This window comes from Mugil cephalus, chromosome 6 (genome assembly GCF_022458985.1).
Source record: "Mugil cephalus isolate CIBA_MC_2020 chromosome 6, CIBA_Mcephalus_1.1, whole genome shotgun sequence".
NCBI classification, from domain to species: domain Eukaryota; kingdom Metazoa; phylum Chordata; class Actinopteri; order Mugiliformes; family Mugilidae; genus Mugil; species Mugil cephalus.
The window spans coordinates 27,432,091-27,720,448 of NC_061775.1; the positions used below are offsets into that span (position 1 = coordinate 27,432,091).

The 288,358-nt window shown below is 42.4% G+C and overlaps 1 protein-coding gene across 1 annotated transcript; it reads left to right on the plus strand.

Moving 5' to 3' along the window:
- The first annotated feature begins 26,282 nt into the window (after nt 1–26,282).
- On the plus strand, nt 26,283–233,372 carry pik3r3b (phosphoinositide-3-kinase, regulatory subunit 3b (gamma)). Its single transcript, XM_047587078.1, has 15 exons — nt 26,283–26,462; nt 26,788–28,004; nt 95,432–95,506; nt 96,356–96,433; nt 122,684–122,815; nt 132,875–133,067; nt 137,129–137,214; nt 227,204–227,351; nt 227,829–227,927; nt 228,050–228,230; nt 229,250–229,375; nt 229,462–229,781; nt 230,415–230,489; nt 230,608–230,778; nt 231,891–233,372. The coding sequence occupies exons 2-15, from the start codon at nt 27,650–27,652 to the stop codon at nt 232,087–232,089; spliced, it is 2,238 nt and encodes a 745-aa protein (XP_047443034.1). The 5' UTR covers nt 26,283–26,462; nt 26,788–27,649; the 3' UTR covers nt 232,090–233,372.
- Nucleotides 233,373–288,358: the final 54,986 nt, after the last annotated feature.

Here is a 288,358-nt window from a genome sequence, read left to right on the forward strand (position 1 = left end):
GTTTCCACATGACTGACTGACACACATCACATCACTGAGACCAGGATTAATAACAGCATTATGGGCACCAGTCAGTCGACAAATTAATATATATATTAGTTTCCTCAGCAGAGCGCTACCTAGGTTTTACCATTAGAATCTCTAAACAATCATTAAAGGCAACCTGAAGTTCACATAAACATTAAACAGGGGAGGTGGCTGCATGGACTGACATTAAACCCCACGGTGGACAGTCGGTCAGGTGGAGGCTCTGACAGATCACACAGATATGATGGAGCTTGGTTGTGAAGGGCCTTGGAGGAAAGTAGCAGGATCTTAGCAGTGACTCTAAAAGATTCTGTGTCAGTGTCGAAGACATAAGTGAAGCCATGAGGTCACCAAGTCCTGGTGGTGTCTCTCTCCTGTTCCTTCTCTTAGTCAGTAAAAATGAGCCAGGCTACTAAACGGGGCAACACGTAGTGTCCATGGTGAACACTGGTCCAAGTCTCTCTGGTCCAGGAAGTAGTCTGCACAGAGAACACTGGTCCAGGAAGTAGTCTGCACAGAGAACACTGGTCCAGGAACTAGTCTCTCTCATGGTCCAAGTCGCTCTGGAAAAAAACTTCTTCTAGTTCTTCTTCTTCTTCTTCACCTACGAAAACTTTTATATGAATCAAATAACCACAGATTTCGACATAGTTAGTTAGTTCTAGTTCTGGTTTCTTTTCATAAACAAAAAGACAAAATGTCTTCCTTCACATTCTTTTAATCAAATCAACTCTTGTTTATTTATTTATTCATGTAGAGTCTAGAACCGAACTTGAACCAGTAATTATTCGAACCATTTAACCCAGTAAGTAAATCATTCATCAGGTAAAGCTGGTGTGTTTCTGCAGAGCAAAGGGACAAGAACACTGTTTTTTTTGTTTGTTTTCTATCAACTTTACAAACTTCCACAAACACAACGATGGTGGCAGCTTCAGGAGAGTTAGAGGGTATAAAAAAATGTTTAAAAAGTTAGAAAAGTTAGACAGAAGCACTAGTTGCATTAACACAGCTCCAGTAGTCGTCCTTAGCTCACCCTCAGCTAAAGATAAGAAGAAGTCTATGTTTGAAGGAGTGTTAAAGAAGTCCCACTTTCTGGCAGAACCTCATCTAATGAAGCCCTCTCTCTGTGGGCGCTCCCCGCTGAGCTCTATGTGGCAAATCATTTCTCTCAGCAGGAGAGACTGACTCTGATCTTTTAAAATCGCAGCATCTGCAGATATTCTGCTACGTTTCTGAGGTACCACGGACAGCGGAGGACGTGAGGAGACATCGGACCAGAACTCCTCGAGTTTAGCTTTTATTTAGGGGCTGTGCAGTTTTATGATAGGACAGAAAACTATGCACCCAGATACTAACAGAGATCCTTATTTATTATTCTGTCAAACATCTGAACAAAAAAGGTAAGAAAAGCAAGACAAATCTTAAAACTGGAGACTATGGAAAGTATAAAAGCATCTATTTTTTTTAATTTATTTCTTTTTTGTTTGTCCCAGTTCTGTGAGTCTTTGTCTTGTTGGCGCAGATGGTTGATGAGTCTCTAACTGGTGCAGAAGCTGCAGCGACACGTCATGCGTTATTCACGAGAAACAGATATGGGTCAAGAAATAACTCGAGAAGTCTGCAGCTCGTTGGTGTTGAGAAACCATTCTGGAAAAATGTATTTCACAAAGAAACAAAGAAAAAAAAACTCAGTTACAGTTTAGTCTGTGTTTTTTAATTAAAAGGCAAAGCTGAGAGCTCTGTTCAGTTCCTCTGATACACTACGACAAAAGGAAGAAGAATTCTAATATAAAGCGGGAGCAGATTCACAGCTTTTTGGCTCTTTTGATGAGGCTGACAGAAAAAGGGTCTTTCTCCCTCTATTCTTCTGTGTTTCTAGTTTGATCCATCACTCTTTCTCGTCTTCACTCTTCCTCTTGGCAAATTAGAACATGACCCAATTTCTGTCAGTTTTTTAAAAACCCAGCTCTGTCTGTGTGTGGGAGTCTGATAACGCTGGCTCTCAGCCTCATGCTGGGTGTGAAGGAGTGAATTTCTCACCCATATATATATAAATATATATATATACTGCGCATGTAAAGACCTTACACCACTCTGAGAGGGTGTCTGAAAAATGCAGAATTCTCACTTTCATTTTTGAAAAGCGCGTTGCATCATTTAGTCCGGGAGGCAGCGAGGGAGCAGATGAAATGAGAGGCGACGTCCAGTCCAGTTTTATATAATGTTTTTTGAAGTGAAACCTCCTCCTCCTCGATCAGTCTCTCTGCACCGAGCTCCACTTTCATCTCATCTATTTCACCCCAACCTCCTGCTGAGCCCTCGCCCCCCCCCCCATCATCCCCCCACCTTTCCCGTCCCTCCATCCATCCATCCTCCCATCCACTCATCCGCCCACTCCCGTTGCACGTCGTCTCCATCACAGCCATCATTACCGCGGCGCCACGCTGGGCCTCACGCACTCGTCTGTCTTCTCTCCTTTTTCGTCTTCCAAAAAAAGGCATGAGGGCGAAGTGGCTGGATGAAAGCAGAGATGGGGGGGGGTGTTGCAGGGTGGGAGGTGTTTCTCAGCTCTGAGTGACTCGTCCATCACGAAAAACGACTGCAGTGCCCTTGGCGGAGACGAGCGTTGACCATATAGACCCACCAGAACCCGTGGAGGAGGATGTGGAGGCATGTGCACGGCCTGGAAATAATCCTGCACACGTTGATTTGTTGACGGACGTGGAGGAGCATAAAGACGTTTATTCACAGTCCAGTCTGTCCTCCTACAGTCTGCTGGAGTTGATTTTGACTCATCTTTTCTAATTCAACCAACTCCAAACAATTCATAGCAGTCAGATGTTTGAATATTTGAAAACTGGACCTTCACATTTACGCCTTTATTCCAAAACCAGGTATGTTTCCCCACCAGGGTAATTCATTTGGACCAGTGAGAAACAACACTCTGTCCCAGAACAGATAACTGAGCTAAGCCTGGTTAGAGATCCTCTCTAGGGCGCTTTTGAATGTGAGAAGAAATATATAAAACCACCTTAGAATTATAAAACTAAGTATTTGACCTGATGCATCTGTGGAAGAGTGCTCAGTAGTGAAAGTGAGCACAGTGCATCCTGTCATCATGTAAACATAACCAAGAGCAGGGGAGCAGAAGACGTATCGGATCGTATGCCATCCAAAAAAAATGTTTTAGATGTTAGTCTGTCATCTAACTTCACTGTGGCATCTGACACTTGGTTGACGTGCAGCACAATGACGGATTGACTGGCAGCCAGTGTGAGATCTTGTCACGCATCCACGAGCTGCTGCAAAACTCTGAGCCAAGTAGTTAGTCTTCTGGTTTATATCCACTGAAGAAGGAGAATAATCATTGTGACCATAAATTTAATGTGACTTAAGGATTCTGTCGAGGATCTGACAAGCACACAATGGATAGACCCAAATGCACGACTCAAATATATTCAAAAAATGGCCTCTTTAATTAAGAAGCAGACAATGAGACGGATGCAACACTTAGTGCAGGGCAGGTAAATCACACAGGAGGCTACAACTGACAGGAAGTGATCTGTAACGAGACTTAAACAAAACAAAATTAAATAAATAAAAAATCAACTTAAAATAAAACAGGAAGTTCTGAACAGAAATGAGACATGACATATTCGTGCTGTCAGGTGCAACATGAGCGTGCTCCACTTTCAGTTACATTATTGCAATGAATCTGTGAAATCCAATTTTTCAACAACTCTTTGCAGCAATGTTGTGTTGAGGGTTTGTCTGAACTTTGTCTCACTGACATATGAACAGGAACTGAACCTAAATTCAACATTTGTGGTTTTACATAAGACTCGAAAATATCCATGTTAAAACCACCTCATTGCTCATCATAGTTGGTTAACAACAATGAGTGTTATTCATTTATTACACACTCACGTTAAGTAACATCCAGAAAGGTTCATTTTCAGTTATTTTCCAAGACGAAACGTACAACATAAAGGAGGATCCTGTGTTGTCCGTAGCTTTCTACTTTTCCCAGGTTTCTCCAGGCGTACGGAGCCTTGCAGCGAGGGACATTTTTCAGAAAGTCTATTTCCTTCCATCAAAAGAAAAGAAAAAAGCAGGAATGAAAAGTGGACTTCTGAAGAGGGTGTTAGCTTCAAAACGGACTGAAACCTGCAGAATCTCTGCAGCCACATGACATAAAATAGAAAACCTGCACTTCCTATATGACACAACTCTGTATCTATAATCCATGCATTCACATGCTATTTCCATCCCTTTGTTCTGTACCTACCGTATGTACCTCTATGGCCTCTTCCTCCGTCTTCCTGCGCTCCGTGGAGGAGACGTGTTGCTCAAAGAACACAGAGAATACAGTAATTGCTGTTTCTGAAAAGGTGACCAGCGAGACTGAAAATGCTGAGACCTTTTCACACGTTCCCCCCGAGGATTTAACTCATATCTGTTACAGTGAACGGAGCCCCACGGGGATGAAATGAGGGCCGACTACTTAGAACATGCAGTATTAAGTTTAAGATCAAGTGTCCATCAGAAACCGTCAAGAAGACGACCTGTCAGGACGCTGATGTTGTTTAGAAATCGCTTCATTTCTTTTTGTTTTTGTGTTTTCTTTTCTCACGCAAAGGTTTTTCTAGAACTTAATCGGCATGTGGAGTAAAATGTGATTGAGCAATTACAGTGGGGGTGCTGGTAAATGTAGACATGTATGTTTTGTCAACTAATGATGAGGTAAATGGCAGCATGAAAGGTCAGAACATTCAGATTTACGCTCATTACCACACAGTCGTCCCATGTGTTTAGGCTGAGATTTAATTTAAACTTTAATGTAAATGCCAAGCTCATATTTTATGCTCCAATCAGCCAGTATGGAAATATGACTCAGAGATGCGCTGTTTCTCAGGCTGGTACTGGTGCGTGGAGCCAGGTTTAGGCTCCAGATTTCAGTTGGCAGCTTTGAGTTTGGCAAAAACTCACTGAAAACGTCAACGGTATTCAAACTGAACTCCTCTCCGGGCTGTAAAATTAATAACTGTATGTCTTGGCTGTTGTTTTCAACATGTTTAGCCTCGTGAAGCTGCAACTGTGGTTATTTCAAAGCCCTCGTGTAGCAGGAAGAGAGAGGATCAAAATAGAAACAAGAATGATGGAGAATGAAATAATGACGTCCAGTTTGAACCAAAAATAAAGAATTGCTTGTCCTTGAAAGGGCCTGGAGCTTATCCCAGTTATCATTTGATATTTCTATATCAGCGCTAACGCAGAGAGACGCTCATCCCGATGGCCAATTCAGAATCACCAATGGACCTAAAGGGAATGTATTTGAAGGGTAGGAGGAAGCTGGAGCACCCGGAGAGAACGATTGACTCAAACCCAGAATCTGCTTGTTGTGAGGCCTCAGTGCTAACAAAACTAAAACTAAACCCAAAACTAACACGTCAGAAAATAAGGAGTCAGAGAACACTAGGAATCCAACAGGGAAACGCTAATAAAGACGAGAAGTACAATAGAAGAAGAACAATACAAAGGTTTACCATACACAAAGTCCTATCCAGCTTCAAAAACACGACATCAAATTAAAAAAAAACATCTGGAGTCGCAGCACAACTAACAAGCTAACAGAGCTAGCCTATCGGAGCTGCACCTAATGTGGAGGTCATCCACCACCCAAACAACTGAAGCTGGAGTTTGGTGTAAAACCAGTAAATGGAGGAGAGATGAAGAAGTTTTTTTTTTTGTCACGAGACAGGTCACTTCCACTAATGGGAGTATTGAATAAAGTGAGCAGGAGCTGCTGAATGTAACTAATAAAGTTACTTGTAATCTATCTTTAATCTTCCGGGTACACGAACACGTCACAGGTTCAGGAAATGAGAACAGATGAGCATTAAAGTGATAACAAATCAAACTATTTAATTATTTTCTGGAGTGTCCTCTGCAGGACGGTTAATCCATTCATCACTGTCACTGCTGGTTATTAACCAGATTTCTCCTCTTCAGAAGATGCTGCTGCCGCTGCTCTAATAAGAACGAGCAGCATCTCGTTCATTAGCAGCATGTAACGGAGTGATTCAGGGAATATATTCTCCTACTACAGTTAGACAAATGACAGACAAACTGATATCAAGTGCATTTGGCAGTAAGTTTTATGCTGGTATCAGAATGAGTAAATAAATTATTCAAATTGTTGTTTTGTCTAATGTCACAGATCGTGTATTTAATGTGACCTATGAACAACACACAACACCTAAAGGTGTCTGGTGTCTTTACAGAACATAGAGATATTAGCTGTTAATGTCATGAGGTGGTTATGGACATTTTTCTAAATATAAAAGCATGAATTTCATTTGCATATTTCTAACCGTGTTAGCATGAAACAATCAGTATGAGACAAACGCCAGGTAAATTAACAAGGATGAATCATGCACCTTTGTTCTGCAGTGACTGGATTCAGGGATCAGAAGCAATGAACAAAAGAAGAAGAAGGAGTAGGAGTGGGATCCATCCTGGGCTGGCAGAGCGTTTTTATAAATGTGACAGTGAAGTGAAATATGGCCTGAAGTCACCGCTGCTGCTGAACTTGAGCCTCTCAGTCAGTTTTCATTAGAGCCGTCTGCTCCGCCATCATCACGTCCGCTGGCCCTGAGACGTCCTGCAGGACAGAGCCGTTCATCACAGCCAGGCAGCACACTGTCCCTCTCAAAGCCTCCTTTACTGTTGTTTGTCAATGAAAAGCTGTGGCGTGTTCTGGAGTTTCCACGGTGGCGGCGCGGCCCCATGAGGACGGTCGGCGCTGCTCGTCTGGATCCTCGCTGCTTTTGGTCCAGACGCACATATTTCAACGTGGACTGGTCGATTGTGGTGAAAGGTTGCGCTGACAGATTTGTGGTCCCCGAGGATCAGTTCCTAGCCGGTTTTTGCTGATCCGCTGACTTTTCCTCTCATGTTCCCGAGAGGAAAAGTCGCTATATCTCAACATCCATTTAGTGCAGATTGTGAAAGCTGCAGCGATCACATTTTGGTTTCAGGTTGTCAGTTCTCTGATGGATTGCTATGAAGTTCTGAAAGTGCTCAGATCTCTGCTGATGTCAGACTCACGATGGGATCTTTAAGGAGGAAGATTGACGCAGCACGCCTCATCAGGCGTGTCTGATGTTTGTTCGGCTAACGTGACAACACGGTGGCTGTAGGAGAACTGGGCTACATCATTAGGGTCCAGGCTCAACCTCAAATGTGTGTCAGTGTTTCCACCCAAAGACACAACTGCCCCCAAGGGCTGACACACTTTGAACTAGGCCGTGCTGTTTCACCTTGTCTTTTTTCTCTTTTTTGCAGTTTATCCTTTGTTTATAATGATGGATAATGGATTTTCTCAAAGAAATAAATTAGCAGCAAGGAACCATATCAAGCTCAGAACCTACCACCTAAATCACCCACATTCCACCTTGACAGCCAACTTTTATTTTTTCTAGTATTCAGGTTCCTCATTTCCGCTAATGTGGCACTGACCTGCTAGCAAAGTTGAACAGAAGGGACGTCTTTTCTTTTAATGCCAGAATATTATAATATCAGCATGCTAATATGATGAGTATTGTGTCTTTATTAAAATTCTGGATGTTATTATCATGTCACCAATGTGCATGTTAGCATTTACTGTACAGTTGTATTTATGGAAGTTATGAAAGGATGTTAAATAAATAAGGTGGAACATATATAGAATATACAGGACACACACACACACACTGATTTTTCTGATTCCCTGTCCTTTGTTTGAATGCTTCGATTCATCACATCACCCTGTCGCACACTGTGCTCCCCTCAGCAGCCTATATACCTAAATATTTGATGGCCTTGTCGGAGCAGCTTACTGGAATCAGACGGGACGCCGTTGGCTTTGTTCCGCTGATGGAATATTAATGCAGCAGCGAGGTGGCGGCCGCTCTGCTGACGACTGGCGTTTGAAGTTCTCAGAAGAACAGACATACATGCAGGATGGAGGGAGCAGCGGGGAGAGCTTTTACGGAATGAAAGAGAGGAGCGATGGATGCATTAGCAGCTGCAGACTCCTGGCTGTTAATTAATTGCTCTCTGCTGGGGGAGCCTGATGGGCCGTTATTGCTGCAGGAGTCCCGCTGTTTCCCTGAGGTGATGTGGGAACAGAGGCTGCTGAGTCAGGGTTTCAGCCTGCGGTGGGCGGGTTTCAGGATGGCAGCTGGAGGTGGTAGAACGCTGCACTTGTAAATTCCTCCAGCATGAGGATGGATTACAGCCGTCTGTGGTTGATTTCTGTCATCGGTAGCGACTCAGAGAGTTCTGGAGAAAACTCTTCATGTGCCTTGATCATATTTAGTTGGTTCTTTTGACTTGGTGACCTTTTGGCCACTGAACTGTGACGACAGATAGGAGAAGTGAATTTAAACCATCTTGTGACAAGTCAGTGCTCTGCTGGGAAACGTTTGGACCTGGAATCAGCTTTGAGGTGGAAAGTTGCCAATGTTGCAGGATACATGATTCGCTTTGGCCCAAAAAGGTTTTTGAAAGGTATTCAAGAAGGTTGTAAAACAGTGAATAGGTTAATGTTCCTCATGTATGTACAACAAGAGAAGCACCATAGGAGAGCTAGGCATCATTACTTTCCAAATTTGGTTCAATACGAAATATATTTAAATTTTTTTTTGTTTCGAAACTGTTTTGCATGGTTATAAAAAGAGATTTTAACAAAACTAACTCATTGGTTGCAGAGATTTGAGGCATTTCCACATTATTTTCACACAACTAGCATACACACATCGGTCAACACTGAACACGTTTGGACCTGGCATTTATTCACGTAGATGTTATTTAGACATGTAGCGCCCCCCTAGACCAGATCAGCGCCCCCACCCCATAGCAATGACACTCCTTGATCGGTGTATATTCTAAATATGGTGTTAGCCTCCAGTTTTCTCCTGTCCTGCTCTATTTGTGGAAGACTCCGTCTCCGTCACATAATCACCATTAATGGATTCAAAAGACTGATTCAATTTCAACCACTCAAGTTTTCATTAGATTCTGAGTATTAAGGCCGTAGCCTGACGTCCTCCAACCAATCAGAGACATTTAGACTGAGCCCAGGGAAACTTTCGACAACTAAATCGTAGCTAGACCCATACTCTTTGAAGGAGCGTCACCGCTGGTCCTTCCTTCCTTCCTTTCTGCTGCTGTGAGGCTGTTCAACCAAGCCTGCTCCCAGTAGACCACATCCTTACATTCATTTTTTTGCATTTGCAAAGTTATCTTTTAAACAAATTCCCTTAATTTATTTCAGCCTCATGTCATTGTGTCATTTTTCATTTTTCAAATCATCTCAGTTTGGAGCAAAACTTCATTAAAGGAGAGCTGCTTTGTTTTTAAATGAACACTATTTATGAGCGCGCATACTGAGTATACGCTCAGCTTTCTCACACAATATGACCGTAAATCAGAATCAATTGCTTCAGGGGAAAACATCAACGCGTGGCCACTGATTTCATTTATGTGCATTCTAATGCAATTTGAGAGCTTCCTGAGGTGCCATGTCTAATGCAAATGGAACAATAAAAACAGCACGGAGACATCGAGGAAAATATAACAAGGGTTTTATTGCAGTGACGCTCCTCGCTGCCAGCAGCATCAGAGACATGAAGCCGTTTATGAGTTTGAAGCGGTGATGTCTTTATGAAGGAATCTGCATCTTCAGCTTCGTTCCACTCCATCACTCCGGTGTCTCTCTTCATCCTCGTCTCTTTCTATTGTCTGCAGACTCCACGGTTGTTTCATTCTGCATATCTGCAGAGCCGAGAGCTTGCTCGACTGTCAGCTTTGTCAGATGGAGCACCTGTTTGTTTGCATGTTTCAGCCGAGGCCGTTGTTAATCTGCACTAACAATTGTCATGTTTCTGGACAGTTATCTGACGCGCCGTCTGCTCGCCTTTATGTGCAATAAATGTAGAAAAAAAAAGACCTGGAGATGTGTCGATAAAAAGATGTTTTCATGTGTGTGATGTGTGACAAAGCCGCCTTTGTTCAATATATTTTTCACAACAACGGTATGAAAAAAAAAGAGGCTGACTAGTGAGAGTGGTTAAATGAGAAGTGATGGAGATAAAGATGCAATAATGCAGCGGGGCAGCAGAGGACAAAGAGAGACGCAGCGGTGGGAGAAATATGAGGACAACCTCTGCACAGCGGCATCGGCACACCTGTGTGACTCTGTATCAGCTCCCTCTCCTCCCCCGGGTTGCCAGTGATAAATCTGTCTTTGCTCTTCCAAATGGCATCCTACTTATCTACCTCCTATCTGCTGCTGATACAGACCCCACAGTCCTGGAACACAGACAGAGCCCACCTGCTGGTGTCCTCCACGACTTCAAACCGTATAATGACACCGCTTCAGGCCTTAATAATTATTGGGTACGGTACTGTGCAAATGTTTGAGGCACTAATTCTGTATACCAAGAATGCTTTCATATAAATAATGATTGTTTATTTTTTTTTATCAATTTACAAAATCAAAAGCGAGCAAAAGAAAAATCCCATCAATGTAAAGTCACATCAATATCTGGTGTTACTACCCTGTGCCTTCAAACCAGCATTGTCATTTGCAAAAGTCAGAGATTTTCTAGGATCATAGACAAAGTGGTTGGCCAAGAAAACTTAGGGCAGCACACATCAAGATTATTTCCCTTCTGAAGACGTCCAGCAGAGACATCAGCTCAGAACTGTCAGAAACCAGTGGGACCCAGGTTCACCATCTACTGTCTGGAGAAGTCTGGACACAAGTGTTCTTCATGGAAGAGTTGCAGGCAAAGAGACTCAAGAGATTCAACTATGAACCACAACATAGGAACTGGGCTCAGAAACATCTGGACTGATGAGGCAACATGTGAAATATTGAGTGAAGCGCTGGAGAGACCTACAATAATCAGTGTTTGCAGGCAACAGTGAAGCATGGTGGAGGCTCCTGGAAAGTTCGGGGGATGCCTTTCTACAAATGGAGTTGTGGATTTGGTCAAATCTACCTGCAAAACAGATCAGTGGATGATTTAAAGGTTTTCAATACTGAGAAAAAATATCCATGCATTTGGAGTCCAACAACCAACAGTCCAGGCAGTCTGACTTCTAGGCTACCTGTATACATCACTTTTATTATTTTGTGTCTCTTTCCAATATTTATTTTCTGAAACATTTGCTCTGAGATGAAGAGGCATCCAGAAGCCTTCCTACTCCTGGATTTGCTTGATCAATAATTGGGATTCCTTATCTCAATCAAATATCTAAGACAGACTGAGGTGTCAGATGTTAACTGACTCTTAATGCTATTAAATCGCACAAAAAGAAAGAGAAGAGTTGAAGAAAACGTACACAGCTACAAGCTGAGGCTGATGTGCAGTGAATTTCAAGCTCTTTAAGCTGCATTCATTTATACAGACCAACAACAACACTCATTCCCACTGACAAGCGCTCCAATCAGGTCAATTTGCAGAACATCAGTCAGCTGCAGCTTGAGTTCAATCTGTCCAATCCAGTGCTTTGCAACTGAGAGTCCAGGTCTTTGTGCTGTATGCAGCTTTATGTCGGCACATGCTCCAAACCTGGAGTCCACATGCACAACTAGTGCCTGTCCTTGTCAGAGACGAGAAGGAGAGGGGTGAGCACCCTCGGGGATGAGAGCAGGAGGTAGAGCGATGGGAGGAAAGTCACACGGAGCCGCTGGGAAAGAGAAAAAGAGACAAAGAGGAGAATTCACACCAGCCGGAGCTCCGTCATCCTGACACTGAGTCAGAAAGACGCCTGCGTGGTGTTTTTAGCGTGGGAGGTTTGGATGAAGAAGGAAAGAGCCGGCGGGTCCTGACGGATAGAAATACATAAACAAAACACCACATGTGCACATCACCGTCCCTCAGCTCAGAGAGGGGACACATTACATGGCCAAAAGTATGTGGACAGCATTACTTCCAGCACTGAACTCTCTGAATGATTATATTCCAGATTCAGATGAATTCACTGGATGATTGCAAAACAGTCCCTCAACCCTGACGTCTTAACATCATTCATTTAAAATAAGAATAACGTATTTGAATCATCGTATATCAAATCACATTACACTGAGATCTGACAACCCTCACAGATTTATGCTACTGGATAACCTCAGTCTGAACCTGAACAAACCTTAAAAAGAGAAAGAGAAAAGTAAAAGAAGGGGGAGTGTCACACTTGGCATGTGGAATGATTGTCAAAGACAGAAAAGGTCAGAAAAAAATGTGACAGCTAATCTATTAGTCAAACCCGTTCCTATTTGATTCATATTTAATTGTATTTTAATGCACAGCCAGTGAAGCGTCGCTAAAACCAGCTGAATCAACGTCATCGCCATACATCTGCATCTGTGAGGCACTTCAAGGTTATCACCCTGCACTAGAGCTTTATTACAAAGATATATTTGTATAATTGCATTTAATAAATTGTGTGATTTGAATAACCGCAGTAGATAAAAGAGCATTAACAGTGCACTGATGCATAATTTATTAGGATTTTGTTCCTCCGGTGAGATGACAGAGCCCTGGAGCTGTCAAGAGGCGACACGTCTCACTAGTTTATTCCTCTGAATTATAGAGGAAAGTTTTCACACTGCGTTTACTGTGGAGTCAGATATGCTAAGTGAAAGATGTGGAGGTAAATATGAGACACATCAGAGGTCTGCTCGATATATCTGCAACTGTAACTGTATCTGTAAGTTTGCCTCAAGAGGCTTTAGAGTCCAGTTAGCATCTGACTCACCCCTTAATTGCAGATTTGATTAGAGTTAGGGAACGGTTGAGGTGCTGAACAAGCATTGGCCCAGGAGTTTGGAGGCCCCTGGACTTTTAGAAAATCATTCAAATATGTACATGCTGAATCAATTTACTTGTCTTTATTGAAAACCAAGTTGAGCTTCAATCTCTTGTTCCACACTCCAGTCCACTTGGTGGCGCTAATGAAGAAGGAGAAGTAAACATGGCGATGTCTTTTAGTGGGCGGGGCCTAGCTGGAGGCAAAACAACCTGCAGGAATACATTAGCTAACACCAACTAGCAGCTTCTGTTGGGTCGTTTTTTAACAATGGTGGAAGAAAAGAAGAGTCATTTATCTGAATATGTACGGTCACCCACTCCCCATTAAACATTAATCAACAGGACCAGACTGCACCAGTAACACAGTAGTTACTGAACTATTTAGAACAATAGTGTCAAACAATGTACAATGCCATCATATTACCTGTTTTAATTACACATAGCATGACCAAGGCAAAGTGTCCTAGCATATATAGATAGAGGAAAAGGGGGAGAAAATAGAACACAATGATATATAAGAACACAATACCAACATGAAAGACCAGACAAACATAGAGAGGGACACAGACATAACAGAAGCAACCAAAAATCTGCAGACACGGAAGCTGGAAGGCTAAAATTGAGATTACAGCATCTGTTTCAAAGATACACTAATATTGTGCCAAGTGTCCAAAGCTTTTCCCAAAGCACCATTAACAGGAGCTGTGGAGAGTTCCATATGTAAGACATCCAAAAAGGAAAGTGTCCAAGTTCGAACAGACAAATCATGAGGTGGCTTCCAGCGAGTTGCGATCATCTTCTTAGCAGCTGTTAGACCAACAAACACTGCACGCTTCTGCCTTTTAGTCAGATGAAGACTTCACAGGTCATTTAGAATCAAAACGTAAATGAACTGTTATTGCAACGTTAGCTAAATCTCTAGTGGGAGGTAATGAAATGCTATTTTGTGAAAGCTCAAAGCTGAAGTGATTGTGATGTCACATTCTTTTACTAGTACGTCAAGTAATGAACTAAAACTAAACTTATCAGAAAATGGACACTTTAATATGCATCAGCATTATATTAACTACCTCGAATGACAGAAATCATGTGAATTTTAGTGTTTTACTTTTCTCCAAATTCCCATCCACTAAAATGGAGGAGGTGGAGCTTATGAATTATACTGCAGACAGTCACCAGGGGGAGCTCTACCTGCTTTGACTTCACTTTGGAGGAGCTGTTCCGTCTCCATCTTAACCACTGGTTTCTACAATATTTTTAACTCAAAGTGACAACTGTTATGTGATAAATGTACAGTTTGGAGCTATTAACCCAGTGCTCCTCTGATTCTGGCCCCCTCCAAGTCAGCAAAATGACATTTAAATAACAGTAGATTAGATTAAAGTAGATTTTACCTCCTGCTAAGCGCTGTGACATAGTCAAACCTGCCTTATTCTTTTTATAAATACAGATGTTATGCTAAAGTCTGCCTTATTCCTACGTTGAGTAGATGCCTGGAAGCGATCTAAACTGCAGTTCCACCACACGCCTGTTCCGAATCAGGTCGTGTTGGGTTAAGTTTTCTTATTTTACAGGTTTTTTTGCCACTTCCTTCCCGCTGCTGTTTGTAGTTGCAGCTCCAGTTTGATCATTTCTCCCCTGTGCTTTGACAGCAGTCAGACCCTCCAAAGAGAAGCCGAGTTTGCAGGCGGAGAGGATGCATCTAACAGCTCTGTCGCCCATAAACTTTTAATGAACTTTATGTGGTGTCACCTGTCAGATTATGACCCCGAGGGGGGGGGAGCTCATACAGAGAGATCTTACAATGTCACAGCTAATGTGTTATTCCCGTGAAGAGCGCTGCCATGAGAAGGAAGGAACACTGCGACATACGGATGCTGTGTACACACAAAATGTGTTTTTCTTCCACTAATTACATACTATACACATCTCAGCTCACCAAGCCCCCAAACGCTTTTCAAGTTGCCTTGAGCCTTTTCACGTTACTCTGTGCAGAGATAAGAGCATCGGCACGGCTGCTTTTCCTCTAAGTGCATCGCTGTTATCGCTCCGCTGCATATGTAAAGACTGTTTACTGCGCGACGCATGTGTCTAGAATGCAAAATATTATCTGCCATTACTGTGGAATATTCTGCACATTAATGCATGCAACTCTCACGTTCCCAGGAGAAACTGTAATTAAGGTCAAGTAAAAAAAAAAAAAAAGGCTTTGAGACGAAGCAGGTGGAGAAGCTGTCTTAATAATGTGGTTAAAACAAGATTTAAAAGTGCGTTTTAATTGCTTTTTCAAATATTTAATAGGCTGTTAAAAGCCTCGAAGGACACACAAGAAAAGAGACAGAAAGACAAATAAGTGATGGATGGAAAGAAAATTGGAAAGAGCGTGGAAAACAAAGAGAAAGAGAATGTCGAGGAAACACGAATTAGAGAAAAAAGATAAGGGAAAAAGAAAAACCATGGGAGAGGAGAGAGGAAAAAAACGAATGGAAGGATTTATATTCTCTTTCAAATGCTGAAATAAGGGAGGAGAGAAAATAAATAAAGAATGAACAACAACTGAAGGAAGGTGAAAAAGAAAGTAAGCTATAAAAACAAAAACTGAAGGAAAGAAACAAGAATGAGATGAAATAAAGAGGAGAAGGAAATAAAGGGGAGAAAAAAGAAAGCAAAACCGAAAAAGGGTGAAAATGCAAAAATATGGGAAAAAATGAGACGTTAAGGCAGAAGGAAGGAAATAGGACAAACTATAAAAAAAAGAAAGGAGAAAAGAGAGGAGATACAGAAAGCAGCAGAAATGAGAGCAACAACATAACTATCCACAAAAAGTGAAGTATGACATGTATGGAATATATTTATCTGTGTGCACTCATGTGTCTCCTGAGGGCGGAGGAAGCGGTGGAGGAAGGTGTGAAGCTGCGTTCAAAGCAAACAAGTCGTTCTGAAGGGAGCGTTTATTAAAAAAAAAAAAAAAAAAACAACTCTTTGAGATGCTCTTAAATAATGACACAGATTAATTAGGGCCAAAATAAATCATGAGGTTTGTGCTGCGACGTTAATAATGAAGTGCTCTTTAACGCTCCGAGCTGCAGCAGGACACCTCTGGGCATCATGACGCGGAGAGAACCGAGGAGACGAACGTGATGAGAGAACAGCAGGGAGCCCACGTCTCCGTGATGACAGCGATGACAGTGATGGGAGTCTGTGTAATTGTTCATAATGAGCACAGAGACACAGTGTGTGTCTGTGGTGTAGCTGAACAAAGCTGCAACGGGCTGCAGTGTTCTGGTTTCTCCACCGAACTTTGCTGAAAAATGGGAAACTATTTATTTTAGTGCAGTCAACGGCTTAAATGTGTCAATATTTAAATGCTCTTAATAAATGATTCATGTAGTGCTTCTCTACTTATCGCTGCTCAAGGAGCTTTACAGTTGCAATGACTCATCATTCATTTACACAACAAATCAGCTCCATGAACACGAAACGGCACCAGTAACTCTGGTTTGTGGAAAACCTGCTCTAATAAATGAATGAATTAATTAATGCCCTTTATTCTCAGTTGCTGCATTTCCATTCCCCCTAGAAATGAGCAAAATCTAAATATCGCAATAAAAACTGGTGATGGAAACGCCTACATTTCGAAAAACCTCCAAAATATCTGAAGCTGAAACGCTGCCACGCTCTCATGAGATGGTTTTCCAGACGTATTGATATGAAAGTTTCGCAAAAGTGCAATAGAAACACTATTTTCACCAGCGTGTGATTCATGTGACCAGTTCATTTTCAGTCCATCTTCATCGAAGTGATGAGATTTTAAGAGAATTATGAGATTATGGGGAGATGAAACTTTACAAGAGTGAAACCTTTTAATGGAAACACATACAAAGAGCACGGAAATGCAAAAAAAAACTTTAATGGAGGCACAGCTATATATGTGGAAACAACAAAATTGCCAAACCAGACCTGTCAGTGCTAAATACATCTGACTCATAGTTCAGACATTCATTTGCCAGTTGGAATTGCACATGTTCCATTATTGCACATTGCTCTTTACGTTGCTCTATGTGGATTTCGCATATAACAGTGTTTATTAGTCAGTGCTCATGCTGTGTGTTCAGAGTGTTCAGCTGTTGTATGTGGATAAAAACTGCCCTGGAATCTGTTAGTCCTTGCTTCTATTGCTTCTATTGCTTTTATTGGCCTGAACCCTGAAAATGAGGACTGAGCTGTAGTTTACTCAACAAGACGGAGAGACGTTAATTACTGTTAAGTTTATTCTGCAGCAAACCATAACACAGCCATTAAATCAGAACTGACAGAACCCATAAAGTAGAAGAAGAAGCTGAACACCACTGAGTATCTGGATTATTATTTTTTGGTTGGTGGTCAGAGTCTCTACAAAGAACCTGGGTGTTGCATCATGAGGAAGAGTAATGGAGGCAAAATGTGAAACACTTTTACAAAGCTTGAAACAAATTTACATTTCAGAAAACAAGTTAACAAGACAAGCACTTGTGTGAAATGTGTTATGGTAATGTAATTTTGTTTTATGATATGTAAAAACGTTTCCTAAAATGTAAAATGCATTTTGTTAGTTTACACTTCCCGGCCTCTGTAAAGAGCAGCCAAGCTCCTGGAGCTCGTTTTGATCCTGCAGGCGGTTAATGTGCATATTTCTGTCCATAATCTTATAATTCTGAGTTATCTCGATGGCCAAAGGAAATCCAGCAGGGAGACTGAATACTTTAACTCCATGAGTCCTTTGAACAAACATGAGTATGTCATCAGTGTAAAAGACGCTGCAGCTCGACATCAGCTGGGATCTGATGAGAGGAGGAAGCAGAAGTGTCTCGTGTGGTAAAACAGAAAAAGGAATCTGTCCTGTAATCTGTCCCTTAGTGTGAATCTTAATCTGAACACAGCTTCTTCCTCTTCCTCACTGTTTCTACGTGGGGACTGGACACAGGGCGGATGCTGCATCCTGATTCACACTCTGACTCCTTACAGATATGAAAGTGGGTCAACAAACTCTGCCTGGGATGGAGGATGAAAAAGGGCGTGAAGGTAAAATATTCACTCAGATAATTCACGACTCAGGGGCCGGTCTGTAGCTGCAAGGATTTAAATTAACTCGTGTACATGTTTCATCTCACTTATCATCACACACTCGAACGTGTTGGTGACTCGCTGCTGTGAATCACAGGCTCTTAAAATAACCTACACGAAAACACCCGCGGCTCTAAGAACATTACGACGTAGAAACAGACGTGTGTTTAACTCTCATGTTCCCCTATGTCGGACGAGTAGAACATACTTTAATTTTGCCTCATTTATTGACCTTGTAAATCTTAAATCCATCTAGTAATGACCGACCTCCGTCATCAGACCTTGTCTGTCCGTAATGTGTCATGTTACGGCAGATTTTTGAGATTTTTATCGTCGCTCACACTGAACTTCACTTTGGATCAATGAACTATCCATCTGATTAATAACGTGCTATATCTGACCTCATACTTGCAGAGAAGGGTCGTAAGATCAAATTAACAAGTAATTCCGCCTTTTATTTGTGAGAGAGACACATTTTAGACTCAGTAACGAGGATCAACGCTGTCAAACACTGTGAACAACTTATTTATCTCCCTGTATGAGACGACTGGAACCTCAGGTAGATTCAACCAGAGGTAAAGTTTCTGAACGTCCTCAAACTCTACAACATCAGCATTTGTTAGCATTCAGCTACTGATTTTAGTCCACAGCCAGAGCACACAGACGCCCTCTGTAGGGATGAGATGTATCATTAAGGTTTTATCTGATATCGGTGCCGGTGCTTAAAGAATGAAAACATATAAGCTTTTTATTGTTTTAAGGCAATAAAAATGTGATGTGCAAATTGAACGAAATTCTAATTGAAATAATTCTAATACAACTAAGACTAAGAAATAAATGAACCATGATGAAATGAGATGAAATGATTTCTCAGCTTTTATAAAATGCTATGCTGCATCATCAGATGTTTAGTCAAAGTCAAAGTCAACTTTATTGTCAGTTTCTTCACATGTACCACATACAAAGCATTAAAAGAAACATTTCTTCTATCACACGATGAAGAGGTAAAGAGCACAGACACAACAGATAAAGACACAGTTTCTAACACTGAAGTAAACAATAACTAAAGGGCACCGTTAAAAATGCAATAGAAAGGAATAAAATAAAATAAAGAGTTGATAGCGTCGTATATGTAGGATTGTAAACGTGCAAAAGAAAGTCAAAATAATGATGAATCTGATGTAATAGCAGCAGATGATTATGATACATGTACATGTACATGGTCAAGTGTAGCTTCAGCACAGAAATAGAACTAAGGAGGCAAACTTTAGCTGTTTTGTCACTAAACTGTGGTTAATTATTTAAGTAAAGTTGTACTCTTAATTTCTTTATCCTCGTACCTTATTCTGTTGTGTTTTTTTTTTGTTTTGTTTTTTTTTTTATCCAACGTGTGTCTTGCTCTGTCGCTCTGACTGCAATTAAATTTCCCTTCAGGGATCAATAAAGTCTTATTTGTTATGTCGCTTAAATAAATCACTTAGTCCTGAGCCGCGTTTCCCTCGACCACAGTTCTGCTTCGTCAGCATCGCTCCGCTGGAAACTTGGGGCGGAGTCGCATTTAGAGCAGGTGAACATCTGCATCATCTGCTGCAGGTGGATTTAGTCGAACGAGCGTCTGATCAAACGTTTCCTCGATGGAAGGAGACAAGTCAAGGACGTCAGAGCTTCGCTGGAAGGAGTTAACGTGATCAGTGACACTGATGTGATCAGTTTGATTGATGAGAAATAAAGCAGAATCTAAAATATTCCTTCTTGGATTTGCATCCATCCATCCTTTCATCGTGTTCTTCATCCATCTGCACCTCTCTCCTGCGTGCTCCACCCGCCCCTCTCCCCTCGTCCCTCTTTGGCTGGCGAGGAGGCGAAAGCTCTTGGGATCTTCTGCCAATTCTTAGCACCACTTGCCACTCGTTTTTCCACGTGAAAGCTCCTCACGCGGGAGACGGTCTCCAGAGGCAGGAGCCTTCCCTTCAACATTTAGATTGGTCTGCGTCGACCAGGTGTGGAGAACACTGAGAGCCTCGAGGGAACTCTGCGAACCTGCTGCATATGTAAATAAAATATCAAACATGTACCCATCCATATGTGGAGAGAATCGGTTTTCCCGCCGCCTGAGCGCGTGTGAAGTTTGTTTGTGACAGCGGAGCCGTGCATCCTGACTGTAAGTGGGTCAACTGGAGGGAGGCCTGATAGGAAGAGACATTTACCTGCTCGTCTAATCTCATGTCACAGACATGAATCACACGGAGAAGCACGGACGTCGCTCCTCTCAGGAGTTCCAGCTTTGATTCGTGTCTGTTTTTAGTTCTAATCCAGTTTTATATGAAAAGGAAAAACCTCCCACTGGTAGAAATGCCCCCAACAGAAACCTCTGATTCCTCAGATCATCACATCATTCCCAAAATATCAGCTCCTTACATTATATGTGAAATCTTTACTTAAAATATATTTTTATTGGAGAGACTTTTAACAGTTTTAATGACGTTTTTAACTCTACTTTACTGTATTATTTAACTCTATGTATTATGTACATCTTTATGATGCATTTTACAATGTGGATTTGAAAAAAGGAACAAAGATTGTTGTCACAATTGAAAACATTGTCATTATTTTGCTTTAATTTCATGTTTAATGACGTTTAATTCAGTGTCACTCACCCTCCAACATGAACCAGATTCTTACTTTGACCTCTGCACCCGGTCACCAGAGATGTGGATCTTTAAAAATAATAGACACAAGGCTCATTCATTTTCTAAAACAGCTGTGTAATGTTTTTATCTGAAGTTGGCAACAGGCTAAGAAACTGATTGCAGGCGTCCCCTCCTCACCAGTGTGTTCTAGTTTCTTTTGATGGTGGGCCAAGGCCAAACAAGGAACATGGATGAAGCTCTTTTTGGTCACTTGTACGTTAACGATGTCACAGCTGAACTTTGACCTGTGTGTTAATTTGGTCCAGTGTGACCATAACGACCCAAATCACAAAATTAAGATCCAGGCCGTAGTAAAGTGGATCGTCCCTGAGCGTGAAATGCGTCCATGAGTGTCTGCAGGTGAACTCATCGTACAGCTGGACACTCACAGCCTTCAGCAAAACTTTCACCCAATTTCACGAACTGAACTCTGTAATCCTCCAGCTGCTCATCTCAAGTTGTGACCGAACTCTGCCTTGGGCCTCTCACCAAACCAGCTGTTTCTGCTCCTTCCTCCTGACGTTCTGCAAATTCAGAGCACATGTTGGCTTGTGATAAGGAAAACAAATGTTCCCTGCAGTAATATGGGGAATAATTGAATTGACAACGTAGCCACGTCTCATCTGTTGGGTTTCTCCGGGCGCAGCGAGAGGAGCCATGTGTCCAGTAAGTTCATGATGGAGGAAATGCTCCTGGATGCCACAGAGAGTAGGTTATATAAATGAGGTGAATCCGTGTGGATCTGCATCTATGAGAGCGGCCAAACAGTGAAGTCGTATTCACGCCAATGAGGATCGGATCAAACCAGGGTCACACACTACAAAACTGAGGCTTTGAAAAAAGGCCTCGCCAGATTTAATTCTGTTTTGACCAAGCTGACAAAACAGACGCTGTGTTTGTTATTAGGCTGGGAGAGAACACAGGAAACAGAACATTGTGTTTTTCCTCAAAAACTAGCCAAAAACTAGCATGTCTGGAGTCAAAAGATTCTTTAACTTGGGGTAAAAAAAAAAAAAAGCTCAAATTTTGATGTTGAACGTTGAAACAATACAACGTTGAGCTCAAAGTAAAAGTGAGTGTAGTTGAAAGATAATTTACTTTCAGTTCTGGAACTCACTTACTTTCATTTTTCAGTTTTGTTTACACTTTGATGTTCCAGCTTTCAGTTTTCAGATAATAAAGAACATTTCAAGAAATCCTCGCTGCTGTTTACAAAAATATTGTGCTTCAAAACAGTGTCTGGCAACTAGAGATGGCCAAGAGATGAGTAAACAAATAGGAAATTGGTCACTGGATCCTCATTAGCTCTGCTATGCTGAGAATTAGCTGTTGACCAGAGATTGAACACGTGGTAATTTCAGTATTTAATGCCGTACATCGTCAACAAATCCTCCAGCATGTTGGTGGTGTTGGTGGCCCTGCTTGAAATTACGGTGCTGCATGAATTGCATGTTGCGCTGTTACAGTGCCTCTTTTTATGGCGGTTGGCAAACAACCTTTAGGTGCATTACCGCCACCGTCTGGTCTGGGGTGTAAAGATTCGGCACAAAAAGAATCGATAAGCATGAAGGCTAATGGTATCGATGAACTGAACCAGTAGGAGTGATGGGTGTATCTTTATTTTATGTCGTACGTCTGCTGAGGGTGAAGATGTTCTGATGAGTTCTCAGGTTTTCAGGTGTAGATGTTCTGTGTTTTTCACATTAGGTCCCATTTTGATGACTCCTTCGGTTTTAACACCAGTAAACAAAGAACTTTCTAACATGTTGTTGTCACGTTACACAATCACTGTATGAAAAGCGTCAGCCAGACACGGATCAGTTTGCCATCGTGAGTGCTCGGTTCCGACAGCCTACAGCAAACATTCAGTCGTGCTTCCATGGGAACTGTGCTCTATATACACAGGATCAGACTGTTTGCATGCGTGAGTAATTGCACACTCCCAGGACGATGGAGGACGAGGACGCCTGCGTGATCTGCCACATTTAATCTTGGCCAACCAACCCTCCATCTCCTCCTGGGAAGTCAGACTTTGCTCTCGTAAACATTGCCTTCCCCGCCGATTGGTCTGTGGCTTCGACAGATAAGACAAAGAAGAAGAAGCAGAGCCACAATAAAGAAAATCATCCGAGTCTGACGCCGAGACACAAGCATGACTAAACACCTGCATAATCCCGATTATATCGACTCTGCTTCTCAGCGAGCGCTTTATTGATTTTCGTCACTTCGCATTTGCATACATGGCAGCCTGTCAGACTCAGTGTCACCACTGTAGAGACGAGGACGGAGATTTTAATGTGCCCTGAAAAGGGAGAATTAGAACGGGACAATGGCTTGAGACCACGTGAACCAGGATTCTTTGAATCATTACTGACAAATTTAGATATCACACACCAACGATTCCCCCAACATGAATGGTACGTGTACGTTTTGGAGTTTCAAGTTTGGTTTATTTGTTAAACAAGCAAACTTACCTTTTTCGTCTGGAACCTGGAAAAGACCCAGGTTTATTTAGAGCTGAACAGTTTTTGTGTTAGACTACATCATCCAACTGATGAGCTTCTGACACAACGATAACCGCAATCATTCCAATATTATGATAAAAGAAAATACAAATATTGGCTTACAACAAGCAACTAACAGCAGTTTCTTGTGTCAAAGGTCAATGTTTTGTTGACCCACTCATCCACCCAGACATCCTCCCTGAGCTGCCATTAAGGCTCTAAAACGAGGTCACCTCAGCGCACTAGTGCCAATATTGAGCCGATTCATGTGGTCGGTTTCTAGCTCACAGGTGAACCTCGTAAAAAGGGCAGATCGTCCATATCATTGAAAGAATTGCTCTGCAAAATAAAAACAACAGACTGTGAAAAACTAAACTAAAGGAGACCAAGAAGAAGAAGAGATCTGCTTGCACAACATCTGGCAGAGAAACGCCATCCTGTCTAAATTTGTCCTCAAATGTTCCACATTCCCAAATTATTCAAATGTGATCAAATTATCCCGGAGGACACCTGGGGCCACTGGCATAAAACAGCAGGAAGGGCAGGACGATTTACAGGGTCCGCTATCTGAGCCTGTCTTCTAAGTCAATATATTAAAGTTTATCCAAATTTAATCATCTTGTTCCCATCATTACACAGATAGTAGAGCTAAATAATAAGCATAGTCAGGGTGAAATATATAAAAAAGTACATATAAAATATACAGAAATCTATGTACAAATACAGGTGCTGGCCAGTAAATTAGAATATCATCAAAAAGTTGAATTATTTCAGTAATTCCATTCAAAAGGTGAAACTTGTATACTGTATACTTTCCTTCCACACATAGTGATATATTTCAAGTGTTTATTCATTTTCATTTTTATTATTACAACTGACAGCTAATGAAAACACCAAATTCAGTATCTCAGAAAATTAGAATATTCTGAAAAGGCTCAATATAGAAGACACCTGGTGCCACACTAATCAGCTGATTAACTCAAAACGCCTGCAAAGGCCTTTAAAAGGTTCCTCAGTCTTGTTCTGAAGGCTCCACAATCATGGGGAAGACTTCTGACTTAACAGTTGTCCAAAAGACGACCATTGACACCTTGTACAAGGAGGGCAAGACACAAAAGTTGATTGCTAAAGAAGCTGGCTGTTCGCAGAGCTCTGTGTCCAAGCACATTAACAGACAGGCGAAGGGACGGAAAAAATGTGGTAGAAAAAAGTGTACAAGCTCTAGGGATAACTGCACCCTGCAGAGAATTGTGACGACAAACCCATTCAAAAATGTGGGGGAGATCCACAAAGAGTGGACTGCAGCTGGAGTCAGCGCTTCAAGAACCACCACGAAGAGACGCATGAAAGACATGGGATTCAGCTGTCGCATTCCGTGTGTCAAGCCACTCTTGAACAAGAAACAGCGTAAGAAGCGTCTCGCCTGGGCCAAGGACTGGACTGCTGCTGAGTGGTCCAAAGTTATGTTTTCTGATGAAAGCAAATTTTGCATTTCCTTTGGAAATCAAGGACCCAGAGTCTGGAGGAAGAGCGGAGAAGCACAGAATCCACGTTGCATGAGGTCCAGTGTAAAGTTTCCACCGTCAGTGATGGTGTGGGGTGCCATGTCATCTGCCGGTGTTGGCCCACTCTGTTTCCTGAGGTCCAAGGTCAATGCAGCTGTCTACCAGGAAGTTTTAGAGCACTTCATGCTTCCTGCTGCTGACCAACTTTATGGAGATGCAGATTTCACTTTTCAACAGGACTTGGCACCTGCACACAGTGCCAAAACCACCAGTACCTGGTTCAAGGACCATGGTATCCCTGTCCTTGATTGGCCAGCAAACTCGCCTGACCTTAACCCCATAGAAAATCTATGGGGTATTGTGAAGCGGAAGATGCAATGCGCTAGACCCAACAATGCAGAGGAGCTGAAGACGACTATCAGAGCAACCTGGGCTCTCATAACACCTGAGCAGTGCCACAGACTGATCGAGTCCATGCCACGCCGCATTAATGCAGTGATTGAGGCAAAAGGAGCCCCGACTAAGTATTGAGTGCTATACATGCGCATGCTTTTCATGTTCATTCTTTTCAGTTGGCCAACATTTCTAAAAAAAACATTTTTTTCATTGGCCTTTTCAGAATATTCTAATTTTCTGAGATACTGAATTTGGTGTTTTCATTAGCTGTCAGTTGTAATAATAAAAATGAAAATGAATAAACACTTGAAATATATCACTATGTGTGGAAGGAAAGTATACAGTATACAAGTTTCACCTTTTGAATGGAATTACTGAAATAATTCAACTTTTTGATGATATTCTAATTTACTGGCCAGCACCTGTATAAAATTATATAAAAATATGAGGCAAATAGATTTTACAAGTGTAAAATACGGAGTGTACATGAAGATGAGTGTGTTAATTTAAAGAGTTATATACAAATATATATTAAGGTGAGTATATGATGTATAAAACCATACAACACGTGGGATATATTAAGATATTTGGTAGATATAGTAGCCAACATTGACCACATGTCTCCTCGTGCTATTTTTGTTACTGAGTTGAGGTAAAGAAGAAAAGACCTGATAAGACCTTTTCTCCCTCTCTCTGTCTTTCTCTCCCTCCAGACGTGACTGTGCTCTGCAGCTCCAGACTGAATGTGCGCACCGGATGACGCAGCAGTCTGCCGCTGTCTGCAGCTGCGTCATGTGCGCATCGGCGCAACCATCCCAGACTGCACTGCCCCCCCATCTCCTTCCTCCCTCCGCAGGTATCATGCCTCCATCTTTTACTTTTACTTTATTCCTTTATTCACCTTTCTTTTATTCCACGTCGTCTTCTTTCCAGGTCACAGAGTTACTACATAATTCATCACCTCCATTCGTCCTCAAAAAACCCCAGAAACATGTTAGCACCTAGTCAGACTACAAAAAAACAAACCAAAAACTACAAATGCAGAAGAAACTATATGGGTCACGCGGTGTTTTTTTGCCGCAGCCGCTGTGCGCAAAGCCGAGCCGTCCCGTCTCCGGCGCACGCTGGCATAATTTGCAGACAGCAGGAGAAGGAGGGGGAGGGAGGAGGGGTTTACTGACATCAGCACTGCCGCTCACTACAGCACCGAGCAGGCTGCCTGTCTGCCGGACCAGCCACGCCATCCATTTATCCTCCTGACGGGGCTTCACGGATGTCTGGGCTCGCTCTGCGGGGTTCGGGTTGTGCCGGAGCGGACAGTTCGCGCACCGAGGCGTCTGTGGGGGACGGGAGCGCGTCCGTGCAGTTTTGACGGTGAGTTTGCGGCGCGGCTGCGGGGCTGCAGACGGCGGGGCAGACTGGCGCAGGGCGAGTTTAGTCGGGCGCACAGTCTGGCTGAAGTTCATATTCGCCTAGTCACGTTTGTTGGTCTCAGCGTCTTTCCGTCAGAGTAGTGGGAGAGAATCTAACTGCGTTTTCATGACCTTTATCCTCACCACTTTCATTCCTCATTAATTCTCAGGTCATATTTTGTCCTTAAGTCATTTAAGAACATATTCAGATGTTTAGGTTCTTGCTTTTTAAATCTTTTAAACTGGATAAATGTGTGTGATGTTAACAGGCTCGTTTCATTTTTAAGTTTGCAGGAGTGTCTCTGCGTCAGGAGGCTGCACAGAGGAGAAAGCCGAAGCAGCAGGATCTCGTACAGAAGAGTGCACTCAGGGGCGCTCTGAAAAAAAGAAGCCAAATTCTGCAGTGCAGAGGATTTCCTCAGGTGTGTGTGTATGATTGTGTGTGTGCGTGAGTGTGTATCTGCCTCAGTGTAGGCTCTGTCCACTTTCTCATTAACATCAGAGGAGCCCGCAGAAGCTTTAGGGCATCATCTAGAGGTCGTCCCGTCCTCCAGAAACTGTGCCACCCTTCAGTTTCCAGACCACCCGAACCCCCCGCCCCTTCACCACCACCACCACCACTCCCTCCTCTTCTTTTTCTTTTACCATCACGCGCGCTGCGTGGTGTCTGATCTACCTGTCTATCCACTAGGAGACTGCAGGCCTCGGACTGAGGTCACGCTGTGGATTTTTAAAGAACGTTTAACGACGTTAAGGACATTTAACTAAATCTGCAGGACTAAGGAGCAAAGACCAGCCAGCTGTTCACACCAGTTTCACTTCCCGCACTCGAGGGGATAAATATTTTTGGATAAAGAAGTTTTGACCTGCTCTTTGAGGGCTTGTGGGACAAATAAAAGTGTTCAGTTCCACCTCAGGGATCAGATTTTTATCATTTCCACTGTGTCATCCCAGTCAGCACGACACAGCAAATCTCAGGCGGCGTCACAGGTTTCCCAGGTTTGAGTCGAGCTCCGGTTTCACCTCAGGGTTTTTTAAATAACACAGTTTCCATCTGGTATCTGCAAGGCATTGCACTGAACTTTTAACACAGCAGCTCTCAGGCAATATCAGCATAGTTAGCTTTGCACCGTTTCCTATGAACTTCCTATGGCGTCTGACAGCTTCCAGTACCGGGCGCTCTTTGAATACAAGAGGGAGCGCGGTGATGACATCAGCCTCCAGCCGGGCGACCTGCTCACCGTCCCGAAGGCCTCGCTGATAGCAGCGGCGGCGGCGGCGGGCCAGGAGTACCAGGAGGGGGACGAGCGGAGCCCCAAAGGCTGGCTGCACGGCATCAACGAGAGGACCAAGGAGAAGGGAGACTTCCCGGGGACTTTTGTGGAGTACGTCGGGGTGGTGAAAGTCGGCCCTGTCGTGACTAAATCCTGGCCCCGGCCTGTACCGCCGACCCCTGGGGGATCACAGAGCGTGATGGGGCCTGCTGGAGCAGCTGCTGATCCAGGTGAGTGCTGCCCATGTACGACTGAACACATCATGTTGGTGCTTGGATCTGTTTTATTGGCTCATCAGTTGGATTGTAAATCACCAGAATGGTGCTTGTCATAAAATCCCTACAAACAACGTGGCTCATCAGTTTGGCTGTAAAACCGGAGTGTGTTGTGTTGCTGTCTGTGTGTGTGTGTGTGTGTGTGTGTGTGTGTGTGTGTGTGTGTGGTTTAGTTGCATTTGATAACCCCTTGTTCACTGCTGGAACTCGCTAAAACCTGACTCTGCCTGCAGGTGAAAAGGTCATTCCTTCTGTCTTTTCTGCCTGTGTTGCGTTCAAGGCCAGTCTGGTAGTTTCTAAGGGCCAGGATGTAATTTTTCTTTCCTTGCTGCATCTTTACACAACACCAAGGCCAAGTGTGGCGCCTGAGGTGGTGGTTTTGTTTGATTTGCCGTCTCCCATTTCACCTAATGTGCAACATTCAGTCGGCAAATTGCAACCAGATCATTTTCTCTCCCATTAATTTGCCTAATGTTTTCGGAATGCTCCCTGCACACGCGCCAACATTCAAGACACACTCGAAACAAGCGTCCGCAATTTGAAAACCATCGTGATTTGTCGAACGTGACGGTGCTACCTGCGTGCACGCTTCCGAATCACCCCGGTGTAATGGAGTGCAGGTCCCAGTTTTCTTTTTCTATCTGTGCTTTGGGCGAGTTGTGCATTCACTGTGAAAAATGACATTTAGTGGAATATCAGAGAGCACCTTGAAATGTTCATATGTGTAATGTGGTATTAACAGGCTCCGTGCTAAGGGGCTACACTGCAGTGCACAGCAGAAGGCAGATGATATACTGTAATTTAATGGCATCTGTTCACCCTGGTAGCAGTGCTTGCGTTTGTCCAGGGTTAGGTGTTGACCTCGGTAATCTCTGTCCACCTTGACAGAATGGAAGTGAATGAAATCTGATGTTTGCAGCATAATGAGATAATGCTAAATGTTCCGAGACACACAAGTCAAACCCCAGAGAAATGAAACCGACACCTCTTATAGGGAGCTGTCAATAACGGTAATGATAATGTTTTCCTCGTGGCCTGGCTGCTGATCGGATCTGGTAACCTGCAGCTGAGCTGATCGCCCCTGATCCTTCCGCTGCAGAGCTGCGTGAAACCTGCCAGGCCGGAGCCTCTCCTCTCCTACACTGGCCACTCTCAACATATTGCTCTTTTTCTTTTCTTGGCCAGAAAAGACAATTATTGAGATGAGCCGCTCCACATTTTGAAAAAAACTACCAACGTAAACAAGATGTTGTTGAGGATTTGAAACGGTTCCAGTTTCTTACAACTGGGGATTGTAGCTTTGTTATGGCTGACGTCAGGAACAGAGGCGGCCTGTTACCAATGATCTGTGTCTCCTCTCAGTTAGGAAAGTTGGGTTGGTCTAAGATGAATCAGGTAGTCAGTCTCTTGGGTGATACTTTGCTTAAAACTTCCCTGAAGTTACTAAATTGCACGATCAACGTTTATTGATTGACGACTACTAAGGGACTTTCGTGTGCAACTTTTAAATCTCAAACATTTGCCAAAATCTGGATTAACCAGAATCCTGTTTGGATTCCTGCGTGTCGGCCATAAACCTCCACCTTCTATCCTTGTCTTGTCTTGGCTTTCTTGCCGCGTTATCGACTCCACATGTGATGCTGAGCCTTGAACTTCATTACTGTTCATATTTATAAGCTGTTGCTGTATCTCTGGGTATTGATTCCAGCTTGAAGATTGAATGCATGCTTTAACACTTGCGTGCGAGCTCTGTGTATCTGCTCAGTGCAGCTGGGTTTTGTGATGATTTATTTAGGGCTGAGCTCAAACGGGGCGGTAACGAGGACTAGAGGGACTCGAGCCCAAAACTGTATAAAGCACTGCGAAACGGTGCTGCCCCACTTAAAAAGCTATTCTGATCCCTGCAGGCTTTGATTAGCGTCTTTTTACGGGGTCGCCTCGGTTAGCTCAGTTTTAGCCCTCACTGACTGCTGCAGGATGTTTACGGATCGGCTGTGTTTATGGTTGTTCATTTGCTAAATAGGTCAGACGCAGAGAAATGTTCTCTCCTCTCCTTCCTCTGCTGCCTCGTGGCTCAATTTAATTGTCTGGTTTGCTCGTCTCTTTTTGTGGGAGTGGATTCAGTCACGCTCATATAAATAACATCCTTACTGCTCATCCATCCATCCATCCATCCATCCATCTATCCATCCATCTATCCATCAAGTATCCTGCAACCACACAAGGCTGTGTTTGTCCTGAATAATTGATTGGCTGGCGCTCTGGCAGCCTGACATGCCACATTCCTGCAGTCACAAATCACCAGTAGCAGTAGCGTTAGAGGCCTGTGCAGAGGGAGGTCAGCAGATCTGCAGCCTCCAGCGCTGACAACTGTTTCATTTTACTGTGCAATGCTGACTGTTTTACAATAATAATAATAATAATAATGATATTTGTGGGCGCAAATTGAAGTCCTTGAGGAAACATCATTCATAAAACATGAACGGACTGAAATAATAATGTTGCAGATGTGGAAGTTTTAATTGCTTCCTTCGCATGCTGGTTCCTTTCCATCTCACTTCAAGATAGAAACCTGCTGCTTGGTGAAGAGTAAAGATCATGGGACCCCGTGTAAGATCACTTTCCACACTCTGTGAGCAACAGACTGTAAAGAAATCCAGCAGGATCCTTCAGGACCCATCACGCTCGCTCTTTTTAACATTGAAGTGGCTTCCCTCCGTACGTTGTCTTCGCTGTCAAGGGTGTAGGATTCAGAGGAGAGGAGGAGGGCAACCTTTCTCCCCAAAGCTGTCCTCCTGCTCAACTCACAGCCATTACTTAGGCCTTGGGGATAAGGCATCTACTCAACTACCCAACCTTAAACCTTCCTCTCTCAGGAAGCTTGAGCCTGAGGAGGCCTGGACCGGACTCTGCATTTTAACATATTCATGGTTTTGTACTTTGTCTTTGACTGCTCAGTGTGCTCTTTGATTACTCGCGGGGATAAGTGAAGTTATTTGAATTGAATTGAATCCACAGATTCAGCCTCTTCAAAAAAGTGTGAAGTGAGTGTAGCTTCAAAAACGGGTAAAAAAACACAGGAAGACACAGTTCCTCAGGAATACCGAACCTGTATAGCTGACTGAAAACATAAAACACATGAAAGCAGAACAAATACAGCCCTGCATACTGAACCGCTGCAATAAAATACATATTGTTTGTAAATGAAAAAAAAAAATAAAAATAGAAATGATTAAATGTGCATAGAACACCCAGTTTCCATAGATAGAAGAAAACAAAACTTCTTCTTGTCAACAATATGAGCTGTAGAACTGAAAAGTTTCTCTATCTCCTCTCAAAGGTATTGTTTTTTTTTTTTTTACTCAGTTTATCCAGTGAATTATCACCGTCATCTGATGTACATACTGTATATGCAACTTGTATTCTAAGCTGCATTTAAAGAAATCTCAGTGAACTATGTAGAATATTGCAGTTTATCGCAATATCGCAATAATGTATCGTATCGTGACTCAAGTATCATGATACGTATCGTATCGTGAAGCCTTGTCCTTGTGTGCACGTCCTTTTTCAGCCTCTTTGCCGTGTCTTCAGGCCACCACAAGCAGAGTGTTTGCTGAATTTGAATTGTGTGTAAATGAGCTGTTGTTCTCTGCACCTGATTAAAACCTTCAAAATGTTGTCTTGGACCTGGTTTAGCAAGTAAAACTGAAAGCTTGATAGACGTTGACATCAAATCCACCACATTTACTTCATCAGTTAATGTGAATTTTTACCTGTGAGGAGTAAATACAGATTTAAACCGCAGTCCAAAGACTCCCTCCCTCCGCTTCCTCTCTTCGTCCTCCTCTCCCCTCATCATCATCTTCTCCTTTAACTCGTTGCCCTGAACTGTTGAGTTGCCTCCCAGCGTTTGTGCTGATTAAATCAGTGGTGATACCTAATAGCTCTAACAGGGCTCATAGCACTAATCAATGCGTAACACTATCTGACACCGTGTGACTGTGAACACCTTCCTACATTTCCCAACTTGTCGCTTTATCCGTCCCGGAGGAGCGCTTGTTTTCTGCCTCCGTGCAGCATTAATTATGACAGGCGGCTAATGAATCCCAGACGGCCTCACGGCTTCGCTATCTACCTACAGGTACACCGGAGAAACGTGGAGGCAATCAGAGTTCCTGCTGGAGCTAACAGGCTAATCACACGTGGCGCTCTGCTCGGCCGCGATAAGGCAGCTCATGTCTGTTATCTGTAGATGAGCCCGTGGCTTCACTCGGCTCCTTTTTCATGTAAATGAGGAAACGCAATTAGACGTGAAAACCAGAAGACCATACACCATCGGTTTTGTTCTGCCCGGAGGCTTTTGATCAGAAGAGTTTGGTCACGTAAAGCAGATGTAACAATTTCATCACCACAGAGAAACTTAATGTTGGACAAGAAAGGAGAGAGTTCACTGATAATCTTCTGATATTAACACTGACTCTCAGAAAACCCTTTGAAGAAATGAGGTCTGGACAAAATGATCCCAACAGGTGAAGACACCTCGATATGTTCTGCTACAGAGATACTGAACTATTTAATTATGATTTAAATCTGTCTGCCGATATAAAAAATATGTTATCAGAAATCTTACACAATCTCGATCTTGCAAAACTTATTTTGTGAAGCACCTGGCAACAAAGTTACTTTACTTGTGTCAGATCCAAAGCGTGACAGGAGGAGCTCCAACTCTGACAGCCACATGAAAGATGAGAAACTAGAAGGAAAATACTAAAAATATGCCATAAAAACTCTGGAACAGAAATAGTTTTGTGAAAAAATTGTTTTGGAACAATTATTTCAGTTTTTTGCTGTTTTCATTTCATGTGTGGCCTCCAGGAAGATTAGCTGTTGATGGGCAGCAGCTAATGGGATCCCAATAAACACAATTAACTAATTTAATTGATACCGGATTGAATGAGATTCAATGTCATTTCAGGAAATCTGCAGCTTCCTAGTTCTTCCACAGATCAATCAACAAATAAGTGCTCAGCTTTCCTTCTTCTACTCTGCATTTGCTCATAATATATTAAAGGTCTGTGCAATGTTTTGAAGATCATTTGACCTGATTAACAGGTAGTCTCTTGGAGATGTGGTTATTAGAACATCAAATCGTTATCTGTGTGCATATTCCTCACATTCAGCACGCGTGGTACATATCAAACAAAGGTGGTCAATAGCAATCCCAGTTTTTAATTGGTCACTATGCAGGTTGATTGTCTCTGGGCCTTCGGAGGAGCATCGGTGCCGTGCGGTGCTGAGCAGCGCCGGGTGGAGGGGAGCCTGGTGAATCGATGCAATCTGCCGGGTAATGACTGTGAGATCAAACACAATGAGTCGGGAGACGGCTGCAATACACACAGAGCAGTAATTGCCAGCCTCGCTGGGAGAATGTATAATGACGAGTGCAGAGGAGAGGACGTTCAGCGAGGTGAGGGGGGGAATGATGCTCGCTTCGGGCTAACGAGCTAACGGCCTGAATGTCCTCACTTACATGTAGGACTAAGGCCTCTGTTTAGGCTCCAGTGAGTGAGTAAGTGCTGTGCATTGAGGAGAAGGAGGCGATGAGTTCTGAGACTAATCCGTGTTACTGTGAAGTAACAGGAGCAAATCTTTTTTCTCTGCTCGTCTTCCCTCTGAGGTTTAGAGCGGATGCTAATAGCCGCTGTATCTCACGTGGATCTAGTGGTTTCATGAAGAGTTTCCAGTAAAAAAAAAAAAAACAACCTGTCACTAGCTGTGAAAAAGCAAATATTTGTGAAATTTTGATACGTGTTTCCACTGAAAGATGTTTTGTGAATGAGCTGTAGCTCTAGTTATAAAGTCTCCCCTGGTGATTTCCCATAATTCTGTTAAATGTCACTCTGAGGAAGATGGACTTAAACTGAACTGGTCACATGACCCCCTGCATCATCTCCGAAAAAAGCACTTTTGAGATAAACTTTATATCGATGCATCTGAAGAACCTCATGAGAGAGTGAAAGTGTTTTTCATGACCAGTTTTTATTGCAGTATTTAAGTTTAAGGTGTAATGGAAACGCAGCAGCGGATCCCAACAACAGGCTGCATGAGTGAAATCAGAAACGCTAGATAAGAAATTATCTAATCTAAACCAGAATTAGACAAAAACATTTTAAGAAGATTTAAAAAGCAGATTCATAGGCTTAAATCTCTCCTGGATGTCTGACTCCTGAGTAATGTCTGAGTAAATGTCAGAAGTTCTCCTGTGCAGACGCCGGCCCTGCAGATTAAAAAAAAAAAAAAAAACACGGCATCAGACCCAAACTAACCCTGGCAGCAAGGTCAGGTGTGTGAAACCCAACAAGCGCCTCTGGCTCTGAGCTACAATCAGCCCGACTCTGTGGGAACGGACAGAGAAACATTCTGGATTCTGTTTCACTAGTTTTCCGTGCAAGTTTTCGTACCAATTCTTCAGTGTCTCTGAAAACGTTCCTCCACATACAGAACAGGATGGACGTTCATGTACCTGCCTTTACTTTCTACTGACCTGTGAGTGTGCGTGTTCTTGCTTTTAGAGACTATATCATGTCTATACTTTTAGGTCCATGTTGTCTTTGGGGGTTAAAACCAGAAGATTTGGTTTGAGGGTAAAGATAACAGTGAGGTTGTGGCTATTTGAGATGTTTTTATGAAGAGTAGGAGTCCAGGGAACACATTACGTCCGGGGTCAGGGTTTCAAAGATGGAAGCGTATGTCTGCGAACACCCTTCAGTGTTTCATTCTCTGCTCTTCGTGACATGTGTCGCCCATGTGGAAATGTGCAGTCGTGAATTGGCAGAACATCCTTTGGCCGCTCCGCTCTTCCTGTCTGCCTCTGATTTAGTTCTGCCCTGCAGTCCTCCATCTGAACAAGTCATCCAGTCTGTTTTTCTACTCACAAATCTCACTTTCTTACATCGTTGTCTCGTCTCTATTGCAGCAGATCACAACACCGGTTCCAAAACACTGACTCATTTCTATTAAACTGAGAAAACAAGTGGATTTATTAGGAGCAGGTTCAGTTCATCTCACTGTGTCTGAGGGAATAAAAAGACTTTTTTTTTTTTTCAATGCTCTTCTTCCACCTTTATTTCGGTGCAGCCTCCGTTGCTGCAGAGCTGAATGTCAATTAGACTGCAGCCTCCGATCGTCTTGTTCTGGCTCCGTAGCTTTAAGATCCTTCTTCCTTTTATTATTATTTCACAATTTCAAAGAAAAACTGCTCCACTACATTCATCTTGCTTGGTTACATCCAATTCAGATTTTACTTTGAATGAGAGATCCTTGTCGACGCCGCTGTTCTCGGCTTGAAAGAGATAACATTTATCAAACCCCGGGAGGAAGAATAGACGTTACAGAACCTCAAAATAAAAAAATAAAAAAACAGAGCGGACAGGTAGGGAGGAAATAGACATGATAAAAACTGAATACAAATAAAAAATTGTTTTATGGAAGACAGGGAATGTGGTGAATAACAAACAGCCCCATGTGATAATATAGAAACACTTCTTTTCTTCTTAACTGATCATCAACAATTAAATTAAATTAAAATTATACTTTTCATGAACAAGGGAGGATTTTTCCGTTGCTTTGTTCCCATTTTCTCCAGCACCTTTTTCGTGTTACATCATTTCTTAATGCCCCCTGCTATTATTTTTAATCTGTGAATTGTTATTGTTTGCGCGGGAGGTAAAAATTTATCGTCCCTGTTTGGAAAGTCAATTACGGAGGTCCACACGCTGCCTGCGTTAAATTGATGAATAGGCTGAAGCGGCCGAGGAGAAGCTGACACAAATAAACACGGCAAAGCGGCATGAATAAAACAGGAGCAGAGCATCCTGGGAGACTGGCAGGATGCGGCGCTTTAATCCGGTGATGCTGCACGCCGGGGGACCCACCTGTACAGTCTGTTAAACTTGTTGGAATACGCGTGTCAGAGGTTCAGGTTGCAGAGTGACGAGTTGCTGGAGGCTCAGCGGCGGCGCACCGCCAGGGAGGACTGTTGTCAATAAAGCTTTTATTTTACTGGCTGCCTAATTGGCCTTGGAATCACCGTGCTGAGCCGAGAGGCTTCTCCTCCTGAGCGGGGGCCCATTTACTTGTCAGCAGTAAAAGAATGAGCGTGCCACAAACACGTACATGCCCACAAGACAAAAGCATCTCTGCAGGAACAAAACTAAAAATTAACTGGAAACCAAATCACTGCTTGGCTTTCTCTACTTTTCCATTAATTAGTAAATAGATTGCTCAGCATACCTTTTAGGGAATTAATAAAAAGACACACAGACCCTGTTTAAATTGGAGTCTGGTAACGCTCCTTTGGGATTTAATTATGGGCTGTGTTTCCACCGATACAGAGAAGAAAAAAAACAACCTCCAAACACAACAGCTAATCAGAGTGGCGAGTTATGCAACATTCTCTGTCCCCAACACTCACTAGCTGCGTTTCCATTACAGTTTTTTTTGCAAAATAAAAGTGATATTTCCGATGTTTCCATTGAAAGGTGTTTTGCAATATCCCATAATTCTCTTCTATTCTTGTCGCGCAAGACTTCACTTTGAACCCTGTGCCATCTCCGGTGATGCTGGTCACAGGGAAAAAGGTGTTTCCATTGCACCTTTGAGATAAACTTTTACATCCATATGTCTGAAAAACCACCAGGCATTTTAAAATGATCAGTATTGGGCTTCAGCCAAGTCTGACCTTTTGTAGCTATTTATTTTATCTCTGCCATGAACCAGAACCACAGTCCTGTAGCCTTAAAACGTCGTCTTCCTCTTCTGTTTTCATGGTGTTTCACTAGAACCAAAATCAAACATAAACGTGTGCTGTTAATCAAGTCACACAGGAATTAGCAAATGATGCAGTGGTGAGGGGTTAATAAGAGATCATCATTCATGTAGGATTGTGTATTTATATTTTACATATATTTTGTCGATACTGTATTTCACTCTAATGCCACAAAGGTCAAAATAAAGTGTAGTAAAAGTAGAAATTTCATTGTTGTTAAAGCTGAAATTCAAAAAAAGGAATTAATCATAGGAGGAAAACCAGCATTTGCAGATTTCTGAGCTGTGACGAGTCAAATCCCAACCTGTAAATTCAGATCCTCCTCTATCTGTGCACCCCCCTCCCCTCCATCGTTCTGCAGCCTGTTTATGGAAACCCATAAAACAACGAAGGATTTTACGGCCTCCTCCTTCGCTGCATTTTATTGCCCGCTGAAGTGTCTTGATTAACTGAGGACATTTGACCGCTTTGGTTCCAGTAATCGGAAACATTATAAAAATAATATAAGCAGTGCACTTTTGTCTCGTGGGCAGAAATACGTTGCAGCTTCTGATGCTTTTGATCACTACAATAATGCAGCTGCAGGTATTAATGAGCAGCCTATAATGGGCATTACAGCTCACATAACGACTTAATAAAAACAATGATATGCATGTGAAAGAGGTCTTTGTTATGCAGACGTACACTTACATTTGAGTTTGAGTCTTGTTGCAGCGGTGGGATAAACGTTGGGATGCATACAGTGAAATTCGTCCTGGGTCACGTTAAAGACGACCTAAAAAACAAACTGCTACTCACTTAATGTGGAAGTGTTTCCACCAGTAAAGCCGAGGCTGGTTAGTCAAGCTAATGAGAGGCCTTTGTTGTCTTGTATGCAAAGATTGTCATTATCTAACAGGAACCTGGGATCATATTTCACACATCTTCTGGTGTCACGTTGACCGATGAAGACACAGCGTTCATGCACGCCGCCATTTTAGTCCATTTAAAATGATTGGACAGAGCTACTTTACATAAAAACTCCATTGTGTAGCTCTAAACATCAGCCATAAAGGAAGTATTTGTAGCTCCCATATTGGCTGTAGAGTTTATGACACCACTTAATAAGAAAATGCTATTTAGAACAACATCTAAAAAAAATACAAAGGCCATGTAATCACCAGATCATTGTGATGTATCCACTGGATATTTCATGCATTCATTGTGTTAACATTCAGTTTCATTGGAATCCAGCAAATAGTCTGAGATTTTCAATCTGAACGTGTGTCCAGATCATGTTGCTAGAGAGCAGATTCATTCAGGTCCATCCTATTGAGACTATCATCTATGTTAGAAGAGCAGGCTGGTCGTTTTGGAGACTTGTTGTTTTGGACCAGTGTTCATCTTTGGAAGCTTCTTTGAATTTAAATCACTAAACCTTGTGTCTTTGGATGTTTCTTCTTGGGTCATTTATTCTGTCTTCTAGCCTGGAAACTAGACTACTCCTCCATCTCTTGGAACTGATTATGCGTCAGCAAAGATCTACTGGGACAACCAAATAGTTTAGGTTGAGCTTTAAGTGTTGAGTAAAAGCATTGCTGTCCTACACAGTAGCTGAGCACCGTGGGGTTGAATATGTTTACAACAAAATGGCTTTAATTGGTTTCCATGGAGAATTTATTGTTGTTTTGGTCTGTAGTTACAAAAACATGAAACAGACTCTGGCTGCAGCGGGCTAGAAGTTTTCTTGACACATGATGACATTTGGATCGCTTTCAACTCCTTGAGTGAGCACACAGTGAGATAACCGGCCTGTTATGTAAGCTGACAGTGTCAGTGTTTCCAGTGCTACGAAGCATCTCATCTTAAAAGAAGAAGAAGAAGATGGTAGCGTAGCTGAGTATCGCAAGTCACTGGAGTCACATGCTTCTTTCTGCAGTGATTTCTGCAGTGCACCTTTTGGAGGTGGTGGTGATCATGTGCAGTGGGCGTAATGTAAGGTTTCATCCAGAAAAGGAGAAGTGATTCATTTGGCTTTAAAATGATTCCAGAGGGATCTCACACACACAAATACACAAAATACTCAGTTGAACAATTGTTTGGAGTTGGAGTGGGTGTGAGGAGCATGGTGGCGCTTGGCACCGCTGGTACACAAAGAGGAAGACGAGATGGGAAGAGACGGCGTGTGTGATTCGGTGTGTGTCAGGGAGAGACACAGAGGCCTGGTGGGATTATGTGGTGCCAACTGGAGAGTTTCTGAGGTGAAAAGAGACTCTGTTAAGCCGGGGAGGCGGTGGTGGGTGGTGGTGTAAAGAGCTGATGCTAAATCTGACACACACACACACACACACACACACACACACACACACACACACGTGTGGCAGCTTTTACCCTTCACAGATGGATCATTGACAAATTCTTTCTAAATATCTGTCTTGGCAGGATTCAAATGTTGTATGGATTTGAATATATTTATATATTTATATCGTAGAGTGTAAAGCATCTTCACTGCTGCGTTTAAAACATTTAAAAAGATGCAGAAAACTTTATTTGTCAGGGATTATATATTTGCATGTTATTGCAGAGGAAGTATGGGTAACAGGGACCAGAGACTAGGGACTGGTGACCAGCAGCTAGAGACCAGGGCCTAGGGACAAAGGACCAGGACCTAGGGACCAGCAGCTAGTCATTTTGTGTTTTGTGTTGACATTATTCCTTTTTTTTTCATGCTTTTTGTATGCCGTTACAGAGCACGCTGCTCGGCATCAAGTCTTGACGAGATTTAGAACACAACATTAGTATTCCACAAGAGTTTGACCCCCTTGGGCTTGATAAAAACTCCAAACATTGTTGAGTGTTTCCAGTCCTTCCAGCGGGTCATCCAATAAAACGAGAACACACTCAATCCTGGACCTTTGTTTGCTCACAGAAGACACATTTTGCCATGACAGGCCTGTGCTGGAGTGTGTTTGCGGTGGCAGGTAGGTGAGGTTAAGCACACTGGTCTGAGTTTACACAGTGTATCGGTGTGGAGTGGACTGGGTGCAGATGTTCAGTATATTTTATATTGATGAACAGTTTGGTTTCAGGTAATGTTCTAGTGGGTAGGAGTCGCTGCTCTGACAGCTTCTCTTATTGTGTTTGTTGGAACAAGTTGGACGTCACACTGCTGGAAATTGAACCACTGTCTCCTTTATTTAACCAGGTGCAAAAACCAATTGAGATAAAAAACAAATCTCTTTTACAGTGGCGACCTGGGGCCTGATGCAGAACTGATAAGTAGGCACAACAAAAAAAAAAGAAAAAACAATGTACTTACCATTTCCTGCACATATGCTGGTGTTGGCTAAAGATGAATATGTCGGGGGAACGCATTATTCAGAACAACTTACATGTTGTCTTCCACAGCGAGCTAAGGCTGATAATGTGGAGATATGGAGAAAATAACCCAAATAATAATAAGAAAAACTTGTGCTCTTTATCCTGCACATTTAACATTTCATTTTGATTTATATGAATTCCTTTCCAGAGGCATACTTCTGTGCCTGTATGTTATTATTCTTAGATGGATTCATACTTGATCTCATGGGATGTTTGGTATCCAGTAGCGTTAGTACACAGAGAAAGAAGGAATCACGCCCTGCATACGAGTATAAAGGAGGTAAAAATCAAAAGCTTAATGAAGTAGATGTATATAAATATGTATGTATACAACATACAGGAGTGTAGGAAATAAAAATAGAAGCCAAATAGGACAAATGTATGTGTATAAGTCTGTGAAATCATTGGAAAGATCTGTCAGGCTTGAAAACTGACTGGATTTAAGATAATTTTAATCAACTAATTTAATCAGTTTGGGATCTAGTGAAGTTTGAGGCCAACCTTGTGCTGTTCTTCATGTTTTTATTTTAGTTGTTCCTAAAGTGTCTTTGTGTGTGTCCGGCTGCATCCTGCTGCCAGAAGTGTCATTGCTATGGGCTGTGTGGTCTGCTCCAGGTAGGTGCTACATGTCCAAGTAACATCCATATGAACGAATGCCAGGTCCAAAAGTTTTTACGATCTTCTTAAAAACCTTTCTGGGCCAAAGCGAATCATGTGTCCTGCAACATCGACCTCTTCAACATCACTTTGCACCTCAGTGGTGATGCTGGGTTCTGGATATCATGTCCCGTTACCATCTCCCAGTAGTCTGCTCAGCTTTGGCTTTTTAGTGCATACCCCCTCTTCTTCTCTCCTCACACCTAACTTCGTTTTGCTCTCTCTACTGATCTGCTGTGTTCTGCTTCAGTTCCTCCAGCGTTTGGTCCCTGGCATCGCCTGAAGCTCAACAGTGTGACGTTGTCCCTCCTGGGAGTCTTCTTGCTTTGACAAGAAAAAACTTGACGTATTCTACAAAATGGTAGTCATTTATTTTTACAGATGTTCTTAAAATTCACAAATGGCCATGTTTCTTACTTAACCCCAGTTTCTATAATCACGAGGTTCTGGTTGGGTTCCTTCAGTTATTGGGATTTATTGTGTCCACTAGATTTAGTTTAGTCGTGGGAAATTTGAGCTGCAGATGCTACGGTGTGGCGGTTGTGCAGTGTCAGTGGAATCTGTGTTTGTGAAAAGCGGAGCACAAACACAACTGATGCTTTAAGGCAGATGGTGCTTTGTTACACGTTCTCGTCGGTTCGGTTTTTGAAGGTCAGCGTTTTGCTCCTCCTGACTGATTTTTACTTCCCTGCTCTGCTCTTTGTTCGCTGTTCCTCATTCCTGCCGCGCTTGTAATTTGAGTGGAAACATTTTCCTGCTGGCCTTTTGCAGTTCCTTACCTTGCCTTTTTCCCCGTCACGCTGTGTTTCATTGCACTGATGCATGTGTGGAGGTAGGTGCGTGAGTGTCATTATTCCTTCTGTCACACAGAGACAAGACGTCTTCATGGAAGTTTAATGACTTTCAGCTGTTGTCACGGATGTCCACGCAGCCATTTATTCAACGCAGCCAGTTAACATGCTCATTAATTCCACTAATCAGTGCATTAGTCAGCACATATGATGTCTGTGATGACACCCTCTTCACAGAAGACGAAGTGTAATATAAACTCTCTCTAGACGCATTAACCCAGACACCTCAAACACGTTCTTTAGCTGCATATTAATAAGTCTACAGCTGATTTCTAATTCAACAGTTCCATTTCATTTCTTATTGCTGCTCTTGACTAGACCGTCTTCACTGAGCCGGTATCCTCAATATGCACAGGTAAGTTTAGGTGGATCATTTAAGATCATATCAGTTCTTAAAAGGACATTCTCTTTATTCAGGAATTGCTTTTAAATATAAATGTAATTTGTACACGTCAGCGATGGTATTAGGGGAAGAAGCTGATTGCTACCTCGTCAACAGACTCTAAATTCTCTGGTGCCTGTTGAGTTGAGTCTTGGCAGCGTGGATGGCAGTTTGAATTCCCACAGTCACAGAACTCGTCTGAAAATTGGTTTTGTCCAATCCGTCGGGAACTTATTAAGCTCCAGCTAAGATTTGCAGGGCCAGTCATATGGTATGGATGGAGCTTTATGTGGCGGTGATGGACGGAAGGAGTCATCTGAGCAGCAGTTGCATTAGTTTGCAACTAAATGGCTCTGATTGGTTGGAGCCTCATCCCATATCTCGTAGTCTGGTAAGAACTGAGTCTGACTCCATTGGGGTTTTGTTGCTTTATTAAAACAATGGATTGCAAAGATCTCTGAAGACATCGGGAGAATCCCAGACAAGGAACATAGATAAGATGCTAGCGATGGAGTTTCATCTTCTTTAGAGGGACAATGACAGATACATTGTCGTTGCCTTTTAAAATAAATATTCTATCATTTATCTCTGCAGTAGCATAGATCAGGGTTGACATCTCTTGAGTAACAGCATTGACTACATTAGATGTACTCTTGAATGAAAGTCACTTGCAGCAGCCTGGAAGCTACCCTGGCTTTCAAAGATGTGTCTCGCCAAAGACTAGAGGATCTATCCAATTGATGCACAAATAGTTTTCATCTCTACATCCTCTACATCAAGGTTTCAGTTATGTTTGAAATCTCTGTCATGGTCCTGAATCCATGGTTTCCAGAGGAAGTATCCTACAGAGTTTGTCTCCTGAACTTTGTTTGTCCTTCATGTTCACTTCAAGAGGAATTGTAATAGCTTTGGTTTCATAACAAAACACCTGGACCACGGCCATTTTCATGTTTATCTTCCTGTGACTGCTGAGGATAGATGCCTCTTCGCCGTTTCACATTTGATTTCCTTCGCCAAAACCATCACCGCCCCACTAAATTACTCCCACGGCTGCAGAATCATCTTAGTATTGTTCTGAAATCTGTGGGAAAACCTTCACCTTTCAGCGGCGCAATCAGCCGCCGCTGCCTGCGGATCCTGAGACAAGGCAGCAATTACAGCAGCAGATAAGAGGTAATACCTGTATTTATGTTCTGTGTCTGTTCGCAGGGCAGGCAAGAAATGTTCTCTATCCTCTCCATCCTTCACTCCTCATCTCAAATTGTACGAGCAATCTCACATCTCAGCCTTTCCCTCTGTGATCTTCCTGATCACTGTTCTTTCTCTCCGTCCTCCTCCAACACCTGAACACAATAAACATTCAAATCTTTGGAGAGAAACGGCGGCTGGTTTTACCATAGAGTCGCTGTAATTGCTTCTCAAAATGAAAGAGTTTCTTGGTGCCGATCTGTTGCAAAGATAATTATAGATGGAAAATAACATTCAGTGGCGACAGACTAATGTTTTATTAATAGAGGAGCTCACAGATGAGAGAGATTCACTGCCCAGGCCTTAGATGTTCCTATTCCTTTCTCCCCATGCGTCTCTGTGGAGTCTTTCTGATCTTTTTGTTTTCCAGCAGACTTGGTTTCAAGTCACCCACGCTGGTGCACTTCAGGGTGGAAATGAACTGCCCCTGAACTCATCACGCTCGCTTGGTCGAGGCGACGTTTGACTCTGTTGTATCTCAGCTCTTCTCTTCTTACATCCATCTCAGTATCAGTTTAACCCTTTCTCAGTGTCGTTGCTCCAGCTGAAACCAGTTTAAATTAGCATCAGAGGATTTTCTTCCTTTATCTCTTGTGTGCAGATAAAACACGTCTGGGGAGTTAATACAGAAGAAAAATATGTTTGTTTAATAATCTCAGTAAGGACCCATGCAGTCATGTGTTTCTGTTGGTTTTATGAGCGTCTGGTTTTGAAATGCTTGGCGTCACCTGGACGAGCCTCCGGGCTTTAAATACCGACGGTACCGACTTCCAGAGTGGCTCCAAACTTTGGCCTCGGCCTCAGTCGGGTTCTGCACTTTTGAAGAAAAACAGAAGAGAAGTTTGGATTTGCGTTCGTCTGCGTCACCCAGGACGAATCACTTCACATTTTTACCTTAATGGCTGAGAGAACAGAGCTTGGCTCGGTCTTAGACGGCTTTAGAGCTCATTTCTGCTGGTTTATTGGAAGGGCAGTGTGCCACTGCAAAATGGAACCAGAGCAGCTACTAATGCCCCAGTCTGAGCTGTTACCTGGAGCCCAGAAATGAAATGAAACAGTACAAACTGTTGTAGCAGCTGTGTGGACGTGGACTTATAAGACCAGGCACTGTTCAGTTATTGAACTTTCTGCATGGCTCACACAGATCATGATATCTGGATTGTGATTGTCTACAGCCTTTAATGCATTGCCCACATTTACTTTTATTGCCCAGTAATCTCCAGTACATATGTCATCTGCAGTATCTTCATATTTCAAACACACTTTCAGAATTTTGGCATCGTCTTGGTGCCAAAGGATCACCTGCTATGGCAAAGTGCCTTCTGCAGTGAGGATGTCCCGATCGGTTCTGGCTTCAGCCGAGGGCTGGGCGGTAGATCACAGTATTTTTTTATTTTTTTTCATGTAAAAAACACTTTTTCAGAACATTTTCTACTGGTTGAGAGAGGAATTAATGCAGTAGATTGACTGAGGATGGACTATTTCACTGTGATGATGAGTGAGCCTGCCTCCAATAATGGCCAATAATATCCTGGGCCACTGAGTAAATAAACGCCCTGGCCTCTATTAGAGGAAATACGGTAATATAATTTTAGGGATTAATGTTAATAAGGCTTTGGAGAGCTCCCATTACATCTTCTTCAAAGCCAGACTCACCATCATCTCAGTCCTCAGTCTGGGATTCGTCCCCGAGCTGATGGACTTGTCTCCTCGCTTCCTCTGCTTCACGTCTCCATCATTTCTCGTTCTGTGGAGTCTGACCCCATTTCTCACATCCCTGATTCCCCCTCCTCCTCCTCTCCCCCCTTCTTCTCTCTCTTTCGCTGTCTTTCAGTGCAGCTGTCTCTCACTCACTCTCCTCTCCTCCGCTAATTATTCCATCCCGCCGGGGGTTTCTCTCTCTCTAACCCATTTTTCTGTTTCCTGATTAGTGGGGGAGCTTCCCCTCTTGCAGCTCTGCTTTGCTTTTGCTGTTTCCTCCAATAGTTCAGAGATAGAGATGCCATGAAAACATCTCGCCTTGTTGTCCTGTTCCCGTAAAAATCGTGCTCCCCTTCTCCACGTACAGTCTCGTTTTTTGTTTGTATATGTTTTTGCATTTGTCGCCTCCCATTAGCCGAGTCATGCGTCTTCTGCTGCGCAGCCGCCCACTGCGTCCATGAGAGATTTGATTTAGGACACACAAACATCCATGCGTCCCCACACACTCTTAAAAGTGCTCATGTTATCCACTCATATAACACAGCCCCACCCTCCTCCTCCTGCACCAGACCTCCCTCCATCACTTACTCTTCTCATTTAATAAAACACCACTTCACTACACCATTACCTCTAAAACAATCTCCTCCTCATTTATCTTTTTCTCCTCCATCTCCCCCTCGTCCTCTTATCTAATCTTACCCTCGGCCCCGTCTCCTCTATGGAAAACGTTGTTATACATCTTGCTTTCTGCAATTTGCTCTTCACATTTTTCATTTTATGACTTTTTAAAGCAAAGCCCCCTCCTCCTCTTCCCCCGTTCTCCTCTTTGTCTCGTCTCTTCTGTGTTTTGTTCACGATTCTGTTTTTTGACTTGATTCTACAAATGAAAAAAAAAAAAAATGCAGTTTTGACCTCAAACCAAACGATTCTCCTCGACTTTAAAGCCCTCGAGGAGCAGCGTCCATTTGTCTCGCTGTCTCTCGTATCGTTCATCTTGTTTCCCTGAACTGCAGATCTCTCAGAGTTTTTGATCTGTCAGTAAAACTCAAATGGATTCTGAAGTGTTTTCTACTTTGACTCAGATGGATCAGGCTGGAAATGAGGGCTGGGCGGTATGAGCAAAAAAAAATATCACAGTATTTTTTTTTTTTTTCAAGCATAATCATGTATTCACAGTATTTTATACCGATTGAGAGAGGAATTAATGCAGTAGTTGAAGTACATTAAGGAAGGACTATTCTACTGTGATGATGAGTTTTGACCCTGTGTTAGCCTGCCGGAGATTAATAAATGAATAAATAAATATTATATATATTAATAAATATTTAAATGTCTATAATGTCAGTGCACCCCAACCAACTACCGTAATAACTGTAGTCTGCGTGCAACATGTTTTTCTCAATCATAAAAAAACTACCTTTTTTTGGCACAAGTTTTCTCGTTGTGTTGCTTCATTTTTCGGACCTTTCCATCTTCACCCCACCTCACCGTAACACAATTGCACCATACGTGTTTAGAAGCGCTACATACGTGTTATAAGAAGTACCGGTATTTGGTACGAACTGATATATACCACCCAGCACCCTTCCCTAAAGCCAGTGGCCTCGGCGGAGCTCGGTGGCAGCGAGTGCTAAACCTCCACAAATCCAGGAGGCGGATAAAGGTTACCGTTTTCTTTCAAAGGAACCCTGGAAAGCAGCTGCTCTGCCGTAAGAGTTCAGCAGCGGAGAGAGACAAAGAAAATCAGGAAGGGTATTAGAGAAGGATCAGGACGAGAGAGAAGCTCATCACGGACTTGAACCGCCCGACTCCCGCTCTCCACAAAGGGCCAATCGCTGTCAATTACCGGAGTAAGCAAGCGGGAGACGGAGGGAGCGTGAGAAAATGAGGACAGAGGGATTTGACTGTCGCTGCCACGGAGAGGGCGCGCTGATAAAGAATAAAAGCGTCAGAGCCTGAGAGCTGCAGGGTTAAACTGCTGCTGCTAAACAGTCGCACAGTGACAGAGGGAAGCGTTTCTGCTAATGCTGCCAAATAATGCCCACTCCTTCCACTCCTTTATCCTCGTCTTCCTTTTTTATGCCCGTCTACTTGAAACATTTGTACATTTTAGGAGTAATTAATGTAACATCCATGTAACAGTTGATGATGTAATTCATTATTAGATGTTATTCAGTCTAAAATTAACCCCAGCAGCTATGTTTAAAACTGCCATTTACATAATTAAGCATTAAAGCGTCAGTTTTAAGACTCCAGCGTAAAAATGTGTATGATCTTTTGAGAAGCTGCTTTAGGAGCCGTCTTATTATGGATTTTTAAAGCTTCTTCATTAATCCTTAATTATTTTATTTATCTGGTGAAGTTTAAAACACTTTAAAACACATTCCTGAGGCACATTAAGCTAAAGCTAAAGCTAATACCGTCAGTGCTGCTGTCCTGCACCAGATCCTGATCAGATACTTCTAACTCCATTTCAATATAAATGCATTTAGAAATATTTCAGTTTCTAAACTATTTTACGATATGTTGCATTTCCACATTATTTTTCGTCCAATTGACACAGCTCCCTTGTGTCATCGTACTTTTTATATCAGCTTTTAGTCCTGGCGGTGCCCTCATAGGTGGAGCTTCTCAATCCAAGGATTTTATTAACTGACTTTGGATCTTTTAAATTTATATGTGTATGAACCGAAAACCTGTTCACATTTCGATCAGCAAGCCAAAAATACGAGAGTTGATCTGGTGGTTGGAGCCACGTTTTTGGCTACCGTGGCTAGGCTAACCACGGCTAAGGTTAACATTATCATTGAGTTGACATTAGCTGGACGCCACCTTGTGCGTGTCTCTGTTCGTTAGCCACTCTGTGCTGATATAAATATAATAAGACCCAGCGGTCACAGTAACAGTTCAACAGAAGCACAGACTTCATCTCTGAATGCACACGGAACCATAAAACCTTCACAAAGGGCGGATTTATTGCAGCACTGTTCATTCCTATCAGCTACATGCATTTAATAAGTGCATTTCTCTTCTCAAAGAGGGATCCTCTTATTCTTCTCTTGTATATTTATTCTTTAGTCCACCCATACGTGCACTCTCTGTGTGATTGCTGAATGTCTCTGCTGCTGTTAACAATGAGAATTTCACCTATTGTGCGGTGCATAAAGGCACATCTCATCTCATCTTATCTTGTCTTCTCGTGGGCAGGAAGTGCACAGTGAGCCTGGGTTTGAGTTCTCGCTGCAGCTGGAAACACGAGAAATTAAACCGACAACAAAGCAGCTGTAAAACAGAACAGTAGGAGCTGAAAGAAGCTCAGCGGAGCTCATCGTTCTCAGAGGACTTGTCTCTGCAGTCACGCGTTAATAAAACAAATTCATTAGTGCAGTTTTTTTTTTTTCAAACAAACATTGACACATCCTCCAACTTCTGGACAATTCGACTAACGAGCTTTTAAAAGATTAGAAAAGATTCCTCTGAAGCGTTTGTTAACATCATAGGACCAGCAGCATCTTTAAATCTTCTGCCATTTAGTTTGAAAATCCTCCAACACAGTCTCCTCCCCCTCTAGCAGCCGTTAAATGCATTTCCAAACTTTGTGACATGGATTTAAATATGAAATAATTCATGGTGTTTTTAGAGGAGTTTTTTTATTTTTTTTTTTGTGGTTCAGCAGAAGTTCTGAGAACTTCTGAACGAATCTGCAATGAGCTGCAGCCTCGCTCGGGCTTTCAAGTGTTGACTTTTGGCCACTTTTAAAAGCGCCTCACTGCTGAACGATGCACTCTCATCCTGCGACTTCGCATTTATTATTCCCCGTTTGTGCCGCTCTGAATTTTAACAGTCTCCCCGCGCTCCCTCCCTCCAGCCGGGAGGAGTTATGTAACGTCTTCACGCCTCCTCTCCCCATCCCATTAACGCTCTTGATGTGTTCTTGTGCGTCCCTCTTCCTCCCCTGCGCGCACATACACCCAAGACACACGCAAACACCATGTCAGTTGTTGTCTTTGGTGATTAAAAGCTTGTCACTGGGTCTTCCAGCAGAAGCAGGAGACGCTTTTCCTCCAGAAAAAGAAGAACTCGGATGCAGGAAAAAAAAAAAAGATCAAACGCTCTGGCTGGCTCCTGCAGCATTGGCAGGAGGAAGCGGGTGAGGGAAGGGGGAGGATTCTGGGAACATCAAACATCAGGCAGGGGGATCCCAGGCGTAGGACGGGTTTGAAAGAGTGTGTGCAGTGTCGAGTTTTAAGCCTGCGGGAGCCGGAGAATGGCACAGTGATTAGGATTGTAGTTTAAATTTAGAAATTTGGAAAGAGGAAACCTGGCACCCAGAGGATCTCTCTGCCTCTTTCTTCTCTTATTGAAATCGGAGCAGATAACTTTCAGAGGCGTGCGCACAAGTGTAACCATCATTTTTTTTTTTTTAGCTTAATCACATCTGCTGATATGCATGATATTGAGTTCCACAAATGTCCTTAGCAGACGTAATTTAAGGAGACCGGTGGGGTGGGAGGGGGACGTGGGGGTGGACGTGTTGAAAGGAGAAATTATAAAAATCCTTGAAGGAAGGAGAAATGAAAGTGGAGGAAAAAAAAGTTTAAAGGGAAACTTGAGGAGAAGCGGTTGGTTTGCTCTGGGGATGTTGGGCAGACGTTTTTGGAGGTGATAAAGACCAATTACTTGGTGTCCTGAATTTTATATTCAGATTTTAATTTTCAGAGTTAGTGCTAGTCAGCCCGTGGAAATGGATGTCCTCTGTGGATAAGCTTCGCCTCGGAGACTTTGCATAACATTGCTTAAAGTCTCCGAGGGTGTGGCTGCGTTTTTAACCCTTTGCTCTACTGCTCTGATTTTTTGAGTTTCCTTGGAGTGATGGAGCTGGTTGGGCCACAATCCTTCGGCTTAACCCTGTAACCTAACCCCACCCACCAAGTTTTATACAATCTGATACTTGCATCCAATGTCCCGCGCTGGATTTGTCCCCACTCTGCAGCCAGCAGCAGCTTTTTTTTGCTTTTGGCAGCCGTTTCCAATATGGCTGCTCTAACGGGCTCGTTGCAGGAACATCTTTGCTGATTTCCAAAAGGTTACATTTAAAATATAATTCATGTTGTTACTGATATATTTTATTTTATGTATTTTGAACAAAAATTAAAAATGAAAACAGGAAAGAATTTACGAAGATCAGCTCGAAAAGGAGCAGGAACAAGTCAAACACTATGATTCTTTGCCATATTGCATGTTCCTTTATATAATGAATAGATTTAATACATAAAATGCAAATACATAAAATTGATCAGCTGCACCAATACAGGCCTACGGTATGTAATTATACCATATACATCAGCAGTCAGTCAACTTCATTACAATAAATAAATACAATATATCAATAATAAATAATAGAAATTTATATTACCACCATAAATATATTACTACACACATACATATTAATAAAAATGGATTTAATTAATAAATAGTAAATAATAAACAGTTAATACAGTTATTAACAAATAATAGTTATGGAGGTTTATATTACAGCTATAGATATATGTACAACATTTGCATTGTATCATATGATGAATATTCATCAGCCTTTAATTACTTTATACTTCATACTTTATATTTAAGTAAAATCTTGTTGAAAAGTTGTGGGTCAAATATGATCCATCAGGTAATTTACTTCATTCATTACTCTAATGCATATCACGATGCAGTCTACATTATCCATGCATGTGATTTTTAATTAAATTAAACGCATTATAATGTCTCAAGCAAATATGCATAATTACACTTTTAAATATTTTATGTGGGGCTTTTTATCCGTGCGAGCCAACGCTGTAAAGGTTCACTTGTTAATTATAGTCTTTTGTTGTTCTTAATTAAGGGACAATTAAATGACCATTCAAACCCTTATAATAATTTCATTTAGTTTCTTTTACAAATCATTTAAAATACAATTTAATTTCATAATTTACAGCAGGATGTGATTTTGTAACAAAGGATCTTCCCAGAAGCTACAAACATCAAGAAACATCAAGACACAATACAATAAATGATGAAATACCCTTTTCTACCCAAATTGTAACCAACAACATCATTCTAATGTGATATGCGATTCCACACCTACACACAAGAGACACAGAACATATCAGTCTCTCTGACCATGTTCACCTCCACAAGGACAGAAACAAGTTTTTCATATATAAATGTATATAATATATACATAATTAAAAAAAACCCAACAGAAATGTTACAAATACAATAAACACTTTTTAAAAAAATCATCAGATCCCTGTAAACTCTTGAAGAATCAGATGTTATATAAAACAAACATCATTTGTGGAAATGGTTGGTAATATTATAACTAATACTTTAAAAATAAATCTCACTGATTGTTTCATATGTCAGACATTAGCGCTGCGTTAGCATCTTAGCGTGTTTTGGATGTTGGATTCTCCTCAGGTCGTCTTCACTAATCCATCTTAATCAGCCAAACATTGTCAAAACCTATAAAACAGCTCGTTCGCCTTGATGAAATCAGGGTCGATGAGTCTTAAATGCAAAACACCCAGTGAACACATGATGGGCAAGGACTCAGAAATGACGAGAGACATCCTGGTTCTCGATGTTTTGTTGGATTTAATTTATTTTTGCTTATTTTTTATTTAAAACAGGATAAAGCTTCCCGCTGGAAGCTACGTGCCCCCACCTTCTCTATCCTTGCATGCATCTTAATCTCACCTCTCGTGTTAATCTTAAAGTCCTTATCATTATAATCTTCATCTGGTGTGAGTGTTGACACGCTGCTGCACGCAATAAAAGTCTCATTCTGGACCAGACTGCTGTGATCCAACATTAGGACGTATATAACACATGTAGCACGCAAAGTCTGAATGGATTAAATATGGATTAGTTTTATATATGAGAGACAATTTAAAAAAAATTGGAAAAGATGGTTTCCTTTCCTCTGAAAAGTCAAATTTGTCCCCACAAACACATAGAGCTCCTCACAGAGCGCATGCACACTCATTTATAAGACCTGACAGTGGTTAAATAATGTTTAAATAATCAGGTTTCATGATTTTATGATGCAGGAATTCATCCGTGCTCCTTCTAAATATGAAGTAGTGAAGGAAGCTGAAGGAAATCATCTTGTTAGTGGCCTCTACGTAGATGAAGCTTTTTTGCAGATGTCACCAACACACACACACACACACACACGTCACCTGAGCTTAGTAATTCCCATCTGTCCACTGCGATAGCAAGGCATTAGAGTTATGCTAAACCTCAGAAAATCCTGGTTTATCACAACCGCACATTACCCTGCACCGCGCACACAACCAGACATTGTCCCGTCTGAGTGTCGAGTGACGGGAAGCAATCGTCATCATCTCACCGCGGCTCCGTGCTTTTTTTTTTTTAAATACCTCATCAAATAAAACCCACGACTGATCACGGATAAACACCGTTAAACCCGAACCATTGTCATTTAAACTCGGCTAATTCCATCAGTGCAGCAGCCGCCACATCAGACTCTAAAGATAAACAGGTTAATTACATTTTTTTTTTTTTTTTTTTTTATTGGCAGTAGAACTTGGCTCCTGTTTTGCAGATGTTTTACATTTAAAGCCTAAGGAAGAGGAGAAAGGGGAGGATTAAGCTTCCTGAGCCAAACAAGATTTCTAATGTCAAGTGTTGTGTTTCATTCACATCAACTAACAGGGAGTGAAAAATAAAAAATAAACAACATGATTAAGTAGAAGTAATTACAATTAATTAGCGAGTGGAACAGAATAGCGGCTTGTCTCTAAGAGGCATTTCAGATGAAGACCTGGCTTTCTGCCCTTTTATTTTTGGGATTATTCTAAGGTGGGTGTCGCTTCTGAGGGTTAAACATACGGCAACTCTGGTTTCATCCAATAAATGTCTTTAGTGTGAATAACACACACACACACACACACACACACACAGATACCGGGCAGAGGTAACGGCTGCTGTTGCTTTTTTAATTGGATCAATGATTGGATTGATGAGAAGAAGTTCTATTTATAAAAGCTGCTGATGCAGGCCGTGGGCTGACGCCGTGATGCTGACACATCCCCACCCTCCCACTCTCACTCGACAGCCTGATGGGGTCTCCTGCAGGTGGGCTGAGCACCGAGCGGATGCTGTTAAGTCAGCTGGCCACGGCTAAAATCTATCGACTGCAGGCCTCTAATGTAATAAATGGTGTGTTAGTGTGTGTGTGTGCGCTGACACTGGAAGTGGGGACTTTAATGTGTTTTCTCAGTCACACTGAGGGGACACGTCTCCCCTGGAAGTACGTTCACAACATAAATCTGAATTCTGGCTCATAGATTGAGTTTAAGGTTAGGTTTGAATTAGAGTTAAGCAGTTAATGATGGTTAGCATGAACAGCAGGAGGAAACATGACTGTGTGTCTAAAGTCAGCAGCTAATGAGATGGTTAAGTGTTTAAAGGGAGAAAACAAACGTTCATGCACATGTATTATGGCATGGCCGAAACATAACCCAAGTTTAACCGATCCCGTCGATATCAGAGTTCAGTCCCACTGGTGGTATCTAGAATGACACCTAGAATTCATGCTAGCTCTAGAGGTTTCAGACCCAGTGACTTGAGACAGTTTGTATTGATCTTGACATGAATAAAACTGAATTGAATTGACTTAAAACTTAGTTTCAAGGTTAAAGTTAGATCTAGGCCTAGTAAAGTTGGGTTGAGGCTTAAATGAGGAGAGTTTTTCTGCTGCAAAAAAATGTGTTTTAAATAATTATTTAAGAGTCTGTAACTTTGGCTCATTGCTGCTGTGCATTCACTTATTCCTCCAGTAACCACCATGACCCTAATTAGGATAAATGGTAGTAGAAGATGATTTTATGCTTTTCACCGTATTATTATTATAGTCACGTGTCCTTTGCTGATGTTTAGAGACTAGCAATATAAAAATAGCTTGCTCTCTCTATATATTGTATAATCAAATAATCACAATAATTTATTCCTTAAAAATTGCAAATATCAGAAGCCTGAACACGCAACATAACACTGTGTAGTAACCTGAGGTAGAGAGCATATTGTAGCCCAATAATAAGATACAGATCAAATAATCGTTTGAAGGATCCATTATGATGTATTTTTTAAGCTTTACAGACGATATCTGTAACTTTGAAGATCAAAACGTGGCTTTTAAAGACAAGCTGCTGATCTGTGTAGCAATAAAGGGAAAATAACGTCAACGTCAGACGTCTAAGTTCTGATCAAAAGGGAAATCCTGTCACCCATCATTTGTGTCTAATTAGTTTTCTTTTGTATCTTCCGTTTGCCCTTTTATCAGCTCCTGGTTTGTGTGTTCATGCAGAACATCAAGAGTTCTGCTTATTAACTGGAAACATTGACCTCGTAGACTTTGAGGTGTTTCGTTCTCTTTCTTTTTAAACAGGATTACAAGTACCTTGCATTCAAACAGCAGCTTGTTAAACGACTAAATGTAAAAAAAAAAATATCTTACGATAATCCATTAGACAGGGATTCACCTAGAATGTAATTGGCCTCTGACCTTTGCTTTATCTGTGTTTAAATGAAGAAATTAATCGCATGATTTCAACTGTTACGCAAATTACTAGCACTGTATTTATCTGTTCAAAATGTACCTTTTATTACTGTTATCAGCTCAGGAATAGACGAAGATTTTTATTTATTATTTAGGTGAGAATTTTAAAAAGCGCTTTCACCGTTTAAATCAACCTTGATGTGAAAGGTCAGGTGTCATTCTGATATTCTAAATATTTCTAAATGTGCGGCACATCCTGCATCTTCTTGTTAGTTTAAAGAGCTGCACAAAAGAAAAGACACACGAAAGATGAGAAACTGGAGGAAAAACATTTACAAATATCCAGGAAACATTAGCTTAGACTTGGATAGACGTTAAAATGTAAAAGTCCTAAAATTGCTTGATCACAGTAGCTTAATCGCACATAAAACAAACACTCCTAAGAATCACAAGTAAAAAGAAATAAAATAAGATTAAATTAAAATGTGCAAATAGAGCAAAAAAGCATATGAACAAATGTACAAGAATATACAGTATATACAGAGGAATGATAGTCAGGTGCAATAGTGTCTATTAACATGGATAAGATGTGGTTAACTGTTTCAGAAAGGTGATCTGTTGTACAGGTGGATAGAGCACGGTATGAAAGAAGATTATGAAAATGTTTGGCGATACTTTTTTTATTGATTCCAGAGCAAATGTGATACAAAGAATAAAATCAGAACTGGAGACTCTCTCAGAACCGATGGAATCATATCATTCAGTCAAAGGATTTTCTTTGTTGCCTCTTTGGTCGGTAACTCTGAAGAACTTTAAACTTCATCACGTCTTTAATTGATTCCGATTCGTTCCTCCCTCTAACATCTCTTGAAGTGACTCTTATCGAGGCTGATCCCCGTCGTGAGCCGTCTTCCATAATGCTGATTGTGCACCGTGAAGGCCGAACACAATGTGTGTTTGCTGACTCATTACAGTGTGGATATGCAAACAACTGTAACACCACCATGAAGCCGTGCTCATGCTATGCAACCTATAGGCTGCATGCAACTTAAGAGGATCAGACCTAATCCCCTGGAGTGATGTACACACACACTGAACAGTGGAGCTGCAGCTTTTCATTAGCAGTTGTTGCTATAGGAATCTGTGAAGTGAAGACTCAACAAAAAGCTGGTCCATGGACTTTGCTTAGGTGCCTTTTAGAGTAACGGACACACAGTCAACCCCAAGAAAATGATCATACTAATCATACTGTCAATGACTCTATTCACCAATTTGATGCATAATTTAGATGAAGATAATGGGAGAGCTACTACCGTTTGATTTTAAGACAGAACTTATCGATCAAGCCGACTCCCAACGCGACTCCCGTTTGCCATAATGCTGATGGTGCATTATGAGTGCTGGTGAGAACGTGGGCTGCTGACTCCTCACAGTATGGATATGCAATGCACCACGCGAGCACACGCATGTGATACATCCTATAGGCTGCAACATGAAAGGATTATGCTGACACATTAAACACACACAAACACACACGCTGAAATGCTGCAAGTAGCAGTGACCAACACTTAATCTCCGTTATTGGTGAAATAATTAATAACATAGTAACATCAGTCTCTGAACACTGTTAGGTAATGAGGGCCTGGGATGTCCTGAACAAGTTTTTTTGCCGTTCAATCTGATAATGATCGTGTGATATTAAGCTCTAATGTTAAATATCCTAAAGTCTTTCCTTGTCTTCTCCTGGAGTCGACTGGATTCAGTCCATTAAACCTTTCTGTCCAAGTTAATGTAGTGTGGAGAGATGAGCTCGTACCTTGTGTTCTCTACTCCAGAAATGTTCTGTTCCTCCAACGCTGCCATAAACTCCCTGACCCGCTCTGGAAGATTAGTCTCCAGGACTCTTGTGTCTCCTTTTAAACATGTTTGTTGCTGGTTGTGTTTGGCTGCAGCCTCTGACCTGAGTGGACTTCATGGAGTCTCTTGAGTCACTTTATTGGAGCTGTTGAATCAAGATGGTCATGGTATTGATTGACGCTCGCCTGCTACCACTTCACCAAACATCCACATTCAGCTAGTTGGTTGCTAAATGCTGTTTTCCTGGCTTTATTGCACACAGCAGAGCTGGTTAGTCAGAGGTGATTCTGGTTCCTCGTCTTCTTTCCTTTTTGGCAGCTGTGATGCTACTGCTGCTAAAACAGAAGAGGAAGAAGATGTTTCGACGCGTCCAGGACGAGATTTTGGTTTATGGTCGACCTAAAATAAATAACTATAATAACAGTCAGCTTGGCTCACACCTCATACACATCCATAATTAGGGGTTTGTGGGCAACAATTCCAGATTTATAATAGGGACGAGTGTTACAGTTGTGCTCTAAACACTATATATGTTCAGAGAGGTGTTTGCTTGTGCTAATATTGTGTAGGTCTCCTTTTGTGTCTTCAAAACAGTAGAGACTCATCACAGAATGGACATGGGCCTTCTGAGGGTTATCAGTCTGTCCGTGTTATTAACTTCTCCTGTGAGTGGTCTTAATGTTGTGGCTGATCGTTGCAGATGGCTTCCTTTACTCCATTATCATTGGTTTTGTTGTGTCCCTTAGGAATGTCCTTTATCCTCCAGGCACTGATGCACTAACCTGCATATTAGTAGACAGACTCCCGCCGCCTCGTTCTATCTTAATATCACATTTGATTCTCTAATATATTTATCTGTATGTGTGATTTTATGAGGAAGACATGCAGGCGAGGGAGGCGTAATGCAACTCATCGATATGCATAGTGTTTTTTCTTTTTAATTCCGCGAGGGCAGCGCTGCTGCCTGAGACCTTATCCATCTGTCAGTGTGTGTGTCATGCGTTCATGTATTAGAATTTACAGCATCTCTAAACAGATAAGCAATGAAGTTTGAGTTATTATTGGTTTATCTCGGCCAGGGACACCTGTCACACACACACACACACACACACACACACACATACACACACACACACACACACACACACACACACACACACACACGCACACACAGAGCATGTTTAAACAGAGGATGCAGCGTGAATGTCAAACTCACGATAGGCGCCGGTCGAAAAATGGGTCCTGAGTTTGCATGTGTGCGCTGCCGCTGCTGCCGCTGCTGCCGCTGCTGCTGCTGCTGCTGCTGCTGCTGCTGCATTACCTATCTGGGTATAAATGTGTGTGTGTGTTTTCTTGTATATATTTAATATGTATGTAAATAGGGTACAGCACCGGCCATGGGCACACACATTAATCTCAGAGACGCTCGCCAGCGTGGGGCGTCCCTGCGGGTTTGATGTCAAGGAAGGTGACGTGAGGCCTGTTACATGTCCACATATCAATGACTTCACCTTGCACCCCCCACCCACCCACCCACCATCACCCCCACCCCCACCACCATATCCCCCACCTTCTCATTTCTCACGTTAACTTCTTTCCACTTTTCAGTTTTGACTTTTTGCCTCATCCTTTGTTCTCCTTCTCTATCGCTCAACTTTCCTTTCTTCTTCTTCTTCTTTAAAATCCTCCTTAAATAAATGAAGCTGCTATTTGCTCAGTGGGATTTACGCTTAGATTTAGGTACAACATGAAAATGAGAAGCTGCAGAACTCTAAACAAATGGAGAGATTATTAAATAATTACCACAACTATCCAACAACTAAAACTCTCTTTTCATCCCGTCGCTCTCCAGCTCTAATCATTCAAATTACTGGTTTAACACTGAATCAGGCTGCAGTGAGAATAATAATAATGGGGCATTTATATTCAGTTACAGTGAGGTTTCAGTCATTAGATGCCGAATAAATAATAATGAACTCAGCCTTTGCTGTCAGGCTGAAACGGATCCGTGGCCCGGAGCACGATTGCTTTTAAAGTCCCCACCCAATAAATTTAGAGGGAGATGGAAACGACTGCTGCTGCTCTTTGATCTAATTTTAGATATGAATGTATGGAGGCCGTTTAAAGCCTAAGCATTGTTATGTTGATGCTTCTAGGATCCTAAGAGGCTTCTCATGTCCATTTTAAACAAAAAATAAGTTGTATTTTTGCTTAAATCATTAACTGGATTAAAATTTTCACAGCAAATCTGCAATTTACTGTGAGTTGGAGTTATTTGGAGAGAAATTGCATTTAATTATAGTTGTTGTGAAAGTGTGTGAATGCATAGTGTTTAATTAAATCTGTCTGTTAAAATAATTCTAATGTTCTTTACATTGCCATGATCTCCATTCCCACCGGGAACCGAACCGTGCTGTTGGTGAATCATTACTCCAGTCGTTTTGCTTCCATAGCTCATAGTTCTCTGGTGCAGGTAGATTCCTGGGACCTCACTGGGACGGGCTGTTTGTTTTATCTTAAGCGACGTTGAAATGAGTGAACGCTCGGGTCCCTGCTGCGACAGAGGAGCTCAGCTGGAGAAACTGTAGCCTCCAGGTACTCGTTCATAAACTGGTCGTACGTATGCGAGCATGTGCATGTGCATCGCAGCGTAGTCCACAGAGACCGACACACATATGTATACCCATGATATTTATCAGTTAAAGATTCGAACATAGACACGTTTAATCTAGACTCTATTATTAACCAAAGGATGCTCTGATCAATCTGCCACTCATCATTATTATTGGCCATGAATCTCCAGACAATTCCCCCAAAACGTCCTCCAGACCCAGATACCTGGTCTGGTTTAGCTTAGAAGAACAAAGTGGCCCCGGGGCCCAGAGAAAGTCCCACCAACTGGCTCCTTGCAGTTAATGTTTGCTGGCGTCAGCAGACGAGCATTATGACAGATGGACATTTACCCACCAGACTGGACCGACGCTACCTCTGTGTGCACCATGCATCAGTGGAGATAAAGACTTTTTGTTTTCGTTTTTTTTAACTTTTTTTCCCCTGCAAGAAAAGCTACCTGGAGTTTTTTTTTTTGGTGTTGTTTCACTTTTTAAATTATAAAAAAATATATAGTTGTTTTATTCCACAGGAGAGCAGGCCTGTAGATCTTCTGCTTCTGTGTTTCAAAGCTACCTGCCCAGGTACAGTACTATTGAGTAACTGATGAAGAAGAACCTTTATTGGAACCACACGATGAGTCACAAGTCATTATTTCTTGAAGGACCTTCTGTCAGAGCCTGTATTTTACCATTTAGTAATTACTACATGACAAACATGCTCATCAGTGATGAGATATTTCAAGTTGTTTATTTCCACAAACTACTGGTGAACTTGCCCTGATATATAATTTATAACCACAGAACGCCAAAGAAACCGTCTTCTGAAATGATTTAAAGCTTCTGGTAACAAACAGACGAACTAATTAACATCTTCCTTTAGTGCACTGACATGTGTTTGGGATCATCTGAGCCGCTTTGAAAGTCAACGAAGAAAACCAGAAAACTAAAACGAGCCTCCGGTCGTCCTAAATAAACTTTTCATTTCCTCAAATTATCAAAGCCGTCACACAACAGCGGCGCGTACAAAATGAAACGGGCACCGACGTAAATAATGAAGCACGTCTCCGTACCTGGAGGTTTTAACAGCCGACCCGCCTGTTAAATATTCCAGGCAGCTGCCTCCTCTGCCTTTATTAAGGCTGCGCTGCATTCCTGATAACACTAATTGCAGCCGGCGAACACAAACGCTCACACACACACACACACACACGTTCTCCATCTGCAGCTGACAGCTCAGACGTTTGCTGCTCCGATGCTAATTCCTTATCTCCGTCTCCAAGCCGAACTCCGTGCTCTGGATCCCTGTATTTTCCAATTAATGCCACTTAACTCCAGCTCGTCCTCCCCCACCACCTGCCAGCGATCGCTGTTTACCCCTTACCTTTCCATCCACGTACATTTCCTCATCTGAATGTCAACCTCCCGCCTTTTGTTTCCCCCTGTGGCTAAAATTATGCAGAGACAACCAGCCCGGCTCTGTGTAAAGGGGCCGATATCCATCTACCAGCACCTTTTAATCCCGACAGAAGCAAAGTGACACAGGGACTATTTGGGGTTTTACAGGGGGGGGCAATATGTCATCCTGTTACTGTATGTCTGCAGAGGAACCGATAAAGGCTGATTGCTCAGATTTAATGAAGCTAAGCTAGGCTAATAGGCTGCCTGTGATTATATTTAGTGCGCCGGCGTTGGTGTGCGTCCTCCAACCCAAGAGCAATTCACAAACTGTTTAACAGATGCAGAAATTACAAAGTTATTTGGAAACAGTGTTTGCAAAAGCAGTAAAATGTGTTTAGACACATGTACAAGAAATACAGACAGAAGTAAATATATACAGTATTAAATCCAAAGGGGAGGGAGGGTTAATAAGGTCCGAAAACTGCGATTTTCTGCAGCTGATTGTTGGTATTTCTTAAAAGTGAAATGTATTATTTAAGTCTTGCGTGGGTCAGAGTCCAGTCAGGTTGTTGCGTGGTTGTTGAATGCTGAGCTGAACATAAACACCCTCAGTGGAAGGAGTCGATCTCGACCTCGTTCCGACACTTCGACCTCGATTCGCAGCCTCGTCCTCTGACTCTGAAAGCTCTGAATCTCCCAACTGGTTTTTGCGGAGGTCGACAGCTGACGTCCTCCCACACGTGTGCACAGCCAGGAGACGTCCCCCCCACACACCCCCCACACCAACAACCCTCCACCCTTCGCCTGCATCCACCTCCTCCCGCTCCACCTTATCTCTGCCTCAGAATAGATGGCCCCTCTTCTCTGGAAGTTCATCCATTTTTCATGCCGCTCGGCTCCTGACGACTCCTCGCCCGCCGCTGTCACACATGTGACTCCTGACGCCGCGGCTAACCGCCATAAATATTAGATGTCCGAGGTCTCCAGCTCCCAGAAACACTGGCCACACACACACACACACACACACACAGGTAGGGATTAGATTGCAGGTGCTCTTTGTTCTGAAAGTGTGAGCATGTCAGCCTACGGCTCAGGATTAATGTGTTATGTCAGATGATCAGAACTGTGTGCGGATGCAGTATCTTGCAGAATTTCACCGGTATCAAGATTGTGTGATGATGCAGTTTTGCAGGAAGTTGATGCAAACTGATTTAAAATGTCAAATTCATGCAGGACTTCATGGTTGTAGTGGGGTAGAAGGCCACATCCCCTCAGACTCTCTAACCACCTTTTCACGTCTACGGTTGTACAGGCGAAGCAAAGCGAACACACCTGCAGCTGTGAACTCTGGGACCTCAAAGGAGGAAGAGAAAGTGTTGGAAGTGTTTTTACTGTAAAAAGTATAGGAAGTTAAAAAATAAGAATAAATAAATAAAAATAATAAAATATACAAACATAAGATATAATAATATATTAAAAGGAAAATGAAATAATGAAACACTCAAAATTAAGAAAGCAGTAAAAAATAATAATAAAAAACAAGCAAATAAATAAGTAAATATGGAAGAAAATAAGCTGCAAAAATAGAATAAAACTATTATAAGACTATGACATGAAAGCCAGATTAAAGAAATGTGTTTGTGTTCTACATTTAGATGCTGTTGAAGATTTAGGAGAATTTTTTTTTCTAGCACTAGTTAACACAAATCAGGGTCCGATATAAACAGACTCCGTTTTCTTCTTTTCTTTTTTGTCTCTGAGACAAACTATTGTTGCTTGGCAATAGACTTAGTTCATAGTAGAGTATCAGCAGCGACTTCACGATACGATATATTATTGCGATATTATGATACTGCGATATATTGCAATATTCTATACTTAGGTTTTGTACACAGTATGTACGTGATAAATTGCCCTAGTTCATAGCATAATTCTGCATGAATCTTCAGACGCTGCTGTAGATTTATGAGACGACTCAATGATACGGGCTCCAGTTCAAGAGTTGTGGGTGTTCCGGTTTTAGGGGACGCCTGGGGAGTGGTCTGGGTCTGTGTTCGATTATCCCTCTGTTTTTGATCCTGGTGCAGAACGTTGTGTCCTAGATGTTCCTGGTTGGTTGGGACGTGTCTAATGGGATGAGCCTCTGTAAAATGTCTCCCTACATCCAGGCGCAGTGAAGCACTAACACTGCTGTGTGTTACTGTAGGTGTGTCAGTTTTCCATTGTGTGACGCTTCTCTTTGTCTCATGTCACCCTCCTCTCTCTTTCTCTCCGTCCCCACCTCTTCTTATGTCACTCGACCTTCATCTCTTCCTCGAAACGGAGACAAGGACATTTCAGCGTGAGCCAATAACGCGTACGAGCGCCGTAAAATTCTTATAGGCGTTGTCGTAACCGCCGACACGTGTCAAGAGTGTGCAAATGTGCTGCGGGTAGTAAATAAGACGAGCACAGGGAAGACGAGGCTCTAATATTATACAGCCGTAATGATGTGAACTGCTCTGGTTTGAGCAAAAGTAAAAATTGTATAACAAGCTGAAAAAGCAGCTTCTCCCAGTTTGTTTTGATGCTTTGCTCCAGAGGAAAAACAGCTCAGGATGTCCAGTTATGTAATATTTTGACAGTTTCTTCTGTAAATGATCCATGATAAACTGCAGCGCATGCACGGTTGCTGTCAGCATGTTAACTTGCTAAAGTAAGCAGTTTGACAAGAAGACAAACATAGATGTAAAGACTGATTTAAAGTTCTGCGGGAGGAAGGAGTCTCAGAGCTTCCAGTAGCCGCAGTCAGTCCAAAGGTGCAGCCCTAGTGTAGTTTGTTTCTACATTCAGCCTCATATTCAACAACGGTGACTGAAAGACAAGTCGTATAAATGTTTGTACCCCAAACTTCCTCAGTTAACCTTTCCTCCATGTGTTACATCTTTATTGATCCAAAGAAAATCAATTTAAAACTTGCAGAGTTGGAGAAGCAGTCAGAAACACTACAGAGGAAACATTCTACTGCCAAGGGGACCAGTCACAGTTCTTGAGGTTTACATCGCTGTGACAAGGAGTTACATTTCTGGGGAGGTGCATGTCAGTCTATGGCGCTAGAGTCTGCAGATGTATCAGTCACTTTAAACCTCACAGGAGTCTGGTAGTAGATTTTGAGAGGTCGTATAATAGAAGATGTTTTACAGCCGGGAACCAAAGTCTTAGAATTTAAGCACAACTTCCCTAAGATCAAAGTCATGAAAGTCTCTGCATAAGCTGCAGAACTAGTTGAGTAAATTTTACTTACATTTGTTTGCAGCATATATTGAGACTGAACAGGGAAAAAAAAGCAGCTGCATCATATTACTGATTACATTTGTAAGAATTATCCCGTCCACCCCCTTCCCAGACCATCCCAACCATCCCAACCTGTCCAGAGAGTCCAAGTCTTTGCAAGAATAACTGTGACTAAATTTCACTTATTACAAACTTGACCAGAGAACTGGCTGTGAGTCACAGTTGCAAAAACCATAAAAAAAAAAACCACACCACATATGCAAAGACAAAGAAAGTGAACTAATTTAACGACAGCATTTATTTATTATTTTAGGTTTTATTTAATATTTCTCTCTATATATTTACATATAAAAATCATATTGCAGTTTTTTTTTTAATGAAGTACAATTTATTATTTTTATTAGGGCATTTCCAGCCACATCACATGTATTGTATCCTGGTACATATTTATCTCGTTCTTCGGTAGCGTACGTACGTAGTGTACTTGTCCGTGGGTGATTGCGACACACTGTCAGACACACGGTGACCTCTGTGATCCAGAAGATGCCCTCCATCAGGGCATCGTATGTTCCACACGGCTTCCTGTGGCCCCGTGTGTGTCTCACTGTGCTGCTGCCACTGTTGTGTCTGTGTGTACACAGAGAGTTTCCGGGGGCCCAGAGGTGCTCAGGGTTAATGGATGGGGCCCCGTACCTCCCGCTGACAGCAGGTTAATAACCATGGTAGCGCGCACACACACACACACTGAGGGGAGACGGTGGCTGAAGCAGAGGAAGACTCATGGCTTTCTGGAGGGAGGAGGCAGCGGTGAAGTAGAAGGATGAGAGTGAGCGTGTGTCAGAGTAACTGCTCACACACTGTCGCGGCTCCTCCTCCCGACTCCATTACCACGATCCCACACTTCCTAACAACATGTCACGCCGTGGAGCCGCTGGGATGCGCTTCCTCTCGCTCATGTTATAACAGTTAATTGGAACAGTTTAAAGAAATGCATCACTTCCGATGCATTTTTAGTCAACGTTATGAAAAATTAACTCAGTCCAAACCCAAATCGAGGCCCTGCAGTAGATGTTCCTGTAATTGTTAACCAAATGGAAACATGACTGGCTCCACTGTTGACTGCAACTTATTTTTATTTGATTCTACAAAGACCTGGAAGACTGAGGACCTTCACAGACATGTTTAGAACAGTCTTCAAATGTTTTATTTGGACTTGGCAGAGGTTTTGGTGCTCATCGTGCAAATAATGAGCACCTGAATACACAACTAAAGTCCAAACTTTGAGCTGATGCTCGGTCAGCTGGACTTGTAGAGTTTCTTGAAGCATTTCGCCGCTAACATCTTGAGTTTGGAGTCTCTGGATGATAATGGTGATTATCTGGTGGTTAACAGACCCTAGTCTTATGAGTTTCTTAAATGTTTTTATTTAAACCCCAACTCTCCACAAGTCCCTCAGAGCTAAAGACTTGGATGAAATGTCTTCAGGGAAGTCCAGTTTGCCTTCAAATCCCAACAAGCTTCACTGAGCACAGCAGAAACCTGAGCAGTTAAAGCCGGAGGAAAGAGAAAATATTTGTGCTGCAAAGTTCCGATTGTGACCCTCGGAAAACTGTGTGCGTGTTCAGCAAAAAATGTGCATATGTAAATAAGGGTAGCGCGCACGCTGAGATTCAGAGCGTGAGGTCTCTGAAGTGAATCAAACTCTGCGGAGGCGAACGGACACCTCTGACAGGAAGATCAGCGCTAATGGTTTTAATAGTCCAACATCACCCCATTAACACACACACACAAGACGGGGACAGACGTTTCAAGGTTGTGCCGCAAGCTGTTTCTCCCTCTGACTACTTCTTTTTTTTTTTTTTTTTTTTTTTACCTCCCCTCTCTCTCTCTTCCACCGAGATGTCTTTTCCACTAGGTCAGCATTAAAATCAGGTCTTAAGGAAAGTGACATTAGCGATGATAAATGAGTTACATGTTTCATTAATCACCCAGCTGAAAGGTGTGCAGTGAGAGGGAGAACGAGGCGACGGGAGACGGGAGACGGGGACGTACCGTTACTCCGTTGGCCTCTCTTTGTTTGTGGAGGCGAGCTGGGGATGATTTACGCTTACCGGATGTAAAATGAACATGCCAACAAAAAAAATAAAAAAATAACATGCAATCAAAGTGACAGACTCAAATAGCTGCGGAGCTTCCTGCGCCCAGCCAATAATTACATTCAGTCATAAATTCCTATTGTGAAAAGGCCCTGGCAGTAATTACGCTCTCCAACGTGGACAAGTTGAGCCAATTAGCGAGTCGGCGAAGTCGTTTCAGCGTCAAAAGGATCCGTTTACTCATCGCGAGGTGACAGAAAAATCATGCCGCCGGTCGCCTTTGATGGAGACGGCGCCTGTTTAGCTTTCATCTTGTAGACCTCCAGAAAAAACTGCAGAACAAGAAGAGCTTAGTGTCATTTTGATGACAATTACAGCTAAAAAGTTGTCAGAGTGTAGAGGTTGTTCAGGTGTTTATAAAGAGAGTTTAAAGTGTCTTGTTAAAAATGAAGATGAAAGCTCTGCAAACAGTCGGCTCTTTAACGACGGACTTCCTGTAATTCACCGTGACACATTCTGAATCTCATTCTCAGCCGTTCACCAGACGGTTTAAGGGGGAACACAATACACGGGAGGTTTATTTGCCGTTATGTGTTACTGTCCCAGTATCTCTGTATTGACGAGTCCCGTAAGCCACCGGGTTGGAGAAATTGACGGGATTAGAGCTTATCAGTTTAATAGATGCCTCAATGTTATCGCCTTCATCTGAAATATACAGTATGTTTCCCGGAAATATTCCTTCGTCTTTTTAAGTTTCAGGTCTTAGTGCCGCTCTGATGCCGCCAGAAACTCGTGTGAAATTGGAAAATTGGTTTCAACAGAAGATGGTGCAGTGTAGGAAATATAAGGCTGGCCTTCTATCAGAGATGTTTTCCCAAACATGTTGGCTCTAGATATGACAATATCAGTGTAAACCGGACAGAAAATATCGAATGATGGGTGAGTGGAGATATTCGTAGTAAATCTGGACCCTGTTGAGTTCTTTAAACAGCTCAGACATTTTAATTTAAACTTCAAATAGATCGACTGGCAGAAATATCCCTGGTACCCACAGAATGTGTCCAGTCATTTTACCACCATGGTCCAAACTCTTAGCTTAACTTTTGTTCATAGGATTTGTTTCTCCTCGGGGATCCAAGTGATGTCAGCTTTCTTTGAGGACACTTTTTAGTTTTTGCAGAAACTCCACCTACATCTCAACAGGTCAGTTCATTGAGAGATGCTTAAAACTGAAATTATTGTCATTGATTCCAGAGATTCTTGGTATTTCTGCGGTATTTTACCTGTAGTTTTACATCCTGCATTTGACTTTTCTTTTGGAACGCTCTTTTATTTGTCATACGTTTTTTAAATCCCATATTTCTGGGCCGTCTTTCAAGTGTTATTCGTGCAAAACTATCCTCGTGAGACGGCAGTGAGATTTTTAATGAGTATTTTAAAGTTTGATCCAAGAACTTTATGATTCGATACCGGATCGTACAAGTCAAGATTGAATTTAATCGGAAAAACTGTCATTTTCTTCTAAACCGTCTCCTATTTTACAGGTTGCCTTAAAGCTCCACTGTGTGTTTTTGACCATTAGCAGATAAAAATGCTCCAAACCCACCAGAAACAAACCATGATTAATCTGCATTACATCCGGAGTGAAACCTTCCAGTCGGCCCCCAAAACCCCACTGCTCTACAGCCGCTTCGATATTACAGACAATTTAAACATTACGGATTCATTTCATTCCATTTCACTATCAAAAATATTGATTTATGCAGGTTTAAGTGTCACTGCTGAGGCTTTCTGCAGACTTTTAAACGTCCAGCTTTTCCACTGAGCGTTTCAAGGATACCATTAAGATTGCTATTTAGATATGAGGCATGGTGCAATCGCGTTTTTCCCTCCGCTCAAGATGGTAAGGCATCTCCTGAAATGTGGCCATAGCGCCGCTTCCAGAGCTGCTGCTGTCGCTCTCTGTCCTTTGTTCTGAAGGTGTCACATTCGACCAGAAACGGCGCCGCTGCTCGGCCTCCATTCACTCACAGGATTAATGAGCTCCTTCCTTCTATTTGCATGTTTTTGCTTTGTCTTTTTGTCTTCTTTTATCTTGGTCTCAGCATTTATTGTTGTCCTGTGTCTGTTTATTTATGACTTTCATTCTGTCTATTTGCTTTGTCCCCCCTTTTCATGAGTGGGCTTGTTTTCACTCTCTGTATAGAAAGTTTTCTCAGTTTGGGCTCATGTGATGATCTTACGATCGGAGAAACATCGACATCCACCTCCTGCGCTGAGGAGCCTCCTGCAGAAAGGAGAAGGAGAAAGAGCAGACAAAGAGGGGAGGAGGAGGAGGAGGAGGGGAGAGGGGTTGGAAATTTAAAAAAAATAATAAATAAAAAGGAGCGATAGCAGCAGCAGCCTCTCGGTCTTATCTTAATTATAAACACGGTGACCCAGCTGTGGCTGAGGGTGACCACCGACAGACTCACACATACGTCGACACGGACCTAATAAACCCGTCTGACACCCCCTAATCAGCTCCTTCTCCCACTGGTGGACTGAGTGTGTGTGTGTATATATATATTTATATATATATATATATATGTGCAGTTCCTCCGTCCCCTGGGACCAGGTGAGCAGCGAGGATGGGAGAAGATGCTTTAATTGCTTTTTCCTTCTCTTTCCTCCCGTTCTCCTCATTCCATCCCTCAGTTGTCTCAGCGTATAACACACACACACACACACACACACCCACACACACACACAAACTCTAATAAGCACTAGAGCTGCCGCCTTTAGTGATTTCGTTCATGCCGTGCTCGAGTCCTTCCCAGATGAACCGCATTAATGCAGTCAGAGCCAATGAACGTCTTTGGATTCACAGGGACTTATCAGCCCTTTCCCAAGCGCAAATATGTACTTTAATGTGGTGCTGAAGTAATACTAATGCGGTTCGTTAAAATGGTAGAAGGAATGAAGCTCATTTGAGTTGGTGTTGGCCTGTTGGCTCTGGAGACCGTTTTTTTTTCTGATTTTTATTAAGTTGACTGATGACGATGAGAGATCCTGGAAAAGTTTGGTGGTTGGATAAAAAACAGAATGATAAGAGAAAAAAAAACAATGAAAGAGTGAATAAATGAAGGTTAAGTGAAAGTTAAGTGCCGTTTTTTGGCATTAAACTATTTAATTGTTTTAATGTATCTTTGGAATGTGTGGACAGTTTTTGGACTGTGCCTAGTTTTGTGTACTATGTCAGATGTAATATGTTTAATACTACACGATACATTTTGTACAAACTATACGATACGATTTGATGCAACGTGAAATAAGACTTTACTGAAAAATCACAAACGATACGATACGTTTGTTATGATATGATTTGATACATTTTAGAAACTTCATTCATCCCCAAGGAAAAATGACAAATAATATGATACATTAAACATGATGTTATACGACACATTTGATACGATGTATTTCTTACGGTATGAAAATGACAAACAATACGATACTTTGCGATTTTATCACAAAATCTGAAATAAAACTTTATTAATCCCCTGGGGAAAATGACACACGATGTGATTTAATACGATTTGATACAACACATAAAATAAGTCTTTATCGATTGAAATGAAGGTGTTAAAACAGGACAACAATATATATATAACAATATATATAACAATATATAGCTGGATAAAAAGAACAGGGTTGGAGAAAATATAAAAAATATTAATAATAGTAAAGTTACAAGAAAAAGTTAAAGCTGCTTTACCAAACTTTTACGTGACTACCTACAGTTTGGTGAAACAACTAAAGTAAATCGTGTAACGCGGCGTCGGCTGAATATAAGTTACAAACATCCTGAATATCACGAATAATGACACCTCCAACAGGAGTAACTGCTCTTGAGAAAACAAATATTGTGCAAAATTGACACGAATAAGAAAAATACCTGAGAAAAGAAAAAACAGAACAAATATTATTGCACAAAAACCAAAATGATGAGTGCCTTTCCTGAGATATATCGTTAACAGGGTGTTTCTGGTCCTTTGGTTGATGGAGGAAACTCAGCAGCACAGCTAAGAAATAATAAGATTAAAAAAAAGTAAAGGTAATAAATGGTTGGCTCTGTGTGAATGCACACGGGCGTCCTAGTATAACAAGAGGTCTCTACTTTTGGGAATAAACTTTCCTGGATATTTAAATTATGGCTTTTGTCTAAAGTGGTTGCGAGTGTGATGTCTGATGCTTCTTTGTAATGAGAACGCCCTCGTTATTCCAGATCAGCTGTGTTGTTGTTGGATGTTGACATTGTTTGCATCCTGTTTGTGACTGGTTGTCAACATTGGCTTCTGTCTGCAGAGACTCCCAGAGCGATAAAGTTGTGTCTGAGCAGAGTCACACATCAGGGATGGAGATGGTACATCAGAACAAAACAGAACAGGAGTGGGAAATGTTGTTGCTGTTGTTGCTGTTGTTGCGGCGCTCACATTGGTGCCATAAATGTGTTCATGTTATTGTGCGCAGTGTGAAAAGGTCGGTCCTCTGAGCTCAGAGCTGGATCTGAGATAATGATAATAATAATAATAGGAAGCTGGTTGTGCGACAGTTTTCATAAAGTCAACTGTTGCGTAAATGTGAAGGTGACAAAACCTAGAGGATTTATGTGGCATTGTGTGTTGTCACTATCTCCCATTCGAATGGACTTTGAGGCTAGAAAGAGCGGATTACAGGCTCCGGCTTTATCCCTTTTATAAGACGCGTGAATGTCATCAGCTGCATCTGCAATGTGTTTCCAGAGAACCCTTTTCATTTTTCCGCTTGGCTTGTTTCCTCCGAAGGACGGCCGGCCTCCAAAATCGCTCCTAAACGTCTCCCTCGTTAAGTCGACATATTGCTCCCATTCCCGGGCAGAGTCATTTCAATTAGCTAATGAGACCTGGAGAGCCCGGAGGCCGGACTCCTCTCATCTTCAAGGTGATGCCGGATGGAGGGAGAAGCCAGCGTAGACTCTAATCTGCACTGAAGGGGTAATTACATCCAGGAGCCACTACAGCCGGGAAATTAGCTGCTGAGCTGGTGAGACCTGGAAGAAGAGAAAGAGGTTCATCCATCCTTCATCCATCAAGAGCTTTGACAGAACAGAAGGGTCTGAAATACAACCAGGAAACTCTAAAGAAAAGCAACTGCACTCCCAGAGTTTCTCAAAGATGTTTTGTCTGAGTAGATACTTCTGTCAAATTCCGTTTCAATTCAGTTCTAGTCCGGGTGCATTTTCAATTTATCAAAGGTAAAAAAAAAAAAAAAAGTCAATTCAACGAGTTTTTATTTTCTATGAAATGTCATTATTATCAAATACGATCAAATTTATATAAATGTATATAACAGCGCATTAGATGATATAATACTATCCACACATTAATCAACATTGATGCGCCGGCACAAATGCTGCATTTCAGTCGTAGTCTGAAGGAAACTACACAACACAAACACAGAAGACTTTAAAACAACAATCATACAACAGACAGTTACAGAACCAGACACAGACAGACAATATTACGACAAAACATTTAAACCCACAATTGCAAAAAACATCAATGGACCAAGAACCCAGAGAGCATGCATCAGAGCAAGACCATTTAAAACAGACATCTATAAAGATTTGTTAGCTGTCTACATCAAGAAATTAAACTTATTTTTTAGGATGTTACAGTAATGAAAATTAAGCGGTTTCTTTTCCACTCTTTAGATCTTCCAGGGAAATTGAACTAAATTGAATTTACTGTCTGTTTCTTTGATACAGTTAAAGGTTGCAGAACATTTTCAAATGACAAATGAACATCTCTGCAGGACTGTGGCCGCGTTTAAAGGCGTCTGGAGGAATGTGAGGTGTTGTTTGTGTTGTGCTGCGAGACTGCGAATGTGTTTATGAATGTAACATAAGTAATTACTAAAATAACAGCGTTAAGCTCAAATGACTCCATCTGTTATTGCTGCTTACCCACTGAGAGGACAATGAAGCTTCCCCCGTCTTTATATTTATCTCGCTCTCAATTTCCCGACCCACTGGCCGGCGAGATGAGGCCCCTAAAAAGATTAATCCACAGCTCGGCCCCCAGGGGAGGGAGTCAGTCCACGGGAAACCTGCTGGAGCTCTTTAACCACTTGAAGTTGGACAGAGGGACCGTGTAAATGAAGTGAACCAAGGAGAAGCAGGTGTAATGGGCCCCCGCTGCTGCTCTGAGCCGGGCTGATGGATTTCTGTCGGGTGGGGAGGCCATTTGTTTAATTTTCACTGGAGAATTTCTCTTTTCCACGGACTGGATATCACATGAGTGGAGGTTCACACGATCAGAATCCATGTCTGTGCTCGTCGGCGTCTGGCTGCAGGCCCCTCATTTACACATGGTAAAGCAATGAGTGCAAACATGAGCAAGAAGCATGTTTCTCATTGATTATAATTCAATTATTCTAAGTTTCACTTAAAAGTCGCTCTTTCTGGGCGAGCTGTCTTGGCATAGCACCGACATCTGGATGTGTTTACTGCTTGATTTTCACGATTCATAGATTTATGTGGTTACGTCCGTCTGCAGCTCCGCTGGTCTTACACTGCAACGGCACCAAGGCAAACCTCGAACTTACTCTATAGTTCTGATTGTGAAATACAGAATCTGGTGGATGGTCCTTGCGGAAATGGAAGAGCAGTGCACTTGGCTGGACCATGTCCTTGATAAAACTGCCAGGGCAACAACACATTTGGGCATTTGGATTGCACTTGTCTGCAAAATCAAGTTGCTTATTTCATTATGTAACATTCAAAAAATGCAAAAAGACAACGGACGAGCCCCTGTTTATGTTACGACCCAGGACTCGAGGGTCGCAGCACGAAGTGGAGACGACAGCATTGGATTTACAAAAGTAAGTGTTTATTCTGAACGAGGCGATGAGTGAACCGCGGTGTCTCCTCAGGCCTCTTCAGCCTCTTCACTGATTAAACCAATGCACCAGCCAAAGACACTCGGGGAATTTTCCCAAATCCATTCATGTCTGTCGTCCTGCTGAAGTCTCCAAGTTCATAGGGTTAAGTTTTTATTGGAGACGTATTGGGATGTATTTCATTACTGTTATCTAGTACATTTCTGTTTCAGTTCATGAATGACCGTCCTCTGTTCCTCCAGCGTACGTACTTCAGAATCAGTTGTCAAGTTGTCAAGGGTGAATTACCAAATACACAAACCAGAAGTGTGCATACTTGGCATTGATTAATATCCTTGCAGTGCGAGGCCAGTGGAGCTCCAGAGGGACTTAACAATATATACAACCGTGTAAGATGTTGAACCAAGTCATCTGATTTATTATCAACCTCTAGATACATTGTGCACAGTCTTGCTCCTTTAAAAGAATCCTGTAAACTATTGCAACTGAAATGACATTATAAAGACATGCAGACCAGAGGCTAGAAGGATACATGCATTAATGTAGGTGACTGTTTCTCAGGGAAATCTGTCTCTTTTGGAATGTGGTTCTGTTGGTGCCAGAATAGTTTTGGAGCCGGCATCTTGTTGGAGTGTGAGGTACATGGGTAAATAATTGTGGCTGTCTGCCTGTCTACGGCCAAGGAGGAAGTCAGGAGACATTGTTGTGGAGCCACAGAGTTAGACGTTGCCATGTTTGGACCTGTCAAGTGAGCTGCTGTTTATTTCCAGCCATTGTTTTTAATGTATTGGCAAATTGCACCAAGCCCAAACCTAACCTGAAAACCAGACGAACACGTTGGGAGCTGGATATATTCCTGCAAAGGTCTACTGCACCAATCAAAATGCTTGTTCAGTCTCATATTCTGCTAACAAATTAATCTGGGGCTACCTGACCAGGTGTTTCTTATTGAAGCTAAGGTGGCAAAGATCCTTTAACCGTAAAAATCCTTAAAATGAACCTTTTAGCTTAATTTGGTTGATGTGGTTTGATTCAGTTTCCCTGAACAAAGCCAAATCGTTTCTGCACACAAACCTCAACCATTCATACAAAAACTGAGTCATTTTTTTGTGTTGTTCCAGAGAAACATATTTCACAGTTTTATTTCAAAGACTTGTTCAATCTGTAGGAGATGTCAGCTTCTCTCTGGGTGCAAGCACATACTAAAAGATAAGAGACTGAACCCGTCCTGACAGCTCGCTGTTCTTCCACTTCCAGCAGAGTGACTCCAGAGGCAGCCCTCACATTTCCACTCCACAGGAGAGTGAGTGGGAATAGAATCTTCCTTCAGGGATCAGTAAAAAAGAAAATCATTATCTCTGCCATAGACTGGCATGTTTATGTAAGATGCATCAGCCTCCTGCTGCTCTATGTTTTATTGTCACCCCGCATGTCATAAAAAAATTGTATATGCGATTTGAAAAGGTGAATAAACTCAGGTTTACCACGTCTGCTGCACCCCTGGGTCACATCCTGCATGTGGGGATGGTGTTTATTGTGTTTCCTGCCTTTGTCTAACATGAAGCTAAATTCAGATAAAGCAGATTTATTTCAGTGCCACAGTTTTTTTAGGGTGCATGCATGTACATTTAGCCGACACATCTACTTTTTTCTGCTTTTTGTCCCACCTCACAGTTCAATTCTGGGCACATTCTGCAAGCATGAATATTCATGTACGTACAGTATGTGCCTTCCATTAACATCCAGTGCAGCCTCTTTGTCTGCTGCTGCTTTGTTCATCGTCTCATATCGACACTTATTGTTGAGTCATCAGTGGGTACACCAGCACCGCAGGGATCACTTAACAATATTCTAACGATTTTCTGACTCCACGTTGATCCAGTTTCTTTTTTCGCGTTGAAATGTTTCCAATTAATTTAATGTGTCTTTCCCCAATTAGAATATAACAACACTGGGGTTATAAAAGTCGTAGCAGAGAGTTAATTTAATAATTGCATATGCGGCACGTTAATAAAGCCATGAAGTGTTTTTGGGGAAGTGCACAGTGACCTCTGACCAACAAACAGTTCAGTCCAGCTGAATGTTTGTGCCTAATTTCAAGAAGCTCCCTCAGGGCCGGCCTGAAATATTGTGTTCATAAGAATGGAACGTGCGGACAGACGAACCGAAAGCACACAATGCCTCAGGCCGTGGTGCGGAAGCAGCGTTTCTGCAGAATAGAGCGACGGTAAATTCACAGTGTGAGTAAATCAGCATCACAGAAATAAGAGGTGGTAAACATCTGAATCTGAAATGACTGAGAGGAAGAAATCATCATGTTGTCATTCATAGTGGATTCCCAGTGTGTGTGTGTGTGTGTGTGTGTGTGTGTTACAGCTGAAGGCCATGTGCATTTCATTTGTGGTCGTGTGTGTGGGTCCAAACTGTGACATAAGATCAGCTGATCACTGCAGTGTGGAGGGTTGTGCTCTGACTGTAACCTTGTTTCACTCTGACTGATTTATATAATTACAATTGATTTCCAGCTTCCCCCGTGTGTGTGTGTGTGTGTGTGTGTGTGTGTGTGTGTGCGCGTGTGCAGCTGTTTGTTGCGACTCTGACATTCTTTAAACAGAAAATAATTGAGTTCATGTTCTGACACAGTTAGTTGTGGTGTTTTCCTCCATCGTGGGTCTTGCAGCTCTGATCGTTTTCGTTCTTCATAGACTCCGTCACCTGAAGTAGACTCGGCCTTAGGATTCACAAGAATCCGATATCGATTCATAAAATCCTCGTTTAGACACTACAGGCCTGCAGGTCCATCTCCATTATTACATCTTGCAAGTCTGTGTCAGTAGATCAGTCGACGTGTGAGAAAACATGGTGAAAGCTCTGAGGGTAAATGTTCAATTTATTGCACTTTTTTAATCTGCAAATGGTGCTTTTTATTTATTTATTTTTATTTTTTTTGATGTATTGTTTAGGACAAATTGCTGCACAACAGCAAAGACACGAGAGAAACTGTTGTGGACGTACCACAGACCTCAGGATAAACTTTGCATTTAGAAGTTTTGAAAACAGAAACGTCTCTTAAATGAATTGATATTAAATTGAATCAAATCAAATCAGGGAATCAAGACGAAATAGGAAATTAGTAGAAATACACAATGCACAAAATCTAAATACCACAAAAAGAAACTGGTAATGGAAATGCCTGCACTAAATACCTCTCAGATATCTAAAGCTAAATTTATTTTTACTCTCTCATGAGGTGGTTTTTCAGATGCATCAATATAAAAGTTTACTAAAAAAGTACAGTGGAAGCTCAGCTAGTGACCATGTGTGATACTATAAAATTTCCACACTGGAATCTTCCTTCTCCCAGAGATCGGCTGTCCCCAGCCCTCCCTCCCTCCCTCCCTCCCTCCCTCCCTCTCTCTCCCCCTCCCGTCCTTTCTTGCCTCCAGAAAAAAAACAAAAAAAAAGCTGGATGGGGTCGGAGGGCCGTGATGGGGGTGAACAGCAATCTGTCAGAGTGCGACCCCGCCGAGGCAGATAGAGCGAGGACTGTGTTAATGTGAAGGGAAGACACAGAACCGACCATCGAGTCTTTCTGGAAGGAAGAACATCCTGATATTATGATATTTTATCGGAAATCTGGTGATCGCACAAGAATGTGTTGCTGGTTTGAGGTCTTTAGAACCTGCCCGGCGATGTTGATCTAATGAACACTGTGAATGAAGTGTTTCATCCTCCGAGAAAGAAGAAGAAAACTGATACTCAAACCAGTTTAAATAATAAAAAGAGACTTTTCTTTGAGCCGGATACTTCTGCAACAGATATAAATATATATTTCTAGCACGTCTGTCAAAATTTTCTTCACAAAATCTCATTTGGATTCGTCTGTGTATTTTAAGCTGTGGCAGCTGGAAGTGAGCGACTCTGGCTGGAGTAGACGGAGACTCTTTTATAAATATGGACACCACATCTGCACTTCTTTGCATTGGCCAAACTGATGCTATTTTCCCAGGGATCGGAGCGAGTTGGGAGCCAGAGTCTGATCAGTCCGAGGGCGGGGCCACGATATCGATTCCCCGCCCACTCTTCCTCCAGACTCACACACGTTTTCATTACGTTAATGCTTCACTCTGCTCCACCTGCACCAGCTACAAGGAAATGTTGGATTATGCACTGGACTTCTTTTATTTATTATTTGTTTATTTATTATTTTTTACAACTCTTTCTTACGACCCAATGACACTGCTTTATGGTCGATCGCCATGATGTCACATTCTTTATCTATAGCGTCAAATAACGAACTAAAACGAAATTTATCCAAAAAAACTGACCCTTGCACATACATCAGCATTATAACTTGCAGTATTAACTTGCTTTGGCCCAAGTCCGCTTCACTAACATGGAGGCGGAGCTTATGACCTATACTGCAGCCAGACACCAGGGGGAGCTCTAATTGCTTTGGCTCCACTTTCAGCCGCAGAGAGAAAGGTGGAAGAGGAAGTGACAACCACGATCTTGATGTTGTGTTGTTCAATAATAAGACCTTTCAATATATATATATATATACATATATTTTCACTTATGCTAATGACCATCTACCTATGGATGCTCAACTCTTTACAGTCACTCGACACTAAGAGCAACTCGAGGTTCAGCATCGAACCACTGGACCTTATCTTAGCTGTACTGGTGTAAAGGTGTAATTTGCCAAGATGAAAGGACCACAATAAAAGGACAAACCTCTTGTCATATGTAGGGGATAAACAAAGACATGGATGTCTTTTGTGTTTTTTGATCCTTTAAAGAATCTCATCAGGATTTTTATCCTACTGAGATCCATGGGTTTCGCTTGTGTGTGTTTTTTTTTTTCATCCGTCTTTGTTCCTCCGTATCTGCGCAGACTTTGTTTTGTTGCCTCCATTAATAAGCTTTGCTCCAACATAAATAGCTGCAGATTGCCCAGAGTGATGGAGATCTGAGGCTTCCTCTCTCTCGGAGCGTGTCAGCGGTCCTAGTCAAATATTAATGTACGCCGGCGCCCACAGCTCTGTCACATACTGTATCATATCAGCCCTCAGCGCTGAGCGAGCGACTGCTGTTTACTTCCCTGGAATTACTGTGACAATATATAGGACGGCTCACTATAGGGGATTATACACACTCCAACAGGCAGCTGACACTTTGGAGAGTAACTGTGTGTAGGAGGTGGGGGGGGGCTCTGCAGTTGGTCACAGATTGTCTGTTTGGGTTTGTGTAAGATTCATTATTGTGTTTTCATTTATTGTACTTTTTAGGTATTAGTTGTTTGGCCTGAGGACAGATTGTTTCTACGGTTAAAGAGCAGATACACATATATCTCCCTCATCTTTATTGTTATCCAAAGCTTTGCAGCAGCAGCCGCCGTATCGAACATTAGAATTACATTTCCTGGGGGCAAATCTTCCAGATAGGGATGGGTACCAGCACTCTGTTCCATAACGGCACTCGAACGGTAGGAACCAGACTGATCTGGGTGCTTCTTTTGGTGCCAGTGAGTTGTTAATTAGCTTAGCCTCCTTAGCTCTATTGCCGTGCCGACGCTACACGTGACATCACCTGCATTTACAGAAGTGAACCTTCAAAATGTCTAAGATCAAAAGTTTGACTGTACTTCACCTCTAAAGATGCAGACTGGTCAACCTGCAACAAGGAGGTAACACCTGGAATTAGATTATGAGAAATGCAGCATCTTTGATAGCCTGGTTCGTTTATTTCTTAGTTGTATTTATATTATTTAAATTGATATTTTGTTAAATTTGCACAAACTACCATAAAAAATAAAACATTTTTGGACAAAGTATTTATGAAAATACCAGTTTAGCACCAGTATCAAATAAAACCTTCATCCCTACTTCCAGAGAGGGTTAGGGAGTTTATGGCCGAGGTCTGAGCTCCCCTTTTCACACTACATTAACTTAGACAGAAAGATTTATTGGACTGAATCCAATCAACTCGAGGAGAAGACAAGGAAAGACTTCAAGAATCAACCTTGGACCAACTTTAGGACATTTAGGATTGTTATCAGGACTCGGCAGAGGGTCAACATTAAATGATGGGTGTTCTCCAGCCTCCTCTGAATCCTGCTGGTCAGTTGTTCTGCAGCTTATTTGTGCTCTGCTCATGGTGAATCAGTCGGGGGTCAGGCTTGATGAATTGGTACAGGACATGCTGCCGCCACTTGGGTCAAATCTGCTTATTGTGCATGTACGTTCACGACAGGGCTCGTCTTCAGAGATTCTCTTTGTGCACGATTAGATTTGGTTTTCTTTATTCCCTCTGCAGGCGTCCAGTGTACATCACATCACATTCGGAGCTCTCGCTCTGGAGAAACATCATATAAATCTGCTCATTTGTCCTCAGAGGAAACCTGCCCATGAAACACGAGTCTTTCGCTGCTTTAGAGTCTTTGTGAGCCTCGGTGTGTGTTGCAGCTTTGTGTGTTTGCAGCAGGTGAGTGAAAATGGTTAAAGGTTGATGTGCCGCCGAGGGCATTTGTATTCATGAAAACAACAAGAATTTGCTGATGGGTATTTTTTGTGAGCGGAAAAGTGTTGAGATATCGTTTTGGTGGTTTGTGTTTAGTTGTGAATGCAGCTATTGTGCTCTCATTAAAGCGTAATACAAACTACTGGGGTGTGTGTGTGTGCATGCAGTGTATGACCAGCTATGGAGCGATGCTGTAATTTAATGGGAAGGTTGCGGTCTCTGCACTCTAATCCTGAAACGTGGCAATTACTGGACGTGTAGATTCTCACTTCACTTCCTTTAACGTTTGTTTTTGTCCTCTGTTTATATCCACTGTGGCACCATTAATGGTAGAGGAAGGATTCAATTACAAATGGTTCTATATTCCTCTTTTAAACACAACATCTCATTGAAAGGACCAACGTCAGCTTCCAGTTTGTGTCCATTCCTTGTTCGGAGCCTCCAGTTTCCATTCCAGTCTCCTACTGAAGACATGGATCATTAAGAGAACCTCTCAGAGTTCTAGTTTTATTTAACCCTCTGAGCATCTTGGGAACCAAAAGTGACATTTTGCATGTTTTTTTTTTTATGTGTTTGGCTCTAAATATAGTCATCCGTTTAAAGGCCAACTGTATGAATTTTGCCACTATTCTTTTTTCATTTCTGTTTCCAAGTGTATAGAATAGATTTGCTTCATACTGTCACTCTTTAACCTCGTGACCAAATTTGTCCCATTGACTCCCATTATAACCACATATATGGTACATAAGTTGAAAACATTTCATGCAGTGAAAGTAAAAAAGAAATTAAAGAGTGTAAGTTTATTTTCAAACTGTCCTTGTGCCAAAAATAGTAATGCATTCAAATGAATATTGTCATCAGTTATTATAATATCATCATCACAAATATCACAAACCTGATTTTGGAAATATTACACATTTTTGCACATGGAGGTTCTTATGACAAAAATAACACAAAAACATAAAATATATATATAAAAAAAAAAATTCTAAACTCTTTTATCTATGGATAGGTCTGAAGTTGTTGGAAACATCTGATGCAGTTAAAATAAAACTACTTTTTCATTGCACTTTTATGAGATGGACCATTTGTGTATACGAGGTTAAAGGGTGTTTGTTAATTTTAAAATCTGCATGAGTGTTAATATAAGTCTAGTTCATTACGGTATGAGGCAGATGTTGAGAAGACCTGAAAAGCAGGAACAATAGCAAACTCTAAACAGCCTCTTCTCCAGCAGCATCCATTCTGCTACAAATAAATTCAACTTCACGTCTCTCAGGCGACGTATATGACTACGTCGCGGTTCATCTTCTGTCCATCACCATCACATTAAATCCTGCCTGAATCCTGGACTGATCCAAGAACTCACGGGGAAATCAGGCTAAAGCTGTGTTACAGCAACTTGTGCATTTATTAAGGACACACCTGAAGAATATACAGAAAATGGAAATTGAATGGTTGTAAATGGGGGTTTTGTTTGTTTTCTACTAGAAGAGTTTTTTGACATATTGGTTTTATTCCATTCGTGTCAACGAGAAGTCAGCAGGTATTTTCTCTACTGGAACAACTGAGTAAGACACTAATGAGCTTGCAAATTACATAATCGTGTTCAGAAATTCCATGAACCTCATAGAGGGAGCGTTTCTCTTTTGTCCATCTTCTAATCTGGGGCCGTGCGTCACTTCACTTCCACTCGTCAGTGGTTGATGCAAATCACTGGGACTGTTTGACGAGGGAACTGGACACTGACATGGACAGATTTCATTGTCAGATCCCTCAGAATGTGTAAAAACAACCCAACTTGTGGGTTTCTGCAGTCTCTGGTTTTCAAACTTGGACAGTGAAATGCTGCCGGTGACACATCGAATCAAGTTGATCCAGTGCAGGCGAAGACTCTTTAGGACAAGTCTGGTCAGCAGGGCTGTGTCAACGTGGAAGATGAGAAGCTCGTAGTCTCAGTGGTGAAGTACAAGTAGATGTATGAGGTCTTTCTTTACCGATACGAGCCAATAAATGACTAAGACCTGTGAGCGAGTCGGGAGTTTTAGTGTTTTTCATAAACTTTCATAGAGGCCTGCGGTAAAAATACAAATAGTTTCCATGGTAACGCACACTAATACACACCCTCCTTCCTGCCCTGAGTCTCACCCGGGCTTTGGATTCGGCCTCTTGGCTCTTTCTTTGCTTGGCTGCGATGCTTTGTTCTAGTTTGTCCTCGCAGTTGTTGGCCAACAAAAAGAGAGACGCACATTGACGGGGTTTCATCGAAGGAGACGAGTTCAACCAAAGGCAAAACGCTGGGAACAGAAACAACACACTTAACTTTGACATAATACATTAACTAGATGCTAACTTTAACTCTAATTGCAACCTTTGCCCTGAAACCAGGTCCTAACATGCTTTAATCCTTAAAAACTTGTGCAGCCCAGAAAAAGAAGGAGCTCCGTTCCAAGACAAATCAAAGCGTGTCTTCTGAGCTGTGACATAAACGTAGAGGAGGTATTCTAATGTACCTGCTGCATGCATACATACATGTAAATTGTCAGGAGTTGAAGTGTGACATGCACATCATGCATGCACAAGCACACGGCGAAGGTCAAAGGTCGGTGCGGCAGGCAGCTTCATGCTTAATGCAGCGAATACATCAGGATTCAAACGCACATCGAGAACTGATGACACACACGGGTTTTTCTTTGCATCTTTTCTTTGTTCTTATGTCTCCGCCTCTCATATATTCATATGTTTCCCTCTGTTAAACATTGCTCTCGAGGCAGCAGATACCCAGTGTTTATTCGGTTATTGCACCTAAACAATCGTCATAGCTTGTACCTTATTATTCATTTGCACTTCTGGTTAGATCTCAGCCTGCTAATATAATCTAATATAATTACCTATTCAGGTAAATGTGAGGACATTTCTGTAAAGAGCTGGGGATACGTATTGTAGCAGCTACATTTTGGGGACATAAACTAGATGGAGGTCAGGGTTAGAGGCCCAGAAATGTTTGAATCAATGTTTATGTGGGTAGAGATGTGAATTGATTTGATGCCATTGTCAAATCTGCTTATCGATCCAGTTCTTTATTGAGTCCGCATCAGTTTTCTGAAAGCAGCTGTTTAATGATCTCCTCCTGACACTTAACTTGAACACACTGAACAATAAATTAGCTCTGTAACATGAAAATATAAAAAGAAAAAGCCATGGTTCTATTTGCACAGTGGCAGAAGTGGAGGTTGAGGTTTGATGCATTTGATGAGTGTGATGAACATATAATAACTCAGTGAATGTGGTAGCAGCATTAATGTGAACATGCACACACACACAAAACCTCTCCAAGCATTAGATCCATATTTAGTTTAGTGCTTAAATCATCCAGACTGCTCACACTAGTGCAGCGGTTCCCAAAGTGGGGATGTTCTCCCTAGGGTGGGCACAGTGGAATAAGATAAGATAAGTGGGCAGGAAGGAAGTGATGCACCAAGATACACAGATATGCGACCGGTACAAAGCACAAAGTCTGTAAGAGGTGATGTAACCACAACACCAGCAGTGTTCCTGTGTCAAGGGGGGTTTGACAGAAAAATGTTAGGAACCGCTGGAAATCAATGCAGCCTGAGCTTAGAAAATATCCAGCAAAAAACCATCGAGCTTCTCCTCTCACACACACTTTGTCTTGGAAAGTGTCTGATCTGGCAACAATGCAAAATATCCCCAAAGAGAAGTCTTACCGTGATGAATTTCACTTTTGCCGTAACAATGTTATTTAGGTTCATTGAGATGTGGGGGGGGGTTGGGGGGGGGGGGGGGGGGGTGCAGAAATCGATAATGTTGGTGGCGTGCAGCTCTCGTGAAAAATGGAACCGGTTCTAAGTTGAAACCTTTTATTTTTTAATTCCCAGCCGTATGTGTGGGTGTGCATGCAATCAAGCATGATGGACAACGTTCATCTGATGTCATCACTTTGGTCTGCAGTAATGTGATCACGCACACACACACACACACACACACACACACAGATTGTTGATTGATTTGAGTGATGGAGAGTTTTTATTCCTAAAGGAGTGCAGACACAGAAATGGATCGATAAAGGCCACTCAGAAATCCCACATCAGCGAGGGCTGCTTTGTATCAGGCGCACACTCGTTGGAACACTCCAGCAGCTAAAACTCAGCCGAGCTCTCCAACACACACACACACACACACACACACAGACACACACACGGCCGCCATGAATTGAGTTTGAGTTATTCAGTGTCCACTGTGGTCACTCTGCTCGGGGGTTATAGTTTTGGAAAACAATGCAAATTATCAAAACACAAACTAACTAACTGCTTTTCTGCAGAATATATGTGGATGGTAGTAGAGGAGAACAACCGTAATTAATTAAACTTTGCATCTAAAATTATGTTACTTTTCAATACTATAAACCTATATGAGACTTTTTATGTTAACGATAAAAGAACCACTATTCACATAAGAAAGGACAAAATAAAATCTTCAGTTCTCTGTTTTGGTGTTGATTTCAAATGCAAAAGTAGCAAAACCGCCAATTTCACTGCACAGTTATACCTAAACTATCATTTAAAGTTATTACATCTTTCTTCTCCTTTTAATATTTGCTCCAGAAACTCGTCCCAAAGCCTCATTGAGCTTGTTGTGTTCTATAGCTGCTATATTTGGATTTTAACACCAAACTCCCGACTGTACTTTTGTAGAAACGTCTCGCGCCGGGTGATGAATGCAAACCTGTGGCATCTCCTCACAGCCACCATTAATAATGTATTTTTCCACGAACCCGTCGAGCAGAATGTCAGTGCTGTCTCGTGACATGATACCAATTTGATGTTGAGAAGCGGGAGGTGGGTGATTTATCAGAGGAGATAAATGAGGGGAAGGAAAAAGAGAAAGGGAGGATGGATTAAAGGTCAGTCAGACATCGGGAGTGATGTTCAGCTTTTAATCAAAACTGTTGCAGACTGGGTTAATTATACATTATATTTTTATAGTTTCCGGTGGACGTAGTAATTAAAAACTTGATTAGATGGAAGAGAAATTTATTTTTGTTTTTACCTAAAACACCTTTTATTCTCTGATCGAATCATGGAACATTTAACTTGCATCCAAGTCCAGTTAATAATCTCCTGAAGTCCTTGACAAACACCAGGTCTGAACAATATCTGCTCAAAAATAATTCAGTTAATGTAAAAATCTTCAGCTAAACATCTTTAAATGTTTTCTGAGGGATCGTTTTTCTGTCCTAGTTGACTTTCCTGGCGTACTGAAATGATTTAGCTCGTGTTGGGTTGAGAATCAGTTTCATAGCTACTAACAGTGTCATCTGGAAAACACTCACAGTTATTTGAACCTCAGTCTCCGTGTGAATTTCTGTCCAAATCCAAGCTTGGCTGGTGTCACAATGAGAGTTTTGTCTTGAGAGCGGCCGATTGAAACCGTGTGTTCAGATGTGAGGCACTCTAAGAGCTGCAGGTTTCTGACTCAACTTTATAACTTTGAAACTGTTTAACATCTGTTAATAAATCCTACGGGGGAAATAAACACAGTAAGTCACTCTGCAAATGGTCTTGGTCTCATGGTCCATCTCCACACTCGATAAAGCCATTAGAGACCAGGATCCAGAGTGAGAGAAAACTGAATAAAGGTACAACTCAATGCATCCACCAATGCACAGTTGCATGAAGAAGTAATGGAATCAGAAAGAAACCTTGGTCCTCCTCGGGTTTTTAAGGAGTTGGTTCATCTATGGGAACACAGCAGTAATGTGTATTTGGCTTCATTTCCCAAAATGATAACAGAGATTGGCCCAGATTCACGATTTAGTTTGCTGTTGCAAAGTGATATTTAAAGAACAATCTGAAACACAGAAGAAGTTTGTTCACTTCTAAACCGGTGGAGAGTAACTGCCAGATAATCATCTGTAATCAGAGGAATCTGTTTAAATTGTGTTTTCCTTCCCCATGGACTAGTAATTCAGATTCATTGACCCATTATTGGTGGAGACTCCCGTCCTTCTGGGGACAGATGCATGTGAAGGTTCTCAGTCATCCAGGTCGCTCTTCTTCAGGGAAGGAAAACAGCATCAAAGACAGATCCCTGCGATAACGGTGTAGCATCTGGTCAATAATAGACTCTAATCATGTGAGTTTCTGGTAGCATCAACCACAGATGTTCATATTTAAATCCCAGCTCAAGGCTCGGATAAAAGAACTGTTATAAAAATGGAAAAATGCAGCTTCTGTTTGTTTGTATCTTTTTTGTTTTTTTGATTTACTGTGATTTGATGACTGGGATTTAGTTGCTTGTAAAAATGTAGCTGAAGATTTGGGGCTCATTGCAAGTGCACATAAAGGGTAAACGAATAATTATTTAATCCGTTTCGCATTTTAAGCATAAATGAATGTAACGTTAACCTTTGTCCAACATTGAAGCAGATATTTCAGTGATAAAACACTCCACCTAAATCCATTAACCTTCATAAGGTTTCAAACCTTTATTTCAAATGCCACACTTTATTCTCGTGTTACAAATGTTCAGAGTAATGCAGAGGGAAGGAAGAGGAAACCTCTAGTGAAGAGCATGTCTGCAGGGACCTTTGATAGTTCGTTTGACGTGTTGCCTGGGAGACTCTTTGAATGTTACTGTTTGCTTACATGAACGCTCTGCGGGGGGGTGGATTCTTTTTAAATTAATATGTGGTCACAACACCGTGTTTGATAAAAACAAATGCAGACATGATATTTAAGTCTGTACGAGTCAAGTCACGCTGTGTCTTCAAATGAGTGGGATCCTGTGGCTCAGAGGGTAAAGACGCCAGGAAATGTTTCACTAATTCATCAACAGCAACGTAACATACGGACACAGAGCGTTACCTGTTGGATGTTTTTTAAAAATTCACTGATATATGTCGATCCTGTTTGAATGAAAGCAACAATAGAAGTGATTTCTAAGGAAATGAAATGAAAACTGAGGCATTGTAACATTTACCGGTCCTGGTTGTGTAGTTAAGATCCAGAGTGAATATAATGATGTTAAACCTCCAGCACACGTGGTTACAAAGCAAGACAAATGACTTGCGTTTGTTTGCGCGAGGGACGACGTCCACTGTTGTTTTAGTTCCTGACTGTGTTCAGTTCATCACTATAGACTTTCCCAGTGAAAGTTGAATCTCTAAGTAGATGCAGCGTCTGTGTTTGCCCCTCGTACTGTAAGCACACATGCATGCATGCATGCGTGAATGCTAATGTATGTATGTGCATGTGTTGGTGAGCCTGCATGAGAGTGTGGAGGACAAGGAGGAGGAGGGGCTTCCTCCGACTGAGAGGCCGTCACGGCAGATTGGTGAGGAGGAGATGAAGGATCAAGGTTTCACTGGGCTTTTTACAGAGGCTTATCTGCTAATATCACCACGGTGGAGGGTCTCTCCTGAGCGCTGTTTAACATTCAACACACACGGAGGAGGAAGCATCACGCTTTTAGACCCAGCTGGAAAACCTAAAGTACTCAACGCTCATGGTGAACATGGTCACTTCTCAGTTTCTCCATTTCTAAAGTGTCATTGTTTTTGTGAGCTCCTTTGTTTCAGATTGGCAGACGTTTTAAGTAGAAACGTCTCAATCAAGTCTTTTATCTATTCTTGTCTTCTCCTTGAGTCGACTGGATTCAGTGCAATAAATATTTCAGTCAGAGTTAATGCAGTGTGGAGAGGGGAGCTCGTACCTTGTGTTCTCTACTCCACAAATGTTCTGATCCTCCAACGCCGCCATAAACTCCCTAACCCTCTCTCATCTTAGTCCTCGTCTTCTTCGTTGGCAGCTTTGATGCTAACACAAAAAGACAAAGTTTTTGACGCTACAGGGAGGTGGTCTGGCTTTGTGACAGGGCTAAATTTAATAACGAGAAGAGTTTGGGTTTGGCTGAATCCTGATACTGATCTGGGGTATTAGTTTAAAAAATGCCTGGAACAGAACGTCCCGGGAGTGAATGTCAGGAGGGAGAACATGTTAATATCCTGTGAATTTTATAACATGACTCTGGCCTGGAAGCTAAACCAGCTTTCCTTCTCACTTTCCCCAAAAGTTGTTTCTGGAGTTTCTCCACTGGGGGACTGATCTAGAAAAGATCTGCTGGTTCAGTCCCCATGTTTCTGAGTGGGGGTTTATGTGGCGATGGACAGAAGACGAAAACAAACTGTATGATGTGCAGGTAGACGCATACAGACTGTGATCTGAAATGAATTTGCTTTGAAGGGCAGGACTTTGTTCAGTTTCCAATAAAACAATCAACACAAACAGTTTCTCTGTGTTCTTTGCTGCAGTGATTTCATTGGAAGTGTTGATCCACATTTATTAGCTTCAGCTCCAACCGTTGACCAGTGGCGTTTTAGTGGCGTGATTCCAGAAGTCGATGAAAGTTCTCAGTCATTCAGGTCATGGTATATCTAAAAAGCGGTTTAATGAGTTTTTGGTGGGAAGTTGGGTTCCACCCATCAGAACTGTGCTTGACTTTTTTAGTCTGCTTTATCTGTTGCAACTAGTGTCAAACACTTTTAAGATACTGGAGTTACGGTTAGGTTTAGGATCGCAACAAAATGTCTCTGATTGGTTAGTGGACTATCCAAAGGTGTGCAGAGGTATTTGTTTTTCTTTATCGGCTGATTCACTTGGTTGTTTTCTTGATCTGCTTTAACATGCATGCGTAAGTGCTCATTATTTTAACTAGCGATTAATCTGCATATTATGTTCGGTCTGTTGCAGGTGGCCTCTAGCATATTTTCTCATTGTTCAGTGTGTGATGTCTTTATACATCTACAGTCAGTTTACAACAATGTAAAACTGGAAGAAGCTTTAAATCCTTAATAATCAATTGTTGCATTGCAGTGATGTCATGAAATGAAAACACTACAATAAGAGTGAGGTGATCCAACATGGCGGTGTATTTCCTCCTGTGTAGAGGTTGTTGTCGTAATGCTGCAGAATCAGGACATCGCACCGAACCAGCAAAGCTTAACAACGTGCCCGGTGAGATGGATGATGTTCACGAGTGTCTTTGTTTTACCCTTGAACGAGAAAAAAGCCCCACAAAGTAAAGTGTTCCGGTCGAAGACACAAAAGCCCTTGACTGTGTGAACGCACGGCTGCAGAGAACAGACGCTGAGGAGCAACAACAAAGAGACAAAGAGGAGGCAGCAGAAGAGCAAGAGGCGGACAAACTGGAGAGAGGCGGACAATCAGGTGGAGGAAGTGGGAGCGAATTATACGAGCGAGCGACCGCGAGCGGAGAGATTGTCATTTCAAGCCGTCACATCGGTAGCGGGATGCGGCCGTCACGCTCCAGCAGCCTGCAGGTCACCTCATCTTTCTCTCCATCTATTCCTCTCTATCTGCCTCATCCAGACCTGCACTTCACTCCAAGTCTCAACTAGAACCGGAGAGAGGTCTGCATGCAAACACTTCCCAATGAGATTCTGTGAACTCATGCTTTGACTTTAGTATCTTTTTGAACATATTTAGTCCGGTCCAGCTGAGTTATATGAGCCGGGTCAAAGATACACAGACCAGAGTAAATACAAATGATTTAATGTAGGGATTCACATTTAGCTCCACAGACCAGAATAGGAACCGTTCTGTTAAACCATTAAGGGCGTCAGGTCTGGATACCAGCACCGAGGAGCTTCCACTGTTCACTCTGAGCTCATTATGTTACAATTAGAGTGAATTAAAATCTCGTCTAAATGCCGACACACTCTCATTAACACATGATTCAGCCACGTCTTCGTGCTTTGGCTCCGTGGTCAGATTTAATTTGAAAAAGAAATGTACACAAACAGTACATGGTTATGTACTGTTTGTGTAAAGCATAACATTATGACCACCTTCCTGATAACTCGTCAGAATATGGACATGGGCCTTCTGAAGGTGTTGGATGTCATTAGTGGGGGTCTTTGAGGGGAGGGGCCTCACAGATCCCACAGATACTTGATCAGTTTGGGATCTAGTGAATTCGGAGGCCAGGTCAACACCTTTTTTAGTTGTTCCTAAACCGTTTTTTGGCGGCATCCTGCTGCCATTAAGGAGTGTCATTCCTATGGGGGGTGGGGGGTTCTGGTCTGGTCTAGGTGGGCGCTACATGTCTGAGTAACATCCACACCAATGAATGAATGAATACCAGGTCCTAAGGTTTCCTGGCAGAACACTGAATTGTCACAAGATGGTTTAAATGTTATTTACTTCTCCTGTCATAATGTGGTCATAATGTTGTGGCAGATCTGTGTGTGATATAATATAATATGGTGTCAGTGTAATATAACAATGTGGTACGCAAACACAGACAATGAGAATGGAGAAAAAGGGATGAAACATGGTGGAGGAGGAGATGGAGATCTGTTTTTAAAAGCACTTTACTGAGTGAAGAACGTCCAGAGAAGTTTCATTCATGTCGTACATGTTTCATCTCAAGGACGGGGTCCGGACTACAAACACAACAGGGTGTTAACCTATAAACAACTCCAAATGTTTCCCTTTGTTTTAATGCAAAGCAGTGTTTGCATTTAATGGATAAATGACGTAGTGAACAACCGGAGATTTGCTGAGGAGAGAAATTAAATTTCTGTGTAGTTCCAGGTCTCACTGTCACGTTATGTCCACAACTCTCACTAAAACTGTGTGACACTGAGGAACAGGAGCTGCTTCTATTGGAAAAATTGCTGAATATTGCACTGATTTTGTCCGTATGTTTGACAGACGAGTGTCTGTGTTTGACAGACTCATGTCACGTGTCCACGGACTCATCCAGGAAAGAGTCAAAGACACAACTTCATCACTTCATCATTTTACTGCAGCAGCAACTAGTTTCCTTTGTCTCCCTGTGGTGATGGAGCTGCATGAGAGGCCACAGAGGTCCGGTCAGGTCTGGAGTCAGCTGCCCCCTGCTGCCTCTGCACGTTACTGCAGCTCTGAACAATACTACTAGTAACACCACTAATGCTACTTCTACTTCTACTAGTGCTGTTACTGCTGCTGCTCTGTGAGGCGGACGGATGGAGAGGATGGAGAGGATGGAGGGGGAAAGACGAGCATCTCTGCAGATGGAGATCAAACCCGCTCCTAATCTCGTGCGAACATCAAATATAAATGAATTTCCTGCTTCGCGCTCAGTGTTTAAGTGTTTGACGTGAGTGTGATTTATTATACATCAAGAGAGAGGGAGAGCGCGTCCTAATATATGACTTATACGTGGAGGTGCTGTGGTAATATCTCAGTCCATAACTCCGCTCTCTCATCTTGATCTTGTAAGTGTGTGTAAAGAATAGCAGGCGTCCTGGGTCTACTTCACGTCGCCAACTCCTCTGATCAATAAATCATTTTCTAACGTCGCTGATCACCGAGACCACAGCTGTCTGCAGGGACAACACAGCCGTGTATGAGTGTGTGTCTCTTTGTGTTAATGCAGCCACATGTAACCCTGAGTGGACTGGAGGAATGTGTGTGTGTGTGTGTGTGTGTGTGTGTGTGTGTGTGTGTGCGGTACAGATGCAGTGGAGCATGTTTAATGACGGAGACTTTACCGGAGGCTGTTACACACTTCCCTCTCTTTGTCTCAGTGCTGGTGTGTTTGCGTTTGTTTGACTCGTGCAGTTAATGTGTTGCCTGCTGTGTGTTAGAGTGTAGATGTGTGTGTGTGTGTGTAGATGTGTGTGTGTTGCTCTCAGCTCCATACGTCCTCTATAGGAGGTGGAAGAGGCTGAGCCGCTGCAGAGAAGCTGCTGCTCAGCTCCATTGTTCTTTATCCGTCTTCTTCTTCTCTGTTTTCTTCTTCTTCTCTTCTTCTTCAGTATTTTTCTCACCGTCTTATCTCTGTTGTCTCTTTGGTTTCTCTTCCACCTTCCCTTCTTTGTCTTCGTCCTCTCTACTTCTTTCTCTTTGTCCTCTTTGCTTTTATCCTCCATTCTTCTTCTTCTTCTTTTCTTAATTTTCTTTGTCCACATGAGTATTTTCCTCCTCATCCAGTTTCTCTTCTTCTTCTCTCCTGTTTTCTTCTCATTCCATAGTCTCTCCATAGTTCTCGTCTTCTTCTCCTCCTCCTCTTTTCTCTCTTTTTTCTTTTTCGTGTCCTTTTCTTTGTCCTCTTCCTGTCTTATCTCTCTTTTCAGTTTCTCTTCTTTGTCTTCTTCTGCCCTTCTTTGCTGTTGTCCTCCCTTCTTCTTCTTCTTCTTCTTCTTCTTCTTCTCTTTCTTTTCTTTGTCCACTTCAGTCTTCTCCTTCTTCACTTCCATCTCTCCATCTTCATCTCCTTCTCAGTCCTCCATAGTTCTCGTCTTCTTTTCTCTTTGTTCTGTTCATGTCTTTTCTTTGTTCTCTCAGTTTCTCTCTTCACTTCCACCTCATTTCTTCTTCTCTTCCATCCTCTTCTGTCTTCATGTCCTCTTTACTCTCTGTCTTTCTTCTCTTCCTTTCTTTTATTTCCGTCTTCTTCTCTTCTGTCTTGTCTTTATCTCGTCCTCCTTCTTCTGTCCTTTTCATCCTCTCTTTCATTTTCCATCTGTTTCTCTTTCCTTCTTTCATTTCCTGTCTTCCATCCTGATCTTTCCATCCTCCTTTTTAATTTGCCTTTTTCTTTATTTCATCTCTGTTTCATCTCTCTGTTTCCTTCTACTCTTTCTATCTCCATCTCCTCATCTTCCTCTCGTTATGGTTTCCATTTTTCCCCTTTCTTTTCTTTCTTCTCCATCCCTCTTTCTCTTCTCCTTTGTCTCTTCTTCTCTTTGTCTACGTCTTTTCCTCGTTGCCTCGTACTCTTTGCATTTTTCACCTTTTGTCCTCGTTTTTTTTCCTTCTCTCTCTTGTCATCTCCTCTGTTGCCTCCCTCCGTTTGTCTTCTTCTCCTTTTCCTCCTCTCCTCTCCTCTCCTCTCCTCTCCTCTCCTCTCCTCTCCTCTCCTCTGGTTGAGATATTGCCTCGGTGATGCTTTGTGACAGTGACGTTAATGGAAGCACTGTACATTTAACAACCTATATATCCACAAATTCCTCTCGCTGCTCACAAATACACACACACACACTAACACACACACACACTAACACACATGTGTGGGGGGGGGGCGTTGGCTACGGTGCAATCAGTGTGTTCAGATAAACACAATCAGTGCAGGAAATCCAGGTCCGTACACCTGTAAACACAGCCCACGCGTTCACGTTCTTGTTTTCCTGACGCCACATTAACGTTTTTTTTTTCTCCACGTGCATCAGGACGACAGGAGACATTTAACTCGCCGTGACTGTCGCTCTGCGTGTTGTGATAGGACTCAACTGTCAGCAGCTCGACAAAAAGAGCAGACGGCGACGGCGAGGGAGGGGTCGGGGGGGGGAGTCAATGAGCAGAGGGAAGAGGAACGAGTGGCGATGACAATGACAGGCAGGAAAAGAGGTGATTAAGAAGAAGAGACGCAGAGAAGTAGATGCAGAACGAAGCATGAATGGATCATCAGTGGTGCTCTGGTACAAGAAGCTACAGATCAGAAGAAGAAGAAGAAGTCTATCGAGGTTAGGAGTCACTGAGAGTCTCTCCCACTTCTTCAGAACTGAAATCAAAGCCTCGTTTTTCGTCCTAACTCGTGTCACGTCACTAGTTTTCAGTCCCACTGTTCGTTCTACTCGTCGTATTAAACTTTTAATCTTCCTGTGTACAACTGACAGAGAATGCGACAAGAAGAAGAAGTTTTGATGCTGCATTGATGTGATAAAAGTAAGAAACTGTGAAGGCTTCAGGCTGATTAGTCCAGATCCCATCGTGTTAAAAAACGGCCTCTGCACAGATCAGGACTTCTTCTTCTTCTGTCTTATTCTAGAACTCAGAGGCTCCTCTTCTCAGACACAACATCTGAAGTCTGGGTGACTTATATCACACCACGACTTTTCAGCTTTAACTCTGGTCCCACCGCTCATTTTATCAGTCCGTCTCCAATGAAAACTATTTAAGTTTCCTGTTAGCTGCTCATTATATATATCATAGATATAGTTTTGTAACAATTTCACTTCATGGTTCTCATCATATTTTCCCTCTAGTTTCTTTCTTTTATGTGTCTTTGTCTTTTTGTGCAGCTCTTCTCTGTCTCTGTGTCCTGATCTGATCTTAAAGAGTTGGTCTCAGCTTCCTAAAGTCTTTCCTCGTCTTCTCCTCGAGTCGACTGGATTCAGGCCAATAAATCTTTCAGTCTGAGTTAATGCCGTGTACAGAGGGGAGCTCGTACCTTGTGTTCTCTACTTCAGAAATGCTCTGGTCCTCCAACGCTGCTATAAACTCCCTGACCCTCTCTGGAAGATTTACTTTTCTCTTCTTTTGAACTCAACATACTCTGCTGCTTGATGTTGTTGTTGTTGTGTAGCTGCAGCCTTTGACCTGAGTGGACTCCATTGATTCTGTTTAGTCGTTTTATTGGAGCTGTGGATCCACTTGGTAGTATTGAATATGGATCTTGTGAATGTGAAGATGTGACTTCAGTCTTCTTTGTTCTCCTCCACAACAACAATACGCCACATAACTGAATCAGTTGGATGCTGATCCATGGTTGGAAAAAAATCCCTGTTTTCCATTGATAGATTTCCAATAGTAAATATTTTGACAGTAGCTGCAGCGTCGGGCTATAATCAAATTGCACGTTGCTTAACCTTTTCCACAGCCACTCCAGCTGATTAGCTGCTGTCAGGCGACGCTGGGACGTTTGCAGATATCTGATTGTTTTCACGGTCAGTTGCACTAATCCTGATACAGACGCTTTACGCTTCGCTGCGCATGGAGTCCGGTTTCAGCCCCAGTGGTTGGTGCAGGTGAATCTTCTTTCACACGTAAGTTGTTGATCAGAAACCGAGAGTGTTTATCCCTCAGGTCGGTGCTGGTGTGAACACAACAATCACACTCCATCCCGGAGCAAATGAACCGAGCGGAGCCCGGTTAGAGACGCTGGTCTCGGCCTGATTGCATTCGCTCCCCGGAGCAGTTTGTTTGCATTGTGAACGCAGTTCATCCACAGGCCGATACAGCTGCCTTATACTTATATAACCGAGGAGTTTACTTTGGGAAGAGCGTTCACTGAACCCTGAAACCAGAGGGGTCCGTGCCTGCCTTGTTTCCTAAACCCCCAAAACTATGAACGTTCCAAAGCGTCCATGGAGTGTGACGTGTGTGGATGTGAACAAGAATTACAGAGATTAAATATGTACATGTTATTGTAGAGGTATTATGAGCAAAAAAGAACAATGAATATCAACAGGAGGCAGTGGCACAACAACAACAACAACAAAAAACACGTTATGGTGCTTGGGGGTAAAAAACTAATCTTTTCCTAAACTACGCTGAACATGGTCCCGTCAATGCATCACACTGATGCTTGTGTAGCTGCACGGGATTTGTCGTGTGAATTTGTTCCACTGTTGCTCGGCTGTAAATGATTCATACGGAAAAGTCCTTCGGTCCAGCTTCAAACCTAAACGTTTCTCTGTGTACGTTAATGTGCATGGACATAAACCTCTAGACAAATCAGTGAGCTGATGCACATGTGCAGATTTGGTCGTCTTTGCATAAATAGCACAACCGTGTGTGTGTGTGTGTGTGTGTGTGTGTGTGTGTGTGTGTGTCACAGAGTGATGTTCTCATGCCATCATCACCCTGTGGCATGTGAAGTTCTGACCGGAGCGTGAACTCAGCGCTGACATTTACGAGACCTTTATCCTGCTGAGTGTGTGTATGTGGGTGTGCAGGTTATTCATGCAGCGCTACACACTTCCCTGGAGTACGCGCATATACACACAGCACCGCAAACAGGTTCAACAGTGTAGACGTCAGGAACGGGGATGAGAAGGCTTTTAGGTCTAACTGTGGTCTAAGTGACTCAGAAACAGTTTCTCCACCATGAAAAATGATTGTTTATTACTTGTTTGGGCGTAATCAGGTCCCAGTGGAGCCATTTTCTGCATGTGACATTTTTATTCTTATTTAATTATTTTTTTTTTCGTTCTAAATGTGCACTGTGTGGACTGTACACGATAAAAAGAAAAACAAATGTACCTGACTCTAATGTCAGTCTCTTTTATTTCTCAGGTGTGGAGGCGGAGCTTCTGTGTGAATCGGCTCCTCTCGTCGTCCGGAGACTCGTCGACGCCATCGAGAAACAAGGTGAGAAATTCATTAGCACATTTAACAACTACCTGCAACTGGTTAGATGTTTTATGTGTCGCACACCTGGAAACCTCATAAACCTGGAAGACGCAACAACATCCCGTCCACACATTCCTCTGAGGCAGAACCTTTATCTGGAGTCTCTCCGTCAGGAACTGATCAGAACTAACCAGATCAGTTTGGTACTGGACAGAAGAGTAACAGCAGTGTAGTCACTCACATCATCATTCACGCGCAGTAAAATGGCTCTGATTGGTTGGAGGACAGACATATTTATTTCTTTGCATCAGTTGAAACACGCTCATAATAAAATCTAATGCTGTCCTACCAGACCCATACACAGATAAGAACTGAGGCTACAGAAACTCACTTCTGCTTGAAGCCACATTTTATCATATTTATTATATTTCTGTGCATCTGTGGGCCTGAAAAACCTGGATACAGCTTTGATTAATGTTAACCAGGTCGTCTCTTCCCTCCTGGTTTCGGCCTGTAAGAGTCTAACCACGTCCTGACACCTGCTCGCTCCCTCACACACAGATTCATCTCCATTTTCTCTTTTCATCACTTACTTTACAAATGACTTCCTCCCACAGGAGGAATAATAAATAACCGTGTTATAGTTCTGTCTTCGAAAAGGGGAGCAGGTGATGTAATTTATAATTCAGCAGTGCTTCATGAAAAATTTCATTCAGCTCAGTTACCAACTGTAACCCAGAGCCTTAACGTCAGCCTCCATCATTTGTAAAGTATAATATATATGGCTGCGTCTTAGCCCAGAGGAACATCATCCTTTCTCTCGCTGACATCCTCCCTCGTCTTCTGTTTGTGTTTTTTTTCTTGCAGGTTTGAATGGGGAGTCTCTGTATCGAGGCCCTCCAGCCTCCGGTGGACCAGCCGAACTGAGGCAGGCGCTGGACTCAGGTAAAGACTCAGAGGCAGATTAACTGTGGTCGGATATGAGGGTTTGATACGATTTTCTGTCTTTGGGCTTTGGCCTTCGATGAGATGGGCTCCGATATCCAGCTTTTGTTCAGTTATGTCAGCTCCTTAAGATACAGATTAAAGGAAGCTTCACATTTCACCCTTGCACAGTTCATCAGATTCTTCAAAAGGCGTTGAATAAAGGTGACTGAACTTAGAATTTCTTGAATACGTTTCGCCACTCATCTAAATAGTTTCTTCAGTTCATCAGATGACCCTCCAACAAGATGGATAAGAAACAGAGCGAACTAAAAGCAGAGCCTCATTCAGGCGTCCACCTCGTCTCATAAAAGATCTCACGTCTGAAGGACTGAAGGTCACTTTTATGTAAAAGTCTGGATGTGAAGGAGGTGTAGTATTTTGAGTGCACAACAACCAAAATAAACCACAGGAAACGGTGAAAGAGACGTTTAGAGTCTTTAATGCTTTAGACTAAAGCATCTAAACATGATACTTTACCCCATTAAAACTCAATTGATGAGAACATTTAGTGGATCCACAAATCAACAGTCAGAAAGATTGAGAACAAACGGAGCAGATTGAAGACGACTGTTCCCCTCCACAGGAGTGGTCCACCAACAAACATCACTCCATCATAGTGGGAGAGGAACCAGAGGAACCCAGGGGAACTTCTAAGCAGCTAAAGGCCTCTCTCACATTGGCTGATGTTCATGTTGATGAATCCACTCAACAACCAAAGACACTGCTCTCTGTCCACAAAGAACATTTGGGACAATGTTTAGTGGACAGATGAGACCAGAGTAGAATAGTTTGGTTTAAATGTTTGGGCATCGTCATGTTTGGAGATGAACCAACACTGCATTCCAGCATCAGAACCTCATCCCTCCATGAAACATGGGGGCGCTAATGTCCTGGTTTGGGCCTGTTCTGCTGCATCTGCTCATCATTGATGGACCAATGAACTGTGAATTCTACCAGTGAACTCTGAAAGAAAATGTCAGGACATGAGTCCATGAGCTGAATGTGAAGAGAAACTGGGTCATGGAGGAAGACAAGGAGCCCAAGAACACCAGTGGTTCTCCAGAAGAACCAGATGAATGTTTAGGAACAAGTCAAAGTCCTGACCTTCATCCAGTAGAAATGTTGTAGCATCAGTCTCAATCTCACAAGTCAGCTGGTTCTGTTTTGGGGAATGGGGTCAGATTAGACCCTGATCAGCTGTTACCACAAACATTTAGTTACCAGGAGCTCACAACACACACTGGACACAAAGACTAATAAAACTAAACAAAAACTAAAAGCATCTATTACCAAAACATCTGCCTGCTGATATTTAGTGGAGGCTATGGTGTACAATTAATTAATGAAAGTTTGAATGGTTTTATTAGGTCCAAATTATATTCTTGTAGATGTATCATACTGGGATCATACATGTACGTATGTGGATATATAACTGACCATTCATTAATTATGCTAATAGCTACATTTTGGTGTTAGTGCTAATTGGAACTAGGCCTTGTATTATCTGAATGTTGTTTTTGCTCAGTTTTATTATTATTTGGTGTTTGTATAGTTTTGTTGTGTGGTGTGTTTTGGGTAGTCGTGTACTTCACTGTAAAGATAATTGTGTTGGGGGGGGGTTAAACTCTTTGGCCTCAGCCAAAGCTAATGGAGATCCAAAAAAAAGAAAAAAAGGGTTCTTTTTGTCTATTTTCAAGACTTTATCAGACGAGATACTTCCCCATCATGTTGTAATTTATCATTTCTGAACTAAGACTAAGACTAAAAAAGTGAGAAGAAGCCATCAGTTTAAAGACTACAAAAAGCTACACATTGTTCATTTCGTCCCTTACGTCCTTGTGGTAAAGACTGTCTCTGCACTCTAAATATGGAAGCAACAGGTGGCTCATCGTTCACACCCACAGTTCCTAGAAAACCTCCTCCTCTCCACGTTTCATCTGAACACAAACACCTGCTGAGACTCGTCTGTCTTCTAAGAGGCTCCTGAAAACAGTGTGAAACCAAAATCAATCAGGACTACCCCAGAAAAAAAGAAGTTGGCTGAGTTGAAGTTGCTGAAGTTCAGGTTTGGCACCACCAGGGAGTGCTCTGACTCTGCACTTTATTTTGGGAGAAAGGGGAGGGGGGCACTCACAAAATCAGACCAGAGACTTTACTCTGAGCGGGAGGGAGGAGGGAAGACAGGAACCATTTATCACAATTTAATACTCTAGTGACTGAGAACAGGCTCGTACTGGTATTATATCTGTAAGTGTGGATGACACAGACACCTGTCTGCCTCAGCATATACATGCTGAATCATGTGCACATCTAAACAGAGTCAAAGGCACCAAGCATGAATGGTTTGTTGACGTTTTCTTCTCTTGGAAAAATGGATCATTTGTGTGTTTGTGCTTCGCTGCAGCTGTGAAGCATGATGAATAAAAGGAAAGTGTAGTTGTGATTCAAGGTTATGTAGGTTTTCTGTTACCCATGGTCACTTTGTTTTTCGGGGGAGGCTGTGACTCAGTCAAGGGAGCGTTATCAAGTTATCAGTGAAGCAAAGGGTTGGTGCTGCCACGTGATGAAACATCCTGGAGAAAGACACTGAACCTGCTTGACAATGGTGTGTGAATGTGTTGGTTGAACCAGTTGGTTGAGGATCAATACGGCACCGTTCACTGACACGTGAAAGAAAAGAAACACCAAACTATGTCACTTTATCTCCGGTTCATCTTGTGTGGTACCACTTCAGGAGAGCAGCAGTAGTCACCAGTCACCAGTAGTTCACAATAAATGGCTCTGACTAGTTGTTGGAGTATCCAGTTGTGTCCAAAAGGAATTTAAATAAAGTGTTACCAGACGCATAGTCCTGAATCTGACTACACCAGAATAATTATCACTATGCACTGGTCAAGCATAACATTAGGACCTCCTTCCTAATATTGTGCAGGTCTCCCTTGCGGTGACATGGGCCTTCTGAGTGCATCCTGTGGTGTCTGGCAAAACAGTGTTGTTAGTGGGGGCCTTTGAGGGGAGGGGCCTCTATGGATCATCTCACAGATACTTGATCAGTTTGGCTATAAGTGTGATGTGGAGATGAACTTTCTTTCTGATGAACTGATGATCTAACATCCACATGAATGAATGCCAGGTCCAAAGGTTTAGGAGGCCGTGTAGAAAAACTCATCATTCAGTCATGAATTTATGTTATAATCATGCGTCTTCTGCTTCACCACTTTCCTTTTAAGGGACAGTTTCGTATCTTTGACGTAGTATGAGGAACATATCTACTCAATGTATGTTGTACCTACCAAGCCTTTGTTTGACTCAATCCAGAGTTGAGCTTCTTTCTTTCTACAGACCATGTTGACCAAACCAACAAAGTTTCTTTTGTTTCAGTGACAGCTCCAGGTATATCCTCTGTGGGCTTACAACTACCGAACATCAGCTTTTAATTCATGCACCAATTAGAAACCAGCGGTTTGTTTGTTGTTTTTTGCTCCGGGCGCTGAGACGCGCATGGTTGTTTGTGTATCTGTCTACTAACGTGGATAAAAGACCAGGTTTAGGTTGGTACCAGTCTGAGTGGATATTCTTTGAGCAGACAGCAGAAGCTATTTTAGCTCCTCGCAAGCAGATCTTTCAGATTAAAAAGAAGATTCTTCACACGCTGTCACTAGTTTTTAGCAGAGCACTGAGTTAAATCAGGCGGTTTGCGGCTTTAAAAGGTAGAGTTTCAAAGGCTGTTTCAATTTAAGTTCCCCAAAAGAGCATAAAACATCAATAAACCACACAAAGCACCGGCCCCATCAGCCTGTGATCACTTTACAGCATCCGAGGGGACATGCAAAGAAGGAAAATACAAAAGTTTAGCCCTTTCAACTTTTGTTTTCACTCTTAAATATATTTAGAGAGCAAATAAATCAAACATTTCTGGGATATCTGCTGCTCTTTATTGAATTTTTATTTTATTACGAGGGGGAATACTGACTTTTTCCAGTAATATTCTTGAAAAATCAGACCTGACGTGTATAAAATGTGGAATTAAATGTTTTATTCATTAGATTTATTCAGTTTAAACCAAAAAAAAGAAAAGAAATCTGAATCATAAGACCCAAAATGAAAACAGATGACTTTTTTCTTTTTCTTTTTTCTTTTCTTTTTTTTAGTATGGATGTTTTTCTGAGCGCGCGTCCAATTTTCTGCCACACAAGTCAACAACTCTGCAAATCTGATCAGAGTATATTGCACTCTGAGTGCAGTGTAGTGTAGAAGACACAGCAAACACACACTGCTACACACATCCACCTGGCCTCCTTGGACAGTCGTGGCAGGTCAGCACAGGGCCAGAGATTTGCACATATTCAAAGTAATTGACTGAAAGGAGCTGACATGTAGGCACTCAGAGGAATTTAGCGTGCAGCCTTGACGCGCACGCCCACATATATGTTGAGACAGAAATGGGGCTACATGGGAGAAAAGGCATAGAAATGCAGACGCTGATTTCCCGCAGTCACACCGGCTTTGTGTACAGTGAGTGGCCTGATAGGCACGGACAGATTTTATGGAATATATAAGAGAAAGTGGGGACTCGTGTGCAGATTTGTGCTGACGTGTGGATGCGAGGTCACGAGAAGGAAATGCTTGGTTTGAACGTTTGAGGGCAGGGAGTGGAGGTCTGAAAAGTCTGTGATGTACGTGGAAACCTGGGGAAAGACAGGAGGAGGAAAAAGATAGAAAGAAAATTCTTCTCTCGCTCGCTGTCTTTTCTCATCATTGACAGTTTGAAATATAAATGTACAAGGAAGAGGTTTTAAAACGCTGGACTCCCTGTTTGTTTGTGTTAGATGCATTCAACAAAACGTTCTCTTCACCGTTTGAGTAATAAGCTGCTTTCATTGTTTTTTCACACTGTTTATTTAAAAGCTCCCGGGTTCAGATGTTGCATGATAGTTTCCCAATAAACTGGCTCCTCCAGTGATGAGGGCTCAGGCGTTTGCACTGCACTTGCACCGGAACCTTGGAACAAACTGAGAACATTTGACAAAGTTCCTGCAAGATCTGAACTTATTTCTATCACTGGAACAACTCAACTGCCTGGATTCACTGGATTTTCCCTGTAAATTGTAATACAGTTGAGTTTCTGTGGCTTTGCATGGATTTTTTTTATTTTTTATTATTAATAACAGGTGTGTTAGATCATAGTAAGCAGGAGAGTGACATTTTCGGTGGAAGCCAACGTTAGACTTGGACAGCCTTTGTTCATTCACAAGGGAAATCGCTTGGTCACAGTAGCTCGGTTGCACATAAAAAACACTCTTGAACTAGAAAAATCGGTTGAGATATTTACAATATAAGTAAAAATAAGTAAAATAAAGCAGTGTAAGCAAAAAATGTGCAGATGGAAGTGATGGAAGCGAAGAGCCCAACAATTTGACATGAAAGTTGACCTGGCTTCAACTTTTCTTTATCGCTGCTATGACACTGGGAGGCTTGAACCAGTCATATGTGGTCGCTTCACCTGTTGCCGTGTTGTGTATATAGTTATTACCTGTTCTAAACCTCCCTGTCAATGACTTCACTCAGCATTTAAATAAACGCCAATGGTGACAATATCCCTGGCAACACTGACACAGTTGTAGTGGGAGAATCTTATTCAGCCATTGCTTGTAGCTGCAGTAAAACCCTGTCCACGTATTGTTCATTTGCTTGTAGTGAACATTCGGTTGCTATTGGGCGATTCATGCTGAGGTTGCCTAGTTAACACTCTTCATAATGTTTCTAGGGTGTGGACAGAGCTGGCTCTTCTTATTTTTAAAAAAGAAAATAGATTCTGGGTTCACTTGACGCTCCAATAAGCATGGTGAATCTGGTGGCAGGAACCAAAGTGGTGCACGGTATTTTCTGGAGGTGAAGCATGTGTTTGCATCATATGTCCATTAATTGTGTCAGTCGCTCTCATTGTTCCCTGATTAATCAAACTAATCAAAGATTATATTACTTCAGCTTGGTTTCCATCCACTTCACAATGCCAAAGGTTTCATTATTTTCTGCTATCATCGCTACAACTCTCATTAACACTCATAGTCCGAGGACACTTGCATGAAGAAGAGTTTCATATTGTGCTCTTTGACTTGTAAAAAGTAACCCAAGAAATGTGAAGTGACAGGTTCAATGGATAATTTGCTGTCTGTTATTCTGCAAGTTTTCTGCAGCTGGACCTCATATTAAGTAATGAACAGGATCAGTTGTAATTTCATTGCTATGTGTGTTTTTTCTGTAGACATCAGGCAGGAGGTTATGTGATTGTGACTGTGGCTTAGTTGTTAGAGCTAGGGTTCACAAACCAGACCTCAATGGAACAGTTAATGACTTGATCCCAGGACATTCAGTGCAGGACAAAGTGTCCTTGAGCAGCTTTGGGAACTCTGTGTTTGTATCTTATATCAGTTGGACTCTAAGGCAGAGATTAATTCACCACAGTGCTACAATATTCAGGTTTTTCTTCCCATCATCATCTAATCTTTGAGCTCTTGCATGAACTTTTGTTTACTCTTTGACTTCTTGGAAAAATAAGTAAATCAATAAGTGTGGACATATGAAGCAACAGGTAACTCATTCATTGGATCATTTGCTGTTTGACATTGTGCAGCAGTTGACTGCAGCTGGACCTCATAGTAAACAGTTTCAATTAAAAATCATGTGAGTCTTGTCTTTGAGGACGACCATGGCTCAGTAGGTAGAGCAGGAGTCCACAAACCAGACTTCAGTGGACCAGTTAATGGGTTGATCCCAGCACAGGGACCTTGAGCAAGAACCATTTTGGGAACTGTGTATTCATATGATGATCATCTGTATCTGTCGCTCCCACTGGACTTCAGGACTGACATGAGTTCAAGTTGTTAGAGCTCTTTGGGTTAATCTCAGAATCAGAATCACAAGTGTTATTGTTCTAGAGTAATTAAAGTTGGCACACAGTTCAAAAATAACAAGAAGTTGGGTTTGTCTGAATTGTTCAGTTTTGAAAAAACGTGTTGGTTGAGTCCTGTAATGACTTTTATCAATGAAATCAAGAGAAAATGACATATTGCATCATGCAGCATTTACTCAAACACAGCTCGTGTACAGAGCTCTGATTGGTTCAAAAAGATACTGTTGTCCCATAAACCCAGCAGAATGTCAAAGGTTTAAAAAGGTTAAATGTCCTGAATTTCCCCAACATTCATTGGCGTATCTTCCTGAGTGTACGTTCCTCTAAGAGGGGATGAAATTCCTGAGGCTTAACGAGGATATCTGCATGTCTGGACCTTAAAAACATTTTCTCCAGATCCTGCATGCACATGTCGTGATAACTGACAAAGCCAAGAAATAAAGAGTCCTGTGTTGGACTGATGCTGTAGGTGGTACCTCTACTTCAGTGTGCTGCAGAGCGGGTCTGATGTGTATCACTGATCATTATTAGATCACGATGCAGCATCAGTCACTCTGCATGAGAGGGTGTGAGGGCTGCTGCAGAGCTCTGCCTCTCTCTTTCTGTTGTGTTTCGGTTATGAAATAACGTTATGTAACGGGGAGTTTTTTTTTGTGTGCATTTTTACGGAAAACTCTTCGGTCATTCCGCCGACCGTCGCCTCCCTCAGTGACATGAGTGACCGTGTGTTTCATGTATGTGTTTGTCATGTGTACGTGGTTTTGTGTGCGTTTTTTGTGTGTGAGGGAGTCACACAGACAAATGAAAGCTTTCTAGAACATTACCTCATCAAGTTGACCTGCGATTGGTACGCGGCCCGGACGTTGCCATGGTGACAGCTAGTCTTTTTTAGCCGGTTGGTTCTGCCGTGCCCACACAGCGCTCGCTGTGTTGGCCCAGTAACACTGTGTGTGTGTGTGTGTGTGTGTTCATGCTTGAACCGTCAGTAAGAGCGAGGACATTTGGAGACGCGTGAAGACATTTGAGGGAAGTAGAGATGACTTTGGACAGTGACGACATTTATGGTAAAATAAGACGTGTTTATGTGAGTGTGTGGAAACAGCCTGCATCTTTTATAAATTGAAGGGAACATGGCATCGTAGTCCTTCCTAATGGGTTCGGGTTTAGAAGCTGAAGACAGGTTTGTAAAATAAACACACATGATCAGCCACAACATTAAAACCACTGACAGGAGAAGTAAATAACATCGACCATCTTGACAGTTTAATGTTCTGCTGGGAAACTTTTGGACCTGCCGTTCATTGGTTGCCTTCCTCCTTTTAAAGAACATCTGGAGTGATAAAAGACGTGTCCATCACGACAAAGAGCAACATCTTTAATACTGAGTCGGTCCTACTGTACGGCAGCGAGACATGGAGACCTACTGTCTACACCAAATCCTCCAGATCCACTGGCCTAATACCATCAGTAATATAGACCTGTGGCAACGTACAAATCAGAAACCAGCAGATGAAGAGATCCTTCAACGGCATTGGAGATGGACAGGCCATACTCTATATGAACCAACCTCGAACACCACAAGGCAATCCCTCAAGTGTAATCCCTAAGGTAAAAGAAAGGGAGGACAACCATGTGACACCTAGCGTCGTGACCTGGAGGCAGACGACAGTAACATGGGCCACACACCTGGAGACAGCTGGAGACGTTGGCTCAGGACCGAGATGTGTGGAAAACCCTTGTTGATGGTCTAAACCCCACATGTGGCTGTTAATTGGAGATGTACCCTCCACCTAGTCCAGACCAGGAACCCCCACCCCATAACAATGATACTGCTTGATTTCAGCAGCTTCCAAATTCACTAGATCCTGAACTGATCAAGTACCTGTAGGATGATCCACAGAGGCCCCTACTCTCAAAGGCCCCCATTGAACAGCATTGTGTTACCAGACACCCCAGGACACCCTCAGAAGGCCCATTCTGTTTTGGAGACACAAGGGAGACCTACACAATGTTAGGAAGGTGGTCATAATGTTATGCCTGATTGGTGTAGATATACACCGAGAACTAATAAGAGACCGGTTAGGAAGGAGAAAACAATCAGCTGGATGTGAAACACCAGTTATCCAACACGAATAACCTTAAATGGATGAAATGTGGTTCAGCTCAAGATAAAATCAGACACTAGATCGTGTGGAAGTCTCTGCGTCCAAATAACCTAAGAACATCAGCTGCGTCTGCTCGTACACTTTGACCCACTTAGAATTCACATGATGATGACATGGATGTGCTCCACTTGTCTTTGTTTTGGAAACGATGACTCATGTTGTGTCAGACCGGAGCAGAATAAACCGTGTCGTCCGTACGCACCGGACAGTTTACATGCGGGCAGATAGAATCACACAGTGGATGCGTGGAATGTGTGTTAGCCATCGAGTAAGAATCCTCTCCTCTTCCTCCGTCCTCACATTTCCACGTCTTTGTTCAGACAGATGGAGACATTCTTCCTCCCTCCCCTCTATTCCGTTAACCTAGCCAGCAGTCTTCAGCCCCGGACACATTAAACACTCTTTTATTTCTCTCCGTCGCCTTTATGCACTCTTCCCCCCCCCCCCCCCACCACCATCCCACCACCATCCCTCTCTCCCTCTCTTCCCTTCTCATCTTCCATCTCTTTTCTCTTCCATTTTTTATTCACTCATTCATCACCGTCCTTTTTCTCCCCCTCCCCGTACCTCTCTGACAGGAGCAGCTGAGTTCAGCAAAAATACAAATTAAAAGCGCTCCTCTCCTGCATCCCTCCATCCTTCTCCTCCGCCTGCATCCCTCTATCCTTACCCCCCCCACCCCCTCCTCCTCCTCCTCACATACACTCCGTCCTGCCACTTGTCTCTCGGTCTCCGCAGTTTCTATTGGTCGGGGGTGATGTCATCGTCTTCCTCTGGCGCCCGTCAATAACCTATTAGAAGCCGGCGTTTTTACAGTCAGCTGGGGAGGGAAGGAGTGCAGCCGCACTTAAACACACAACAGAACGTGGGGTGGAAACAGATGAAAGCTTCCGGCTGCAGAGGTGTGTCGTCCTCACCGAGGTATTTGGTGAAGCTGATGAGTTGTTCCTCGCGCAGACTGCGGCAACTTTCTGAGCCGTGTCCGTGTCTCCTCTCCGCAGCCGTTCACTGCTCTTCTGTTGGATCATTTTCACCTGGGTAAATAATCCTGCCCCAGCGCAGGGAGTGGTTTGTTGTTCTTGTTGGCAGATGTGAAGTCAGGGTGTGGAGGTTGGACAGGTTGATGGATGGGTTGCTGTTTCTGACTTTCATTCAGGAAACCAAAGTTAGTGTCCAGTCAGAAACAGTCGCACTTTTTAATTAAGTTCAGACTGGAAGTTGGTAATGAAATCATTTCCAATATCAATGACTGCGAATAATAAAAAAGAATAGTTGTTACTGCAGAACGCAAGTTGTACAGTGCAACAAAGTTTTATTTCAGCTTTGTAAGATTCCCACTAAAAACTATTTAATGATCTTCTGGGAAACTTTTGGTTACTCAGACATGTAGCACCCACCTAGACCAGACCAGACCAGACCAGACACCCCCCACCCCATATCAGCGACACTCCTTGATGGCAGCAGCCTGTTACCAGACACCACAGGACGCCCTCAGAAGCTCCATGTCCGTTCTCTGATGAGTCACCACTGTGTTGGAGGCACAAGGGAGACCTACACAATACCCCCAGGTCGCTTCATTTGTTCTGGTGTGGACACAGGAATTGCACTCCATCTAGGAGCAAATGATCCGAGCTGAGCCCAGTTAGAGAGGGTGATGTCAGCGCAATTCAAAACACTTCCCAGAGAAGTTCATTTTTAGTGAGAACACAAGTTACCCACCGCCCGAGACGACTACCTTATACTTATATACCAGGGTAGTTTACCTGATGTGTGTTTGAAAGAGTACTGTTTTTGATAGTTCCCAGTCGTCCACGTCACGGTGCATCCAAAAACAAGCATAGAGCTTATTAGATTATTTCCTGAAATCCAGATTTTCCATCAAAATTACGACCAATCTCAAAAATGTTTGCAAGAACATGAACCAGTGCAACTTCCCACATCACCTACAGGAGAATGTGCAGCGGATGAGTCAAAACCTTGAACTCTTTTTCTTTCAAACCTGATGTTTCCACTAAAACCTTCAATGTTAACAGGTGTTCACCACCGATTTATACTTCTATGGAATAATACACTACATCTATCTGCAGCACTACAGGGTGCAGAAACAAATCATACACAGATTTTCTTGTCATCAGCTTGTAGTCAAATTCAGCTAAATGGCAGAAGAATAGTCTCCGTCTCTTTTCGTCTTCCTCCTCTGAAGCAGCATGTATACGATGATGTCATGTCTTGCACAGCGCCAGTAATCTGAGATGTGGTGTCTGCAAATACTGTTTGGATTCATCCCCTCCACCGTGTAAATGCCTCCATAGCAAGTGCATACGTCTCCTCCTTTGGTTAGTCTCTGTGCGCTCGCTTCCTGTCTCCGATGCTTATCTCTGCCATATGCTGCGCTGTAACATGAACGACTGAAGCTAAAGATACCTGTGGCTTCACCGTCTGTTGGAAACACTCTCACACACACAGAGTTCACCCGCTGACATCTTTTGTTTCTCTTTTCCTCGGTTCATCTCTTTGCACCTAAACGCTGACGTTTGATTTCAGTCTTATCTGTATCTCAGGGAACATTTCATTCTGTACAATTTCCTTTGTTCTTTTCTCAAGTGCATCACACACACACATATCTCAGGTGTCATGTTTGTGCAGTCGTTGTTTTTCTTGAGAGCTGTGTCAGCATTTCCATTATTCATGTTGTGCATGTATGTATAGTGTCACCATTTCAGCTTTTTGTCACCTAACCAAGCATGTGTCCTGCTTTAAGTCCAGGTGTGAACTCTGATCCGGTCTCAGTCCACACATGGAGGTAGTCTGGGACACATTTAACATCCAGCCTGGGCAATCTGACCACAAGTGTCCAGCTTTGCTTTACGTTCGTGCTGGTATCCAGTAAAATGTGTGTCCACATGCGTCCCCAGCCCCAGCACTTGGGATCTGATCCCTGTTTCTCCATATGCAAATAAACCGTTGCAAAGCTGCTGTCTCTAATGGATCTCTGACCCCAATCACAATTTATTTTAACATCTGCCCTCACAGGTGGCCAGCTTTGACTCCAGGTGTGAACACACCCAGGACACATTGGAGTGATCACAAGTGGCCACATGTGGAGGATCTTTGTGGCTCTAGTAGATCGTGTCCAGATGTGGAAGTGGGGAGCCCACACTCCACTCTGCCTGGTGTCTTGATGACCTGCTGCAGCTGTTTTTTCTCTGCTGCGGTGCCGTAGGTTAGCACGCTCTCTGTGGTGCAGTGTTAAAAGTTTTTCAGGAGAGGTGGAGGGAGTTTGTTCTTCCTTAGTGTTCTCAGAAAAAAAAAAAGAAATAGATGCTTCTTGGCCTTTTTAATAATGTTGTTAGTCTTCACTGTCCAGTCCAAGTCCTCTGAGATGTGCAGACCAGGGAACTTGAAGTCTGTGTATGTGAACAGCATTATCCTCAACCTCCTGAAATCAGTGAAGATTTCTTCGGTCTTTGTGGTATTGATGTTGAGGTGGTTGTCACTGCACCAGGCCACTAGTCTCTGGACGTCCCCCCTGTACGGAGCCTCATTGCCCCCGACCATTAGTCCCTCTGATGGTCGTGTCATCAGCAAATTTGATGACAGCGTTAGCATCTCTGGTAGCAATGCAGTTGTGTGTGTAAAGCGTGAAGAGGGCGGGACTATCCACCGAGCTGCAGTTTGTGCAGTTTGCTGACCGGTCGACTGGAGCTGATGGAGTTGAATCACGAGCTGAACTCAACGAACAGCATCCTGACGTATGTTTGTGTCAGTGCGACTGTGGAGGACTATGGAGATGGTGTCGTTTGTTCATCTGTTGGACCTGTAGGCAAACGGATGTTGGTCAAGGTCCGGTGGAATCTGGGCCTTAATATGACTTTCCATACATTTCATTATGACTGTGTCAGCGCTACAGGCTGGTAATCATTCAGCCCTGTGATGGAGGAGGTTTTGGGCACTAGGGATTATGGTAGCAGTGTTCAGGCAGGTGGGGACTGTGGCTTGCTGCAGTGAGTGGTTAAAGATGTTGGTGAAAACTGCAGCAAGCTGATAGGCACACGACTTTATCACCCTCCCTGGTTCTCCATCCGGTCCTAGTGCTTTACTGGTGTCAGTGCCCTGCGTGGCGTCCGATGGTGTTAACAGTGTGCCCTCTGCCTGTCTGCTGTCCTCTTCAAAGCCTGCAAAAAAGGTGTTGAGTTTGTCTAGCAGAGAGGTGTCGGTGTAGGATGGGGGTAGTAGTTTAGGAGTAAAAATCTATGAAAACGAAGCTCAGGTATTAACTTTACACTGCAGATGGTTAAAATCAACATTAAAGTGAGACTTCAGAGCGTCCGGGATGTCTGAACGTGGCTCAGATATTCCCTTTATAGCTGAGTTTCTGTTCGAGTTGAAGAGAAAACATTCTCTGGATTATGAATCTCTGAAACAGAAGGGTTTTTTTTTTTCACTTTGACCAAACTGTCCGATTCAAAAATGCTTTTCAAATCTGGCAAACAGAATTCAAGATGAAAAGTGAAATACGAGGTACTTGGATAGACGCGGCGCACCGAGTCTGTGAGACTGACAAATCAAAACCAGATCGGGTTGTGAAATGTAATTTTTTAGATGAGCTGATTTATCCTTTAATGCCAATTCTCTCTCAGCTAGTGTTGCATTTTGGCCCTTGAATGAACTTCCTTTTGCTCTTTAGTTTGGGCCTGTATCTTATATTTCTTCCATCTGCCCGTAGGAAAGTCTCTCCACGTTATATCCTTCTCCCTCTCTCTATTTTATTCTCTTCTTTCTGTGTGCATCCTCCTGCTGCCTATTCCTGAGTCCATGTTGTGATACCAGTGTGTGTGTGTGTGTGAGCAGAATACCAAGGACAGATGGGTAGACGGGCGAGGTGAGCGGGTTCACGAATATGTGCACACTAACACAAACACACACCGTCACAGGAACCAGTCGACCGTTTCACACAGTAGCGGTGACGATGTTTTTCTGAAGTAGAAAGTTCAGACGGTTCAGGCTGAGATTATCACCCCAGGGCAAAAAATACTCACTCATATTCGGACGTACACACTCTGAACCCTCAACGCTGTGGTCGCAGAGGAAGGATTGTTACTGTCCCTGTTTTCTTTCTGCTTATTTCCCCTTCACTAAGCTTTATTTAGTTTTCTCTTGTCACATCTATTAAATGAATCCCTAGAGACGCACGTTATTTCCACCATTACCAGCAACACAACTCTAAAGTTACCAAGCACCAATCATTAAGGCCTGTTGTTGCACCAATATCAGTGCTTAAAATTTCATTAAAAGTGCCATTACCTTACTTGGAAAGGCTCCTAAGTTGCTTGCAATCAATCATGGCATGCACTATGAGCAGTAAGAGTACTGTTTTAGTGATTTGCATCCACAGTGTGTATCCAGATCTAAACTGGGATCAGAAGGCGACCGGATCCGCCAACATTTCATAGCCTGAAGGCTCATGCAGATGTTTGTCTCCGAATATCCTCAGTTAATCTTTCCTTGAGAAAGGTGGAGATGGGGAAGCAGCCAGAAATGCTACAGTGGAAATGTGCTACTACCAAGCGGACAAATCGCTCTCGCTACGTCTGCGACGCCGTGATGTGTAGTTTCATTTCTGGGAAGGTCATTGTACAACGTAACAGTCTGTGAAGGGTCTGGGCTGTCGTCTTAGTCTAAACCACCTTTTCTGCTTTGGGTTCTGTCACATCTCAGCTAGATGAACAGCAAATACATAATCCATGCATTAGATCCACAAGTTTAACATGTTGTCGCTCTACTGCTCTTCCTCCTGCTTCCTTAGGCTTAGGCTTAGGTTTAGGCTTAGGCTTAGGTTTAGGTTTAGGTTTAGGCTTAGGCTTAGGCTTAGGCTTAGGTTTAGGTTTAGGCTTAGGTTCAGGCTTAGGTTCAGGCTTAGGCTTAGGCCTAGGTAGGTTGGCAAACCCTAGAAATATTAGCAACAATTTCGGGTGCTTTCAGACATAGGTTGTTGTTCCAAAACTGTTGCGTTTATCTCTCAGATTGTTCCGTTTGAGCTGGTGTGATCACAGCCATTGGACTCTGTATTCTGTCCCGAGTTTCAGACTTGGAGCGGTTTATTTGAAGTGTGAACAGCGTTAACAACGGGCCAATATGACTACTTTGTATATAGTTTTCTACTTGTAGCCTAGAAGCCAGAAACTACATGAACTTTTTCTTTAGAAGCTACATGAACACTAATAAATGCCATTGAGCATGATGCTGCTGATGCTCCACTGTTCATTTGATTATTTCCTGATTTCCTGGAATCTAGTCTTGTCTCTGAAGCGTATGACCAACTTCAAAACTGTTTGCAACGAGATCGCAATGAGAAAGTGACTGATGTCTGGTTATGTTGTCTATAGTCTTACAGTCATATATTAAGTCCAAATATATGTAAATACAAGCTATTTTAGCTTTACCACGTTTACTAAGACAAACTAAAGTCATGTGCATTAACTGAAAGCTCTCAGCTTTAATTCAAAGGTGCGTAAAGTTTACAGCCGGTTTTATGCAGTGTTTGATTGTCAGGGGCTCAGAAGTGGTCACACAAAGGAACTTACTAGCAATTAAATCATCAGCTTCATTTAAATAAGGAGAGATCAAACTGCGCAGAATGAATTGTTGCAGAAACATGAACATGCAAGGAAGCAGCTCGTCATGGAGCTAAATCGATGACGATAAATAACAACATGACTGAAACAAGTTGAATCTAAGGTTTTGTGGAAAAGATGAGGAAATAAGAGAAATATCCATATTCACCTGAGAGGAACAGGTCATGAGGGGACAGATCTTCCTTATTAAACTTTAATCTAAGCTTCACGTTCTGGTAAACAGCTGAAATATCATAATTTTTGTCTGTGTCTAAACATGAGTCTGATGACTATTGAACTTGAGTGGAATTAAGTCTAATCCACTCACATTGTCTCTTATTCACTTATGTAAAAAACAAAAAAACAAAAACAAAAGCCAAAAAAATTAAAGTTGCTGCGTTTTGGAATAAACTACCAACAGTAAATAAGTTTTTCGAAACTTTAGATGTGACAGAAAGAGAAAGAAACACAGAAGCAAACACAATCCCAACATATATATGAAGTGCACCATAAAACCAGTGGTTAAAGATAAATATGCATAAAACCAAGCGTTTCCTGCACATGTGTAAACACGACTCATCTGCAGCTCCATTAAAAAAATGTAATAAAGTTTCAAGCAGGAATGTTTCATCTGTAGCAGTTTCAGTGTTTTTTAATGGCATCTTTAAATATTAAATGTTCCCTCAGTGATTTAATCTGCCCGATTCAAATTGGACACAATAAACCTGCAGAGATGCACTGGTGTGATACAATAGTTACACACAACCGCAGGGCACAAATGCTGTAGCTGATAACATGCTGATGTTAGCTTGTGGAAAACATTCAGCACATGCTTCATCATGCATATACGCTGAATCTTACATGAAGTTAACTTTTCTGGAGATGTTCACCTGTCTGAGGGCTACGCTCTCAGCGCAGAGACAGATTTGGCCCGTGGAAGGCCCCGGGGTGAAAATAAGCCTTCCACTGTCTGTGTGCTGTGAGTATCCTGTTGCCCTTGAAAGATAACTCCAATATTACTTCATATTTTTTTATTTTTTTTTCCTGTGGTCAACAAATCCCCTAAAAATACACAAAGCAACTAGGAGATTAGTTCTATGACTACTGTTGTGTATGGGTGTGTGCTGCAGAGCTCAGCTGCTGTGAGAATCTATTGAAAACCCGTCTGTTGCTGAATGAAAACAGATCACAGTCCGCGACAAATGCTCCGTTTTCTCCTGTTTGACGGACATCTGCTAAGAACTGCCCAGCAACAAGCAGCTCCTTCAGAAAACTGCTGATTCTGTTTGACTACCCAGAAGCTACAGAGCGCAGGACTGACGACACATTGCTTCATATTATATTTACATATCACACTCAGTTCTTATCAGAATCAGAGTCTGGTGACACACATTATTGGAAGTAATACATATAGAGAGACCATACAGAGAAAGAAATAGCTTTGCATGCAACTGGATAGTTCAGTAGTAGAACATAAGAGCTGATTCAGACACTGTCCACATTGTCACATTACACAACATTAGGCCACTTCTGTTTCATGGTACCTATTAAATCAGTTGTGCTCAGTGTTCATGCAGAAGTGAGAGACCTCACAGACCACATTTGACCTGAGAACGTTGCCTTGATGTTTGATCGGCTGAATGAAAAGCACATGTGCCTGAACCTCACTGAGAGGTGTGGAGGTTAGATTTATGAGTGTCAAACCTATTCTGATTGTTTCTAGGACACTAGTCTCCATGTAAACTTCTGATCCATTAAACTCAAAAACTCCTTAAAGCTGCCGATTTTGACTTTTTTTGACTTCACAGAGAGATTCTGGAATCGCTGATTAGTTTATTGTGGTTTTTGAGGTTTGTCTATGTTGTGTTTAAAAGTTAACCGTGGGGTGTGTGTGTGTGTGTGTGTGTGATGAGCTGATTATTTCTCACACTGCAGATCTGTGGTGATGATTGGAAGTAAAACAGGATCCTACAGCGTCAGACTCCCACTGTCAAACCACATGCTTCTTCTGTTGTAGTAATATCTGACGCCTGTGTTAGTATGTGCTGAGGTAAATCCTTAATACTCAGCCTCTGATGAACAGGAGTCATATGAGCAGAAACATTCTGACTCCTTATCTGTCTTTACCATGAACTTCCAGCGACCTCTCCCAGATCTTTATCAGCGTCTGTCTCCGTATCTATTAGTCATGTATGAATCCTTCATTGTTTCTTCATGATTCAGCAAACCTGGGCTTCCTTTGTGCTTCCGTGTTAATATATTTGTTTGAGAGGACAGAGGGAGGAGATGAAGATCAATAAAGTCAATACAAACACAAATTGGGGTTTTACTGTGGATGCATTTCTCTGCATCATGGATTCAAACACATTCATCTTTAATGGGTTGTGCTGCCAAAAATCTGAACATCCAAATCCTATATTACCGTTTTTAAATCAGCTTTGGTTTGCCCATTTACATTAAAATAAATTGAAAATGAAGACAAATCATTAATTTGGACACATTGACTTCATAATATACTGCAAATCCTGACATAACAAACAGCTTAAAAGTTCAGTTGTCACCCCAAGGAATGGGGAGGATCCAAATTCAAGACCCAGGAGGAGGCGGGAAACAAAATAACTTTGATGAAACTAAGTAGAAATATTACAGAGGGTGCTGCTACTGTTGTAGCAAGGAGTCCAGTAACAGTAACAGTAGCAGAGTGAGTCAAAAAACACACAAACCAAAGACAAAGCTCTCGTTCAGACCTTTTATTAACATCTGCCTGGATGATCTGATTGCAAGTGTCCACCCAAAAGTCCAGGTATGGACTGTTCTGGTCTCAGTGGAGATGGTCTCAGCGTGCATCAGCAGAGAAAACATCTAAAGATATTGAAGCAGAAACTACTTAAACCAGGTTAAGAACTGTCCAACACTGCATTATTAAAAAAAAACCTGGAAGGACAGTGGGGAACCATCGTCTTCCAGGAACCAATCCTGATTGATGGTGATGGGCCATCACTGAAACGTTCGGTGAAATCAGATGGAAGAAAAGCAGCAGTAGAACTCAGGGCTTTGTTTAATAGTGGAAGGAAGAGCATTTCCACACCATGGACAATGTGAAGGGAACTCAAGGGACTGGGACTGAACAGAAAACCACTAATCAGGGAGGACAACCTGGAAAAAAGGCTCCAGTCTGCTAGGGAGCAGCACAAAGACTGGACTCTGGAGACATGGGGGGAGGTCATGTGATCTGATGAGACCCTTTTCCAGAATGATGGGGCATCTGGGGAAGGGCTGGTTTAAAGAGTACGATCAGCTGACTACCTGAATACAGTGAATGACCAATGGAGTTTGTTTTCCATATTCTAAGACGACAATGCCAGGATTCATTTGGCTCAAACAGTGAAAGAATGTTCCAGGGAGCATGAGACCAGATAATTTTTACCACAGAGTCCAGACCTGAACCCCACTGAGAATCTTTGGGATGTGCTGGAGAAGGCTTTGTGTGTTAGTCAGACTCTAACATCATCAATACAAGATCTTAGTGAAAAATTAATGCAATATTGGATGGAAGTTAATCTGGTGACATTGCAGAGTTTTAGAGTGTGAATTTTTGTTGGCCATTTCTGGGGCCAGGCAGCGTAAAACAAGAAATATAAGGAAAATAAACAGGAAACACAATATTCATGTATGCAGGCCGCTGCAGTGAATAACAGATTCTGACATTTGGTTGTGCAGATAATTATATCCAGTTGCTGCTGCCATGTTAACGTTGCATCTAATAATACTTAGCTAGAACTTTATTTATTTCCAGGGGAGCTGTTGTAGCTTTCAGAGTGGCCGCTCTCCTCCCAAATGGCTTTAATTTGAATAGGAATCTCCACAGTCCTTGAGCTATTTGACAGATAATTCTCCCTTTTTCTCAGCCCCTCACTCTCTGCTATACTTTAATGACTGCTATTGGATTAGCTCGGACCAACATTTCCACAAATCCACTGGATTGCGTTGCAGCTATTTTTTTTTTTTTTCCTCTTTAAAATTGCTTGTTCTCCTGAATCGTTGTGCTGTAATTCTGGCGAGAGCAGATGATCTCACAGCTTTTGTAGTGTAATGAGATTCTTATTGGAATGCTGCTGCAGGGGTACGCACACACACCAGCCTCGCACACAATGCACAGAGAGCAACACAGGGGTTTAGTGTATTACATTAAAGTGAAGCTTTATCTGATTAAACCAATACCGGCGTCATTGTGTACGAGCAGGGGATTGGTTTTGTCCTTCAAATTTCCTGTGGCTCGAGTTCAAGTTGTGAGCACGTCTTCTTTCGTTTTTGCAGTTTGGGGTGTTAGGGCAGTTCTCCTCTTTTTACATGTGGGGTGTGACTCGCTGTGCTCATACATTCTGATTCCCGATAATAGAGACGCATTCAGCGTTCTGTTCTGCTGTGACCTCGACCACAATCTGAAAAAATATTGAAGGCAGCGTAATGATTTGTCCTGTTTTGTTGCGTGTTTGTTGCTGAGTGTAGCTCACAGCACTGATCCAACACGTCAGTGACCCCCTGACAACCTTCACTGTTTCCCTTGTAGAAAGTTGTTCATGGGGCACCAGGCGTTGAGTTTCTTTGCTCACAGGTGAGTTCTGACTGCTGCAAATGGTTCATGAGTAATTAATGTGTGATAATGATGAAAAGTTGCTGGATCCGTGATGACCCGTGGCTGTGTCTCATCAGAGAATGGACACAGTTGTTAGTTAGAGGGTTATGAGGATCATCACTCAGATGCTTGATCGGTTTGGGCCAGGTCAACACCTTGTGTTGTTCTTCATGTTTTTTGTGTTGTTCCTAAAGCATTTTAATGTTTAGCGTTTTGCAGATCTACGCAAATGAATTCCTGGTCCAAAAGTCTCCTCTCGGTGGCCATAAGAACATGTGAGCATATTTGCTTTGCTGCCTGGCTAGGCATTTGATTCTAGTGAATATTAAACAAAGGATATGAAAGTTGTTGTTTCGTTGCAGTGGTCCCAGATTGACACACCTCTATCCTCTCTCCATCTTTCTGATGAACTTCTTTTCTGCAGCAGAGGCAACTCTTTGCTGTTGTTTTGTGCCTACAAGGTGGAGCCAGGACCCAAATACAGAACCAAGGGTAGGCAGGAGCAGGAAACAAAAGAACTTTAATGAAATGTACAAAATCAGGACAAGAAGTGCTGCAGGGTAGACAGGGTATTCCCAAAACACAAAAACTGGTAAATCCAAAAACTAAAAGCTAGACAAAAAAAAAAAAACTCATGAACTAACTGAAAACACTAGGAAACATCAAGAGGGGGTAACTCAACAGACGAGTTGACAGAGAGGAAGACAGGACTATATATACACTGAGGAGGGGAAACGCAGACATGAGATACCAAGGAAGAAACTTAGTAAATGAAAACAGGAAACACAAGAAAAACTAAACAGAGTTCCTGAAAACACTCTAAAGTTACACACACAAGAAACTTTCTGGACATTTTGAGTTTTGAGGAAAGTTTGTTCCTGTTATTGTCTGCAGCTCTGATTGCAGCGTTGAATTTGACCTCACTTGATGCACAGACAGGAAGTAGAGACAGAATGTCATTATTCAAGTCTCCACCAGACACATCAACCAGATCTTCTTCAAAATGCTTCTCAGTAACTAGGCTTTAGTCCAGACTATTGAGCTCCCTGTCCATCCATCCATCCATCCATCCATCCATCCATCCATCCATCCATCCATCCATACATCCATCCATCCAGAGATGAAGCAAAGCTCAGGCGACAGGTTGATGCTCTTCCTCAGGGAGAAAGACCAAAAAATCCGCTCCCAAAGGACTTTCAGAAAAATCTGCGTGAAGTGATAATCAATACTGACCCGTCTGGGCTTATGTTTTCAAGGTAACATGCTAAGCTCTGCGCCTCCTAAGAGTCTTCCTGAGATATTCCTGCTGTTATAGTCTGGGTCAGTTTCTTCACCCGCTGAAGACTTCTAAAACCTAATTTTCGAAAAAGAAATTACTCGTCTTTCTTTCAGAGAGTAAAACATGATATATGAGATGTTTTCTGCACAGACTAAAAGGTGAAAGAGAGGCGGAGGATGAAGACTTTAGATGGAGAGAATAAGACAGAGGGAGGGAGGTCGGGATAGAGGTAGGATTGAATTGATCTCATTCCCAGTCCCTCAGTGAGCAGTGTAATGATGCTGTGTTGGCTGTGGTCCCAGAGTACGACTCTGTTCCATACGCTGTGATTAAACCTGCTCGGCTGACTGAGACCATCCTGCCCGGCGCACCTCACTTCCTCCTCCTAACCAAAAAAAAAAAAAAACTTAACCCACCAGAGCCAGCTTTGTGCTAACTACTGTTTAATGCAGCTTTAAAGGTTTGTTTTTAATAGTTTTACAATGATGGATGACATTTATAATGAGCTAAAAACAGATGCCAGCAAACAGGACGCAACATTAGCATTCAGTTTCAGTCTCCACATGGTGAATTTAATTCCAATGTTCACTTTCCTTTTAGGAACGTCTTCCTCTTTTACTAGAACATGTTTTCTTCAACAGCTACTTTCCATCTTTCCTGAAATAGATTCATGTTGTATGAACAGTGCGGAGGATAATGAACATTAGAGCAGATTTCCTATTACATATTAGCATACTGTGTCAATGTTATATAACCTACATTTACAAAACCGACGGCCATCTGTGAGCGCCTGTGGTCCTAGTTTTGCTGTTCACGTTTTGCTTCCAGATGTAATCTGTCTGTTGGTGGTTGTTCTTTAATGATGGCTTGGTCCATTCATCCATGTCATTAGATTTGGAGCAGCTCTTTATCTGAGACCAGCATAAATGATAAGGAACTCTTTTATGGATTCACGGCGCTCTGGTTTGCAACTCTGATTCACCTTTTCTCCGTGGTATAGGCTGTATGTTGCGGAATCCAGCACCATCTGGCATGCTTAAGCTTCAATTGAGGAATTTATTTGTTTTGAACTTAAAGAATTTAAACTGGTGACCCTAACATAACCTGCGTTTTGTTCCGATTAAGGCAAAGTTGTAACAGGCCCTCAACCTGAATTGATTTTGTCGTAATATTGTAGAAATAATGAAATAGCAGGTGGCACGTCAGCAGAAAGTGTAGTCTCTGGTATTTATTGCATGTAATAGTGTTCTGTTCGGTTAAATCAGGCATCTATGAAGAGAGTTAGGGTTAGGGTTAGGGTTAAACTCCTCCAGAGACACAATCAAGTAGACTTAATAGTTATGAGATGTTATATCTTGAGACCAACCTCTAACTGGATCCAGCTTGGATTATTAGTTCCAGAGCAGACAATCGAACCAACCTGTGGGATAAATGCTCCTGGTTTCATATCATTAGTGTTTTACTTCAGCCTGCTGCTTGTATGTTCAGTAACAATGAGAATTTAGTTTGAAAAATGGAAATAGGGCCACAGAACGGAGACAAAAACACTTCCAGTCTGCAGCTCCACCATGAATATTATCCCTCTGTTGTGCCATTGTTAACTAACCAGAGGGTCAGCAGGGTCACTACCTCTTTGAATTCATCCCACTATGGCGCAGACAGATCTGATGGTTTCTGATATCAGACATCTTTGTTGTCTGATCCAAACAAACGGCTCCATTTGGAACCTCCGCCTTTTCCATCATGGATTAAAAATAGTCGTCCTTAATTTGCCGTGTGATGCCTCTTTGGCAAATGCCCGTAAAAACCTTATTCATCTGTGTCCGTATTATCTTCGTCTGGTACTTCACAGCTGTAAATAATGAGCCTGGTGGCTTCAAAGAAATCATGTGCGTTTCCTCTGAACAATTGTGCCATTTTTCTGTTGGCGTGGGAAAGACGGGCAGTCGTGTCTCAGGGAAATGTGTCTTAGACAAGCCGTTTCTGTCACCACCGCCTCCCTCTCTCCGCTCTTTGAAGTCGTAACTAACACATGACTGGCCAACACATTGTTTGGGTTCACACATACAGTATCAGCTTTATTCAGAATCCAAAGGGTTTGCAGAAGTACCGTCATCGTCTGACATGCAGTGGTTGAACAAAGCCCCTCTTTTACAGGCCGAACATGGTTTAACTCTAGTCAAAATATCACGTTGCTTCCTCACTGAACGGGGTTGTCTGGCTAGAGAAACTGACCTTGTTGTGTTGTGAGTCCCGTCTGATAGCAGCCTTTAGCAGCGGTTAGCATCACAGGGTGAAGGCTGTTGGTTCTAAACAGCTGGGGTCTTTGTATTGGGAGCTTCCATGTTGTCTGCTGTGCTTCCTCTGACACATGACTTTTACCATTACAGTCAAATCTTACTCAACGCTATGAACGCTAATTAATGACGGAATGAAGTAAAACAATCATGTGGATGTTACTTAGACATGCAGCACCCATCTACACCCACCTGATGCAGCCATCCCCAGCAGGATGCAGCCTGACACAGACACACGCACAAAAAACTGAAGAACATCACTAGGTGTTGACCTGGCCTCCAGATTCTCTAGATCCCAAACAGATCAAGTATCTGTGGGATGATCTAAAGAGCCATTCTGTTGCCAGGCAACACAGGACACCACCAATCACAACTGCTTTGGAGGCACAAGGGAGACCTACCCAACATTAGGAAGGTGGTCATAATGTTATGCCTGATCAGTGCATCCTGTTGAACTCTCTGAAGAAGTAATCCACTTGCTGCAGCACTTGATTCTTCTTGTAGCTGTAAGTGCAGCTTAATGTAACTTAGATGAGTGTATCTGCCTTATTATCAACTTTCCCTTCTGGATCATTAACAGGTGAACAGCTGGTTGATTTTAAAATGTCACATAAACAAAAGGGAAGGAGCTTGTATTTAATTTCCCTACTGAAAATTACATTTTCGCATGCAGTAAAGCATCATAATTAGATACTATTGCTATCTTTTGTTGTGCCAGAAGCACTCGCTAATATATAACAGCGTTGCCACTGTTGCTATTATCACCAGCACAAATCCCAACCTAATAAAGAAGAGCTCTCTCAAATTAAGAAATTACAATCTGGTCCTCAGGAATCAAATTGTTTTACGCTCTAATACCCCTCCAACTACACACACACACACATGTGCGTATACATACAAGAAAAAGGGTATTAATGTGTTTTCACGAGCTGGGGTCCCATTGCAGCACCAAATTTGCCCCGTCTGGGTGTTGGGATGATCGAATCCCCCAGACAAATCACTGCATGATAACACAAGCCTCATCGCCGCCGTGTGAAGAGGTCATCCATTGATATTAATGGCCTGGTGGTTTACTGGCCTGTGGTGATTGGTTAAGTTTATTCAGGCATCAGTTAGAGAAGCAAATCAATGGGATTTAACAGCCTCTCTGACTCCAGAGGGTCTGTGCATATGGTGCAGAGGGCGGGTGGAGGAGGAGGAGGAGGAGGAGGAGGTTGCGATGAGGAAGATGAAGGCGGATGGAGAAGTGACAGACAAGAAAGCAAAAAGAAGAGCAGCTGGGACCTGGTGTAGGAAGATAAAAGATAAAAAGCAACCGGGAGAAAGGTCAAGAGGGAGGAAGTAGATGAAGGAAAGCTGTGGGGGGGGGGGGGGGGGGGGGGTTAAGAGCGTAAACGGGGAAGGACAAGTGGAGGCAGCGTGGTGGAGGAAGGTTGAGGTGAAAGATGGAGGACGACAAAACCGTCCTGTGGCGTCGTGTGCTTTGTCCTTTGCCTAATCTGCCGGAGCGGCGGCGTAGACGCACAGAGCCTCGCTATCAGTTGTTTGGTCTAGAGTTGTGCAGATTTGTAAACTCTCTCCGGGGATCGGACATCTCAGCATCTTTGTTATCAGCGCGCTGACTCACGGTGTTTCTCGTTTCCCAGAAACAACTGACCATGAGACGTGAGACCAATCACATCACCGCTGACCCTGTCTCACACTCCCTCTGCTGATAAAGAGTTTGGGACCAATGCTATTACATCATCACAGAGTACATTAGGCTGATGGTTTCTTGGCATGCTAGCTGTTAGCACCGCCATTAGCATCTGCTCTGGAGTCTCTGTTGAATTCTTTTCTTTTCAAAAACCAGCTGATAAGGACACAACGAAGCCTCCAAGGCTCTGACCACCAACCAACAATCAGTTCTCAAATTGGTGCATTTATTCCGTCAGTGGTGTTGAGCTTAGAGAACATTATCTACTTACAAATTAACCAAACTCTACTTGGATTTAAGAAAATGTACTTTGCTAGGGTTAAGTTTCTGTTTATTGTACATTCAAAGCTCAACTCAGCATGTGTCTTGTTAGAATATGAATTATGTTGTGTGGCAAGGGCAAAAGTCAGCCAGATGGTGGCGCTACAGAAAAAGGCTAGAGGGTGACCAGAATTATTAGCAATGGTCTAATGTGCAGGATGTGTATCAATATATATATAGTCGTTGCATGAGTCTTATAAAATCTAAAAGTGATGAGAGATTTCTTAGAGCTTCCTGACCCACACAACACCATAACACTTCTCTCCTTCTGTTTCTCGTCCTCTTAGATCCGGTCTCGGTGGATTTGGATCACTACGACGTGGTTTCCCTGACCGATGCTCTCAGAGGTTTCCTGCAGGATCTTCCCGCCCCCATCATCCCTGCCACCGTCTACAGCGAGCTGGTCTACACTGCTCAAGGTACAGCGACCCTCAGCACACAACAGGTGGACAAAAACACGTCAGTTAGCGAAAATGACTAAATTATATAAAGTATTTTATCACATGTCGTAATTAGCAATGCAGAGGGTTAACGGGCTATGAAGACGCCCCAAAGTCATTCACCAAGGTACAGGTTTATGAGGTAGAAAAACCCCACGTGATCTGATATCCTGCACTCACATGAGATGTATCATTTTAAAACTCCACCAGATGTCAAACCAGGCTGCAGGGATTTACTTCTGTTGAGCCACAGCAGCAGCAGCATTAGCAACATCCAACGCACAGAGAGTCTAATATCCCACTATTAATCCAGATATGACAGTACTCTGAATTTGATACTCGTCTTACTCCACTTGGACTTTGGACTGTTTGGACTTTTATATGTGCACCAATACAACAATGGCTGCTGTCATCACTGAGTGTCATTGTTATCAGATGGGGGGGGGGGGGGGGGGTTTGGTCTGGTCCAGGTGGGTGCTACATGTCTAAGTAACATCCACACCAATGAATGCCAGCTCCAAAAGTTTCAGAGCAGAACATTAAATCGTCACAAGATGGTTTAAATATTATTCACTTCTTCCTGTCAGTGGTCTTAATGTTGTGGCTGATCACTGCATATAGCCTGGTGTTGCTTTTATTCTTCATCCATCACTGCAACTGACCCGATCGGCCCGGTAGATCTTTAAGGTCATGGGTGGATTGTCCATGTCTAGGGACAGACTTAAGATTTAGTCTTGAATAAGACAGTGAAACGTGAATAAGAATAAAAAAATCGCACGCTACCAACTTGATTATGAACCACATAAAAACAACGTCCCTGTTGCTTTAAGCATCATTTCCGTGTCTGAGGTCGTTTGGTGTGGGCTGAGGCCTGCGGCTGCATCCTCCGTCATGTGCTCCCTGTTCCCTCCACTCTCACGCTCTGCAGGGTGAAACCGTGGAGCTCAAACGGAGCTCATGGTGTTTTCATGCTCCTGTCACTCGACATAAGCGCTGACACTTGTCACCCCTGACAGAGCTCTGCCACATCTGGACCTAAGGACGACGAGGGCTGTAACCTCTCGTCAGCGTCAAAATTCCTGCTAATGTACTGGCTTCTTGAGGATTCGACGAAAACACGACTCTGAAGCTGAAACGTAGCCCAGAACAAGCCTCTCTGTCTCTCCATGCTTCTCATGTTCTGTTATAGCTGACCCCCCGGCTCACCCTTTCACCTGCCGCCCACCTCGCCCAGCATACCCTCCTCTCTCCGGCTTTTAGGGACTCCTCGCTCCTATTTATTTTTCATAAGCCCTCCCTTGATATCCTGCGTTTCGTGCTGTGTGTGGGCAGTGTGCGTGCTGGTGTGTGGAAATAAAAGTCAAAGGCAGACGAACACATGAGCAAGGATGTGTGTATTAACTCTCTCTTTTTATTTTATTTATTTATTTTTTTTTGGACCAGAGGTATCAGGAAATTCACACCAGTGTACCTTCAACCTCCTCCTAAAATATGACTCCTCTACACGATTTCCAACTGCAAACCCCCTGAATTATGTAAGAACTTCGCCGTCTCTCGGTCCTCGTCCTGTTAAGTGATGAAAGCCACTTTTTCTTTAAAAAAAAAAAAAAATGTTTACTTATTCATGGAAGCATTTTAGGGCAGGCTAAACAACTCTGAGAGGGTGCATCGGGTCCTTTCTGGAGCCTGTCTGAGGATAATCCCGTTGGAAGTGAAAGACATATTTAGGAACCTCGAACAGCAACAAGTCTTTTTTTATTTTTATCTGTGAAGTCAAAGTGGCTGAGATTGTACAGTATTAATACCTGGGGATCCCTGAAGAACAAAGTATTTGCTTGCTGTCCCAGCCTGGTGCCTTAGACTCCAACATATCAGAGATTCATGCGGATCTATTTATTTTCCATATAATCCATAAGAAACTGATTCACAAACCCAAGATGCTGATGTGGACGATAGCGATGTATATTCAGTTTGTTTTTCCAACCAGGTCTGAATCCCAGACTTCTTAGAAACGCTGAACTAAATCAAAAATTTTTAATAGAAGCGGATTGTTTGAAATGTAGTTCCTTTTCAGTTGAAACCCAGGCATTGGTGAACTTTTCTCTCATTATAGTAGCTGTTTTAGCTATTTTAGTGTTTCAATTGGTGGTTAAAAGAAAAGTTTCAAATTAAAAATGCAGTAACATTCAATATTTTTCATAGAGTCCAGAGATTTTTAGGACCACAGACTTTTGAAAACTTTTGGTCAGGGATAGATTTTTAATGGTTTCTGACGTGGACCAGGCTGAAACATGAGACATTTTACAAACCTCCACAACAAACATGAAGGTGACGGGAAAGAAAAACTCACTTTTCACATTAGAAATACTCAACAGCTGATGTGTGGAAGAGTTTAACTCATTCATTCATCCACTGATAGAAATGATCACCTGTATAAGTGGCGTCTGTTCATTAGTGATGAGCCTGTTAAAAGATTCTGGCCTTGGAGCTGGAGTTGAAGTTACTAACTAAAGAAGAAACGCATCTAAATTAGAATTAATTCTGGATCATGTCTCCAAGTCTCCAACCATGTGTTCCTGGTTCTGGTCCAGTGGTAGATAGAGATCTATCAGAGACAGCAGCTGATACAATATTCTACTGACCACATGGTGGCGCTGCTGCTGACTTACACACACACACACACTGAGATCAGATCTCAATTCTTGGCTGGGGACGCGTGTGAAGACACAGGAACTTAAAGACAGACAGATGGATGTTAATGTCAGGTCTTAGTGCGGGAACTTCCCGACCCGAGTCCAAACAAATAAAGTTTTTCTTATTTCTGAAATAATTCTTCTGGACAAAGATTTGTTTGGGTGTGGATGAAGCTCCTCACCTGTCTTCTGGCTGTTCTTCTCTCCAGGACACAAGTCATTTCTTCATCTGATCCATGGTTTCATTTTTTCTTTTCTTTTCTTTTTTTTTTTTTCAAGTGGCACCATGTTTGGGAAATCCCCTCGCACTGTTAGAAATAAAAATAAAATGTTTGGAAGTGGGAAGGGATTTTTCAAAAACCCATGTGAACCCTACACGCCCACCAGTGGGACACTTTGGTTTCACCTCCTCCAAAAAGGGAATAGATACGTTTTTAAAGGCTAATTTCTATCTAAAAATGGACGTGTGTGAATTCAGAGTCTGTTTAACCCTTAATTTAGACCAGACACTTTCCTGTTTTAGAGCTGTCTTCATTCTCTTCTTGTTTTTGTAACAGAATAATTATACTTGTTGTCTTTGTAATCCTCCTCTCTTCTCCTGACCACAACAAACCTTTTTGTCATGTGCCATTTTTCAGTTTTATCACTTTTCTATTTTTATTTCCAAAGAAGGACACGATAATTATGATGCGTATGCGTCATGTATGAACAGCTTCTCAGACAGTTTCAATTCCTAGATGAGATGCTGTTTGTGATTTTGAAATTCTTTAAAGGACCACTGTTACTGCCTCCTTCATTCTTTCCTCTTCTGACTTTGGTCTGAGTCACTTATCTTAATGCTTTAATCAGAGGCCTTCTCCGCGTCCCACCCTCTGCTCTTTATTCATTCCTTTTCTTTAAGCCTCCCCAAGAGCCTATTTTTCATCCTTTGCTGTCTTTACACATTCATTATTTTTTTTTTTTTTTGCGAGAGTTAGTTAACCTTAATGGTCTCAGAGAGGTCATTGTCTGTGAGGATAAAGGCCAGCTGGCCGACTCTGATTGACCACTGTCCATCTGGACCCGAGGAAGCCTTAGACAACATTTCTTCATTAGCCGCTGTGTGTAATAGTCAAAAGTATGCGGACAGAAAAGCAAGTGCAGCTGTCACAGCCTCTGCTCTTTTTTAGTTTTTAGTCTTTACAACTGATTTTTGGATGCCAGCTGCTCAGATTGGCTCCTAAAGACCAACGTCCTGATTAGGCCCATCTTGGGCTTGGGATGGGATTTAAGATGCTGCTCTTTTTTCTTTCTTTTTTTTTTGCATGTTCTTCCACATCAAACTGGGGAATCCAATTACCTAATGGAGCTGCCTTTGCATAGGCTGAGAAAGAAAATGATGCGTACTCCTCAGAAAGGAGAAGTCAGCATTTTCAGTCGCTTGACATGTCGCCCACCATCCGTTCTTGGCTAGAGAGGGCTCTTGGCGCCACTTGGCATTGTGGCGGCATCTAATCTTTCTTTTTCCCTGCAGATGAGTCAGTACAGTGGTTTTAAGGGGTTTAAATGTCTCAGCGTTGGAGATTTTTAGCTACTTATTATTATTTTGTGTGTCCTCATGTGTCCTCATAATTAGAATCATCAAAATAAGCCTGAAATGAACCAGTAGGAAGTGACATTCTTACCTAATCAGACCTTATCTCATCTCATCTTCAACCGTTTATCCTCACTGGGGTCGAGGGGGTTGCTGGAGTCTATCCCAGCTGTCATCGGGGTACACCCTGATCAGGTCTCCAGTCTATCTCAGGACTAGCACAGAGACAAACAACCATTCACACTCACACTCACACCTAGGCTCAATTTAGAGTCACCAATCAGCCTAACGAGCATGTCTTTGGAGATGGGAGGAAACTGGAGTACCTGGAGAAACCCCACGCAGACACAGGGAGAACCCTAATCAGACCTTTTTAAGGAAAATAAAAAATTCATTCATCTGGATTATCTCCAAAACCGCCCCAAGCTAGAGCCGCAGCTAAATCCCATCCCACTTGTCCAGTTGTCCAGTCTCCCTGAGTCCCACGGGGCCAGATGGGCCAGGCCAAGTTCCCTCTCCAGCCTTGACCTCTATTGACCGGCGGGGTCAACCATCCATCCTAATCCATAATAGCAGACGGAGGAGGACTGTGTGATCAGTACTGGTCAGACAGACAGAGGTGACTTCCCTGACCTCCATCAGGCTGCAGCAGATTGTCAGCCATCTATCACCACCCACCTGCCCACCCAAAAACACACACACAGCCACACAAAGCACACACCTCAAGAGCCCCTGAACTTCCCGAGTCACCGCTTCTCCTGGACAGTGGCCAAAATGACACCAAACATTACATTCACAAGCATTTTTAATCATTATTTTAGGAGTTATAGTTATTTCTATGTACTGATTGCCTGAATACTGGATACGCTGGATAAAATCCTTCGTATTTGAGACCCTGGTTGTCTGAGATTCACATACAGTTCGGCCTCGGTGGGACATATGTTTTAGACATTTTACTGGAGAATACAGTATTTTTGAGGAATTCTCTCTTATCTGTGAACATCATAGCTCCTGACTTGCATACTGCCTCTCTGGCACACTACTCCCCTCCAGCCCCAACCGCGAGCTTACGAACATCAAGTCTAATGGTTTGGCATTTACATCGTTGATTACTTGTAGATTAATTCTCTCTAGCTGGAAGTCAAGCGAAGCCCTCATTGTTTCTATGGTGGGTAAAGGAGGTACTCTCTCTTGTACATTTGGAATAATCTCTTACCTTGACCTGGAGCCCTAATGTAGATTCTATGCAAGGTTTCCTCTTCCATTGAGAGCTTGAAATTTGGAGCACTGGTGAGTGTTTTGGTGTATTTTAGTGGTGTTGGTTGCTGAGTTGTAAGGGTGGGTTGGTGAGTCAGGGGTGAGACGGTGTTCACTGTTGCTTGGTTTGATGTTCTCTGCACAATAAGTTGGAAAGAGATTTAAAAAGAAAAAAAGACAAGAAATTATGTTCTTTAAATGATGGCAATGAATCACGTTTATGGTCAAATTCACTTGATTTATCACGGCCGAGCGTTTCTTTAATTTTTTTAACGTGACACATTATCAGTGATTTATACAGAAGCATTAGTTACAGTCCTGTATTCTGCATTTTAATCAGAGATGCACGAGCTGTGCTCTATGTATTAACATTTAGACATTCAGAACTTTTAAACTGTAGTACTTGAATTGAGGACGATATACGCGTCAAATACACAGATTCACGCTGATGGTTATTAGACAAAGCCACTTGACTCCTCCCACTGAAACCTCTTGACCCCTTCTCTGTGTCTCTGTGACCTTTGCCCTGCAGACTCCAGCCCCCAAACACACATGGTAACACACAGGAAGACGGATCCGTCTGGTGGATGGTTAAAGGTCTTACACATACAGTACGGTGCACACAAGTCATTTAGTAGATTTTATTTGTGAATCAATTTAACTCTAAATGAGGCCATTTGCCTTTAAAGCACCACCAGTTCGTCTTTTGTTTTAGAGACACCTCAGTGTCTTCTGTCTCGTGGTGTAATTGATTTAGAGATCTGGTGAAGTTCAGACCATGTGTAGAGTCACTTGTTGTTCTTCTAGTCGGTGGAGATAGCTCCAGGACTCCGGCTGGACGTTAGTGCTGAGCGAATTCATATGTTTTCCCAACGGAGTTTGAACAGTCTACAATATTTGCACAATGTCAGACTTCACACAGCTAGACATGCAAACTGAAAATGTCTTCTTTCCCCCACCTTTAACTGAAAACATCCTCTACCTGTCCTTCTCCATACCTTACCATGGACCGACCTCCGTCTATTGGTGCCAGGTAAACCATGGAAGTCTTCAGGGTTATGGCTTATGGTTTTATTAGCCTAATTAAAATATAATATTGAATTAAAGGGTGTGGGTTTTTATTCTTTTGAATGTCAGTGGGATTAGTGGAAGCCCTGAGCTGCTTCCTCCTTCTCTTTAGTTCTCTGCCAAACATGCACTCAGTTGTTCTGTGAGTTCCTTCCTCTCTCTGTGTAAAGCTCTTCGCTGTTGGGATTGATTTGAACACTTTCAGTTTCTTTTTATTTTAGTCAATTCATATCAGCCTTACACCCTCGATACACACAACACGGGTTAATGGATGGACCAGAGTCCCATTTAGATGTTTCCTCAGTTTTTAGACGGATGGGGAGTTGGGTCTTAAATATGAACATCTGTGACTGTTACTCATCAGCTTTATATTTTGATAAACCATGTCCTGAATCACAAACAAAGAGAACCTGAGAACAATGTTCAATCACTTTTTTTTTTAAATCCAATAAGTTGGTTTTCTTATGTTTTCATAATACCAGCCCATAGATGACAAATATATTCATGGCTTTGGAGGATGCAGTGACGGATGGTCATGTATTCTCACTGGTGACATGTTTCCTGTGGGATTCAAGCAGGATGGGAGTCTCTATTCACCGTGTGATTGGGATGGGACAGTAAAAAGTCTGTGCAATAAATGTAACTCCGGCTGAAACGTGAAGTTCTAAAATGAATTCTATTTTAACCATACCTCTAGTTGCTTATTGACCGTAACTATGTATGTTGTTTTAGCTGATTAACCTTCACTGGAGCTTCAGTTGTTTCCATTGAACATCCAAAGGAGAATTCCTCACCAGATGCCCGAACCACCTAAATTGGTGCCTTTCAACATGAAGAAGCGGGGGCATTACATACTTAGACTGGCCTGGCAACTAGAATGTGTTGGTAGGGAGAGAGGCATCTGGAATAACTTGGCCTGCACCAACAATGCTTTTTAACTTCAGCCAATTCATATCAGGCTTACCACACCTGCATGGATGGATGGATGGATGGATGGATGGATGGATGGATGGATGGATGAACCAGTTTCTTCTGCAAAGATTAACTCACTTTTTATCCAAACAGAAAAAAAAAATATTGGCATTTCATAAAACCAACCCTTCTTTTACTTTCTGGTTTTCTGTTTTAGGTGTGGTTGTGGTGTTGTTTTCATTAAGGTCAATCATTCACGTGTCTGAACCTTAATTTACCTCATAGTTTAATCTCTGTGGCCTATTATTATACTCAGATAAGGACAAAATATCTCTATATGGATGTATTTTATGGATGTATTAGTGGATAATAAGACATTTAATGGAGTGCATCAGAATCTCTTTATTGGCCAAATGTGTGGTCATTTAAATAAAAGTTAACTTAGCCAGAAAAAATAAAAAAACAATATATACAATTTAGAGAAATAAAAACTGGAAATATACAGTGATGCAACGACCGGAATAATTACAGGCAAGACGTGGTTGCTGCCACATAAGTCAGATTTAAGTAAAATACTACACAGTAGTCACACTGATGTAATGCACTGAGCCGTAATGGTGTAACACAGGCCCAGCAATTTATCTTGCAGGAACAAGTTGTGATTTTAAATCAGGCATATGCAGTAAAATCCAGAGGAAGAGATCAGTTCCAAATAAAAAACCTGTGAGCAGACAGATAGACCCAGATGGAGATAAATGGACGCGTTTGGTGGATTCTTGTGCAGAATCATTAGTCTGTTGTTCAGTGGCAGATCTGCGCTCTCCTGCAGAGTCTTCGCCGTCATAAACCCGGCACACAGCAGGTTCAGGCACAGATGTTTTCTTGTTTGCAGCTTGTTTGCCACGGTGAAGGGCCTGTGGTGAGGAACGCCCGTCAATACGTCTGGTCCTCCTCAAACACCGCCCATTGTCTGAACCCTGGCTAATACAAGAAAGAGAATCGGTATTATCCCCTGCGCTGCCTCCCGCTGTGTCACTTTTACAGCCAACCCGTGGACGAAGGCCCTGTGATTTTCTCCATAGTGTGTGTGGAGCTCTCTGGCTAGCAGCTGGCTGCTGGACCAGGTCTGAATTCAAATCACAATGTCCCTGCCAAGGCCTTACATCTCCTCAAAGCCAGCATGCAGTTGGCTACATGCTCGGATGGATATTGATGGAAGAGCCTCTCGCCGGGCGGCGCAGCAGGGACGTCTGCTCTGTGTTCAGAGCGGACGAGCGAAAAGGCTGAAATGTTTTTTAATGTGATAGATGTTTATGCATGTGGTATCCAGGGTGTCTGCTCAGCTGTCCTGCAGGCTCATGATGCACAGATGCAAGCTCTTTCATCTCACTTAGTCTGATTACCAGTTGCGTTGTAAAGCAGCAGGTTTTCTTTGCTACTGTGAAACACTTGATCTGAACGTAATGTAAGGCTGGAACCAAGAAGACGCTGTGAGCCAGACTCCAGCGACTCCAAAGCTGACGCTTATCTGAGATGAAATCTTAGAGATGAGTCCATCTGCCTGTCCTGTCTTAACATTCTGGTCATTAAAAGTTAGTGTGAAGTTCCTTTCTGGACAAAACTTCTTAGCAGAGTAGACGTGAGGTTACCCAAGTTACTTTTACCTTTTCACCTTTCAATCTACATTTATTTATACATTTATCATTTATTTATGGCCTAAGTGCACCAGTAGTCTGGCGCAGTGGGACTCTGTAACCTCTCCTGTTGATTCAAAACTGCACTTAAACTACATTACCCAGGGGGCACTGTGTGTCGCTCACCTCCTCCTCTGTGCACCGAACAACTACTTTGGATAAATGGGGAAAGGCAGAACAACAGGAGCACAGCAGTAACGTTGCTCTGACATATTCGTGGCCTCTTAATTCGTCTGTTGAATAAATGTATGTTGACAAAATCAGCATTATTTTCTTGGGCCCGTGTTGTATGTATTTTCTTTATTCACTTTTGCATTTCAGATTCTTACAAAGCTCTGCTGTCAAATTCAGCACCTCCAGCCATGGATTACAGTTCCTCTAATGATAACGCATTTAGCGCTGAAGTGAACTTTTATGCAAAACATGAATGCACATCTACTGCCACAGGCCTCTCTGGGATTTACATTGTAATTGTCTACGTATCTATAGATAGATCTGTGCTCATATTTGCATTATTTCTCCTTATGTTTTTAGTGAAATTGTGCTCAGGAAAATGTATTTGTTCCAGCGCCAACAATAAGCTAGAAGGTTTTCTATACAATGAAACAATCAGTGATGGCTGAAAATACATGACTGGAATGTGTCTTTATGCTGTGTCGACATCAGCCTCATCCCATGTACATAAAACCGAATACATTCAGTTTTCTGTGGGCAGGAGCTCATCCCGTACAAAGGGCCACATCAGAGAGATTTACATCCTCAGCCACACCACACCACATCACAGCGTCATGAAAGTATTGTTGCGTTTGGTCTAAATAACCTCTCTGCTATTGTCCCGTAGAGAGTCAGAGTGTGGAGGAGTGCGGCGAGAGGATGAAGAGGATCTTGGAGTCTCCCAGCGTCCCTCAGGCCAACCACCAGCTCCTGGTCCACCTCAGCAGACACCTGGACCGGGTCAGCCAGCACACCCAGGCCAGCCCCCGGCTCCTGGGACAGGCCTTCGCCGACGTGATCTTCAAGCAGTCTCTTGTCAGGTATTTATTTAAGCATTAGCTGAGAGCAGCTTGCTCACATACATCGGGCTTAATATGTAAAAAAAAAAAAACACAACCTTATGTACAAGCTGCTCCAACCTTAAAGCTTTGACACACAGTATGGAATCCATTAATTCATCCAGGTGAAGGTCACGTGATGTTTCTAGATGATAGATGATGATCCAGAGATGCCCACACAGGAAAAGCCCAACAAAGCATTTAACCATTTGTTTTTCAGATAATTCAACATGTTGTTTAAAGGAAGTAGTCCTTTAGCTTGGTGTAGACACAATTCTCCAGACCAGTAGGAACAATAGTTGATTGAAATATGATGGAAACATGGAGTTCCCCGAATTCGAATTCGGAAACTTGGGTCACCATGGACGGTAGCCTGGTGTAGCCAGAATCATAAGTATTAATCTAAATAAAAATCGTCATTTGGATTCCATCATGGGGTGTGTTTTGGCTCAAATATTCCCTTAGCGCCCAATTAAGTATTCCTCCAACCAATCAGAACATAATCATTTCCCAATGCAGAGACTCCAGACCAACGTCCTGTGTGGCTTCCAGGCCTGGAAACTTTAAAACTAGTATGTGTAAGCAATAAACTGATGGAAATCTCAGTTAGAAACAACATTGTCACTGTCTCGCTTCACTTATTGGATTACTTTCTAAGTAGCTCGAGCTGAAAATGAACCATTTACCTTGAAACACTCAGACGACCAAGTGCCTTTGGCTCTTGACAATATCATCGATTGTTTATCTTTGATGAGAAAGTGAAAATTCAGTTCGTGTTCCTGGTAACTGTAGCTGGGGATGTCCAGACTCAATTATCAGCAGACTGGAACTAACAGTTTCCTCTTTTAACTTTGATAAGTAGCCTCAGTACAAGAGACCTAACTCGCCTCCATGTTTTCATCCTGGAAGAAACCGCATGCAACTGATGGAGGAAGCTCCACCTCAGCTCTGTGGTGTTCTTCACCAAACCATGATAGATGATTTCGGGTTCACCATGTTGTGTGCTGTTGCTTATTTTGTGGCGTTCTCATTTACTGTATTTACTGGAATTCACGTGGACTTTGCGTGTGCTGTTGATAATTACAGCATCTAAACAAAGACCCAAGCAGAGCCTCGACTCATGTCAATAGAGGGCGTGTGCGTGACGTCACAGGAAGTGGAAGTCTCCGTGGTTACGGCCACTGAATGGAAAAAAAGGGGCAGATGAGCATTGGAGATTAGCAGCATTAGTTTGAATCATACACAGAAAATTGAGAAGAGTTGAATTCTCGGTGTTAAACTAGACATAAACTAGTTGAGTTAATCCATTATAATGAACTCTCAGTCGATAAATAGTTGTTGTCAAAACCGAGTGTAAAAAGGGGAAGTGCCACCAAATCAAACCTCTAGGTGTAAATGTTTAAATATTAACACCGAACTTCTTACTCTAAACTCTGATCCCGTATTAAACGAAGTCATTTTGCAGCCACGGAAACTTTACTCGTCGCGCTGTTACTAACCAGCCGAACACCTGCTTAATGAGCTAGCGGTTAGCATAGTTAGCATGGTTAGCATGCATGCCTGGCCTCACTGGAACATAGAAAGAGAGTAACGGCAGTAAACGGTACGTTTGGCTTGACGTTTTTGTCTGAGTGAGACGAGTCATGCACTTTGTAACCATAGATATAAAACGTGATAAGACGATGCTAATGGTTCGGAGTTGCTAGCTAGCTAGCGTGCTAAAATGGTGCTAACGCTACATACATACATTGTGCCTTACTGTTGCATGTTCTAATATTTGTGCTGCAAGTTTGAAAAGTGTTAAGTGTTAAAAAAATTTGCCTAAATACTGTTAGACACTGTTAAATTTAACTACAAGAAGAGTCAAATTTACACTAACTTAGTGTAAAGGTACCAACACTCGAAAAAGGGTTAAATTAACACTCATATAGACCCATATAGACACTTTAAAAGTGTTAAGAGTAACTCTTGATTTTACTGTGTAGACTTTAATAGTGTCTAAAGTTTAAAACTAAATAAAATAAATGGGGAAGAGCTGATTTAAAAAGCAGTCAGAAATATATTTTTACAGGCTCCTGAAAGCCAAAGAAAAGGAAATGGATCGCTGCATCAGGAAAAAACAACTAGAATCAAGGCACAGGGACCTGATGTTATGGTTCACATTTAATGTCAGGTAATATAAATTTATGCTGTATTTTTTTTGATTAAGTCATACCTTAAGTTACGTATTGTATGGCTAACGTTACTTCTCAGTAAAGCTCTTAGCGTTAGCATCTTTTATTTATCCTTATTTATCATAACTGAAATGAACTAAAACTAACTGAAACTGAGGCTAATCCACTTTTTTAAATAAAAAAGTACGAAGCTGGTACAAAGCTATTGGGTCATACTTAAATATCAGTATAGTATTTCCTGGTATTGAAATCAGGTCCATATAAATACTAGGAGAACTGATTTGTGATTTGATCTGATAATCCACATTTTCCCAGGTCTCTCTGTATTTACTGATACATTTCACCGTGTGTTTTTGCTGCTCAGGATGTCAATGAATACCCTCTATTCCCAGTGTTTTGTTTCCTGTCTTCGTTTGACATTCGCCATAGCAGCAGTGATAAAAGTCACATCTGCAAGATTGAACTAACCACTGTTTATTGCGTCACTGATTCAAGCAACATTCAAGTGTCCTGTAATGAACCGAAGAACTGTGTAAATTTCCACAGCTTTCCTCTCAGAAATGTTTTCCCATGCTGCTTCTCTATGTCCTGGATCCTGGTAGTCAGATGTTGAAGCTGTGAGGTCGTGATGCCATTAAAGAAGTTCAACTTCTGCACAAATTCAAATCAAAACCTTATCAGGTACTTTCCTGACAGCTGTGGGACATTACGTTCGACACACTTTTCTTCTCACATTTGTTGCGTAAAACGTTGAATTTTTTCCAACCTTGGTCACTTCTCTTGGAAAAATCCCACAGCGTTCAGGCGGAGAGGGTTTTCCCTGCTCCGTTCAACATTTATGAATCAGCCAGCTGAATAACTAAACAAACCTTTCTTGGCCGAGTGCGGGGCCTTTTCTGGAACTCCGTCCTCGGATCAACCGCCCCTCATTTCCACAATAAATCCCAAATCAAAATTAAGCACGATTACCTGGAGCCAACTCATATTTTTTCAGTAAAAGATCTGAAATGGGGAAAAAAAACAAAGGAAAAGCATGATACTTGGCTCAGCTGCAACATCAACATCCTGCAGTTAAGGAGCTGGATGTTGAAACGCTGAGTCAATGGCATTAACGAGGCCGAGGGTATTATTTTGCTTCTCTCTACACTCCACAAGCAACTGTTTTTCCAGAATTTACCAAGAAATTTCTCCTTGTGGCATTGTGTATGTGTGTGTGGCGGAGGTGTCGTGGACTTGGGGAGGCAGTCAGTGAGTCAGGAAGCGGGGTTTGTTTGTGTAGCCCGGTCAAGCAGTTCACTTCTGACGTGCACGACGGGCGGATAAAGAGCAGGGCAGCGCTTCATAGCATGCCACGCTATTTGCAGCAGATTTCCACGTTAGCTGTTTGCATGTGTGTGGAAATGTTGATTCATTTTAGATTGTTTCTGGAGTATGCACCCGCAGTCTGTCAGCGTTTAGGCAATCACACACCTCCCATTGTTTGGGCTTTACTGAAACCAATTAAAACAATAACTCTGAGGTCTGGCAACATTCACTATCTCATGTGTCGTACAGAAATCTCCTGAAGCCACCAAGACAAAAATAAATAAGTGTGAATCAAAGCTACTAACGACTATTCAAGATCTCTCCCAAGTCGGATTCTGTTCCTCTTTGAAAAACACATCAATAAGCCACATCAATGCACTTTATTACCACAAACCAAATCCCACATTCACTACACGACCTCCTCCTCCTCCTGCTGTTGCTGCCATCCTGCTGTGCAAACATACATGCTTTCAGGGAATGTGACAAACTCAATATCACTTGTTCAGTGGAGTGTTTTTTTAATTTTGACTTCAATTTACCTGCATGTCTGTGATTTGCCGACAGTGCGGACGTAAACCCAGAGCATCACATCAGGATCTTGGAGGCTCTCATTGCAACTGGAGGTCTTATGGAGATGCAAGCTGCTCCAGGTAGGATCCTTTAAGACGTGCACACAGACTCTCTCAGTGCTTCTTTATTTGCTTATAGAGATGTATACGATCACAATCGAATCTGTCTGCTCTGGCTCTGGCTCTCAACGCACACATACAGATCATTTTCAGATGTTTCTGCTCGGGCAGAAAGTTTTTCACCAGTGTCGACACTGCTTTGCCTTTCCCTTCCCTTCTGTACCACAAACTGCAGCTCTGGTTTATGAAATATGTGGAAAAAAACAAACTCTTTTTGCCCGAGCTGCTGTGATAAATTGGGCACGAAGCATGAAGTAATGGCTTTGACTTTGACTCTGCGTTAGCTGGGTTCATGTGTTCAGAGATTCTGGCAACAAAGGGCTAGTGGCTTTATGATGTTTGTCTTGTATGCATTCCTGTTTTGCTGAGAGCGAGGGCGTGAATGTAAGTGTGTTGCATCTGTTCAGTTTAGTACATGAGCACAATGAGCTGTGCCATGTATGCATTTAAACATGGGAAGTTTCTCTGGCCATGTCCTGTTCATCCTGCAGCTTGCGAACCATTTATAAATCTGCCGAAACCATTTAAACCAATGCTGCTTTGGGAAGTGCCACCTTGCCTCATGTTCAATTGTACGACACCAAAGGATTTGAACTTGATGTCCATGAATTGTCCTAAAATGTGCTCTGCCCTGCAGCTTTGTTTTGAAATTTATGGCACAAACATGTTAGAGGTTGTTGTAAAGAGGAACTTGCACAGGGACGCTTTTACCAGAATGCAAAGTCTTTTGTGTGCGTCTGCAAAAATAAAATGCGGTGGAAAGATCGATCAGGCACCGCGAGGACGAAAGAAAGGTCAGACAGCAGGTGTGCGGCTGATTGCGAGCCAGTCTGCCGGGCCGAGCCGGTGTGCTGAGGTCATTGTCTGTGGTTCAGTGCATGTGTAGGTATAAAATGTCAGCAGGTCAGCGTATGTGTGTGTGCGTCTGGGAGGCTGTAGTGGTTAGTTGTGGGCCACGGTCTTGAGGCCAGGGTCGACATATATGGTCGTGGTCGTGATTATAACGGCTGCTCAGAGGTTACGTTTCCCGGATATAGAGCAGAGGTGTTGATTCAGGGGTGGTGTTGAAAAGGTTGCTGCACTAGAAAGAAGATCAGAGTCAGATTTATGGTTGGAATATGAGGCAAGGACACGGCCTGGGTGAAATCAGCTTCATACTACGTGGCCTAGATAAATAGATGCCTTTATTTTGACTTTACTTTGTCCTTTGAGCATTGTGACCTGCTGTATAAACATCTTCTATACACAATTGTTATCGCTAATAATAAATAACAAGTAATCGATGTGGTGTCCCACAAGGTACCACTTTAGATCCTCTGCTTTTCTTTCCTTTCATGCTTTTTCTTGTTCACATAAGTGGTAAAATAATATTTCCTTTTGCTGTTATATATCCGCTATGCTTTCACTCAACCTAAAATTCCATCAACCTTCTGACTCTAAGATATGTAGATTTTGGCGAATCAGTTCTTGTTCTTGCTCAATCTGTGACTCAAGTTGCTGTTTAATGCAGATTTTCTGATTTGATGTTGATGAAACAACACATCACAAAATTACCATTTGCAAGTGGATCTTTAGAGTTCAACCTGCTCAAGTAAATTACTGCCTTTGTCTTTAAGTAGTTTGGATATTTGAAATCTTTATACTGTGTTTGCAACCATTGGAGCTTCAATCAATCACAAATTATACTCAGTAGTAAATAGGAGTACACTGACAATGTATTTATTTATTTATTTTGGTGGTGGGTGACACACAAAAGGGACTGGATGTTTTTTTTTTTTTGTTTTTTTTAGGTTGATCAATAATTCATGGAATAAACCTCTTCTCCTACAGGGTCAGGGAGATGTAATACACGCATCAGGGGTTTGGTTTGGGCTGAAATGTATGTGTTAAAACATAGTACACAAAAGTACGATTTGAACTCGATTTGATTCTCTGAACAAGCTCAACTTCTCCTCAGGGTGTCCCCAGGTTTGCTTGAGCTTCCTCATTTTCTCAGTGCCATGGCTCGTCATGTTAGGAATTTCTCTTTGTGGTATCTGAAATGTATAAATGGCTGATTATTGTGCATTTTTAAGTGTGCGTTTGTGTGTATGTGCTGGCAGACAAGCTTACATCACACTAACAAAAAGACCAGGAGGGGAGCTTGTGTTGCCTTTGAAGTGTATCTTTTGTAACATCTCTTATACAACGCTCTCACTCGCTCTCTGTGAGGTGTAGAATAAAGCCTCAGAACACTCGTGGAGCTTTGTAATCAGGGGAGTGATGTGGGAAATTGTACTGATGTAACACACTTCAGCAGCTGAACATCTTTTATTCCCCCTGGACCTATGTCTGGATCTGATCTGCATGTAGTCGTATCATAAGTGTAGCTCATCCAGATTCAGTCTGCGGAGGGATCGTTGCTTTAAAAGCAGGTGCTGGTCACATGAAATCAAGTCGAGTCAATCTTATTTGTATATATTCCACTACTATTACAAATTTGACTTGAGGGGCCTTCCAATATGTGTGCCCTCTGCGCTAGGCTCATTGATTCAGATAAGTAAAAGAAACACGAAACAACTGGAAAATGAATGCCATGTGATATGTGTAAACTTAGTTACATACTTAAAAAGAGATAAACTGGAGCGTAGAGGATGAGATTAGTGAACTGACATGTCTGGATAAAGGTCATGTCATGGCATTTCAGGAGATTCCCATACAAAGAAAAGACACGGACATAGATATGGATTTGTCTATACATTAAAAAACAACAACAACAAAAAACAAAACATCTGTGCTTTCCTGGAACTGGCCTCATCATTCCACAAACCAATACCGTCATATAAAAACAGAACAAAAAAACAACCCAAGACACGTACATGTTTATTAAAATATGACCTTTGTAACTATTGTGCTTCTGTTGCCTAAAGCTTCCTTAGGTGGAAAAACATTTCCAGTGATTATGATGCATAGCTTTAAAGTTAAGCAGAAAATATGTGCAGCTAAAAAGTTGGTCCGAACTCTTTCCTTTGGGAACTGATTATGCTCCGGGCCAATCACACCATTTGGGTGAGCTTTATGTGGCGATAGAGAGAATCAGAGCGCCGTCAAGATGAATTGGTGTTGCCACAATCTGCTGAAAGCAGGTCTCATACCACAGTTGGCGTTGGTCTGGTGTAGCCAGACTTAACTTATGAGAATCAGAGTCTGAACAGAGAGACTCTGGGAAAGTGGTCTGGGTTTGCTTGGATGACCTCATTTGGTAGTTTTATGTCATTTCTTTGAGGAAATATTGCAAATCAATGTCTGTGAAGGTTCTCAGTCATCCAGGTCATGGTAATCCAAAAGGCGTTCAATAGAGGCAACTGGACTTGTTCTAGAATTTCTCGAAAAAAATTCGAGAACTTGTAGAATTCCTTTGTACAGTTCTACAATTCTACGAGTCCAGTTGCCTTTTCAATTGCAAATCAGTCCAATTTTTATCCAAGCCTGGCTTCCAGGTTGTGCATCATATGCACTGTCAATTGTTTTCCATCAAAGCAGTAGTTTTAGTACTTGCATTGTTTTTAAAAAGTGTATCTGTCATCGCCTGCCAGATCTTTGCCGAAGCATAATCAGTTCCCAACGGTGCAACTCCAGACTAACATTCACACTGGCTTTGAAACATGTAATGTGTCTTATTTATGAGTTGCAGATTCTGCATTACAGTGTGGACATCTATGGTTACTTATGGTAACCATCCAAGGATTAGTAGCCTCTATGTAGTCTTATCACGAAGACTGGCCTATAATGGCAGCAAAGATGCTCTGCAGGATTGACATTTGGTGTTGATTCACACACTGACTGACTGAATTTGAATTGTTTACCTCAAAATGCTGAACATTAATTCTGGATTCTTTGGTTGCAGTGGTTTTATTTCCAGCACTGGGCAACGCTGACCTGCGTTAACATTGAGATGTCGAGTCACATGCTGGGTCAAGGTGTGTGTGCTCAGCCTGTGTTGGTGTTTCTGCAGCAGGGCAGGGTGACAGCAGCATCCCTGACTGAGCTGCTTCTCTTTGTTTGATGAATGCGAACAGAGAAAGACAGAGAGGGAGGCTGAAACACGGAGGTCAGGTTCATGTGTGAGCATTTTTCTCACCCATTACCTCCCCTGCCACCCCTCCAGACAGCATTAGTGGAGGTCAAGGGTCACCACAGTGCCTGTTGGCTGTATGTTAACCCCTTAACCGAGGTTTGTGGCTGCATGTGTGTGCGTGTGGATGGCCATCGACCTCTCAGGAGAGCTGCCCTCTAAGTCTGTTTTTTAGAAATGGAGTCTACATAGACGACCAGTTCGCCTCCATCTGAGAGCACCGGCTCAAAAATCTCAGCTGAGTGCGGCTCATATCTGCGCTTCCTTTCTTGTCGGGCCGATCTGGCAGCCGGCTCGCGAGAATCAGTACAAGACAAATGAGAGAATTATAAACCTCCAAACACACCCGTTCACATTCCTGCTCTCTCTTTCTCTACTTTTGTTAGGAGCTATTTTCCTTCCCAGGCACGCAGAAAACCCTGCCCGCAGCTTGGCAATAATACAACATATTCCAAACACACTGCACACACACACACTTGTTCTGTGTTGGCTCTAGCTGGTCATTTGTTTGTCTAGTAGCGCAGCAGAGGAGGGTTTGGTGGTGGAACGGACTGCACGGCTGACAGGGTCTCCCTAATTGTTGGCATTATTGAAGTCTCTTCCTTTTGTCTCTGTTGAGGGATAATTGTGATTTATTATGACTTGGGACTTGTAGAGCATTCCTTTGTTTTTTTTGGTCTGTGGTTAGCCTGCCTCACGTCAAAGGCTGAGAGGGACAGCTGACCAGCATGAAAACATACCAAATACACTGAACCTCTTCTTTTAAATATCTCTCGTTCTCAAGCTGTATCAAAAAAATAAATAAATGTAATTCAGCTCCATGGTGCTCAGATGACGTCTGTAGTTCCATTAAGCCCCACCCACACAATCTGATTGGTCCAGCAGATTTTTGCCAGCGCATCATCAGTTCCCAACAGAGAGACTCTGTGAAACTGGTCTGGTCTCCGGGTTTACTTTGATAAACTCATTTGCAGATATGTACAATTTTTATACAAAACCCTCCTTTTGACTTCGTATTTAAACACATTTGATATTATAGATATTTATAAGGTTAGATTGTTTTGGAAGGCGTGTCTACTGACTCTCATATGTTCTATAGACCATTTATGTTCAAACATGATGGTACCATGCCTGGAAACATCACTGTAATGATGATAACTGGCCTCTCATCTCAATAAACTTCCCAAAACGTTTAACACTTATAGGATTTAATCTATGCAACTACAAATTATTTATGTTGGTTTACACCTAATGGCTACACAGGTTTTTCATTACACAAGAACAAGGGCAACTGGTCTTGTAGAGTTTCTTGAAGATGTTTCATCCAAGTCTCCAGGTCCAAGAGACTGCGGGGTGGTTGGGGTTTAAATAGGAACATCTGTGAGTGACGTCCACCTGGAACTTGCATGCCCAGGATCTGATAAGGACCAGATATTCAACTGTGACTGGAGGAATCTGTTTTGATCCTGTTACCCTTCCCCACTGAAGGGTACTTCAGTTTTTTCACTGCTGACATTAAAATATATATATATATGTCTCACTCCTGTGCCAGAGTTAGAGCTGGGACGGCCCCAGAGTGCGTGAGGGCATGTTTGTTTGCAGGATTAGGGTGAGAGTGCACGATCACTGGTGACAAATACATAAATATTACATGCATGTATGGGTATATATGCTTAATGTGTATATACGTCGGTGTGTATGTGTGTGCGCAGGGTTCACGGTGAAGTCATATTCTGATTCTATCCCATTGGGAGGAAAGTGCCAGCTTTACGTCCAGTATAATCCTGGTGGACGGGGTCAGCAGCAGGCCACACAAACACACACACGTATAGAGACACACACTCACACACTATCTTTATGAGGACTTTCCATCGACACAATGCATTCCTCAACCCAGTACCATAACCACAACCTAATTCTGTCTTTAACCTTTAAATCAAATCCAGTCAGCTTCATTTGCCAGTGACTGTCATGGTGTTGAGGTTTGGACTTTTAGGTTTTTCTTGTTTCCTGTTTTGACATGATGGGTTAAGGGTCTTCTTTATATAGCCTCTCATTAGCCCACTAGCTTGTGTGCATATATACTCTTATATATATATATCCTTTGTTTGTTGTCAGGTTGTCTGTGCTTCCCCTGGATGAACTTGTGTTTTTGGACTTTTTTGTTTATTTTATCCTGAAGAGTGCGTTTTTTTGCTTTTTGGTATTTGAATCCTCCTTTTCTCCTGATAACATCTGCCTGTGAAGGTTCTCAGTCATCCAGGTCATGGTCCATCCATCCAAAAGCTCTGGGGGAAGTGAAACTGGACTTGTAGAGTTTCTTGAAGACATTTGATCAGACTCTAGTCCTGTGAATTTCTGATGGGCACCACCCAGAGATGTTCCTGTTAAACATTTTAAATCTTTTAGGACTGAAGAAGCTGCTTAGATGAAACAACTTGTAGAAAGTCCAGTTGCCCTCCTCCCAGTGTTTTTGGGTAGAGTACAGATGTAGACACATACATATATATGTATAATTCTATCAGAGATGCCACTCTTGGAGCAGTGGGAGGCCATGCAAAGTTCTTTAAGTTCTTGCTCAAGAGATCGAATCCATGGACATCATGGAACCAATCAGGCACAACATTATGACCACCTTCTTAATTTTGTGTAGGTCTGCACCAGAAAATGCATGTGTTTATATATACAGTTTATATAGAAATATCCCACACTTTTTTTATCGATCATAGCAGCACATTGGCAAGACCAGGAAATCCGCGAGTTGCTCTGCATCCGAGGAGAAGAGGAGATTTGGTGGTAGATATCGAGCTTTGTGCAGGACACAGTAATTTATTCCACTATTAGCAGCCTTTTGAAAGAACGGGGGTTTGACCGGTCCATTCTTCAGGTCATCAACAAACTGAAAGCATTAAAAAAAGATTACACCACGCTGTCCATTGTTTACCTGGTAGTGTAGTTTACTTCGGTGTGTAATGATGACGTGGTCGATGTGATGACGTATGAGAGGGAGGAAAAACCTGGCATGCAGCTTTCACAGCGGGAGGTCAGACCTGGGACTGCTGGCGATGTGAACGTGCACCAAAACTGAAAATCCCATGTCAACCCCGTATTTTCGATGTGAAAGGAATATTAGTAACATCCACACAAATGAATGCCAGGTCCAAAGGTTTTCCAGCTGATTGGTATAAACCCAAACTATCAACGTTCCAAACATTTATGCGGCAAGAGTTTAATTAGAACCCGACAAAATGCCCCCACAACGTCTGTAAAGCATGAGAAATTGGCCCTCACAACTTAATAAAAACAAGACCACACACTCACTTCTGTACCATATGTGAATATGTGTAGGGCATCAAGAGAGTATCATATGATTAAGGTCAAGCGAGTGTACTCGGCTTTTAGTGTTTTTCTTTATTAGACATGTTTGTCTTTATGGTTTCACACAACTACACAGATCAGACGCACAACTAAAGCCATCCATCACTGTTCGTCTTGTTTTTTTGTCTTTGTCAGAAAATCCCCATCCAAGACTTAGTTTGATAAAGAGGTTCTATGTATGTCACTGCAGACTGTTTGCAGATTATTGTCTTTAAATGCATCACACATCAAAATGCAAACGCCATCCTCAGCTCCTCTCAGGAGACCTCAGACCCTCTCAAGTTATATATTCAGCCTTTGTTGAAATCTATCAGCTTCTCGCAGCACTGGTAGCAGATTTTCCACCGACTAATCTCACCGTTTGGAAACAACAACTCACGAGGAAGAAAAAAAAAAAAGAAAGAAAGAAAAGCTTTGACACTGAGCGATCTGATTGGAATCAAATCCCTCTAAAAGCAAAGGCACGTTTCTTTCATTTCTCTCAGATTCATCCCAGGTTTGCTGAGATCCAGGTTTGATCTCCCCTCAGCCTCGCTCCGCTTCTTTCAGCGTGTAACGGGGGCGGCGAGGGGTTAGGGGTCACGGTACGGTGTGAGATGAAGGTAATGGCCTTTGAAATGACTTGGTTATGTGGATACAGGAGGGACATGTGGCCCGGTCCGTCACAACAGGAGGTCGGGGGGTGAGGGTCAGAATCAAGGCCACTGCTGTCAATTTGGAGGAGGGGGGTCGAGAAATAATAGAAGAGAAAATATGAAGTTAATGAAGGTTAATGCTTAGTTACACTTGTCACTTATATTAGTGCATGGATAGTGATATTTACTGCATGTAATGCTGATATTTTCCTTTAATCGTAAATAAATGCACCAAGACAAGCTCCATTTATAAAACCTACTCCATAATTAAGTGTTGTGTTGTGGAACATCTTCATCACCGAGACATATGGAGCAACATTTCTAGAAGTTAACCTAATGAAACAATGGCGTCATGGAGTGGAGTCCCAGATAGGAGCATGAGATTTTAGGAAAGACCTCGCTGGACATCCAGGATGAGGTGGAGATGAGGAGGAGGACTTAGTCTGTGAAGATATGACCATAAACAAGCTAAAACAAGGGCAACTGGACTTGTAAGGTTTAGATTCATCCAAGACTTGTTTCTTCTTCTTTCTTCTTTCAGGCTTTAAAACACTGGTGGGGGGTTGGAGTTTAGATAGAAACTCTCCATTGACATAATGCATTCCCTAGCCCCATACCCTAACCACAGCCTAATTATAACCTTTACCCTAAAATAAAATGAAATCAGTTGTATTTTCCATCCATATGGTGCAATAATAGGTAGTGTTAGAGCTGTCCCTTTTCTCCACTTCTTCTATTGAGTAAAGACCTGGGACCGATCGGCTCGATGAACGAGGGCTTTGTGTTGTCACTGTTACTGATTGTTAATACTTATCGTTGTGTAATATTATCTCTGAATACAAACCAGAGCCCCGTTTTTCACAATCATCAAGGATTCACTTTGCAGATTCACTCGAATAAACAAATCCTGCAAAGATCCTGAATGAACCCAAAAGCAAATATCTGGCTCTCAGTTTCAGACTGAAATATATCTCCACTAGACTTGAGTGCATTAAATTCAATAGCCACTACATTATTTAACCAGAGAAAGAACCTTGGTTTAGGATAGACACCGATCAGCCACAACATTACGACCACCGACAGAAGAAGTTTCTGCTGGGAAACTTTTGGACCTGGCATTTATTCATCTGGATGTTACTTACATAGGTAGCACCCACCTAGGCCAGACCAGGCCCCCCTCCCACCCCATAGCCATGACCCTCCCCTCAAAGGCCCCCACCAACATCCTGTTACCAGACACCACAGGACACCGTAGATATTAAACTAAAATGGGCGTCGACCATCCCCCTTCAGATTGGAACATATGAAAGGTGTTTAATGTAGTTCAGTCTTCTGTAAACCTTTGAGTCCTTTGCTCTATCCAGGACAGGATGTTTGAGGAACCCCCGCCCCTCTCCAGAGAACAAAAGTCCACTCAGAGGTGTCGTCCTGGCTATAACACAGCCCCATCCCTCAGCCCTGCACAGCCTCATCCTTAGCTCGGTCTCCATCAGAAGATTATCTTATAATACCCATCATCCAGCACGCGGCTCTCTGGATGAGTTGTTTTATGAGGTATTCTGGGAAGAAGCTCTCCCCCCTGTTAATGTCCAAATTCTGCTGTAATGTGCTCATGTAAAGCATGAATTAACATCAAACAGCCCCTGGCTCCTGTGTTTATCCCTTCATATGTAATTTTAAGGATCATAAGATCATGGACGTGGCACTTCCCGCCATGCACCGCCCCTCACTCCCTTTTTCTAATGTGTCCTTTAACAGTTTCACTGCCATCCTCCAAAAAAGTCACATCAGCTTTGAGTCCTACCTCCTTTTACTGGCACCATATTATTAACGGTTCATATTCCTGTAGGCAACTTAGAGAATAACATGTAGCCGTCTTCACTTTTGTTTTCAACTTAAACTTCTCCTGGATGTCCCGCTGTATGGAGCTGCCGTCGGTTCTTCTGATTGGCTCAGAGGAATGAGAGCCTCCAGTGTAGGATAACCTTTTAATACCTTTAAAAATACAGGTGAGCTGAAACAGGGACATCTGGACTTGTTGGGTTTCATGAAGAAGAGTTGGTCAGCAAGGACAAAGGACACTTTTTAGCCAGGTCTGAGGAAACATCTGCCACCAACACAATCTGAACATCTGTCTCCTGTGTAGCCATTGTGCTTAAAGCTCATTTGGAGACGATTATAAAGTAACAGCATTTTACGTCATCAAATATCATCACAAATGTTTTGTTTTGAAGTGAGAACATCTGTAGCTCTCCAACAGTCAGTTCCTCCCTTTTTTATCTTTTTTTCTGACCACTCGTCAATTCTGTCAGAGATGAATCAGAGTTCACATCCATAAACTTCTCTTTGAATAGAACAATTTCCCACCATGTCTTATAGATTTCAGCCTCATTAAACCGGAGTGCAGCTCCCGATGCTCGCCAGAGAGAACCCTGCAGACTTCAGGGTCTCGCGGTTGAGCCGAAGCCGCTCAGAAGTCGAGGCTATCCGTTACTTCTTCTCTATTTCTGTCAGAGAGTGATATAGATGTCTCGCAAAAAACTTCCAAGAAGGGAGCAGTAATTATTTCTCTGGCAGTTTATGACTAAATAATCTCTGTCTCTCCGTGCAGACCATCAATAATGCACTGAACTCGTGACCCAAACTTCTAATGATGCACATAACTACGTGATAAAATAAAAATGAACCATCTGACTCTCCCATGTAGCAATTAAAAAGGCTTGTTTTTGCTTCAGCCTGGCAGGACGGAGCGCGAGCGCACACTCGCCCATTCAAAGGCTCGTGATGGACTGCCCCCCCACCACCACCACCCCTCTCCCCACACCCTGCAAGCAGACGTGTAGTTTCCCCCAGCGGCGTTTGAAACATTCGCTGCGCTGAAGGGCAAATTTGATGTAAAGAATATGAGGCGATGGATGGATGGGTGAGCCGAAGCCGGCCGTGAATACCAATGTGCTGCTTGGCGTCTGCCACCACGTCTCCGCATGCACATCTTTCAAGCTCCGTCCTCTTTGTTCACCACCTCGGCCTCTCTCACCTGGAGCCGCCCGAGGCTCTTAGAGCAGCAGCGTTATCTCTGCTCCAGACGAGGAGAGGATTCAAACATGGGCAAGGTGCTGCTTGGCCAAATTGCACCAAAAAAAAAACGAACTTTTTCGTGAAATGATAAACTTAAACCTCCCAGCGACAAGGTCAGGGTTCGAGTACAGCTCAGGCCTTTCTGGGTGGAGTTTGCATGTTCTCCTTGTGTCTGTTTGGGTTTTCTCCAGGTACTCTGGTTTCCTCCCACCTCCAAAGACGACCTGACTCTCGCCCGATGACACCAACCCCTACGACTCTAGTTGAGGATAAGAGGTCGTAGAAGATGAGATGAGAAACTTGTGCTTTGCTCACATTAGAGTATGCAACTTTTATATGGTGGTAAAAAACAAATCCACAAAGGGTCAACAGCATGTAGCTATGAAAGAATCACATCATGGTGGATATATCTGAAGCTTTAAAAGTCCAGGAGCCGTATAAAACATTTCCTAAACAAAAAGAACTTTACTGGTTTTAAGACCCGACTGAAAATGAGATTTTACAACACAAGTGGAGCAGGTCTCTGCATTTATTTATTTTTGTCTCATAACTGTCCAACAACATGAACTTATTATTTATGTATTTTTTTCTGACCTATAAAGGTCTCCGCATTTAAATTCCTGGGGGTTACCGTATCTCAGGACTGCTCCTGCACAGAGCACACCAGAAGTGAAGGAGTCCCAGCAGAGATTAAGCTTTTTAAGACGGCTCTGCAACAATAACCTGCAGGAAAATCTGCTGGTGACGTTCTAACCCCAGCCGCCCAGAGTGTGCTGGCATACTGCATCCCGGCTCTGCAGCAGACAAAGAGGCATTTTAGAGGAGAGGACAAACTGCTGAGAAAATCATCTTCCTTCTCTGGGGGACGTTGTCAGCTCCAGATGTCTCAGCAGAGCCAGGAACATTTTAAGGGACGCTATGCACCCTGGACACTGACTGTTTGCCCTCCTCTGTCTTCTGGGAGGAGATACAGCAGAACTAACAGACTTAAAAACAGCTTTTAGCCCTGGTTCATCTGCTCAGTAATAATTACGTGCAAAAACGTATAATATTTATTATTTTATGTTTTTCATCATTGCATACAATTCATTGTTCTGCTGGGAAACTTAGACCTGGCATTTATGTGGATGTTACTCAGCACCCGGCTAGACCAGACCCCAAGAGAGACCTCCACAATACTAGGAAGGTGGTCATAATTTTATGGTGTTGCCTCAGAGTCGTTGAAGCTGCACGGATCAGACATAACATTTGGCAACACGACGTGTTTTCACGCGTCAGATTTCACCTCACGACGTCTCCTCTCCTCCACCTTTCACTTTGGGATCTGTTGTTTTTCAGCAGCAATAATTCTGTTTTTAAATCAGGCCACTGTTTTTTTTTTTTTGTCTTGTTTTGTTTCTTCCACCTCCTCCTGACTCAGCCCGGTGTGAATTAGTAATGAGTCGGTTTTCTTTACCTCTGGGCAGCTCTGGGAGCAGCTGGCCACGGAGTGGGCCGATCAGTATGCACGAGTCGCTCCGTGCTGACTTTTATTTTGTTGAATTCTTCTCTTAAATTGGTCAGTTTGGAGCAGCTCTTGGCCTTGGAAGAAGGCTTTGTGGATTTAGCCTTGGGGGAGGATTCACGACTCCAGATGACGTCAATTAGGGCCTCTGCTAAATAACCGAGGTGGTGAATTTAGGAATAAATTGATGCATGTTTGTTTTCTGCTTCTTTCGTTGTCGTCTTATTTTCCATCTCATCGTCCCGATGCCAAGGAGCATTTAGATACATCCTATAATAAGTGTATGAATCTGAATGTAGTATTGCTGAGGCAACAGACTCAAGTCTCTTTATAGGCAAAACATTTCCAGTAATGCAGTTAATATGGGAAACAATGTAAAGATCTATGTTGCAGGTCGATGCTCCTAGAAGGAAACGTTGGTCTGTAGTCTGGATGTTGCCCTTCTGATCTCAGTATACGTCCATGGTTCCTCATATCATTTCCATGCACATGATACCCGGCTATATTTGCCTGCAAACAAGATTGTCCACAGCTGTTGTTGCTTTATGTATCTTAGTCTAAAATAGCATGAAATCATCTACAGCACGACTACAAGCATCCCCCCAAAAAGATCTTCAGCCACAGAACAAAGAGTCTGCATCATGGCGTGAGTCCTGGACTGCATAAAAACACATAAAAAAAGTCCATTTAGACACTCGAAACCATCAGAAACTGTGTGATGTCCTTCTAGAGTCTTGGAGCGATACTTACCAGGTATCATGCATTTATTGAAAATGACAAAAAACATAAAGCAGCAGCCGAAGAGACTGCCTTTCTTCTTCTTCTTCTTCGTCTTCTTGCTAATATCCTGACTTTGGCGCCTGCAGCCTGGAGCCTGACCTGCTGTGTTTTATGTCTTTTACGGGCCGTGCGAGTTATGGCAACACACTTTAACAGCTAATCTGTAGCAAGCTGCCCCGCTAGCCTGCAGTGCTCTGCTTGCTCAACCACACGGAAAGTTATAGAGCCCCATTATGATGCTCTATCAAACCCCTCATATTGCTTGAAGGTCAAGGGCACTTTATATGAAAGACGTGGAATCTGCCTGATATTATAAGGACTGAGACGGATAAAAGGGACGGAGAGGCAGAGTTGTTTCCCTCCTCAGGTTCCTAGAAAGAAACAATCTCACCTGTCCTCTCGTGCTGGGAGCTTTATGGGCGGCCGGGGAGCTGTAATTGGTGGCTGACGGGCCCGGGCTTTGAGGCAGCGGAACCACAGGTGACGGTAATCTGTTGGATCTCACGGCACGCGTCCCCACGGCCTCGCGCACACACACAAACCGAAGCCGCGGCCCTGCCCATGTGTGTTTGTGGTGCCTTTGAGGGATCAGCCGTAATGAGTTTTGTATTCTCAGTAGAATGATAAAAAAATCCCTCTCCGTCTCTTTGTCTCTGACACTGAGACATATCTATTAGATTTCCGGCCTCTGGAAACGTATCTGCTCAGTTGTCATGGGGCATTTTTAGCTTCATTTTTTTATTTTTTTTTCCCTACTCCAAAATGTTTCCGGTGTTATGTTGGTGATATGATATGCACGGAGAGTGGTTTAATCACACTGATCATCATCATCATCATCGGCCAGTCTGTGCCGCTCCACCTCCTCGTACATCTGACCTTGAAGGGTGTTGGCACCGTCCTGCTCCTCACGGGGGACGTAACTGAAACGCTCTGCAGGGAGCGCAGGCTAACAAGCTTCATGCAAATCATGCAACTAACAAAGGAGGAGAAATTCTGCTAAATGGAAATGTAATCTGCACATATTTTACATGCATCTTATTTATTACATGCTGGGCTCAGACTACACGAGGGTCTGGGCCAGTTTCTGACAAGAATATTTACAGATCTGCTCTTAAACCTTTCAAACCGCTACAGACTTATTGGCCCAATTAATATCAAACGTGTGATTTTCAGGCTCTAGGCTAACGTCAGCTAACATGTTACTGTTGACTTAAGGCTCTCTTAGGGTGCAGCGGGGCAGACATGCCATAACTTACGCACATAGTCTTTGCCAGTCTGAGCCATTTATACTTTAGTCTGATTCACTCTCTAACAACTCACCTGCTTCCGGTTAGGAAACGATTCAATTCAATTCAAATCAAATGTGTCCTCTTTGATGCATATAACCTGACTCCCCCCACCTACAACAGTTTGCAGCTGAAAGTCGGTCTAGTTGGGAACTGATGACGTTCCTACAAAGATCTGCTGAGCCAATCAACTAGTAAATGGTCATTAGTTTGTTATTTAGGTCATGTATGAACAGACCAGGAAGGTTTTAACTTAAACAGAGAATCTATAGTTTGATTAACTGACTAATTCTCTGATTTCGTAGAAATCTCACAACTTGCTGTGAAAACTGTCCTGACACATCTGCTGGAGCTATTGCGTTTGGAGAAAAGGGACATATAGGACTAACCTGGAAGTCAAGCAGACCTAAGTTGGTCTGGAGTCTCACCGTATGCTCCTGCAAGTCGAGCCCATCAGATCCGGTGGGTTTTATGTGGTGATGGACAAAAGAGAAACAGGTGAAGTGCATCTCCTGTGCACCGTGGAGTTTCATTTATTTAGGATAAAGGCTCTGATTGGTTGGCGTTCTATCCAGTTACTTGCAAAAGTATTTATTTTCCTCAGTATCAGTTGAAACAGGCTCTCTGATTCTGATTACACTCACTACACCACAACATATGATGCAGGTAGTTTCAGAAATACACAGGATTATTTATTTTTTGCAATATTTCAAACAAGCAGCAGACGTTTCTGACATCGTTTCTGACATTTACAGTGACCTCAGTTAAAGGCAGATAACGTCTGCCAGCTCACCTGCGCCGGTGCTCGTGTTTTGTTAAGTCGGCCATTTAAAACGGGTTTAATGCTCTTCCCCTTTTTTTTTTTATGAATCTGCGTCGCCGGCATCTCTTTCTGGGGTTTGCGGCTTTTGCCAGTAAAACATAAATTATGGAGCGTGAAGAAGTCGCGAGGCGCTGCCGGTGTCGCTCACAGGGTTGATGGACGGGCGAGATGGGAGGAGGCGCCCGCTGAGACGGAGCTAGACGCATATAACGCGTCATTAACACGGGTCATACAGCGGGAGGGGGCTGCAGATAGGGAGGCAGCGCTAATGTCAGGTAGAGCTTTTCTCTATGAATCACATTCTGACTGCAGAACAGAACGTCTTTCAAAATAAGAGTCTAAACATTTAGGACTTTAAATGTTTATTGTGTTTTTTCATCTGCAGCTTCGTGAGAATTTAACTTGTCTTCCATTTGAAATCAGGGTCTTTGTCTTTAAAATAAGGCGTCTTACCTGTGTGGTCGACCCTGCTGGTCAGCGTCTGTGTGCAGCAGGCTGCTCTGACCTCATCTCTGGCATCCGCTCAGACCCTGCAGCTAGCGACAGATGCCCTCTCCTCCTCCTCCTCCTCCTCCTCCCCCTCCTTTTTGTCCTTCTCTTTCTGTGCTTCTCTTCTTTCCTTCCTCCATCCGTCATCATTCTCAAATTTTTCTTAGCATTAAATATGGACGGCAGGTCTCTGCGAAAGTGTTCCGACTTCGCACAGAAACTTTGAGCCTCACTCCGAGGCTTCATGAATAATTCATGAACAAGAAGAAATAAGAATATATGAGAAACAATGAAAGAAAGAACGAAAGAAAAACAGCGCCTGAAGATCCTGGCGAGTTTTTTTTAGGAGCATTTGGCAAATTAGCAGCCGGTGATTTATGTTCAGTGAATACGCTCGGCACCACTGTAGGAAGTAGTGACCTTTACGTGGGCAGGTGGAAAGTGAGGGTTTTACAAGTTGTGGTGATGGATGGTTACGAGGGATGTTTAAATAACCCAATTTTTTTTGAGAATCTCCTTGAATTCCAGGTGCATGAACCATCCCAGGTGGGAGTTTTCAGCATAAAGGAGCAACGGCTCAACTCTAAACCCCATCTGGGCACAACAAGCTGGGAGAAGATCCAGAAGTAGGGATGAAATATCTTAACTAAAGGAACTAGAACTGATCAAGTATCACTTTTGGGATCTAAGTCCAAGTATATATACAACTTTCAACACCCTCAGAAGGTCCGTGTCCATTCTCTGATGAGTCACCACAAGGGAAACCTGCACAATATTAGGATACGGGGTCATAATGTTGTGGCTGATCGGCGTGTGTTCAACCCACCAGATAAACTCATCACACTCACATGAGATACATAAATAACGGGGCTGTCAACAGACTAAATTAATTGCATTATTTCCACAGTCAACGGGCGATTAATGGAAATTATTTGCGCTTTTTGAAAACCAGCTTCAGTGAATCTGGAATGGAAATTTATTTACAGACGAACCGTGCACCAGCCTGCACTGCTGCCTCCAGCTAATACGAACAGTCCCAGTATCCTGGCTAATAGTGGTGCATTACACAAAGTACACAAACAAGACACTGATTGCATGTTACACAAAAAAAAAAACATCTGGTGAAGTGTGCATCAGGCAAAGCACAAAAAAAGTCCTAACAAAGAGTTAACTACGTCTTCAGGTTGCCCAGATTGCAGCATGCTTATCTGACATGTGATCCGAACGTGTCCTCGCTTGGCTCTTAGTCAGCGACCACATTGTGCTGCGACCTCTTATCGGGCCGCCGAGAGCCGAGAGCCGTGAGGGGCTGATCTGTCCCGAGCCCAGCGCTGCTTTCAAGGACCTCTGATTAAATTAGCCTCCCAATGAGTTCAGTGTGCACACTTTAATTCCAGACTTTCTAACTAATCTCATTAGCTTCATTCTGGCTTGACCCGCTTGCTCAACCTAAAGGGATTCCTCTTGATGTCCACACACACACGCACATCCACCGAATAATGAATACACACAGATCGACAAATAATGGGATGAAGCTGTTTTTTATTCAATTAGTCAAAAATTGGGAGAGGTTCCCGCTGTGGATCGAATTAGTGGATTCTGTGAGAGAGAGCGTGTCACTGCAGAGGTTTTTCTCCTCTTCATATTAGATAATGGCTCTCTGTGTAACCTCGAGGTTGCTGAATGCTCCTTTGTTGCTCTGGTGTCATTTCAGGCCTTAGTTTGCAGCAGTGCTGAAGTTGTCTGAAGGAAAGTCTGAGCCTGTGCACAGATAACTGAGGATGCAGATGCATAGAACCTATGGTCACTACTAATGGTTACCATTGAGGGATGGTCATATTTAGGACATGCATGTAATCTCTAGATTATAGTTAGGCACCTGAAACACTAGGAATAATTTAACCCTGCTAATAACCTTGACTGTGGATGTATAGTCTATCATAAGGTGCAAAGCGATCGTGAAGGAAAAACACATTTTGTACGTTAGAGGCAAAGCGCGAGGGTCATTTAAAGGGATACATGAAACTCTTTTTGGAGCCAACAGCGAGCGATTTGTCTGTGGAACAAATACCTAAAGCAGCTAAAGGCAGTTTGGAGGAAGAGCGGGCTGCGAAATTGATTCTCCTGGAGACGCACTGACAAATGAGAAAAATACAACCACTGAACTGTCTTCATTGTTAAGGCCAGACGATTACGGCAATGTGGAACAGTTTGTTGTTCACATCTGGTTTCCACCACAAAGACAAACCAGGCAACACAGAGCACGCGGATATTGTTGACTCCACTCCACAGCAAGTTTTTTTAGAGACATGTTTGGCCTGAAGAGATTATTCATAAACTCTATAATATTCTGTATGTGATCCATTGCTGGGCAGACTTCAAGAGGAACAAGGAAATCTCAATTTTGAATTTCTTTCATCAGATCCAGCTCGAAGAGTGTTTCGGTCTGTGAATCAGAGTTGCAGGCGTGTTTCAGTGTTTCTTCTTTGTTCTGGTTGAAGCTGCGCTACAGGCCTGATCAGCAGTCGCCCCGTCCGTCATGGAAACATCAGTTCCGGCGGCTAACAGCTTCTCCCGCGTCGTGTCGGTCGGTAAACCTGTTTATCTAAATCTCTGAGGGCGTCACACGTTCCCAGGTCACCTAATAATACACTTAATGCACTTAAAGGCGTCCCTGTTGTTTCAAATCCCAGCGGGATGATCGCCAGAGGTCAACACGATGTGCTTAGGCGGCCGTTTTAGCCAGGCGACATTTTTTGGAGCGTCAGTAAAAACTGAAAGTGACCAGGTCTCCGTTCAAAGGAAGCTCGTTTTTTTTTCAGGTTTTCCCTCTCGTTTCAGACGAGCCGTATCCTTCGGGTTCCAATAAAGATTCACAGGGTCACCGTTCTAGTTTCAGTTTGCAGACGGCATCAAAGTTTTATGTAAAGAGGAGCTGGCACCCGCCCTATTTCTGTATTTATTTATTATTCAGTGAGAGCAGCAAAAGAATAAGAAGGAGAAGAGTGTGAACTTCAAGCACGGGCCAGTTTTCACCTCAGGACGCCGGCGCTGCGCCTCCTCTCCAAGTGTTGTTCTGTCTGCCTCTGCGTGCCCGTTGCCGACTCCTTCAGTGTCAATACTTACTATTGAATTGTACTTGAGTCAAAAAGTTGAAGAACTTTTCTATCGATTTAGGCTGAGGAGTGACTGAGCAGGCTGCCGTGGAGTCTCTGAGGTAGTCGCCTTTCATCTCAGCGATCCACGGTGGAGCTGCTAAATAAGTGATGAAGCAGCCGGCGACTGTGGCCAGGCCTCCTTACAGAGATAATCCATATCTGATATTATATTCACACACAAAGTCTTTGACACACAACTTAGATCTGCAGTCGTTCAGACACCAAGCTGATTTGTTCTGAGAAACACAACGAGGCGTCCGAGTGGATTCATGAGCCCCAAGAAAACAAAGACAAATGGTCCGAATTTATTTCTCCACTTCAAGGAAATGTTGTGGGAAAGTTGTGTTTTTGGTCGTTTCTCCGTATTCACGCTACACTATGAAATGTTCATATGCGCTCACTTCATGAAACTTGAATGTGCATGTGAGGCTTTTGGTTCACATGCTCATGAAAGTCATCACCTCCAAGTCCGAGGTCATGATGCTCTGGTGGAGCGAGCAACCCCCAAGCAAAGGATTCAACTTTCAAGATCACTTTATTGATCCCCACAGGGAAAGTTGTTTTGTCCAAGATAAGGACGAACATATATGAACCAGACACAGACATGATAATCTTGTGTGCCGATGTGCAACAGACAATCCAGAGTTCATGCATCTGGAGCAGTGGAGCTGTTGATGAACAGGCCCTTTGGTTTGGTTTGGTTTGGTCTTGGACTGTTAACATGGCGGCAAAGCTTTCAATTTACCTGCAAATCTATATTCTAGCCCTGACTTCTGGTCATGAACTTTAGGTAGCGATCGAAGGAATCTCAATGTGTTTGCGAGCGACTGGAGCAGGGTTCATCCGTAGAGCGTCCGGACTCAGCTGTAGAAGCAGAGCTCAGAGAGCAGTTGGTGCTTCTTTGCTTCTTTTGAGGCCGGCTGAGAAGCTTTAAGCACCTGGTGGGGATGCCTCTAGGGTATCACCTCTTTGGAGCTTCACCGGGGAACAGCCGGGTCGGAGGAAACCCTCCGGAGGGGTTATATATATTTTGCCAGCCCTAGGAAACGCCTTGGGAAGAACTGGAATGTTGTTGCTAGGGAGAAGGACGTCTGGAATTCCCGGCTCGTGGAGAAGATGGATGGATGGATGCGAATGGAAAACAAAATGCCAACAGAAGTGCAACTTCTCCGTGGTGTTTGTTTCAGAAAGGATGTACATCAGTGTTACTCACAGAATGTGTACATAATTCAGTGACTTTCCTAAATTATTCAGCTTACATGCAGCTCGGCCGGCTGCACACTGCCGACGCTCCACATCACATTAAAGGATGACTTGAGGAGTTTTGAACCTCGACCCCATCTCAGCATGCACTCGAGATTAAATGATTAATAGTTTGGGAACAAGAAATGTATACCTTGCAACCTCGAAAAGTTGTGTAGCTCCTCACATCAAGTCGTCCTGCCGGCTTATAGACGGGTTATTTTTGCTGCTGTGTGTGTTGGATCCTGGTCAAAGCATTTTTCTTAACGTTAAATGAATTTGCTTTATTACAGACAGATTTCATTCCCTGTGTTGCATGAGGAATAGACTCATATGTCACTGGAATTCATTTTCATTGTGTGGTTGAACCGTCCCAGATCAATACCGATTAGAAATATTTGCATCTCTGTTAATTATTTACCCCCAAACAGATTGGAAGAAATTATTAAAAAATACTAAAGTCGTGCCTTAAAGCTGCACACGTTCTGGTGCGTTCATGGAAATCTGGACAGAATGGTGATGATTGTGTTGATAACGATGACAAAAACAATCAAGTGATGATGATGATGATGATGATGTTAAGGAAGATTGATGGTTATAATGATGGAGACGCTGAAGATGATAATGATGAGGAGGGTAAGTGACGCTAGGATGAGGATGAAGATTAAGGTGTCTGAGGAAGACGTTTATGAGGAGGAGGAGGAGGAGGACGAAGAGTGTGGGATTAATGATTGGCTGTGTTTTTATGAATGCTAAATGAGCTCTCATTATGTGTCATAATTGGCAGCAGTTCTGTGTTCACATATGATTAATTACTCTAAATGAGGATTAGAAGTCTGCAATTACTCAGTGATAACACGAGGACCGAGTCCTGATTATAAGGGTTAATTATCATGACCCGGCTGTACTCCGCTGTTTGTGTGTGTGTGTCTGTGTGTGTGTGTGTGTGTGTATTATAAACAGGGACTTTTCTTATTAGCGCTGCACTTCCCCCCTTTTTCCTCAATGTCAATTAGGTGCCTGTTAATTCTTTGTAAATGTCATTTAGAAATGTCATATCTTAAAATAATCAAATGAAGACCCAGAACTCATCTGTCTCTTCACTCTGTTCTTTTTCTTTTATTACTTTGGGTAAATGAAAGACTGATGTTGAGTTTAATTTCAGGAGAAATGAATTCTAGTTTCTGAGTCCCTAACAATAAAAACCATATTTCTGTCTGACAGCATAAACTTTATTTCCCACGCACTCCCAGGTCAGCTGTTTGTGCTCCAGCCGTCTGTTCTGAATAGTCAACAGATTAAAATATTTAATCACTATTAATCGCATGATTTCCATAGTTAACAGGCTAAATTAATTTATCACATTAATTAAAACATCTGTTTTAAATGCGCCTGGAAGTCGTTTTTAACATTTTTGACAACGTAATCATACACATCATCCAAGATCCAAAGAGTTTAGTTTCTTGGCTCCAACTGGTTGTTGGACGCTTCAACTGCGTGTGGAAGTTTTTTTTTGTTTTTTTTTTCTGTGAATTTGCTGAAAAACCAAATAAAATAGAAACAAATGAAACAAAGCAGGGAGAGGCAAAAAAAAAAAAAGCTTAAGCTTTGTCCTACTTCCTGTTGCTTTATCCTGATGAAGGACCAGTTTCACCATCTCTAAATAAAGGGTTTTTATACTTGTTGTAAAGCCTCCACCTGATAATAATAATTACAATTTCATGTTATAAAACACAAAACATCAGAAAAGATGACTGCATATAAATGAGTAGTGACTAACAACAGTAATGTAGAAATAAAAAGAACATGTCAGTGGGTGGATGTGCATATGTGTGAGTCTTCTTTAGGGATTTCTTTTGGTTTAGTTTTTAGGGGAAACATTTTTATTAGGGCTGCACTTCAGATTCTGTGACTTCCTGATTTCCCAAACTGTGAAACAGGCCGAGCTCATGATAATAAAACTCGCTGGTTTTAATTTAGAGGTATTCGCTTTATTGCATCGCTGATATTTTTATCATGACAGTTTTACTTTTGATTTTGTTTTTAGATATTTTTTGAAGGATCTCGATAACTACAGAGAACATGTGTGTTCTGTTCTAGTACGTTAAAAGTATCCAGACAACAGACCAGTGTTGTTATAGCTGTAGATTAACTTCTCATGTAATGTTAGATTCTTTTGGCTCTGAATCATCTTCCTTCATATAAACTATGAATCCAGCCCTTGTTCCATCACTGGAGGCTCATCAGACTCCTCTACAGTCTATAGCTCCATAAATCTGACAACTAATATCTATTACACTCATTAATATGTGCACATGCAAAAAACACCATGGGAGCACAGGATGGATTGAATGTGCATCTCAGTGAATCCTCCATGTGTAGTAAATCAAAAAACAAAACATACAGCATCTTTAACTGCACATAAAAAGTCGCATGAGGAATAATAAGGTTTAAACAAATGAATTGAATAGATAATGGCCGATGAATAACGGATTCAAAGAATGGATGGTGTTCGTCCTCATCTCATCTCATCTGCTGCAGAGAGAAGTAGAAGAGGGACATTCACCCGTTTACTTAACACTATGTCTTCAACCTGATCAATCATCCCGGTCAGAGATGAACAGCTCACGTGACAAAGCTAAATAAAATGATCCGATCAAACACGTGTGCCCTAAAACATCCGTCACGGTTCAACTTTATTGACAAAGTGATTCTATACCCGTGGGAAATGGAACCGAAGCAGAGGAAGCTGTTTTTCCCCAACTTTATTGACAACACTGAACGTCTAGAGTCTTAGAAGACGACCAAGATGTCTCCACTTCTCCATCGTCTCTGTCCACGTGGATTCCAGCTTTGATTCATTTTTGTTTTTCTGCCTCCATGTTTCCTCCTCACCAATGACAACCCATGAACTGTATAAAAAAAATTTTAAAAATGGACGCCATGACAACTGTAAGCCACATAAGCTCATATCATATCATTTTAGGTGTTTAATATAACACTGATGTATGTTCAGGTCTCCATGTGTCTGAGAAGGTTTGTGTTAGTTATTCCATAGAAACAGGATGTGACATCATAATGATTGACAGCTGCTATTGACAACTGCTCAGCTGAGCCGTCTGAAGAACGTGAGAGTAGAAAAAAAATAAGTGCAGTGAACTTACTTTTTTGGCATTTACTTTTTTTTTGGGCATGACACGGGGTCAGCTTATTTGAAGTCTTCTTCAAAATGAAGTCTGGCGTGACGAGAACTTAAGAGAATTTTGGGATATGATGAGACGAGTCGAGAGTTGCAGCTTATTCACCAAAAAAAGGAAAAATGTTCGAAAGGAAACAAGGACAAAGTGTCAATATTTCAGAAATATCACTGGGAAATACTGTAATAGAAACACATCTAGAGCGTCTAGAGTTATATCGTATCCAATCTCAGACTTGCAAGATGGCGGCGCCCGTATCCAGGGATACTAGTGTTTGACCAATGAGAATAAGAAGAGACGTGTCGTCCATTTTTCTACCGTCTATGGAGCAAAGTGCTCTACCCACTGAGCCCCAGCTGCCCATGTCCATTCCTTCATTATTTTCACTGTAATTTTTACCAGACTTTGTGTGTTAGATCTGGGCATACAGTGTGTGTGTGTATTGTGTATTGTGTATTTTGTGTGTGCGTGCTCCCCTCTGCCAGGTCAGCCGGGCCGCTAATGATGTTGTCAAAGGGGAATGTGAAGCAAGAAAAAAGATCTTTCTGCTTCTTTGCACGCACATGGACAGACACAAATACACACACACAAGACAAACACACACTCGCTTGATTTATTCCTTTCAGACGGACTGTGAATTACACAAATCAGGAATTAATCAGCTATTCGTGGCCCACGGCACAGAGGCTGCTTTTGTGGCAACTCTCTGCAGAGTTTGTGCGTTCACAGTGATCAGCTGATTGATCAAATGTTTGACACACACACACCGCTTTAGAAGAATGATCACTATTTTTTATTTTTTTTTATTTGGACTCAATCATGAATTTTATCCCTGATATTTGTTCCTGACATCTGGCTGCGTGATGACTGGTGCTTGGCGGATCTTCTTGGACGACGCACGAACACTTGATTAGGGGCTGATGGATTTGCTGGAAGGTGAATACGACCGCAAACAAACCGTCCTTCTGAAAAGTTTCTACTTTATTACAGCACAAATTTTTGACTGAGATCAGATCATTTCAGTGGATTTGCTGTAATCAGAGCGTTCAGTTAATAACGTTCAGCCTCTCTGTACCAATGGAAAACCACTTTAACAACGCTGACATCTGAAGGCACAGAAAAAGTGGAAAGTTCAAAATGCAGGAAGCTGTCTAATACGTTGGAATACTGTTTAACGCAGCGGTGCCCAATACGATGATTGCCATTCACTGTGTCATTTGACATTTGGTTGATGAACAATACAATGGCAGATTGACTGGCAGCCAGTCTTAGATCTCCTCAAGCATGCAAGCCGCTGCAGAACTCAGTGAGCTAAGTTATATTGACTAAAGAAGGGGAATAAAAACCAGTGGGAGTGCACACGCCACCCAGAAAGACCCAAACCGGACTCAAACCTGAACCTTCACGCTGGAAGGCATCAGTGCTAATCACCACACCACTGACGGACATACGATCATATCAATATCACCACCAAACAGCAGTGTTCAAGATCTCACTGTATCCAATGCTCAAGATCAAAACAATAACGCAACAAAAATTTAAAAAAACAAACAAACAATGCAAACATGGCGTGAATGGGGCACACCCAATACACAGCAATCACTATACAAAGTCAACAGATTAATGCGCTGCCAAACATGCAAGCTGCAGCAGAACTCCCGTGAGCTGAGTTATATCGGGTTATAGTGGGAGGGCTGGATGACGTAACCCTTGCAACTCATCAGAGTAAGGCTAGTCACCATGAATGTATTGACCTTTTGGACTATGAGGGTTCATGCAGTTATGCACGGTATGCCAACATACGCCAATCAGCCACAGTTTAAGTAAGAAGTTAATAACATTGACCCTTGTTGGGGGACTAGGGAAATATATACTGTTGCTTCAACATTACAGTGAGCTAAAAAGGTACTACAACTACTACGACTAGATGTGGTTTTGCAATGGATCCACCTTTACAGAGGAATTCTCGAAACGATGCCAAAGAAAACCGTAGAAAAAAAGATTGTTTTGGTACGTGTGGACATGTGTGATTCACCTAGACCAGACCATGCATCCCCTCCCCACAGTGATGACGTTCCTCGACGGCAACGGGATGGTGAGCATTGATTTATCCTCTGAGCTAATCTCGAATTCCCGTCATAATTTTTGTCCAAAATACTATAAAATCTCCAAAAATCCATTTGTCCGTGTCTTATTTACGCATTGCCCGTCCCATTCTTCTAAATGTAATATTTCAGGAACGCCTTGAGGGGATTTCTTGGCTCAAACACTTTTACATTTTCTGCCTCTCTCTCTCTCTCTCTCTCTCTATGTCTGCCTCTCACTACCCACATGTTCGTGTTTTCACAGCAGCTGCTGACAAATTGACACAATCCTGGGAAATTTCCCCTGCATGGAAACCCACATTTCTTTTTTTTTTATTTTTTTATGCTGGAGCTCTGTGCAGGGCGAGGTCACAGTAGGAAAAAGAGAGAGCACCCCTTTCCTGTTAGCCTCTCTCTTTATTCCCTCGTGTTTTGCGGTAGCAGCTTTTCCCAGGCACAGCCTAAGTGACACATCGGCAACATTTAACACACACACACACACACACGAGAAAAAACACAATAGGACAAACTGTGTGTGAGTGTCTGAGTTCAGGCTCACGGCCTACAGAAACATATGATCCTCACAGCTCGTCGGTTATCTCTTCTTCACGGGGGGAATCTCCTTTCTAATCTTTTTTAATCTTCACACCTGAGCCGGTTTATCTGACGTCCTCTGTCGCTCAGGACCAGGCCTTCCTGTCTCTCTGTGGAGGTCTGTGGACTTCTGCTTTAGCCCTCCATCCTCGTGTGAACTGTTCTGTGCTACAGTATTATCTTCTCCCACCTCAGCTTTAACCAGCCTTAAGAGAGGCAGCTCTGACCTGGACTCACCTGTGAGTCAACTCTATACAATTCATCATCACCACATAGAGCGCCATAAATAAACGTTGTTTTTCATTAGTTCAGGTACATACAGAACAAACTGACAACGCATCCACACACTGGTGGAGTCCAAGGCTACATCCTCAGCATGAACTCAAAACATAACATTCACAGTTACATTAGACCAAGTTAACCAATAAACTTTCTCTTTAAAATGACATAATGTTGGTAGTGGGGGGCCTTTGAGGGGAGGGGTCTCCCACAGATACTTGATCAGTTTGGAATCTAGTGAATTTGGAGAATTTGTTTTGTGTAGTTGTCCCTAAAGCATTTTTGTGTGTATGGGGAACATTGAATTGTCACACGATGGTCAATGTTATTCACTTCTTCTGTCAGTGGTCTTAATGTTGTGGCTGAAAAACCTGGTCCACATATATAAAGATCTCCAGTAGTCTTCTAGATGCTACTTCAGATCTTTGCGCTGGTGTTCCCTCTGAAATTAGTTCCGGCGTAACGTTGATACCTGCCTGCCTTCTACTTCCTCGAAAACCCAACGAGGTAACGGCCAAATGCAGATGTCAAGGCTTCAAGACTTTAATCCTCTTGAATGCATTAGTGGCTGAGTTCAGACCTTCTATTAACACCTGACCTGGGGGATCCGATAAGTACCTGTGTTAACGCCAGGTATTTAAATGTGTCTCCGCTTGCATCGCCGGCCAGCACTTGAGATGTGATCTCAGTTTCATGCATTGGATGGTCAGTTGGATATGGTACCAGCTGCTGTCTCTAATGGATCTCTACCCACCACTGGATCAGAACCAGGAACACATGGTCTGAAAAGCACATGCATTCAGTTCTTTCATTGTATTAGAGACAAAGCTCAGATTAGAAGTGAACCCTGGACCCTCCAGCTTCACTGCAGCTTCACCACGATGCTGTTTTGAGCAGTGACGGGAATACGTAGTCCCCTGAGACCCAAGCATTTGTTTGGAATACATCTTAATTTCTTTAAAAGATGATTGAGATATTTATTTGCGATTAGTAGGACCTATAAAGTATAATAAATAAGTATCATCTTTGAACTGGAAGTAGTTTTTGAAATAAATTATGCGGACACAGGGATTATTTCACTGTATATTACAATTTCGCCAGTGACCAATGTGAACCAAAATATAAAACTGTTTGTTTAAATGCAAAATCAGAATTGGAAATGATAAAATCCCAACGTCCTCAAACGAGTACCTGTGAAATTATTTGCATGTCATATTAAACTAGAAAAGTTTATAAGAATAAATAAACAACTGTATTGACCCTTCGTCACCACACAACATGGCAGATAAAAGTGTCTCCATACGAGGACAACAGGTCTAAATGAAGCAGAAAAAGCTGCAACAAACCTAAAACATAATGTCCCCATATGAGGACACCAGGTCTCTGGAGTTTAACTCCACACTCTGTGATTACTGTGACCCAGGACATGTAGTCCTTATTCAGGTTCCTCAATGCTGCAGATCTGCAAACAAACGCACAAACGATGGTGCCAGGAAAGTGAGACGAACCGCTAAATCACAAGCAGCATGCAATAGACAGAACGCGTAATGATCCAATCTAGACATGTTCTTAGCCCGTTTCGTCTGTTAATGTGTGATTTAACGGTGAGCCTCATAGCTCATGTCCACGTCAACAACATGACTGAAGATTCCTGCTGAAGACTAATGGAATAAATTCAATCTTCCCTGCAGAGAAGTGGAAGCCTCATATCCTCATTCCATTTAATCAGTTGTTAAGCATGTTTTTCAGTCTCGTATTGAGCTGCGTGGTGCTAACCGAGCTAACCCATCCCAGGAATTCTCCACTGAGCTGTAGCTTTAAAAGTTTGCACTAGCGAGTCGGCGTGAGATAGTTTGAAAACCTGTCTCCAATAAACCAAACAGTGCATTTAAACAAGGTACAGGCGATCGTATTCTCAGACATTACAGAATATATTCAATTATTTCAAGGGGCTGAACAAAAGGCCCCCAGGCAGGAACATGTGTTAAATTCTGATTCAGATCAATAAAAGAAACTCTGTTAGACTTTTCAGGTCGAGACTACTTTGGCTTGTGGACTGGGAATCAGCTCTCCATATCTAGCCTTGCTAATAGCTCAGAGGATAGATGAATAGAGTGGTAATCAATGGTGGTATTGAACCGGTTGTGTTAACAAGCACAAGAAAAAAAAAGTGTTTCTCCTCCGCCTTATTGTTTTTTTTTTTGTTTTCCACTCTCACTTACTTTTCTCTCTTTGGAGGATCTGTTCTGAGAGAAGCTTTAAGTGCAGGAGTTAACTTAGAGACTGGACCGAAGCTTTCGTTGAGTATGTTCACACCTGCACTTCAAATCATCAAATCAAATTCACATGTGAGGTGTTTGTTTTGTATTTCGCTCTGGTGCCTTTTTTTTTTGGGAAGTCTGAATTCGAATTTGTTCTCTGTGAAGCTGAGAATGTGCAAACATGGTCTGCAGCGAGGCCGGCAGCCTTGAGCGTCAACCTTCCTTCAGATTTTTTGATCCGTTTAGCGCCGGCCCCTCAGAGCTCTGTGCTGCCACCGGTGTGCAGCTGTTTGATATGCAGCAGGGCCGTGGAGCGCGCTGTGCCACAGCTACGACTTACATTACAACTAATTGCAAACAGAAGGTCCAGAGTGAATTTACAACCTTCATTTGTATGGAGGCCAGATCTGAAGTTTGTAATGGTCCCGGATCCCGGTCACAGGACATTGTTGACTGAACGGTCTCTTACATTATTCATAATAACAACATTTCTTCACAGCAGTTGGAGTTAAAGATGGTCAAGATGTGATCCAAAGGTTAACAGCTCCCTGGATGGCAGCATCAACCCCAACATCAAGTTGTTCCTAAAACTTTTTTATGTGTGTCTCTGTGCATCGTGCTAGCAGTGGCTGCTGCCATCAAGGAGTGTCATTGCTATGGGGTGGGGGGGCCTGGTCTGATCTAGGTGGGTGCTACATGTCTAAGTAACATCCACACCAATGAATGAATGAATACCAATGACTGAACTGTCATGTTGTTGTTATTTATTTCTCTTGTCAGTGGTCATAATGTTGTGGCTGATCGTTGTAGACAAACCCCACTGACAGACGGCTTGTTTCTAATCCCTTGCTTACATTCATTGCCAGGGTCGGAGGGATACTGCTCATTTCAGGCCAAGGTTTTTCAAATCCAACCTCAAAGTTTCACCTTTTTCCCCCAAAAATTATATATATATTTAAAAAAAAACATACAAAAAGCTGCCAGCAGGAGGCTGTCGGGGTGGATGGTGGGCGTACAAGGTGCATGACTCCGCATTCAGGCTGCAGGGAACAACAAAAGCACTTTGGTGAGTTTAATTTAAATAAAGCCATTGAGCCGTCTGACTAAACGATAATGAGCTGGTAAACAAACACGTCCGTAAATCCTCCGTGTTTGTGGCATTCCTCCACTGACACCGCCGGCCTTTTTTCTTTCCGACGCTCTCTTTCTTTCTGATCCATTTGCGTTACTTTGTTACTTTTGAGAACCGTGTCATTCAAATGAGTCTAAATAATCTTGTAGTTTATGTTCAGAAGACGTTGAGAGTCTTAACTCGATGTTATTCTGCAGCTCCACTGTGATCAGTGAGCTGCAGCTGAATCATTCTCCATCTACGTCAACGCTCCGACTGTGTCTGAATGTTGTCTTTGTGAGCGACCGGCAGCGCTGCAGTTTGGGTTCAGGACCGATGGAAGGACCGTTTCCCTCACAGACGTCCAACTCCTCCTCACTCAGCCCCGAAAAAAAAAAGGCCCTTTCAGAGTCGCAGCATTGTTGACGCCGAGCTCTTTCAAGCTGCCCTCTGGCTGACACCCACACACCAGCGTGTCCTCTTTCATTCTGCAGCCATGAATATGCAAGATTTGTATCATTTAATGGGCGGTTGGTTCATGAACCTGATTCGTATTCTTCCTTTGCTTCATCGTGTCGTTCTTTCACCTTTTTCACTCTCTCTCTCTGCTAAAAGAGGAAATCTGTCAACACTCCCACGCCCTCACACATGGACACCCTGCCTGGGATTATGAGGGCTCTGGTCGCTCTGTGATTATCCCCAAACATTGTCCCCCTGCTTCTCCTAATTCCATTCTACCTGCATCACCGTGGGATTTCCTAGAACCAACGCCCACCTGTCTGTGAGTGCAGGCACGCAACCTTTGGTTTTATTTCTGCTTGTGGCACGCAAACCGGACATTCTGACAGGACACGTCTGAGTTATGTCACCGCAACGTTTGAACTCTGTGCATAGAGGAGCTTTTTAGTTTCACAGCTGCTGCCCAGGCTCGTTGACATTTACCAGCTCTGCACTCTGCAACACGGGAAATTTTCCCTTCAAAATTTCCCCATAACCTCCTGAGAACCAAGCATTTCTTTGGAATGCATCTTAATTTCTTTAAAATTATATTAAGATCTTTATGTATTTGGGTTTAGTAGGACCTAACAAGTATGAAGAAAATGAGCAACAAAAATTACGTGGACACAGGGATTATTTCACTGTATATTACAATTGGCGTCGCCAATGGGAACCAAAATATAAAACTGTTTTAATGCAAAAGGAAATTGGAATTGGAAACGATGAAATCCTGGTGTCCTCAAAAGTGTACTTTGTTAAACTTTCATCATATCAAACTAGAAAAGTTAATAAGCAAGTGTGTTGACACTTCACTACCAGTACATGACAGACAACAGTGTCTCCTTACGAGGACAACAGGTCTAAATGAAGCATAATAAGCTGCAGCAAACCTAAAAAGCATCAAGGACACCAGGTCTCTGGAGGTTCAGCTTTTCTTAAAGATTCCCCTTAAGTCTGAATACATTCCACATTATGAACCAGGTTGCATGTGAGTGTTTGCAGTTGTATAAATGCATTATTAAGATAATTACCACAAAATAATACAGAACATTTCCAAATAAGTCTTAAAAAATGTTATTTAAATTAATCTGCAGAGGATTCTCTTAAATTCCTTGTTTTTCTTTTCTAGCAAACTGTCCAAAAAACTCAAACACATTCAGATTAATATTAATTAAGAAAAAAAGCAGATTTATTTATTTATTTATTGATTCATTTCCCGCTAATGAAACTAATCAGTTAATTGCCATATCCTTGCAGCTGCACTGTGACATCTAACACAGTAAATCTGCCGTTGTTTCCCAGGTGTTTCTTTCCCAGAGTCAGCGTCCCATCAGAGACATCCAGTAAATTATCACATAGCAACCATTAGCACAGCCACAAAGTGTCAATAGACCTGTCTTCGCGGTGCCAACAGTTTAACTACGGCGCAAAATCAGTTTCTGGGCAAATTTTCTGACCTAAATACGTAAACCTGTCATGAGGTGCTAATCTGTCAGCGCTCTCAGCAGCTCACTCAATCGTTAGCTCATAAAACAACTCGGCTTTATGATGCAGAGGCTTCACCTGCAACCGAATGCCTCAAAGAAGGGAGATTTTATGGAGTGATGTTTGTTGGTGGACCACTCCTGTGGAGGGGAACAGTCGTCTTCAATCTGTCTGACTCTCTGTTCATTATTTGTGGCTTCCAGACTCTTTAGAGATGATTTTGGAACCTTTTCCAGCCTGATGAGCAACAACAACTCATTTTCTGAGCTCCTCACAAAGCTCCTTTGTCCGCGGCATCGTAACACCAACAACATCTGAGTCTCATCACATTGATTGGAAACACTTCTGAACAGATGGACTCTAATCTGGCCTCGGAATTAACTTGTAATCCTAGAGGTGCACCTCACTGATATGGAATATTGGCTCATTCATTCCTTGCTCCAAATTTGTTGATAAGAGGATTCAGAACTTGCAAAAAAATTCCTTTAAGGTACATTTGGAACTGATCAAAATCAATTCGTCTGAAATGAATCAGACGTTAACGATAAAAGTCATGCGATTAATCACGATTAAATATTTAAACGGCTCAACCAGAACAGATGGGAGTTATGAACGGGGCAGGGAGCTGAGATGTTGATTAGAGTTATGGGAAATTATCAGGTAAATTTAAAACAGATTTTTTTTTTTTAAAAAAAGTCATGCAATGAATGATGATTAAATATAATATATATTTATATATATAATATTATAACCTATTGTCTTCCCTATTATCCATGTATGTGCCTTCAGAACTGCCTTAATTCTCGGTGTCATACTTTCAACAAAGTGTTGGAAACATTCCTCAGAGGTTTTGGTCCATATTGACATGATAACATCAGTTGCTGCAGATTTGTCGGCTGCACATCTATGATGAGAATCTCCCGTTCCACCACATCCCAAAGGTTCCTCTATCTATTGGATTGAGATCTGGTGACTGTGGAGGCCGTTGGAGTTCAGTGAACTCATTGTTATGTTCCAGAAACCAGTTTGAGATGATATGAGCTTTGTGACATGGTGCATTATCCTGCTGGAAGTAGCCGTCAGAAGATGGTCCACTGTGGTCATAAAGGGATGGACATGGTCAGCAACAATACTCAGGTAGACTGTGGCATTTAAACCATGACCCCCCCACTATTACACCACCACCACCAGCCTGAACCGTTGACACAAGGCAGGATGGATCCATGCTTTCATGTAGTTTAAGTTCTGACCCTGACATCTGAATGAAGCAGCTAAAATTGAGACTCATCAGACCAGGCAACGTTTTTTCCAGTCTTCTATTGTCCAGTGTTGATGAGCCTGTGTGAACTGTAGTCTCAGTTTCCTGTTCTTAGCTGACAGGAGTGGCCCCCGGTGTGGTCTTCTGCTGCTGTAGCCCATCTTCTTCAAGGTTGGACGTGCTGTGTGTTCAGAGATGGTATTCTGCATTCCTTGGTTGGAACCAGTGGTTATTTGAGTAACTGTTGCCTTTCTATCATCTCCAACCTGTCTGCCCATTCTCCTCTGACCTCTCACATCAACAACTGCCGCTCACTGGATATTTTAAATTTTGGGACCATTCTCTGTTAAACCCTAGAGATGGTTGAATGGGAAAATCCCAGTAGATCAGCAGTTTCTGAAATACTCAGACCAACAACCAGACCACGTTCAAAGTCACTTAAATCATCTTTCTTCCTCATTCTGATGCTCGGTTTGAACTTCATCAAGTTGTCTTGATCACCTCTACACGAATACATACATTGAACTGCAGCCATGTGATTGGCTGATTAGCTATTTGCGTCAACAAGCAATTGAACAGGTGGGATCTAGTGATGATGTGGAGGCCAGGTCAACACCCTGTGATGTCCTTCATGTTTTTTTGAGTGTTTTTGTGTGTGCATCCTGCTGGTGGTGGCTGCTGATATCTATGAGTGTCATTGCTATGGGGTCGGGGTTCATGGTCTGGTTTAGCTGGGTGCCACATGTCCACACAAATAAATTCCAGGTCCAAACGTTTCCCAGCAGAACAGTGAACTGTCACAAGATGGTTTAAATGTTACTTTAATGTTGTGGCTAAGCTAACGTCTCCTTCTTGCTGCCAGGCTGAGTTCAACACTCTAATATTAAAGCAGCTGCGCCGCACGGTTCACTTGAAGTAGCACAGGATAAATATTGTACGTACGCACAGTGAACGCAGCATCCTGAGGCCTCATGCTCTCCTCCCAGAGCTGAACCGCAGCACGCAAACGGTCAGAGACGTGCCACCTTCAATCTTTGAAGGATGTTCGGTCTGTCACACGGTCCCTCTGAGCTCCTCCCCCCCTCCCCCCGTCCTCCCCCATCCTCTAACACACACACACACAGAAACACACACAGTCAGGAACACACTCAGGCCTCTCGTACCGCCGCCCTGTTGCGTGACAGACCCTGACATGTTTCAGCTCTCTCGCTAGAGTAGTTCACTCATTCCAGGAAAAGTAAGAATGTGTGTTTCTGTGTGTGTGTGTTTGTGTCCATGTGTGTGCGTGTGAATGAGTGTTTGTGTGCGTATGAAACGGTGAACGCTGTGGCGTTGGCTATGCATCATGGATCCAATGGTCCCCGGAGAGGAGGAGGCTTCTCGCTCCTCCATCCTCAACTCTTATTCATCCGGCCTCTCCTCTCTTTTTTCTCTTGTTTTCTCACACTCTCCCCCTCCTTATTCCTTTTTTCTTTCTCTCCGTTTCATCTCCTGTTGTTTCCCACCACTCGTTTATATTCCCCTCATCACCTTAAACCCTCTCATCCCATTCCTTTGCGTTCTTCTTCTTCTATTCTTCCTTTATTTCCCTCCTCATCTTTATCTGTATTCTCCTCCTCCCTCTCCGCTTCCTCTTACCCTCCTTTTACCTTTTTAACATTCTTCTTCTCTCTTCCACTTTTTCTTTTCTCTATCTCTTATGATGGATCATCCTCAGGGACGTAGGGGTCCACCTCCCCCCCTCCCTCGGTCTTGACAGCTCTGAGATGTCCCACCGGCCCCACGCCGGGAGTCTCTGAGGGGCTTGTGGGAAACAGAGACACAAGGAAATGTATGAAGAAGCTTTAAGAGCACTTCACCGTGTGTGGTTCGTCTCCAGCAGAGACAGTTGATCTAATGTGTGGGTTCACGCTGGAGGAGGCGGTTGCGTGTCCTCTCCGTCTCCCTCTCACGCTACCGCTCCGTCCCGTCCTCCCCCTCGCCATGTCAGGTGGAGGAAGCTTCAGACTGAGGGGGGGGGCGACGGGCTCTTGACAGGACTCCTTGCGTGACACGTGGATGCAGATTGATCGTCTGCAGAGAGTAAACAACGAGACACGAGGGCGCGACGGCCACTTCGAATTTTCTCCGAGAAACTCCATCTGTCGTCTTGTTCTCTGCAGCTTTTCCTTTGAAAAAAAAAAAAAACTGCAGCGACAACGAGAAAGAAGCCGAAGACTTTGGATGCAACATGCAGGAGAAGCATGTTGCATCCAATGTTGCAACATTTTTCTGTTATCTCAGTCACTTCCCGCCTCAGAGAGCTTGATTTTTCTTTGTTACCCAACACAAACACTTGTGCGTTGAGTGGAAGGAAGTGTGTGTTTGCAAAGGAGAGAAGAGGAAAGAAAAAGGAAATAACTGCACGGAAGAGAGACAAAAAAGAAAATTAAAAAATACTGTGGTAGTGATATTATATTAAGATATGACATTGAATTTACTTTTATTTGTATAGCATCAGTGTTGATGCAGTGGAGAACCTCAGCCTTAGAGCAGGAAATCAGTCAGTGATGCTGTATTAATGTAACACAACAATACAACAATGACTGGTTATAAACTAGAGGATAAAAGTCAGTCAGCTTTTAAACTTGGGACATTTTTTTGTGTGTTTACTTGATCAAATTAATCTCTGGTAGCTGATACGTTTCTCTACAGTAACGAGGAAAAAAGACGCACAAATAAATCTAAGAGGATCTTAAAAGACTTGACTCAGGTGGCAAACATCTGTACCTGCTGTTTGAGATGTACACTGATCAGCCACAACATTATGACCCCCTTCCTAACACTGTGCAGGTCTGTGGTGACTCATCAGAGAACGTTCATGGACCTTCTGAGGCTGTTGAACGTTATTAGCAGGAACTAATAAACCTTCCGCTCTCTGTGTGGACTTCTGCTCCCTCTGAATCTGCCCTAAAGTACTTTAAACTAAGCTCGGTTTCACGACATAACCTAAGCTCCCGCTGATCCCCATGCCCCCCCCCCCCCCCCCCCCCCTCCGTCTCTCCCCTCCCCATCCCCGCACCGATGCTTCTACTTGCACTCTCATGCACTTTACATTACTAAAAGCATCGACTAAACAGGATTGTGCGCGGCTGCTGTGTTTTCTGCCCATATAAGCTTTGTAGGCTTTCAGTGGTGTCAGCAGTGTGTGTGTGTTTGTGTGTGTGTGTGTGTGAGTGAGTGTGTGTGTGTGGATACATTATATACAGTACGCCGTGAAGATCACAGAGGTGGGTGAGATCAGCGTGGGTCAGTGGGTATGGCTTAGTGTGGCTGCAGAGGGATGCAGGGATGCAGGGATGCCACACTAAGCTGATTAAATGTTCACACTCGGGGTCAAGTCGAGCAGCCACTCATTGTCCCGAGCTGAACTGCAGCCAGCACTTAGAGCTCTGCGCTCTTTGAATGTCTGAATGTCTGAATGTCTGAATGTTTGAATGCGGAGCACGGTGGCAGCCGGCGTGTCACGACATTTCTTTCATCGCCGTGTGTGTTTAGATTAACCCACAGAAGGTCAGTTTCTCAACATGCTCTGAAGGAATATGCACTGAGGGATGTGTGTGCACATGCACATACATTCTCCCTGAAGAGACACCAGTTTGAGCTCCGTCCCAGATTGACTTGTCACGCATTCGGGATTCTGCAGCAGTTTTATTGCATACCTTCTCTTTGCTCCTTCCTTCCTTCCTTCTTTCCTTCCTCCTCATTCTTCTTCTTATCTTCTCCGCAGTGATTCATCCGACGATCGATGTGTCTGGTTTGCACAGATCCTATAACCGCGCTTTATCTCAACAACTGCAACTTAAAGATTTTTGGGATGACTGATAAAACCTTCTATGAGAAATGACTACGGGCCGGATGCACAGATAAAGACGAATCCTCTGAAGAGTGGGGTTTGAAGCTCAGTGAGGCGTCTCTGGACGTCTGCGTCTTAGCAGCGTCTGACTGCAGTTAGCTCGTGGCTAAATTAAAAAATGATCAAAGAGGTGGAGCGTGAGTGAAGCTGAAAACTGTTTATCTCTTTAAGTTGCACTCGTTTTAACATGGACGTCTGAGGGGGATTGATTCGCTTTGGGAGGAACTGCAGATTTAGGCTCGTATTCATTAGAAATGGAGGTTGTTGGTATGTTTTTTTATGTCTGAGACTGGATGAGCTGCATTGAGGTTTTTTCATAAATGATACTGAAGCTTGGTTTATATTCCTGGAACTGGTCAACACAGAGGTCGTGTTTCCTTTGGTCCAGGCTGCAAACGTGTTTAAAAGTTCGCTGCAGCTTTTTTGTCACTTCCTGTCTTTGCTTCCTTTTCCAACGCTGAATGTTTCCGTTTGGAAATGAAATGGTGTCACAGAAGCTCGATGAACAGAGATCAGCTAAAAGTAATTTCAAAATGAATGACACATAGAAATCGTACTTGGTTTTTGTTCCCCTTCGTCCAAGCGGCATTCAAATTATAATGTTATTCTTAAATTTATGCAAAAATAAGGTTCAACTCCACTTCTATGGGAATAAGATGCAGTGGTGGTTGTCATGGTAACACGGCACGCTTTAATGTAAAGCTGTCACTAATGATTCATGTGGTTTTTTGTTTGTGCATCTTTTGAATCATCATAAAATCAACTCATTTCAAAGTAAAAACTCGTGGAAATGAATCATTTTAAGTCGTAGTTGAACTTGACGACTTGCAGCAGATTCATTTGCAGTGGATCAACTGATCGATGGACTCCACCGAGGGTCCCCCCCCACCCCTCCCACGTCATCACTGTCAATAGACTCATGGACCACTCACGTGTGAAATAATGCCCACCTCCACCACAAAGATGCTGGGACTTAATGGCAGCCATCTGTGGCAAAGCAGATTACTGCAGGCTGCAGGCTTTTCCACACACCCTAACTGTGCGAGTCAGTGGAGCTCGGTGCAGGGCAGCAGATGAAAGTACGTCTCAGTTTATTCCTGAGGAGTTGAAGTCGGGACACGACGCTCTCCTGGGGGGTCCGAGCACGAGGGGCCATGCTTTACATCTGCTCGAGAAAAGGCAGCGTTCTGTACGTGTCCCTGTCTGCAGATAAACTGCGACTGGACGACCAGAAGTTGTTGAAACATGTGACGCTGTTAATGTGTTTACACGTTCACCCTGATAAACCTCATCCCAAGATTAAGTCATTACATTTTTCTATAGCACTTTTGTCCTCAGCCTCAGGTCAGAGCCTCGGGCCAACGCTGCATTGGTCTCAAAGCTGCTATTCATGCAGTGCAGTTAAAGGCACCAGAAATCAGCTTGACAGCTTTATTGGCTGATTTTGTTACAGTAAGTTATGTCTGATATTTTTTGAGTCCTTGCATGAACTTTTTCACTTTTATTTTTTTCAACGCACGAATCCTCTGCATTCAAGTTTTATTTAACCTTTTCTGTGCCTGAATCACGCGCTTCCTAAAGTTATTCTTTATGATGTTTTTTCTTTTTTCTTTTAAATATAAGCTATTTCCTTCATCCTCTCCTTGGCCACGCTGCTGTGGCCTCGTGCAACATCATTAGTCCAGGAGCTCGATCTCTGAGAAAACTGTCAAGCCTGAAAGTTGATGTGTTGCCAGATACAGCTGATGGTTTCTAGGCCACAAGCTGATCAAAAACAGCCAAAAAGCACAATCTCAGTATATTAGATCTGTAGTGGGACTTTAACTTTGAGAGCAGATCACAGGTGCTACGTCGTAATGCCCAGACTGGTCCGGGTGAACGCACCTACTCTGAATGAACAGAGAAATAATCTTCCAATAAGGCATCAGTTCATTTTGCAGAATTTGTGAGATGCTCAGACCTTTTTGCAGAGCAGGCTTTCCTGTCTGCAGCCCCAGTGACTGAGTGCAGTAAATGCACTTTGATTTTTCTTTCAAATCAGCATTAAAAAGTAAACACAACAACCGGCAAAAAGATCCCAAACCAGCCCAGACATGGGATTTAAAAAAGAGTCTGACAACGGTGGAGAGCAGGACCAAAGCAGAGACACATGAAAGATTAAAAGTCTAGACTGAAGATATTGAGGAAGGAGCCAATGACAACGTTAGCACATTTCAAAACCGAGCAAAACCGCACATATATTCAAGACATGTGTAGCAGTAACCAGCCTCAATGAAAGAGTTATTATTATACATAAGTGTACATGGATGTTTGTGATTCAGCTTCAGCCAAAAGCTATGGGGGATGTTTCAACATGCAATAGTTTTAAATGCAGCACTAAAATAAATTTGAATGAATAACTTTAGTTTTTGAAGCTGTTTTTATTGTTTCTGCAGAAACGACGTCCAACCAGAAACAGATTAAAAGTCTGAACTGATTGTTAGATGATCAACTCTTCGCTGCACCTTAACCAACCTGAACAACTTTTACCAGAACCTGCGTTTAAACATTGATTCACGTTTGACTCACTCGGTCGCTGCTCTGCAGGTCAAAGCTCTGAGACGTCGGGTCACGCTGCGGTGCAGAGCTGCAGAGCTGCAGAGCTGCAGAGCCAGGCTGGATGGTTTCACATTAATGTGATGAAGGCGCCGTTCGGAACAATGCAGTAAATGCTGCGATGCATTAAGGCTGAACGTGTGAGTGACGGCTGTTCAGGTGCGGGGCAGGCGAGCAGAGAAGACTCAGCTTTTACAGGATTAAACTTTATTGATGGTTTTTCATCACGGCTCATCGATCCATTTTCCCATCCCCTCCTCATCCCGCCGTGACCAGCAGCCTGTGACTCCTCAGGTCTGAACGTGTCAGTGCATGTGACTGTGTGGTATGTGCCACTGTTCCACTGCTCCTAGTGCAGAATTCCTTCCTTTATACATACTCACACTCACAAAAGAGAGAAAATAACTTAAAAAAAGACATTTTTATATTGAGGTCTATTAGAATGGACTCAATTTTGGAGTCAGCCTCAAGTGGACATTAGAGGAACTGCAGTTTTTGGCACACAAAGAACAGACATTGCTGAAATACTACTAAGTTTATATACCTGAAACTGGTCATCGAGGAGCCTTCACCATATGGCAGATCTATTCAATTAGGATTAGGGTTAGAACCAAACCTCTAGTGGCACCGGCCTGTGTTCTGGCCCGAACAGAACTGAACTGAACTGAACTGAACTGAACTGAAGAGATGTTTCAGACTGTAAATGCAACACTCGGCGTAGCCTTCACATTATTTTGAAGCGTGACTACCGCCACTGACAAGAGGAATAGAATAGAATACAATAGAATAGTGTACAAAGAGATTAGAGATCTTCTCCTTTTCAGTGCATAAAAACACAAGTATATACAAATTATTGGAAAGACAGAATTATTTACAAAGATTTAGAAGCTAGACTTAAAATACAAATACTAAAAAAAAAACTGTATTGTTTTTTTTTAGCAGCAGTGGTAAAAGTGTAAACATGTGTTGCAGAAAGTTTTTAGAAAAGAGAATAGCAGCATCGATGTAGTTGGAAAGAGTATAAGCAAGAGTCTAAACTAAAACATGTCATTTTCAACTCTGAATGTAGAATTGACAATGAAAACTGTTGATTTCTGGACGGACAAACACTTATTTATTTTACTGTCAAGCTCAAGTGCTCATGAGTTCATTGGTTTGTGGTACCAGCAGATTTCTATTGAGTTAAATGCACTTTGTAATGTACTACGTTCAGATATACAATATACAATCATACAATGCACATTTTGTTTTTATACGTGGGTAAAAAAATGTTTCTACCATCTCTAGTTCTGTTCAGTTATAGCTCTGCTGTTTTGTTTTTGTGCACTTTTTGCTGTGTCACTAGGCGCCTCATAAGGTCTGGCCCGACTACATTTCTTGATTTTAAAATTGGTCCCGACTGAATTTGTAATTGAAGCACCCAGCTCTAGGGACTGCGCCGGTGAAAGCGGTTTCTAAAAGTAAAAACTGCTTTGGAAACAGCACAATACTTGTTACCAGCGTTGAATGGTTCAGTTCAGTTTTGATCCATGTTTGTCTGACTTTGTCGATCTGCAGCCAAACCCTTGAGATCTTTGTTCATGCTCTGGTGCACAAATAATATCTTAATACCATACGAGGCAGAAACTCTGTTTGCTTCCTGGTAGAACAGAGCAGGTCAAGGTGACTGGTTTGGCTTCTTCTACTTCTTCTTCTTCTTCTTTGAGGGTTTTTAATGTCTGGAAAACATCTTGCTCTGTTTTTTCCCTCCCGGCTTCTACATCTTATACACAGTTGAGTTTATTTGCACGTAATTTATTTTGCACATGTATTCCAGACGGACTTCATCACGTTGAGATTAGTGTTTTCTGTCGGGGTCAGACCATCTGTTGCAGGTCTCCTCATTCTTCTTCTTCTTCTTCTTCTTGTGGCTGGAGGTGGTTCTTCATGGCTCTTTATGGCTCGATGGGACTCTTTATATTTGGACTCTTTTTCTGCTGCTGAGTGAAAGGAGGACAGTCAGAAACCTCCTGGTGCTGTTGTGTTGATGCAACGACTACTTCATAACTAGACAATAAGTGGAAAAAAACACACATCAGACCAGACTAGACACGCACACACATCTGACCCAGTGATATTTGACACGAGCAGGAGGAAGTCCAACCTGTCACTTAAGCCTACCAGCTTCAGCAAATATTGCTTCCCTCTTGCCATTTTCTCTTCCTTTTCTTTTCCTTCCCTCCATCACTTGTTATCTGTCTACTTGCTTTCTGCTCTTGTTCATGCTTCTTCACGTCTGCGTTCTTTCTGAATCTTTTAAAATGTGCCCTGAGCTCCAGACCTTCTGATCAGATCATAGTCTCAGTTTATCTTGAACCCACTGAGGTTTTTTTTATTTATTTATTTATTTTTTCACAGATCATTTTCTCTGTGCGCAGGACGAGACAGACGAGGGGGTAATGACTCTCTCTAATAGGGCTTAGTTCAGCTGCCCGCATAATGCTGTCTGGCCTTTGTCTAATCACAGCAGACACACACTCGGCCTCCGCTCAACAAGGGGTTAACCTACAAAGAGAAAGGGGTGAGGAGCTGAGAGAGAAGAGGGGAGGAGAGGGAGGAGGGGGACTCCCTGGAAGGAAAATATCATGAAAATAGAGAGAGAGACCAAGCAAAGGGGGTTGTCATCCTGACAGACAGATAGCATCGCGGTGAAGATGAGTGAGCTGCATGAAGAGGCTGCAGTTAATAACCATTCAGCAGTGACCCTGAGCAGAGGTAATGATGCTCCGAAGCGGCCGGAGCAAATTATCTGTAGAGGGAAGGAAGGAAGGAAGCGGAGAGAGCGAGAAACTAATGGCAGCGTCAAGACAAATACGAAGCAAACATTGAAGAGTGTGGCGATGATGCTGAACTTTAGCCCTGCCCTATCGGCTAAATAAAAAAAAAAACTAGCTCTCATAGAAAGAAAGAAAGAAAGAAAGAACGCCGACAGAAATGAGCGAACGACTACGCCGCCGTGATGAGGTTGAACTACGACCTCGCCGAAGGTAACGACACCACAAGGCCTCGGCTAACGGATTAGCCGCGGCGCTAACTAGCGGACTGTGAGCCACGGGGGAGCCATCTCATTCTGCAAAACATGAATCTTATGAGCGCGTGCAGAGGGAGAAAGAGGGAAGATTGATGAAGTCTTTTCTCAGTCACGGCGGCCTTCAGTCCCCAACGAGACGGTCAAGGCTTCGTCCTAACGATAATGCTCATGTTAGTGTATATAGTTAGAAATGTCTGTCTGTGTGTGTGGGGGATGCACTGTGTTGCAGAGATTCAGGACTGCCATTATAAGGTCTTTATTCCCTAATGGGATGATATATACATGGATGTATTTAAATGTTTGTCAAACGATAATTGGAAGGAGTCACTGATATAAGTACGCTGAGTTAGCGGTTAGAACCAGGCGCGTTCCGATGAAGTTTTCTAACTCCCGAACCGACTCCAGATTCGCTCTTAAGTATCTTGAAGTTAGTCCACAAATTTGTGCAGAGGCTTTTCTTCTTCTGGGAATTCTGGCAGCTCTCACACTCACCAAACCTAAAACAAATACTCACTAAAAGATCAACTACCGCTGTATCACTGAGGTGCTGAAAGAACGTGACCATTCTCACAAAGCATCCAGGATTTCATCTTCTATTTCTAAGCAGATTCATCCACCTAGTTCACGTCGTATTATCCCCCTGATTCTTAATGCACACGTCTCGTATGTGCATTCAGATTTGTGTCATGACTGTGAAGGACCTGATAGATCAAGTCAGCTGTTTATTGGTGTCTGGCCTCCTGATAACCACAGAACAAAGTTCTTCTGGTGCACATGAAGCTAGTCTCATCTTCATCTGGACATTCAAGTCCACAACAACATGATGATCTTGAGTGGATAAATTCTAGAGGTCAGCTCTATATGATGTTTTTGTACCTCTGTCTAGTTTTCTAGCTTCCCAGCTAATAGTAGCGCTTCCTGGCTTCCCAGCTAATAGCAGCTCTTCCTAGCTTCCCAACTAATAGCAGCTCTTCCTAGCCTCCCAGCTAATAGCAGCTCTTCTTAGCTTCCCAGCTAATAGTAGCGCTTTCTAGCTTCCCAGCTAATAGCGGCTCTTCCTAGCCTCCCAGCTAATAGCAGCTCTTCCTAGCTTCCCAGCTAATAGCAGCTCTTCCTAGCCTCCCAGTTTATAGCAGCTCTTCCTAGCCTCCCCGCTAATAGCAGCTCTTCCTAGCCTCCCAGTTAATAGCAGCTCTTCCTAGCCTCCCAGCTAATAGCAACTCTTCCTAGCTTCCCAGCTAATAGCAGCTTTTCCTAGCCTCCCAGCTAATAGCAGCTCTTCCTAGCTTCCCAGCTAATAGCAGCTCTTCCTAGCTTCCCAGCTAATAGTAGCTCTTCCTAGCTTTATAGCTTCCCAGCTAATAGTAGGGATTCCTAGCTTCCCAGCTAATGCGGCTCTTCCCGTTTTAATCTCGGTTTGGTGTGTCTGCAGCTTTAGAAGCGGTACTAATTGCTGCACTGGGGTGCTAATGGTTTTTTAATATTCTCCATGAGCCAGTAGTCTCCAGTTAAACTTTTGACGTTGAAGTCCTGCATGCTTAATTAAGACCCAGTTTTTTATATCAGACTCAAAGAGATGCAACATTTATAAATGCCACGATCCTACGGGTATTTTTTCAAGAGAAACAAGAGGAGTAGATTCATGCAAGAATCTCATTTCCTGCTGTTCAGCTCTGATAGTGGAGTGTTTATCAGAAACATCCATGTTTGGAACAGGCCAAACTGTGGCTTTACTCGAGGAAATACATTAATGGAAAACTGCTGTGAACACGCTGTCAACGCTCCCAGATGACGAGATGACAACCGCTCGATCAGGCGACTTCGGACTTGACATTGCACTTCCTTTACACCTGCCATGAGTGTGAAGAGCAGATCGAATGAGTGCTTGCTTTAGAGCAGACCTGCAAATGTTTCGGCGTTGGTAAAAGACACTTAGTGCATGTCACAACCTCCTAAATGTATAGTAAAGTTTAGTATGAGAGAAACACCTCATGTAAACAACTTGAGGAAGATGCAGCACGAGCCTGACGATGAATCAGCAGCTGCACAGAGAAATTATAAAACACAGGCTCAACTATTTTAGGCTCCTCGCACAAACATATCCTCTGACACAGTTCCTGTCTTTCACTGTTCTACCCCATTAAGCGAACCTCATGCTGTGCTGTGATGGCTTTGCGTGCTGTGACACACTCCACGCGGGCGGCCAGGGTCGCCTGAAACCTTTCAAGGGCAAAGTAATGGCTTTTTTTGGAAGGAGAAAGGAGGAGGAGGGGGGGCTGCTAGTGCTTTTTGTGTGTTGGAAATCACTCAGTCGCTCACAGTCAATCAGAAGTCTCAGATAACAGGGAGATTTTGCAGAGTCATCCACCAGCGCTCGTCTGTACTGAAGATTAGTCCTGCTGCACTAGAACCTCTTTAGAAAACCCATCTGTTCCGTCTGAAGTCAAAGTTACTTCTGTAATATCAATATCAACAGTCGCCCGAGGCAGATTTTGGGGGATTACGAGGAACATGCTGGAGTCCGCTGCCTCTGGAAGTGTTCACTTTAATCTGCATTTTAAAAGCTGGACGTCAAGTTTCCTTTTGTCAGTTTGGTTTGATTAATGGCTGTAGATGTTGTAAACTAGAGATTCACAGCTAGAGGTGCAGATCTTTAGCTTCGCATATATGCACAGGTAGCGACGTCTCCATGGTTACGGCCACTGAGAGGCAAAAAGTGACAGTTGAACATGGAGATTAGCAGCATTAGTTTGGAGCATAGGCTTTAATACTGTGCAAACTGTAAAACGAAATAAAAAATAATGGGGAGGAGCTGTCATGGCATTGACTGAACCAACAGATCTGAAAAGCAGCCAGAGATATATTTTATATTTTTACAGATATTTGCCAAAGAAAAGAGAAGTTAATGGATCCAGGCTCAGAAACCGGGTGTCGTGGTTCACATTTAGTGTATTTTTTGGACCTTAAGTTACTTCTTAAGTTCCGTTCTGGAGGGCTGTCAGATACGTTTGTGGATGTGGTTGGTTTTGCGTAGTTACGGCCGACAGTAACTAATTCAACAATAAATAACAATAAACTGAATATTTGTGATCACTCCTCGTCATCCAACACTACTTCTTGGTAAAGCTCCTAGCATTAGCATCTAGATCGTATGGATCATTGTTGAGTCCAATCGTCCTTAATTTGATCTGATAATCCACATTTTCCCCGGTCTCTCTGTCACCATGTTTTTGCCACTCGGGGGGCGTGGTCCCGTGCTTCAGTGACATCAATGCATACCTTATATAGTTTACCAAAATGCCCTCCATGTTTGGATGAATACTCTCTGATGTTGGTCAAGTTTCACTTTTGAAGCTCAGCGTGGTGCCTTAGGCCATCTCCATCTCGGTGGTGCTTGACTTCGCCCAACCTTGAGCTAATGCAGAAATGGAACAAAATGAAAGGAGAAATTAGCTTTAGAGACCAAAGCGGCCTCCGAGGAAGTTACACAACTAAAGCCTGAGTTATGCTAACTGCTGCTGGTCTAAGACGTCTCAGTAGATGCCGTGTAGGAGGCTGAACGAGGGAGATTTCTCTCTGGGTTTAGTCGGCCGCTGAGACACAAAGAATGCCGACAATAATCCACGGTTTACTCTTGTGTTCGATGATTTCTCCTCCTGTTCCAGCGTGTTTTATATTTTTGGTATTTTCCAGGTAATTTTCCTGACTTTAGATCCAGTGCCATCGGCATGAAACCCCTGCTCAACTAAAATCTAAAATCCTATTAGCCTCGGCTGGACTTTGGTAATTCCTAAGTAGGAAACGTTACCATGCTAACAGCTAAACGTCCTCGGTGATTATGAGAATCCTGGAGTTAGCGTTAACCTCGCTAACCCCTTGAATTGTGCCAAGTCTTATTATGTAAAGGAGCTGTTTTTCTTTTGTGCCGTTTGAAGAGCTCCACCTGAATGTATGGACGACAATGGAAATGGAAACGACTTCAAGACACGAACACATGCGGAACATTTTTTGCCTCCTTGTCAAAGAAAGTAGATGTAATCGCGCTTCTCCTGTGCATTGAAACGTAACCTTTAGATCGCGCCTCCTCAACGGAGAATTATTCAGGCCAAAGTGGAGCTTTTGAGCTCCCTCGGTTTGGTTGAACTGCTTCGCTGCAGACAATAGAATCTCCTCCACCTCCATCTCAGCCTGTCCCTGCCTCCACCCGGTACATCCTCTAATAGGATTTCCATCCATTAGATCTTTTATCATGACCTCCATGCATGTTAAGGAGGCAGAGATGAGCTGAGGTGTATCGATGCAGGGAGGTGATAGGGAATCAATAGGCCTATAAAATGGACAATCAGGCACTGAGGCTCGTGGCCACAGGCCCCGGCCGCCTGCTGGAAGCCCTGAGGGGGAATATTAGCTCCGTCTGTGTGTCCGTCTCACCCAAGTGTCTCTAATTAAAATGTACAGCCCGTCTCCTTCCCTTTATGTCGGCCTTCTGATTAAAACGTAAACCTGTCTGCGAGCGGCGATCATTTCACTCCCAGCAGCAGGTTTGACACTGGGAAAAAGAAAAAGGATGAACAAAGATTAAAAGAACTGTTTGATAAATGATTTACATTCATACTTTTTTTTTTTTTTCAGGCCTTAATTAAAAAGAAACAACTCATTAAAGTAATGAAAGACCTGTTGGAAACTGGAAAGTGACATGAAAAATGCAAAAATGAGAATTGATATCTAAAGACTGGACTCGCTGTATTTATATTTCTGACTGAAATTATTGGGTATTTGATCTGATGACGGTTCTGCTGCTGCTCCGAGGACTGGAAATTATTTAGATGGATTAAAATTGCACAAGAATAAAACCCGTTTTTAACATCTGAACCATCACACATGAATACACATGAAGCATGATGTTAAGCACAAAAAGAAAAAAGAAAAAAATCAGATTTCTACAACCAGTCAAAAGTTTTGACGAGAAGGTGTTTCCAAACTTTTGACTATTTCTCATCCGTGTAATAAAAATTTCATTAATGTATCAAATATTTACTCGTCAGAGCAGATATGATATGAAAACTTTAATCTTCGTATTTAAAATAGATCATCTTTATCAAATGTTTCTGCGTCGCACGGTTGAAGTTTCCGATTTTTCAAAAATCAGACACTGAGATGTTCCATGTGTTTCGCTGCTCGTTTCTAAATGAACCGTTTGGGCCTTTTAGGAGTAAGTTCACGGGACGTTTCAACATCTTTTCCCTCAACACGAAAGTCAAGTTCACAAGATGTGTGAAATGAACACAAAAAGATTCACACTATTTAGTTATTAGTTGGATTTTTTTTCTTCTCCTGGTGTTACACAGAAACGCACACGCGTCTCATTTCCCTCGTGACCTCTGACCTCCCAGACAATGGCCAGTGTCTTCTCTGATGAAGAGCTCCACCTCCTGCTCCGTGTCACACTTACTCATGTGGACATGTGCACACACAGACACACACACACATGCACAAAGCAAACACACTCACCCGCATAAGGACATATGTGTTTGTCTGCGGCTAAAGAAACTCCGGCTGCATGTGTGTGTCTGTTTGTGCACAGCTTGTGCACATGTGCTGATTCAGCTGCTTTTACCTTCACTGTAAAATAAAAAAAAAAAATAAAAAAAAAGGTTGCACCGCATGTGCCATTAATTTTCCTCTCTGCAGAGCTCATCCTGTTTCTATTTATTTACACTGCGCCGCTTCATGCACATGTACAGCTGGTTGCTGGAGTTGTGCGCTGGCTCTAAATCCGGACATCAGAGCGGCTTGTTTCCTCCCAGATAACTGTTGGTGTTTGAGCTCGTCTCCCCTGTAGAACTGAGCCGAGCATCTTTACGTCTCTGCATGAAAATGACTCAGAACATCAGCAGATTGTGGACAAAGAGAAACCAGTTACACACACGACACAGTGTTTGTTTCTGCAGGATCAGTGAGGTGCATCTCTGTGATCACAACTTCATTTCATGGTTAAATTAGAGTCCATGTGTTCAGAAGTGTTTCCAGTCAGCGTGGTGAGGATTCGAGCCCAGAACCTTCTTGCTGTGCAGCGTCAGTGCTAACCAGCTAACCAGCTAACCAGCGCACCACTTGTGTCGCGTTCAGCATCGGCTTCTCTTGCGTAATCAAATTGAGCTCTGAATGCATTTGCTCTAGACGAGTGTTCAGATGTGCATTATTGACCTTGTGTCTTTGTGGTGGCTCACACGCAGAGAGACGTGGGGGTGGGGGTGGAGGGGATTTCATAGACTGTTGCAGCCGGAATGAGCTTGTCCATCAGAGCAGCCGAGGGTGAAAAGCATTGCTCACAGGCAGGTAGACGGGCAGAACACAAAACACCTCTATATGCATTGTTCTGGATTCATGACTGACATAGAAGGACTGAGCGGCTGCTGCATTAAGGCTGAGACACACCAAGAGTCACTACTGGTGGCAGTGCTAATATTTGTGTTCAAGTACAACTTTTTCCACGTATGTCTGACTCACAGACTGGTTTCAAACGAGTTATTAAAAATCTGATTTTGTCTTCTTTAGTAGCGATTTGTGCTTTTTGTGTGTGTGATTTCTATATTATATTGATATTCCTGAAGCTGAATTAGTGATTGTTTTGTATGTTTTCCCTCAGACCACACAGTAAGTAATGTATGTTAATAGGATATTTAAAATTTATTTGAACTCTAAATGATTATTCTTCATATTTGGATACATTTGACTCTACAAACTGGCGAAGGGCTTTCAGAGAACATCTGTAAACCTTTAGATCACCTGATGGACTGGACAAACCTCGGTACTGAGCCAAGTTTAGCTCGGCTTCTCCAAGTCTGAACATGAGAAATAAATTTGCCTCTTGCATCTTAAAAGAACAAAGAAAAGAAAAAAAGCTGCAATGAAATTTCAAAATACACGTTTTCTTATCTTTAAGAAGATACAAACCAAACACATGAAGAAACACTATTATTAGCTGAAGAACTTGGAGCCTCATGTCCATCCTGTAGTTTAGTTTTTGTTTATTTATTTCGAACGTTCAGAAGAAAAGGAATGCGTCAAATGCAAAGACATAAAAATAAAAATACTCACAATTAGTAACTTAAATTACTGGTCGATGTTTTCTTCCTCCAAATTTCTCTGATTCTTGGCAAGAATCAGAAGAGAAGCTTGAACCTGGCTCCATCCAAACTCATGACTGACCCAAGCACAGGGACTTTCTTTGAGACGTTCCCCTAATAAAGACCGATGCTAATGTGTTTATTTCTATGTACAGACACAATGTCATGGCAACTGTTTGTCGTGAGGAAATAGTTTTTGGATTTAGAGATTTCGGCAGTAGGTGATTGATTGATATGTTTCCCCCAGACCTCCACTCACTCCACATAGGTAATGTATGGGCATAATGAGGGAATATTTCTAGTGACTTTGTGTTAAGAATTTATTTTGCTTTATATAAGATCGCAATAGACTTTGATGTTTTCTTTTCAATGTATTGAATATGAAGTTTCCAACATAATTTATGGTCAATAACAACCCCCAGGAATTTTTTCTCATAAACTCTTTCTATTTCGGTTTTATCTCTCATAATTAGATCAAGGTCATGGTTTATCCAAAGACAGTGAAGACATTTCATCCAAGTCCTCATTTCCAAAAGACTTGGGGGGGTTGGGCTTTAAATAGGATCAGGACTCGAGCCTGTTCTCAGGTTCTCACCTGTAGTTGGATGTCAGTTTAGAAATTTAGCAGTTTATTTTCAGCCTGTCTGAACATCTGTCTGCAAGAAGTTTTACAACCGTTCACACCTTGAGTCTTAGTTCCTGGAACAAAAGGAGCTCAAAGCAGTTTCCTCCAATTACAGTAAGTATCTGGTCGCTAACAGGCGCTAGTCATGTTAGCTTCTGATGGGCAGCACCCGAGGATTGTTCCTTTCTGAACCCCACCGGCCTTTTAGAGCGGAAGACTCAGAGGAAACATCTTCAAAACACCCAACAGCTCCAGTTTTCTTTGTTTCAGTTTGTTTCTCAAGAGATGTCGCGATAGTAAGTTAGTCGTACTTTCAGAAAACGAATCAAAGAAGGTCGAGGCCGTCCTATAAGTTAAAGAAACACTGTATTCAATAGAGAACATAGGGTGCATCCTGCCCGTTGCTTTCTCAGCTTCCTGGCCTCGGTTCAGATCTCTCTGATAACCTTTCACTCGCTTCCCCACATTATTTGCACATGTGCACTTGATTTGCATTCAGGCAGATAAAGGACCCCAACATTTGATTGTCAGGGTCCTCAGGGAATGTTTTTTTTTTTTTTTTTTTTTTTTAATCCATAATCAAATCCCCATCTCCAAAGTCCTGCAGAAGAACATAGCTTCAGGCTGAGACGTGAACGCAGCCACAGCGCTGCAGCTTCACGAGATCTCGTCTGCTTCCTCAGTCTCACTGAAGATTCTTTCATTTGATTGGAGCAAAGCTTTGTACATTTTCAATATTCTCTCTGTGAGGAAATCATCACAGCTGAACCGTGAGGCGCGTTGGTGTTTAATTGCCTTTTTCAAAAAAAAAAAAATCCACAAAAGTTTAAAAAAAAAAAAAAAAATCCGTCGACTTATTTCTCTCGACAGACGAGGCTGAGATCTCCTCCCGCTCCGTTCAGCAGCCGATGAATATTCCACACCACTCCTCTGACGTCTCCCCACGGGCAGCCCGAGGCGTGGAAATCTTTACAGCGCTGCAGCTCCGTATTGCACTTCTGAATAAATTTGCGCCAGACACCCAGAAAATGTCTAGTGCAATTTCTTTCTCATTTACCAAAATTCTGTGAGGAGAAGCAGCAGAGCGAGATTAGAGACGCGAGGTCTGATGAGAAGCATCCGAGTGCTTCATCTCCACACCAGCGATGCTTCTTTTAACTGGTGATTTGGGGTTTATTTAGGTTATCTGAAAGTTTTTACTACTTTTTTTTTTTGCAACGCTCTAATGACTCATCTGACATTTAGCTGAACGCCTCAAAAATATTTCAAATTCTGCTTCTGTCACATGAGCGTCAACAGAATTTATTTGAATTGTAAATCAGCACAGTGTTAAATGTACAGTGTTATTATTATTTTACATTTACTATTAAGTTATTCAAATAATAAAGAGGTTCAAATATTCATTTTTTATTTCTAACGTGCAACAGTGGGTGGTGGTGCCCCCATTTATAACAATAAACTAAAATATGTTGGGTTCGTGTTAATGTGTATTTAAAAAAAATTTAATTTGTGGAGAAAGATTGAAAATATATATATTTTAGTAAAGGAATAAGGGATAGCTTAATACTGAATGCAAAATGATAATAATGCATATTTATAAATAGCACTAGGCCAAGTTTAATATATAACACATATAGTAGGTGTGGGTCAGTTTGTGGGTCTTTGGCCTTTGGCCTGAAAAACGTTGAAGATCCCTGTTGTAAATGATTATTCTGTGTTTTTTTTAAATTATTCTTCTTATTTGGGTAATTTGGCAACGAGCTCTTCAGAGAAGATGTGTAAACCTTGATATTACCTGATAGCCTGGACAAACCTCAGTACCAACCAAGTACTAACCCAGTCCGGACCTGGTTTCTCCACCAATTGCCCACAAGTCTGAACCTGAGAAATAATTCTGGGTGAAACTCCTGCAGTCTGAGCCCGATGTACGAGGAATAATACGTAGCCTACGTTGTATTCTTGCCTTTTTTAAAAGAAGAAAGGAAGAAAAGGAAGATACAAACCAAACACTATCATTAGCTGAAGAACTAGGAGCCGCTGCACTCGTGCTCATCCTCCATCTTCCTCCGTAATAAGAACTATTGGGAAATTTCCAAGACTGTTTCCAAGAATCAGAAGAGAAGCTTGAACCTGGCTCCATCCAAACTCATGACTGACCCAAGCACAGGGACTTCTTTGAGACGTTCCCCTAATAAAGGCCGATGCTAATGTGTTTATTTCTATGTACAGAGACAACGTCATGGCAACTGTTTGTGGTGAGGAAATTGTTTTTGAATTGTGAGATTCAGGCAGTAGGTGTGTTTCTGAACTTGGTGAACTTTGGACTGTCCATGCGAAGCTAATCACAACCTGAATCAAAGCCAGCAATTCAGTAAAAGTATTCAAACATGTCCATCTACTACTTTCTCTTCAGGGACGACAAACCTCACAGAAAGCTAGTTTTTGGTTTTTGTTTAATTGACTGGACCGGGTTGAGTCTCCCTCAGGCTTCACTCCACGTCCTCATGTGTGAGGACACGACCAGGCGGAGACACCGGGGTCAGAGCTCTAATTGAAAATGCCAAATACTGATCCTTCAATTACTTTGAACATGGACTGTGTCTGAACGCCCCGCACCCCAACCTTAAACCTCAACCTCAACCCCCTCACACACCACCACCACCACCACCACCACCTCCTCCCAACCCAAGCCTCCATATGCGACTTCTCTCGCTCTCACTGTCCGTCCCATTGTTAACAGTGACGCCCCCCTCCCCATCCCAGCGCAGAGACCTGAGGAGGCTTCCCATGGACAACAGGGGCGCGAGGTCAAGACACGGGTGGACATAAATCTGCCCCCCCCCCACCCTCCTATCTACAACACACACACACACACACGGGTCGGGCTAACAATAGGCCGTCTCCATCTGGGTGTAAATAATGATGATATTGTGCTGGTGAATGGTGCCCTGTGTCCAGGCGATAAGCCCAATATAGTTATAGCAATATAGGGGAGCGAGAGGGGGGGGCGGGGGTGGGAGGGGTGGAGGCGAAGGGGGAAAGGGGTGCATTATCCTTTATCTGTGTCATGGTTTACCAACTGTGTGTGTGTGTGTTTGAGTCACACTCTTAATTATTAATGCCCGAGTCCTCCTCGTTTTGCCTCATTCATCTCTTCTTAGCTTAGCCTAGCCCCCCCCCCCGTCCACCCCACCCCCCCGACTGAAGCCTCACCTCGTCCTCTATAATATTGCTTTTGTTCTCCCTGCTCCGTTCGCCTGGTGCTGTATATGTTCGGGCCTCTCCATTGTTCTTTAATATCCCGTCCTCGTCCTCGCCATTAATTATCCCGGCGCCGCTACAATGGGCTGTTTAGCTTCATTTGCATGTTGCTTTTCATGATGTTGACAATCAATTAACCCACTGGTGATAAAAACCCAGAAGACGGGGGAGGAAGGAAGGAAGGGAGGGACAGGGAGGAGAAGATGCTCATGCACGGCCTTCAGGACACACGTCTCGGGGATTGTGTCCGTGCAGATGAACAGATTCTGATTTGTACAATAGCGGCTTGTTTTTCTTTGTTAACCTCGCTGTCTGCTCAGAGGTATCTTCAGGTTTGTAGCAATTGCGGTTCATTAAATTCTCATAGATTCTCCATGAGTTAAAATCCTGCAGCCGTGGCCTCAGTACTTACCAGAGCATGAATTTAGTAGCAAACCATTAGGATTTCATTATAGGACGTGTTTCAGCTGATACAGAGATCAGAAAAAACAACCTCTTTATGCAATTGTACAGTCGTCCAACCAACCAGAGCGATTGTGTTGTAATCGAATCCATCTCCATGGACCTCAGATGACTCAATAAATCCTCGCCCAAACTATTTAATTGTCCTGACCAGTCTGTACCGGAGCATAATCAGTTTCCAACCAACTTTCAGCTGGGCGGTGGTGTTTTGTACATTTGTCTGGCTTCCAGGTTAACCACCACCTCCTCTTGGCTGCATCCCATTGTTTAAGGTAATTTAGATTTGTGTAATGGGAACCAAGCATCCACTCTGACAACCTTCTTTAAAACGAATTGACTGTTTTCGACTAAATTTTTTAACACAAGAAGTGACTGAAGGCTCTTGCAAGTGAAGAAGTTCAAACCCTGAAGCTTTTATTGTGCATCTCGTTCTCAGTCGGAGTAAATAAGGTGAGATTCAGGCCAAGGAGAACTGAGATTGGTCCTTAAATGCACTTCCTTTCCTCGTTAGTAATCCTCCATACAGCAGAACAGCCACTGACTGAGACTTTAGCAGAAAAGTTACAGGATGACACGACAAAAACACAGCAGTTCATTACAAAAATGACACCCTTTTAGCCCCCTAGGGTGTGGACTCTGCTTAGATCTCTTACAGGAGTATAAACCAAGCTTAAGACCTAGTCAGTACATTTACATGTGGAGAAAATTGAATAACTAACGGGAACATGTCCTCCTCCTCCACACTAGGTGGCGATATGTGTCTTGTCAGCAGGTTATTATGGCCCCATTTCTGGTTGACCTATTACGTCATATAATAAACAACTGGAGTCGTTCATGCGTCACACCAACAACCAGATCTTATACGTAATGTTACTTCTGGTTCAGATAGATGGCGCTATCCCTCAGGTGGTTCTTTTACCGGCTCTGTTAAACTTCGTCTCCTTTTGCGACCGACTTTCTTGGATGTTTTTGTTCCAGGGTCACATGCTAACGCAGCAGTTGTGGAGCATGCGCACATGCGTTGTCCAGTTAAAGTCGGATTAAGGCAATAATTCTCTCTTTTTCACGTGTATGTAAATGTAGTGACTGTCAAAGACTCATGAGTTTTATTTTATTAGAAGCAGAAATAGGTGGAGGTGTGTTGCTAGTTAATGGTGAATCCCTGCAAACTTCCCATTTAACTCACAGGTTGCATTTACGTTTCCATCGACACGGTTCTTTCTGCAAATCTCTGGAAGGTTAAAGAACGGCACCATCCATTTAAAGAAAAACTCAGTTTTAAAAAAAATCCCTCGAGTCTCGTTTTCCAGTCGACATAAGAAACAAATTCTCTGCTGCAAATATGAAATAATTAATAGAAACCTTTCGTATAATAACTCCAGCGTCTCTTTCTATTCCAGGACTTTCTAAGACAAAGAGTCTGGATAACGAGTCGAGCGTTCGGGAGCGCAGCATGAATTTTTGTTTCGCGTGGAGGACTTATTAGTGTAATAAATTCAGGCAGCCGTGCAGAAGTCCTCCCTCCACCTCCTTCTCCTCCGTCGCTGTCTTCCTGATGACTCTGCTTCCTTTCCTGTCATCCCTCTCTTTCTCCCGCTTGGACTCGGACACGGCAGGAGGTCCGAGGGGTCCGAGGTGGTCACACAATGCGCATTTGGTTTGGTTGTCATTCATGGACGTTGCAGGCGTTGGTTGCATCTGGCCGGCGTCAGAGCCAGAGACGTCACCGCTGAGCCGGTGACACACTGACAACAGCGTGAACTGACAAAGGCAATTAAAAAAACAGAAGCACAAAGACCAAATCCTACGTTTAATACAACTCCCAAAAAGAAGTTTGTGATTTCAGTGGAGATGAAACTCAATGGATCAGCTTAAAATTCATTTTCATGTCTCAGTGAAACATCTTCCCTCTGCATTCTCCAGCTCTAAGTTATATCTGGTCTCCTCGCAGCAGTCCTGATGGAGGATGGAAACATATGTGCTATATAAACTCACCGGCCACTTTATTAGGTACACCTTGCTAGTAAAAGGTTGGACGCCCCTTTCCCTTCAGAACCACCTTAATTCTTGCTGTCATACTTTCAACAAAGTGTTGGAAACATTCCTCAGAGGTTTTGGTCCATATCGACATGATAACATCAGTTACTTCAGATTTGTCGGCTGCACATCTGTGATGAGAATCTCCCGTTCCACCACATCCCAAAGGTTCCTCTATCTGTTGGATTGAGATCTGGTGACTGTGGAGGCCATTGGAGAACAGTGAACTCATCGTCATGTTCCAGAAACCAGTTTGAGATGATATGAGCTTTGTGACATGGTGCATTATCCTGCTGGAAGTAGCCATCAGAAGATGGTCCACTGTGGTCATAAAGGGATGGACATGGTCAGCAACAATACTCAGGTAGACTGTGGTATTTAAACCATGACCCCCCCACCATTACTCCACCACCACCACCAGCCTGAACCGTTGATACAAGGCAGGATGGATCCATGCTTTCATGTTGTTTAAATTCTGACCCTGACATCTGAATGTAGCAGCTGACATCGAGACTCATCAGACCACGCAATGTTTTTTCCAGTCTTCTATTGTCCATTGTTGTTGAGTCTGTGTGAACTGTAGTCTCAGTTTCCTGTTCTTAGCTGACAGGAGTGGCCCCCGGTGTGGTCTTCTGCTGCTGTAGCCCATCTTCTTCAAGGTTGGACGTGTTGTGTGTTCAGAGATGGTATTCTACATTCCTTGGTTGGAACCAGTGGTTATTTGAGTTACTGTTTCCATTCTATCATCTCCAACCTGTTGGGTTGAACTTCAGCAAGTTGTCTTGATCACCTCTACACGCATAGATATGTTGAATTGCAGCCATGTGATTGGCTGATTAACTATTTGTGTTAAGAAACAACTGAACAGGTGTACCTAATAAAGTGGCGAGTGAGTGTACATAAAAAACAAAAAAGTGTGCACAGACGCAACACAAGCACAAGTTTTTATTTCAGAAACTTTAAATCCGATGGAATCACATGAATGACGCGCCAACAGGTCAGGGTTCAAAACGCAACAGAGGAGATTTACAGTTTGTATGTTTTTTAATCTGCAAAATACCTTAATCTGTAAAGTCTGAAATCCTTTTGTGCGGCGAAATACGCAGAACGAACGTCCATTTCCCCTCATAACTGCTTTAGGATTGAACGTTGTGTTGGAAGATTTGTTCAAATAATCCACTTTGAGACAGCGGGTTGAGAGCTAAGAGGCAGGACGCACGGCAGCTTATTCACAGTCAGATCTACACTTCTGGGAAATTTAATGTCATTGTCCCGCGTCCGTCCGTCCGTCCGTCTGTGCGTGACTCATCTCGTCAGATTACTGTGTTTATTCATTGCATTTATTTCAGCGATCACCAGTGTCAAACTGTGCTGTTTATTTTTGCTGTAGGAAAGAAAAGGAACTCAAGACAAGTCTGATCTAAACCTGATTCTGGTGCTGTGGCCTTCTTAGATTGTGACTTGAACAATGAACTAAGCACATGCTGCAGAAAGGCTCCACTGGTTAAAGCCTGTTCTAGATAAGATGCTGCAAAACATCTGCACACACAAACCCCGTCTGTGTGACAGTTTATTTCAAGTTTGGAAAAATTAAAAAAATAGAAACAAACTTAAAGACTTAATTTTCTTCCTAGTGATTAAAAAAAATACAGAAAAATGTGCAAAAAAAAAGTGCAACAAGTCGTAGTAGTAGTAGTAGTAATAATAATAATAATAATATTAATAATAATTATGGTTCGGGTCTCTCTAGTCCAGACATGGATTATTATGTTCAGCTCTAAATAAACCTCTTTTTCTTCTTCTTCTTCTTCTTCTTCTTCTCCTTCTCCATAAACTTCTGCTTTTCTAATGATCAAATAACGACTAGTTTCTCCTTTACTTCTTTTTTCATTTGTCAGAGAACAAAGGGTAAATTTAGTTGTTTAGCTCATTGTTTTCTTTTGTTTTTACTTTCATAGATGTCAATTTAAAATACGTTTTAAAAGACAATCGTAGCACTGGTGCATCTTCACCTGCTACAATGGTTCATGGAGGAGGAAAATAAATCGTAGGAACGTCGAGACCCCAGCAGTAGACAATGGAACAACTTCATAAGACAAGTGAATTTAAGCTCATGTTTAAAAGAAATAAGTTTATTAGAGGGAAGTTCTGTTTATTCGTTGTTGGTGAATGAAATGATGAAATAAAACCCGTTAAAGAACGATGCTGGACCCAGACAGAGCTGCAGATGAAGGAAATATGGAGCCACTAACAGATTGTCTTTGGCTTTGGGGTTAATGTGATTTGTTCTCAGTGACAAACAGATTAACAGACGTCTTATCATGAACAGTGTGCCAGGAGTGTGCCAGGCTTTTTTTTTTTTGCTTTTTTTTTTTTTGTCCAAGGTCGTCTGTGAGCTCTGCATGTTCGGGCCGGTCATCTGGAAGCACAGATGCCTCCGTCGGACACATGACTACGCTGGTCACCAGTTGTCTGTGGCGTCACCGCCCCAGGGCACAGCTTTCATGCTACATTTCCACCAATCCCCCCAAACCTCAACCACTAATCCATCATCCTGGACACAAGTGCACGCTCTACACACACACACACACACACACACACACACACACACACACACACACTCTCTCTTAAATATGTACATAAAGAAACCTGCAAACCTGCACGTTCCCTGCACACAGACTCAAACTTCTTCTAATTATTGAATTAATTTAATTCATACATCGTATCCGTCCCGGGGCCGGTCGGTGGTCGGGTGTCTCACCTGAAGCAAGAAACAGCTGCTCAACCGGATAACAAACACCCCCCCCACAGTCCATTTAAAAATCATGTGTGTCTACGTTAATGTCACATTCATGCTTTAAGGTAAAGGGACACTGTAGGAGGACGCTGTGAAGTTCAGTCTCTTCCTGTGTGGTGCATCAAAACCTAAAGAGTGCATTAAAATCTGCATCGTATTAATTCACAGAGAACAGAATTAATTCAGCAGATTAAAGGCTCAAAAATATTAAAGGAGAAAAACAAAAAAATAACAAATGGAAAAGTTCCCACGGAGCGAAAATTAGAAGCTGTGGGGAGAGCGTTTGATTGTCCAAAAACACAAAACGCACACTGCGTGTCATCCCCCCCTTTGTGTGTTTAAAGCCTGATTAATACATGTTACAGCTGACCTCTGTAATCTCGTTACACAATCCGCTCAGAGAGCAGAGTCAAAGCAGCGCCAACACAAAAGAGAGAAATGATGACGGTGAGGTTTAAAAGGGAAGATGAAAGAGACCCTGACACGCTCGGCCTTGCTCTTGGCATCGTGAAGCAGCAGCCAGAGGAGAGGAGGTTAAAGTCCTTAAAAAAATGGATGGTTAGGGCTGTCAGTAATAAGTTTGGCCTCGTTCCTTAACCGCTTAAGATAAACAAAACTCACTCTCCAGCTCTAATCTAATTGTGCTTAGTTTTGGCCGAGTTGTGTTTGATCTGAAGGGTGAAAATGTTAAGTCTAGATTATTGCTAATGCATCAACTTCCCCAATGGCTTTATAACAATAATAATGATAATGCATTGGTTTTATATAGCGCTTTTCCATTTTAGCTTTTAATGCAGCAAGGACAGGATCTCAGAAGATCGGATGGTTGTGCAGTTTGTCTCAAATCTCGTTTTGTCTCTGAATATCAGGTCCAAAATTTTAACATCCTGAGACCTGAGCTTTAGTTTGGTTTGTGTTTTTAATTTCTCTTCATTTAGTAGTTCTTTAGTAGGAACTAAGAATTATAAAAACTAGGCATTGTCTTTGTACAGGAAGTAGTTTTTGGGAAAATATATGTCCTCATGTGTGGACACAGGGATTATTTCACTCAATATTATAATAAAGTCACCAATATGTAACAAACTATAACACTGCAGAATTGCAAATAATGAAGACCCAGCGTCCTCAATTGAGTACTTGCTAATTAGTGAAGTTATAGCTCGTTACTATTTACAGAATTTGCATGTCATATTAAACTAGAAAAGTTAATAAGAATAAACAGGCAAGTTTTAACAGTAAAATTTGATGAGGTTTTGTACCTTGTCCACTTTTGTTTTTTCGTGATCAGTTGCAGAATGAATCTGCTGAAATGTCCTCTGTCATGTCTTTACACCAACTAGTATCTAGTTATTAGGATAAAAGTTTAAATGAAGCAGAATAATCGTCCACAAACCTAAAATTTAATGTCCCCATATCGTCCACTACTCGTCGTCCATCTATTTGTAGCTACCGCTGGATGTTTCAGGTTCTAGTTGCCTGGGTAAACATCCAGTATATTCACTCTTAACTGAAATGGAGGGTTAAAGAACGAAACAACAAGCTGAACGTGCAGACATTCCTAGTGCATGGGACGGAGTTGGCTCTTCTTTGTTGCCTCTTCTTCAGGTAGAAGTTTGAGCTTGTGTTTGGTTGCCGCCGACTCCCTTAAACTTTTTTTTTGCTTGCTCGTCTCTCCCTGTTTGCAGGAACTTTCATAGACATATTTTAGAGTTAAAACTTCAATTAAATTCCTCTTACAGCTTCGGTATTCGTCTGTTAATTGAAGGACTTTGAGAATATTTATGCTGTTTGCTTGTATCTACATCCTGCAAGTGTCTAGTCCTGCCTCTTCCTTCGTCTCTAGTCAGTTTGCCTTTTTGTTCCAATAATCCATTCTCTTGTGCAGTGGAAGCCCCTCTAAACACCTCCCTTTAAGGTTTCTGAAAGCATTGATGAACGGGGTGGAGAAGCTGAAGCCTCCACCCCCGTGCTCCTGCCCGCTGCGTGCCCAGCTTTACATTTGTCTCTCTTAATTTGTGCTGCAGATTTGTGGACGTCAGCGGCGGCCCACGGCCTCGCTATAATTATTCAGCAGGCGAACATGCTGGTGACAGCGTGGCCTAGATTGGAGTAGAAGTACTCCTCCAGCATGGCCCCTCCACTCCCTCCCGTCAGTGGACAACAGATGACGGACAGGATGTATAGCAAAAGAAAAAAAAAAGAATTTATTTTGAAACAAAGACGCAGGAAGTTTCTTCAAAAGCAGGTCAGCACTTTGCTGCGTTGATCTCGTGATCACTGTAACAGCAAACAGCTGACCGAGGTTAAGATAAAGTCTTGACCCAGTGTCACCTCTGTTGGAGAGGAAATAGTTTTATTCATCTAATTTGAAACCATCTACGGAAACTAGGTCATTCAATGAGTTTACAATCTCTGTGTGTACGGTCATGCAAAGATGATTTTTTGCGACGTTCCTGATGAATTTTGCACTTTTTGTGTTTAGGCTCAAGGTTTTAGATTCTGTAACTTGATCTCAACCCTTTATAGGACACTCAAATTTTAAATTTCAGAGTGTAATTTTAGGGCATAAGAAGACTTGTAATTATCACATTTGGACAACAACATTAGGACACTTGTTCTTCTTCATGGTTCCTAATAAATCAGTTGTGCTCAGAGTTGATGCAGAGGGGGGACCTTGTAGACCACATTAGACCCTGATTAGACCTGACACTGTTTCCTTGATCTTCTCTGATTGGCTCAATGAAAACCACATGACAATAAACCTCACTGAGAGGAACAGGGATGCAATTTATAATGTGCTGAAGTTACCAGATATGGTTCCTTGCCCCATAAAGGATTAAACAAGATGCTTTCCAAAAGTTTTGATGAAGAAGTAATCAGAGTTCATCATTTCACATCAAGCTCACAGAAAACTGTAAATAAATTACTTGTTTTCAGGCTCAGAATTGCAGCATCAGTTTCTATGCAGACGAAACCATCGTTTATGCACCTCTTAATTAATAAATTAATTTAATCTAAAGTCAAAAGCTTTCTTCTCCAGCGGTGTCTATGCCCTCTGTAGGGCATTGATGCACTATTATAAATGCTAAGGGGTCAGGTAATAAAAGGTGACTGTCCTGCAAAACATAGCACACATACACTACAGAACCAAGCAGAAAAGCTCCAGAGCTGAGAAATTAAGACAAAAAAACTGAATGGCCACTAGATGCTGGTTCCAAAAGACAGTCAAAGAAATATTGAAATAAATATGTTTACATCCTGGTACAATGAAGTGTTTTGGTCCACGAAACTAATTCCTCCCTCCCTTCATGACAACTGTACTGTGGTAGAAGCTACGCCAACTTAAGATAAGAGTGGAGACATGTTCAGCCATGATCCTGTCATGTTTTGTGCACTTTTATCTCAAACAAGGGGAAGTGGAATTGTAGAGTTTCTTAAAGAGGTCTTGCCACTTATCCAAGCAGCTTCCTGAGCCAACGTTACCACACGTACGATAATTTGTACGATAATATCACCATCTGTACGATCAATAATTCCAAAAATCCCATAATGTACGACAATTTGACCCCTTCAATACATAACAAACACAGACAGTGCTGTTAGTTTGCATTAGAAGCTTTACTATATGGTCTGTGGTAACGTTTTACTGTAGCAGATGGTCCTGAGCAACATCAAATCATGTACGTACGATGTTTTTCCTCAAAATGCAATGATTTCTAGCTTCTGGTACGATAATTTGTCTTTTCCCATCTGGCAACACTGTGTTCAGTTCACAGTTGCATATCAGTGGCTACAGCTACGTCTCAGTCACACCGTACACCTGTGCTCTGAGCTAAAGGCTAAAGGCTAACCTCCCGATGCATAGCCGCTGATGTTCACCACATCTGACGCATTCATTTAGGGCATTAGTTATAACTAACACACAATTAGCTCTAACCACAAACGACTGGTGGAAATCTCATTAGTTCTGCACGTAATTGTTGTTTTTATTTGGATCGTGTTAATTTTTCAGATGATACACATTATAAGCAAAGGTTTGGTTAAATATCCGCAGTGCATCGTGTCCACAAACGTTACATGAAGAGTCAATCAATCAACAAACATGATTCACCCTCTGGAGGTCAGAAATATCTGAAGCCGAAGATCCTTCTCTTCAGTAAAATAATCAGAACATGTGAACTACAGATGCTCGGGGTATTAGAGCTTATTTTTCTTTTAAAATAGAACAACCCACGGTTCTGCTGTACCTGCTTTAGATTAAGAGGACATAAGATGCAGAATTTAAAGGTGAATTCGGAGACGTTTATCCGTCGAGGACCCTGCAGGAAGAACGGTTCTCCACTGAAAGGTCTTAATCAGACTAAGTGAGGAGACGCTTAAAATCTCATTAGAATTAGACGCCTGGTGGAGCAGCTCTCATTACTCCGGCTCAGGCTGTTTGTGAGTGTGTTTCTGCGTCTGTTTGTCACAATCACAACCCTACGGACAAGATGGGCTATTAAACTTCCATCAGAAGGAGAACACACGTTAACAAGCTCACCTGGATTAACTCTGCTGTCGTTTGAGTGCTTCCCTTCATACACCACTGGCTGGGATAGAACATTGTTACCGTAGTCTTTGCTTCCTGCTTAAGTGGTGCAGTGCATTTTCCTGTTAGCTAAACTATCCATTTAACCGCCCCCCAGATTATTATTACTACTTTGTTATAAATGGACCCGAACACTCATCTTGTTTCCTGTTTTAATATTTATTAAGACCTGCAGTGGACGTACGTAAAAATGCACATTTATGAGCCTTTACATTATTTAATATATATTATATTGCACCGTCCGTCTTTTACTTACTGGGCTGACATGGATCAGAACCAGGAACAGCTGCTTGGTGACTTGGAGACATGATCCAGATTTTGGAACAAGTTGGAAAGACTCTCACATGTTAAGTTCTTCTTTATTTTAGAGACAAAGGCTCAGATTAGAACTGAGTCCTGGAAGCTTCCATCCTCAGAGGAACCAGGACGCTGGTGAAGGAGGAAAGTTCTCAGATAAGAAAAGGAGATAAACTCTTGTTCTACGTATCTTTAATGTGACCCAGGACTAGGGATTTGTACTGATACTGGGCGCTAATGACCCTGGTGCCGACTCTAACAGTAGGAACCAGACTGATCTGGGTGCTTTGTCTGGTGCCAATGAGTTTTTAATTAGCGTAGCCTCCTCAGCTCTATTGCCGTGACATGATGACAGTTTTTCTCCTGCATGGATGAAAGTGAACCTTCAAAATGTCTGACGTTTGTCAAAAGTTTGTCTGGACTTCACCTCTAAAGATGCAGACTGGTCAACCTGCAACAAGGGAGGTAACACCTGGAATTAGATTCATCATCTGACCACACATAGCATTTTATTACAAGACCAGAAATGTAGCTTTCAACTTGCACGTCCTTAAAAATAAAAAAGGACCGTTTTTAGACCAAGTTTGTATGTTTTCATTCTTTAAGCACCGGCACCGTTTCTAAAGTATCAGATAAAACCTGAACCATAACTATCCCCACTCAGGACTCACTGTGTGTTCACACTAACCAAAGGAATGAGGTCACATGTGTCCCAGACCACCTCCACATGTGGCCACTTGTGAACAGATCACTACGTCCTGAGTGTGTTCACACCTGGACCTGAAACCGGCCTCTTTCGTTCCGGTTGCTCTGAACAGATGTTAATACGACGTCTGAACGGGGCTGCAGCTGATTGTTCTGGTGCAATTAGGATTAATTAATGTACACTACAGGCCAAAAGTTTGACCAGACTATTGCTGAATAAATGTCAGAAAAAGAAAAGAAGGGTTTAGTTTCAGGGTTGAGACGAGGGTTAAAAATCAAATCACAGTTTGCATTATTCACTTCAACTCTTTGGCTTTTGAGTCTGCATACAAATATCCCTCATATATGACGTGCTGTTAATAAAGTCAGAGTTACTATAAAGAAAGAAAAACTCAAATACCGAAATAATTCTAGTAAAAAATGCCTCCTGATAAGTTTCTCTTTGTTGTGATGCAAACTATACCAATGAAACTATGATCTTTTATGCACAAATCTGATTTTCCTCCCAAACTTTTGTCCTGTAGCGTACGTACCTAGTAACGTACGAAGAAACGAAGTGATGCAGCTTCATCAGTAGCTCAGCGGAAAGAGCCAGCAACAGTAGAAGTAAAACAGTGTCACACGTAAACTCTCTTACACTCTCAGCGCTGTCAGCTGTCACAAGCAGAGAGTCAGTCCTCTGACTAACATCCTGCCCTGATGGCCCAGTGCAGATCTGTCACCACCGGTTACTGTTGCCCGTGGCGACCACCTGCTAACACAGTGACACATAAAAATGGTAAAATGCTGTGGCATTTTCTTCTGGAGATGCACGAAGAAACACTGGCCGGTTTGCATTCAGTGGTTTCTGGAGCTGAAACTAATAATCTGACGTCTTTTCCGTGTGGTTTGTGGTTTGTTTCAGCAAAAAAAAAGAAAAAATCACTAATAATAATTCGTATTGTTTGGTCGGATTTGCTTTCCCTACAGTGTTTAGCACTCTGTAACTTCTTCATGCTGTTCCCCAACGTGCCGCAACTCGAGAAAACACAAAGTCATCAATTTGTCAACACATGTGCTGAAAACATTAACAGTACCGGAGGTCCGTGCTTTTATTTTTTTTTTTAAAAAACAGAAAAAAATACAAAATAAAATAAAAAATGGAAAAAAAGTGCAACAAGTCAAAAACAGCCTTCGAGGCAACATCTGGGGCGCGTTACGCACGACATTTTCAGATGTTTCTCGCGTGAAAAACCTGGTTCCTCTCCAGACTCAAGACAAACGCTCAGAGAGAAACTCAGATGATTAAAATTAAATCTGTTCCAGAGTCACGTCCGTGCTCCGTTTAGACCAAGAGAAAAGATCTGAAATCATTAACCCATGGAAACAGAAACTTCTGCTTTAATATGAATCAAATAACCAGTGTTTTCTCCTAAAGGGCTGAAGCTGAATTTACTTCTTTGGTATTTTTAGTTTTTGCTTATTAACTTGAAAAATCCTCAGACTACGTGGAACCACCAGCGAAACCAGACGTGCTAACGACAGCAAAGCGCTTGTTCTTCAGAGTTTTATGACGTTTGGACTTGAACACGTGGTTCCTTAGAATCCTTGTTGCTTTTTATTAGCTTCTCAGTTCAAATAATGGGACGACATATGCAGCTCATTGGCAGACTGGCAGGGAGCTCCTGGAAATATTTTGGTAGTTGTGCTTCTTTGTGTTTGCTGGTTGTATTTGTGGCACATGCATTTGTAGAAAACATGAAAGCTTGAGCTCTAACCCACCTGTAATAATCCATTTATATGTATTTTCTATGCTTAGTTGCTGTTGCGGTCTGAAGAGTCTGGGTTATTCTGGTCTTTTATTTCTTTACAGGATGTTTTTTTTTTAGTAGAATAAGACACAGGAAGTTCTGGGTGATTCACAGCAGATTTTCTTTCCAGGCTGGAGTCAAAGTCTCTGGTGGAGAGAGTTGAAGTTAAAGGGGATTTGAGGTGAAGGAGGGAATAATAATTTGTTCTTCTCTGAGGTCTTTTCACATGGTTAAGCAGTCCTTTCTGGCCTCGCCTCTAATCTAATATGTCGTGGATCACAAGCTGATCACACATGCTCGTAACTTGCTGAAAGCTCAAACTCACACACTGCGGCTTCAGTTTGCACCTGACACCGAAGGTTCTCTCGTGTCAGGCCGAGCGTCATTTCAGGTCACTCGGTCTTCGGCTGTGAGCGGTTCACAGTCCGGCGGTTTGCCGGGGAGCCCGCGTGACATTTATTCTTAGTATTAATATAATGACCTGTAATAACCTGTGGGGAATGAGCTGAGACAGTTTTAAAAGGAATAAAGAGAATCCAGAGTTTTATTAAAATGCAGCATGTGTGATCCGGAGCTGAGGAGGAGGAGGAGGAGGAGGAAGGACCGTGGCCCTGCTTGCTGTTTTATCTCGGCCTCTGGCTGTCACAGTGATATTCAGATGCTCAGTTACACATTCAGTTCACCCTCTGTTTGGCTGGTTGGAGTTAACTCTTTACTGGTCGGATTTTAGCTGCAGACAGTGAACTTTGTTCTATATAGTTCATATTAAAGTTCTCTATTACCCAACGATGCTTAAACAAAATCCAGAGGATAAAGAAAACGTGAGCGGACAGCAGGGAAAACAAAAAATGGACAAACTCAGCAGAGATGCCAGCGACAGGTACTTGACCAAGTTGGTCTCTATAAATAATATCGATCCGTTCGACCTGAGGCCAAACAGACACAGAACCGCTGCCTTCAACTTCTTCCCTGGACCAACTGTGTGTTATGTGGAATAAGAGCTTATTCTTTAGAGGAGTTTAGAAATGATAAATCCCTTGAAGCTCATGGACACTTCTCCAGTGGCTGAGTGAAGGATCTGTTCTCATTTCAACCGGAAAATAAAAAGAAAACAAGTCTGTCTTGTTTGCGTCATAAACCAGAAAAGGAAAGTTTTCAGTTTGCACTACTATCAAACATAGTTTGTTGAACTCTAAATCTTACTTTCATTTGACTTATATCCACTCTTGACTAAGATCAGTATCAGAAACACCAGAGTTAAAAGCACTTTATTGTTAAATGCATTAAAAACTCAAACATCTCAGTTGTACCATGTTAATTTACTGGTTTGTGAGCTACTTTTCTAGTTTCCTCCACATCTCTAGCAGCTAGCTAACACCAAGACCAGCTTCTTTACCGTTTGAATTACTATTAAATCCTTTCACTCAGTCACGCTTCATCCTTTTGTTTAACCACAAAAACGGTGCGAATGACCCAGAATGCACTGCAGCTTTGTGAGTGTGACGTCACCTAACGAAGACCGATTGACTTTAGATCCTTTGTTTTTGTTTCTAGATGTTTGTCTTTCTTGGTTGTCTCCCTTCTGATTGGTTGATTGGTTTCTCCTTGTGTGTCAAAATAAGCTGCGCCTCTAACCACTAAACCACAGCTCCCCCGTTTTTTTCTTCCAAAATATGGATCATCTCCCCAAGTCATGACACAACGACCAGCTGTTCATGGTTCTGGTGTCTGTTCCAGTGTCCTACTGACCGCGTGATGCTGCTGGTTTGTTCACATACACACTAACTGAGATCAGATCTCAAGTGCCGTCTGGGGACGAATGTGGAGACACATTTTAAAGACAGACCTGTCGGGAGTCTCTGTGCAGACTTTCATCCACCACGTGGTCGACATGTTTAGCCCGCGCTCTTCCCTCCTCCTCCTCCTCCTCCTCCTCATCCTCCTCCTCTCTTTGCTTTTCCACTCCAACACCAACAAATCCTCCAAGGAGAGAGACTATGACATCATCGTCTCCAAAAAGTAGCCGTCAGCATTTAGATGAAACTGCTCGTTTTCAAACTTCTAAAATCTCCGTTAGGACAGAAAACCTGAACGATAAAATGATACAGTTAAACTTCAGATAAACAGGACCTCAGTGTAAACTGTGGGTATCAGGGGAATACATCAGCTGTTGGGGGGGGGCACTGACTCAGCCCCGTGTGCTCATTGACCCTCCACCTTTGCCCCCCCCCCAGCAGGCTCTGTGTGAGCGTGACAAACAAAGCCCCTGTCGGTCCCTTTTTGCGCTCCCAGGTCGGATCTGTTTGTACACCTGCCACAGGCCTCCCTCATCACCCCGACGCACAAACATGGACACACAAGCATCTTTTAAATCCTGCAGGGGGGTTGTCGTTGCTGCTGCTTCCTCTTCTACCTCCGCTGCTTTGCTGGTTGGAGCAACTTTTTGGGGTCATTACGAGTGTCTGTCAGAGTTTGACCCTGTTTGAATGAATCCACCGGGTTAAGCAGAAGACTCTGGCTACGTTTTCTACCATGTGGTTCTAGTAAAACGTTAAATCTCTGGGAAATGTAACAGAAGAATAAGATGTACTCCCCCACTTTATCTCCAGTCCTGAATGTCAAGAGTAGAAGAAGAGGAACCAAGTATCTCCACATCTCCAACGTTGCTATCTGGACGAAGAGGAAGAAGGATGAAGACAACGAAGAAAAAAGGATGGAGAGAAGTAGGACAAGGACGTGGGGACGATGAAGAAGTTTCTTTGTTTCCAGTCCTGAACTGATGGAGTAGAAGAAGATGTCTCCACGTCTCCATCATCTCTGTCCTCATGGATTCCAGCTTTGGTTCAATCTTCTACCTCCGTGTTTCTGTCCTTCCTGGAAACTCGTCCACCTGACGTGGAGCGGACACATGCTCGTATCACATCAAGAGTCTGCATGTGTATCCTGATTATCAGTTGAATACCAGTAAGTTTGACCCTGTGTTCAGTCGTGTGCAGAGAAACCAGCTCCAGTTTTCTCTGCTGCACACAAAGCAAACGCTCAGACAAGCGAGAGGCTGGAGACAAACGAGACGGAGTCACGGCCGAGGTCTGGGTGGAGCGGCAGAAGACGTGAGGTCGTCCCCATGACTGATGCGCTGCATTCGATATCGGATACGTAGCGGCGTCGGTCCTGCTGCTGTAATCTCTTCCCGGGGCTGCTCCTCCTCAATGCTGCTGTCTCTCTCTCTGAGAGCGTGATCGCTGTTGATAAAAACCTAAAAGGATTGAATGGGAAACAGACACAAACAAAGATAAAGCAGTTCCTCTCAGGCTGCGGTCAGACCTCGCGCCAACATCCGTCCTGGGCTATCTCATCACACATGTCCAGCCTGAAGTACAGATGTGAACAGGCCCAATACAACGCTTAGAGCTTGTGTTTGACTGACTGGAGGTGGTGTAGAAGATGTTCAGCTATAATTGAGCTTTGTAAAAGCATCTAAAATAACTAGCATAGGGCGAAAATCAAGAAAAAATAAGAGAATTTGCACCAAAATATGGATCATCTCCCCAAATCATGATGCATGATGCACAGCAAACTGCTTCCATCAGAGACTGCATCTTATTATGATATGCAATGACCAAATAACAGGTCTGTTACTTGACACACAGAGAAACTGAGATCAGATCTTAAGTGGTGGCTGGAAACACGTCTGGAAAACAGTTTTAAAGCCATTTATTGAACCAGATCAGGTGTTAATTAAGTTCTCCTTATTTCCATTAAATAATCCTATAATTTTTTGTACTCAGCTCCAAAAATTACATAAAAATTCAGGATTTCGTGCAGTATAAAAATCTCATGCATGCTTTTTTGCATGAATCTGCACGTTTGCACAGCTACAGAAAAAAAAAGTTGACGCCTATTATCTGAGATTAGACCCAGGAAGGAGTTAAATGACCCTCCAGAGCAGGTCATCCTGGCTCGGCTGGACCGGGGCTGAGGGCCTTTCAGTCTGCCCACTTGGCTCTATGCCCGTCTGTCTCTCCGACTGTACGTGTCTGTCTGCTGCTGCATGAATAATGCTGAGCCATGGTGCCCTGCTGCCTTGACAACCAGCGGAGAGCTAAGAGAGGGGGGGGCGGGGGGGTTTGTGTGGGTAGAGAACAAATATAGAAGAGAGTGATAGAAAGAAAAGGAAGAGAGGAGGAGGAGGAAGGATGGCGCTGGAGGAGGAGGGGGGGGGATCTGATTAAGTGACGAACTGAAACAATGAAAAGAGAGCAATAAATGAAGGCTTTTATTTAGGGCAGGGGAATGGAAGCAAGACGCACACACACACACACACACACACACACACACACACACACACACGCACGCACACACACACACACACACACACACGGGTATTAAAACAACAAGAAACGAGAAAGAGCGGCAGCTCAGCAGTTTTAGGAGGCTGCAGCCTGCAGCAGCAACCAACCTGTTTCACAGTGTCACCAGAGTGTTGCATCATGGGATCAGGACCACGGGGGACGTGCTCACATTGCAGGATGACATCACCCGTTACCGAATCAGCCGGTGTCTGCTCGGCTCTGTCTGCCCACACAGGGGGGGAGGAAGGAAGGAAGGGAGGAAGGAGGGAGGAGAAGGGAAGGGAGGAGTGCTGCATGTTACGGGTTTTTGTCTCTGTCCGTCCCAAACGTCAGATTCACCAGATGAACGGACCGACTCACGGGCAGAGACGGAAAAAGGACGCAGATGCTCGTGGAGAGTCTCAGCCTCGTGTGCCAGCATGATATTGCAATCTGAAACTGAGAGGAGGAAGAGGAGGAGGAGGAGGAGGAGGAGGAGAGATTTGGGCTCAGTTCAGCTGGATGGTGTATTAGTGTGTTAGCATGTGTCATCTATCTCCTGCCCTCCACCGTCTCCGCCTCCTCTGAAGCTGCGCCGCCGCCGTCCAAAAAAACAGACAGAGAAACAAGAGAGAGAGCAGAGTTTAGAGGTGAAGCATCGTTTCTATTTCAGACTGCGACAGCAAAAAGCCATTTGACTTCAATGGGAAAAAAAAATCATATTTTTAGTCCTTTTAACGCCCACAGTCTCACACCACTGGCCTTACATGCAGCCGCTTTCTATTCTGGACCGACTCCTCTCACCTGCAGATCTTCTGTGGTGGAAGGTTGTTCTGGAGTCTCTCCGTTCAGAAATCAGAAATACCATTAATCATATAACGTTACTGACCTGTGCATTTTTTTACTCGCTCAAATGTTTCCTGGACAAAAACCTCCTGAATAAAACCAGGAGAGAAGAATCTCACTTTGCAGTGAGTTATTGGATATTGGACGGATCAGCATCAAATCTCCATCGTCTTCTTTGTCTACATTTCATCCTTCCTGGAAAGACTTTGAAAACTCAGTGAAAAATAAAAATAGGTAACTGATGTTTGCTGCTTCTCCACAGAGTAGGTTTGTCTAGTGGTGACTCAGCTTTGGAGACCAGGTCAGCACCTTCTTCTGTTCTTCTTGTTTATTTTTTTTGAGTTGTTCCTAAAGTGTTTTTGTGCATCAGGCTGCTTCCTGCTGGGGACGACTGCTGCAGACATAGACTGTGAGAAGAAAAACAAAGTTCATGCATATGTGATGAGACGGAGCCTCTGTCGGGTTTGACTGCTTGGTTATATAATTACTGACTTTTGTAAGGACAATGAAAACATTCTGGTTGTGATAAGGTAGTGGTATTGGTCTGAACATTGCACTCGTCTGAGACTTCCCTCAGCAACAACGTAGGTGTGAAACCGTCCTAAATGTCTCAGCTGTGGTTGATCTGATTGGTTGGAACCAAGTACCGACCTCCAGGTCTGAGCAATGGAGCCCGTGCTGAGGTGCAAAAAACTGCAGTTCATCAAGTGGCCACTTGAGGCTCCAAAAGGGAGCAGATCCCCATAGACCCCCATGTTAAAAAGACCAACTTTACAGAATTATTTACAGCCTGGTACAAAAAAACGATTTTAAACTCAATAGTTTATTTCTCTGTTTCTCTAATGGGGGATGAATTATTTTGTAACTCATTCATTTATTTCTTGTTAAGGTTTAAAATTCTGCATAATTAAGGGGCGTGGCCGCTTTGAGTGACAGGTAGCAACAGGAGAGTTGCCTGGTTTAGCTCCGCCCCAACGCGTCCATATTTGGAGTATAGATAACAGTAGCAAATTAGGTCACACCCACATTTGAATGAAAACAAACCAACTAGCGGTTGAGACAAATGTTTGTTTTGTGTTTCTAACAATACACATCAACATCAACTTCTGCTTTGTTTTCACTCATGAGGGGGCGTGGCCTTATTCTCTTCCATCCGAGTGTGGGCGGAGTAAAGCTCATCCAACATGGTGGCTCCTTTTTCGAGGTTCAGAATCCAATGGGTGACGTCATGGTGGGTTTGTAGCATAAACAGTACATACAGAGTCAGTGGTTGGAACACTGTTTAATTATTGCAGAGGTTATTTTTCTATATCGCCCCATAATTAAATCCACTACAGCCGAGTATCTGGACATTTAAAGTCCTTTAAAACTGAAGACTTGGATGAAACATCTTCAAGAAACTCTACAAGTCCTTGTTTCAGCTAAGTATTTTTTTTGGATCTACTGAGAACCTTCACAGACGTGAACTGCACTGGTTTGATTGTGGGACTCAGAGAAGGAGCTGAGCCGAGTCCAGTGGCTCGTTGCTGATGGATCAGGACAGCTAAGGAAGGGGAGAGCCCCTCGCTGGAATGGCTGAGCTGGAAAGCCTGAGACGGGGGAAGCTAATCCCCTAATGGTGCTTCCGTCTGCGCACACATGACTCGCAGCCAGCGCACTAACTCCGCGCTAAAAGCAGCTGATGTAAATCCGATGTGCAAGATACACTGGAGGCAACGGTGCATCAAAAGCTCCCCCCGATCAAACCGGCCTCTCTGATGTTAACTGCAGCACATGTCTCAGCCCTGGATGTTTGAGCTCGGCGTTATCCCCGGCGATGCTCGTTCACGCCGAAGAAATGTGCACAGCGGGGGGCTCCCCAACTCCTTTGTTCTGGGTGCGTCACTTCGCCAGGAATCTTTGTCTCGGCTCAGTCTGCACAGTAACATGATTACACCAAACCTCTATTAATCATGACAAGGCCAAAAGAACAGGATGAAATATTATTTCTCACCATGACGAGGTTTTTGGGAGAGAGTTCAGGTGCAGAGACGTCAGTAGATCTGAAAGTTGACGGGTTGAACCATGAAGTCCTGGACGTGTTTCCACATGCATCAGTATCTCCTGCATATCACCAGCAGCATCATGGGTATTCTGTGTTTCTGAAGCCATATGTGACGGCCACAGAAAATATGGCCTCTCCACATGGCTCGCCGCAGTCGCCCGAGGCCACCGTGACACGCGAAGACATTCCCTGGCTCCTGACCCGACGTTAGAACCCGAGTCTCAAAAAGCCAAATCAGAGAATGAGATGACACGAAGGTTTCGATCGGACAGTTTGTGGCACCACAGAATTATATCAGTTTACACAGAATTCATTGACATGTGCCCAGTGCATCGTCCCCCATCAGCCCAGAACCTATAACTGCATAAATAAGAGATGGTTCAGTCCTTTCAGTACTTTTTGAAGTTATAGGAACCTCCAGTAGACTCCTGCACTTTGAGATGGATGGATTAATAATCTGTTGGGATGATGAGGCACAATGAGACAGAGAGTTAAGATGCGATGGAGCTACGATGGCCTCTAAGCCTGTTGTAGAAGTTCTTTATTCCCATTAAACCCAATGCACATGATAAAATTAAAAAGTCTTATAATTACACATGACATTTACCTCCATCATCATCATCACAGAGGTTTTATCTCTTTCTTCTCTTTTCTCTTCCAAAGCTTTTTGCATTGTCTGCGTTGCATTGGAGATTTTCTCCCATTTATACACCATCAGATTATATACACTGTAAATTTGTTTTAGTGGTGGCTTTTAAAAAGGGTGATTTGAAAGAGGCAGTTTCGATTCATAAATTTCTTGCATTGTTTCTGAAATAAACACACAACATACACATATGTTCCTGCATCCTCTCCTTGGATATCTCAGTCTGATCTCAGGAGACTGGTTTTGAATGACTGGTCTCAAGGTAAATTTTGTGGAGCAAAATTGAGCATTTTGTGGTTTTGCTTTTTAAATTGAAAACCAAACTCTGATACCCAGCTCTGTTTATTGTGGATATTTTCTGCTCTGAGCCACAGATGAACCTGTAAAGCTGGTGTTTTTTTGTTTTTTTGCAGCCATATTTTCAGCCACATAAAACTCTTAATGCTATAAATAAAGGCGGTGGACTAAAGGCTCCGTCACGTTGTGCATCTTAATGGTAATTGTAGCAATGATGTGATGTCGGCAGACGCCACACGGCGCTCGTCGCTGCAGACCCCAAAAAAACGCTTATGCATAATATATGCAAAAGTGCCACAGCGAATTATGCAACCTGTGTGTGTGTGTGTGTGTGTGTGTGTGCGCAGACCCCTCTCCACCAGCGTCTATGTTTAGCAGCCTCTTCGTGTCTACTAGTTAAATTGTACTTTCCACTCTAGTTATTACAGCAGCAGACCAAATATGTAAAAGCGCCGAGGGCCACGGACGATAAGCCCAGAAATAGAGCGGCCAGTCAGCAAACTGCAGCCTCATCCTCCACGTACAATCAGCCCCCCCCCCCACCACCACCACCACCACCACCACCACCAAACAACCCACACGTTGACACAGTAATCGACTACACGATACAATTATCTCCCAACGAAAGACAAACTCTCTTCCTGCTCCTCCTCCTCTGTCCTCCTCCTCTGCTTCAGTCCAGCTGTGCACATCAGTATCGCCCCTCCTCCATCCATCCATCCATTCTTTCTTTCTTTCTTTCTTTCTTTCTTTCTTTCTTTCTTTCTTTCTTTCTCTTTTCGCTGTGAGGTTTTCCCTTTAGAAGCTAGCCTAGCTTAGCATTAGCCGCGTGCTCGGTGCTCGGTGATAGATCGTACGGTGGTGACTCCCTGACACCAGGGAACGTGTCGGGTAGATATACAACACTGTTGTGTCTCTTTCTGAATAACTGCTTTATCACAGGCCTGCACACACACACACACACACACACACACACACACACACACGTGTCATGCAGACACACACACGTCCGCTCAGGGGACCAATTAAACCTATAAAACACAAGACTGAAAACTGCACATGTGCCCGTTTCTTGGCACGAGCGAAGGAAGAAAGAATCTCGTTCTGTACGATAGAAATTCAGTTATTTAAAGATTGTGACTGAGCTTCGACTCCAGCCGCCGTTTGTGAGTTTAAGGCAAAGAGCATTAAAGGCATTTAGAGATTGTTACAGTCTCGTTGTTTACGTCCAGTCGAGACCTGCGCGTGTGAAACTTTGGTTTTATTTGTGAACGTCGTCCCGTCCTGAGGCGGCTGTAGAGCATATGTTACTGTTACTACCTGTGTCTTTATTCCTCACTTCACATTCAGTCACATCGCGACGCATGGACAGAGACAGGAATTTAATTTAGAGAAATATGCAAACCTGCCTGCAGGGTCCATGTACTTTCTGGTTTTAGATTCTAAAATAATAAAAAAGGTATAAGAGCAAAGGGAAGAAACAAGTAAATGTACCTTTGGTCCTTTAATCTATGAAAAACGAATCCAGAAAAAGAAGTAAAGGAGAAACCAGTGTTTATTTGATTCATAGAACAGCAGACGTTTCTGAAGAAGAAGAAGAAGTTCTGTCCGTCAGTCATTGATTTCAAAGCTTTTCTGTTGGTCTATACAGAGCAGAGGCTCTGGAACAATATTCAGATGTAATTTTAGATGTTTGTCTTGAATCTGGAGAAGAACCAGGTTCATTGAGATCTGGATGGAAGCTTCACATGTATAGTAAACTACTTGCTGCTTCGCTGAAGGAGAATACATGTTTTTATTCTCTTGGTTTTTGGCTTATTTCACTTTTTTTTATCCTTTATGTTTTTAGACTATAGGATAAAAGAGTTGTTTCATTATTTATCTTTTTTTTCTAATTTTTTGTTTCGTTTCCAGTTTTAAAAGCAAACTTGAAAAATTGCACGAACCCTGATTCATGCATAGAAAGTGGCACATGAAGCCTCGATGGAGACTTTGTTCTGAGTGAACAATAAATATTTATAATATGACAACATGCATGAAGGAAACTTGTGAAAGTCTTTGGTTAATTAGACCCATTAGAGGTTATAGGGGGTTCAGTAACTACGCTACATGTCTGAGGAGGTCTGAGGAGGTCTGGAGACACAGACATTCAAACAACTCACAAAAGCTTCAGCCACCTTTGCTGAAAGAGAAGCAGGAAGTGGGGAAAAACAAAAGACAGCGCCAACTTGTGCACCAGTGGTGAGCGGATAAAGCTGCAGCTCTGCATGAGCTGAGGACGAGCGCAGCAGGTGAAGCTCCAGAAGAGAAACGTGTTTGATTTTGACAGAGAGGACGTGATTGGTCGAGATTTGAACCTATGCTGCGGCGCTTCACTCTTTGTTTTACCGCTACGTTAACAGCAGGAATGCAGCTCGACACAGATTAGCAGCTATTGTTGGATTATCAGGTGCAGGATGTCGACTGTTGACAGAACAATGTCAGTGGCCGTGCTCGGTAGTATTGATTTACATTTACACCACGTAATGATGAAAACACACAAATACTGGTTCCGGTTTTTGCAGCTCTGACTCAGTTCTTATCACTGCGCTGGAGAATAATCAGTTCCCAACGGAGAGACTCCGATTTAAAATTAAAATTCATTTACGTGACAAGTGAATTCATCTGCAACAAACTTTATTGTGACTTTTTGTCGGCTACATTGACCAATCGTTGCACCTCTAATGCTAAGCACGATTTTCCTTCATTGCCCAAAAGAAAAATCCTCTGCGTCCGTCTCTTCTCTCTCCGACGCATCAGTGCAGATGCTTCACACGTTCCTCCACCATCGGTGATTTAAACAAACACGAGCTCCTCTATTAGCAGCTATTGTACTTTATGAGAGGAGATAGAAAACCAGACGCTCGGAGGAGCCCAACGCGCTGACACGGCTCAGCGGAGCCATCGTGACCCTCCAGCAGCTGGAGCTCGGGGCACAGGTGGTGTTTGACCTAAAATCTGCTTCACACATGCACAAATAAGATAATGCACAAGTTGAAACACACACACACGTTGGGAGACACACGGGGATTACTTGTAGTTTACTGAACTCGCATTTGTTCCAGGGACGTATTTAGATATTGTCCTTATCTGAAACATTTTGAATATAAACTGCCACAGACACAACCCTGATAGGAAAACAGGTGCTGGAGAACACGGCCAAACGACAAACGGTTTTATCTCAGCTTCTCCCAAACGGTGTCTGAGTTTCCAGTGACGTCAGCTGCGTCGGATAAATGTTAATGACTCATCTTGAAAATGAAATGTGAAATAAAATCAGAGTCGAGGAGCTTAAGGAGCAGTTTGCTTTAGGTTTGATGAGCTCAGGACGGATTTAGCGCGTTACTCTGTGGCACATGATCCGAGCCTCCAGACAGTGTCTTTGTCTGCGCTTAAAGCCCCTTTAAAAGAGACATTGTTAGCGCCTTGCTGGACGTTTCTGTCTCTATGGCGACTGAAATGGCAAACTCAACACCTGATTCCCCAGAGTTCACCTGGGCTTCTCTCCCGCTCACACGCACATGCAGAGTCTGGGTTTTTTTTTTTCCTCCCAGGCGTGTTGAAGTGTTTAAGAATAAAAGTGAAATAAATCACAGTGTGGAAACGTCCACTTATATATTTATGTGGAAGTTAAACTAGCTGCTAGATGAACTCATGAATTCAAAGCAGAACGACTCCCTCCTGAGTGTTAAATTATTGACGTGTGAACCTGTAACCAATTATCTCTAATGTTATTTCAGGTGCAGGTGCAGCAGCGTCTGACTGCTTCATTATCCTGCTTTGTAGTTTGAGGGGAGAGTTTGACACTTTGTCAAATAATCAGCTCATTTACAGTCCAGCAGGAAAGATGTGCTCAGACGTATAAGAGTCAGGAAACGGTCAACGCAGATACTGTTATTCTACGTGTGACGCTTAGAGCTCAGAGCTACTGTTGCATCAGATGTAAAAATAAAATAAAAATAAGGGTTTCAGCTGTTACAGTGAAACTCTTCACTGTCTGTGCAGCTTTTGAAAAGCAAATGTTGGAAACATCAAGACCGACCCAGTTCAGTGCGGTATGAAGAAATAAAGAGCAATTATTGTACAAAAATTTGGAAATATCGCTTTTATTTTGTGAAAAAGTGTAATGGATGTAATGTCAGGCTGCATCCTGCTGCTGTCACGTGTCAGTGCTATGAGGCAGGATTTCAGCAGAAAACTGGATCATCACAAGATGCTTTAAACGTTATTTACTTCTCCACATTCATTTATTCTGAGTAAATGTAGGTTAGAGTCCAGCTTTGAAGCTTTTGTTTAGTCTTTAGGTTTTGAGTTTTCCATTCAGTAAAACTAAATTCAGACAACTTTATTAATCCAGGGCCAGTTGGTTCGGACATCTAGCATATGATCATACAATATGCAAACAATAGGAACAGATGAAGTAGAATTTTAAAAAAAGCAGAACAGTGCGAGTGAAAGCACAGTGGAATCAATGGTCAATAAAAGCAATAAATGAATAGATAAATAATGGAAGTTCCCCATAAATAAGTAAATAAATAAGATTAAAAAGAATGAATTTTCATTTAAAAACTGCAGATTTTCAGCTTCTTCTACTAATGTTCTTCAAATATTTCCAATAATTACACATGGATGTTGATTTATACGGCTAAACCTCGTTATTTATGTTTTTTCTTCAACATTTTGATGTGTTGGGCAGAGTTGAGTTAAACACTCGACTCTGCTGCAAAATTAAAAAGAAGAAAAAGTAAGTTTCACGCCGTCAGCATTTATTCCAACTGATGCTATTTCTGCACCAGCGGCCGAGCTGCTGTGAAAAGTCGTCTGTAACTTTTCCATTTTTTTTTTTGCTTTTTATATGTTTTTCATGTGCATTTAGTTTTTCTGCTAAACGCACGGAAACAGGTGGCCGGGAGCGTAATTAAGAGTTGGAGGCCGTACATGGAGCCGTGGGACGGCCTGGTTCATATGTGACTGCGTTTCATATGTGATTATGCATACGCTATGCAAATAGGCCACTTGATGCCACTCTGCTCCATTGTTGGTGAGGTTAAATAGGGAGCAGAGCGCTGATAGCTGGGGACAGTGCAGATTAATACTGCTGCTCCCATCATCCTCCTCCTCCTCCTCCTCCTCCTCCTCCTCCTTTCGGCCACCCCTCCTCCTTCCTCACCCTTTTCTTTTGTATGACGAGGGGCAGAGTCAGTTCCTGTGTCATTGTTAGGGATCCATCTGCCCCGCAACACACACACACACAAACACACACACAAACACACACACAGACACACACAGACACACACACTCTCACACACACACACACACAGAGCGGCGGCCGCAATTAAACCTGTTTGACACACTTGACAGAGGGGAGCTTTGGGCTGTGTGCGTCCGGCACGAGCCATCTGTGAAACAGCCACCCACACACACACACATGCACGCACACACACACACACACATGCATGCACACACACACACACATATGCATGCACACACACTTTCTTGCATGCACACACACTTTCTTGCATGCACACACACAATCATAATATGTGTGTGTCTGCTGCATTAAATAGATTCATTCACTGACATTTTTTGCAATAGGAGCCTCCTCCATCCAACACCTCCTCCACCTCCTCCACCTCCACCTCCTCCTCTTCTACATGTGATGGACAGACGAGACAGACCAATTTAGGGAGGGGACACCGATGGATGGACGGATGGATGGATGGATGAGTGGGTGTGTGAATGCAGAGGGAGGACAGGATGGATGGATGGCAGATTGGGGAGCAGACCTTTCATTTACGGCCGCTCCCTGAAGTAGGACACCAGGCGGCCACACAGCCAGACAGAGAGGCCGTAATTACTGGTGGTCCGGTCCGTCCCCCCCCCCCCCCCACATGAAGATATTGTATTGATATTAGGCTGTTAACGGGAGATTACCGTGGGGAAGGCGGGATGGAGGTCTGGGCCTGTCTGGGTGCTTTGGAGGAGGAAGGGGAGTCGTGATGCTATTGTTCTTTTTTACTTTAATCGTGCTCTGTGGAGGAAGCAGGGCTGGACCGCGCTCTTTACCTTTTTAAAAATGCCCATTTCCCGACGTTCTTTGCGATGAATAATTAAAATAGATCCTCGCAGAAAATTTTTTTATTCCTGCACGTTCCGCTCAAACTGCGCAGAAAATGCTCCTCCGCTGATGCGCTTGGCCGGCGCCGGAGTTTTGCATCTGCATAAATGGATTCTGTAGGAGACTCGGTCCAAAAGGGGAAACGGTATATTAACAAACACAGATCAGCCACAACATTATGACCACTGACGGGAGAAATAAGTGACATTTAAACCATCTTGTCACAATTCAGTGAAAAATCATGAACAGCACGAGTGTTGCCCTGGCCTCCAAATTCACTAGATCCCAAACGGATCAAAGGTTTGTGTTTATTTATTAGGAAGCTGTGTTCGCACTAAAACGCGCCTCCACATGTGTCCCCAGCCACCCCTTCAGATCAGATTAGCTCAGTTTAACTCTCTGTTTGCAAACCAACACCAGCATCACTTGGGGTTTCGTTCTGGATTCTGAAGTCGAGGTTCCTGCTTAAATGGTTCGGTCCATTTGGCTGAATCATCCATTTACCTCCTCATCATTAGAAATGCAAATGTTCCCAAGAAATAGACGAGAGATCTGAGCTCTTCCCAGTCTTGTGAATCAAGTCCGATCCCCCTGAGTATTTATTTATGAGAGATAAAAACATTTTGTATTATATTGTATTTTGAACCATATGCGTCCCCAGCCAGCACTTCAGATCTGATCTCAGTTGATTATTTATGACTGTGTGTGTTTTTTCTTTTGAATGAATGAATGAGGTTGTTGATTAGTTGGTCTTTAAACCTCTTGTGATCAGATCACCCAAAATCTGAAAGAGGAAACCGCTGTTTGGTTCTGAGCAGGTTGTTGTGTGAACTATCGGTAAAGCTGCTAAAACTACACAATGAGCTGCAGTCGGGTGACAGTGCTTCGCAACCCATATCACACTTTCATTTGATCTATTGTTAATATAAAACTGCTGTTTATAACAGCTTAAAAAATATAAAATGTGAGCATAAGCGGCCCTGCAGACGAGTCCTACAATAGACCCGAACCCACAATCATGTAAATCCGCGATATCTATCTTAGCAGGTGTGTGTTTTGATGTGTGCGTGCAGTAATTCCTTCATTACAGGCTTCCTAAATACATGTTTGCACCTATCTAGCATCCCTAAGCTCATACTTAAGCCTCCGTATCATTTTCTGTAGCTGTACTTACCTCACTGTAGGCGGTTTGCTTCACGTTGTAAATGACATCTTTTCCTCTCCTGGACTTAAACAAGTCAGAGCGAATAAGCAGACTGTTGCTCCAAACACACGGCTGCACCGGAAAAAAGGGCGTTCGGATCCAAAAACGGGCACGTTTGCGTACACTTTTGCCGAAGAGGGAGATCGCACAGTTTTAAGAAAGTGTGCATAAGTATTATGTGAGTTTCTTAAAAAGTGTTATGGGGTAGTGTCAGATAAAAAAAACACAAGCTCTGTAGTTGCTGACGTGGGTGAACACACTCTAATCCACGAAATCTATAATCTTACACATCTAATCTGTGTCTCATTGTATGCTCTTTACGCCGCTGATGACTATTTTTCCAAAACCCTTCATGTAGCGATCTGGAATGTTTTTGTCTGCCGTTCAGTCACCCTTCATTTGAATTCAATCTACTACGGTATGAAAATGAACTTTGAAACTGACGCTGGAGACTTGCTTTGCATTTCTGTATCCCTCCATTGTTGTGTGCATGTGATGCGGGACAAAAGAGTGGTTTTGTTTGGAATAAGCCACATTATCGTGCAGTGACAACAAGAAGTTAGTTAGTCTGTTTCTCAAGACGCGTCCGTGGCCTTCGGCTACAAGCACAGACGTGTACATCTGCTCAAAAATATGTAGTTTTAACTTTTAATCTGTGTGCTGTAGTTTTTTTTTTTTTTTTTTAGATTCAATTCTCATCTAGTGTGTCTTTGTCCAAGGCATCAAATTAACATTGCCTCTGCTTTTCACTGCAAACAGCTGGAAAAAAATAAGGACTATGAAATATTCCATATTTACGGGAGGATTACATTTCAAACAGTTTCAAGTTAATTTACATATGTGTGTGGAAATGAACAGAAACCTGAGATATTGTCTGTGAACTTGGGCAATAACATTCAGGCATGTTTAGGAAAAGAAGTGTAATTTGATTCTTAATGATTTTGCAGAGAATAGCCTATGTAGAGAATGCATGATAGGTCCTTATTATGTAATCCCCCCTAAAGTTCCTCCTGCTGCTGCTGCTGCTTTGTGGGATCCGGCAGTAGCAGCAGTGAGTAGCCTCATACACTCAGTCAGTCAGCAGGAAGGTGACAATCTTGGTGGAAAACCACAGAATTTGTAAGTTGCTTTTCAGAGGCTCAAATCATTTTGCTATTGGTTTTGAAATTCAGCGTCTGAGCATGCGCACGGAGGCTCTGTCAGCGGTGGGCCGGGTAAAGAATATGGCTCACAGAGTCTGACACAAGGGGGGTGTTCTGGTTTTTATTTTATAATGCAGACACACTTTAAAACATATTTACCCTATTATTTTGTAATATATATGTAAATAGGGGTTTTATGTGGCATATATTACGAAAAATATATATTTATGTTACATTCTGTTCTTTAACGCTTCGAAAAGCTTTTCCGGTTCCCCCCCGCGATCCGCGGCCGAGTGGTTTGTCCCGGCCGTTGAGCTCCTGTGCCAGCCTCCTCTTGTCAGTGCTCTTCTTAAAATGAAGGCAGCAGGACGGCGGCACCTGCGGAGGAGAAGGAGAGGGAACTGAAATGTAGAGCTGGCATCTACCACCGCTGTAGAGACGGGACTTTATATATATGTATATATATATATAAAAGAAAAAACATACAGAAGGGCATTCATGAAGAGCCCCGAGCTGTTAACTTTATTATTATGTCGGAGGGAGCAGTCGAAGCCCGGTGCTCGCTGTACGCATTTCGCCTATTTATTCCACTCTGAAGCAGGAATTCAGACGGAAGACTTCCAAGTAGATAGATAGATTATCTCCAGTTGATTCTTTTTTTTTCTTTTTAGCGTATTTTTTTGTTTGTTTTTTATTTAATTTTTTGGAGAAAGACTTTTCACGAAAGCGCAATGTACAACACAGTTTGGACGTCGGAGAAAGCCGGCGAGGAGGGAGACTGGCGGGACGTGATGATGCCCTACTCCACGGAGCTCATATTTTACCTGGAAATGGACCAACCACCAGGTAAGACGACCCGGGGGGACAGACCCGGGGGGACAGACCCGAGCTAACGCCGGGACATTTTAAGTTGAGCCCCGGAGAAGGAGGGAGAAGGAGAAAGGAAAGGAAAAGGGGGTCGTGCTGTGTTTGATGTCTGGTGAAATTTCTGGAAAGTTTTAAACTCGAGCCGCTGTGCTGTTTTCTACATCCACCTCCCCCCCCCCAAAAATATATATTTACCTTTTTATATTATTATATTAATCTATTGTGATGAGAAGCGAGCAACTTGAGCCCGAACAAAACTACTTTAAATGTCCTTTAAATTAAGTTTCCCTAATGAACGACAGCGCTTTAAACGCATCCTGCTATTACGGCTTTTACTGGTTCTCTCTCTTTTTTTTTTGGTTTATATTCTGATTTTGTGCGTGTTGTGTGTTGTCACAGCGGCTGCAGCACCCAAACACAATTTTTAGTCCGTGCATGGACATCAGTCTGCAGAATAATGTGATGCAATCCTTGCAAAACCCAAAGCAATCTGCAGCCCGAGTCGTTTTAGGGCATAAAATAGATAATATATATTTTTTTTTTTTTGCGGCTGATCTACGATTCAAGTGCGCACGAAGCAGATCCGACTTCAGATCAGATGCCTGGTACCAGGGAAAAAGGAAGGGAAAGGAAAGGAGAAGGGGGATGGGACATAAAACAAGAGGAGAGGGGGGACCGGAACAATGAATGAATGAAAGCTGGAATAAAAACCCATCTTCTAATCATAACATCCTTCACTGACATCTCTTGACTCCTTTGTGTGCTCATTTTCTGGCCAAACTGTCACCTAGATTAGAGCCCGTTTCTTTCATTCATTCGTTCATTCATTCATTCATTCTTCTGCAATTGTGCCAGTGTCATTTGACTCCCACCCCCCCTTCCCTTCCCTTCCCTTCCCCTCCTCTCCTCTCCTCTCCTCTCCCCCCTCGGTGAGCTGAATGGATCATGGCGCAGATGTGGGACGCTGTGTTGTTTCCAGGAGGCGCTGTTGAATGCAGTTTGCCCGGTAGCTCTGTCCCCCTTTCTCTCCCGTCTCCCATTTATCTATTGAGACGTACTGTATGCACTCCGCAAGACATCATTCTGCCTTCTTATCTGTGGCATCTTGCAGAGATGATGATAATAATAATAATAGTAAAAAAAAGAAATCCCCTCAGGTTAAGATATTCCATCCAAGGACGTATTTGTATCTTTAGATCAAACTGAACGGACAATAATCTGGATGCTTTGAGGGGGGAAAAATGCACATTCACTGTATGTGAAGTTTGTGTCTGCACAGAAATGTAGTTTAAAGGTGCAGATCTTTCGTTCGAGCTCCTGCAGAAAAGAAATTTCCTGTCGCCTTTTGTCGGAGCTACAGTGGAGCGAGCGAACGCTGCTCGTCAATGCATCCGTGGATGTAAATGCATAAAAAAAACACGCTCATTAACCTGCGCTGGACCAATCGGCTGCTTTGTGGCACCGTTGATTTAGTGCATTCATTGTTTACGTTACTGGCTTTTGCAGATCAGCTGTTCTCTTTTCTTTTTCTTTTTTTTTTAATTCTTTTTTTTGTGTGTGTTGCATCAGTGAAAGAATGTGAAACATCCTGACCGGTCAGGGTAGTTTTCAGAAAGGAGTCAGTGTTGCGAGGTGGTCTAGCTCTTCTCCTGAGTGTGCAGCAGTTTTTCTCTTCTTCTTCTTCTTCTTCTTCTTCTTCTTCTTCTTCTTCTTCTTCTGCGTCTTTGTAGCCGCAGTGTTGTTGCATTTTCTGGTCTCACCTCCGTTGCCCTGAATGAGCTCATCCTGTCATCAATCACGACGGCTAAAAAAAACCCGTCTCTTTTTTGTGTCTTTGTGTCTTCGGTGTGGGTGTTTCATTTATTTATTTATTTTTTTATCTTAACACACCTGACAGCTTTCTGAAAAGGCTGCAAACGACACGGAGGGACGGAGACGGAGAGGATGAGATGAGGTTTAAAAGAATAAAAAAAGAAAAAGGAGGGATTGATGACAAAGGAGAGCAGATGTTCATTGGAATATTTATTACGCTGGGATTGAAACGTGACAGTTATTGTGTGTAAATCTGTGAGGAGGGGGGTGATTAGCAGAGGTGGAGGGAGGGGGGGGCAAATCCTGCGTTTCCACAAGCAACTTTGTGTTAGAAGTGACTTCACTGTGTGTGTGTGGATGCGAGGTCTCGTCTTTCAGTGGAAAATCACCCGCTCGTTATTGTTTTGTTTTGTTTTTTTGCTTATTTAAACCAGATCACACTGTTCTGCACATTCTACTTTTCCATCCTTCCTGGAAGTTTTACATCCACTTGGCTTGGAAGCTGCTCCTCTGATGAGACTCTTTGTCCCACTTCACGTGCACATGCATCTCGATTGTTGTGCAGTTGCAATAACGTGGTGCAGATGACGTTTTTTTTTTTTTTTATCGTGTTGCTAATATAACAACCTTTTTTGCAAGTTTAATCTTATTTGCAAAGTTGAAATGCAGGAAGTACGTAAAGCCGTGCTCGGGTTAATGTAAATGACAGCAGCTGTGGCCGTCGTTGGTGCACGGAGAGTGATGTTAAAGCCTCTTTACATACAGGAGGTAATAATCATCATCATCAGCATCATCATTGTCATTGTCGTCATCTGCAGGATCGGATTGACATGTGGCCCATAGGACGTAATCCTCTGAATGTTCCTCTCCATACGTGCAGCTGAGCGATAACGGGATCATAGTCGGGATGTGATATATTCCAAACTTTATCATGGATGGGATGAGATATTGTAAAGACTAACTTGTCTAGTCTTAAGTCTAAATTGTGAATGAATAAAAAGCCTCCTGTTCAGCTCGTAGCGTTCAATAGAAAACGACCTGTTGATTTAGGGCTTTAGTGCTGTGCTGCTGAACGTGTGGTGTCCCAGAAGGAATGGATATACCACGGGGGTTACTCCACCCCCCTCCCTCCCTCCCTCCCTCCCTCCTTCCTTTCTTCCTTCCTTCCTTCCCTTCTTCCTTTCTCTGGTGAGGTCCGGCCCCCGTGTCTCGATTGGCTGAGGGGGCGGGCCTCCGCGCGGGGATTAGTTTAGCCCCGTCGTCGTCCTCGTCTGTCTTTTAGGATCAACCCCGCTCGCTCTTTTCTTCAGTCTGACGGAGCGGAGAGCAGGAGAAGGAGGAGGAGGTGGAGGTAGAGAGGAGGAGAGAGAGAGAGAGAGAGCGAGCGAGTAACTGAGAGGGAGGGAGAGTGAGTGAGAGACAGAAAGAGAAGGAGGGAGGAGGGAAACAGCTGAGAGACGAGTGGCAGCAATGCAGCTACCGGAGATGGTGGAGGACGGTAAGAGCGTCTCTCTTCCATCCACTAACTTTTCCTCTTATTTCTAATTATTCGTGTGTCGTCCTCTTTAATTCCTCTTAGTGCATGTGACCCAGATCCTGCAGAATATGTGTGCGTTCTTTAGGTTTTTTGCACATTTTTAAGTAAAAACTGTGAAAATCCGTCACGGTTGTTTTTGCATATTCCTCTTTATGTATTTTTTTGACATTTTAGTTGTAGACAGTTGTAGAAACACAAACTCTTTACTTCACACAGAGTTTTTTAAAATGCCACGTGCTTTGAGTTTTTGGTTCAGTCGTGCACAACCTCCAAAAACGGGATCAGCTGGAGCGAGCGTGCACACACATGTGTGTGTGTTTATAGTGTGTGTCAGTCCGTGCTGATGGTCATTGTCTGGAGGCGCTGTGGGCTTTTCTCCCTGCGTGTGTGTGTGATGACAAGTGATACAGAAGTGTGTGTGTGTGGCTGAGCGCTGCTCCTTTGTCTGGTGAGGAGGAGGGGTGAGGAGGGAGGAGGAGGGGGGAGGCGAAGCTGACGGTCCCCTTTGTTCACCATCCCTCCTGCTCACTCTCAGCATTTCATGCAGTTGTTGTGACTGATTTTAAACACGCGTAAAGTTGTGTTAACGTGATGGATTTCGGGTTTTGTGGCGTTTTCCAGATGTGTCCTCTTTGTTTGGACGGTTGTCATCGTTCTGACGAGTGAATAAAGCAGAATTATCACCGGCATCGATGAGGGTCGTGTCGGTGGGTTCGACTCTGGTGGATTCTCCGGAGGTCACTGGTCGTTAATTCACGCGTGTCGGTCCTGTTGTTCCTCATGTCAGAGCTGAAATAAAAGCAGCGTTGTTCCAAAACGACAAGACAAGTACATTTTTGTTTTTAGTTTTCTTGTTTTTACGGGTTCACATGTTATTGACATGACTTTTAGCCAAGAAAAGGTAATAATTGCTAATAAAAACAACTAGTTGCCGCTCTGCTGATCCATCTATTGTCTTCTGAAATTCCTCTCGATGCATAAAACCCACATTCTGCAGAAGATGCGTGTGTTTAAGACCTGACAGAGACACAGTTTCGTTTTCCATATTCCTATTTGTATATTTGGCTATTTTTAAAAATTGGAGACCAAAGCAGTTGGAAATATTAGCTGCAGCTTTGAAAAATGTCATGTTAAGGGGAAGGAAAGTTTCACATTTTCTGGCTGGTTTGAAGTCGTGCTCAAAGGCAAGAAAAGATAATAATTAAAAGATGATTTTTTTTAATATGTAAAACATAAAGTGGGGTTTCCATTCTTTCTCTCTCTGTCCTTGGGAAGTGCTCGTTCCCACGTGAGGCTGTGAAGTGCTGACGGAGGGGAACAGTGCAGCTGCACCACGATAGTTTTGGCAGCAGATACTGAGGGAGGGAGGCGAGTTGAAGAAGAAGAAGAAGAGAGGGTGAAGTGAGGAGAACAAAGAGAAAGGCAGAAGAAGAGGAGCTGCCACCGTTTGCTAACGAAGCCAGAATCGTAAAGCAGCTTCGCGTTTGCACCAGAAAGTAGGAAAACTGTTTATATACGAGGCTGAAAGGTGGTTACAACCTGATCTACCGCCCCCGGTGGACAAAATGTGCAGCTTTTTATATATATATATATATATATATATATATATATATGAAACACAAGTGAGTGTCGGCACGTGTTGCACATTCGTATGTTTGGCGTGTGAGTAATGATGTCCTATCTGGTGTGCGTCGTGTGAATTCAGCTGTCAACTTTCTGTCTTCTGGTAATTTGTGAGGCCAGAATGTTCCCGGAGGCTTCGGCCTCTCGCACGTGAGGAGGAGGACGTTCATCAGCGTACTTTCCCTTTTTAAAAAAGTGATTTGTGATGTAGGAGCTCTCCAGTAATTACGCCGCTGTTCCTTAAACTGTGTCCAGATGTGCTCGGAGACTTGTAAACCTCGGTTTGCCCCTGATTATGTGTGCGTGCGCACGCACTTGTGTGTTGTGAGTCATATTCAGGCTAACGCAAAACACAAGAGCTTCTGTCTGTTAGCATCTGCCGCTCTGCTTTAATGACCTCATTTAAATGACACAACATGCCAAATGTAATATTTTAATAATTTGCTTTGCATAATCTCCCATTAGACTTTTTGGTATTTTAAGTTTGGTTTTGAATCAGTTAACTGATTTCACATCTTTTCTGTTGGTTTAAGTGGAGCAGGGACGTGACGTTTAAGTTTTAAATATGAAAATCCAGCTGGAGTTTGCTTCACTTGTGGTGACACCAGCTACAAAAAGACTGAGGTGATGGTTGGAAGTTCCCCGTTAGCAGCTTAGCATCAGGATGAGTTCAAAGACGAGGGCGGGTGTCAGATTTAACAAACATTCACCTCCCTCCTCTTGGACCTGATAACTCGGCTGCAAAGCCCCTGAATGTGTGTGTTTGAATAATTACCGCGTTGATATATGAGCCGTTCACCGCGTGATTAATAACGGAGCAGCTGCTGCTGCTGCGGCTGCATTTGTGTGGAGATATGAAAGCAGCTCCTCTGTTACGATTTACTTAACGTCTATGGCCATCGTCATCGTAACACATTCACTGTTTCTCTTCCTTACAGCTCTTCCCCCGAAGCCGGCGAAGCCCCAGCAGCCGTCTTCAGTCGGGGTGGGAGGGGGCAGCAGCAGCGGCAGCAGCAACGGCACCAAGGACGGAGGAGCAGGAGGCTCCCTGCAGGAGGCCGAGTGGTACTGGGGAGACATATCCAGGTAACGCAGCCGGAGCATCATTTTATTAAAATGCTACGTGTGGTCAGATGTTGACTCTAGTTCCAGGTGTTTCCTCCCTTGTTGCATCTTTAGAGGTGAAGTCCAGACAAACTTTGACAGTCTGGTTAGAACCGTTAGAGCCTCGGTGCTGTTATGGTACGAGCATGAAGAGTTTTCTAGTTGAAAAAGACATCAGCGACTGCCTTGCTTTCCTGAGTTCAGGTCAGCTGTTAGCCAGATGCTAACCACACCTCCAGCACAGAGGTTGTGTTTGCCGGGTGCATGGCGCCCCTCCCCTCCCCTCCCCTCCCAGCGCCCTGTAACTGATGCACTGTTTACTCTGAGGTGTGCGGCTGCGAGGGAAAACCCTCAACGCCTGCCACTGATAATTGGAGGCAGACTCTTCCAAACGAACACCATCTGTGCGACCAAGTCACGCTATTTATATCGTTTTTTTTTTTTTTTATCTGTCCCCAGGGAGGAGGTGAATGATAAGCTCAGAGACATGCCCGACGGGACCTTCCTGGTTCGGGACGCGTCCACCAAGATGCAGGGCGACTACACGCTCACGCTGAGGTAACACGGAAACCTTTCACCTTCCTACGCAGCATCCCGTTAAACTGGAGCTGGAAATAGAGCTTCAGTGGAGATTTATCTGTTTGAGTTCTCACCTCGCGTCCTCTTTTTTTTTTTTCCAGGAAAGGGGGAAACAACAAGCTGATAAAGATCTACCACAGAGACGGGAAGTACGGCTTCTCCGACCCGCTGACGTTCAGCTCGGTGGTGGAGCTCATCAGCCACTACAGACACGAGTCTCTGGCTCAGTACAACACCAAGCTGGACGTCAAGCTCATGTACCCCATCTCCCGCTTCCAGCAGGTCAGCGCACAACCTTCATACGCACACATCTCATCAGATTAATAATAGAGGAGTTAGAGAATCTGTGCATTGAGCTAAAAGCACATGAATATCACTGTTTACACACTTCGTTGTTGGACTTATATGGCTGGGAAGGGAAAGTAGGGACGTCCCAATCACATCTAATGTTGAATGTCATAGACTTGGCCTCATATAGCTTCCTCAAGTCGACTGGATTCAGTCCAACAAACCTTTCTGTCTGAGTTAATGTGGAGAGAGGAGCTCGTACCTTGTGTTCTCTGCTCCAGAAATGTTCTGGTTCTCCAACGCTGCCATAAACTCCCTCAACCTCTGTGGAAAGTGTGTGTGTTGTCTTTGCGTGAGTGGACGTCGTGGATCGTGCATTTGATCTCACCTCACCAAACATCAACATTACACAAACCTTTTGTCTTTTCTAGAGTCAAGTTATTCCACGTGAGAATGTGACTATTAATCCTCTGGATGAGCTGTAACGCAAACACTGAACCTCGCCGTCATTCTTCCTGCTTTATTTTTAGCTCAGGTGTGCTCTCTTTCGTTTTCCTTTCCAAAGACGCTGTTTGGCGGCATTTGTTCAAACCTGTTCGGTAACTCTCATCAGATTCCTCTACTAATCTTCATTAGTTTGTTCTTCATGTGCACCACCCCCCCCACACCCTGCGCTGGGTGTTTTCCCTTTAAAGTGCAGAGGCAGCAGGATCACCAGCCGCCGCGCTGCCTAAATAATTGCACACATCCGCGGTGTCAAAGGGCCGTTGTCTTTGTCGTCGTCGCATTTATTCCCTCGCGCCGCTCGTTTGCCCGGCGACTCATTACTCAGAGCTACGCAATATCTCCCAGAATGCACACGTTGCCCGACACCCGGGGCATTGTGGGTGGTTTATTAACGAGCCTGTTCAGGAAGTCGCCCTCGCTGAGCAGAATCAGGGGTGAACTTTTTCCCTTCCACCGTTAATTACAAATATCTTAATGCCTTTTTTATTTCCTCTTTTTTCCTTCAGGACCAGCTGGTGAAGGAGGACAACATTGATGATGTGGGAAAGAAGCTGCAGGAATACCACAATCAGTACCAGGAGAAGAGCAAAGAGTACGACCGACTGTACGAGGAATACACCAAGACATCACAGGTGAGTTCCTCGTGCTCCCTCAGCTGGAGCTTTGGTTTTTTTTTTAAGCAGGAATTAATTAATCACGCGTCGTCTGGTAACTCCAGGAGATCCAGATGAAGCGGACGGCCATCGAAGCCTTCAACGAGACCATCAAGATCTTCGAGGAGCAGTGCCACACGCAGGAGCGCTACAGCAAGGACTACATCGAGCGCTTCCGCCGCGAGGGCAACGACAAGGAGATCGAGCGCATCATGATGAACTACGAGAAGCTCAAGTCTCGGCTCGGGGAGATCCACGACAGCAAGGTGCGGCTGGAGCAGGACCTGAAGACGCAAGCCATGGACAACCGCGAGACGGACAAAAAGATGAACAGCCTGAAGCCCGACCTCATACAGCTCCGCAAGATCAGGGACCAGCACCTAGTGTGAGTACGGGAGGATTTATTAACGCACAAGCATCAGGAAACGTGGAGTTACACAAGAGATAAGAGAGCTCGACTTTTCCTGGTTTGTCTCAGGAAGTAGTTTGAAGATAAACTCTTTAATCTGAGATGAAGTTACCTTGATTAGCAGGATCAATCTGACAAGATCTAAATGTATTGACTTAACCAGAAAATCCAGATTTGATGATGCTCTGTAGTTTATTTAATTACACTTAGAAGAAGGTTGTAGACAAATCTTTCCTCTAATTTCCAGCCGTTGTTCTAAAGTAGCAGGTTTCTTCTCGTTCGTGTCACGTGCTCGCTAGTAACTACACAGTATCTTAGGTAAATATCTGGATTTATAATGCGTCTCTCTTTTCCCACACACCCCAAAGACGTGGATATTGTGAATCAGTGCGCTCGCTTTCTATTTTAAGTGCAATAAAAGTCAGACTTTCGAGTTGACTAAACTCTTCCTTGGGTCATAAACCTGCAGCTTTATTCCCGGGAACGAGCGGAGCAGCAGAACTGGCCTCGTCCCAAATCTTTCAGAGAAGACAGTTGTTGTTGTTGTTTCTGTTCAGTCTCAGTGAAAAGTTCCTCCTGAAAGTAATGATGGTTTTTCTGTCTCTGTAGCTGGCTCAATCACAAAGGAGTTCGCCAGAAACGAATCAACGACTGGCTGGGAATCAATAACGACAACGTCGACGAGTGAGTTTGTTTTCAGCTTCGTTTGCTAAGTCTGTTGCTGTTGTTGTTGGTACTTATTTTTTAAATGTTCCGGCCTCGTATATTTAAACTACTGTGTTTCCTGACTGTGTGGGTGCAGAGGCTACTTTGTGAACGAAGAAGACGAGAACTTGCCTCACTACGACGAGAAGAGCTGGTTCGTGGGGAACCTGAACCGGACGCAGGCGGAGGAGCTGCTGCTTGGGAAACCGGACGGAGCGTTTCTCATCCGAGAGAGCAGCAAGAAAGGCTGCTACGCCTGCTCCGTCGTGTGAGTAAAACACAAGACACGATGTTCGTTTACCTGCATGAGGAGGAAAAAAGATTCTAAAGTTAACCTGCTTTAACTGTGTGGACACTGTCGCAACAAAATTCATCATAACAGACAAACAGGACAAAAGAATAACTGGGTTATTACGTCTCATCTATAGGGATTTTATAATGTGCACAAAGGCACAATTTAAAATTAAATAAAAAATTTCCTGGTTCAGGTTTGGTCAAATAAGTATTTAATTTGTTAATGGCAAAATATTATAATATTTATGCAAATAAATAAAACCAGAGGTAGGAATCAGGAACCACTTTAAAAAGCCTCCATGAACCTGAATTGGTAACGAACAATCTGACAACTTGTACAAGTTCAACATAATAATACACAAAAAGCACATAGTTACCTCTTATCTATGTAGATTTTAAAATGTGCACCATGGCAGAATGTCCAGTAAAAATACATGATTTTTCAGTTTAAAACTTTAAAGGCCGTTATCTCCACTTCAGTAGCTCTGACACAAACCAAACGTTCCAGATTTACAGTTTACTCCTAGAAACATGACAAAAGTTCTTTTTGTTGGGGGGAGTTTTAGTAAATCGGACATGTTTAGCCATTATTCAGATTTTTGTTCTGGAAATAAATATGCAAATTAACGCATATTTAACCCTCAGGCAACCTTAGGGACACTGTTGTCCATTTGGGCAAAATTTTCTATGTCTACACAAATTTTGAAATAAAAAAACACACACACATATATATTCTAATAGGTCAACAGAACACTGAAAAAAAAAATGACCACCCTCTTATAACCGTAGTGGACAAAAATGACAAATTTGACCGTTTTTCTAAAAAAAAAATGTAGTTTTAATGGAAGTCAATGGGACGTTTTTGTTCACTGAGGTTCCAAAATTTTAAATCTAATGCTACACAAAACCTAATAATGCAATTAAATCTATGTTTTAGACAATCGTGGTCATACCAGAGACCCCCCAAACACTAAAATCCCTCAGAATTATTGAATTTTTGGTAGTTTTGCTGCAGAAAAATCAGAAACTATTATTCCGTTTGACTGACCTGGTGTCCTGTCCCCTCCCCTGTCCCCCCTCCCTCAGCGTTGAGAACGAGGTGAAGCACTGCGTCATCTACAGCACCCCCCGCGGCTTCGGCTTCGCGGAGCCCTACAACCTGTACAGCAGCCTGAAGGACCTGGTGCTCCACTACCACCAGACGTCCCTGGTCCAGCACAACGACTCGCTCAACGTCCGCCTCGCCTACCCCGTCTACGCACAGATGCCCTCCGGACGCAGATGAACCCCCCCCCTCCACCTCACACACCACACAGACAACAAACCAACCCCCCTTTTGGGGCCGAAGGAGGAGCAGGAGGAGGAGGAGGAGGGTGGGAATCGGTTGCAATTCAAAACAAACCAGACCGGATAAAGATGGATAGATAGAGTTTAACACTTGCTGCAACACACACGTCAGCCACCTTGGAGTTATATATTTTTACAAGAACAATTTTCGGAGGGCATTCTTTCTAAAGACTGCTTGATTTGCACAAGGAAGTTTTAAATGTTTGTGAATGTGAAAAAAAAAAAAAAAAAAAGTGACCGGAAGGAAGGAAGGAAGGAAGGAAAGAAGGAAACGGGAGACTTCAGAGTTTCAGGTTGACCCGGCTGCTACCTAAACTCCAGCTCAGACTTTCTCTTTTTTTTTTTTGTTTGTTTGTTTGTTTGTTTTAAACTCAAAAAAACCACAAGAACCAACGAGAAAACATTCCCATGCTTAAAAAAAAAAAAAAAAACGAAAGCCCGGCTTTTCTTTTCCTTGTTTCTCACCTCGGAGTCGTTGTCATGTCTCAGATGTTTCCTCTTTTATTTTATTTTTTTTTGGGTTTGTGGTAAAAACGAGAAGAGATGTCAAGCGTCCGCTCTCCGCACGATAATAATGTAGCATAACGAGACGACGGACACTTAAAGTTCCTCCATGTAGACTGCTGCTGAGGGGTTTCTGGGATGGGGAGGGACGGGGACGGGGGGGGACGGGAATTTAAGAAGGACAAAAGGCTTTTACACCAACTGTAGACTCTATTTTTATTTTTTTTGCTTTGCTGGAACATAGTTTTTTGGGGGTTTATTGTTTTGTGTAAATGGCAACGTCACAGATCACAACCAGAGACCAAAGTTGGTGTGGAGTGGGAGGGGGGGAGGTAAAGGTGGGGGGGGGGGGGTGTTTTTATTCAAGTTCTTCTTGCGAGTGAAGGAACGAATGAGTGTGTTTGAGAGAGACCACACATAAAACTGAGTTTTAGCACCAAATAGGGAGGGAGGGGGGCAAAAAAAAAACGAAGCCGCCGGCAACTTCTGTTAATACAGAGTAAGAAGCACTTAACATGAGCTGCGTTTGTGACGTCATCCGTTAGCTTAGCCTGCGGCTAAATGAAATTTAAAAACACTAAAAAAGAGGAAAAACAATCATTAATCTGGATTCAGTTCCTACCTGGTTTCCAGCTTTTATTCCAGGTGAAGCAACAAAAAAAAAAGAAAGAGGCCGAGGTCACAAACGGTCAGTTCATCCAAATCATCGTCTGGAAGGAAAAAAAAACGAGAAAATAAATGAGTAAATCTGAGCCTAAAACCGTTTTATGTGTGGTGTGAAACGTGATTGTGGGTTGAAGAACTGCTATTTGTTACAAAAACCCTTTTCAGAAATAATAAGCTTTGATTAAATGTTTAATTAAAGGTGTTGAGGCAAAGAGCAGGTAAACGTAACAAACTCAGATTAAAAAAAGAAAAATCTGAAAACTTGAAAGAACGTGCAATCTAGCGTCGTGTGTTAATGTCGTCGTCAGCAGAGACAGAGACGTGCACTAAGGTCCCAGAGATAATCACGGTGCACATTCAGCTTTTCTACGTCTAAGTTTCTGTTTTATTTGAGTTCTTTCTCCCCCCGGTGCTCGACTTTCTAACCAGTGGAAACATCGACTAAAAACAGAATCCCTGCAAATTCAAAGATCCTCTATTTCTGATCGGACAGAGTTTCTGCAGGTTTGAAGACTTTTTTAAGGGTTAAATTTAAGACGAGGAATAAGGAAATTCAGGAAACCTTCCCAAATATCTAAATGATCTCCTTCCTATGAACTGAACGACCGGATCAGAAAGCAGAAATGAAGACAAAGAAAAACATATCGATAATGAAGGCCACCCTGACGACGATGCTGGTTAAAAAGTCAGGCCCCGCCCCCCTGCCCCCCCACCGTCCCGTTAACCAGCACCAGAGTGTCGGGGTCACACCCTGTGGTTACGTCAGGTTTTTTTTTTAGGAAAAGCGCCATCGTTGAGCTGCAGAGGAGTCGTAGTGAGCGAATGACACCATGTTGTTTATCAGTGTCCAACCCCCCCCCCCACAAACACCACCCCCCCTCTCCATGCACCTCACGTCTTCTCTACAGCGTCTGTTCAGGTTCAGGTGGAGGTTTGTGGAGCTCAAAGCCATCGACGAGTTTTTTTTTTTGGCAGTAGAAACGTTAACCTGGTCTGAAACGCTGTGAAACTTCTTTAAACTGGAGCAGATGCATGAAAAGGTTTCTCACCGCGGCCTCCAGCTCTTCTTCTTCTTCTCCTGCGTCCACGGCGTCCAACGCTGAGACGAGGCCGGAGCTCGGACGGTTCCACGTTAGAACCGCGTTCGACAAAACACGGCTCCAAAAAAAAAAAAAACCTGCAGAGAGATTTTCAGTCGGCTTCAGAACAAACTGCCAGAGTTTAACGAGACGAGCGAAGCTGTGTCCTAGTTCAGAGAATCCTGAAGCGTTTACAAGTCACAAGATGCACAAATTTTTTCTCATTTTTGCTCCGAAGTTTTTGCTCCAACTCAGGGAGTTCTCACGCTACGCGTCGTCTTTTACCTCCGTTCGGTTCGTGCAAACAGTTTCGTGATTCGTCCCAATTTTTTTTTATTTTTTCTTGGATGGAAACTTTTGGTTTCAGGAGGAAGTTGCACGTTGAGAAGTTTCTCAACTTGGTGTGAAAGGCATGCGAAAACATTTTAGGCTTTTGTTCTTTTACCAGACTCCAGCTCGTGTTTTTTATTTTTTTAAATCTCGTCGCTCTGAAGTGGGACACAGCGTTTTCATATCTGCAGTCTTTGGTTTTTGTGGGGGTGGAATGTGGAATGATGGGGGGGTGGGTTTGGGGTGGGGGGGGCGTTTGTTGATAAAACCTTTGAATGTACAAAAAGAAAAGGAAAAAAGAAAAAGGTGCGGATCAGTCCAGGTCCAAAGCTGTTTTTTTTCTTTAAAGATTTTAAAAGCACCACAGTCACGTTCATCCATGAAACGGATCATCCTCCGACTCTCACGGTGCTAACGGACGTACAGGCCCATCCGAGTCCATCCAACCCTCAGGTGTTTTCAAGTTTACCGTAGAAACGACCACACAACGAAGCCAGCGAGGTCGAGACGAGAGAAAGAAAGAGAGAGAGAAAGGAAAGAAATCAGGGTTTATTATTATGTTACAACTTTGTCCCTCATGGTTTCCCGTAGCTTCACCACCAAAACGATGTCATAATGTTTCCTTCTCCTCCATCACCAACCGTCCTGGTTAGACTCTTATTTATTAACACTCCTGTTTCTATTTTTTTTTTTTTTTTTTTGGTTGTTGTTCCTTTCTTTTTTTTTTTTTTTTTTTGCATAGGGAACTCCAAACCTCCCTGACTCTATTACTTGAACTATATTGCATTGCTCACTGTTGAATGTCTTTATATGAAAAAAAAAAAACATGAAATATACATTTATTAAAAGAAGCAAAGAAAACGAAAAGTTCCCGTTTTTTGTTTTTATGGCGAGTAAAGCGAGTGAAGCGCGCGAGGCCCGAGGCTTTCAGAGTTTTATGACAGATGTACAGTATTAGTTGCAGCAGCTACTTTAGGAGGGAAGCAGGCGAGACTTATTCTCAGAGATATATGTTCGCATCTCTTTTATTTTGTTCCTTTCACAGACGAGTTCACGTCTGAAGTCGCACACATTTACACAAGATGTCCTATTTATCATAGAAATATCTATATACGTATATATATCTACATAATATATATATATATAAAGCTAAACGGATTAACAGTTTGAAGGGTTTCATGTCCTCCTCCCTTCTCTCCCCCCTTCTCTCCCTCCGAGACATTTAAACCAAAGATTTCAGTTCAGTTGTTGAAGCGATTTTTTAATTTTCCTCCATTGCCTTGATATCATCCAGACTCAGAAGGTAAAAACCGTGTGAATCTTTTCATTTTTATTTTATTTTTATTTTTTTGTTTGCGTGTCTGGAAGGATCCTCGTTCAATGATGTCCCCCCTCCTCCCCCCTCGTCCTCCCCCCCGTCCCGTCAGGTTTAACTTCTTGATCTGCACTCATCTCCTGTTTGAAAGATTTTAAATGAAAACTACCAAAAGTCACCGCTTTCTTCTTCTTCTTCTTCTTTTTAATGCTACTTCATATATTTGCACATGGCGACCGAATAGCTGGAGTTCAGTTTGAAGTTTCTGACACTTATATAAATATATATATAAATATATGGAAAACATCCTGCAGAAACCTCCATATCAGAAACGCCAGATTTAATTCAGTGTAACAGGAAAAGAAGCCAAAACTCGTTCTTTTTTTTTTTTTTAACATACTTTTACAAGGACGATCTAGAATTTAGGATAATTAATATTTATGCACAAGATTTTTTTTTTTTTTTTTTGGCGCGTCAGGGACTCGTACGTGTTCACAGCAGGGATGCAATTTTATACTGACACCAGTTTTCCTTCTTTTGCATTCTGTTTTAACTGTGATACTTCAGCTCAAATATTTTTTAAATTCAGTTTTTGGTTCGTTCTTGTTTCAGTAGCTACTCACCGGGTCTGAGGTTTCTGCTGGAGGATTTTCCCCGTCCAGTCTCGCTCCACCACCTCCTGCAATATTCCCTCTTTAATGTCAGTGCAGGTGCATCAAACCAGGTGTTTAGGAGCATTCGGGAGGGAGAGTGTAGAGCTAAAAACAGGAGGGAAGGTTGAGAAGCTCAGTGGGACAAACCAAAATATACGTTTTTTTAAAGGTTTACTTTCACCGACTGTTCGGTCGAGTTTTCACTCGACTCTAATAACTCCAGGTAACAGGCTTCGGTTCAGCTGTCAGAGGAGACATTAAGGCTCAGTCTCAGTAACAACAAAAGGTACAACAAGCCTTGTGTTACCATCCCACGACTGTTAAACATAGCAACTGTCTGTTGTTCCTCTACTACCATTACAACTACTACTACTACTACTACTACTACTTCTACTCACTCTCAAGCAGTTCTGCAAAGTTTTATTTGCAGCCAGGTTTGAATAATGTTTGTGATTCTCACAGAGGAGTCGTGTTGTGTTCTTACCACTGCTACTATCTGATCACAGTACCCAGCACAGCTTTGAGAAGTAACAGCTTCTTATACATATATATAAATATATATATGAAAATAAAGAAACTTTTGAAGAAAAAAAAAAATAAACTGTATATGATGCCTCCCCTTCCTCCCTGAAATCCCTTTTACCCCCTTTTTTGACATACGTACAGATCCAGCATGCATATTTGGTACTCTTTGCTCTTTGACTGTTGTTTTTTGTGTATAAAACGAAAAAGAAAAAATGGTAAAAAATATGTCTTTGGAAAAAAAAAAAAAGCAACTGTTATTTGTCTGTTTATGGTGTGATTCCGATCTGAATTTAATACGGCAAGTTTTAACATCACTGCTCACAGCTGAGACTTTTCTTGTGTCGGTTTGTACGAAGCTGGAGCAACGTGATGCTGACAAAGAGGAACCGGGAACTTTTAATCACGTTTTAAATTCAAGCCCCGTTAATAACGTCGTCCACACTCTTTCAGTCTCATGTACAGAATCGGGTTTTAGCCAAATTAAATCTTTCAAACCGGCCTCTTTCTCAGCGTTGCCCCGTCTGCCATCCCTGCTTCTGGCTTCTTCTTGATATTCTCTCTTTTTAAATAAAAAGAAAAAAGTTCCATCACGGTACACTTTACTTTACTCTCGTATCGGTTTGCAATAGTTTGTCGGTTGTAGATTCTCCATTTGTTGATGAGCTGAACTCATGTACGTTTTATCAGTGGAGCTCCACCATATTCGATTCTCTCGCAGAATAAAGAAAATATTTTGTTCAAATACAAAGATTTGAGTGTTTTGTATTTTTTTATATATTCGTCTCATTGGTTCCTTCAAGGTTCAGTTTAACAGATCAAGCAAGAATATGAGAGAATAATGAATTAAAACACAGTTCAATGCCAAAGCTTGGACTTACATAGAAAAAAGATTCATTCCAGGGACAACGATTACTTAGATGAGACAAAAAAAATATAAATTACTTATATGAGACTAAAAAAATGAGAAAGTATTTAGATGAGACTTTATTAACTAGAATTATTTACTAGTAAATTTAACTCCTCCTCATTTGTAGCCACAGAGCTTGTAGCAGCTAGCTAGTTGTAGTAGCTAACGCTAACTGAGATCAGAGGCTAACGGTCCTCATCCAGTCACAGGACAGGGACTCAGATAGCATCTTAGCATATGAAACAACATTCTAGTCTGGTCTCGTTAACATTTCGTCATCAGATATTAGTTTTAGTTCATCAACGTCTCATTTTAGTCGCACAAAAAACCTGACAAATATTTTTCTCCGCCATCTTAGCCAGTGAAATGAACTCTGTCCTACGTAGAGTTCACTACGCTGTAGCAGGCGACACCTAAAGATTAAATTATATCCACGCTCTGCATTAATAAAGGGCGTGAGCGTAAACTCCCGGTAGTTTCATTCTGCTCTACACCTGATGGGAGTTAGCTAGGTGGAGTCGGGCAAGATGGCGACAACCAAAGACGCTACACTGAGTTTCAAAAACTTCATACAATCACTTTTCAACAGGTAAATATTAAAAACATAGAAAAGTAGCAGAGAAACATGTAACTTTGACGGGTTGTTTGCGTCTCTGTGTTTTAAGGCCAGAACTTTATTTCTTTTTCCTCTCTTTACCTTTTGCTTGTGTGTGAGCCGCTGAACCCGTGAGGTGAAATCGATACGCCGTGAGCCTGAGTGATTCCTCCATAAATGATTCCTGCCTGCTGCATTAATCCAGACTGTGTGCAGCCTTGAGACGAAGCTCATTGCCAGCGTTCACTTATTAAAAGACCCGTTCTCTCAGCTAGAACCCACATCATTATTCTGCTCCCTGTATATAAAAGCTCCGTTCTGATGCAGCGTTTTTTTTTTTGTGTTGTTTTTTTTGTTTTTTTAAAACCTCACTTCCACCCCCTTCATCTCTGTGGACTCACAACACAGAGATGGAGGTGGGGGGGGGGACCCACGGGAGCCAACTCTTAAAAGCCTGAGCTCCTATTTGATCTCCTTCTTCTTTCGTTCTCTCACTTTGAATTACAAATTCCATTCAATTAATTTTACATTTCTGCTCCATTTCCCTTTTTTCTTTTTTTTGGGTGGGGGTGGGGGGGCTGATAATTAAAAGCAGGGATCCATGGGCGGCTGTAATTAGACCACGGCGAGACGGTGAATCACTGAGCTGTAAATGTTCCTCTTTCTTTATGTTCATGCTGACGGACGTCGTGACATGTGTCAGTTAAACCTCAGACGGCTGCAGCTGCAGCTGCACACACATGTAGAAAAACTTAGGAATACTCAGTGACACCATCTAGATCCGAATATAACTAAATGTAATGTTTCAGTAAAAGAAATCGGGGGGTACAACAACAAAAATTCCACGGGTGAAAGAATGCACCTGAAACAGCATCCTATGAATTCCTTGGGACTGGTTTTGAGATTAAAAAATGAATAATTATGGAAGAATATTAGGGCCACCTATGAGGAAAAGACATTCATCACACATTGAGAAAAAAGTGGAAATTTAGACAAAATGTTGACATTTCAAGAAAAATGTTGAAATCTCAAGAAAATGGCAAAATTTCGAGAAAAAAGTTGAAATTTCGAGAGAGAGAGAGAGAAAATTGACAAATTTGAGAATATTTTTGAAAAAAAAAGTTTCTTTTCATCATGCACTTTGAGAAAAAAGTTGAAATTTCGAGATTTTTTTGAAAAAAAATGGAAATTTTGAGAAAAAAGTTGAAATTTCGAGAGAGAGAAAATGGACATTTCAAGAATTTTTTTTTTTAAAAAAAATGTTTCTTTTCATCATGCACTTTGAGAAAAAAGTTGAAATTTCGAGATTTTTTTTGAAAAAAAAGGAAATTTTGAGAAAAAAGTTCAAGAAAAAAGTTGAAATTTCGAGAGAGAGAGAAAATTGACATTTCAAGAATTTTTTTTGAAAAAAAAATGTTTCTTTTCATCATGCACTTTGAGAAAAAAGTTGAAATTTCGAGAAAATTTTTGAAAAAAATGGAAATTTTGAGAAAAAAGTTCGAGCAAAAAGTTGAAATTTCGAGAGAGAGAAAATGGACATTTCAAGAATTTTTTAAAAAAAAAAAATGTTTCTTTTCATCATGCACTTTGAGAAAAAAGTTGAAATTTCGAGAAATTTTTTGAAAAAAAAAGGAAATTTTGAGAAAAAAGTTCAAGAAAAAAGTTTAAATTTCAAGAGAGAGAAAATGGACATTTCAAGAACTTTTTTTTTTTAAAAAAAAATGTTTCTTTTCATTATGCACTTTGAGAAAAAAGTTGAAATTTTGAGAATTTTTTTGGGGAAAAAAATGGAAATTTTGAGAAAATTTTTGGAAAAAAAATTGGAAATTTTGAGAAAAAAGTTCGAGAAAAAAGTTGAAATTTCGAGAGAGAGAAAATGGACATTTCAAGAATTTTTTTTTTTTTTTTAAAATGTTTCTTTTCATCATGCACTTTGAGAAAAAAGTTGAAATTTCGAGAGAAAATGTTGAAATTTTGAGGGGACAAAATTGAAGTTTCAAGAAAAAAAAGTCAAAAAAATTGAAATTTCAGGGGAAAAAGTTGAAGTTTCAAGATAAAAAAGTCAAAATTCAGAGAAAAAAAATCGAAAGTAGAAGTTTAAACCGTGTACGTATGGTACGGTCTTTTTTTCTAGGAAATTCAACTTTTTTCTGTCAAAGTGCATGATGAAAAAAAATCTACCTCCTAATTTTTTTTTCCTCGTGGGTGGCACCGTTATTTATTTATTCATTTATTTTAATGAGTCTGAAGTCACAGGTCTCTCTCCTGCACAACTCTGGTACTTTTAAATTTCAGATGCATCATAGCTGCTTTTTTTTATTTATTTATTTATTTATTTTTAAATACTCTTACCTTGTGTTCTTTCTTCGTCTCATCTTACATTCATGTTGGATTCTTCTGCTGGCTCCTTCCGACCCGACAAACATTACAGGAAGAAAATGAGACAATCCAATTAAAATGCATTAAAAACTACTTTATATATAAATATATATGAGATGTGCTCACACTGACGAGGGAAGAATGACGCCTTTGTTAACCGACGGCTGCATATGACTATGGATTTTCAACAAGCTTAATTTTCTGCAGCAGAAATTCATCCACACATGAAAGTTTGATGGAGACGTTTTGGTGGAGAGGGCCTGGTCTGGGCTAACTGGTCTAACTGGGCTCTGGTTCGGGGTAATCGCTCTGCAAAAAGCTCCAAAAAGGCACTTTTCTAATGAGCCTTCCCAAAAACAGTATATTTTTTTTGTTTTTTTTTTTGTTTCCCAGCGAGTTCTTTCTAATGAGCATGCACTCTGCATCCAGTGGGAATAATATGAGCTCCCATCATCTCCCCCTCCGGCTAAAGCTGCAGCTTTTTATATTTCTGTAAGGACGGAGCTCAGCTGAGAAACTTCAGCTCTTTTCTGTGTCCTTGAAAGTAGTTTTTTATTACTTATTTATTTTACTTTTGTTCTCGTTTGGAATGAGAGCAGCTTTCTGAACATGACACAGATTCATTTGATGTAAAGTGCTGCTCATTGAGCGCCTCAGAAATTTCTACATTTCTCAAAACGGATTTTCACAAGAGTCCTAAAAGTCAAAATCAAAGAGCAGCAACATGGTCTGATGCTTATCTGTTCTGAGATGTTGGTGGTCTCCTCACATCTCTGAGTCTCATCACACTGATGGGAAACGCTGTTAATAAAACATAAATAATAAGATAAATCTTAAGCAATTTAATAAAACATGGCCACCTATTATGATGTACCTTACTAATACAGGTGCAGCTCTACAGTCCGCCTCCTAGAGTGCACAGTCTAGTTTTTGGATTGCTGGCTGGGTCTTCATGGGGGGATGGTGGATGGTAGGAGTTATATTAGTCAACCTGTTAGGTCCTTTATGTTTGTTATTATATCATCTTACCTTTTTAGAAACCAGAGGGACCCAGATTCATCCATCTACTGTCTGCAGAAGTCTGGACACAAGTGGTCTTCATGGAAGAGCTGCAGCCATAAATCCATCCCTCTGACATGGAAACAAGGACAAGAGACTCAACTATGAACCAGAACATAGGAAACATCTGGACTGATGAGGCAACATGTGGAATGTTTGTCAGTTTGTTTAGCAAAGAGCTGGAGAGAGATACAATGATGAGTGTCTGCAGGCAACAGTGAAGCATGGAGGAGGCTCCTGGAGAGTCTGGATTAATGGTCCTAAATGCTGAGAGATACAGGCAGATACTGATCCATCATCAACACCATCTGGGTGGAGGAGGATTTATTCTGCAGCAGAACAAAGAGCCCAAACATCCAGTGAAGGTCATTAAGAACTATCTTCAGAGGAAAGAAGAACAAGAAGTCCTGGAAGTGATGGCATGAACCCAGAGGCCTGGTCTCAGCATCATGGAGAGAGTCTGGGATCACATGAAGAGACAGAAGGATTTGAGGAAAATCTGTGGTTAGTTCTCCAAGATGTGTGAGTTCCTTCAAAAACTGCGTCCAAGTAGAAGAACTGATGGTGTCTGGAAGGTAAAGGATGGTCACACCACATATTGGTTTGATTTAGATTTCTCTTCTTTTCATTCATCGCCATCAAAACCACTTCACAGATATGTAATATTGGTTTATTTTCTTAACTTCATGAATAAAAGCATGATGTTTCTATTGCATTAGTTTGACTGGGTTCTCTTAGTCTACTTTCAAGACTTGTTTGGTGCAGAAATGTAGAAAAGTGACACTGTTACATACGTCCATCCAGCATGAAACATAAACAAGTGAAAATGCACTTAAAATTTCAGAACTTTACAAATCTGTGCCACGGTGAAATGACATTATTCAAAGTCGTGTGATTTAAAATGCATGAAAAAGCTCAATGAAATATTTTACTGGAGCGTTTAAAGCATGTATGTGTATCTCTGTTGCACGACTCTGGAGGTTAAAATAAGTCAGAGTGAGACGACCAGTGGGAAACGCTGCCAAATATATTTGACCTGAGTGAACTACAGAACTTAAGGCTTAAAAAAAATAAAAGATCCGTCACGGTCTGCAGCTCAGGGGTCATATTAACCATCACCACCTCTCAGCCGTGACGCCACCGGCTGCATGAACACTTCATCCTCAAAACCTTGAGGGAGGGGATAAAAAAAATAAATAAAAAATGTACAAGTGTTTTTGAGGCCTCTCAGCGCTCTGGTACTTTTTACTGAAGTTCTCAAAATCAAAAAAAAAGAACAACCTGGAAATACATAAAAGCCTTTTTGGATTGTGGCCGTAATTTGTTCTTTAACTTTAACCTTAAACTTAATTGAGGGATTTATTCATTCATTCAGTCTTAAAGGGACAGTAAAACTAATTAGGCAGAAATACAGCATCTAAACCACAAAGTCACTATAATCTGTCACTTTCTGTGCAAACAGCGTCTCTCTGGAGGCTTGAAGATGAACATGCCAGCCTTTGTTTTCTCAGCTTTTAATCAAGAAACGATTGAGTTTGAGTTTTTCTACTTTTAGAAGGAAGTGACGCCGTCTCTCATCACTCACAGATTCCCTCAGAGCAGCTCGTCCTGCAGCTCGTCCAGTCACCGCGGCCTCGGAGGGATCCCGACATCTGCAGCATCACCAGAACGAGGCCTCTGCATGTATGTACCGTGTTTGACAAGATTAACGACTTTAATCTATAGATCTGGAGCGGGACAGCTGGCGGAGGACAACAGGGCTTCATAAAAGACGACTTCAGCTCATTGTATGGCTGAGAGGACAGAGACACAGTCTCCATCTGTGTGATCGTCTTCTCTGTCATGTGTGGATTCAACGTGGAAAATTCATCACGTCGCTTCAGGATTAAACCTCGTCTGAACACATTATCATTCATACAAGAGCTTCACCCAATTTTAGATTTGGGTTCATTTATACTTCATGTTTAACCTCTTTTCATTGAGATTTACACCTTAACTGTCGCCGTAAAGTCAAATGTCAAAGTAAATCCTTTCTACAGATTTGTGTTTTTGTCCTACGATATTCAGATTTAGACTTAAACAATATTAGAATGAACTTCTGCGACTTGTGATTCATATTTAAATAAAAAAATCTTTGCAGATCTTTGCTGGAGCATCAGTTCCCAGTGGTGAGACTCCACAACAGCTTCCCTCAACTCCCACAATAATACGATGACAATAAATTCAAAGAAGAGTTAAATAGTTGACTGCAATTTATCAAACGTTTGAAACTCAGAACTGAACAAAACACCATAAACAGGTTTTTTTATCTGCAGGATATCGACTCAACATTGTGCACAAACATAAAATTCAAGCAACTGGATATTTAATTATTAAGAAACAAACTTTGGGGCCAGAAGCAACTTTTCTCTCTGTCTCTTATTATATCCACTTTAAATCTTTTTGTCCTGAGGATCACATTTCAAATTTCAACCCTGGAAGCCGAAGCGACTGGAGAACAGAGCCTGCACACACTGTCGGGACAAAAGTTTGCTGCCAGACTCCTGAAAAGAAAAAGAAATGTGCTACGTCTGCAAACACCTTTACGCTCTCTCTGTTGGGAACTGATGTAACTTATACGAAGAAGAAACCTTAAGCTTGAACAAACCGAGAAACTTCCTGGCGCTCCATAAAAGCTCCCAGCTCATGATTCCCGTCTCCTCTGCACTTTTTCCTCCTGGTGACTTTTGCTGAGCCGACTCATCGTCTCCGAGTCAGAAACGTTTCACTCGTCTCTGTAATCACAGCTTTTTTCTCCCTGTGAACCGCTGCCGAGTGTCTGAGGGAGGGCGCGTCGTGTTTGCCTTTAAAAGGAGCTGCTAATGAACAGCCTCTCACGTCCTAATGGGACTCTTAATTAGCGCCTCTACAGTTTCCATCGCCAACTTAATAGATTGTGTGCAGAAACACCACGAAGAAGAACGAGGGCTCGGTTTCAGGAGCAACACTTCATCAGATCTGATTACTGGACTCTTAATGAGCCAAAGGAAAAGCAGTTTTAGAAGATATAGATTGATTTATTTACGTGGAAGTGATGCAGAAACGAGCCCAGTGCTATTTTCAGCCCTGGGTTCTTCCTCCAGGTTTTGCCCTCAGGCTCCAAACAGCCCCAGAAACCAAACCTCAGTCAGAGGGTGGAACAGTCTGAACGAGCAAGAAACCGTCAGGAAGAGGATCTACGTCGAAACCAGTATTTGTGTGTTTACTGAATCCACTGGATTCACTTTTACGAGGTTTAATAAGTAAATAAAGTGGATTTCAATGAGAATTCAATGGACCGAGCACAGAACTAACTTGTCTCAGTTTAAGATCAGATCGTATCTGCAGCTCTGGAGGAGAACAGAATCAGATCAAATCTAAAAACAGTTTGGTAACTCCAGTTCTGCAGCAGCAACAACATTATGCATCCATTCATGAATAAAAATATCAATAGAAAGAGATTAAAAGTGCAGCTTTCTTTGGAGCATAAAGAGCAGGACCTTCAGTCTGAGTTGTGTGGACGAGCAAACCCAGGCTGTTTCACACAAAATGTCTTCTTCTATCTATATTTCCACTTTATCTTGTTTTATTTAGTATCTATAGAATACTGCAGTTACTACTGGAAATAATCTGAGACCTGTGTGCATAATTTCATTCCATCTCATGCTTCTGTACGGTTGACAAATAAAAATCCTTGAATCCGCTTGTTTTTTTATGATCCTGTATCTTTTCCCAGAGAGAAAACAGACAATGTCCAGGGTGTTAATGGTCAATGCAAACACCACTGGATTTGTTTTCTGGGAGAAAATACATATTCTTTTGAGCCCTAGTGGGAAAAAAAAATGCAGAACTACCTCCAGAAATTAAAATCTCACCTCTAAAGGGACCCTAACCCTAACCCTAGCCCAAAAAATAAAGAGAAAAGAAAATCATACTGAGATCGAGAGCTCAGTTTAGTCATTAAAGAGTCGTAAAACACCATAAACCGTCCACTGGATTCACCTCTTTACTCTAAACGACTGAAGGAAAAAAACAGCACGGAGCCTCATTTAAATGAGGGAACCATCGTTATCCACTAATGTGATGTCAGGTCCTGAACTCGCTGCAGGAGAGACACAGGAACACCTCCACCTGCTGACTGACAGCCATGTACTCAGAGAGGAGGCCCAGAGGAGGAGGAGGAGGAGGAGGAGGAGGAGCAGACTCGTCTGAACTAACTCCATCTTTCAGGGTCACCGCCTGCAGCGCCTCCACTCCCCTCTTCCCAAACCAGCATCACCATAATGAGCTCCCTCATTCTGCCTCCACCTCTCACCCAGTGAGAACCGTTTCTTTTCTTTTTTTTAACCCGACTCCATCCCTCGTTCAGTCTTTCCCAGTCTGTGTCCTCATGAGGAGGAGGAGGGAGGAAGGAGGAGGGAGGAGGGAGGAGGTCCAGGCGTTCTCTGCAGGCTGTGGTGGAGAAATAAATTAGAAAGAGATGCAGAAAATAATAAAGTGATGATGAGTTTTACAGTCGGACGCCGTGGCAACAGCAGCCTGGGACGGACAAGGACTAATAAGAGGAGGAGGAGAAAGGAGGAGACAGAGGAGGAGGAAGAGAAGTGAGAGGAAAGAAGACAGAGGAGAAACTCAATAACAAGTAAAACGTCCAAAAACACAAAATCAGCCTCAGAATTAGAATCATGACGGCAGATTCTTTCCTCTGTTTATGCTCCAGTTAGCATCGACGCTAACGGCCTCTTCTGCATTCGACACATCTCAGGATGAACTGGTGATTAGCTCGTTAGCTCTCAGGCTTTATTTCCTTGTTTATGTGTTTCTACCAAACGGAGCTAATCACAGGTGAAACTAATAAAGTCTCAGGACGAGTGTTTTCATTTCATTTTAAATGCAGCGTAAAACTCCCTCCACATCCTGACGTGTGAAGGCGTCTCTGTGTCGTGTCTCTTCTCGGCTCGAGCTCCGTTACATTAAAAACTAAAAGGTCACAGGTGTTGCTCCTCCACTTTTACCCATAACTGCCCCATTCACGGCTCCCAAGAATAACAACACCTCCACCCCTTCCTCCTCCTCTTACTCCTCTCCTTTCATATTCAGGTTTCTTTTAGCGCTCAATAAATGTTGACTTTATTTTGGTTCGGCCGGATTCTTCAATGAGGCCCTGGACTAGTTTGGACCAGATCTTATAAGAAACGTTCTGCTCCTTTCTAAACCTTTCTGAGTGGAACTAAACATGTTCGTTTCTCTTTAACTTTATGTATTTTATAAAAAAAAAAAAAGTTGTTTAGAGCGTGATCCTTGTCATCTGCCTCCTAGTGGATTAATTGATGCTCTGCAGCCAACATCAGGCTTTTAGCAGCCATATCCAACATGGCCGCCTCCATGGATCCTTTTTGCAGATAAATCTTTGCATAATAAAATAGTTTATGTTTTAACTGAACCTTATTATGTTAAAATGATCTTGAGCTGTGGATCAAATATGATTCATTTGCCTCAGCTGGGGTTCACTTAGTGTCTTTTGTCGTTCTCAATGTTCATTAACACAATTAAATGACGATCATAAGTTGTAAAATATATATTTACCTATTCAAAGGAGACATTCAGAGACAGAGATAAGTTTTCTATTGTATCTTTAGCAAAACTTCAGAAATAGTTTTTTTTCAGCAAAAGGTCAAATTAAAAAGATCATAAAAAAAATCCTGAAAAAAGTAAAATAAAACCAAAGTAAAAGAAATGTTAAAGATGGAACAAACGTATGAATGCCAGAACTATTATTTCATACGTCAGTCTTTAAAGGTTAGTGCATTTACCAGACAGAGCAATGTTAAATTATTCTGATTTCTTTAAATACTGTGGATAGATATTTTATTTTATATTAAAGGAACAAAAGTATCCAGCTGGTTTTTGGTGAAACTCAACGTGTAATCTTTTCATCAGCAGCCTGATGTTTCCAGCGCTGCAGGAAACATTGTGTAATAAACTCGTGTTGGATGAAATCCTGCCGATGACATATTGAGCTTTGAGAAATTTGATTTAAGCTGCAAAAAATTTACTGTAATTCCAACAAAACAACAGTTTCAGACGACGTTCAAGTGAAAGTCGAGCGTCTGCACTTTAATCCCAGACTCATTATTTAACAGCAACTTAAACAGAATTTGGTAAAAAGCTAAAATCACAAATGCAGCGTCAACTAAAAACCAAACTTTCAGCTCTACTGTTCTTTGCATTTGATCTGCTCATGTCATGAAAGCCGCCTCCTTCTCCTCCTCCTCCTCCTCCTCCTCCTCCTCCTCCTCCTCCTTAAAATAACAGCACGTGTCAGGTAAAGTCAGGTAAATGAGGTGTTGCAGCAGCTTTAAACCGGCTGAGCTTAATAAAAGGCCGAGGCCTCGGTGGTTGGGTCAAGAAATATGTGGAACAACTGGTTGATCTGTTGGTTTAGCTCAGACGGGACAAAGAACGTCTCTGTAGCTCCTCGAGCTGCTTTTCTTTCTACCTCTCGGTGCCATTTCGTTTGTCATGCCTCTCGTTCTGAACTCTATATGTTTCCACTTTAAGAAAAATCCTTTCAACCGAGCTGCTTCCGACGGATAGGATGTATAATTTCATTCTGTTCCTCTTCCTGCATGAAGCCTTCAGTCTGCAGAGACGTGGAGCCGTGCATCCACCCAGGAGATAACTCATCATTTCTGCAGATTAACTGACTGTTCTCATATTGAAAAAGATCCTGATCCGTGTCTGTAACGATCTGCTGCAGAGGCTTCAGAGTTCTACGTCGTTCTGGTCATTTCTGGTTTTAATATTTAATATTTAACCAGTGTTGGACTAACAGATGCTCCGATGATCATCCCGCTTGTAAAAACAAACCAGAGAAGTTTGAAGTCTGTCCTCAGTGTTTTGCAGCCAAAGTGCTGACTCCGCTCTGACCCCCGTCCCGTCTCAAGGCTCGCTGCTTACGCTGCACACAGGCCTGATAAGGTGAACCGCGGCGCCTATCTTAAGCCGTGGCTGAAGGCCTCGGCGGCGCTCTCCCTCATGCAGACGGCCTTCAGATGGAGGTCCTGACGAGACGAGGCAGACGGCGGCGATGTGTCACCAGACTCCTGACTCACGGGTGTGAACCCAAGCAAAAAAAAAAAAAAACTTTATTTACCAAGTTAGCAGGTGGCTTCAAATCTGACTCCTGATAAAACGAACAGTCAGACACGCACGCAGGCGAGTCACGTAAAATTAGGTCTGATCGTTCTTGTTGTTCGGCCTGAGACGACAGAGCAGAGAACAATGACTCAGCGGTTTCTGGCAACACTGTAAAACGATGAGTAAAGAAACTAATTCCTCCAGTTCCTTCCAGGTTCTTATCTAATAAAGCGTCTGCTGCTGCATCTCACAAACCAACAGAAGAGAATGGGAGGAAATAAACCCCGATCAGCCACAACATTAAAACCACTCACAGGAGAAGTAAACACTTAAACCATCTTATGACCATTCAGTTCTGCTGGGGAACGTTTGGACCTGGAATTCATTCATGTGGATGTTGATGTTTATTATCCAATTGCATGTAGTTTCTTTAAACTCATATTCTGCACCAGGAGAAGCTGGTTTAAATGACTCCACCAAACACAAGCTAATAGCATCAGCATCATCCTGCACAGAGGGTCATGCATTAATGGAAAAATTTAGAATGCTATTTTAAGTGTATTTAAAGGAATAAGTGGCTAAAAGGCTCAAGACAAATGAAACAGAAAGAAACACAACCTGGTTTCTGCAGCTTCTTCGACATCAAACAATCCAAACACTCTCCACATGTACTCAGTTACTGTTAATCAGTGTTTACCATTAATTACCAAGGCCATTTAATTCTGTCAGACCTGTGCTCTCATTTCATGTCTCTTGTCGATCATTTAACATCCTCTCTAGAAATTCATTAGCTGGTTTCTTTTAAATGTGTTGAGAAAAACTAAAGAAATACACAGACAGACGTTCTGCACAACCTTCCTGATGACCAGATATAAAATTACAACCGCAGCAGCCTCCCCGCGAATACATTTCAAAATCGTATTACTAGATTTAATTAGAAGATAGAACTCATTTTAAAATTTCATTCATGCATCTCTCAGCTGGATGCTCGCAGCTCCACCACTGACCTCCGACTGAACTCAGAAGAAAAGCTGAAACGTTAAAAAAATAAATAAATAAATAAATTCAAAAATAAGGAAGGACTTGTGCAAGCGGAGGATTCAAAGTACATCAACCCCCATGATGTAAGATTTTCCTGGCAGGGCGGCAGCTCCTCCGAGGGCAAAATGAAGGAGAATAAATACAACATAATTCTGAGTAATCATCCTTCATCCGGCGCTGAAGGATTTCAGACGTGAAGGGAGCGCGCTCGGTGAGAATCCTGGTCTCGACCGGCCGCCCAGATTGATGAGCAAGAGAAGAGCTTCGACCGTTAGTCACCTGGTGCAGGTCCAGCCGAGCAGGACTCGCTCTGAAGTTTCCATTTACAGCTAAATAAAATTCTCAAAGAGGATGACACATTCAGCCGAACGAGCATTTCATTCCATCCACCGTTTAAAAACCACCGATCACCATTAAACCAGAGAACAATCAGCAGCCTCAAGTCACGCCGGTAACCACGGCGACACGTTTCAAGCTGCAAAACATCTCGAGAAACTTTTAAAAAAAAACTGTTTTTATTGAACAGTAAACTTCCTCCGTCTCTTTTTCTAAATAAAATATGTGCAGCTTCGGTGAGTCTCAAAGATTTTATTATTACTTTTTCACTCAGAAGTCTGGAGCAAACTCAAACAATTTGTAAGAGTTCTGAGAAATGAAATGACCTCTTCTCATTCAAGTAAATATTTCAAGGAGAAACGGAGCCAAGTTCCAGCTCAGATTTTATCGATCTGGACTTTACAGAGCTGGAGCAGCTGGTCGACTCGGCTCTCGCAGCAGAAGAGCTTTTCTTCCTTAGTCTGGTTCAACAGTTCAGAGTTATGAAGTGGTCAGTTCATACTGGTGGTGGGGGGGTAAAGGGTGGGGGGGTAAAGGGTGGGGGCTGGGGTTCTCTGCTGGTTAACGAGTGCTGAGGAACCTGCAGACTCTGCAAACATTAGCGACAGACGTGTTTATGCAGTTGGAGCTTGTCAAATAAAAGTGAGCTGCCTTTAAAGAAGCCCAGGAACTTTGATCTTAGTTTAGAGAGAAGAAGAAAGAGAAAGTCGGCTTCAGGGGGCAGAGCACCTCCCTACCTACCTACCTACTACTTGCCTACCTATCTACATATCTACCCACCTAATCACCTACCTATGGACGTAGCTACGAGTTCCTATTTAAACCCTGAAATTCCCACTGGTCCCTCAGAACTGAAGAAGCTACTCGGACGAGTGACGAAAGTCTGCAAGAAAATTTCTACAAGTCCACTTGACTTTATTTAACAACGTTTGGATTACCTACCTACATACGTATATAACTAACTACCTATATATTCACCTTCCTACCTGCACACGTACTTACAGCAGGTAAAATAAGTATTGAACACATAATGTTTCATAGTAAACATGTTTCTAAAGGTGCTATTGACATGAAATTTTCACCAGGTGTTGGTAACAAACCAAATAATCCGTACATAGAAAGAAACCAGAACCAATAAGTTCAGAAATTAAATTATGTGTAATAAGTTTACTGATATTTACGTTACGTTTACTGATATTTATTTAATACTTTGTTGGTGATGAAGCTTCCAGACGTCTCCTGTTTGGAGAAACTGGTCTCATGCTGCTCAGGTTCTTCCTCACAAACAGTCTTTAGATGTTGATGGTTCTTGAAGCCTCTTCTATCAGCTCTGATTTTTAGTTCTGTCCACAGATTTCCAGTTGGATCCAGTCAGGTGCCATGTCTGGGCCGTTCTAGCAGCTTTATTCTCTTCCTCTGAAGCCGGTGGAGAGTTTCCTTGGCTCTGTGTTTGGGATCCACCCTCGTTTCATCTTCATCAGTCTGGTCGATGGCAGATTTTTCTCCAGAATGTCTCGGTACATTTTTCCATTCATCCTCCCTTCAGTTATATGAAGGTTGCCAGTAGCATATGCAGAAAAACAGCCCCACACCGTGATGTTCCACCTCCAGACTTCACTGTCGTATGGTGTTTCTGGGCTGATGTGCATTGTGTCCTCCAGACATGGTGTGCGTTAGGGCATCCAAAGATCAGACTATGTTCAGTATTTTACAGGCTTGTCCAAATGTTGCACAGCATCTTTAAACATGCTTTTTCTTCATAAATGGAGTCTTGGTGGTGAGTGTGCATACAGGCCGTGGCCGCTGAGTGCGTTGCTTATTGTTTTCTTTAAAACTATTGTAGCTGCTAATTCCAGGTCTTTCTGAAGCTCTCCACTAGTCGTTCTTGGCTTTTGGACAACTCCTCTGATAATTCTTTTCACTTCTCTGTCAGGAAATCTTGCGAGGAGAACCTGGTCGTGGCCGGTTTGTGGTCAAATGATGTTCGTTCCACTTCCTGACTATGGCCCCAACAGTTTAGAAATCCTTCTGGAACCAACGCCATCAGAATGTTTTCAACAATAAGGCTACAAATGTCTGAGAGAGTTCTTTGCTTCTACCCTTCATGAGATGTTCCTTGTGTGACACCTTTGGTGATGACACACCTTCTTATAGGCCGTCAATTTGGACTGAACCAGCTGATATTCTTTTGCACTCACAGATAGATTTAAGCTGGTGTCTTGGCTTTCCATGCCTTTTTCCACCTCACTTTCTGCAATACTTTTTCCCTCTGTTATTTTACATTTTTAGACATAACTTAAATTCTGAACTTATTTGTTCTGGTTTCTTTCTATGTATGGATTAGTTGGTTTGTTATCAACACCTGGTGAGAGTTTCATGTCAATAGCACCTTTAGAAATATGTTTACTATGAAAAACTGATGTGTTCAATACTTATTTTACCCGCTGTATTTAATCACCTACCCACATACGTACGTACGTACCTACCTGCTTATGTCCTGTATCTTCGTTTGAGCATCAATTCAATGACCTTCCTGACCGCTGAGGTTTCCCTCTAACATGATATCTCCAACACTAAAATCATGGAGACAAACAAGTTTCTGCATTGGTCAGTCACTAAACACTTGGGCGCTCACATTCCTGGTGCTTTACTTTCTGCAACCACTCTACAGACAAAACATCATGATTTCATGCAGGAAAGAGTTTGTGTACTTTATGGCATTTCAGGTTTGGACTCTAAGATACAAATTAAATTAGAGTTTATTTGATTTTCAATTTAAAAAGCAAGCATGCTTAACAAGCAAAATGTACCTTTTGTCTTTTGATTCATGAAAAAAATAAACCAGGAAGAGAAGTGAAGGAGAAACGATGGTTATTAGATTCGTAGAAAAGGAGAACGCAGCAGAAGACAATAATCAATATTAAATGATTGGTTTCGGATCATGGGGTCCCCACTTATTAGTCCTTTAATCCCCCCACCTCCTCACGTGGGCTCATGCACAAACCAGAGACTGTCACTACAAGGCCAGTGGCCAACAAACACAATCACCTCAGTCAAACTGCTTGACTGATTGATGCATAAAGAAAACAATGCAAACCCGTTGTGTGCTCTGTATCCCCTCCATCCTCCACAGCCAGCAATTCCCTTCTAATCTAATTGTAATTTGTCACACAACCAAACACTGTGACGACTTTCCAAAATTTAATTTAAATTTAAGACCTGTTTATTCCAAAAGATGAGGAACAGTCACGCTGCCGAGGTAAATGGGAAACGCTCGAGCTGCTGGTACAAAAAAAAAAGCCACAACGACACATCCACTCCACTCATGCAAATATTAATTCCTTCAGTGCTTCAGAGTTCATCTGAGGCCAAACTACGGACATGGATGTGGAGCTGCAGATGTCAGCAGACCCTGGAATGGCTTTCCAGAAACCACATGTAGACTGGTTAAAGTCATTGTTCGATTTTGCATCAGGCGTCTAAAAAGGGGAAAAATCTCGACCCGACCACGACCCAGCGCCACCGTTAAGTCACAGACTGCTGTGTCTGAGCCGAGCGCGACTCCTCCCGTCATGACCTGGAAAAATACTGCGAACACAGAGAAACCCAGTGACGGCGTCATTATATTCTGCTCAACATGTTTAGCATTTGTATTTTTTACTGTAAGCAGGTACCAGAGGAGTAAAATTAGAACTTCTTATTTGGTCACACACGGTTATGAATACCTGCAATTATAGTCCCGATATAAAACAGCAAAACAGAACCATCAGATCTCGCTTTTATAGGAATAACATTGTCACCGGGTCAGTAATTATGTTGTGGCTTATAATAGCCCCCGGTGTGTCAGCGGGGGCTATTTTTAAGCCGCCCTGAGCATGTGGCCGCTGCAGAGTGTTTGTGTTTGACTAAGGCGAGCGGCGGCTGAGAGGCAGGGTCCGGGCTTTGGGAGTAAATGACAGGATGTGTGGTCAGGCTGCTGCATAGAATCTGCAGAGTAATGTTGGTAAAGATAGAGCTGACCTCGTCGTCACCATCACTGCCCCCCCCCAACCACCACTCCACACCTGAATGGAGGCCAGTGTGTTGCAGGGTGGAGCTGTGCACTGTTACACCAGCAGAGACACAGAGAGAATAGGTTCTTTTATATCTACTGGTTGAAAACAGGTGTAAGGAATCATCAGCTCCACATCGCCTTAAAATGTGATTTCACTCAACGTGTTCAAATGTCTAAAATACCTGTATATATATATAGACTGAAATATCTTCTGTCTCCATTTCTTGTGCACACTTTTACTTTTTAATTAATTTAATTAGATTTGTTTTTACAGTTAATCTTATTAAATTATTTTTAATTTATTATATTTTCAATGATTTTAATTCATCTTATTTAATGTCCTTTTTTATAACAATAAACTATAAACTAACTATAAACTGATTTTTACTTCTATATCATTTTTAATTTTGCATTATTTTACTTTTATTCTAATTTTATATATTTATTTAATTTAATAGATTTTATATTATTCTATTATTTTTTTTAACTATCTTTATCTGTTTTTCTTTTTACTTGTGGTTCTCTCTCTATGTGCAAATGATTTGTATCTATATTTTATTTTTAACTATTATTATTATTATTACTTAAATATTTTTATTATATTTTTTAATTATTTTAATTAATTTGATATTCATTTAATACATTAGTCAGTTCATCATCCATCTGTAATCCTTATATTTCTCCATCACATCCATTATTCATTTACTTGTCTCTCCATTCTTATCTCTCCATCCATCTATTCTTTCATCCATCTGCCCATCGATGTGTTAATCGACACATCATCCATCCATCCATCCCTTCTGACACCATCCACCCACCAGCACTTCCATCCATCATCCGTCTCCATCCATCCATCCATTCATTCATCGGTGCATCTGTCCATCATCGTCCATCCCGTCCCATTTCTCCATCCACCCGGTTTCTCCATCTAACCAGGTTGAGTTCAGTAACGTGTGAGTCAACCTGCTGCTGTGACGGCCTGATCATCAGACCAGTGGAGTATTACAGTAACCAGGAGGCAATGAACCAGCGTGACTCATTAGAGTGGGAGGTGAAAGCAGAGCAGAGCTCGTCTCCGTCTCTGCCTCATAGTACATTTCCACTGTTGCTGCTGTAGTGATGCAGCCCAAACAGGACTTTAATCACACTGGTGTAAACGCACTCAACTGTAACCCAAGACATTTTTAGATTTGCTTTGAGCTACGCAGAAACAAAATAAAGTCCCTCAAACTTTTCCAACTGCAGAAATGTTCACGCCTTTGAAGCATTTCAAAAGAACACAAACACGAAGAGCAGGGCTTCCAGCAGAGTCTGAGCTCACTTAAAATTCAGAACAAGAATATCCAACGGATTAAAAGAGGGAGAGGGGAGGAGGGGGGAGGAGGAGGGGAAGGGGTCAGATTGAATTGGGAAAGTGCTTGAGTTAAATTGGAAGCTACAGCAGTTCCATTTCTGAGAACTTTGCCTTGAGTGCCTCCGAGTGGCCCCGGCCTCCGAGACACGAGAGAGCAGGAGAAAATTAGAGGAGGGGGCGCATAGGTGGAAATGAGCAAATGGAATACTAAATATAGACAAGTCACACAAACAGGACGGTGGAAATGTACCAGAAATAAGACCTGCATGGCACCATGTGGAAGAAGTGAGCGGGTCACATCAACTACCAGTGAGCTCATCAGGTGACCCCTCCCCTTTTTCCTCCTCCACCTCTCCGACCTTCCCCGAGAGGCGAGGCCTCCGAGGCTCCATTGATGGATTAAAAATAAATGAGAAGGTAAACACAGCACGAGAAACCGGCCGCTGCTCAATGAGCTCCGCCGACGGAGGAACAACATTCATCACTCTCTCCTTCCTCTCCATTTGTCTCCTTCAATTTCTCGGACCGCGAGGCCTTGTCCGCACTAATGTGGAGGAAAAGCCTGAATTGCCTCTCTCTGGCTTCTCACACCAAACTGCAAACAAACAACGCTCCGGTTAATGAGTGCACCCATGTACCCGCAACCAAGCCAGCAGAGATCTGAGGATTCATTTAAAGTCTGCGACGGTGTTGAAGATTTTCAGCTGCACAGCTCAGACTGGATGTTCCCTCACGTTCTTCACCAGTTAAATCCATAACTCTCGTTGAGTCTCTGTGGTTACGTGGTGAATGTGTTTACATGCAACAGGGTTTTTGTCAAGGTCTTCGCTGCGATTCATCATCATCATCTACCTTTTTTTTCTCCTAATTTTACAATATGCATGTGTACAAATAAGCATTATGTAATTGATCATTATAATAATCATGGCTGTGCATTGGTAGAAAAAAGTTTTTACACAATCTCAAATATTATCATGAAATATTTGTGGAAATTTGTGTGTGTGTTTCAAAAGGTGTGGCTGCATTAAACAGACACACACAAATAGGAAATTATATTTTGTTCATTGTTTACAAGAAAAAGTAACAAAACTAAATTCTTGACAGTTTCAATACGTCACTTGTCAACAGTGTCTGTGTCCGAGTCAACAAATAACAGAATTTGTTCAAAACTGAACAAAAAAATAGAAAAAAAAAAAACCTCACATCATCAAATTAATACTTGGTCCTCCTGCCATTAGCAGTAGAGCTTCTAAATTCTGTGGTTTATCCTCTGAAACAGACCTTTTGATGATCCACCACAGATTTTCAACAGAGCTCATGTCTGGGGATTGAGGGGCCACTCTAAGACCTGGATCCTGTGCTCCTGCAGCCCGGTTCTACTGGTCCTGGATCCTGTGCTCCTGCAGCCTGGTTCTACTGGTCCTGGATGTGTGGATGTGAGGGGCTTTATCTGGTACAAACATGCAGTTTGGACCTCGACAGAACAGAGCATGTGCAGAACGGGTCATGTGGGTTTGGAGAACGAGCTGAATGTGTGATGACAGACAGTGAGATGAGCAACACCAGCAGCACTCATGCATCAAAGCATGATGCTGCCGCCACCATGTCTGACAGTAGCTACTGTCCATGCTGGAGACAATGCTTGGCCTGGTCTTCTGTGTAGCCTCATATTAGCAGGAGGAACATAAAGCTGGAAACTGGACTGACCACAGCTCCTGACTGTCCAGTTCTTGTGTTCTTGGGGCTAACCTCAGTCTCTCATTGATCAGGGGCTTCTTAACAGCCTTTTGGACCTTAAGCCATGATCTAAACATCCACCACGTACAGTGAGGCTGGAACACTGGACACCAGTTTGGTTTGACCACTGCTGGTGTAGCTCCTGAGGTGTCATTGGCTGGTTTTTCCTGTGCATGAGGATCAGGATGAGGTCATTTCCTGCTGAAGAAAACCTTGGATGTTGAGATGTTGGTTTGTCTTCCAGATGTTGGTTCATCTGTATTTCTGCAGAGTGGATCCAACTGATGTAGGACTGAATCTGCACTTCCTGGAGATCTGGTGGCAGCTGAACCTTCCTGGCTGAGAATCTGTATCTTCAGGCGTGTTTCCTGTGTTAGGTTCATTAGACATTTTTGTCTCTGAAGGACTTTCAAATGTTCTGCCTTTATACAGACATGAAGCACGGCATCAGAAAAATGTGTCTTTTAATAAAACGCCTTCATTAGTGAATCACTGGAACCAAAATGACCCAAAACATTTATGTATTTTTATGGAACTAATCAATTTAAAGTTTTTAATGGCTGTTTTAGGATTTGTTTAGTATTTTGTCTGTGATTGTACTAAAAGAAATTGCAGTTGAAGACCTGATGAAGAGTGATTCTTAATGCAATGTCTCCAACACTTGTCTCTTTACACGTGTTTCCATTGAAAGGTGTTTTATGAATGAGCTGTAACTCGTAAAGTCTCATCTTTACATGAAATCCCATAATTCTCTTAAATTCTCGTCACTTTGAGGAAGATGGACGTCTAATGCTCTGGTCACATGACCTCCTGCATCATCTCCAGTGACACCGGTGACGGGGAAAGGCCAAAAAAAAGTGTTTCCATTGCACTTTTGCGAAGCACTTTTATATCGATACGTGTGAAAAAACACCTCATGAGAGAGTAAAAATGTTTTAGTGATATTTGATAGGTTTTTAGAAATAAAAGTGTTTCCATTACCAGTTTTTTACTGCAATGTTTAGGTTTTGCTCATCTCTAAGGGGAATGGAGGGAAACGCAGCTGATGATTCGCTGAAAAGTAGCTGGGTACCAGGTTAAACTAACCTCAACTTTGATGTGATGCAGTAGAGGCCAATGGGAGCGATACAAGTGACATAAAAACAGACTATTTTCTTGGCATTGACAGCCCTAATTAACACCAACGTCAGATTTTCGGATGAACTTTTCAGAGCGTTGCAGCATTAAAGCCAAATCTAAACAAGCTTCAATAAAGCCCAGGTATGTCACTTGTTGGCAGCCTCTCTGGAGAAACAGTCGTGATCTGCTTCACCACATAACTTCTGTCCTTTGGTTGAAACACTACAGCTGCACATTTTCCCTTTTCGAGCTCGCGGTGCTGCTGGAGCTGGGATCAACTGACACTCACATGGTTCCTCTCTCCGTGAGCCTGAACACTGGCGACAGTCACGTAGCTCAGTGTCCACTCAATAAAAAACTGTCTGTTTGTCAAGTGAAAAGAAGGAGTCCGCTGATAGTCATTAGTCGTACTGGCAGTCCTCCTTCTCCGACACACACTCTGAGCCACGTGACGAATGACAAACCAAACTGGGCTTTGAATGGCAGTAAAATATACAACGGAGAGGTCAAATGACACGACACTGTCAGAGCAAACAGACTCTCACACACAATTGTTTAAAAAATTAACATGAGCGAGTATCTGTTAAGAACAATATGGAAAAGAATGAAAAACCAAACATACATCCTGACCTGCCAAGATACTTTGGAAACTGCAAATTCTATTTTACAGCGTTGGCGGCAGAACCACTTTTCACATGTTGGGAACTTTATCATCTGTCACATTTCCTGCGCAAGGAACTCTGAAATCTACCAATGGACTCTACAAAAACAAAATGCCAGGACATGAGTCCAGCTGAATGTGAAGAGAAACTGGATCATGGAGGAAGAAAACGAGCCCAAGAACACCAGTGGTTCTAGAAAAGAACAGTTAAAGAACAACAAGATGAATGTTTAGGAACAAGTCAAAGTCCTGACCTTCATCCAATAGAAATGTTTAGCATCAGTTGATGAGAGGATGAAGAGGTTGTGTTCTGAGGAATGGGATCAAACTCCTCCGGCTGATCAGCAGTTAACACAAACATTTAGTTACAAGGAGCTCAAAGAACACACTGGAAACAAGACTTCATTTACTTATCAGTATAATGTTTCAGCGTTCTGTTCGTTTTGGGGCGATGTTTGGATCAGTCAATCTGTTAGTTTACACTGGCGTATGGAGAAAGCGCATGCAAACAGCTGGTAAAGAAAGAAGCAAAGCGTGAGGAGTCGGATCACACCAATCATAAATAAAACCAGGATTATATAAAGATTAAGTCTCGCTGAGGAAAAGAATTCTGCAGATCTGCACGAAACTCGAGCTTGTTCTTACTCATGATGTAATTAAGACCTCATATCTCTAAATCTTACATCACAAAATCTAATGGAGTCATTTAACAAACTTTTCCTATTTCACTCCATCATGCACGCCATAACAAAAGGCCTCCATTTAATCTCCAAGTGAGAGTTTATTCCAGCAGAATGTCTGAGCCGAGCTCATTCACAGCTAAACACACAAGCAGGAAACCAGAAATGCATTTAACTTTCTTCTCAATGACATGTTTATAATACCTAAACTGGAAACTGGAGTGTGAGAATGTGAGCGTGGAGTCATACAAAGCAGGTATGCTGGGAAGTGTGAAAGAGACACGAGCCAGAAAGACAGCCGCCTGGTTTGTTTATAGCGAGGCAGCGGAGAGGTGCAGAGGAACAGGGGAGGAGAGGGGTCGGGAAGGGAAGGGAAAGACGGCGGCGAGGTGACGAGTAAGAACTCAAGGACAGAAAGTCGAGCTGATGATGAAGAGAATGAAAGAAGACTTTAGGGAAACTATTTTCCACTCAGCAAAAGTTTCCAAGACTTTCTGACTAACTCAAGTCCGTCACATTCCAGTGTGGAGCCGACACGTGGCCCGAGTTCGCTCGAATGTGACGAATGTTTTGCATCAGTTCAGTTTATTATTTGCCATTTAATTACTTGTATTTTAAATATATTTCTCTTCATTGTTAAATTTAAGTTAAACGCAAAGACTTTTTAGAGCTTTTGAGAGGATGTTGGTGGAATCTTCTGTAGCAGGAGGTTCTGCGTCTAATCTTTAAAGTGGCTCTATTAGCAGAGATGATACAGGATAGATAATTACAGTGTTGCTTCGAGGAGTTTTGCATTCTGTAGAATTTTCTATAGTCACCTTCACAGCTAATAAACGGTCTGACAGTGTTTGAGGGGCGGGGCTTAGCTGGAGGCAAAACATCTCCAGTACTATAGCCGGTAAACACTAGTTAGCATGTTTCAATGGACTATTTTGACAAGAACAGACAAGGAACATATATATTTTACTCTGACTGATGGGACTATGTTCACTGACCCCTATACTCTCACTCACTGGATGGACGATTTAACCAAAAGGACATAGAGGGGACGAAATCTGGTCTGTCTTTATCAAGTGAAGCCTCTCCAACCAAGATATTAGAAGAAGTGGAACCACTATGGAGGGTAACATAGTAAATGTAACTTCTGCTTGGAGACTAATGAAACACACAACTAATTCTGCATTAGCTAGCGGTTAGCATTAGCATTAACATGTAACAAGAATAATAATGATTATTTTAATGTAATATATGTTACCCAGGCTGAAACTGATGATGCATTACATATTAATCTTATCTGATATGAAGTATGAGCGTTGATGATTGTCTCACTTCAATCCTTTATTTTAAAAGCCAAAGCCAAAAATACAGCAAGTCGACATTTTCTCGGTTGACAGTGAGTCTTTGGTTCAAGCTTCCCTCTGTTTTGCCTCCAGTAAACGTTGTGTCGTCATAGTGTCGTAGGCCACGAAAGGCTTTATTATATTTGGCCATAAAACATCAAGTGCACTTCTTGGATCACAAGTCAATTTCACCCAGTTTCACTGTAGACGACTGATCAGCAGTTACCGGAAACATTTAGGTGATATTACTGCAGGTACTGGAAACAAGGCTTCACTGACTCAGATATGTAGCAACAAATGATTAATTTTGTTGCATTAACAAACATACAAGTATAATATTTCGGTTTTATTTGTTTGATTGGTTTCTCTTAGTCTACTATCAGGACGTATGTGAAAATCTGCTGATGTTTTAAGTCGCTTTTATGCAGAAACTTTTAACAAACTCTATAGACTTAAATAACATTGACCATCTTGTGACCACCCACCTACAGGAGACCAGACCAGGTCACGAATCCCAAACTAATCAAGTATCTGTGGGATGATCCACTGCATTCTGTTGCCACACACCACAGGTCACCCTCAGAAGGTCCATTCTTGATACCATTAAAAACTACAGTGTGCTTCAACAAAATCCAGGAGTTTACTTGCAAAATATACTTTAAATAGACACAAAACAACCCTCAGTTCATTTCATTCTCTGCTGGCAAAGCCTAGAAAAGCTGTTATTTTTGTGCATTTCTACTGTTGTTACTCAGGAAAGCCTCTAATAGTGGACTGGTACCCACACAGTGAAGAAAGGCTTCAAGACCGAGGACTAAAATGATGGTGTGGAATCCATCTTCACCTTTGCAGCTTAAATCAGATTTATTTTTTCAATATGTTTTTATTTTGTTGTTGTGAATCTCTTGCACAAAATTGGATAGTCCTGCAACGAATCAGAGCAACAAATACACAAGTTGCAGAGCTGCAGAGTTGATATTTTTAAAGGCAACTGAATCTTTATTTATTTACTTGTTTTTTATCTCTCTTACTGTTTTTGTAGTTCACATTTTTATTGTGTTTTTGTATGACCATAAGTTTGATTCTATTTATTTATCTTTCTTAGGTCTACATACTATTTGTAGGGTTTTATCCAGTTTTATCCAGATTCTGGTGTTTCCTCACCTACAATAGTGTCTCCACGGTTCCTGCTCCTGTTCTAATGAATATTGTTTGTATTTATTCTGCATAATGATTATTTAAGGCTGTGCATGTGCAAATCTTAGCTGGAGCAGAATCAGTTCTCAACAGAGAACCCAAACCCCAACCAGACCAAGCTTCTCCCAGTGAAATTGGACTGGCTTCCAGGCTCGATTCAGTCAAACTGAGATTCACCTCTTAGTTTGTCAGCCCTCCTTGGTACTGAGAAGGAACCTGGACATACTGGCACTGACTGCATTTACAAAGCAGATATTGTTGAGTCAGTATCTCAGATGTGGGCACATGCCATCTGAATCCCTCCAGTTACTGATGTTCTCCTGGCTCGGCTCTGAGTGGATCTGTGGCACCAAGTCAGGAGGATTATTGTGTTGAACCAAAGCCTCTGACAGGGATTCAGCATAATCACACTATTTCATTGTGTTACACCTCTGGGGAAAGTTGTGTGCTTGAGTCAGTGTGTGTCCAAAAAAAAAAAAAAACAAGAGAGCGGTTAGAAGGGAAGTGATAGCGTCTCATCAGCAGCTGACAGAGGGATTTAAGGCCAGAGCTTCCAGTAAAAAGGAGCTCCTCCATGACACTCGGATCATCTGGATCTCTGCATTAAAGCTGCATTCACTGGGTAAAAGTTCACCACGTCCTCCTTCAGAAAAAGATTCTCAGCCAGCAGACTTGCTATTTTATTCCTCTAAGTTCTCACTTTTAGCTATTTCTCTGCACTTCTTTAGAGTTAAAAGTCCTTAAAGACTTCCAGATAAAGGCCTATGCTTCATGCCATCAATAATCTACTGATAAATGTGCCTCTTTAATAGGTAATTAAATTGATTCTATCATTCTGATCTGTAAAATCTGGATCAGAATTTTATAGTTTCTCTTTCGTTTTTGATCAAACTACATGGATTAAATGAGCTTTCTGCAGCTTCTTAGCATTAAACTGCAAAGCTTCATTGTCTCTAAACGGAAACGCTATGAGATGGTGAATCTATTCTGCAACATGAACTCGTACAAGGCGGCATCCAGAAGCAATGCAGATGTTCAAGAAAATCACTTTTCTTATCAACCACACATGACAGGACAGAGATATGGACACCCATCATCAAAAACTCTGCTACCAACTACAATTCTCAGACATGTCCTCAAACAACAGACCTTCTAATACCAGCATGGGCTTCATTAAGAGATACAGTAAAGACGACTCCAAAGCTGCTACGACCCAGAGGGAAGAAAATTGTTCAGTAAGAATCTGGCCTCCAGAATCTTTATATAGATTTATAAAAAGAATCCATCCACACTAATTAATCGGGGTCAGCCTCCTCACCCATGATAAAAATGACTATCCAATGAATATCATATAATCAGTTATTAGCTGATTATATTTCTGTGGACATCATTTATTCTGATCCAAGGTTATACATAACACACGTGTTTAAACGCAACCAAAATATGAATCACTAAAGAACTTTATTGACTAAGTGGAGCCTCAAAGCTTCTAAAGTTTCTTCTAGCAAGATGTCTCCAACGTTACTGTGAAGAAGACGATGACGACTAAGGAGAAAGACAATAAGAGAAATAACCAGGAGAGGAGTAATTTAAGGAGAAGATGAAAGAGGAGACGAAGAAAGGGAAGAACATGAGGAATGGAGATGAGATGGAGAAGAAGGAGGTGAAGGAGGAGGATATGGAAAAATAAGAAGTTTCTTGAAGTTTCTACCAATGTCTCCATCATCTCTGTCCATGTGAATTCCAGCTTTGGTTCATCTTCTATATCCATGTTTCTGTCCCTCCTGGAAACTCCTCAGCCTGATGTTTTTACCCCACATGGAGCAAACATGCTCAGAGAGAATGGATTTATTCCAACAACCAGAAAGAGACCTGCACTTTTAGAGTCCACATGGTTATTAAAGGTTTACACCAGCTCCTCTACATCTGACTGGAGACGTATTCTGGTCAGGCCAGTCCACCACTTAGAGACAGAGGAACAAAGAATTAACAATATCTCAGTTTAAATATTTGAACCTGTCCCAAACCTGCAGATTTGTGGAGCAACACTATGTTTTAAAGGAGGGAGAAGTAGTTGTCAGAAAATAAAGTAAGAGGATTTTGAGTTCTATACAAAACTCCTGCACTTTTCATTGTGGGACCAGATTGAGAGTAGAGACGAGTGGGTAAATTCAAAGAATTACCGTATTGGCACTGGTGTAAGATAATCCCCCTTTACAAGACTATTTTTTTTTTGGAGGGAAAAAATTAAATCTTTTTGAGACAGAATCTTTCTTCGCGCCAGTCTCTTGAAAGCGTCCTCTTTTGAGAATGCGTTTCTCTGGCTGTTTGCATTTTAAAGATGTTTGCTTGGTTATTTCTTCCCCAGGACAAATGGTATCAAAAACATATTTTTATCATGCATTATAATTTTCAAAATAATTAAACCATCACGCAGTGGAGTGAGGCGGAAAGTAGCAGAGCCATAACAATGGAACGTAAATCACAGTCAAACATATTTAGTTTGTTTATCCACATGAAACGATACATATCTGAATCAAAAAATGAATATGACCCGAAAGTTTAGGAAAGTTCTGCTACCCACGCCGTAAAACAGCCCCACTGATGATTTGTGCTCTGGTTGCTGGGATCAGACCACATGACATCATGACAGACGCGAGCAATTGGCTGTTTCATCTCGTTGTGGTGGAGGACAATGGACGCTGGGTAAAAGGAGCACAGGTTGGTTTCTAGGGCGACATTTTGGTGGAACAATGCAGCACTGTCTTTGTGTGGTCGATCATAATTGTGATTGATGATGGGTGTAATCTTGTAGCTTCCCTTGCAGCTTCCCTTGTCTCGTGTGGTGAATGGGATCCTCCCTCTGTTGGTCTTTCTGAAGTTTCTTTTATTTCTTTCCACCTGTTATAGGAGTTTCTTTGAGAGTTTTTTTTAAAATAAACTTTGTCTTCTACATGTCGCTCAGAGGCACCAAGGATGTCAACCTAAAGTGGCTCAGTGTCCAGTTTTCAGTCATTTTCAACAAAGTTGTCGCCATAGCCTTCAACATGGGACAATGGCAGGCCTATAGAAGTCCTACCCCAGAGCAAGACACACCCCTCAGATATAGTCGGTTTTACTCTTTGTGGTAATTTTGAAGTAATTTTGCACAAATCCACATCATGACATCTATATCACTCATCATTCATCTCTTTGTAGCCAACAGTTTATCTCTGGTGGACACTCCAGTGTCCACTACAGTGGGGGGAAAAGACAAAATCTAAGAAAATTAACTTAATATTCGGTAAAGAAAACTTTGTTTACAATTACAGAGGTCAGGTGTTTCCTGTCGTTGTTGACCAGGTTTGTACAGACTGTAGCAGCAGGAATTTTGGCCCATAGCTCCATTCAGATCTTCTCCAGATCTTTCAGGTTTCGTGGCTGTTCCAAAGACTTTCTACTGGGTTCAAGTCTGGAGACTGACTAGGCCACTTCAGGATCTTCAAATGCTTCTTACAGAACCACTAGTCCTGGCTTTGTGTTTTTGGCTGAATGTCATTCTGGAAGACCCAGCCATGTCCCATATACCATGCTCTTACTGTTGGAAGGAGGTTGTCGCCCAAAATGCTGCGATACATGGCCCCATCCATCCTCCCCTCAGTACAGTGTAGTCATCCTGTCCCTTTTGCAGAGAAGCACGCCCAGAGCATGATGTTTCCACCCCCATGCTTCATGGTTGGGATTTTATTCTTGGGACTGTACTCATCCTCCTCCTTCCTCCAAACATGGTGAGCGGAGTTTATACCACAAAGTTCAATTTTGGTCTCAACTGACCATATGACCTTCTCCCATGCCTCCCCAGGATCATTCAGATGGTTATAGGCAAACTTGAGACAGGCCTGGACATGTGCTGTCTTGAGCAGGTTCTACAGGATTTTAATCCCTAACGCCATGCACCATGTGTTACCAATGCTATGCGTTGACTCTCTTCAATTCATTGATTAGGTCCTCCTGTGTAGCTCTGGGCTGATTCCTCACCTTTCTCAATGGTCACTGATTCTCCACAAGGTAAGACTGACAGTCACCTTGAGTTTCTTCCATTTTCTAATAATTGAGCCTTCTCACCAGGCTGCTCGCCTATTGTCCTGTAGCCCATCCCAGCCTTTGTGCAGCTCTACAATTTTGTCCCTGGTGTCCTTAGACAGCTGTTTGGTCTGACTGACTGAGTGTGTGGAAAGGTGTCTTTTATACCGGTAACAAGTTCAAACAGGTGCAATTAACACAGGTAATGAGTGGCGGATAGGAGGGCTTCTTAAAGACAAACTAACAAGATCCCTCCATGCTTTGTTAGTGGGAAAACTTGCAAAACCGGCAGTTTATGAAATAATTATTTTCCCCACTGTGTGAGTGATATTTCAAAAGACAACACTGTCAACAATGCCGCCACTGCATCTGGGTTCAGTTTACGCTCCAGGCTCGCTATCGGCACGGTGGAGCCAAAGTAGTGGTTTTCTTACAGTAAACAGTCAAGATTTTGGGACGGTTTCCACCAAAAATGACAGAAAGCTGCTCAAAATATTGGATTGTTTTTTTGTTTAGTGCTTTGACCACCCAGATTGGACTGGATAGTGCAGCGTATCACGAGATTATTGTAGAATATAGTGTTTTAGAGAGAGAAAGAAAGAAAGAAAAACACCAAAATGATCCCAAACCAGTCCAGAATGGGTTCACCTGCCAAACAAAATCCAGTTGTACATACAAAGTAAAATTCAAAACTACTCGATCTGGCAACACTGAACTCAAACTCAGTCAAAGTTCAGATTAGTTCATCTTGATACCCAGCCACTTCCCATCACGCAGAGTTATTTTTCTCCCCTCTATCATTATAACAACTCTGACTTTCGTTTACAGTCTTTCTCGTCTTGTTTCTTGGCTGCTAATCTCTTCCTGTGTGTGTGCACCTCTTTATTTTGTGTCTTTGAAGTTATTTGATTGACTTTCAAAACGGAGTGCTGACCCAAAATCCTCCAAAGACTTTTTAAGCATCTGGATGAAAGGTTATTCAGTCCGCTGCACGATAAAGATGATTTTTAATAACTTTTTAATGACCCATGACTCAGATTCTCATCCAGTTAGCCTGTGGGCGGCCATCTTTGTTTTGAGAATTCATTTTTTCTTTTTATCATTTTTTTTTTTTATCCAGATGGTTTAGAGCTCTTTGAGATATCTGGAAAGTATTTTAAAGTGACCTTACTTACCTTACTTTGCAGAAATTGTCAGGCAATTTGGAGGGTTTGCTATAAGAAAAGATGAGTTTTAACACTTTATTTTAACATTTAGCCATAAATATAGTTATTTATCCTTTTCGCTACAGTATCTGTTTGTAATTGTATCAGGCTGTGGGCTTGTCTTTGACTTGTTGTGTGTGTCAGTGTGATGTACAGCAGTTTCCAGAGGAGGTTTTCTTTGTGTGTGTTGTGAAGCCAGGCTGTAGGAGTGTGTGTGAGTCTTCTGTGTCAGCGAGTTCAGAGCTAAAAGTGAAGAGAAAAGTCGATGGCGGCTGGTCGGTGAGGCGAGGATGCAGGTCACATCCAACGTTATATAACGTCGACTTCGCTGTGAGAAGCAACTAAAAATGAAAACATCAAGTTTTCAGACCAGCCGAGCTCCTCGGGGGCTGCACAGCGCACAAACTGGCTTAATGATCAAACGAAGAGTTGTACAGTCTCTAATTTAAAACTCCACTGTAACTAATTGATTGTCAGTTTTCTCTGTGCAGCTCCTACAGTTATTGGCGTTATTTTTCTTATTTAATACAATGTTCAAGTCTCTCTTTTTATATATATATAAAATGAGGATTGACTCAGAGTTGAACCCAGAGCCTTAAACCCACCAGAGCAAAGAGGCCAAGTAAACATTTTTAACGGGAAGAAACCTTGAACAAAACCCCGCTCATATGCAGGGACCCCTGAAGGCGATTCTAGGGTCTGTAGGGCCCCGATAGGCAAGAATTTCCACACTAGCCTTGGACACACTGATCAGCTAGTGAGGGTAACTAATGTTAGCTTTCTGTTTCTGCTCTGAGGGATCATTTCTTTTCAGATTATTTTTGTCAAACTGCTATAAAGAGTCATTCGTAGGTCACGTAAGAACAGGATTAAAATGTGCAGAGTTGTGTCAGAGACGTCTTCTACGCTCATTGAAGATTCAGCTCATTGCCACTGCTGTAGTTTAAAGATCGTCAGGCGTATTGATCTAAATATCAAAAGTATCGATACCAAGGCTAGAATCGGTATCGGGTCGATACTCGTGTGGTGAGATCAATACTTTTGCTCCAGTTTCTCTTCTATACATCCAGTAAATTACTCCTCACAGAGTTCAGGCAGCTTCTCTCTAAGTCTGCAGGAGCTTCTCCACCTCCACCTGTAGTAAAAGGTGGATATGGACAGAGTTTGAAACCCAGATCCTGGTATCACAGCAGCAACACACATCTGGCACTGATGCTGTTATTATCAGTACTCAGGGAAAATAATTCCACGGGATGCAGACCAACTTGTCTGGTGAATAAATGAGCCAACATTTCTGTCTTTCTGTGTTAAACTTCGAATTAATTCTTTTTTATACTGTTGACTAGTTTTATACTGTAATTAGTCGATAAAAACAGGTTAATTTCCCTAAAATATTTGTCCTGTGTTTTATCATAACCATAATCAACTTATAAAAGGCAAAATTACGTAATTATTATTATAATGACCATGACATTTCAAGTTAAAAAGTATTGGTATCGACAGTACTAGTCCTGTATTTACTTGGTATCGGATTGATACTAAAATTCCTAGTATCGCCCACTTCTAATATCTTGCTGAGGCTGAGGGAATCTGTAATCAGATCAAGAGGGGTGGTGTAAACCTTTGATACCGTATTGGCCTGAATATAAGATAGTATTTTTTTTTCATGAAAATATATCCTAAAAATACGGGTCAGGTTGTATATTTTACTCTAATTTACGATACGTTGTTATGGCTCTGCTACTTTCCACCTCACTCCATGTATGTTAGAGATGGTTTTAATTATTTAGCAAATTGTAATGGATGATAAAAATATATTTGTAATACTATTGATCCCAGTGAAGTACCTGTCAGTATTTAAATCAGCTCCACCTTAAAAGATGAACACATTAATGCTTGATTTAATGGTTTCATCTGTCTAAACGGGTGAATAGTTCAACAATATCTCAACTTTGTACTCTAATATCTGTCCAAACTTTGAATTATAGCCCATATTTTATGATTCAAGAGGCAGAAAAAAAGCTGCAAATCAAACAAAAGTCTCACCTTAGAGGACCTCTGTGTTACGAGAGTTACTGTATTTTTACTTATTTTTTCTCGTCTTAAATTCATGCCAACACGGTAATTCTCTGACTAAGAAACTATTACCACTGTGGTTTGCCACCCACTGTTCTCCTCTACTCTCCATCCTGTCCCACAATGAACAGTGGAGGAGTTTTGTACAGAAAATCCCTTTGCTTTACTTTCTGACAGCTACTTCTCCCTCCGTTAAATAAAACATATTATTACTCCAAAAATCTGCAGGTTTGGGACGGGTTCAAATATTTAAACAGAGATATTGTTAATTCTTTGATCCTATAAGACTCCAGCAGTTCAGGAAATTTCTTATTTATCCATATCCTCCTCCTTCACCTCCTTCTTTGCCTCTCCATTCCTCATGTTGTTCTTCTCTTTCCTCGTCTCCTCTTTCCTTGTGTCCTCTTTCTTCTGGTGTTCTTCACCATATATTCACAACAAACTTGTTGTCTCCTTCTTCTCCTCTTTCATCTTAACTTACTCTTCTCCTTCATCTTCATCTTCTTCTGCACAGTAACGTTGGAGACCTGGAGACATCTTGGTCAGAAATGCATTCCAGGGTCCCAAAAGAGGACACTTTCAAGAGATTGACATCTTTTGTTGTCTCCTTTTTGTTCTTTTTTTTTTCCAAGAAACAAGTCTTGAAAAGGGGGGTCGTCTTATAATCAGGGTCGTCTTATATTTGGAAGGAAGGAGGCCGCGTGAAGTGACCGCTCCTCGAGAAGAATAAAAGTTTTTGATCAAGTTAATGAGCGGGGTTGAAGTGAACAACCTGAGCGGAGCCGAGATCAACCTTTGTCCTCAACAGCGTGTGTCGAGCGGACGCATGAATCACTTAAATGCGGCGGTGGAAGACTTTTTCACGCTTCGCCTCGTATCTCATTTTACCGAAGGTTGAGTTCAACAGCAGCAGCAGCGAGAAAAATAGAAACTTTTAAAGTACACAAAAGAAACAAGGACTTTAACTGAGGAGGAGTCTGCACATGTTTGTAGTCGTTGCGTCCTCAGCTGCCCTGCTGAGCTTTGCGTTCCAGGTAATCAGGCAGGACTGCTATTTGCATTCATTGCATAAAATATAGGATACCTGGGGGAATAAAGAAATGAAACGAACAAAACAAAAACTACAAAGAGCCAAACAATGATTTTCACACATAAAAAGCTGCTGGTGTGTCCTGGATTCAGAGTCTCCTCTCGTCACCACAAATCAATGTTTTACAAATTAGTATGAATCAGAACGTCTGCGTTTCCCAGAGTTCATTGCTCAGCGGGGAGCTATGGTGTCCTCAGAGTGCCCTGTCATGTGCTTCTATTATTCTATTTCTACTTCTGATGTTGTTTTTTCCCCACATGGGAGGAACTGAGGGTGTCCCAGATGAGTCCCAGACTCAGACTCAAGCTCCCGTTGAGACCTCGCATTGACATTCAACCTGGGAGATCTGATCACAAGTGTCCAGCTTTAAATCCAGATGTGAATGCATTTCAGCGATCTGATCTCAGACCACATGTGGAGGTGGCCTGGGACATGTTTAACATTAAGGTTAACGTTAAGTTAATTAAAATGCGTCTCCACATGCGTCCCCAGCCAGCACTAGAGATCTGATCTCAGTTTCTCTGCATGCTAATTAACCCCGACATCATTTAGGGAGCAGTAGAAAACTCTAAGTGCTGCTTCCTCTAATGGATCTCTGGCCCCCGATCAGACCTCACATTAACATCCACCTGGACAGGTTTTAGTCCACGGCAAAGGACGCACTGGGGACGCTTTTGACTGATTTGGTGTCGGTCCACATGTGGAGGTGGTCTTGGACCCACGTGACCTCATTCCTCTGGTTTAGTGTGAACCCACAATGAGTCCTGGGTCCCATTAAAGACGTCTGTTCATTCATAATGAGCCTTTTAAAAGATTCTGGCCTTGGAGCCGAGAACAACAAACTAAACAAGAAACTATTCTCAACTAGAACTCACAAATTAAGCAATTTAATGCAAATACGCGTATTGATTCTGTCAAAACATGTCGACATGCAGGTAGTTATTGATGTGATCATGTTGGTGTAGCAGGTAAGGTCTCTCCCTGGGTCTGATCCAGCGGTAGGTAGAATTCACTACATCACTTTTACTAAGGCCTCACTCTAAAATGAATACTGATGTCCATGCTGAAATCCAAGGCATTACGTTTTCCATTAGAGACCACATGGTGGCGCTGCTGCTTATTTACACATGAGCCAAGCTAAGAACCCAAGTGCTGCCTGGGGACGCATGTGGACCACAGGTACCTGAAGGATTGTGCAGGTTGGATGAGGCCGGAGGAACTCGTCAGAGGGAGAAGGTGGTAAAATCAAAGACATGAACCAGAATTCATCTTTTCCCAATGAGATGACTGACTCAGCTGGAGCCCAACTCTTTTTTTGCATAGAGGTGATGCTGAGCAAACATACAGATTACACACACAAACACAATGTTGTAATACAGCGATGCCAGCTCTGGTAAACCCATAACCGTGTCCAAATCATACGAATATTGACGTGAGTTGACTGTAGAGTTCTGACTAACACCCTGACTACTGTTTTTTATGCAGCGCACCGATTTTAATCACGTTCGGTCTCTGGATGGACGAACCTCGGCTGCTTTACCTTGATTACGTGTGTTCAGAAGTGAACTGTGACGCGGGAGAAAGAAAATAAAAAGATTAAAGAGCTTGAAACTCTGGTTCAGACCAAACAAAGATTTGGGTTCATGCGACGTGAACTCACAGAGCTAAGATTTATAAAGAGACTGTCAAGGTGAGATCTGCAACTGTAATTTAGAATAAAAATTTAAAAAACACAATGACATGTTTTCACGTTCTTTCACCAGAATGAGACGTTTACATATTCAAACATATTAAAGATACGACGCATGATGAATGTGTTAATGAGAATCGGATACTGGATGAAAAACGGCGTCTGAATTTGTCTGATCTGCCAAACAAGCCAGAAAGGATTCACCAGCTGTGTGTGGATCCCTGCACAAATCACTGCTTCTCTGCATATTTTTCTAAGTGCAAATATGAAACCTGACGTCTCCATCTGAGACAAAGAGGTGAAACTGGTCAACGAGGTGGAGACACGTCCTTAACTCTACAGAACTCTGAGCCTTTAAATAATTTTCAGAGGTAAAGTCTATGAACATTCTCCTCATACAGTTCTTTAAAACGGAGACGTTAGCTTTGGAGACCAAACTGTTGTTTTTATTTTGTAAAGTTTTAACATCAGCTACATTAATGGTGCATTTATTATTTTCTCTATTAATCTGTTGACTGTTTTTTAGTCAATGAACCCTTTGACTTAATAAACCAAATAAACTTTTAAACATATTTTGCTAAACTGTTTTCCTGCTAATAATATTCATCAAATGAGTTCATATAAATTATGTGTGTTTTTTTTAAAACTATGTACTGTCATTAATTAGTATTCAGATATTGTCCTTAATTAGTGCCGAGTCTGATTTAACTGTATTGGTAAAGTTGACTGTATTATCCTGTAGAGCACATGTGTAAAACATACGGCCCGCGGGCCAAAAGTGGCCCATCAGAGGGTCTAATCTGGCCTACGTCATGAATTTAAAGTGCGAAAATTACATAGATTTTTTATTTTTTTTTAATCTGTTTATCAAGTGGACAAAACACAACACTGAGACCCAGGACAAACCAGCAGACAGCGAAGAGCCCAGATTACTCTTATTGTTCTTAAGAAATGCACTTTTTTTTTTTAAAGGATAGTTTATTGCAATCAACCTTCATGATGTGATGCTAACTACTGCTTAAGGTCTATGTGAGCAGAAAGATCCATTTAAGCCATTTCAAGCTCTTTGTCATGTAAATATCTTCTGCAGAACAAAATGATTTGCAACAGCAAAGGTCTCTGAAGCATCAGCGTCTCCGTTTAATGAATTATTCACTTTTGATATCTTGGTTCAGGCCTTTTCAACACGTTTCGACACCCATCGCCCACAGATCAACATATTTACTCAGTTGTCATTGTAGATGATTCCAAAGAGTCGGTGTGGCCCTAAACTACATCCAGAAACACAGTCATCAGCTGCTTTTCTCTCCGTCTCCTCTCACTTCCGATTTCATTCAGCAGCAGCAGCGAAACAGCGAAACCCGCAACACTTTACATCTGCTCCATTGTTCCCTAACGGTCTCTTCATTTCTCCTCTGGCGTGTCGCCGACAAAACAAAGGCACTTCTGTTGTGCTTGTGTCTGGACGTGAACCCGCCCCCATTATATCATCCAAACACCCAAACCACACGTCGTAAATTTGCACGCCGCGTTAAAAACTTCATTACGGCCTTTCCAAGTCATTGCGTGGTTTTTACTGTTAATTAAAATTCCATTTACGGGAGAGAAGAAAAAGAAAAGTGCTGCTTCAGCGGTCTGGGACACATAATGAATGCTTTATGAATTGTCAGTGAAATGAAGAAAAAAAAAAAGGAGTTTAAAGACAATTGGGGACAGAAATGGCAGCCATTGTGAAACTTAAACGAGGCCTCGCTCTCGTGTCACGGTGCGGTTTTCGGAGAAGTGGGCTGGTTCATATAGTGCTGGCAACAATTTAGGATCCCATATTTCACAGTAAATGCAAAGACCTCAGACTTCTCTCATGCATTAACACATTAAAGCCGCATCAAAAGGAGGAGAAATGTGGAGTCTCGAGGGCCAGGCAGAAATTAATGTATGGGGAATTGATTTAAAAAAAGAAAAGAAAAAAAAAAAGGTCATCTGATGCATGACTGCATCCTGATCCAGCTTTACAAGGCTGGAGGCTGAAAGGCTCTCCCCCATTCATGAAACCATTAATAGACCGGACAAGCGCATGAACGTCTCATTTATGGATCATGTACATGTGTTGGGCCTGGTGTCGTCTCGCATGGTCGACTTTACCGCTGTCATTTTTCCTCATCGTCTGCGGCTCCGCTACGTTTTCATGCCTCGGCTACACACGGTGGAGCCTGGTGTGTTTCCAGTTAAATATGAGCCCAGATGCTGCTGGTCTCCATGCATTATTGTGCTGAAGTTGAATAATTAGTCTGAGGTGACAGAAAAGCAATACAGTAAATCCAGAAGCTCCAACACACGGTCATAAAGACGTGGTTTGGGTTTTGCTCGGGAGCCAGGGCCTTTATTCTGCACAGTAAAACACTAGGAGGGTGATACGTACGGGAAAGCATCTAGAAATAGAAAGATATTTGAACATATCGTTTTATCTTATAAGTTAAAGTGAAATAATAATCTTTTGATTGCAGCACAAAACCGAGATTAACCTGACTCTAATTAGTTTAATCAGCACGGTGAACTCATTTGGCAAAGACTTCAATGTAACAGACGTTCATTTAAACTTGAAAGCAGCAAAATTTAGCTTGAAGAAAACGCACGGACGGTGAAATAGAAGCAGAGAGGAGGTCTTTAAATGCTGTTGGATGTTTACTGCTGACGGTCTGGTTCATATAAAACCCATCTGATCATCCTTCGAGTTCATGTTTCATTCCCCAGTAACACATTTTATATCCACACTGTCGTATTTTGAAATCTTTGCAACCACTAAGACCAAAAAAAAAAAAAAAAACATCAAATACCGTAACAACATCCATACCACTAACAGCGTGATCCATCCCCATATTTATATATCATACTGGGTTTATGTATGTATTCAGGCTATACATAGATTAAAAGATTTAATCGCGATTAATCGCATTGTTCCTTTGCTTGTTTCTATTTTTCACACCTTCTGCAGAGTAAATGTATTTACTATGACCCATCGATCGCCTCCTGATTAAAACGCATGTTTAATGCCCTCATTTATATGGTATATGTATATATACAGTACCAAATACTATGTGTATGTGTAATATGTCATTGAGAAAAAAAACAACATGTTCCTTTTCTTAAAAAAACAAACTAATAATAATAAAAATCACCATTGACTGTGACTTGAACTAATAAATTCATTTTGATGAGCAGAAACTTCAGACCAAACGCTGCCGTCTCCATAAAACTATCAAACTTTACAGTAGAAATAAACAAGTTTATAGCCCGGTATGTGAACTGATCTCTGAAGCCAATTTCATGCAACTCCAAGTGGAGAAATTTTATAGAAATTAAATTATAACAAGGTTTAAAGTTAAGCAGAATTAAGGCTGCTCTGAATGAAGCTTGTTACGTATTCCACAGGAAATCTGTCATTTTATATTTTTATAAGTTCTCACAGAGCCCCTCCCCCTAAAGCATACGTCACATGTGCAAAGCATTGTGGGAGATGAGGGGGAACTATCTACCTGTCGCCATTAAACCTACAGAATGATGCTTTAGTGGAGACAGCGGAGATAGTGATGGATAAATACCGGAAAAAAAGAGAAAATACGCAATCTGAACTGGGTCCTGGAGAAAGTTCTGACCCAGGTGAGGGTCTTGGTACGAGTAGTGGTCAGAAGAAAGGAAAAAAGCTGAGCTCAATGAAAGTTCTCTTTCCTTTGGATGTACTTTTATTGGTGAGTGGGGGAAACACTGCACTCACACATTTGGTCACATATGTGAGCACTGTAAACTATGTTAACATGTAAGTAAATTTCACACTGAGTAAAACGTGAGTAAATTGACAGATGATTATTATTTCATTATTTATACATTTGTGACATTGTTATTTGGTGGTGCGCTTCAGAGTGCACCAACACACAGTACGGAGGACAAACTCTTCCATAATTAAAAATAAATAAAAATACCTAACAAATAAATAAATATATGCCATAAATGCTATTTATTTATTTAATGATGCACGCAATTCAGCATGCACAATAAAATGTAACACAGATGAGGTGACGTTCCACACTGACTGAATAAATAAACTAAATAAATGAGCATTTATGGCATATATTTAGGTATTTAATAATTGATGGCAGATATCTTTTTATTTATTTTTAATCATGGCAGAGACGGTCCTCCCTATTTTGATCTGTACCCAGGAGAGTTTAGGGGCCACATGGAGAATATTAGCATTGAGAGCTCACTTTTCGCATTTCCACTTTTCTGCATCATCTACGTTTCTGACCAATCGTAGATTAGTTGCCACAGTAAGACTCCGGTTAATGTGTCGAGAACAAGCTGCAAGAACTCCCAAACGAGGGCTCCAAGGATTAAATGACATAAGTTTGTTCTCTCAGCCCGAGGAGTGAGAACAAATATGGAGCATGTAACGACCTTCAGGTGGAGTCGGACAACACACGGAGCTTCTAAACTACCTATTAGGAAATAAGCATCGCTACATTCAGCCAATATTAGGTGGCTATTAACAGCTACGTAGATCATTGTATTGAATTTCTTGCACATTGTGTAGCATTTACTCCTAATATGAAAGGAGATAGTTGACAACCCTGTAACCAGACGTACTACTGCACAATCTGGCCCACGCTGTCCCCAGACAACTTCAGCACAGACGAAATAAAGTCAAAACACGAAACTTTAAGCTGCAAACAGCAATTAGATGCCGAGTGGATTCTGGGACAGAGGCAGATTGTAAAGAGGAGAGAAGCCTTTGAAATTTGCCTTCGAACATCCAGCAAGGACGCTCACAACACAATCACAACAACAGCACTGAAAGGGAAAGAAGCGTCATTGTTGAGATTTTCTCCTGAACAGAAAAGAGACAGAGCTCCACTCATGTACCGGGTCAAACCCCCGTGGCCTCCTCCATCTGAGTCTGGATCCTGATCAACACCTCAGAAGAGTTAGCGAGAAAATAAGGAGCTACAGATAAATGTGTGAATATCTCGTCTGAACAAAAGCAGAAAAATAAACAGTGGATGAGTCCAAAACCTGACATATGACAGGTTTTTTTTTTTTTTTTTTTTTTAAATCAATGCAGAAATAAGAATAAAATGTTCATTAATTCAGGTTATGAAAGACGTAACATGAACAAAGGGCATCTGTGAAAACCTTCAGAACACAGACATGAATAGACTTCTGGCTCAGAGAAAACAGCCTTGAAAGAAGTTCATTGTGGAGTTCTATAAGTTTTAATTGGAAAACGCTTTTCAGCAAGAAACCTCCCTGCAATGAAGTCATTATTCGTTTTTGAATCAGCATCATGTTTAAATTTGCAAACTAAATATGCACTAATTTGCATAAATGTCCAATGGACAAAAATCGTAGTAAAATGAAACTTGTTTCCACAAAAAACTGACTCGTGCATGAAAAAACTGACGACTGATGTCTGGGTTTTACCTTTATTAATATTAGTGTTGTTCTCAATCAGGATCTGATGAGTCTCATCTTAGACCTTTATTTATTAATGAGTCCTGTCCCATTGACGTCCATCCTAGGACGGACGTTAATGGGACAGGACTCATTCATTTTAGCAGTTCCTTAAAAACATTAACCTTTGCGAGTTTTAAAAGCCTTTGTCCTACTAATAAAGTCCTGTTTCTCTCGGCTCCAGGATTTATTTATATTTCATGAGTTGGATAATTCCATATTTCCAGCTTTAATTAGGAGAATTTTCAAAAGGAACCCGGTTTGTGTTTTGTGCGAGTAAACCAGAACCGCAACGCTAAGAATGGGTTCAAATTCAGGTCAGTGCCGACACAAACACACACAGAGGCACAAGTTTATACGTCAGTTTTCTTTTCTTTTTCTTTTTTTCCTTTTGCAGCTAAAGCTCTAAATATTTTATTCAGTTACCATGAGGAGTCTGATTAGAGCCGAGGACCTTTCACGCCCCACGGGAGGAGTCCTTACAACCACCTGACTGCAGCTCTGGCTCGTCTGTGGTGATCTTACAACAACCCTCATTATCTGGGAGCGCACCTCCACCATCAGCACCAGCTTCACCTCCAGCATCTCCTCTGCCACCATGTGTTTACGAGCGCTGTCACTTCCAGACGAGGCGCTGAAACATCAGAAACAGTTTGCAGGGAGCACTGCGTCATGGAGCGTTTTCCCCACTTTTTCTATAAATCCATCAGACGTGTCTCAAAGCAGGACGGGTTGAACGGCAGGTCAGCACGTCTGACGCTTTTCCATTACGTTTGCAGACGGGTACTAATCATCGTCTGGGCCTGTTGGGTTTTTTTTTTTTGTTTGTTTGTTCAAAGGGGGAAGTAGCAGAGCCAAAAGTGACAAGCCGCCTGCTTCAGGCTCCGCTCGAGTGAAGAGCTTCTTATCAAAGACTGGGGGCCTTCACATCCGTCCACCCAGATCCAGATAAAGCTCCGGCTCCAGCTCCAGCTTTAATTATCTCCTGTGAGAGTGGAGCAGCCGGCTCATTAGGTCTGTCGGCGGGGAGCAGCGCTAACCTGCAGTAAACCCCCCCTGACTCCCCCCCTTCGCGATCTCCTTACTGCTCTTGACAGCTACTTTCCCCTCATTGGTAAAAGATTATCGCCACACAAAGCTAACAGACTTTTAAAAGCTTATCAAGTCATCTCTAAAGTGGCCGACTGGTCTGATCAGAAGGAGATTTCAATAATCTGACGTGGAGGTGATGGTGCAAACCTTTAATAAACCTTTAATAACCACGTAAACTCTTCATTTCTCTCTGGTTGTTGGAATAAATTCATAAATTCTCCTTAACATGAAGAAGAACGTGTGTGTTGTTGTTCTTCATCTTCTCCTTCCTTTTCTTATTCATCCTGATTCTCCTTCTTCATGCTCAGTTTTATCATTTTTCATCTTCCTCCTCCGTCATTTCAGGACCGGAGATAAAGCTGTTTGAGGAAACTACGACTACTTCTTCCTCTTCCTCTGTCATATTTCCTGCAGGTTTGATGTTCTAAAGCAGCAGAACATCTTTGTAAAGTGTTGTTTCAACATATAAAAAGTGAGACTTAGAATTCCTTTGTTGTCATTCAACAAACTCACCATTGGTGCATATAATGTGCAACCAGCATCAGAACCTCATCCCTCCATGACACATGGGGGCGCTAATGTCCTGGTTTGGGCCTGTTCTGCTGCATCTGCTCATCATTGATGGACCAATGAACTGTGAATTCTACCAGTGAACTCTGAAAGAAAATGTCAGGACATGAGTCCATGAGCTGAATGTGAAGAGAAACTGGGTCATGGAGGAAGACAAGGAGCCCAAGAACACCAGTGGTTCTCCAGAAGAACCAGATGAATGTTTAGGAACAAGTCAAAGTCCTGACCTTCATCCAGTAGAAATGTTGGAGCATCAGCTGATGAGAGGAAACCACCAACATCTCCAAGCTATTTTTACTTTTTACAACTTTTACAACTCAGTGAAATGAACAAACCAGTTCTCTTTGTCTACTTTGACTTGTGTGAATCCACTAAGGTTTTTGATTCATTTTTATAAAGAACTATAGAAAAATCTGAAGGAGTCCATGTAAACAGTTCATCTCTGATCTGAAGTTTTATCGTCTGTGTAAATTGCAATATTCTACGTAGTTCACGGAGACATTTTAAATGCAGCTTAAAAAGAACAAGTAGCATATACAACAAGATTAATCCAAATGATCCATTTCCAATTTCCTGCACTTGTACAGACAGGAGGAGTGGAAGTCATTCACGATGGGCCCAAAACTTTTTCCTTTTAAAATCAATATTCGATATCGTACGAAAATTCGCGATATATATTTCTATATCGATACATTTTTCCACCCCTACTTTAGAATAAACCCAGGTCAGAGAGAGAGAGAGAGAGAGAGAGCATCAACAGCCTGAAGCCTTTTCACATCATTTAGTTTAGTACATGTTCTTATTTTTTTTCATTTGTTAATCCACATCCTCCCTTTCCTTAATCTTTCCTTTTCCTGCAGCAGCGACTCCCTTTGATTCATTCATCTGTGATATGATTTGTATTAATCGCTGGTTTGAGCTCGTTCTACCGCGCAGACAGTGATCACGCTTTAATGGGAAACAAACATTCAGGAAACAACAACATGCTTTTTTTAAAAGAAGGACGTTTTTTTTTTTTGTCGTGGCCCATCTATTGCTCGGTATTATTTAATCCCCCACCCCCTCCAGTCATCCAGCCCTCCAGTCCTCTCATCTTCTCAATCTCCTTGTGAAAAATTGGTTATTTTTGGGGATTTGACAAATGCAGGAGTCAAACTCCGGTCACCAGCTCCACGCAGCAGCGGGGGTCTGAGTGCAGCGCGAGAGCGAATCCGATCCGTCGCATTTCATTTCATTTCATCTCTCCACGCGTCGAGAGGAAATTCTGACACCAGACAAGGAAGGAGAAAAAAAAAGAAACATGTTTCTTGGAGGATGCTGTGAACGCGGGTTCATATCGAGGCCACCGAGATAACGAGGAGACAGCGAGAGGCAGCGACTACCTTCTCCTACCTCCTCCTCTCTTGTTTCTTTCTGATCCTCTCTGCTCTGAGGTCTGGGTGAAGTCCAAGAGGCAGAGCCAGGAGGAGCAATTACCGGGGAATGATTGCAACCTGTTGTTGTCGATGATTCACCATAAAAATACAATTTCTCAGGTTATTAAATAGGCCGTGCAGTTTACTGTTAAAGCTGCTGGAGCCGGTCAATGCAGAGCGCTCCGGGGCTCCCCCTCCATCATTTAATTACTCGTCTGTCAATCAATGGAAAACACATTTTTAGGAAAGCCGATCAATATGGAGAGGTGACTTAACTGACCGGAGGGACTGTTACCTGACTGACTGACGCACTGGAAGACACACACACTCCCGTCTGTAATGAAAGAGCTCGTATTGATTATAATAAAGATCAATGTGCCACTGTATGGAGGAGTTACCAACCACCGCACAGCTGTTGTCTAGTTTGGTTAATGGTCATGTTGCAGATAACCTTCCTCAAACATTAAAAAGTGTTTGTGTTTTGCCAATTATACCAGAGACCCACACAAAAGCTTGTGCACGTTAGGGCAAAGCCACAAACGCCCAGGGTCAGCGGCAGTTCAGGCTGAACATCGGCCTTTTCTTTTTCCCTTCATCACGTCGGGTCGATTTTTATGTTATTTCTTTTTTGGTTATTATTTATAATTAAGGAAAGGCTCCAGGCTCGTTTGTTTGACTGACAGCTGAGCCAACAAGACGCAGCGTCAAGGATTTTAGTTTAAAAGTTTTTTTGTTTTCTGGCAGTGAAGAGTGAGAATAACACTAGTTAGAATCAAAATAGTTTTATCTGGAAAAATCAAGGTTGGCACAATATCCCTGTTGAATATTTCATCCTATTCGTTTCAGCTGAAATTCGTACATTTTTCGGTAAAGGGAGCCCACATAGAACACTTACCCACACAAATTAACATTAAACTACATTTATCAGTCCACTCATAAAGGCTTAAAGCTGCAGGAATGAAGTCAACCTTCCTTCAATGTGTTTTACATGCAGGAAACCCAATCTGACATAAAATATTCATGAAGGGCATGTAAAGGGGTCGCTGTTAACCTTACACATTTATGAGGATCAATTTCGACCGAAAGCTTGAAATCTTGTCCAAATGTGTCCAGAGTTGGTGGGAGAAAAAGGTCGACATTAATAAGAAAGTTAATTTGAGTCTGTGCCATGTGCTGCTGTGAAAGACATGCCCAACATTTTTGTAATGCATGGTGCAATCCGTTTGTACTCGGAAGTCGGAATTTCTGATTTCCAAGTTGGAATTTCCAACTGGAACGGCCCCAATGACAGATTTTCCGTGCTAGCTGAGTTACAAAGATGGCCGCCCCATGTGTAAACAGTAGATAGAAGCTCCTGAAATATTTTACTAGCACTTCTGATTAGTTGTTGTTGCACTAAACCGGCCGTTCAGACAGTATTTTTCCACATGCCTACGTTGAAATGCTGTAACAGTGTAATTTAAGTTTTCAGGATGATATGATATGATGATACCAGGTGGGGAAGTTTGCAGGTGATTGATTGTCGTGAATCATGTTGGCCCACAATGAACTATACCGGAGTGATTTCTTTACCAGTGTTACAATTGTCTCAACCACCCAAATAACTGAATCCAGGTGTTTCAGTCCAGGTCCAGGAATTTTGGACAATTCCATGCTCCCAACTCCCAACCAGAGCACAAAGCAAGGTCCATAAAGACCTGGATGAGGAAGAACTGGACTGAGTCCTGACCTCACCCCCACAGAACACCTTTGGGATGAATTAGATGGAGACTGTGACAAACATTCCCACAGACAAACCCTGTGAAAAGTCTTCCCAGAAGAGCTGAAGCTGTTATAGCTGCAAAGGCTGGAGACGTCACATTAAACCCTATGGATTAAGAACGGGATGTGACTTAAGGTCATATAAAGGCAGGTGAGAGAATACTTAGAAAATACTATAGTGTACATCAGTCTGATAATAACTACGAGTCCCACCCACTGACATGTTTGCATCAATCTTCCTACATCAGTCGCTTCTCAAAGTTGACATTAGTCGACTCATTTCTCGTTTCCACCACCACAACATCACAAGGTTTCTTGTTGCTACGAGGCTGCAGCTTCGTCCCTTTAGTTCCATTTCTAACAACGCGTTCAGATGAGACTTGGACAGTGACACGTTACACTGGCACCAGATTAATTAAACTGGCACCTGCCGTTCAGAAACAAAGATGAGAGGGGAAGGTTAAAAGATAATGAAATGAAATCTCTGTGACACACAGGACCGGTCCTCCTGGGACCACCCGTCACTGGCTGGAGATATGAAGAGGGTGTAATAGTTCTGCCGCCATTACGAAAGGTGTAGAGTAATTGACCTCTGCTTGGCGATTGATCCATTGATGATAGATAGGACAGGTCACATGACCCCACCCTTCAGTGTGTGTCTGTGTAAACGCTGAGGGTAATTTAATCTGCTCTCATACACCGGCTCACAGCCTGATCAGTTTGAAGGACGAGTGCGTCTCCCCGGCCGAGGCGGTAAACGCCACGGTCGCCGTGCCGACCCCAGAGCATCGTCTGCAGTTCCTCACTCTGTATAAACATCCTGCTGCAGTCCACAGAACACAAACTCTCAGTGCTGTCATCGTGACACACTGCAGGCGGGCAGGAACGCACACTCACTCACACACCGACTGCACGGCCAGGCCTCCGAGACTAAGCCTCTTGTCTGAGCTTTTCCACCGAGGAGAAACCGTACAAGTCAAGTGTGTTTTGTTCTTGTGTTAGAAACGAGGAGACCGGCAACGCAGCGAGGGACACAGCTCAGTATCCAACCTAAACCTGAGGGGCTCTAAGCTTCTGGATTAACTGTTTGGATGCACACGGAGACTCCCCCTCCCCCTGAGCTGTAATAGTTAAAGCCCTCTGAAATATGACATACGGACACGATGAAGCAGCAACGTCCAAACTGCAGCTCCTCGAATGTCCACAAGGGACAAAGTCCATCACCATAGACGTCCATGTTTAAATGTCCAGCAGAAATAAACATGAAAAAATAACTAAATAAAAAAACATTCCTCTGGGACATATATGGGACAGCAGCAGCACTTTGAACCAATCAGAGCTCTGTGCACGAGTTGTGTTTGACTGAAGGCTGCATGATGCAATGCGTCATTTTCTTCTGGTTTCATTGATAAAAGTCATTATAGGATTCAACCAACACTTTTGTGCCAACTTTGATTCCTCCAAAACCACTTAGAGAGATTCTGACTTCAGTGATAGAAACTTCAGAGTCTTGTCTTTCAAAAGAGCCCGAGACCATGAATGAGCTCCAACATGTCCATGAACAGCGTTCAGTTTACTCTGGCTACGTCCTAAATAGGTGTTTTTTTGCAAAAAGGCTGGAATGATGAGAGGTTAAAACAACTTTTCCTACCAACAATTTGTGCTCATCTGTTTATTACCTTCTGCTCTGTCCTCATGACACGAGCAATAAAAGGCCCCATTCATAGTGTCCAGCTCCGATTACCTCACAACTGGCATTAAAATGCGTCTCCGCATGCGCCCCCTCGAGATGTGATCTAATTTTCTCTTCATGCAAATAAATAGCAATGTAATTTGAGATGCATGTAATATTGTAAACAGCTGCTCTCTCTAATTAATTGCTTTTGTTGGACCAGAGCCTTGAACTGAACCGTGACGCGACCTTGTTGATACGTACGATACGTATTTTGGAACAAGCTGTAAACAGTTTAAGTTATTTATTTATCTCCGGGCCTGAGGTTATTTATTTATCTTACTCAGAATCTAACTGAATAATCCTCCAAAGAACAGGTAATGAAGGGAAATAAAATAAAGTAGTAATATGTAAATTAACTCCTAATTGATTAACATGATCACATCAGTATTATTTTTAGAGACAGAGTCAAAGTAAATGTACTTATACTCAATAATTTCATTAGTTAACTCCCATTTAGATTTATTCATGATGTAGTTAGTTAACAGCCATAAAAACAAGTTGATGGGTCTTTAATATGACCCAGGACTGGGGTCAAATGTGTCCTAGAGTCCAAAATGTGGATGAGTCAAATGAGGATATTTGTTCACATATTGTCCATTTATTGCCCAGGGTGGAGGTTAACGGGAGGTGTGAACTTGGCCAAAGGGTCTTTTTTTATTTAATAAGCATCAGTCCTGCTTTCTTTCTGAAGAAGTCTGAGCTCAAATCCCCCAGCTTCTTACCTTCGACTTGTTTTTAAATACTTATTTCACTACTTGCACAATCCACATGTGAAAATGAACAAAAGTTGTTTTCACGTTCTGAAGGTCTCAGCATAAATAACCCAAACGCAGCAGACAGATCCTCCTGCTTGGAACCAATTACTCTGAATTCATAAAGATTATCCAGAATATTTTATCACAGCTGCTGTTGCACTGGAGGGGACAAGAGTCACTCAGACTCTGCAGGAGAAGTTCACAAAACAAAATCAATTCCTAAAATGTTTCTATCCTCCAGAATGCAGCCGACAGGGGAAACGTCTGACATGTTTCTCAATGAATCCCTCCGACAGCTCATCCTTCATTGTTCTACTCCATGAAAAAGGTCAGTCGATGAATTGATTCATTGATCCGATAGAGCAGCTGATCAACTGACTGGCCATTTGTCCGGTCCAAAAGCTGACTAAATTGATTTGTAGCAAATTAAAAACCCATGCAGACCTCAGTGGCCTTGGCTCCGCTCTCAAGGTGAACGTTGAAGCGCTGCTGCAGGGCAACACCTTAAGTTTTAATACGGAGACTGTGTTTTCTGCTCTGCAACTTCAGAAACATTATATATATCATATTTAAATTGTGTGTAAGGCTGCTATCTGTCCACTGTCACCAGTCCACCTCAACTCTGACCACACAATCTCAACGAATAGTTCACAAAGTCGTCATCTTGCAGCTAATTTACAGGAACAAACAAGTCTGAATGTCAATACGAGCCATTTTGGCCATTTGAAATTTGGCAAATACTGTGACTATTCAAGGTCTGTGAAGGTTCTCAGTGATCCACATCATGATATATCAAAAATAGAGGGTTTTCACGACGCGTCATCGATCTCCTAGTGCTTGGCAAAAGTGACTTTCTACCAGATTATGAAAATTATGAATAGTCTTTGGTGAATATTATCGATCTAGATTCCCAGATATGCAGGTCAATGTATAACTAAAACAAAGCTCAAACAAAGCTTCTTACGTTCTCCTAATTAAAACCCAGCTCCCCACCAAATCTTTGGGAACTGAAGAAGCTACTTGGACAAAACGTTGTTGTGGGCGCTATCCAGCAGCAGCACAACTACTTTGTCCTCTGCAAACTGATCTCATTAAAGAGATTAGAGTCAACCCGACCTATAACCCGAACCCTAACCTTGTAATTGATGCAAGTAAAGCCCAGTTTCCCCATGTTATTGGTTTACCTTTGTTACAGATCCGGCTACGGATCAGCAAAAAGAAAATGTGCACGGTTCAGCAGCATCGGCGCGAGATGAGACGCACATAAGTAAACTCCTGTTGGAAACCTAGTGTTCTGTTGTTATGATCTTGTTAGGATTTGTTGTTCTGTAGAGGCACTCGATAAAAAAATAATTGAGAAAAAGCACTCTTGGTTTAATTTTGAGAAACCCATAACGGGCTGTACTTCAGTATTTCACGCATTAGAGACTCTGTAAATTCATTACTGCTCTGCACGGCTGAATAAAAGGCCAGATCAGGAATATCCCACTGTCGATGGAGGAGGTTTACGCACACACACACACATACACACACACGCACCATCTAATTTAGCATTTTTATAGACTTGCTAGCACACACACACACACTTAGGAGGTAGTAAGGTGTGACCAGCATTGTAAGAGGAAGTATTGATTAGATGACTGTGGTCATGATTGTTGGTAATCCGACTGCCTGGCTACTCTTAGATGGCCTCTATCACACACACACACACACACACGAGATCATTTACACATGAAATATTAAAATAAAATAATCATAAAATACTCCCACATATAAAAAAAAGAAACTCATTTATTCCACACAAACACGCACAAACACTCTGCCGTGCTCTGAATATTAATGCTGCAGTAATTAAACAGTAGTGAAACACACAAGATCAACCTGAGTGATTTATGAGTGAATACGGCGGACGGACACACACACACACACAAACACACACACACGGATACCAACACTCGTCCTCCTGTGTCCACTCTGCCCACCCACACAGTCTCGCTTAATAATGATAAATCTCATAAAAAGCCCAGGCGTGCTGAATAATGGATGCTTGTCTCCGTTCCTGTAGTTTAAATATATACATATTACTCCATGAATAATTAACACCTTCATTTCACAGCTGTCTTTTAAGACGAGAAGGGTTTAGTTCACCGCTGGTCTTATTCTGCAGCCTGTGCAGGGGCCAACAGGACCCGGATAACAATGCATTTTTAATTTCCATGTTCAGGTTCTGCTCAAAAAAAAAGACTTTAAATCCTCAGACGTGTGTCCAGCTGCACCAGCCGTCCACTCAAAACACAGCGCTGTCAATAGGTTTTACCAAAGTGGACTAATTATAAAATACTGTGACACGCTGTGAATACTCTTCTACAAAGGAATGATTGACCTTAATCCAATAGAGATGTTGTGGAAGGACCTGAAGCATCAGTCAATGAGAGGAAACCACCAACATCTCAGAACTGAAGCGGCTAAAATTCCTGCTAGCTGCTGTAGACACTGTTCAGCAGTTACCGGAAACACTGGGGATCACAGCAGATACTGAACACACCCACGGATAAACCAACC

What these genes read in the sequence shown, in the direction of transcription:
- pik3r3b (XM_047587078.1), top strand. Translation starts at nt 27,650, where the DNA reads ATGGCGTCTGACAGCTTCCAGTACCGGGCGCTCTTTGAATACAAGAGG. An exon ending in GGAGATGCAAGCTGCTCCAG is followed by an intron (nt 137,215 to 227,203) that starts GTAGGATCCTTT and finishes TCTTCCTTACAG; the next exon opens with CTCTTCCCCCGAAGCCGGCG. An exon ending in GACTACACGCTCACGCTGAG is followed by an intron (nt 227,928 to 228,049) that starts GTAACACGGAAA and finishes TTTTTTTTCCAG; the next exon opens with GAAAGGGGGAAACAACAAGC.